Consider the following 288358-nt stretch of genomic DNA (forward strand, 5'->3'; position numbering starts at 1 on the left):
TATGTGCATCCTCTTGCCACCTGCTCTCCCTTAGCTGTGCTTCATGCAGTGATCTGTTCAAAGCCTGGCATGCTGATGGTACCCCTTTCAGAGCTCACTGGAGCTGAAATCCAGACTGTGAGCTATGTGGTAAGCAAGTATCTTAGTGCCTCTTCCAAGCAAGTAGCCCTCAGCAGAGAAGGTAGGTAGGAACATTAGGGTATTTCAATTCACGACTTACAGATTTTTAACATCTTACCTCCATATAGGTTGCCACTGATATTAACACAGAAAGAAAGCTTGCTTCCATTACTATCACATACTGTTTTCCTTTTAGTTTCAATGTAATATGTATTTTTCGTTTGGAATGTGTTATTTTCATGAAACGCTGTTATTTCCTTCAGGAAGAATGTCTTTCTACAATTAATCACCACAAAAGGTCAATGATTCCATTGTTAACAATATTAATATCACCTGTACGGTGGTAAGAGTAGAAAAAAAAAATGTTTATAAAACACTTCTGAAGTCTTTTTTTTTTTTTCTTTTTTTCTTTTTTTCCCTCAAAAATCTGCTCCATAGTGTCAACAGTGATTTTAATGCTTTGAATATTTTCAGTATAGTTTTCTTTTTGTTGGATGTGTGCTATATTTTTCATCTGTTAGGACATCAAGCATCAGTATACAAGAAATCTCTCATTACAAATGAGAATTCTGCTAATATTTGAAAGCTGTTGACCTCTTGCAGTTTAGTACCACTGGGTTCAGAAATTCACTGCTAACCTTGCACTAAAAAAATACAATATATATTGTGGTCATGATATCTCAGCAAATCTCAACTGTATGTTTAAACCACAGATGTCCAAACTTTGCCTTGCCTGGGCCAAAATTAGTGAATAGAAATGGTCTTGGGCTGCACAAAGAATAGACAATATAGTTAATGTATATAAGCAACAAAACTTCTTTTAATATTTTTATTTTTATTTAAACATAAAACTAAGTGTATGGGAGATTGGTAATCACAGCCTGAACCTCTGATTAATCAGATGAGGCAAGTGTGGGGTCAGCTGTGGGAGCACAGGTGAGAGTGATGTAGCTGTGCTCCCGGAAGGGGTGGAGCTCGACTCCATCCCCTCTGAGACCTCATTTAAGGGCTGACTCCCACTAAGGCAGCATCAGATTCTTATAGACCATGCCAAAATCTGACTCTTCCTTGTAATGTATCCCTCTCTCCATATCTTGATTTCCACTGCCCTTCATGGCTGGTGGAAGCTGGAGGAAGTTCCTTCTTGTTGATCAGGGGAAGGATCGTACATATGCTACATTAAAGAAACCAGGCAAAGCCAAAGATGATTTATTAAATTAAAAGAGATGTGACTTAGTCCTTTACTGATCCAATTACAAAACTTTTGTTTCATGAAACCCGCCAAAATAAGAAACCTATAGTAACCAATAACAAATTCCATCTACTTATTTATAAATGACAAAAAGCCATGGTGAGCAATAAATTATTTATTCAAAAACAACTATATAAAATAACAGTTCTGGAGATCAACACTTTTACATTTCTTTAAAGTGCATGTCTTTGTTGCTACAATATTTGATTTACTAATTTACACTGTACATTCATAATTTGTAAAAAAAATAATTGGTGAATATTTTTCCAGTTTGATGTTAGTATCATTGACAGGGAGCACAGATTCCATTATAGAAATCACTTCTGAGGTGTGTACATATACAAACTATTCATAATCAGAAGACAGCACTGTGACAATAGCGAGTATCACTAGAAAGTGAAATTACAGTATACTGTACGACAACAGGTTCTCTTATAAAAGATTATGTAAAAGTGCAAAATATATACACCCTGCCTTTGTATTACTTCCTAGTTTAATCTTTAATACTTATTAAATCTTGTTCTGATTTCCTGAAGAAAATATTACAGTAATTTTACACTATGTACTACAATCATGCACATGTTGCAAGGCTGTATTTATTAAAAAAAAAAAAAGCAAAGCTTCACACACAAAAAACACTTTTGCTAAAAACATATCAAGTAAAATGTAACAAAACATGTCATGATATAAGTTTAGATGTGAAGTATTGTGATCATGAAAAAATCTTGTTGATTTTTTTTTTTGGTTAGTCAGTTATAGGATTGTAAATATCTCCATGTGCAGTCTACAAAGATGGCCAAATTTACTTCATCATTTGTTCTGCAGTATTTTGGCCCTCAGTTCTTTCCAGTACACTGGATAGAAATCTATAATTTGCAGATAATCTAAAAAAAAACATTTAATTGCCACATAGCCAATACGAATGACATTCGAACAGTCCCTGTGTGCCTATATAGAATTTTAATATACATTAGGTTAGGCTCTATTATGATCTATTAACTATTTTAATATACTTTTAGGACAGAGCTAGTGTACTCTGAGGAAATACTTAATAACATATAATTATTGCTTGCCATAAGTAAACCAATTAAAATATTTTTCTTAAAAAAGAACCTGCACATTGATGCTGCGTAAAGTTTAAAACAGAAAACCTTGTGTTGATGATCTGGCATAGCTCACTTCAATTTATTATTTTTTTTTTCTCTGTACCAGAGAATTCAATAACTTGATCTTTTGAAATTTATGTCATTTCCTAGAGGATGATCTTTCCTATCAGCAAGGAAAAAATTATAGGCTGGAAGTGAGAATGAATGGCATTTGTGGGGGGAAACTTGTGTGCTAATGTCACCATTAATGACTTACTCCTATACAATCTGCATTCTTAGGGAATTGCAGTGATGGCCAGTAATTTTCAAAAGCATCGGTCTGGAAGTGGCTCAAGGAATTTCCTATAAAGTGTCTAAGATATTAACATATTTGCCTGAGAAAAAGAAGGCATTCAAAATAATATCTGAAACACACATTTTTCAATGAAATTAATTTTTCAGTGCATGCAGCAATCAGCCTGTTGGGGTCCTTGGCAACCTGGTCTAGTACCAGATCTGGAAGTTGGTAGCCCTGCCTGTGGCAGCGGGGTCCCTTGATGATCCTTGGGGTACCTTCCAACCCAAGCCATTCACTGATTCTATGATTCTGTGCTGAGGAAACACTTCATTATGGAGCACAAACTTGAGGTAGCATTGTTGGTGATACTAACACTCTGGAGAAAAGTGTAAATGCCGTGATTAAACAAAAAAATTCTCCACACTTCACTTCTACAAATGTGCTTTTTCATGTTTCCTCCAAGAAATAAAAATCACTTTTTAGTTTTGAAAGGAGAACACACATTATAGGGAGGAGGGGAAGCAGGGGCCACATAGTTCACACTGTTCATCTTGGGAAGGAAATTCATCCAGTTGTAATACCTGACTCTGGTACAAATGGTGCTTTCCACCGACACTGAACAAATTTACTGTGGTTTTGACATGGAAACTATTGGAAACATGCAGGAATGCTGTTAGTACAGATTTCAGGGATACATTACAGTAACGAATTTTATTAGATAAAGATAAGTCATTTAGTTTTCCCCTGAATTTACTAACCACTTTCACAAATAATAATGTCATCTCCAATTTTTTACAGTTAAATGAAACCCAAGCACACTGAGAACTTTAAATCCCCTTAATTTAAAATCATCAGTGATTTACCACCTAATCCATTAGTCACGGTTCTGTTGAAACTGGACTAATAGTGGATGAAAATACTGTGACAAGTGCAGAAATATTGAATTAAAATAAAACATAGACCTTTTTGCAGAATATTTCATTCATTTTCTTGGATTTTCCAGTAGTAATCAAGGCAAAAATATAAATTGCTTTTGTCTTCTTCCTCTTCACATGATCATATAAAGATAATTCCATAGCCATAAACAGTTGATCTCTTATAAATGCTAGATGGTGTCAAGTTAAAGGAACATTTAAAAATAAATAGTATTTTGTATGTCAATGCAAAAAGTACTGGACAAATAGGACAATCAGCCACCTCTCATTTCTAGTACTTCTAGTGCTATCAGAAAGCTGTATGAGGCTAAACTCCCATCTCTTTCTGTCTCTGAGAGATTTAAGTATTCTAAAATATTGGCTCAAAATAAAGAAATCAGGATAAAACATTTAACAGAATGTAATTTTTGGTTTCTAGGTGAAATAGATGAAAGGCACTAGTCCAAATAAACAAACCCAATACACAACAAATAAAGAACACTATAATCACTAACAAAAAACGAGGAAAATGATGTAGGTGAACAAATAGAGCAAACAGCAAAAATAGAACTAGTGAATATGCATCAGCTTCAGGGTGAGCAAATGCAAAGGGCTGAGTTGGGAAAGCTTGCAGTGACCACCAGGGATCCAGCCTCTTAGAGAATGTAATTTTGTTTGCTTGGGGAATGCTAATAATGCCTCCCCAAATTGATGGATGATACTACATCCTAGGTAGCTGGATAATGAGGTATACATTTACATGATTAAAGAAAATACTTATATTTGCAATATATCTCAGTAACACAACAAGTATTTTAAAAAGCACAAAAGATTTCACTTCCTCTGTCAGGTCTGCTCTTACTAAATAATTGAACAGTATTTCTTCTCATGCTACATATGGAATCGCTGTGTAATTTTCTTTTTCTGCTCTTTACATTTTTGTGATCGTCTACTCCCTACTCTGGCCAGCTTAGCAGTGACTCACAGCACACTCAGCATATGCCCGAGCATCTGGCTGCATCAGCTCCAGTGGAGCTCAATAGCTTGCATTTTTTTTTCTGTTTATTTTGTGGCTCTTTCATTTAAGAAAATCCTTTTACAGTTCAAATATTTTCCATCATTGAATTCATATTAAAAAAAACTTCTAACCATCAGTGATCTTTATGGAACCGACTGTGGAGTCCTGCTCTTTATTATAGATGTCTTCAGACATCTATAGCACACACACAAAAAAAAAAAAAAAAAAAAAAAAAAACAAAAAAAAACAAAAAAAAACCAAAACCAAACCAAAATAAAACAAAACAAAAAACAGTGCTTCAACATAAATAATATGTCCAAGTCAGAAGTATTTATGTATGCTTTGTCAAAGCTTTGTGGTCTATTGACAAGTGCCTCGTGAATGCACTTATCCCATTTACACAATTGAATTACTTAGTTAAATGTTTGAAACTAAATGGCATGTTATTCTAGTTGAAGTACATTTGTCTCTCACAACCAGCCTAATTTTTCTTGAACACTTTGGACAAAAGAAAATAGCAAATTTAGAATTTCCCAAGGTAGTCTATAATTCCAAACTCCTCTATGTGATTAGGCACCATTCTCAAACTGGAAAAAAAAAAACCACTGGTGATTGTGGTGATCATAACGGTGACAAGGTGAGGAAGCACCAGCTGAAACTGTGGAGTGATACAGAAGCAAGACAATTAAAGAACACAAAGTGGAGAATTAGATGTCTATCACTTCTAGTACTTCCTGACAGTGAATTACTTGAGAAATATACTGCTGTTTCCTACACCTACATTTAAATACAATTCCTTGTCTCCATTCCTTTTGCCCTTGCACTCCCTCTCCAGGAAGTCTATAATATGTTATTGACAAAGTCAGTGTTCTACTGAACAGCCTGAAGAACTAGATGCTACAGAAAAATACATTGGACAAAAGGTCTCTCCTGCAGGTTCTGCCCTGCTTTACTGTAACACATCCATCGCCACCAATATTGTTTGTGCTACATGAAGCACTGAATAAGTCACTGTGCCTTTTCCACTTCAAATGATCTGTTCATCAAACCATTTCCTGCTCAGCCTGCCACTACTTACATTTGTGCAGGGACAATTGAATCTGCCCTCTAGAGCTATTACAGTGACATCAAGTTTTCTTTTCCTCACTGAATTTCAGCAGAACACTATTTACTGAAGTGATTCATTTTATGACAGAGAACAAGGGGCTTGGCAGTCTCCAGTGTACCTTTTACTGCTGGGCACTGAAATGCCTCTGTGCATGCAGGAGGCTGCAGCTAAGGTCACACTTGTGATTACTCTGCATACGACCACAAAGCCATTTAGCATGAACTTAAAGAAAGAAACTTCAATCAGTGATGCAACTGATCAGTCAGCTGCATCGAATGACCTTTCATGTTTGAAAATGTTGTGCCATTACAGTTTAAAGACTGACTTTCCTATCGTGCTTAAATATGCTGCAAAGAGTACAAAACAAATGAGTTAATTCGATACAATTTAGGAAAAAATGGATGGCTTTTTAATAGAGTTTTCAAGTGCATCAGTTGTGCTTATTCTCTAAATGCAGCTTCTCAGGTATGCTTTTGTTACTCTAAGAGTACTTTGCAGAAATTTCTTTGTTTCAAAAAGTGCTAATAGTTTGAAGGGACCTCTGGAGATCAAAACCTTGCTAAAGCAGATCCCTACAGTAGGTCTCAATGTAAATAATCCAGGTTGGTCTTTAATATGTCCAGAGAAGGAGACTCCACATATTTCTATATTCTTAATTTTGTTTCAAACCCACCCCTGAAGCACGTTTCCAATTTGGTTAATCTATTTGACCTCGGAAGTCAAAGGATGGATTCACTGACAAACAAACAGGTAATCAGCCTATTATAGCCTAATGACTTCCATTCATGAGCTTAGAGACAGCAATCATTTGCAAGTATGCTCCTAGCCCATTGCAGATATAAACATGCTCAGTAAACAATCGCAAAGGTCTAAGAACATGAAATGAGTGTCTGAGTAGATGGCTGTGTATTCAGCATTTTTAATTATTAGACTTGTGTGGGAAAATCTAAATAATCACAACTAATTAGAAAGGTGTGATGATTTTTTCTCACTTCAAGACCTGCTCATTGCAAGGGAGGAGTTATGGATTCAGATTACTCTGAATGAATCCCTGTGGATGTTTCACAGCCTGGTCTCCTATGGCCTTTGTATCCTTTTTCTGAGTGTCATCATGTCTGTGTTTTTCGCTAGTTGGAGATTGTTCTCTGTTGGGAAACAGTCTGCAAACACATTGCAAATAGCACACAGTGAGTGCAGGTGTGCCATACTGTTAGGTGTTAAGAGTTCAGCTTTTTTAAATCTTGTATAAGAGGTCTGTCTATTTATTTATTTAAGCACTGAATTACTGGGAAAATTCTTACTCAGTATTTGATCCTGGACCTTTGCTGTTCTAGGTTTTGAAAATCTTAATTGGACTCAAGATTGTGGTTCCTCTACAGTTTGGGTAAGTTCTTAATACGATGAAGCCATTATATTTCCAGTACTGTGATATTTTCTCTTTTCTAAGTAAGAAAAATATGCCTTGTATTTGCAATGTTTGATGAAACATCAGTTCCTTCAGTTTCAATTGTACTTTGACTTCAAACTAATTAAACTATGTCTGCACGCACTCCCAGCAATTTTCAAAGACCGAGACGTCAAAAACTAGTAAATACTGAGCTGCCCTATGAAAACACTTATGGCTCTTTTTTCATGCAGTTTGAACTCCAAGCGTCTGAATTTGGAGCAGATGTTTTCATGCCACAGAGACATAACCAGTCCCACTTATCTTCTAGAAAATGCTGCTTTTGCTTTGAAAATCAAGTTAAAAGAAAGAATGTAGGAATATGAAGAGCAGTATTCAGTGTACCATTAAAATGTTCAAAATCTGACTTTTATTTATTTTTCAACAACAAAAAAAAAAATGTAGTGAAACAACAACAAAAAAAATCAATGAAGCAAATTGTTTTAGAACAACTCCAGAAAGTTTCTCCAAGCTGCTGAAGTTTTGTGTTGTTTTTTTTTTTTTGTTTGTTTGTTTTGTTTTGTTTTGTTTTTTCATATCAGGAGATGGGAATCTAAATAGAAAAGAACAAAGGTTGATTGATTTCTTTGGAAAGAAGTACAACAAATGAACACAACATACTGGCCTTCAGAAAAATGTTTGACAAGTTGTGCAACTGTAGATGGTGGAAAAAATATTGTGCTTTTTGTAAAATAATATTGAAGAATATTGAAAATAATCTTAAAAAGCACCTGAAATGCATCTACTTGCTCATATTATTAGGAAAAAAATATCAATTGCATCAGACAAAGGAAACAGTTCCTCTGAAGGAAATGAGATAAGCAATTCTGAGTACAAGAAACCACACGATGATGGATGGTAAAGCTATTTAGACAGGGAAAGCAAAAATCCAGGAAACCTACATGCCTCTTAGCAAGATTAAGGGCAATCATAAGAGGGCATTCAATGGAAATGGATGTACTACTGATTAAATAATATTTACTAATTAAATTACTCTGCTCTTGTGAGGCTCCATCTGGAGTACTGTGTCCAGGTATGGAGCCCTCAGTACAAGAAAGACAGAGAGCTGTTGGAAAAGGTCCAGAGGAGGACCATGAAGATGATCAGTGGGCTGGAACTCCTCCCCTACACCCCTCCCCTGGACAGGCTGAGGAAGCTAGGCTTGTTCAGCCAGGAGAAAAGAAGGCTGCAGGGTGACCTCATTGCAGCCTTTCAGTACCTTAAGGGAACCTATATCCAGGAGGGGAGTAAACTCTTTGAAAGGGCCGATAATAGCAGGACAAGGGGAAATGGTTTTAAGTTGAAAGAGGGAAGATTTAGGTTGGCTGTTAGGGGGAAGTTCTTTACCAGGAGAGTGGTGAGGTCCTGGAACAGGCTGCCCAGGGACATTGTGGATGCCCTGTCCCTGGAGGTTTTCAAGGCCAGGCTGGATGGGGCCCTGGGCAACCTGATCTAGTATAGGTGGAAGTTTGGTGGCCCTGCCAGGCAAGGGGGCTGGAGCTTCGTGATCTTTGAAGTCATTCCAACCTAGGTCATTCTGTGATTCTCTGTGATTCTGTAAATGGCAGCTACTGTTGAGCACCAATTATCAAGGAAAAAAGTACTGCTCATCCTAGAATATACCAGACAAGAAAGGAGCATGGTGCAAGATTTTCCAAGAGAAAAACCCATAAAAGTTCTACAAACAAGTCTTTTAAAAGAGATTCATAAAGTGAATTGCTCCATAAGAGGAAAAGAGAATTCTCATTTACATCCTTTTCATATAAGCTCTCACAAACTATGAGTTATGGGGCTGTTTTACGATTGTAATTACAAATTTTCCTCTCAATGATATAAAACAGTGTTTAAGAAATTTGTTAAGAGAAATGTATTAAAATGAAATGCAAAAAATCTTAAATGAATAGAAATAGTTTATGTGGCAAGAGAAGACATTAAGAGTATCTGACACTATACAAAATTACTTCTTTTGGATGAAAAAGATCCTAGATCCTGATTAAAAAAACCACAACATTTAAGAATGTTTTGAGGTCTTTTTAAAACTAAACATCTAAAACAAATTTGGGGAATAAATAGCAGAGTGGGGAAGAAGTTAATTCTATATAAGTTATAATGACCATAAACTCAGAATTTGGGACTGCCGTAAGACAGTACTCCTACAGTTTAGAGTTGTATACAGTAAATTAATATTTAGAACCCCTCAGTGCCTTGATCCAAAGAAACGTGAAGGGCAAATGAAGTACTAAGCATTTTTTGATCCGATTCCTTCCACCTTGCTGTGGGTATTTAGTGATGGGGAGAAATAAATCTGTAATAATGCTAAAAATGATGAAAAACATAATTTGCTGACATGAAGAACTAAAGCCATGAAGTGGTTTTGACATTCAACCCTGCAGATGTTTTAAAGTTACTACATTTCCTGCTTCTTCCTGAGTGCATTCATTTCTTCATTTGAGGACTAAGAAAGGTCAAGTGTATACAGAATACGAAGATGCAAAGTGTGCTACTAAGCGCTGGGGCTTTTGTGGTAGTTTCAGTAATAGACAATTGAGGGAAAACAGTACCTTTGCTTCAAAATCTCCTTGCAGTATAGGCTAAAGCTAGAGCCCAAGACAAATGCAAACCACAGGGCTCCCAAAGTTTTGGTGCAAAAAGTTTAAGGAATATTTCCCCCCCTCCCTGTTTTATCCAGCAACAAAATAATCTGCCTCAACATATTGGTTCAGTAAAGGATTTCTGCTTTAAAACAGGGAAACTTTTATCCCTAAAGCCAATTAAATATTCACATTAAATCTGCTGGGGAATATTTGTCCAGCTTCTGTGCAATAAGAAAACAGTGAGCTGATAATGTAATCTGCTTATGGATGATTTAGGATATACTAAAGGGCAGTAATTTAGCTCAGTTCTGAATGCTAATTGAACAAAGTGCTTAAAGACACAGTAAAAAATATATATATGTTTTATGAGTAGCTTGATGTTACAAGAACCAATGTACCCCACGGGATATAGAACCAGTCTACAAATTAACACAATTTTTATTGCCTCATTTTAGAAATACTTTATACTAAGCACTAGGTAGTAAGTGCTGGCTGGAAAAAAAGACTGTTTTTTCCCTCTCTTCCTTCCTCATTGCTCCTTGCCTCTTGGGCTAGTTGATGGAGAAAGAACATGATTCAGTATGCTGGCTTTTGGCCTTTGGAGCAAGTGGGAAGAAAGCACTCCTTGCCACTTACAGTTTCTCTACAGTGATTAGATTTGAGAGTAGCTCATCAACAGAGACTAGATAACTAATTTCTACACAAATTCATTAATAAGCATTGAGTATGATAAACATTGAGCATGACCATATTTGAAGAATGTAAGAATCTGGAGGCTTCCTACACTATAAACATGACAAATAATATTCCAGGAACAGCTTGTAACTCAGAAAGAAAAAATAAAGTTGTTTTCACATTTAACTTCCTTTCCCTATTTGGTATTCTGGCAGTCCTACAGATCTACGATGGTCACAATCAGCTAAACATTAAATAAAGAAAGAATGGAGCACTCTCACAGCTCTAACAGTATTAAGAAATTAGATGTATGAACATTACACATCTTTTCATCCAATTGTTCTGTTATTTTCATCCAACTCTTGTAAATCCAATTTCCAGTAAAAAATGAATTTCTGCATTAAAAAACAACCAATGAGCACCACTAGTAAATGTCTCCAATCCCTTCACTAACAGATTTTCCTTCCTGTATCCTCATACTCTCTAGAAATTAAAAGCTTTTGGCTTGTAATACTTTCCCTACATATTACCACTGCAGTGTTTACAAGAGCAAAAGTCTCTTTTGCAACTATGTCTTCTATGCAGCTCTGACCTTTCTGCCACTCTCAGTTCCCAGCGTAATAAGACTTAAAGGATATATCATGTTTCTTCCATAAAAAGGAGAAAAAATGTTTTGAAAAAGAACATATGATACATCTGGACTAGAGGACTGGAAGTATCAATACCTGCATAACTGCAATTTCTACGAGGCACCATGAAAGCCTTTCCAACTGAAAGGCTATAACTTCCAGTCCAATAAGAGGAATTTGATTTCTCATTCAAAAGTCAGCAGCTTTTCTGAAGAATTAAATCCTTTTATTGACAATGTAGGCAGCTATGGATCAAGACAATATTAGAAAGCTTTTTCTTATTTCTGTCTGGATTATTTAAAATATTAAATCTTTTTCTGATTTTTCAGTTTAAGTCCTGTTTAAGTCACCAGGAGTCTGTTCCTAAACAGCAGTGGATTTTGGATTAAGTCCATGGTTTTTAATCAATTTAAATTCAATGCAAAGATTTCATTTGTGGAATTCTTCTGGTTGAACCAGGATAAAATACATTTTCAATTATGTCTTGCATGCTACACAAGTCCTTTTCGTGCTTTCTAATAAATTTACTACAAAACCTTTTACTTCACATGAGATAATCTCTTCTCAACATACTTCAACACAGAAGTACCTAAATGTTTTTGAAGCATACCTTAAGAAGTTAGATAGATGATTTTATAAATAAATGATACATTTAACACTGTCTTTTAAAGTTCCATATTCAGCAACCATATCTCAATGATTATCATTGTAAAATAGAAGTACACTGAAAGAACAATTTATCTATGAAATGCATGTGGTAGTTACTTTCAGCTTGCATGCTTGAGTAAAGACACCTTTAAGACTGCATAGTCTGTCCGTCAGTCTATCCTTGCCGCTCCTCAAGTTTTGCAAAGCTTCAATCTTCCCATGCATTGGAAAGACAGACAGAAATCACCACAGACATCTCTTCAACTCTCAAAAACATATGCAGGAAAGAAAATAATTTCTTCCTAATGTCCATCCTCTTTGCCCTCAGAAGCTTACAGGAGGACTTGGGCAGACTACACTTGAACCAAAACTCATCTACAGTAGATCAAGTTGACATACCAGAGAATATACATACTTTTCCATCTGTTGCCACAGGCACAGGCAGCATGTGGAGGCAACTCAGAACTCACACTCAGTCTCCTTTCATGAAAGGATGGAATTGGCTCTTCCCCAGGTGGAGGTTTCCAAGGCAGAACCCTGAATGCAGGAGCATTTCTGTACACTTTCAAAGAAAAGAATGTCAACTCCTCAGCATCGGGACACTATGTGTTGAGCTTTAACAGGTGTGCAAACTTCACTGTCTTAGATACTATTGTTCAAAAGAAAGCAGAAAAACTACATTAGAACTAAACTTCCTTCACTATGATATTGAGGGGAGTGGGGAAGTGCTACAAAATACGTACAACAGAAGCATTTATGGTAATCTACTTAGAAATAAAAATCCCATCCATTTATAAATACAACTTATGCAACTACAAAGATTTGCCTATGCATTAAGGTTTTTGCTGAAAAGGCATTCTTTCTTAGATGTTACCTAAGAATTAACGTAGTTCAGATAGAAAACAGTTTGTAGATTTGGGATTGTAATGTCTGATAGAATTTATCCTCACTACCACCCACAGATAATAATATAATAATTGTAATAAGTTTCAGGACTACTGCCACAAGAGTGGCTATCACTCTGAAACACTGTTTCTTAACATCTTAGAGAAAAAAGAATTAAGTTGGATTTCCAAAACTTGAGCTTTGGCTGGTTCAGCACAGCCACCATATTTATATTCCAATTCTGTGCTTTAATTATAAGCAAAAAGTAAAAAAGGGAGGTTAGGTGCAGGGGTGAGATTTTATAGCAGCATCTAAATTTAAAACTAAAAATGTCAGGGCTCATTTTCTACCACTAAAGCCATCTGGCATGGTCTAGACCCATCATATCTACTAAACTCTCTGGTGTTTTAAGACGGGTAGTACAACAGAGCCACTCACTGGGAACAGATCTGAGCTCACTCCGCTCATAATTGTGCACAGGAATTTTTCCACAGATTTTAATTAACTTTGATCAAAGAATGCCAGGAACTGTATTAATAAATCAATAGCATTGTTCAAGTCCAGTGCCCTAGTCCATGCCATAGTGATCATTATTTTATACGGCAGTGATATACCTCTCTCTGATTTAAATTCCTGGCACTAGACATTCACTCAATATCATATCTGCTAATGGAAAGACATTTGGAAAGATAAGCTGTGCTTCTCATTACACTTAAAATACACTTATAACATTGTCTAGATACCTGATCATAGTCTTGGTGCAGTGGTAACTAGTACATTCTTCCATTCAAGTTACAAGTTTGGCCATGTTAGTGCCAAACTTCATACATAAGCGAATAAAAGTAAAACAGGACGATTTCCATCATGCTTCAATCTACACTCACTTTGTTATCTATAATTTTTCGCACTAATAATTGAGAATCGACTGTAAGAAAGTCTTCCCGGTTTTACTGTTACCATTTGTGAATGTTAAAATCTCAGTATACATAAAAAGCTGAAAATTAAAAGATTTTTTTGAATAAAAGTATGTTTGAGAATAACCATTTTTAATTTTTTAGACATAAAATCGAGATGCTGTTTGTTAAAAATACTATAATGATTATAAAAAATTATTTACAATTAACAAAAATACTACTTAGCTTTTCTAAGAAATGTTTTAAAGGGAGTTAGCTGTTCTATTATACCTCCTTGCAAACATTAGATCTGTAAACAACAGTGGAATTGCAAACAGCATCCCTAACATTTAAATTGATTTCTCTCAAGATACCACTGTGCAGCAGGCAATCTTTGTGGCAGGATCAAATCACCAACTATAAGGACTTTATTTGTGCCTATGTTTTAGGTAAGCATTCCTTTAAAATCAGTGCCCAAGGCTCCATTGCTGTCTTTCAAGACAGTCACCTGCCCTAAGACAGAGGTGGAACTTCTCTAATTAAATTCAGACAGTGAAGTTAGGTAGAAAGACTCCTCATCTGAGAGCTTTTAAGGGCACTTATCTCCTTTCCTTAGTATACACAGATTTTAGGCTTTTATTCTATCAGGACACTTTCTTAGACAACTAAAATGTAGAAAAATGTTTTATTACTTTGATCCGTATACTTTGTATACATTGCCTGATTTTTAGTTTAATTTTTAAAAAGTTTTAAACTTTTAATTTAATTTAATTTAACTTTATTTCACTTCTCAAAAAATCATAATATTGCACGATGTTACCTCAAAACTACAGTTGAAAACAACTGAGATTTTTATCACAGAAGCCTGGAATACTAGTTATTACTTATCCCTACAATTAAAATGTCTTCTTTCAATAATTTTTTAATATCAGGAAGCATTATCTGTGCAAATAAGAAAGTGATCAAGCCAAAAAATAGACCCATATCCTGTTTTCACTTGTGTTTAAGCATATATGAAAGACAGGGCTAGAGGTGTGTGGGGGGGAAAAAAGTGGTCGATGGGCCAGAAAATACTTCATGTTCATTTCACTGAGAGCCTTTTCAGCCAAAGAAGTTACAGAGCATCACGTTGGAGGATACTGTTAAGGGAATCTATGAGTGATGTGTATGAATGATTCATGGAAGCTTTATTAACAGATAAGAAAATCCTATGGCAAGTTTTCTACAACTCAATGCCTATAGTTAGGCTCTGTAGCTTAGAACAAAGCTCTTCAGTTGATCTAGCAAGGCATTTAAATGCATACATAACATTACATTCCGCATACACTTAGGATACATAATAAGGCCAGAATCAAGTATGGGCTTAAATCTTTTCCTTAGTCTGAGATAGAATACTTTGTGTTATGCCAGATCTAACTCTCTGGCCTCAAAAACACTGGACCAAGGAACTATAAATTTTCAAATGCATCAAAGCAAGATGAAAGTGCAATATTGTAGTTTTCTAAAATAATTAGTTCTTGTTATTGAGGGTTGTAGAAACTGTCTTTCTGTCCAGCAAGTTTCAAAATACACTTAAAAATCCTAATCTTTGGACATACATTTTCAAATGTTAGTCTGTGTTTTTATCTAATATTTGGGGTATGCATGACCATGAGAACAGAAATCAAAATGACACCACAGATGTTACTGAATGAATATCTGCTCAGAATATTAGATTAGTGCTGAAGACAACAAACTGATTCAGTTTGATTTAATATTTGTTAACTCATAGATTCAAAATGTTAAACAGATTGTGAAAACTGTTAACATTACAGATAACACAACTATAGACTTAGAAAATCACAAAGTTGCAATATTGTGCATGAAATAACTACTTTCTTTAAGAAAATAATTTATTTGCCATAGTCACAACATTTATATCAGTTACTGTACATATATTTTCTTGCAATACTCTGGCTGTCTATGAATACTGGATCCACAGATGCCACTTTTGCAGCTATAAAGGAGTGAATACAGTGTAAAACTGCTGTCAGATCCTGAAATTCAAGTTCCTGAAAGAGAAAGCAAGAGAAAAATAAAATAGAAACACAAATTTATATTCAGGTTAATAAACATTTTACATGAATACAGAAATGACTCACTAGTCAACAACAATGAACTTAAAATGAAAATCGGAACATTTGTAAGTAACTGTATACTTAAATGTGCTAAGAATAAAATCCATAGCTCATTCACAGGCATTTCAGTATGTAAATTTAGTTTTCATCCTTTGTTGCATTATTGTTTACAATTCCCTCAGTTTACAGAATCAAAACATTCAACTTGCAAGAATGTTTAGCAATGAAATCACCCCATGTTTTAAAATATTTGAAAATTTAAAGTTGCAGTTTCAGGACCCATTCAGGGGAGGGTGAGGAGGACACAGAGTTTATCATCCTACAAGGACAGTCAAATAAGCAAGCTGTGAGGCCAGAGGCAAATGGAGTCAAAGGTAAAGTCACACCATATTTTGCACATATAAATATGGGTGCTTGAAATTCACATGCCCTAATTCAGTGAGAAGGGCAGAGTTACTCCTAATTAACTCAAATTCCTTTGACTTTTTATAAAATATTTCATCCTTTTGTGCATAAAATGACATTTCTGTTTCTCAGTCTTCCCAGAGAGAAATGATATTCTGACACAATGACAAAAAAACATAAAATAGAAAAGCATATTCAATTTACACGATAGCAATATTTGTAGATGCTGCAACCAGACATTTTGTATGGTTTGGGAAAAAAGCAGGTTTCAACAGGACATCTATTTGATGTATTGGTTATAAAACAGCATACCGGGAAATAGCCTGTTTATTTTAAAATGAAAATTTAAGCACTTCTGCTTTTCATATCACAGTACTGGATGGTATTTGCTAAACAAAAATTGCCTCAGACAGAATATGTGGAATTTATTCCTGTTCAGGTAAAGATAACTTTTATATCACTTTTCAGTTGAAGTTCGCACATTTACTTGCTAGGAATGGTGTTACTCCTAATGAATGCTTAATTGTTATGTAATCAGAAATACGTTTTCCATTTTGTCCAGCTGTACAGTTTTTACTGAAAGATTTTTGGCATTAGAGATTTAATCTTCCATCATGGAATTTTTATTTGTTCAATATCTCTTCTTATTCTACTCACAATTCTCTTCTGATTAAGCTCTTCCCACCAGATATAAGAATTTTTAATACATGTTGTTTTTTATATATATATATTTTTAACAGCTTTATTTTACTAGCTATTTAGTTTGAAATAGTTAGGTTGATTCCTTCAGAAGCTGACGATAACAGGACAGGTATCCCTGCAAACAACTTGGTAGATAAATGTACTGTGCAGTAACAGCTACAGTGACATATATTTGTATTACATTTAATAAATATTTTACATTTTTCTATGATATTATGATAATAATCATACTGTCTTCTACAGTGGTGAAGTATTACCAGAATGTGAGGTCACTGCATACATCTCAGGCATGTAATGACTAACCTTGGTGCTGGTACACAATAAGTAATAATGTGATTTCATTACTGGAAAGCAACATGTAAGCATTAGGTGAGATTCATGAGCCATAATAATGTTCAGGGAAAATCTGTGAATTAGTTTAGCCATATTTCTTTGCTTCTGCTTGGTAAGTTTGTCAGGGTAACTGTACAGTGTTTTGTTTTGAAAAAAGTTGTATCTGGCTCAGTAGAAATAAAACCAAAATGGATTTATAAAGTAGACACAACTAATAGGTGAGAGACCGGCCACACTATTTCCATACAAATTCCCTCTGAAGCAAATGCTCACAAGAGTTTTCACAGTATAAATCCTTCGCCAAGAATCTGAATGACATGAACACACTGGAGATTTTGAATTATTTTAATACATGTATATTTGATTAAAATCATCAAGCCCAGATGTTCATTGTTGATTTTTCTATATTGATTAGGCTGCAAATAGGGGAATGCAAATTTTACATACTTATTCTACCTCACATACTGCAGAATAAGACAAAGTCAATATTTGGCTTTCCACTACTTCATTCTGGAAATAGTTAGGTATTCTACTGGGATTGTGATTGGAGACGTGGAAAATAAAAAGGCAGAAGAAGGACAAAGTGGCATCAGACTTCCAGCATTTGAGGGCTCTGTGGGTTCATGATGAAGATGAGTCTATCAGGATATTTTCCAACACTTGTGCAGGATTTCTTTAAAACCTCAGGCATGTACCGCTCATTATCTCAAATATTTTATTTTCCACTAAGTAAATTTATTATTCTCAGACAAATTTAATTTCTGTTACCATCTAATTTCTCCAGCATAAGGTGACAATAAGCAAGATTAATGTACAAAAAAATTATCGGGATCAAATTCAACATGCTCCCAGAATATGCTCTTTCCATCATGCTAAGTGGCCTTATGAGTATAGTTGTTCTCTGCTAAACATCCAAGGAAGCTTTCAGAAGGTCCTCACAAACTGTAACTTACAGACAGAGAAAGCTTTGGCAGCAAGCTGTCTTCCTCATATTGATTACAGAGTGCACAGAGAAGCCTAAGAGAACAATGCTTTCAGCCCCTAAGTCCTGCAATGAATATGTAAGCAGAGAGATTTGTATGCATATCATATGTCTGGGGTAATTCATTATCAGATAAATAATTTCATACTTTTTACTACAATGTTGAGCATTCTGAATATGTCATTCCATCCATGTGAAGTGGAATACAAACTGCTATAGGATTTCATGCTACTTCCAATCTCTAGACAGCCAGCACAAGTTTTTCAAAATATTGTATTCTTGAAGATGTTGCCACCATCGTGTATCTAATTGCAAAAAGAACTCCCTGGACCCATTTCCAGGCTGAACGGCCCCAGATCTCTCAGCCTGTCCTTGTAGGAGAGGCGTTGCATCCCTTGAATCATTTCTGTCTCTCTCCTCTGGAGATGCTCTGAAAGGCCCACATCTTGCCTGCACTTCTGTGGTATACTTATTGCTATTCTTATTTAGCAGCTATAAACCCTCACATATTTTATGGAAATTACAAACTGATGCTTCCAAGATATAAAATAATAATAGACATGAAACAGTCTACATTGTAATGAATACAATAAAGGCCAATATAACTGATGGGCAGAATGTGCTGTTTATTATCACTCATATCTAGTTAAACAAGGGGTAACATTAAGGGATGTTTCTCTCAAACTTCTGCTTTTGTGTACTTGCAAGTCAACAGCTTAAGAAATAATTACCCTCAGAGAAGAAAAATCTCTTGAGAAATTATATCAAACCAGGCATTTAGGTAACCATTAATAATTGGCATTCAGTTACTGAAGTATTCATTTGGGCCTCATATTCAAAACTAGACCTTGTTGTGGAAGAAAAATAAAGTGTAAATATTCATTAAAATCCTTTTAAATCTTTAAGCACGTGTAATCTTCATTTTGATTTGTGGGGAAGTAAAGAAACATTTGACAGTAGATATGTCTATTTTAAAATTAATACAAAATTAATATAAACGTTTTCATTAAGAAGTAGTGCCATTACTTAACTCTCATTATTTGGGGTTTATAAAACTCAAATGATGTATATGTGTCATAAAAAGATTTACAAAACAAAGTTTTAAACAGAGGTTTGAATCTCCTGAATCACAATATTTAAAAGCACGAAATTATAAAATATGAAAGTGCTCACTTTAATATTAGATTTGCTTCAAAATGAAATGAAATCATTCAACAGTTTAACCTCAGGTTCTGACTACTCATTCTAACATTTGACACTTTGACCAACTTCTGCCAAAGCTGTCAGAGACAAGAAACCTTCACAAAGATATATTCATATTCAAAGATATATCAAAGATATATAGATTCATATTTATCACGGTAAGTGATCAGAGATACCTAACAAATACTGCAGGCAGAACTTCAAGGTGCATCAGCAATACTATTTTGCTAGAGTTTTTGGACAAGAAAAGACCAAATAGAGGAATGCCTCATCACTAAGAGATCAGCCTTTTCAATACTCCTACTGCAGAGTTCTCATTATTTCTATGGGTTTAGAATACATACTAAGGTGGAGCGATCCCTCCTGTGTACCTCAGAGATGTTGTCCAATTTGCTCTGATTAATCTTTGGGACATTAATAATATACTCTAATTTCTGTATTACATAATTTATACATAGTTGAAATGGGTGTATTAATAACAAAACTGTTTTTGGACTGTAGACAGCACTTAGATTAAGAAATACCAACTTGTTTCTATGAAAGAACACCTTATTTTATTTTATTATTTTTTATTTTTTTAAATAAATAAATGAATAGATACATTATTATAAAATTATTTTTATTTTTAAAGTAATATATTCCTTCTCATACTCATTCGGGGAGACAACTAACTGAACATTCCATTTGCCCTGTATAACCTAACTCTACTCTTTTGCTTGCGTGATTCCTCTGTGATTAGTGTTCATTTCCTTAATCAAGATTGCCTGTTATAAGTATTTTGTAGAATTTTTACACATCTAACATTTCAATAACCAAGACTATTTCAATTAATTTTATGTATCCTAGTAAGTAAAATACAACAAAGATGCTAAAAGGAAGACAGAAAGAAAGAACATGAAAGGTTGTATTAAAGCTATGTGAAGACAAGTCAGCAAAACGGCAAGCTGAGAATACTAAATATGTGCACACCGCACTGATCTCAGTCACTATATGTACACAGACAGGTAAGAAAAATGTACGTTTTGTTTTGCCCACCCACCTGTAACAGCAGGATATATTATTTATCATAAAGAGCTTAATGGGCCTGTTGCATCGCTACCACACATACACTTAATTTTATTGATTATTTCTGAAAGGTACTGAATCACTATTTGAGCAAGATGTACATGAGCCTGTATTATTTAAGAGGCAGATAAAATAGACAACGACAGTGTTGTAACCCGTGTCTTTCTTGACATCTTAAAGGACATTCATGAGTCTCCATGTTTATTAATTGTTGACAAGAGTGCAATTATTACTACTGTATTCTTCAGCATATAACTTAATTCCTTCTGATTGAAATGCTAATCATTCATTTTGGGAAAAACAAACAAACAAACAAACAAAACAACACTGATAGCAGTATCTAGGTTTTAGCTCTAGTCTGTGTGGAAATCAAAACAGAACAGGGAAGTCTAACTTTAGTTCTAAATTTCAGCAAGTATACCAGGTTTTGATTACCATACTGTGGTTGAAAAGAACAGACATACTTATACTGCCCAGCTTGTTAAGACTGTTATAAAAACACAAAAATTATCAGCTATAGAAAGGGGTGTGAAGGCTTGTTCGGCTGTAAGGTTTTATTTGTTCTCCTTTTTGCAAATGTCATTTACACAAATATAAGATAAAACAGTGCTCTTAGCAATATAAGAACTAGATCCATTATGCCGAAATTAAATGTCAGATGAATTACAATTCTAACTATGAATTGTACTTAAGTCTTTTAACAGTGTCCTACAGGAATAAGGATGAATCCAATGGCTTTTCACTGCCAGCTTCAGTGATTCCAAATGCCACTGTCTGTTATCAAATCTGGAACACTTTCAAATGTTCCACTGGCAGACAAAAACTTTGCTAATGTATTAAAAAAAACAACAACAAAAAAACAACAACAACAAAAAAAACCTTCTGAAAATTTTTCTGGAGATGTTTGTCTGAATGCAGCCAACTAAAGTCACCCCTTCCAGTAAATATTAAAACTAAAATCCAGCAGCAATCAGACTGCCCAATACTGTCATGCAATCAAAGTCATAACTCATGTCCACCATCATCCTTCAAATGTTTTTCAAGCTCTCAAGAATTGCCAGATTTCAGCAACAGAAGACCCGTGTTAATAAAAATACAGACGTGTGTGAGTGCTAGATTATGGTTGTTTGATGTTAGAGATCAACATTGCTGTAAATAGAGAGCTCTGTTTGCACTATTTAATTTCCTTTATCTCTCAGCAGTACTAATATAGAATAAATTTTCTCTCAGATGAAAATAGTAAATCTAAAGAAAGATACACAGTTGCTGATCTGTCCTCACTCTCCTGAAACTCTCCTGTTTAAACAGAATGGATTTGCAGCAAAACTGTACTGCAGTCTAATTGGAAAAGTGTACAACTGTGAAGTCAGTGAAGAAGAAAGAGTACTGTATGTACTCAGACAAATATGCGTGGTCATTAAGTTACATGCATAACAGTCAGAAAGGATAGGAGACAAGCAGTATATAGTAGAATGTTCCATATGGCTCACAATAGTCTAGTGACACTGACTTTTTTTTCCCTCACACTTTCTTAATTGAAATATTTGACACGAAGTTAGAAAGATACAAGGAAGATAAGTAAACTTCGTTTCCAATCTGAGTCTGAATGAATTACTATAATATAATCCCATATACATATATTTTTAAGCAACCTCAGATATTTAGTGTATTTGCCATGCAGACAAAGAATATCTACTATTAATAGATAGAACTCTGCCAAATGTAAACTATTTTGGCTGATATGCACCAAAGCAGTAACAAATTATTTTTAAAACTGAACTGAAGGGCAAAGGAAGATGCATTTGGCTAATAATTTATAGAAGGAGAAAAGCCATCATCTCTAGCTAGTCTCAGAAATGCAAAAATAGATTTCCCAAACATGATCTTTTCCCTCAAGAATTTATAAGCATATACAATTAGACATAATCTGGAAAATTCTTTTGCAGTCTGAACTCTCTTATTTACTGTGAAGTGAATATAAGTCATCTGTATCAAGCTTTACTTCAGATGTGGTGGAAATGACACTTCTATTATTTGGTGACATTCTCTGTTTCTGATTATCGGCAGCATTTCATCATTCAGTAACATCTGGTTCTTTCAATATGCAAAGCTTAGGCAGACACTGTGCTATATTACTGTATAAGCACCGCTTATTTCATGTAATGTCTGTAATCCCAAAGTCTAAAACATAAGAAATAATAGCATTTAAAACTGTGGTAGACATATACTTGAATATATAAACCAAGTACCTGAAGTGGAGAGGTTGCATAGCTCTATCCCACTTCCATTTAATGTGAAATCTTAATGAGTAAACTGCACTGTGCCAGAGGTACGTAACAAAAGACCTAAGCCTCACTGAAATCCTGATAAATCCTCAGCTGCTTAGCTGGCCTTTAATGTGTTTTCCCTGCATGTGTACATTTAGGTACATAGCCATCTACATTTCTGTATGAACCTACATATGTCATAGTTATGTATCAATAGGACTCATTTTTATCAAATGAGTAACCAACGAAAATTTCATATAAACTTTTTTTTTTTTTTTTTTCTATTTAAAGAATAAAACTCTGCAATTAAAAACCATTAAAGTGAAAATAAAAGCTTAAGAATAAAAATGAGATTGTTTACCACAGCAGGAAGAGGAACAGGGACATGTGACCAATCACACATGGATGAGCTGATTATTTAATACACAGATCCTTAAATTTAGATTCTGGTTTTCATCTAGATGCTTTTTTGCCTGACTTTTAGTGAGTTACTTAAATTCTATCAGACAGTTAATCATGTTTATAGTGATGACAGCAGTTCCTTTATATCTCCAAGGAATAGTATGAGAAATTAAGTGGAAATGACCTGCCACTATAGTCATATTATTATAGTGTTGTACCTTTTATAATATTATTGTATTTGCTATTGCAGTGTCAACAGATAATTTAGGTTAAGTTTTCTGGTGAAAAACTGAATAATTTATTAATATAGATGTACAAAGGAAGACATATATCAGTTGTTTTTTATGAGGAACAAGGAAGGTTAGAGATTATCTCCTAATGGTTTTTTACAAAAACATTTTAAAGAATTAAAGGTATTATCTATGCTACCTTTGTAATATGGTCACTGTAGCAAATTTTCACTTTTAAGTCACTTTAACCTGTGTAACTGAGTAAAAGTGAGAATTTTCAAATACAGTTATATGTGTTTTTTGTTTTCATTGAGTTTTGTCTCAGTTGAAATCTGAACTCATTCTTAGCTTCCTTTTCTCTGTTATATCACATTAAAGTTATCCTCATTCCTTTCACAAATGCATGACTGAATAATTCTCAATTCATTTATGTTTTCTTGTATTGTTCACCACTGTCTTTATTCATCAACGGTCTCTGCCTTGGTAATTCATTTCTCCAATTTTCATCCTACCCCTTAAGTTATGTGTACCACTGTAAGAACTGTAGGTTCACATGTCTATCTCCAGATGATGATTCAAAGTACAATCCTGAACTAGAAACTGATGAAATTCAGTTGGGAATCTGAATCCTAAGTTTCACAACCAGACCTGATAATCACTAGGATGCAATACATCAGTATCTCATCCTCAGTAGTGACTGGATGTTGTCACAGCTTAATGCCAGATCCTTCAAAGCACTGAGCACTCTTGGGTCATAGAAATGAATGCACTAGATTAAGTTTCAAGAATTACTTGGCCTCTTGTGAGATTCTTTCTTTTTTTATTAAGCTAATAAATATCACACAGTATATCTGTAATACTTTATCGTGTATTTGCTTGAACTTGTAAGTCTACAGTTTGTATTTAGCAGTTAAATAGATATATTTTTGCTTTATCCTCTTTAAAAACAGTTTTTAGACATTACAGTATTATGCTATCAAAACACAACTCAGTAACAGATTTGTACAAATAGTGTAATAAATCTGGAGATGCTATATCAATTCTTTTCATTGTGGAGTTTCTACAGAGCAGGGGAAAAATATAGAAGCTATGATTTGCAGTTCACTAAATGCAAGCACAGCAGTAAATGGAATTGACTGTTCCATTTCATTTTTCACTAAGCTGAGAAAGATTATGTCGCTTACCTTTGTCTCTATTTGTTTGGTGTCTGGATTCTGAAAAAGCAGCTTTACTTTTGTTTTCCCATCATCTGAAGAACCTTTGAGCTGAGAGAATTTAAACCTCCATAGTACGTTCTGAAGAGAAAGAAATTTGATTAAGGATTTGTTACATGGTTACCTAGAACTACAGATAAATGATTAATGGTTATGTATTAAGATAAAACATTGGGCCAGTAAACATAAGCTGGCTGCAGAGCAAATAAAATTAACAGCTTTGCAGCATGTCTGAGAGTAAAAGGCATGATATTAATACTCAATTAAAAAAAAATATATAAATTCTCTAGAATTTGAATGATTCCATTGCCTACAGGATGTAATACCAATATGCATGACAAAAGCTTATTTCTAGAAACATTCATTTGTATATTTGTATCAGTTTCATTATGAACACAATTTCACACCATATCTTGATCTGTCATCTTTCAGCTGGCTCATCTGCACAATGTAGAAAACTGCCTTACACAGACATTGTGATGCTCAATATACCTTGGTCAAAAAGTGTTTTTCAAGTGTTTTAAAATCCAAAGATAAATATTTTAAATATGCTACAAATATGCTACATTCATTTAAAAAAGCTATGATGTGGTCTTGAAAATTACAGAAGATTTGTTCTAAATTACACAGTTAATATACAGGAATTTTAGAATTCTTGCAAGTTTATGTAGCACTTACTACTTCTGGCAAATCACAGATTGACAGGACTTTTTTAATCGGTATGAGGATAGTTTTCAAAAACAGATGCTAGGAAACCATGCTTTTGAAACCAATATCATCTTCTGTATTTGAATTTTTTCTACTGATACCCTAAAAATATGTGATTAAAAAAAAAATAGCTAACAGATTACATACAAAACTTCTGCTGATGTTTTCTTAATTTCTATAAATTAGTGAAAATTTTATGTACATGGTGAAATGTGATTCAGTCCCTGGATACTGCTGATGAAACACAATTTAAATGCTTTGAAGGCCATTTCAAAATCACAGTCAGAAAAACTCGGCTATGTTCCCTCTTTTCATTATACCTTACTGCAAAATTCTTTCTTCATTTGGGTGAATGATACCTTCACTTGGAAATTTTATCACTTTTTATCTGTGAATTTTTCAATATTTTCTAGATAACATTGGATTTGTAGTGGTTTATCTGCTTTGTGAGTCAGATGTCATTACAGAAACATCCTTTCTTTCTATATGACTCTAAACAGATATTTTCACTAACTGAGAGTAGAGACTTTCTGTCGAGTTTGGAATTAGTCTGTATGTAGCCTAGTCCTGACATATAGTTGGTAAATTGCAGGGAACTGTTGCCTTGCTCATTAGTACCTTGTTATTTCTTCACATTGTGGCCGGTTATTAAAATAGATACTTAGATATCAATGGTGATAACAAAAAATTTACTTTTAACTTGACATATCCACATTCTGATTAATCTTGGTGCTACCATAGCGGAGAATATAAGAGATACCAAACTGAGAAATTATCAGAATGAGAAAGAGAAAATAAAGATTTTTTATGTTTCATTAGACAACAGTTTTGCTTTTGTGTTGAATATGGGCAACTTGAATCAAGGACAACTCGTAAATGTGATGATCAGTACTTAAAATGACGACAGCCTCATTAATTTCAATCATTCTTTTTCATGATCATCAGAATTCTATTCTAGGTTTGAGAGAGAATGTCCTATAAACAAAATAATTGCTTGTACACTTCTTCATAGAAAAAGCAAGGCACAAAATTTCAACGAAATCTCTGATTTCATCTCCTGGTTCCCTGCCGACTGGAACATCACTGCCCCTTACTACAGCATGGTGATGTTTAAACTTTACATTAATAAACAAATTTTAACTGGATCCAGAGTGCCTAATTGGACAGCCTGAATGGCATTCAAATCTTAAACAGGTTTATATCTAAATAGTAAAGAGGAATGCTAACTATATACTATAACTCCTAAGGAGTGGACAAAACAAGAACTATTTAGCAATAACAGGCATTGCTGAAGTCCACAGTTGACAGAGTGGGAAAGAGATGGCTCTGTAAGGCAGAAGAAAATGTATGTTTTGGGATCTTTTTATCTTGTATGCATAGCTGCAGGCACAGTGAAAGGAAAGATGAATCAAGTAAGCTAACTGATAGAGACAAACTCTAATCAGATACAAAGCAGCTGCACTGTAAGGCTGCCTCTGTGATGTACCCCAAAAAGAACATGTGAATGAGTTAGTCCCATGACAGGCTCAGAAAACAATACATACGAAATAAAGTAATTACTTCAAATATGTTTGGCAGCCCCCCAGAATTATTCTAATGAAGAGTTTTCTAAAAGATGCATAAACTCCTAAGGAAAAATTCTTGCCCTTTTTATTTTGTCATTTGTAAAGCAGAAGGCTCTCTTTTGATCTCTTTCCAAACTGTAATAAAGAACATTTTTAATGAGTAAGTGAGCTGATTGCCCAAAACGTGTGATCCAGGCTTAGAGTTGTAGGTCAGACCAGGAGACTGCCCTGCATTTTAATAAGCCTGCATGAGCACCTGCTGTGCTGTAAGAGTTGTGTTTTTTGTTTGTTTGTTTGTTTTTTCCCAACAAAATGTTCACCTTAGTTTGAAATTCATTGTCTAGAAAACATTTTTTTTCTTTCTCAGAAAAACTTATTATGTCCCTAATGAAATGTTAATTACTTTGCTACTTCAAACACATTCAATGTTGGAAAGAAATATTCTAAAAAACCTAAGATTGTGGGGCAATGCTATCAACTTCAGATGGTATTAGTGCAGAGTAATAATTAAGTGTGGAAGATATTCATTATTGCTTCACACATGCTTGGAGATACAGAGAACATGTCCATCTTTCACAGAGAAGAATAATAAATGCACGTGAGCTCTCCAGAATGTTTTCAGTTTAACAACAGAATTAATATGTCTAACATTATTCTTTATTCCACTCTTTGGTAAGCAACAAATCTATGAGTCCCAATGACACACATCCAAGGGTCCTGATGGAAATGGTTCATGTAGTTGCCAAGTTATTCTCCATCATGTTCAAAAAAAGCTGTCAGATGAAGTCCACAGTGACTGTAAAAACATCACTCTCACTTATGGGAAAAGTAGATACGGGAAAGTACAGGCTGGTGAGTCTCATGTCTGTTCCTGGGAAGACCATGAAGAAGATCCTCCTGTAAGCTTTGTTGAGGCACATGAGGGATGAGGAGGTGAATATGACAATTGACATTGCTTAGCCAAGGGGCTGACAAATCTAGTGGCCTACTATGATGGAGTGATGGCAACAGGAAATAGAGGATCATCTACCTGGACTTCTGCAAGTCTTTTAATGTGGTCCCACACCACATTCTTATCTCTAAATTGGAGATACGTAAATTTGAAAGGTATTCAGTGCATAAGGAGTTGGTTGGATGGTCTTAAAGGGCACCACCTAGATAAAACTTGACAAGCCTGAAAAGTAGGCTCACCTGAACCAAATGAGGTTCCAAAAGGCTAAGCGTTGCACTTGGATCAGGACAATCCCAGATATGTCTGCAGACTGAGAGAAGAACTCACTGAGAGCAGCCCTGAAGGGAACGTCTTGGGGAACCTGGTGAACGGAGAGCTTAACATAAGACAGTAATGTGCACTTGTAGTCTGGAAGGCTAACAGTATCCTGGGCTGCATCAAAAGAATGGAGGCCAGCAGGGAGAAGGAAGGGATTATCCTCACTTGCTCTGTCCTTGTAAAGTCCCATCTGGAGTACTTTGTGCAGGCTTGGTGCCCCCAGTACAAGAAGAAAGCAGAGCAGTTGGAGTGGGCCCAGAGGAGGGTCATGAGGAATTTCTGAGGACTGGAACACGGATGAAAAATCAAGAGAGCAGGGCTTGTTTTGTTTGAAGGGAGCTTACAAGCAGGAGGGGGCTGAGTTTTACACAGGACCATGTGACAGGATAGGGTGAATGGCTTTAAATTAAAAGAGGGGAGATTTAAGATTTAAGTTAGAAGTTAGGAAGCTTTTTTTTTTTTTTTTTTTTTTTTGGCTCAGAGAGCAGTGAGGCATTGGAATAGGTTGCCCAGAGAAGCTATGGATGCTGTCCCCGGAGGTGGTCAAGGCCAGGTTGGATGGGGCCCCAGGTGGCAACCCTGCCCACAGCAGGGAGTTGGAACTAGGTGGTCTTTAAGGTCCCTCCCAACCCAAGTCGTTCCATGATACTACATAAACAAAGTTTGACTGAAGCCTTCACACCAGTAACTGTAATGTTGGTAGGCACAACTCTTTCTATAGGTAATACTTCAGTTCTACTAGTAGAATTTCTACTTACTATGAGATTTTAATTATGAATAATTTTCTGGTCTTGTGAAAATGAGTATCAACAGAGAAGTTTATAGTTCTAAAGGAGGAGTACAGTAAATCTATCTCTGAATCTAAAATAAAAAATGTATACAGTCTAAATTAATGAGACTAGTACAGTCTATACTGAATTTGCAGCTATGTGGAAATTGTGCTATGAAGAGCACAATTTTTCCATCACCAAAGTCATGGAAAAGTATGCAAGTATTTTTTTCTGAATTTTCATGCTATTCATAGGACAGCACATACAGTGCAAGTAGTCTAAATTTCCAAATAACAGTTATACAGGTTATTATTTCTCTGCACTGAAATTTCAATAAATTTGTGTAATTGAGCCAAAAATGCAAAAAATGTCAACATATAAAAAACTAAATCCTGCATCAGTATTTCAAAGTGAATTGTATTTTCTCTCAAATAAGAATGACTAAATAAATTTCTTTAATATATATTATAAAATCATTTCAGTTTGTAGTTGTACACCATATTTTAGAGGACAGATTTATACGAAACAGCTCTATTAAGGTAGAAACTTTTTAAAATATAATTTCATTTTCACCAGGAAACAAATCTATAAATTCACTAAAAATGACGATAGATTTTATTTAAAGTTGTAGAATTATAGATATGGTTCAGAAGTTGTCATGTGCTATAAACTATTCCCTATAGTTCCTTTATAAAGCCATTCAGTTTTGCAAGAAAAGCAAATTTAATCACATAGATTGACTTTGAAACACATTTGCTCTTGTTCTGTTCAGTTCTGATATAGCCTAAATTTCTTAGGATGGAAGAATAATTCATTCTCTATTACATCTGTATCTTCAAAACAAATAGAACCAGGTGAAAGTTCAATATTTTTCATGACTGGTAATCTTTTCAAAATCTTTTTCCGTTACTAAGAAACCAAATTCTCCCCTACACATAACCTTCCTTTCCTATTAAGGCTTGAAAAGGAAATAACTTTTTTTTTTTTATTATTATTATTTTTTTTAATGTATTTCTCCAATATCTACAAGTTATGGCACAAACAGACTACCCTCTTTGAGTTCCAACTGACTACACTTCAGTGGAGCTACATAAACAAAAAGTACAGTATGTTTGAGAAAGAAATACTTCAGTATAAAGATAGCGTTAATGATAACTTCAAGAACACTGAAGTAAAGCTGAATTATGCTTTCTTTTCTTTTTCCTCTTACCTTTGTTTTACTGTCAAAACAGGTAAATCCCAGGGCAAAGTCGACAGTGAAACACAGAGTATCCCCTTGCCAACTGCACATATATGTTTTAGACTGAAAAAAAAGCACGAATTTTGAGAGAACAGCCATCATCTTCACATATCACGTAAAAATAATGCTTTATGTAGTTTTGTGTGTGTGAGAGAGAAGACAACTAGCTAACAGTACTCATACTGCTTTATAGTATTTTATATTAAAGTTGTCAAAATCTTCTGACTAAGTTCATAGCAGGTCTGTGAGCTAGAGAGGAACAACTAGAGGTCTTTGTACTGAATCACTTCGCAAAATAAAGACTATATTCTTGGGAACCATTATTATGAAATGCTACATGGAAAAAAAGTCAGTGCTGACTATTTCAAAACTTTTGGAGGACTGCTTAGACCTCACATATGAGTTCCTACATCATTTCTAGCACATGTGCAGGTAAAAGGGCTCCAATGTTTGTGGAGTGCAATCTGACTGTTATCTGACTTCTGTATTTCTCTGCCTGAGAGAAAATTTGAAGACAAGCTTTTACCTTACAACATTACTCCACTTGTATACTTCAGTGACTGAAAAATGCCAGCTGATTCTCTTGGCATGCATTTTAAGGCTATCTGGCATCTTTGCTGGATTCTGAAAGCATAACAGAATGTGTCTGATGCTGATGTAATTTGAAAGAACACGAACTGATTCGTGTAATGGTAAAAAGTCATTCATCAAAATCATCAGCACAACCAGAGATCAGATGCTGCCTTCAGCTTTTCCCCATCTGACCTTACTAGTCACTTTAAATATCATATATATACACACGCTTGAACATTATGAAATCTTTGTGGTTTTGTTTTGTTTTGTTTTGTTTTGTTTTGTTTTGTTTTGTTTTGTTTTGTTTTCCCTCCAAGGGAGCATTATTTTGCTCTCATTGATATTTCATAAATCATATGGTTGCCTGGTTGTCTCACCCTTGAACATTTTTTTGCAGCAATTTTTGTATCTGGATGGTTTCTTAAATGCTGAAAAATGGTATTAACACAGGAATGGCCTAAAGAAGACTAAAAACATAAATACAATTGTTTAAGGTGAAAGTTGCACCATGGAGTTGTTCTTCAAAAATTTTGTGTATAATCTAGAACATTTGTGTTTAGTAACTCTTGATGGTTCCCCCCTTACACTACTTAAAGAAATACATAGGTATGACATTTTATGAAGGATTTTGAAGAGACTGTGAATTCAACTCGCATAGTAGTACAGAATAGTATTATAGTCAATTGAACAGTGACAGATATACATTATTTCTGAATAAATTATTTTGCCTATTGGTGATCAAAGTTTATATTATTTGGCACTAAAAAGATCCAGTAATCAAAAATCAATTACAACAGTATTTAAATATTCCCACAGAGATTCAATAATCATAAGACAGTATCAAGCAACACTTTCAACTTATTCACAATTTCCAACTAAAGAGATTTAAAAAAAAAAAAAAAAAGTTTTTGACTCAGCAAAGCACTTTTGAAAATATATTAAATTATATTTTCCTAATGAGTAAGCTTTCTAATTGCTCAGCCACATATGGTGATTATTAAAACAAACTATTCATGCATCATTAGCCTGGAGTATTTTACAAATATTCAATATTTGCAAATATTGGAACTGTTTTAAAAATGATTTGCAGACAAATACTAAAGACAAACAGTCTGTGCTGCTCTTTCACCATGATAACCATTGCAAATAAACATATCAGGTTTATACTCAAAACCAACACTTTTTTTTTTTTTTTTTTTTTTTTTTTAAATTTATTTACAACAGAAATAGCTTGTGTTTTGCCATACAGGGAAGAGATAGCAGCAGTTACTAAATTTAAAAGCTTGCCTCTGGCATGTACTCAATGACTTTGAACAGGTTCTCAGATAGCACTGTTACAAGGATCTCCATCCCTGCTCTTTCACACTGATACAGAATACTATCTTTTCTCATTCCAGCCTTTGCAATAAACTTGCTGCACGTTTGCAATTACGTGGTTACCCTTTGCTATTGTTTACATTGAAGTTTAAACTCAGATTTCTGTTCTTATCTGTCTTCTGATGTAATTTTCTAGAAAAACAAAAAGAAAAAAAGGAAAAAGCTAGTACTACATATAAGCATACTAGTCAGTGCTCTGCAGGTGTGTTCAATGAGAGAACTCACAGTTTAAACATCAGAGAGGAAAAATATAAGTTATTCTAAACAATCTTCCTTACCAAATGTAAATCAGTTTGTTTCTGGGCTTAGGCTTGCTAGTTTATCACAGAACATTTAAAAATTATTGTTAATACAGGTAGATGAGAGATATCACTCAATGGTACACATTAAAATATTTTTCTATAATACAGTTATACTCAAATAGCCACATTAATTTACACAGCTTGTATTTAAAAAGATTCAAAACATCAGCAAATGTGCCATAGAGATGTTCTTTGGCTAGCACTGCTCGAGTAGGTGTAAAAGTTTTCCAGTTATAGACTTGGTGTCTGTCAATGTAGTGTATAGGATGTAGACCGTGAGCTTAATACTGATTTGATTATTTAGTTCAAAAAATTATACAACTAGAAGGAAGGTGTCATGTTTGAACTGCATCACATCAGAAAACTGCAGTATATATCCCAGATCAATACTTTTTCCAAGCAAAAGGAAGCTCTAGAATGGTCACTCATATTTGTAACACAAGACAATTACAGTGCTCTTTGCATTATTTTTTTTCCAGATATCAGTATCACAATGCATATATGTTTATTTCACAAAAGTATAATTAATTTGACAATATGACTACAAATAGGACAACAGCATTTCTGACTCACTCACAGAATTTGTTAGACCCCTAGTCTATTCAGAAGCAGAAAAAAAGGTATATTTCTGGCACTGGTGTCTGTCCTTCTAGGTCTTGGGAGGGCTTAATAGTTACTATTTGGGTGCCCTCACTGTCATTCCAATACATGTAGAGATTTCCCAGAAATCAGCTTTGATCCATCCTACTTTATTAGTAGACTGCCAGGATACTGGAGCCTGCCCTCTTGATGGTAGGTTCAATTGGAGGTATAATGCAACAGTGATGGATGTCCCAGTTGCTTCTTTGGAAAACTTTGTGTTAGATTGTGTGAAAGTATAATATAAAATTTTAAGTTAAAATATGCAGTGTCCATACATAGTGTTGCAGAAATAATATATTATCCATAACCTGTGAAAAATCTTAAAACATTTACTTTGGTTAGAGTAAAAAAAAAAAAACACAACAAAAAACAAAAAACAAAAAACAAAAAAACTGCATTTAAATTAACAATGCCATTCAGTTAATCTATTTTTTAATGTTATAAACATTTATTTATTTATTTTCAGAAACAATTCATCCCAATTTTATGTAAAATAAACATTACAATTAATGAGAATTCACCTTTATCTGTACAGTAAGATATATTCCAGACAGTATAGAAGAGCCATCATCATGCTTCTGCTCTTTTTCCATTATGACAATGAACCATCTGTTAACCTTACATTGATCAAAATGAAATTAAAAAAAAAAAAACAAACAAAACCCACACAACTAGAAATAATCTAAAATAAGCAGTTTTTCCCACTAAAACAGTTGAGATGTTAACAAAGCACATGATTTCATAAAGACTTGTAGAAGTGTGCTGTATGCAGATGAGATCGTTGGAGGTTTTTATTGGCCTATTTTATTGTCCATATTTTATTAGAGGTTAATATAATAATAGAATTTAATTGTAAAGAGCTTTCCCAAGAAATCAATTACTAATCAACGTATTAACCTGTATAGTTGGAATAATACAAGTGTTTAGTTGTAATTACAAAGAAAATGGATAGCCAGAGGATATCTAAGAAAATACTCACCAGTGCTGAGGCTTTCAGTTGAGCTAGATGCTTGCCAACACTGAGGCTCACCACAAAAACAACACAAAAGCACAATCTCCAGAAAGAGATACTACTTTAGTGGTGGTCAGCCCTTAAATGGGATCTAGGAGAGATTGCCTCTCAGATATTTCCACATATCAGAAGCAGATTCTCAGTAATCTGGCTGGAATCATTCATCTTAGTGGAAATCTGCTAGTGGACTTCAGTGAAGGTGTTGACTTGTTTTGAGACAGCTCTTTACTACAAATTGAATGATCTTTCTTTCCTAGTGATTGTAAATTTCTAAAATACTATTAATTTTGCAGTTCAGAGACAATTTTAATTAGAAGTACCCACAAGAGACATTACCAGTTCATTTCTAGAACAACTGAGCAATTCAATTATTCATTAGCAGAACAAAATTAGGTTCTTAATCAATGATGCTTCAATAAGGATTTTGGTTTTCTACCATATTATTAAAAAAAAAAAAAAAAAAAAAAAGGGTGTGGGGTGGAAGAAAATGGAGAACGCTCACTTTTGAAAGCAGAATGTAAGATTTGAAAATGCTAAAATCACATTCATCTATAAATTCAAACTTCCCTTACAGTAACTTGAATAGTTTTATTCTTATTTAAGTTTATAATATCCCATGGAAAACAGTAATAAAATTATATTACACTCCATCACTATTAACTAAATCTCTGTATGTGTAGATAAGAAAAAATATATTGATATGAATGTAAGGGTTTTTGATCAAACTTTTAATGTGGATCATTTATAGTTATAAGAATGTCATTTTCAAAAATGGTTGTGTGGCTACATGAAGATCCATATTTTATATTTATCATCTTTAAAATATAGAACAAGTGAAGATTTTCTTCAGTATCATTGTAAATCAGTAAATTCTTATCGTAGAAAATGAAAAAAAGATTTACAGTGTCTGAATTGCTGAATTATTAATAATTTTTATAAACATAGCAAACCTTTTTACAAAATCTTTCTTTAGGTCTTGGACAATGTGGGTGTTTCTGCACTAGCATGAAAATGAATTTGAATTTAATAGTATTTCTAAAGATAAGCAATTAAAGTGTAATTGTAATAACCCTCCTGTACATAATGGAAACAATCTAAAGCTTAATTGTGTAATTAAACTGACCGCTTCTGGTAACAAACTGGTAACTACCTTCTAATGACCCTATGAATCTAACTTAATCTAACTGCTATCTATTATTTCACCTCAATTTAAAAAACTCTATTCAGCTTGTTTGTTTCAGAAATGAGAATGAAGTATCTTCTGAAAAGAGTACATTATTAAAGCTACTCCTATATATGAAGTCCGTTTCATATATGCTTTGTTATCAGGAAAAAAAAATAAATAAGATAGCATTGCCAACTGTATTTAACTGTATAAATATTATTTGAATCTCCTGTTTTACTCATCTTCGTAGTTTACCATGAGGTGGTTTTGTAGACAAAAAATATCAATTATTACTTATTCAGGTTGCCTAACCTCTGTTACTACTTTTTTTTTTTTTTTTTTTTTTTTTCTCCTTAATTTAGGTGAACTTCTTCTCTTGTTTAATCTCAGATGATAATTCAGATCACCAATTCTCAAACAGTGTTTAATTCTAAAATATGCCCAAAAACAATCAGCATGTTTCTTTTGACTGTGGACTTGCTAAGATATTCAAAATCTTCTTTGCATCTTAGAAATTAGTTAGAAGAGCCAGGTTAGCTGCAATACAAAGATAAGAGGAAAGATACTACATCACTGCCAGTGGGGGGACAGACTTCACTCTGATTACAATGAATGTGGGTTGTAATAAGATTAATTCAAAGTGTCACTGGAGAATGACTAGAAAACACCTCCAGTGTATTGAGGCAGTGAGGAGTTCAGGGAACTCAACTTTTTTTTTTTTTTTATGCTGCCTGGTTCCAGTCACCACAAGTTTCATTTACTTCAGTTTTCTCCAAATTCAAAGGCTTCACTCATTGGATTTCTTCATTTCACATAATTACACAGATTCAGACAGATCTGTTTGGAAGCCTCCTTGCAGCTAAGGAAAGGATATTGTGTAAACAATTTCTTCAAAATAATTAGAATTTTTTTTTTGTTTGTTTATTTTGCTTTGCTTTAACAACCAATAACGTAGTTGTAGATTCATCATCTTTAAGAATATACAGTAAATGGAGGAAAATGTTAAAGCACGGAAGCAAAACACTCATGAACTAATGATAATGTAATACATGCCACTTTCATGCCTATCATCTTTCATAACTGCAGAACACTCATATTCACAGATGAAAATAGAGACTGGCATAACAGACCAATATTGAAGTGGAATTCATTGTTGCTTACAGAACAGAAAAATAATTGAGAAATTGCATCTGTTTTAAGCATTACTTCCATTTAGGAGTATATTACTGATGGAGTTTTAGTACTACAATATTTTTTGAAAGAAAATTGAAGGCTTCACGTAGGACACTTACAGAAACAAAACTCTGGGTTTTTATGTATAATTATTCCCAATAATCATTCTTGCATTTATCTAGGAGTAAACATAATCAGCAACCACTTCTGAGTCCCATGGAACCAGTCTAACACACATTCAGCAATAAGAATCTGACTATGAAGAAAACGCATGCCCAAAAAAGAAAGAAAATAATAGAAAAAAAAGAAAAAAAAAAGAAAAAAAAGAGAAAAAAAAGAAAAAAGAAAAAAAAGATGAAACATCCAGGGAAATAGATACATGTTACCTCAACTATTAACAGTGAAAACATGTCAGAGGTTTATGCTTACTATACAGTTTTTGGATTTCCAAACATTATTCACATTACATGTATTTCAGTGAAATATTACATCATTTACAAGAAAAATGTTCATTATTTTGTTATTTTTAACATATTTCTCTGACAGGAGGGATCTGTATCATTCCAGAAACATTAATGTTACAACCGTTATCCCTTATGTGTGGGAATACACTTATACTCCTGTCCTCAACTACTGCATACTGCATGCCTATCCTGACATGTCAAAGAATTAGTAAGAAATCTAGTAAAAACAATAGATGTTATTTTTGAAGACTACAAAAAAAAAAAAAAAAAAAAAAAAAAAAAAGGCTTAATCTGACAGTGTTCACCACTGTTGAGGATCATAGAATCATAGAAGAGCCTGGTAGAAGAGCCTGGGTTGGAAAGGTCCACAATGACCATCTAGTTTCAAACTCCTGCTACATGCAGGGCTGCAAACCACCAGACTGGGCTGCCCAAAGACACATTCAGCCTGGCCTTGAATGCCTCCAGGGATGGGGCATCCACAACCTGTTCCAGTACGTCACTACCCCATGAGTGAAGAACTTCCTCTTAATATCTAACCTAAACCTCCTCTCTTGTATTAGTTCAAAATGATTACTCCTTGTCCTATCACGATCCACTCTTGTAAACAGCTGTTTCCCCCCATTTATATGCTCCCTTTAAGTATTGGAAGGCCACAATGAGATCTCCCCGGAGTCTTCTCCAAGCTAAAGAAGCCCAGATCCCTCAACCTTTCTTCATAGGAGAATAGGATGTCAGATGAGACAAGAAGGCTTGCTTGCTGGAATTTGTGAGAGATGACATAATTTCTAGTTGTGATTGAGAAAACGTCACGATCTCCCTTTATCCACTGTGAAGTGATGCTGTGAGGGAAATTTCTTCCTGCTTTATTGTATTCTTCCTATCATTTAAAGCTGCTATTAAAAAAATGTTCGAAATATCATACCTTTGAATATATCTGTCATGGTTTTGAGCTGTCAATATTCTACATCATGACATCATGTGCGGTATGAACTGTTTTGGTGGTATAAGAAAGTGTAACAGAGGGTATGTGGAAGTGTAACAGAGGGTATGTGGAAGTGTAACAGAGGGTATGTGGAAGTGTAACAGAGGGTATGTGGAAGTGTAACAGAGGGTATGTGGAAGTGTAACAGAGGGTATGCGGAAGTGTAATAGAGGGTATGTGGAAGTGTAACAGAGGGTATGCGGAAGTGTGGAAGGTTCATGCTCCAGATCTGTGGAATGGCAGCATCCCGAGTACTCAGCCCTTGGAGGAAACTACATATCCCAGGGGACAACGCGGCCAGAGATGAATCACCAGAGGAGGAGGACACACATATAATCTCGCTCCCAGGCTGGAACGTCCCTCTTTTCGCCCTGTCTATTGCTTTGGAGCGCTCCATCCCTGCTGTCTCGCTCTATCAGCAACGTTCCAGCCTGTCGCCTAGAGATTGCAGTAGGCTCCCGGTTCTCCGGGACTCTTTTTCTCTCTTTCTTTTTCTCTGCCTTGTTTGATATAGTAGTTGTAGTTATATTGTATCATATTGTGTCTCGTATTTAGTAAAATAAGTTCTTTTCCTTAGATTGCTGCCGTTGTTTTTGTTCATTTCCCCTTCTAGGGGCAGCAGCCTCTATCACGGATAAATCTAGATAACCCGATTACATTATCTTGGTGGAGGATGCGGGCAATCTGATTCGATTAGATCTGCTGCTTTTTTAGCTTCCACAACAACTCTCTTTTTTGCTCTCTAAAAGCTTTGTTACAGGAGTGTTATTTTTTCATAGCTGCTCACTGAGAGCGTGACCTTGAAATTCCAGACGAACTGTCAACAGTCTGAGCTAGCTGCTCACTCTGAGCATTACTATCTTGCTTTTGTAAAGAAAACAAAGAGATTTCTTGCTCTCTCAGAGCACAGCTAGTTAGCTCTGACTTTCACAGGGCCTGCTAGCTACTATCAGCTATGAACCCACTCTTCATTCCAGTCGCTCTATTTAGGGGATTGAAAGCAATCATGATCCTCTCAACATATTGTCCATACGTGCTTTCTTTTTGCGGAATTCTGTATCTATATAACCTAATAAGAACAGTGATGGAGACACCTGCCTGGTACTTATATGCAGTGTGGTATAATTTAATTGTCGGCAAATACATTCCAGATGGAATAGCTAATTTAACAGACACCACGATGTTCAATCCAGTGTACAGGCTGTACTCTCAGATTGTCGTACGCTTTTCAACAGCCGAGGTAATATTAATTCTTGGTCTCATACTCATGTTCATGTTATCAATATCAGTGAATGTATATGTATTCCTATACATTCGTTCTATGCAGAAGTCTCCTCCAAAACCAGAGAATGCTGACTGGCAGGGAATATGGAAAGGTTTAGGAAAGATCTTAGAAGCGTGGGGACCCGCAGTGTCATGGGATTTCACTATTGAACACCTGAGGGACCCTGAGAAATTAAGTGAGTACTTGGGTCAGAAATCTAAGGAGGTAAACATTATTTGGGGTTTGGCTTACGCATACCGTGCTCTGTATAATACTATTCTGGAGAGAGAGAGTTTCCGATCTGAGATTCAGACCAACAAAGATAATATCCAGGTCGACTCTAATCAGTCACGGGAGGCATCAGTAGCAATATCAGTTGCCCCTGTGGAAGGCAAGAAATGGAGACGGGTGTCCACGCGTCTAGAACGAAGAGAAGGAGGAGCAGAAGAAGAGGAAGCAGAAGAAGGTACCTCGTCTGGATCGGCACCGAGAAAGGCAAAAAGAAAGACTAAGAGGCGTGAAGAAGAGGCTGATGAGGAGGAGGAAATTGTTTATCGTCGACCTCTAAAGCTGACTGAGATCCAAGGCTCAAGAAAGGAGTTCATACGGCGTCAAAACGAAGGTATCCTTGCCTGGTTGCTTCGCTGCTGGGACAACGGGGCCCACAGCCTGTCACTAGATGGTAATGAGGCACGCCAGCTAGGAAACATTTCCGGAGACACAGCTATCGACAGAGAGATTAGCAGATGTTCAGATGGAGATGCCACCCTCTGGGAGCGACTCTTAGCAGCTGTGAAAGTAAGGCACCCCTACAAGGCAGCTTTGAAGCTTAACGTTATTAAATGGGATACAATCCAAAGTGGTATCCAGTACCTGAGGGAAATGGCCATGGTGGAACTGTTGTACAACCCTGCGAATTTAAACGAACGTGATCCTGAGAATGTGAAGACCGATCCTGACATATGGCAGAAACTTACAAGTACAGCACCAGAGAAATACGCGTCATCACTGGCAACAACGTGTAAAGAATATGTGGACCACAACAGAAGGCCCGAAGTTAGTGAACTGATTAGGACACTTCAATACTTCGAACATCAGTTGTCCCCACTGTACACCGCCACTATTTCTGCCATCTCACAAGTAAAAGACCGGCTGGATGAAATGCATGAGAAACTATTTCCATTGACCAATCGTGACAAACCCATACAGGTATCAGCAGTGTCCAATGAAGATCAAAACGATCAAGGAAGTCTACTAAAGGAACTGATCAAACTAATTAAAGGTGATGAACACTACTCCTCACCTGTAAGATCAGAAGTCTCGGCAATTAGACGCACACGCTTCCCAGCTCGAGCAAGGAATAACAGTACAATTCCACCACGTGTTTCCATGTGGTGCTACCTACGTGACTGTGGAGAGGACATGAGGAAGTGGCATAACCAGCCTACTTCTGTACTGCGAGCACGGGTGAGAGAACTACAGAATAGACCAACCACCAGTAGAGCTGCTCCGGTTATCACAGGTAACCAATAGAGGGGCCCTACCCTCAGTCAGGGGAGGGACAGGGATAATAGAATTTATTGGACTGTGTGGATTCGATGGCCTGACACATCGGAACCACAGGAATATAAGGCACTGGTGGATACTGGCGCACAGTGCACTCTAATGCCCTCCAGTCATGAAGGGACAGAACCAATCCATATTTCTGGAGTGACTGGGGGCTCTCAAGAGTTGACTGTGTTAGAGGCCGAAATAAGTCTCACTGGTAAAGACTGGCAGAAACATCCTATTGTGACTGGTCCAGGGGCTCCATGTATACTGGGTATTGATTACCTCAAAAGGGGGCATTTCAAGGATCCTAAGGGCTATCGATGGGCCTTTGGAATAGCTGCTGTAGATACAGACAATATTAAGCAGCTGTCTGTTTTGCCTGGCCTGTCAGAGGACCCGTCTGTTGTGGGGCTGCTACGAGTGAAAGAACAGCAAGTACCAATTGCTATAAAGACAGTACATAGACGGCAGTACCGCACTAACAGGGATTCCTTGCTCCCCATTCACGATTTGATTCGTCAGCTGGAGAATCAGGGAGTGATCAGTAGAACTCATTCCCCTTTTAACAGCCCCATATGGCCAGTGCGTAAAGCCAGTGGAGAATGGAGGCTAACTGTAGACTACCGTGGCCTGAATGAGGTAACACCTCCACTGAGTGCTGCTGTGCCAGACATGTTGGAACTCCAATACGAGCTGGAGTCAAAAGCAGCCAAATGGTATGCCACCATTGACATTGCTAATGCCTTCTTCTCCATTCCTTTGGCTGCAGAATGTAGGCCACAGTTTGCCTTCACCTGGAGGGGTATTCAGTATACTTGGAACCGTTTGCCCCAGGGGTGGAAACACAGTCCAACCATTTGCCATGGACTGGTCCAAACTGTGCTGGAACAAGGTGGTGCTCCCGAACACCTGCAGTACATTGATGACATTATTGTGTGGGGCAATACAGCAGAGGAAGTTTTTACAAAAGGAAAGCAAATAATTCACATTCTTCTACAAGCCGGCTTTGCTATTAAGCGAAGCAAAGTAAAAGGGCCTGCCCAGGAAATTCAGTTCCTAGGTATCAAGTGGCAGGATGGACGTCGTCACATCCCAGCAGATGTGATCGACAAAATCACTGCCATGTCTCCACCAACTAACAAGAAAGAGACACAGTCTTTCCTGGGTGTGGTGGGCTTTTGGAGGATGCACGTTCCAAACTACAGCCTCATTGTAAGCCCCCTTTATCACGTAACGCGGAAAAAGAACAATTTCACATGGGGCCCTGAACAGCAGCAGGCTTTTGAGCAGATAAAACAAGAGATAGCCCGTGCCGTGGCCTTGGGGCCAGTACGGACGGGACAGGATGTAAAGAACATCCTCTACACTGCTGCTGGAGAGAAAGGTCCCACTTGGAGTTTGTGGCAAAGAGCCTCAGGAGAGACCCGAGGCCGACCCCTGGGATTTTGGAGTCGAGCGTATAAGGGGTCTGAAGAGTGCTACACTCCAACTGAGAAGGAGATCTTAGCCGCATATGAGGGGGTTCGGGCTGCTTCTGAAGTAGTTGGAACTGAAACGCAACTCCTCCTGGCACCTCGACTGCCAGTGCTGAACTGGATGTTCAAAGGGGAGGTTCCTTCCACCCATCATGCTACCGATGTCACCTGGAGCAAGTGGATTACCTTGATTACACATCGAGCAAGAATGGGGAACCTCAATCGTCCAGGAATTTTAGAGGTAATCATGGACTGGCCTGAAGGTAAAAGGTTTGGAACATCACCAGCAGAAGAGGTGTCACGCGCCAAAGAGGCCCCACCATACAATGAACTTCCGGAAAACGAAAAGAATTTTGCCCTGTTCACTGATGGATCGTGCCGCCTTGTTGGGAAACATCGCAGATGGAAGGCTGCTGTGTGGAGCCCTACACGACAAGTTGCAGAGGCCACAGAAGGAAGAGGAGAATCGAGCCAATTCGCAGAGGTAAAGGCTGTCCAGCTGGCCCTAGACATTGCTGAGCGGGAGAGATGGCCAGTGCTTTACCTCTATACTGACTCATGGATGGTGGCCAATGCCTTATGGGGATGGCTGCAGCAATGGGAACAAAACAACTGGCAGCGGAAGGGTAAACCTGTTTGGGCCGCTGAACTATGGAAGGACATCGCTGCCCGAACAAAGAATATGGCCCTAAAGGTGCGTCATGTAGATGCCCACGTGCCCAAGAGTCGAGCAACAGAGGAACAACAAAATAACCACCAAGTAGATCAAGCAGCCAGAATTGAGGTGGCTCAAATTGACTTGGACTGGCAGAATAAGGGCGAACTATTTCTAGCTCAATGGGCCCATGAGACCTCGGGCCATCAAGGAAGAGACGCAACATATAAGTGGGCCAGAGACCGAGGGGTGGACTTAACTATGGACACTATTGCGCAAATTATTCATGATTGTGAAACGTGTGCTATAATTAAACAAGCCAAGAGGATGAAACCTCTCTGGGAGGAAGGGCGATGGCAGAAGTATAAATATGGGGAGGCGTGGCAGGTTGATTATATCACCTTGCCACGATCTCGCAGTGGTAAATGCTATGTGCTTACCATGGTAGAGGCAACCACTGGGTGGCTTGAAACATATCCAGTACCCCATGCCACCGCTCGAAACACCATATTGGGTCTTGAGAAACAAGTCCTGTGGCGGCATGGCACCCCAGAAAGAATTGAATCTGATAATGGGACACATTTCAAAAATTCACTTATAAATACTTGGGCTAAAGAGCACGGCATTGAATGGATTTATCATATTCCCTACCATGCACCAGCCTCTGGTAAAATTGAACGATATAATGGGTTATTAAAAACGATGTTGAAAGCAATGGGTGGTGGAACATTTAAGCACTGGGAGAAGCACCTGGCAGAAGCCACTTGGTTGGTCAATACTAGAGGATCTGTCAATCGCGATGGTCCTAGCCGATCTAGTCCCCTACACACCATAGAAGGAGATAAAGTCCCTGTTGTGCATGTGAAGAGCATGTTGGGAAAAGCTGTTTGGGTCCTTCCAGCCTCTGGAAATGGCAAACCTGTCCGTGGAACTGTTTTTGCCCAGGGACCTGGGTGCACCTGGTGGGTGATGCAGAAGGATGGGGATATTCAGTGTGTACCACAGGGCAAATTGATGCTGGGGGAGTGCAGTCAGTAATTCCATGTATCTGTGTAACCATGATGTAATAATGTAGAATAAGGGGTGGAATGTCATGGTTTTGAGCTGTCAATATTCTACATCATGACATCATGTGCGGTATGAACTGTTTTGGTGGTATAAGAAAGTGTAACAGAGGGTATGTGGAAGTGTAACAGAGGGTATGTGGAAGTGTAACAGAGGGTATGTGGAAGTGTAACAGAGGGTATGTGGAAGTGTAACAGAGGGTATGTGGAAGTGTAACAGAGGGTATGCGGAAGTGTAATAGAGGGTATGTGGAAGTGTAACAGAGGGTATGCGGAAGTGTGGAAGGTTCATGCTCCAGATCTGTGGAATGGCAGCATCCCGAGTACTCAGCCCTTGGAGGAAACTACATATCCCAGGGGACAACGCGGCCAGAGATGAATCACCAGAGGAGGAGGACACACATATAATCTCGCTCCCAGGCTGGAACGTCCCTCTTTTCGCCCTGTCTATTGCTTTGGAGCGCTCCATCCCTGCTGTCTCGCTCTATCAGCAACGTTCCAGCCTGTCGCCTAGAGATTGCAGTAGGCTCCCGGTTCTCCGGGACTCTTTTTCTCTCTTTCTTTTTCTCTGCCTTGTTTGATATAGTAGTTGTAGTTATATTGTATCATATTGTGTCTCGTATTTAGTAAAATAAGTTCTTTTCCTTAGATTGCTGCCGTTGTTTTTGTTCATTTCCCCTTCTAGGGGCAGCAGCCTCTATCACGGATAAATCTAGATAACCCGATTACAATATCATAGAACATTAAGATTTCTTTTCATAAACTAAGGACAGGTTAACCTCAGAAATACCATTTTTAATGAAAGCATTGAAAGCAAAGAACACGTAGAGGATACAGTTAAAAACAGCCTTGCCAAAGACAAAATTCAAAAGACCATAAAAAGCCAATAGCATGAAACCACATTTAAATAAGAATGGCTAGAATGACATAGTGACATTCGACTGCCACCATGAATCTTGTCCAATCATTTATGAATAAAAATGAATTTCTTACTGCAATTATGGTCCTTATCCAAAAGAAAGAATTTTTATGGACAATCTAACCCACAGGTTACAACAATTAATTTCCTGAATACTGAAATGTCAGTTCTCTCCCTACAGCTGGGATTTATCTATGTAATGTTGATTTGCAGCTCACTCATGCTGCTCTTAACATCTGTCTGAAAACCAGGAAGTGCAGAATTTATGTTGTGAAGGAAGAAAAAGAATAATGGAGTCAGAAAGATTGTCCACTGCTGGAGAGTAACCACAGCACTTTATATTCTACTGGCAAGGAGGTTTTCAGCAAACATAAATATATACAACTGAGGAAGAAAATTAATATGAGAACACACACATGGAGACTTAAGCATTATAATCATGATTTTAAATGAGTGCCTCTAATGGAGGTTAAATAGGTTAAACCACGGCTGGAAGAAATATTAATGTATTTAGCAGCTATTGGTCTAGCAGTTTGTTGGATTAAAATGACAAAAGATCACTGCATAAGCAAATAAATATCTCTAAATGTTTAGATTGTTAGAATGTAATAGAATAAGTTTCGGAATTTAGCAATAAACTCTTCAGAAATTGAATCAGTGACAGAATGAGTTATTCTCCAAACTTAAAAACTTTATTTTAATGATATATTATCTGTTTTTATATGCATAAGTGGGGTAATTTATTTGTTGTTGAAAGAGATGTATCATAATTATTTAAATATTTCACGTAAGCAAATATTTTATGTGTAATCAGCATTATGATTCCCTCCTTGATGCCCAGGAGCTTTTCAGGAAGAATCGTTTCCTTTGAAAAGGAATTCCTTTTCCTGTGTTCCTTTTCAGAATAACAGAAGAGATGTCATCACCATAACAAAATCATTTTTAGACAAGTCCAAAGAGACAATTGGAAGTGTTCTAAGAGAGTGCTTGCAACTCCCTTTATGATCCCAGAGACTTGGAAATTTAGAAGACCTGATTCGACAGCTGTGCTAGGAGTCCTGTTCCTTGAATGCTGTGCTAATGCAATGCTAGGATACACTGCTCTTTCTTGTGCAAATGTCTTTAGGTTGTCTGGGTACCTACCAATCAGCATACATCATATCAAGCTTTTATTTGTGCTAAACAGTGTAAATATGTTTATGACCAGAGAAGGTCTAAACTCTTAATCCATATTTTCTCAAACCACTGATCTAGTTTGCTTGAATCCACGCATTTAGGAAGTAAATTATCTATGTAATAGCACAGAGGTGCTTTGGATTACAGCTTAACTCAAAATCAATAGATCTTCTCTGTTCTCATACCACAAAATATTTCCTTTAGAATGTTTATGCTCTGAAAGAAATGCCCCTTATTTTATTATGTTGGCCAACAATGTCAAATGTGGATGCTGGTGGCATGGCATTAGAAACTCAAGTTTCCCATCAATATTCTATTTCATTTTGCTGCCATGTGACAGATGGGAGCAAAGGGGCAGTCTGACACAAGCGTCTGACACTGAAGTGTGTATGAAGCAAAGCTGTGCAACTGAATTCCCCCAAGAGGGAAAAACAGCACACTCAAAAACTCTTACTGAATGTTTATGGAGGTCAAACAGTTGGTATGAGCACAGTGAGGTGGTGGGTGATGCTTTTAAGCAATGCAGACACCAACAGTAGGTCACCTCTAGTGATGTAGATTTTTACATGTGGCATGCAGGTTCTTGATAACTGCTAGTGAAAATGCATAGCTATTGGTGGTGACCATGTTAAAAAATTCTGAGTTCTGTAGCAGCGAATTTGCTCTATCAAATGCTCTTATCGCATCCTTTTTATGTGTTAGTTGGAGCAACCTATGCACTTTAAGGTGAGTGCAGTCATTCCTGGGCTGCAGTGACTATGCTGTGGTTGAGGCCATGATCTCGAGGCCTGTTAAAGAGTAGAATCAAAGCTCCTAAGGAAGGAGAATTTCCAGCTTAAGGACTTATTAATTAAGGAATTATTGGATGAGATTCACTGGAAAAATGTACTTAGGGACATAGGAATGGAGTAGCATTGACAGCTCTTTAAGGAAACTCTTCTGAGAGCACATGAAAACAGGCATATGAAAACAAGAAGCAGAAGAGGCAGGAAACCAGAATGGTTGAGCAAGGACCTGCTGGTTAAATTGAGGAATGAGAAGGAAATACAGAGGCAGAAGAAGCAGGGATATGTGGCCTGGGATGAATACATGGATGCCATCTGGACATGCAGAGATGGGATCAGGAAAGCCAAGGTATAGACGGAACTGCATGTGGTGAGTGATGTGAAAAACAAGAAGGGATTCTATAGGTATACTGATCAGAAGAGAGGCAAAGAAGGGTGTACCCCTTTGAGAAATGAGAAGGGAAAACTGGCTTCAATAGATATGGAAAAGTCTGGATTCTTGTCTCAGTCTTCATTGGTTATCATGCTCCCCACACCTCTCACATCTGAACCTCTAGGTGGGTTTCAGAGGAAGAAAAATCCCTCTTAAGAGCAGATAGAGACTGCCTCATGAGACTGAATGTGTACAAGCCTATTGGGGCTGGCTACATGTTAGGAGGTAATTCTTTACTCAGAAGGTGGTGAGGCACTGGTAAAGGTTGCCCAGAGAAGCTGTGGATGCCCTATCTCTGGAAGTGTTCAAGGCTAGGTTGGATGGGGTCCTGAGCAGCCTGATCCAGTGGGTGGCTACCCTGTCCATGACAAGGTGTTAGGATTTAGATGTTCTTTAAGGTCCTTTCTAACTTAAGCCATTCTGTGATTCTATGATGTGACTTTCTTATCTAGCTGATATAACCTCACTGATTCTAATGGAAGTGTAATCAACTCCATGTTAATAGACACACATTTATGCAGCTATACCAGCTACATTAATGTTAAATATCAAACTATCTAACAAGGAATGCACACTCAGGTCAAAAAAATAATTGGGTTTAGAGAATTTTACTAGGCAGTAAAAAGTGATAATCGACTGTGTTTTTGATGAATTTAAGAATTAATGTGACTAACTTTCCTCTTTTACTCTGATTCTTCAAATTTTTCCAGTATTACCAAAGTTAGCCCTAATTTTCAATTAACGCCATAAAAGCAAACAATTTATATATATATTTTTAAATAGAACCATAATATAAAGCAACAAAATTTAAACAAAACTTAAATTTTAACAAAATTTAAATTAGGTAAGTAGAAATAAGCTTTATGGAAGAAAATGTTTACAGTAGTCTAAAGAACCTCCCCCCAAAATATTTATTTCAGTAGTAAAATGTATTAATTTCCTTTTTTTTTTATAATCAAGGTAAACTCATATACTTGAAAATTCTAATTTCCAAACATTATATACTCACAGATTGTTATTACATGGACATGGATAGATAAATATTTCTCTGATGAAGCTTTCAGACCCTTCTATGCATTAAAATGTATTCAGATTCTCATTGATGGAGCTCATCAATTTCATGCAATTATTGAACAAATATATTATCTAAATATATTTTATACTAATTTTACTGGGGAAAAAAAAAAAAAAAAAAAAAAAAAGGCTCCAGGATTTAAATTTTTCATTACTTACCCCAGTTCTCTGAACTTCCATGAAAATTGCTCTTTGAAATGATTTCTCCCAAACTGCCAACTCGCTGCCCAGTTCTACATTGAAACAATGACTCTTGCCATGTCCAACCATAACACTGAAACAATAGGGCCTGTGGTCTTCAAAATCGAAGTCCTGATGAATACCAAAGTACAAGTTTGCTTGTAGCCAGCAATCATCAGCAAGCCAGAGCTGAAAGATATGTTTCAGTATGTGATTCTTCATCTAGCAAAACAGTTAAAGCAACATTGCCTTTTGTAAGTAGTGGGTACTTGGATATGTTAAGTTAATAATTATCTTGAAAAAACATTCTGACAATTAAGCAATATTTGCAAAATTCTCTCATTGGTTCTAATTCACTTAACCTTCCATTAGGTAATCAGAGCTACTTCACTAGTTCAAAATTACTGTCAAACATAACTAAGTGATACATACGCATTTTAAAAGGAGTTTGTACAATATACTGTTTACAGTGAGAAGGAATGGAATTTCTTAATTGTTTGAATATGCTTCAAGATCTGTCTATCTCTTACAGAGAAATATAACTACTGCATTCCAACTGGATTTCAATCTCCTAAACACCCAGGAATGAAGTACTCTTCTAAGCACACAAGGTATCATTTAGGAAACAGTGATATGAACTTTCAAATGTCTCCTGATAGCATCCAGTGCTGCTCTGCTACTACAAGTGGACTGAAATAGGATCCTTCCATCATCTTCAGGATGAAGATGATAAATTACATATCAGTCTTTCATCATAACAAAAATCCTTTTAAAAGAAAGTTTTATAATGGAAAACAAAATCTCATATGAAACTTCTCAGAATTTTTCAGATGACTAGCACTGAGAAAAACAAAACTAAATTAATCACAGAATCACAGAATTGTAGGGGTTGGAAGGGACCTCTAGAGATCATTGAATCCAACCCCCCTGCCAAAGCAGGTTCCCTACACCAGGTAGGGAATTAAATGTAAAGCTTTTACAGTTGAGTACTTTCAAATGACAGTTTTTCCACAAATATATTTATATATTTTAATTTCTATTTATCAGGGCCTTTTCCCATCTCCACTTCTCTATAATGACATGGAACAAAAAAGATCAAAAAACCATGAAAGAATTTACAAATGGAATCTTATTTCTCATCTTGTAAAATCACTTGCAATCAGAATTTTATTTCTCTAGCACTCTGAGTCAAATCTGGGAGAGCTGACTCAGGTTAAGTAGATCTGAGGTAGAAGCAGTAATGCTGGAGTGGACATAGCTGGCTTTGAAAAGATCAGAATGCAGCTCTGTTGTGGTATCTAACTCCTAGAATCTCATAGTCAAAGATTCTTTAGATTTCATACTTCTTTTTTGAAAGGTTCTAATACTATATCATAGCCTACCAGAGCTTGGAAATTCTATGCACATAAAAACAAGCAGACAACTGGGATTTGAGCATCCAAATGTCACCTAAATTACATTGGTATGTGTAAGACAAATGTTTAGAAGTACAGGGTCTTGCATCTTTCTGTTCTAGATGCACAAACAACCAACTTCACAGGACAGCACTGAAGATCCACTTTTAGTAATAAAAAGTAGAGAAAACAAATGATTCATCAGTACAGTCTTCCCTGTGTACTGCTCTTGTACTCATAAACAGGATTAAAATAACTCACATGGGAACAGAAAATTTTGTTTGTACTGGTGAATTACTGAATAATATTAAGCTGGCATATCTAAATTAATCTGTTAAATTATGGATATTTGAGAGCATACCTCAGAGGCAATACATAATTGTACCAGCATACATGAGACTTTGTTGTAAAAAAAAAGGCTCTACAGCTACCATAGGAGAGAACAGTCTTTAAGCAGTTCAAAGCTACTTTGTGATACCTTTGCGCTGGTAAAATTGAAACTGAATAAAGTGCATGTCAGCTCATATTCAGCACCCATGGAGTAACAGGTAATAAGCCTACATCTACTTCAACACTCAGTAGTACTCATCATGGCTATTAGGCTAATATATTTTTGTATTATATTTTTGTATTTAGAAGCGTGCAATAATAGAAAATCAAATGTTTTTAAGACAGATTAATTTTAAAAATATATCTCATGTTATATACTGTTTTTCATTAAATGTTCAAGTAAATACATAGTATGAAGTAAATTCAGGAGGAAATTCATGTGATAATGGGATCGCGCTTTCAGTCACCTGGTTGTTATCATTAAATGTTCATGTATATGAATTTTAATTCACATATTTGCATATCTATGTGAATTAATGTATGTATTTATATGTATGTATACACACATAATCCAAAAATACAGCAAAGGTTTGGTTATAAGATGCCCTTTCCAAATTGGATGCTTATTTTCCATTTTTAATTCATTGCTTAATGAACACATGCTTACAGTTTAGTAACAAGTGCACTTTCCTTTAAAAATAGAAAGGCACTCTCCATCATGGCTTTGCAGTAGTTCTAACCAGCTCCTGAAGACCCTTGAAGACACAGTCCCAATCTCTATTTTTTTATAACATAAACTCCATCTTTCAGTCTATAATGTAGAAACTCTAATCTCTTAAGGCTTCTTCCATCTTTGTGGATTTGTTCAGTTTGCCTCATTGTAATTTATATCAAAGAATCAACAGAAAAAGTGGTTAAAGTGCTGAATTTGAGCTTTTGCACTTTAGTTAATGTATTCCTGAAGACTAGCAATTAAGCATTAATTTATTAAAATGTCAAGAACATTAAAGAGTTGAATCTCTAGTAGTTTACTTCCCATTTCCTTTTCTTAATGAAAAAATATCACAGAATGTGATTTAAGGATAAACTATCCTTGAAATTACCAGAATTTTAAAAAGGGGTGGCTTTCAAATCAGTAGGAACATTTTAAGGAGAGAAATGCAAAAGCAAAACCCACAGCAGTGAAAAATCTTTTCAAAAAATATGAGTATTTGTTTAGTTGTTGCCCAAATTATCTATCTGGAAAATGCAAGTTATAAGAAAATCTAATGAGACAGAATTAAAAATCAGGGTTAGATTCCCTGCTCTTTGCTGCTGTCTCAGCAACGGTCAGGATCTGTCCACACATACCCATGATCAGTAATGGTCCCATTAACCTAATGCTACATCCACAAAAGCAGCACTGAGCTCCTGGCTGAGCGCCTGTGCTCTGGACCTCAGCTCTCGTCTGGAACTCCAGGAGTGTCAGGCTCTTGGTAAGGCAGTGGCCAAGACCCTTTCCTCTCTCTTAAGGTGCTTACAGTGAGAGTGGGGGGGCAAGACTCTTCTCACTGGTGACAAGTGACAGGATGATGGGAAATGGCCTCAACTTGCTCCGAGGTAAGTTTAGGTTGGATGTTAGGAAACACTTCTTTACAGAAAGGGTAGTTAAATACTGGAATACGCTCCCCAGGGAGGTGGTTGAATCGCCATCCCTGGATGTGTTTAAGAGCTGTTTGGATGTGGTGCTCAGGAATATGCTCAGCAGAGGGTTGTTAGAGTTAGGGTACTATGGTTAGGCTGTGGTTGGACTTGATGATCCTTGAGGTCTATTCAAACCTGAGTAATTCTATGATTCTATGATTCTCACTTTTGTCAGAAAAGGGAATTATCCCTTCTCTCAGTGAAAGAAGACTTACAAGAATAAAAGCAGACACTGATGGGATGGAACTGCCAAATTTTCACTTACAGATCCAAGACTGGCATCTGACATCAGGCTCTTTTACCAGCCAGTTAACAGAGCTGACACAACCCAGTGCAAAGTTGAGAACTACTGTTTTTTTTTTGTTTTTTTTTTTTTTTGTTTTGTTTTGTTTTTTGTTTTTTTGTTTTTTTTTGTTTTTGTCCATATGCTTCTTACTTGGTTGTTTGTAACTTCATTGTGTTTACAATTTATTTATTTTTAAATTACAACCCTCAAAATTGATGTAGGAAACATAATACTGCTGTGGAAAGTCAGTTTGGGACAAGCAGGTTGAGCAGCCAGGACATGGAAACTCCATTACCCAATATCCAAACAATTTGGTCATTTGTGCTGTACAGGGAGGAATGTTACTATCAAGTCTTTCCTTCTGTATGCTGACCCAATTAACTGTGTGGTGACAGAAAAGCTTCCACAAGAAGTACTCCCTTAACTAAGACATTTTCCTTTGTTAGCATTGCTAAGACAGTACCAGTAACACGGCAACATTCCTTCCTTACAATGTAAGTACACTCTCAAGTGGGGAACATCAGAGGAATGGACAGCAGCTGGTGAGAACTACAGCTTGTCTGAAACTTTTCAATGAAACAAAATCTCGTGGGAAATGATTTCTTTTCTTCCTTGAGAAAGTTTTCAGTTTTACTTTCTTAGGAATACCTTTTATCTAGCTCTGTCTTGCCTGCAAAGCTCTTATTGATTATCTGGTTAGTTAATTACTTAGACAGACCAATAGGGTTTGCTCTAAACAGAAATACATTATCTCTGGATGGTGGAAGAAATAAATTTATGGTACACAAAAGGATATCGTTGTCCCTTTTACAGTAAAAACAACTGCGATGTTATTTTATTATGAATGATATAAGAATGGCAGACTTGTATACTTCTTATTACTCAAATAAAAGCATCTTCATGTAGAAAACATTCTGCAATACATTCACTTAAAAATCTAAGCTGCTAGGAAAATAACATTATCGAGTTTCATTATGATTGGCTGATTGTCTCATCAGTATTTCATTTTTGGTTCTCACATGGAAAAAAATACTCTTCAGTTTGGGAGAACTTAAGGAAGTTGCTCACTTGGAGCTTAATCCATTTTCCAGATTCTATTGATTCTATTACACTGCAACAGCCATTGCAAAAAGGTATTATTACAACAAATAAGCTACCTGATTTTCAGCTACCCCTAACAGATTAAACTGATCTCAACATCAACAGGAAGAGGCAAGCTTTCTTTACTGTATGACATAATTGCAATTGTTCAGAGACCTACCTTGTGAATTTTAAATAGAACCTCACAGAGGTTATACATTTTTTCAGCTCGCACCCAGTCTAGTGTGCTTACCTATAATATCAAAATACAATATTAAGAACAAATTCCTCTTCATTCTAAAATCATTTAAAATGAAGAAAATATATAGATTTCACCAGTCATTATTCTATCAGATGCTTTAAATATAAGTAAATGTTAACTACATTTAATATCCAGCATTTACAAAAGACTGTCAAATAGAATTCAGTTTCTTCCAGAAACAGTATCTATATGAGTCTTACTATAATTAAAAAGTATTATATAATTAGAGAGATTTCTGTTATCGCTACAGCATGATGGAAATCTCTATGTAATCTCTGTGGTGAGGTACATAATAATGTTTATTTTTCACTGTGCTAACATACAGAACCTTCTCAAACACAGAGGCATTCAGCTGCATATCTCAATTTAATAAAAACAGTAGCATCAACAGACCAAGATGTGTTTTTAAATACAGGTTTGAGTTGACATACAGTTGGGCACCATTATCTTAATATTTATATTAAAAACTGAAAAGTCTTGTATTTCTACAATATTTGAAATTAAAAAGCTTGTCAGCAGTACACATAACAATGAATACTAATAACTGGATTTTGTTTTCTTTTGGTTTTGTTAATGTATCTTGTTCACATGACAGGCTATTCAAATTTGATTGTTGGAATGATAGGTGAAGACTTTTCCTTAAGATTAGATCATGGCATACTGTGCTAATCTATCTTCAATTAAAAACAGAATCTAGCCTAGATAGCAAAAGGAAAAGAGAACCTATGTAAGAAAAATACGAAGGAAATACATGTTGTTTTGACTACATATTTTAGAGGAAATTCTAACTCTCAGTGAATTAATAGGAATATCTGTATAGATTTATAAAGAATTCGAGTAAACCAATTTCTGAAGCTTTTAGCACATGGAAATCAGTGTTTTGGTGACTGCTGTAATATCTTGAATGCCTTAAAATGCCAGGGAAGATGCAGCTTGGTTTGTTTGCCCCACCTCACTTTCCAAAGGAAGAGAGCAGATCAACTCTCTCAAAGTATTAGCTATAACAAATTTGGATACAGCTCATCTCGGTTCTATGGATAAAAGTTAACCAGGAAAGAATGGTGAATTTCTTTACCTGATTATTTCTCTCAGTATATATACATAATAGCACAAATTTCAGCTATAGTACATGAACCTTGCTCCTGTTGTTTCACAAGAACTGATTTATATTTACATTTTTACTTTCAGTTGGATATCATCATCTTCATGGGCTATAAACTGCAAAGGTTTGGAAAACTCGAGTGGTAATAAGATGATGATAATCCGCATCACAACATCAAAGACAACTATTGTGACTTCTGGTTATCAAACTGTATTTCACTGAGAGCTGTTGGAAGAGTAAGGTAAACTTGGTGTTACTTTCTGTCTAATCTTACATGCTTATACTTTTTTTCACATTAATTAGAACTAATGAACATTACCACTGGCCCACTTTTGTATGTGTTTCAGAATTTACTTGAATTCTGAACATGGCAATTATCTCACCTAAATTTAGACATCAGTGATATCTAACTTGATTGTTAATGAAATCTTAAGAAAATTAATATCAGATTCTTAAAAATTTAATTTTATTTCTGTCTACTGGGAAAGAAGAAAATAAACACAGTGACGCCTTCCAGCTCTTACAGCCTCTGTCCATAAGATTGATGAACAGATCTTGGAAATTCTTTTTAACTTCAGTCATTGAAAGACTAAGTTTATAACAAATTTACAGAAGAACTTTAACTTCTAGTTGACTGGAGTTAGATGAGATGAATCATGTACTGTAAAAAGAACTGAAGACCTCTACAAAAGAAAGTTCTGCCACCACTTATTTTCAGGATATAAAGGGACTCATACTTAAGGGTTCTCCATGTGAAACTTTTTATATTTTAGTAGTCAAGTAGGAAGTATCACTTGAATATCATGCATGCTGTAAAATATGCAAAAGTAAACTACATACTTTCTCATTCTATTATATAATGAGCAATTTCTTATTCAGTCTCAAGCCATTACTTAATGGCAACTTTCAAAGTACTCGATAATACCTAAGGGAAATTTTTCAGATTTAAATCTAATGGCAATTGTCTTAGAAAATTAATTTAAAGCATTTTTAGATAATATACACATCATCTCATCACTTCATAAGATGTAGGATTTTTTAGTCATACATCACTGATTTTTATTTTTCCATTAATCTTTTCCTTCACATAAGGCCCATTCAATATTTTATTTCAGTTTTGCTTTTTGATTTTTGCTAAGAGTAAGAAATCACCAAAGACTAGAAACAATTGGAACTGAGGAATTATAAAGCTAATTCAAAGATAAACACACTTTTAAATATGTTCATTTACAGCAAGCAAGTACAGTACACCTTTTCTTGATCCTTACCACATGGAAATATGTTTTAGTTTGACAGCTGATGTGAATATAAAATCATTAAGTAAAATAAAATAATTAGAGGCCAGATTGGATGGGGTTCTTGGCAAACTCTGGGCAAAAAAAAAAAAAAAAAGTGCCTGATTTAGTGATTGGCAATTCTGTGACGTGGGGGCAAGAGAACTGGGCGATCTCTGAGGTCCATTCCAACCCAGGACATTCTATGATTCTATGATAAATAGAAGAAGCTTTGGCCTATTATTGTTGACCCTCAAAGGGGATCTTCATGATTCTTACAGAATAAGGTTTACAGCCTAAAATGGTGGCTAGTTTGCTATTTGATCTGCTGTTTGTGAAACATAATTCAGTGACACGTTCTATAACCATAAACAGGTGAGATATGACATATTTGCTTCTATTTTTGTTTGTATGTTTGTTTTGATTTCTGTAGGTTAATTTAAATTGTTGTAATTCTTTTCTGCTACTAATGATGGGAAATGGTGACAATGCTGTGCTGCTGAATTCTTCCTGAATACTTCAGTCTTCTGAAGTACATCTTTGAACTTCTTTCATCTTTTGACCCTCTGTAACCTCTTATGACATTTTCAGCAGACAGCTAGTAATCATAGATCACAAACAGCACCTGTATAAGCCAAGATTTTCTATGTACATCAGAGAAAGACCATCATACCTAGAGCCAAGTGAAACTGAATAGAACGGTTTGCAAGGTCACCAGTAGAACATAAAAGACACATTGAGGAATCTTATGGAATGGAAACATACACAAAGAGATAATGGAACCCAAAGAAACATCTGACATTACTATAGTTTGTAGTATGTAGTACTGTAGTATGCTTAATTTTAAAATGTTGTTGACAGTGGCTGCACATGATCACAAATGATTATATAATTCTAGTTCTGGGTTGATGGTAGTTTGAAAAATGCCTCAGTTTCTTCCAGGATTTAAATTTAGAACCTTTTCAATATCTGAAAATTGTCAGAAATTCATCAGAGTTTTTTTTTTAGAATGTATTAAAATAAGGCTTGTATATTAGCACTTCCAAAAGAATAATTTCTATTTGTGCCATTGATTCATTTTATTTTTCATATGTGCAGTTTTCAGAAGTGTGTCATATTTCGATTCTAGCAAACTGCAAATTAACTCTGCAAGTTTTTAAAATACTTGATCCACTTGAGAGGTGCATAAAAAACATTCTTTCATAAGCAACATTTTCTTGACATTTATTTTTATTATGATGCTTCCATATTTTTAGAAGAACGATCTGAGATACTGTTGAAACAGGTTATAAATAGAATATTACATTTCATAGATTCTTTCATACTATAGAATTGAAATTGGTCTACACTTTATTTTTGTGCAGGGATAACCATATGTTTCTAATTCTTAAGACAGTTAGCAGCTGTATTTCCACACATGATCTTCTTCTCAAGATGAAAAAAAGTAAAAACCAGTTGAAAAGCTACAAGTAAGGGAATTACAACTAAAGATAACTGTGTGATTTGCACATCATCTACTCTGCATATACTACAGTGATTCAGCACACAAATAGCAATACAATCAAAGAAACATCTCTGAAATAAAACATAATCAGAAACTCATCTTGTAAAGATCAGACAAGTTAAAATATTTTATTTTTGTGACAGAACAATCCCGTATTTAACCTTTCATTCATAATAGTAATAAAAAAGCAAAACTACATAGAAGAAAGGGTAAGAGCAATACCATTAAAAATCTCTCAAAGTAGTTCTGCATGGTTTTGTTTGGAGACCTATCTTTCCAGCTACAAAGCTGGGATGTGTTAGAGAACTGGTGTTTGTGTGCAGTATTGCCTGGCAACTTCTTGGGGGTGGTGGGAATTCAACATGGAGCTTGGCAGGACAAGGTCCCTCCAGCCAGGGTCCATCCCACCACACTTTAATGGATTGATCCCAGCATAGTATCCATTCGGCTTATCACTCATTAACCCCCACCTGGGGAAGGAGTAGGTAAAGCAAAATCAAGAAAGCTTATAAGTAAAGATACTTCAGTAAATGAATCACACTTCAGTAAATGAATCACACTCCAGTCCTACATAGACTAAGCAGACCAGTGCTCAGCCAATATCCAAGCAATATGTGCTTTTTGTTAAAAAAAACAAAAAACAAAAAAACAAAACAAACAAAACAAAACAAACAAACAAAAAACCACAAAAAACTAAAAAGCCCTGTTTATCATTTTCTCATTTTATATTTGTTTAAGGTTTTGTGTGTTTTTTGCACTTTAATTGGATTGTAGAAATCAAATGAAAATTCTTTCATTGACGTAACATATGGGCAAATAATAAAGAAATAAAGAAAAAAATCCCACAACTTTTCCAAAGATGTTCTTTTGCATTTCAGAGTACTATTAGTTGACCACTAAAAAGAAAAAGAGGATTGAAGTTAATAGAAATCCCTGGATTTAGAACTTCAGTCAAGAGAAAACATTACTGATAGTTTTAGCCTATAAGGTTGAAAAGTACATACTTAGGTAAGGCAAATTAGATAGCACATTAGTACACAATGAAATTTTTATTGGATCAGCTGAAGAAACTGAAAACTGAATCACCTTCTGAACAATAATATAATAAAGCTATTTAATTGAAATTGCATTCTAATTTCACATATTGTTCTTTTGACTTGTTTAAAGCAATGGCACTCTGGAAGGAAAAGATTAAAAAAGACCACATGAAAAGTAACAGGTCAACCCCTTGCCTGTATACAAAATCCAGATCCATCTACTGTTACTATGGAATTATCGTCTCTAAGAAAAAAAGTGACTAGCAACTCATTACACCTACAAAAAATAAAGTTTAATTAAAAAATGTTGACTGTAACTAGCTAAAGAAAAATGTGAATTTAAAACCTTTAAAAAGTAAAAGCACTACATTTCTTATTGGGAATTCTTTGAGCTATCCAGACATGGTATCATTTTCAGAAGACCTTGTAAGTGGTCTAGTAGCTAAAGCTTATTAAAATTAACTGGAGTTTACAGCTTTAACTTTAAAATCTCAGCTGACAAATCCATCTGGTAACAAAAAGTAAACTCAGACAATAACAAACAGGTTTCCATTTACAATGGAACTATAGCAAAACATACTATATATATTTTTTTTTTACCGGTGGAGTACTGAAAATGTAGAAGGATGAACCCTTCAGTGCTAGAAACTTGAATTTGTAGAGCTGAGATGAATCAGTTCCTCCAAGTCTCTCACGTACCCATCCCATATGAATGACCTGTAAAAGAAAATAATTGAAGATCAAGAATCTATGTTTTTAACTTATATATCTGAATAGGTTAAATCTTACCAGAAGGAAAAGCATTTATCTTAATGAGGATGTATCATTTTCTACATGCTTCCCTTCCTATTACTACCACACTCCGGACCCCCTTAATCATGTCAAAAAGTCAAATCAGCACAAAAGCCCTCAAAGAAGCTTAATATGTACAGTACAAGTTGTCTGAACCTTGCTCCTATCCCAGATAGTGAAATTAATAGATCTGTATATACTGCATCTACATCAACTAAAGAGAAAAGGTGGATTTCATAGGGGAAATAAATAAATAAATCATAAAATCAAGTGTTCCAAGACAGTGAATCTGCCTACATTGTACGGTTCCATAAATAATTACTGTTTTAAAAGCCACTATATGTGTTTCACTTGAGCCAGCAGAAACCTGAGTCCAGCCAGAAATAGTCCAGCCAGCAGTTTATAAAAGTAGTCAAAACATGGAAATACTAGAATTTCAGTTCCATAAACCTCTAAAGAAATACATCTGAGTAAGTCACTGAGTTATCTGACATCTAATAGCTTTCTGTATGCTTACATTTGTCATTGTTAACAAAGGGTCTCTGTCACACTAATTGTCTTATGGTGTTTCTGTACATGTTATCTCATGACAGTGATTTATGTTCTGCTGGAATTAAATGTCAACTTCATCAGTTACAGAAGTTTTCTCTAACAGTATTATAATATGTTTCTTTAAATTTCAGTTAGATTAATCTTAACATAAAATTAAGTAGCTGCGCAGACTTCCTTTCTGAGGGAAATGCACATTTCTGAAGGAATAATGCCCTATTGTGGTATTAGAATACTATGAATGCAGTTTCTCACAAAAAAAAAAAAAAAAAAAAAAAAAAAAAAAAGACAACCTAAATGTACAGAAAATGAAACCTGAAGTGTTTAAGAGGAGCATGGAACCCCTGAGACAGGTGACCATAGAATGATCTACCAACCTGAATATTTAGCCATTGCTAAATTTTTTTCTCATTTTCATTTAAGGATACACTGAAGAAAAATACAGGGTAACACAGGGGCAGAAATGTCATAACACTTATGAATATTCTGAGTCTACAGAACACTGATGGAAGTCAGTGGAAATAAAGACTGAAAAAAGTATTGATTAAATCACATGAAAGCCTCTCCATTTGTTCTACGGATATATTTTGTGAAAGAAAAACAAAACCAACACCACCATCACCACCACCAATGAAAAAAAAACAACTCCGAAGATCCCCAAAATGCTTTTTTATTGAATACTTGTTGTGTATAAATGTAGCTACTGCTTTTAGAGCAAAAAAAGTAGAAAAAAAATGATAGGGAGCAGTTAACAGTATAGAAGCACATTCACAGTTTAGTATCATGATTTCACTTTTTTTTTTTTTTTTTTTTTTTTTTTCTCCTAGTTTTTTATTACATGAAACTAATAGTTTTTAGCTATCACATTGTTTAGGAATAGTAGTATACACCAATACGCTGAGCAAGAATGCTTCTACTCTATTCTTCTACTGAGCTCCAAGGTCAATGTTCTAAAAAGTTCTAAGAAATAACACAATTAATACAATAGTCTTTTCAATTCTCACTTTGCTATTGTGTAAATCCAATAACTCTTGTCAAAATGTTGCAACCATACTAGTCAAAAAAGCTTTAGTAATAATAAAGGTTTGGTAACAAAATGTTCAGACACTAACATTTTAAAAAAATATGCCACCGTATCACTGATAAATCAAACCAAACTATAATAAATATTGCTTTTATCAGCATGATAACATGAAATAATCCAGGGAAACAAACAAACAAACAAAACAAAACAAAACAAAACAAGACTATGGTGTTCTCCTTTGTATTCTGAAATTCATGATTGCTGACTTGCAAATCCATGCCATTCATTAACCTGTAGAACTACTAAGTAATTTACTAATTACATTGAGAAGTAAAGGATTTAGCTCACTATTGTTTTTCATTCATCATTATCAACAATGCTGTCAGAATCATCATCTTTTACCCTTAAAGCAGAATTTCCAAAAGAATTCTGGAATTATCCCCAGTGTCAAACATAAAAACATAGTCATGGATAAAGTTCAGCTTGTACAGGCTATTCAACAAACACCATATATTAAAGCTATATGACTCATCTTGAAAAATGTAACTATACATCTAGCCACAAGCCAAACATTCACATTCTGTGTACTAGATCAGAATTTCTTAGAAGTTCATAGCTGAAACTAAGCAGGATTGTATCTGAAGACTGCAACTCCATTTGTGAAGTGTGTTTTCACTCCAAACTACGTGTCATTTTCTGTTATAAACATTAAAATTTTTAGTTTGATCCATCTAGTTGACAGAAATCAAAACTTGGCCAGTAAGCACTGGTCTTAAGTAACTATATTTAAGTAACCAACCATAATGCAAAAATCAACCATAACCTTCTTTTGACATTCTTACACTTAAAGAAAGGGTATTGAAATTCTCTAACCTGATGTAAAAGATTTGCTTGCAATGAACATGTTCCTTTTGCCAAAATTTTCCATCTGTGAAATGGGGATAATACCCTTTACTTAATTTACAGAATTCGTATGAAGACTCTGTCACTCTTGTATTCTTATCTATGTCTGCAAGACGTGGTAGCAGTGCCAGACATTATAGCCCTGATTTAGTGTAGCACTTAATCTTTTATGTAATTCTCTTGAGAATGTATTTAGCTACCAACACAGACTGCATTTTTTTATTAGCTGCAGACTTACTTTTGGGCATGTATTCAAAGTTTCTTGCTGAAATGGAACTGTTTTATTATTTTTGTTAGAGTCACACTATACTGTGATCAGTCTTCCTGTATTAGACCAGAATCATCTTGATTCTTCACATCAAAAAGAAGTGGTGTTTTTTAACTACTAACATCCATAAAGTGAATGCTAAGCTATCCCAAGGGTTGCTTGTAGAATCTCTTTCAATCTCAGACAAAAGTGAATAATACAATAAATAATACAATAACATATCCTCTGGAATAGAATTGGAGGGAATGTAAACCTCTTTTTGAGGGAATGGTTCACTGAACTACTACTACATTCTAATATTGTATTTAACTTCTCATTCATCTAAATTCTTATGAAAAAATACATCAATATGGAATAAGGTCACCTATTACTTTACAAAAAAGTTAAACAGTAATACTTCAGTTACATTTCAAATACACTGTTCTCTGCATTACTCCGCTTAATGGAAACAACTTATAAAACTTCAGTTTCAGGAAGAACTTGCACAAAAATAATAATAATAAAAAAAACAACAAACAATATATGATCAAAGCAATCATAACACTAGAACCATTAAAAACATTGATAACTTTTTTGTTTCTAAACTTCATTATAATTCCCAAGAAATATCAGAAAATGATCAACAGTTCTTCAGTCTTTATTTTCTAAGAAGCCATTAATGAGCTTCACATTGCCCACATAGCTTGTGGAAGAAGGAAATGATTTTATACTTCAAAGGAGAAATAGAAAAAAGCAGCCTGCTAACTTATATCTTACAAAAGAAAACACATATATCTACAAAAAACTGGATGCACTATTGTTCAATGTTATTTGAAAAGAATAAAACACCATTCAAAAATTCTTTAAATTACAAGATTTCTTATTTATTGCCACTACGGAACACCTATCTATTAAAAGTGCTATTAGTTAAAATGCTGTTGTCTTTCCTCAACTGTATCAAAAAATCACCTGCAAAATGAGTGCCTACATGAATTTGGTTCTTTTTGAATGAAGATGTGAAAAAATTCAACATGTAGCACATCTGTAGATCACCCAGTATCCAGTGAAATATTAACTGACATCTCAGTACATAAATACATTTAAGAAGATAAATACAATATATCCAAATGGCACAAAAGTTTTTTGTTTGTTTGCTAGCTTTAACATTTCTGTGTATCTAGGAGAAAGGCAAAAGTTGAGATTTATGCAGATTGCTGGATCAGCTGACTGAACAAGATACTCTCTAGAGGAAAGAAAAATCAACCAAGATAGCTGAAAGATCTGTGATGATCTCAGTAGTAACTGTATTACTGTTTTTTTTATTGATTGAGGATAAGGGAAAGGCAAATTAAAATGCATTTACTAATGACCATACAAGTTTGAGAGGACAAGTAACTGTAAATGAAAAAGACAATGGAAAATATACTCAAGTAGGAAAAAAAAAAAAAAAAAAGTAGTTTAGGTTTTTCTTCCTACTGAATAGAAAATACAGGAATATTATTATACAAATACAAATACAAATACAGAGAAAAGAGAAAATTAAAACAGAGAGAACAAACAAAAGCACTCTATATAGGCATATGAAGTAGAAAACATGGTAAAAAAAATTGGAAGGAAAAAACATAAAGACAACACCAAATGTATGCTTGCCCCACCCTTGGAGGTTTTCAAGGCTAGACTGGATGGGGCCCTGGGCAGCCTGGTCTATTATTAGATATGGAGGTTGGTGGCCCTGCATGCAGCAGAGGTTAGAGGTTCGTGATCCTGTGGTTTCTTCCAACCCAAGCCACTATATGATTCTATGATTCTGTGATAAGGTGTCATAGGTTGAGCAACAATAACAGTCAAGAGGGAAATAAAGAAAGAAAGTCAAGCAGATCACTGATGTATGAAAAGTCAAAACAGATTGGTATACTTGTATTATTAAAGTGAGATAAGAACCTACAACTGATGCCAGCTTGGCCTGCAGATCAAGAACCAGTGTTGTTCCCTGATGCATCACAGAACAATACAAAACTAAGAAAGCAAAGAGAAGTACATCTTGAGGTAACTGAAAAAAAATGTTTATAGTCCTTTTGAAAGCAAGTGGTAGACCTTGTCTTGAAAAGTACACATAGTGTAGGGAAGAGAAGCTAATAGATCTTTGATAGATTTGGGGCTGTTTAATCAGAGGAAGAGGAAGCTGAGGGGAGACCTTATCGCTCTCTTCCAGTACCTGAAAGGTTCTTACAGTGAGAGTGGGGCAGGTCTCTTTTCACTAGTGACATGTGACAGGATGAGGGGAAATGGCCTCAAGTTGCGCCAGGGCAAGTTTAGGTTGGATATTAGAAAGAACTTCTTTACAGAAAGGGTGGTTAGGTACTGGAATGGGCTCCCCAGGGAGGTGGTTGAATCACCATCCCTGGATGTGTTTAAAAGCCATTTGGATGTGGTACTCAGGGATATGATTTAGCAGAGGGTTATTGTTGTTGTGTTTTTTTTTTTTGTTTTTTTTTTTTTTTGTTTGTTTGTTTTGTTTTGTTTTGTTTTTTTTAGAGATAGGCTACTGGTTAGGCTGCGGTTGGACTTGATGATCTTCAAGGTCTTTTCCAACCTGAGTAATTCTATGATTCTATGATCTCCTGTATATATATGACCTTCTCTATCTGTCTTTCACATACATTAAGATTATTCAGGGGCCTGTGGGTAGTGATAATTAGTTTACATCTTTACTTGTTTTAATAAGGTGACAATGGGACTTGGGGCAGATGACACTAACAATATTCATAATTGTCTTCTTGTTCAAGTTAGGACCCAAACCACAAAGTTCACTCTTGAATAAATGTAGTAGTAAATGGCATTTGAAAAAAAAAAATAAATAAATAAAATAAAAAAATTCTGAGCCCCACAGACAATGATAAATCAATAATCTCTACTCAGTTGAGAATACTAATCTATTAGCCTTCTGTCAGACATCAAAACAGCTCTGTAAGAGCCTACCTTTTTCTCTGACAATACCTATGGGTCTTGCTGGAAAGAAGAGTCACACAGAATCACAGAACAGTTTTAGTCTGAGAGGGGTCTCTGGAGGTCATTCAGTTCAATATCCTGTTTGTAGCCAATGTAAATAAGCTTGCTCAGCAATCTATCCATGTGATGAGTTTTGATTATCAACATATATAACATATAATATATGGCATAATAGTTAATACAATTTTTTTTATAATATCAGACAAAGATGGAGATTCCATAGCCTCTCTGAGCAACTTCCTCTGGTGTTTGATCAAATTACCAGAAGTTTCAGTACTTGAACACATTCACAGCTTCTCCTTTTAGGAGATCATATTTGTTCAAATATTTAGTGATCTGGATAGGAAAACATTTCAGTTCTCTCACTGAATCTAGAGATCAAGAAAAACAACTATCAGCAAAACAAGACCCAGATTTTTTAAATCTTTTAAATCCAATTATAAATACTTTTCCTTTCAGTTCAGACAGTTAAATTTTATGTTTCTGATATCAAAGTCTTATCTTGACCTGTTAACATTGTACTGTCCCCCCTATCTTTTCTTGTTAGTTCTTCCAGTTCTGTTTGCCATTTTCATGGACATCATTCCACAGAGTATTTCTGCAATTAGAATTAATTTTACCTGAATTGTAATATCCTTTTACCTAATTAGATTTCATTCTTTATTCATGTTGCACAGTTGTTCCTTTTCTCACTTCAAAAGCAACATTCATATCTCAAGAGTAGGAGGTCAAATCTTATTAATTGTGATTTTCTTCTGTAATAGAAGATTTCCAGTTCTTCTTGAATTCTTGAATTATATTAAACCAATAGGACTATTTGTGTAGCAGGAAATATCTAAACTAATTAAAAATGGAAAATTCATGTCCTTATGCTTTTGGTCCTATATGCCTATTTTCTATCTTAACAGTATTACAACAACAAAAAAGTATGCCTAAAAAGCTATTCTCTTCCTCACCAAATACTCAAACTGTTTCTTCTGCCAATTTTGAAAAAGGAAAAAGTCTTTCAAAATACAGCTATTGCAGAAGTGTACTCAAAGAAGAAAACTGATGAAAATTAAGTCTTAGCTTCCTTTTACATGTCAAATAATCAAATAACAGTTCTGCTTAAAAATGTGTTAACCTTAATTGTAGAATCATTCTGAAGGAGGACTCATAGTGCTTATCCAGTGAAATAGTTCTATATTTTCTGACAATCCACAAGGCATACTCTAGTCTTTCTGACAAGGCGTACGGAAGAAAAATGCAATAAAAAGGCAAATACAGAACAATTACCATTTTCCTGTAACAAATTCTAACAGCTAAGGAAGACAGCTTAACTAGAGAAAATGACTTCTGACGGAAGCCGGAGCTACACTGTGCTACCCACTGCCAGAGACATCACAGAAAAAAGCTAAATGCTGGAAGAAGCAGACTTCATTAGGGTAAGAAGCACTACTGACATGCACTTTTTTGAACATTTCAACTTAAATAGGAGTACATTTCATTCACTGAATTCATTCTACACTTCTTAGAATCCAATGTTTAGAAATCTTGCAATTTCAAAGACAAATTTAAGATATACTATTTCATTAACACACACACAAAATGGAAAATTTAAACGCCATGGAAACTGAGAAATGTGTGTGTTTTAGACAACGTGTCACATTTCATGAAATAAGTTCAGAAAACACAGCTGTTTAATTTCTTGGTTTGTTCTGGAAAGTCTGGGAAATTCTGCCAACTTTTTTTATCTGCAGCAAATTTCTTTATATAAGTGTAATAATTATTATACAGACGTACTACATAATAGCTAACTGACTATAGGTTAAAAAGTTCAAGTGCTTTGAAGTGGTACTTATCTGTTAGAACAAGTTGTATTTCCAGTGGAAGAGAAGAATTCCAAGAAAAATCTTGGAAGCAGATCAAGAGAATTTCACTAGAATTCTCTTGCATAGCTGACCTCCCATGCAAAAGAAGTTAAAACAGCAACCAAGGAACATCACAAGTCTACTTTAAGTGGTTACTTTATGCTTGAAAGAATTTAGTTCTTCTACCTTTCTACAGTTGCAAATTACAATCTCTTACTATGTGTAACATGAATTACTTGCTGTAAATACAACAGAGCATTTTTTTATTATCCTATCAAATTGTTATTACATATAAAATCATTTACTATATATTAAAATTGAAATTATTTCTGTCTGTATGAATTAGAAAAAGACCCTAAAATTTCTTAAGTTCAAAACCAGGGAAAAACCACCAGGATTTAGAATATGTAGCTTGTGTGGCATAATTCCTTGCCATTTGCACTTATCACTATACATTAAGTTAACATTCTTGAAAATTTCTTTTATATCTCTTTATTCTATTCTTAAAGTTTGAAATCCTATTTATTTTTTTCCAGTCTTTCCACACAGCTCACGGGTAACCTCTGGTCATTATTTCCTCTGAAACTGTATTACTATCATCACATGCAGTACACCTGCCAAGGCCCTACACTGAAACGACTCGCATGTCTTAAAGTAACTTGGTACATACAGCCTAGGATGCTTGCCTCTTTCTCCAAAGCCACAAAGTAGACACGGTTGTGGCAGATGGCCAGCCCTGGCCTGACATTAAACTGACAAGGTAATACCTTGGGAAACTGTTGGACATTGCAGACAGCATGTTGTAGGCAAGGGGAAAACTGCTTGGCCAGCGTGAGACTGTGGCTAATATAAACTAGCAGTCCAGATAGATGAGTAAGATGTTTTAGGAATTCTACTTGATTGAACAATGTCAAAATACAGTAAAAAAGAGCAAAAGCCTATTAAAAGTGGAGGTGGTATCACAGTTTATAGTTGAAATACCCAAAGAAAAATGAGAAATGATAAAAAAAAAAAAAAGCATAAAAAATAAGGACCAATGAGTAGATTAAAATTTAAACAGACTTTCTAGTATCTCCAGGCCTCAAAAGTATAAATAGCATCAAAAATTTTCCTCATAGTATAACCTGAGATTTAATCATTTTTGTTAGTACCAATTGCAATAACCATCTGTTGTAGTTGACCTTTTTAGTGAAGGCTGACTTCTGATAAACTGAGTGGAAGACAAACATTTGTCTTTGTCTTTTTCTAAGAGGCTATTTGTTGTTGTTGTTGTTTGTTTGTTTACAGGTAAGTTTTGTTACCTATCTATCTATCCCTTGCTGATGCATCTTAATCTGCGTCCTCTAGTCCTTCTTTGTCACATGCTGTGCTTTCATATGTGTTGTTTCTAGATTTCATTTTTTGTCTGATTTCCGACAGAGGTCAAGAACAAGCTCAAGGCAACTGTCTCTTTCTTTACTGAAGACATTTTAGAAATATCAAAATAAAAAATGATCCAAACTCCTGTTAATTCAATTAATGCAGCACTGCATCCTTGACACTGGTTGTGAAGGCCAATGAATAATTCTGGAGAAGTATTTCTGCAGTGAAATATTAGATTCTTCCAGTGTTCTAAATTGCTGACTTCTATAAGTACTGAAAATCTTATAATCACTACAAAAGAGAAAATGAAATACACATATGCAAACACAGAGACAGAGTTTGAGAGCTCACCTTTTCCTTCAACCACAAAAATCAAAACAAACAAGGCAAGAGTCATCACAGGAAACAGTGAAAATCCGTTTTACACCATAGGATCATATAGTCTTAGTTAATATGTAATTAATATTTTGCTATTTCTACCATGGAGAAACTGTTTCAGTGGAAGACAAGAAATGCTTGTATTAGCTTTAGAAAGATGAAAAAGAAACAGCAAACAAAATTTAAAACAACACTCTAGGAAGTAGTTTTTCTGTACTGAGAATCACCTAATTTACTGTTTCACAAAAAGCATACAGCAATCCAGCAATGTAACTTTTAGAAAATTGAGTCCCCAGTCTAACTGCCTGCTGATAGCACAGAATCAAGTGCTTTCAAGTCTCTAGAGAACTGTAATAAATTACATCATGTAGAAACAAAAGTTACAGTACTTGGAAAATGGTGACTGTAAACATCCTTCATACTCAATAACATAATGCATGACCTGGCTCAGCCCTCCTTTCTTCTGAGACCTACACAGGTTATACAGCCACTTGGAGCCACAGCTTTAGCTGTGGTGCTTACCTAACAACTTTTAAATTTTTATAATTCCTGTATACCTGCTAAATACTCATAGTTGTGGAGAAACTGGCATTGCACAGGCTGGGGTAACTCTCCATATAAGAGAATAACCCAGTGTTTGTTGCTGTCAGTCCTGTCTTAAATATTCAAGTCCTGACATTAAAGTTCTGATTCTATGTTTTGTTTTTCTCATACTCTGCATGGAAAAGTGGGGTAAGTATTACTTAATTTTAGGCACGCACTTTAGATGTGAGGCTAAGAGGTTACTCTTCTAAGGATCAAAGGAAAGACAGAAAAAAAGTATCCTATAAGGGATAATTTAAAGCAGCAGTATCAAGTTCCTCATATGAATAACTCTGGAATGGGATAATTTTCTGCACTGACTATAAAACCACCTTATGGACATTAACCTGCTAATTTAGGAAATTAAATATCAGGTTGTATGACTGCCCCCAATATTTTTTAAAAACAAGGAAGAACGTGTCATTTCAAATTCAATACTTTTTACCCTAGCTTTCATAATCAACAGTTTTTCATGTGGATTTGACTAATAGCTAAGAAACATGGCAAAGAGATCAGTTCAATGCATCCTTTTTATACAATGTAGTATTTATTTTGGTTTGGGGATAACTGCTGGCTATCTGCAATACACAAAACTAAAGACTTTTTTTTTTTTTTTTTTTTTTCTTTTTTCTTGAATACTGACATAAATATAAGAAAATAACATCATGAGTAAGAACATGTCAATGGTTAAATATGTCTAGTAGCTTCTAGAAAAGTCAGTAAATGTACATTTTACAAATGATAAATCAGTGACATATAAAACAACATACAATCTGCCACATTAGCATTTTTGCCCACTAGGAAGCATTTTTGACTCCGTTTTTGACATCAGAAATAAAATTCTAAAATAAGTTACTTTAGTAACACATTAAATATAGAAGGCATCTTGCCTAATCTTCAGTTTTTAATCCATAAACCAGCATCTTTTAGAAACCACAAGGATTGGTCTCTTTCTTCCTGAGTAATGGTTCAATGCTAGACAGACGCTGTGAAAGCATACATAAAATGAAATTTTCCAATAAAACCTTGAGAATGTTTCCCAAACATACAACATTAACCTGAAAAAAAATGCTAAACATTGTATTTTACATAGTAAAAGAAAAAGATCTGTAAGAAATAAGAAGGCTTCCCAGTGTGACAAATTCATATGGGTCTTCAGGACATTTGGCTAGCAGGAGCAGGAGCTCACCAGCCTGATCTCCAGAAGTCCTAGACAAATGACGATGGCAAATATGCAATCTGCACAATAAGTTGTGTCCAAAGCAGATTAGATCTGTACCTCGTTGGCTATCTGTGCACTACGTGAGATTTAAACACATGCTTAACTTGTCAGACTCACTGTGATTATACTGCATGCAAACATACTTGAGCTTACCAAGGTACGGTTCTAAGTTACTCTGTACCCCTCTGTCATGTATATACATTAAGTAGAACAATTCAGAACTTAAAACCACAGAAAACTTTTAGTATTTGCAAATTTAAGCACTGCAAATTTTTTAACTTAACAATCATTAGAAAATGTAGATAATAGAATGAAAGTCTTACCTGCTCTGAGGGAGAAGAGCATTTATTTGCCATTTTCATCTACAGAACCGAGAAGCAGAATACTCAGAGTTATTAATAAACTGATATGAAGTGCTTCTGTGATGCAACAAGCACTGAGATAGTTACTAAACATTGTTAATAAACACTGTATTCACTTCCAAATAATAAAAAATTAAATAATTCCACACATAAATACTAGATTATCACTATATGTTTATTTATATATATTTATATATATATTTATAATTACTATTATAAAGCAAAAGACTACAAAGTTTTCATGCAATCCTTCATAAAGATTTTCATTTCTGAATTTAAGTTTTCCACTCTGTGTGGAAATATTATACTGTACACAATTTACTTACAGCCATAATGCATAAGACATGACTAACGATGAAGCAAATATCGCTTAGAATTTCCTTTTAGTTTAACATTCGTTATAAATTACTTATTTTTCTTTTTGTTCACTGTTCAGATAAGAGTTAATCTGATTATAGATTTTCTTTGGCAGATGATGTCTGCGGTTTGCAGAGATGAGCAGTGGGCAAACCCTGGCGGATACTCTCTCCTTTAAGTGAAGTACTAATAAGTATAATAAAGATATGGAATCTAGAAAGAAGACAGAATTACTGGAAATACAGACTCCTCTACATGCAGGGATATAGACTGCACTGATGAGAACAGACAGGTGGGGCTAACTGCAGCTCAGGGGTTGAGCTGGCCAAGGCTGACCTGCTGGGAGCCTGGGGCAGCTGCCAGGCCTGGCTGTCACCCTGTGCTGGTGGGAGAGCTGGTCAGACTCCCAGAGGGGTCCCACCATACTCTGCTACACCTTCCCACCACCCCAGAGGAAGAATGGGAACAACCAGAAGAGAGATAGGGAACTGCCTGCAGATGTGGTCATGTGCATCATAGAACAGATAAGGACAAAGGTGAGGACTGAAGGGGGGCCTCTAGCATGGCTCCTTACAACTCTCACACACAGCTCTGACCACAGCAGCCCAAACCATCGTCCTGCACCACTGAGCAGTGGTAAAGGTGACCTGGAGCCCTGGCAAGAGGAAAAGGTAGCAGAGCTTCTTGGTGCTCTCAGGGCCCCAGCAGTATCAAAACTGTGGGTACTCAAGAACTACACTCTGTAATGTGAGCATTTGTACAGGACATAAGGAAAAGACACCTGCTCAACTTCAGCTACAGCTGATCAGTGCTTCAGATACAAATACATTCACAAAGTAACTACACAGGGGACAAGCTATGCAAACAGAAAACATTATTTCCCTGTAAGTAACCAAATACATGATAAATACTACCATAATATAAACCAATGCATATAATCAGAGCTAGCAGTGATCCTATCTCCTTCACCTTCCCCTCTGGTTCAGTCAAATTACTTAAGCACTCAATATAACAGGAAGAATTTTGCTTCCTTGCATTTTATTTTATTATGTTTCGATGAGCCTAGAAACCTGAGTATGAGACAGGCCATGCAGTTTTCCTGGCGAGTGAAGGAAGAATACTACAAAGAACATTCTCATCACCAGTCCAGATTCCTTCTGGTACAGGCAATAGGAAGGAGAAGCTTCCTACTCCACAGCATTTCACTGCACAGACTTAGCTCATTCCCTATTCAAAGCAGGAATGGCTGCAGCCCTGATGTAACTGAAGGGAGCAGAAAAATCTCCTTCCGCATTGTGTTACATCAGGTGGAGAGAAAAGTATGCACTCTCCACTTTGCAAGGCAGCAGGTGCTCTCTATATCCCTGCACAGCTGGTGCATTGAGACAGGAATACAAATGGAATAGGCTACACCTTGCAGTGACTGTATGAGTTGTCAGCGCTGCAGTATAATAACTGGAGACATCAGGAGAGGCTAAAACTGAAACCTTGGATCTGCAAAGACAGCAGGCAACTTTGAAGCATTAAGCAACTGTTATGACACTGTATGAACTGTAATTTACTGTAATGTACACTGTTTTAAATGAATACATACAGGAGCGGAATGGGGATGAAATCACTTGGAACCACACACCTACATCTAAATATCTCCCAGGCGGGGATTTATCTCACTATTGACAATGTCAATAATAATAATTTTATACCTGATATACCTATACTATCTTTCTAGTCAGCAGAGAGAGAAAGAAAGATCTTGGCAAGTACCTGTTTCTTCTTTTCCGCCTCTAAGAGGGTTGTATGCAGCTGCTTATTTTTTGGCTAAATTTAGGTGATGAAATTCCTATCCTTATTGACTTGCCTTTACAATCTCAATGGTTTGGTAAGTAGTACTTACAAATGTGATTTTCTGAGTTTAAAATTAAAAAAAAAAAAAAAAAAAAAAAAAAAAAAAAAAAGGCAGCAACAAAGAAGTATTGCATTTTCATCCTATCAGTAGGACTGTTTGTGTAATCATCAAAACAGTCCAGATTTTATACTGCTTCCTGCAGATTACAGACACTCAAGGATTTTATTTCCATCTGCATCTATCACACATTTTGTTGTATAATTAAAGGAAGCCATCTTTCTTCCCTCATTCTTTTCATATGTAAGTTCAAAACTCACTGTTCTTAGGTCAGAAACTTCTCTGTAATGTGATAGAGATTATCACTTATATATATCTGTATATTTAGGCATAGCAGAAAGTGCTTAAAAACTATAACATGTGTATTAAAACAGCTGTCAGAAACAAATATCCCTGATTTCAAACCAAATTTTAAATTTCTATCATCCTCCAGTGAAGCTGCTGGAATTGTTTACAAAAACCATAAGTACTGCTTACAGTGGAACAAGTGTGTCTTAACTCGTTCTCATACATGTTTGTAAATTACTCATCTATTTGTCATTAATGTACTGAAAAACAACAGCTTTAAAATATGCTGGGGAAAAAAAAAGAAAAGAAAAAAACTTGAGAAAGTTATAAATACAATATCTTTTTAATGCAAAATGAACTGGCAGCATTAAATTTAGAATCACAGAATCACCAAGGTTGGAAAAGAGCTACAAGATCATCCAGTCCAACTGTCCACCAATTATCAATATTTCCCACTAAACCATGCTCCTCCACACAACATCTAAACATTCTTTAACACCTCCAGGGTTGGTGACTCTACCACCTCCCTGGGCAGCCCATCCTAGCCCCTGACCACTGTTTTGGAAAATGTGCTTCTTGTTTTAGGTGTTTCTGCCTGTAATTACCACAGTAATGTTTAGTACTGTGTTTGAAAAAAAATAATTAAGATCTATAACAAAAGCTTCCTACATTCAATAGCTGACTACCTGAACAGTGCAAAGCAGAAGTTATTCCAAAAAACTCCTGTAAAAATCATCCCCAGCAGAGCACTGCCACTTCATCCTAGAAAGAACCTTCTAACTAAACAAATAATAACAGAAAGTGTGAGAAGCAGATGCAGACTGAGTTGTCTCCTGTGCTTTTGGATTGGATAGTCTCTGTTTCCAAACTCCCCTTGGTTTCTTCCACTATACCTCCTCCTGTGAGAAAAGGGGTGCACGAAGAAATAAATACAAGGTTCTGATTCACCAAATGTGGAAAGCTTGGAGAATACTGAGAAGTTTGGGGATTGAAACACAAATGAAAATGATGGGAAGATTCATGTGGGTGGAACAGCATATGAAATACAAGAATATGAACAGACTGGTGAATAATCTGGGGCAAGGGTCCTTAGCAAAAAGCAATCCACTGCTTGTATTACTGTTACCGGGAGATTTCCCTAGCTAAAAGTACAAGGCATGAATCAGTAAGCAGTGCTGAAAAGACACCCTTACTTCTTTCACTGTGCTGTAACATTCCCCATGCTTCTGTGTTTTATCTCCACAGCTTAGTACTAGAATCATTATTTCTCATCTACTGATCAACACTTCCTAGCATCCAGGGGTAGCAACATTATGCAGCAATGATTCTCCACATCTTCATTACTGAAACACAACTCCTCCTTTCTATTTTATCCCCAGAGAGCTTGCCTTTGCAAAGACGATATGTTTCAGTACTTCAAAAGAGTAGTCTGACACTCGCAGAAGTGTCACATTGCGGTAGTTATTTTTATACTGCCTACAATAGGCTTGTCTTCTGGCATAACCAGAAGATCTGACAGAGAGCTGCCTGTTGCTGAACAAGAGTGTTAAGTGGCAAACTTGCAAAATAAAATATACTGAGAAAAGGGTGACATGAAAGCGAGGGTGCCCAGCATCACGAGCAATTTAAGAACTAAAATTCAAAAATTATTCAAAATGGTATGCAAAAGTACATGACATAGGTTGTATATAAAAGGGTAGCATTAATAGGCACAGCTGAATTAAGAATGATTAAGCTGCAGATAGAATGGATCAAGTCAAGAAATAAATATTAGCAAAATCTAAAACTGAGCAGAAGTAAAATAGAAGAATGGAAAATATTGCTTAAATACTTAGCAATGGACCTGGTAAGAACACTGGAGCTCTTTATGCCAACAGCATCAGTGAGAAGGTCCATTGTGATTGAATATCAAGCAAATAATTTATGTAAAGATATAAAGGAATAGGACAATAAAAAATAATAATATTTTAAGTGTTTGGAAAAGTAATTGAATTCAGTGTCAGCAAAATAAATAAATTAACCTTTAAGTAGATAAAAGATAATGTGAAGTAATCTCTCAACCAGTAGTGATTCTCTTGAGGAACTACAGGAGAGGTGCCGAAGGAAAAAGGGAGGAAGAACTTCAGATTTCTGAACGACGATAATGACAGCAACAACATTTTGCAAAATGATAACAGTGAGGCAATAAAAAGCATCCAGAATGGATTTTCAAGAAGATTAATCCAAAGGCCTTGCTGTGTTTACTGTGGATGTCAGACACTCTGTGTCCCTTGCCTTGCCTCCTCAGAGGCCAAGAGCAGCCTCTTGCTGCCTTTTTCTATACACTTATGCTACACTCCAACCTCATCTTATAGGTCTTAAAAAAAAGGAGTTTGCAATAAAATAGATGCTATTATGTTATTATACCTCCTGTTCTGATTATTAGTAATTAAAACTGCACCGTGTCCAGACCAAGATGACCAAGAAAAATACTCAGTATAAAAAAGAATATTGCTGCTGACAGGTTGCAAAACCATTAAGATATTGTGCCAGGACACATTCTATTGGACATAGCACATTTAGAAAACATCAGACTAGAACCCAGCCCATAATAAAGTCTGCTTATATTTATAGCCTCTTTTTACTGGCTTATTCACCTATATCCTTAAAGTGGCATTTTCTCACTGTGTTTTTTAGAAAGAAAAAGAAGTGTGATTGGAAACTACAGTCTGGAATTGCTCTAAAAATATTCCGATATAATTTACATTGCTTTCTCAGATTTATCAAATAGCAATATCTATAATTTATAAAGAATGTATCACAAGCAAGTGTATTTGATTTTCTCAGATACATTGACTCAGTAACTGAATGTTAAAAAAAAATTAATTTAATAAATGAACTCTTTTGGATTACAAGTAACTTTTGAAGATGAGAAAAATAACTTCTATTTAGAATCTGATTTGACCGAAGACTTATGTTGAAACCCAATAAAAGTTATACAGAATATAATTTAAAGAACTAAGCAACAATTAATTTAGAATAAAAAGCACCAATTAAAGGAAACTTGTGCAGGCAGTTCTTCCAGGGAGAGCTGTACACTTCTTTTTTCATCACTGATTTCTACCATTTCAGAAAGACTGAAATGAATTTTCAATACAGAACATGTTCAAGTTGCCTGTTTAACTCTATGATTCATTCTAGGATCTTCAGTAATTTCCAGTTGTTCTTCCTTGGAATAATAATGTCCTGTCCAAATAATGATTTTCTGTTTCTCCTCGGATTATTTAACACTTATGCTTGCAACAGCAAACGTCACTTATAAATTTACAGCCTGAACTTATACCAGGATAAGCACCCTTACGCTTTGACAGAGAAGGATGAAATAATACGATTTTAAATAAAATAACTAGACAACTCAGAGAGGTAAAAATACCATCTCCCAGTAATTCACAATTCACTAGCTACTATTCTATTCTATTCTATTCTAGCTATTAGCTAGAATTTCCACATGCCTGCTTCAAAATCAATACTCATTTCAAGCATATTTTAATTACAAAAATATAAACATGAACTATTTGAACATATCTAAAGCTCTGTGAAATGATCAGGAAGGATCAATATTTTTCCTTAAAAAGGCTTTAAAATAATAACTAAAATCTGAATTTCTTACTGTTATTTTATTTTTATTTTTTTAAAGTAACACTGCAAGTCTTGAAAACTTCTTGGACTTTTGATTGATCAGGCGACCACTTCCTGTTGTTTCCTTTGTCCTTTTCCTTCCCATTAGAACACATTTTATGTGTTGTATCTTAAGTGTGAATTGTTTTCTGCCCTTGGAAAATTAGATATAATTTTACAACAGCATAGACAAGAAAATATGCAGAAAGTAACATACATTTTGCAGTGTCAAATCACTGATGTTAGTTGATATTGCTCTCAGCCAGTCAGCACTCTCCTGGGCTGTATAAAACTGAAGTATCCCAGTACTAACTCCATCGAGTGCCAGCACTTCAAATGCATTAGATCTGCAGTAAGAAGAAATACATCCATAAAGGAAGATATGTCAGTTTTCTGAAACTGTCCAATATTTCTCAGTGTCTACAATATCTTAACTTCTGAAATGTCTTGAGGTTTGAATTTACAAATCAAAAGAAAGGCAACAAAAAGAAGGATAATAATGGACAGTATCAGGAGCAACAAATACAATAAATACTTCCTCTGTACAAGCATCTATATGTGCTGATTATTTACTTCCCTTAAGCATATAGACTACATTTATTATTTCTGAAGTTAGGGTACTGTATTCAACAGATATGCATTAGATTTTTTTTGAACAAACATAAACATTATTGAAACCAAAGTGCCTTTTTTTCTTTATTGTGTTTTGGTTTCATTTGCTAGCAATGTATATGCTGCAGCAAGCTGTCTTCTCCTGTTTTAATGGCTTTGATTCCTGTATTTTCCACATAAAAATCCAAGCAACATTCCCTTCAAATTCTTTCACAAGGCAAAAAATTTGAAAATTATACTTACAAATTTCTTTAAATCATTTTTGAATGTAAGGAACTTTCTCATAACAGCATGTACATGTGCTAAGATCCACTTGTGGTTCATTCAATTTTTATGCATACTTCACTTATTTACAGCAACTTTGTTCTGCAGATGCCAATGTCTTCCTTACTATCTGCACTATATTGAATGCTATGCATCTATCTCTGAAATCCCACACATCTGGATGATGGTGGAATACATTCCTTTTCACATACTATTAAAACTTTCAGAAGGAACAACATACATTTCTTAAGTAGTGCCATGGAAGTATGCTGGTCTTTAAAATATATGATATGCAATAGTTTAATCAATTAAACTTCTCACAGTTGCATAGGTGACTTCAGTGCCCATGGGTATCATGAGAATTAGATTTCATTTAAATCCTTGTATAGAATCTCAGAATATCCTGAGTTGGAAAAGACCTGTAAGGATCATCAAGACCAGCTCAAAATCAGACCATATGTCTGAGAGCAATCTCCAGACAGTTCTTGATCTCCTGTAGCTCAGGGCTGTGACCACTGCCCTAGGGAACCTACCCACTATCATCTGGTGAAGAACCTCTCCCTAATCCCCACCTGACCCTCCCTTGATACAGCTCCATGCTGTTCTATCAGGTCCAATCACTGTCACACAGTCCACATCACTGAGCAGAGATCAGTGCTCCCTGTGAGAAGCTGCAAGCCACCACGAGACCTCCCCTTAGCCTGCTTTGCTGTGGGGTAAACAAATCAAGGGACTTCAGACCCTTGCCATATGTCTTCCCCTCTAGACCCTTCCCCATCTTTGTAGCCTTCCTTTGGACACTCTCTAGTTTCATGTTATTTTTGTAGTGTGGCACCCAAACCTGCAAATGGTACACAAGGTGAGGTCACACCAGTGCAGTATAGGGCAGGACAATCCCTTCCCTCACCCGGTAGGCAACGTCATGTTCAATGCAACACTGGAAATGGTTGGCCTTCCTACCTGCCTGGGCATGCAGTTGACTCACATTCAGATTACTGTTGACCAAGATCCCTTTCAGCAGGGCTGCTCTCCAGCATCTCATCCTGTAGCTTGTACTTATAGCCACTGTTGTGCTTAAGTTGTACATAATTTGTAGAATACTGTTGCTATCTGCTGTGTTTACACAGTTGATGTATTTATACTTGTATGCTATACTGGTTTATTTGTGGCACTATACTAGAAATAAACAAATTATTGAATCAAGAACACTGTTAAGTTGTGGGGTTGTTTAACCTGTGATCCTCTTATCCAAGCTGAAATCCTCTACTGTTTACCTTGTAATAAACATCAACATAAGCATTCAAAGTGACACAGAGTGGTTAACAGGAAGTTGCTTATTCATGACTGACAGAAAAAGTTGTTTTCCTAACAGTTGTAAGAGTTCCGACGATAAGCATGAGGAATTAAAACTACATACTCGCTAAAAATAGTAATATAAAGTGCCCATTGTATACAATATTAACAAGACCCCAAATTTTAATAAACAAATATGTACATCGGCTGACAAATACTCTTTATTGTTAAAGTATAAAGTGGTATGATTGCAGCTAGCAAAAACAATGTCCTTCGTCTAAAGGATTAAATCCATAACAGCTGATTCCCTTGTCTTCCTTTCATGATAGAATTACCATGGTATCTACTAAGACTTGACATCAATGGCACAATTCTATGTCACTTTCATTTCAGCAGATCTGTTTTACCTCTTTGGAAAGAAAGAAAAGATCAAAACAAATCCTTATGTTGTCTTCTGGTGAATAATCACCTTTTAAGAACACAGTTCCCTTTATCTAAAGCTCTCAAAAAGATCCCAACAGTGCAGTAATGGAATGACTCGTGGTGTGATCTCTTCAACATCCATCTGAGATGGGAGATCTATCATTACCTATGCACTGATACACAGAGGAGCATAAAAGCAAACAATCTACTGCCATAAAGAGAAGCCAATCACAACGCCTTCTTTAGATAGTATTCTTACAAAAATGCAGGACAATCCAGAGCATTAAATGGAGGCAGAAAACAGTGTTCTCCACTGAATCAACAGGTTCCCCAGATAATAACTCAGTTTCAAAAGATGCATAGAAGTATGTGATTTGAATTCCTTATCCCAGTGGCACAAAGTTATAAAAGTGACTAATGAATTCTTAGGAGAACAATGAACACAGCTAACACAAACAATAATGTAAAAATCATGCTTAAAAGAAACGTCCCTAGTCCACCAGCCGACAACAAAGCACACACAATAATTTAGATGCAGGTATTTCAGATATGACCTCACAAACAAAACACAGAGGGGAATAGCAAGTCCCTCAACTAGTATATCAGTATATTTAATTATTACTAGTACAGCCTCATTTGTGACTACCATTCATCACTGAAAACACATACAGCTGACTCATGCTGCAATCTGAATCTGCTGTGTTGGTGGTCACATTTTGTGGTGTACGGGATTGGGGCCCCTCTGATCCTTCTTTTCTGACCAAGGCAGAAGACTGCTTTTAGCAGAAACCAGCTCCTTTGAAGCAAGCAAGTGAAATGAAAAAGAGCTAGCTGCCCATCTGTGCCAGCAATACAGTGGTTTTGCCCTCATTTTTGCTCAACTTTACTGTGACTATTTCTTGTTTTCTATTACAGTTGTTTCTCTCTACAGAACCATTATATATTGCTGTACGTATTATACCGTGGTCTGAAGAGTATACTGTATAAAAAGCAGCAAGGAAAACCAAATATTGAAAGTGAAACAAAAGATGAACAATATGATGATTTTTTTGTTTCCACACTAAGTGAAACAAGTAAGAAATAATGCAAGCATCAAATAGCACTGGAATTCAGGAGGTAATGAATTCTAGATGCTTAAATACCACGCTCTTCCCTATTTCCTCAAAACAAACATGGAAGAAAAAAAAAAAAAAAAAAAAAAAGCCAGTAAACACCTACTCCGGTTAAATGACAAAGATAATCATTCCACTAATTATCATCTAATAGGCTTGAGATACCTCAGAATGCAGTGAAGGTGCATCATAAAATTACATCTTGTTTTTTTGGTGTTTTTTTTTTTTTTGAGACTTCAATGCCATCTTAAAACACAAAAAAAAGGGAAATTCCCATGTCTTCTGTTCCTCCTGTTATTGTACTTCTGAAACTAGAACCAGAAACTAATGGACTGGAGTTCTTAAAACCTGATAATTTGAAACAGCAGAAAATAAATACTGGGTATAGCTTATACACAACTATATAAAGGGTTAGCAGGCTACAAATCTGGGACTGCAAACACCAGAAACCACAAAAAAAAAAAAAAGAGGAAAAAAGCACAAAATGGAAATCAGAAATATAAGCAATAATTTCTCCATCCTCTTACACCAATTATCATTTCAAATACACAATTAAATATACTAACAAGAATTTTACCTAACTTTTAAGTCACTACCAAAGCTCATGAAACTCTTCCCTGAATGAAGCACAAGACAAAATCCTTCAGAATACAAAAGCTTCCACTTCCAAAGATGCATCAACTCTATGACATTTTACCTTCTATACCATTTCTTCATCACAAAGCAGCAACCACTGAATGCACCAGTTATAAATTGTCTTACTGTTGAACTGTTTGTACTCCAAGTGTGAGAAAACTGAAGGCCTGTCAAGGTTATGTTTCAGCATCCAGTGTCAAATACTATTTCTGCATACATGTAATCTCTATGTGGAAACAAACAAATGCTGTAGACTTAAAAAAATAAAAAGGAAAATAGATAAAACTATTTTCCTTTTAATATTTCATTTGATTCTGTTTTTTAAGCTTCCCTCTCTTCTGTCTCCTCCTCCATCTTCCTATCTCATACTGCACTTGGCCATGCTATTTTTAACTTTAAATTGCATGAGTGTGAATTATAACAATACCAAAAAATGTTTACTTTTCTGAAATTCTCAAAATTTAAAGTGAATTACCCTCCCATTTCTTCATAATATTTTCAAACTTGGATCCCAATCTGTAACTGCTTCCTGAAAGCATTTCCACTAAACAACACAAGAAGCAGCTATCTTCTATGTTTATATCTCATATTCACACTAAACTGATGAATAAACCTGCATACCTGGTCTGTTTGTTAGTTTGTTTACTAAATTAATTTATTTTAATAAAATAAAAATTATCTCAGCAAGAATGGCAGAGCAATAGATGAGTACCAGTAGACTTAGTTCTCTTCCTGTCATTGACACGTTTTGACAAATAATATTGACGTTAATAGAATATAAAATGGCCAGTGGGAGTTTTACCATACAGAGCAGTTAATAAATGAAGGAGTTGTTACATCAGAAGACTTTTCTAACAGAAAATATATTCTCAGTGCCATCTGGAATGGGAAAAGCTGAATTCTTATGTTATCGGAGGCTAAGGATTTCAGCAAAAGACATTTTAAGATTTTCAGCATCTGCGGCATGTGAAACACTTTTTCCTTTAGTCTGATCTCAATGTACTATTGTCTTTCCTTCATAAAAGCCTAGATGCCAGCCTGACAGCAGCTGTTTCATCTGAAATGTACTACCATGCTGATGTAGACAGACACATTTGATCAGCTTTGAATTTCCCCAGGTCATAACTTAGTTTTCCTTCCCATTTCAATGATATTTTGATGTCTGAATTCAATTTTTATTGCTTTTCTTACAGTGTTTTCTACTGACTTGTTTACATTCCTGCATGTCTTTCTTGCTAGCATTACTATTTAGCCTGAAGTTTTATGGATTATGGAATGGAAATTCCCCAGAAAACAATTGTCTGGATTACTCAATCTCTTTGAAATTGTGCTTAAAAATATGGGTTTTAGTACTATAAAAAATACATAGCCTTATAAATTAAAAAATAAAATAAAATAAATTATCAGTTTCTTACATAATCAGACAATTTACAGAAACTATGAGGCTAAAAAGCTACCAAGGTATTAAACAAACTTGGATTGCATATCATGTTTGCTTTTCTAATGATCAATTTGCTTACAGTATTGTAATGTTGTTTTATTTTGTATTAAACAAAGAATAATAAAGAAAGACAACTTGAAGTGTCAGAGACATTTTCCCTCTTCAGATTTTCTTTATCATCATTCCACAGCAGCTGTATCCCATTAGATTTGTAATTACTCTTGCAGAAGAATGGGGCAGTGTGAGATGGGTTCTAGCATTGATTAGGTCTCTCATCCTCTACCCCATGAAATCCCACAAAAGGTTACAAAAGCACCACTGATGGGAACTGACAATGGTACTATTGCTTGCTAAAGGAGAGAAGAGTAGGATTTAGGTGTGAGATATCTGGCTTTGCTGAAGAGAGAAATAGCAGTTGAATTACAGTCTGCCAGACAGTGTGCTTTACTTGTACTAAGTAGTAGAATAAAGAAAGATGTGCAGTACTCTTGTTGGAAAACAGGATCTGCTGGAATGACTGAGAGCCATATGCGGTGTCACTGCATGACTGTCCTCCCCTGAAGGCAGCTCTGCAGAGGACTTAGGGGTCCTAGTGAACAACAAGTTGGCCATGAGCCAGCAGGGTACTCATGTGGACAAGAAGGCCAATGATATCGCAGATGCATGAAAAAGTGCAACGCCAGCAGGGTGAGGGAAGTGATCCTCCCCCTCTACTCTACTCTGGTAAGTCTGAATCTGGAATGTTGTATCCAGTTCTGGGCTCACCAGTCCAAAAGATATGGGTCTTCTAGAGACAGTTCTGTGGAGAGCCACAGAGGTGATGAGGGGGCTAGAGCGTCTTTCCTATGAGGAAAGCCTGAGAGATCTGGAATGATTCAGCCTGTGGAGAAGACTGAGAGGGGATCTCATCAGTGCCTATAAATAACTAAAGGGGTGGTATCGAGAAGATGGGGCTGGGTTTCTTTCAGTGGTACCCAGCGATAGGGCAAGGGGCAATGGGCACAAACTGAAACACAGGAAGTTCCATATGAACATGAGGAAAAACTTCTTTTAAGAAGAAGATTACAGAGTTTTGGAATAGGCTGCCCAGAGAGATTTTGGAGTCTCCTTTATTCAAAATCTACCTGAATGCTACCTGTGCAACCTACTACAGGGAACCTGCTTTTGAAGGGGGTTGTTGTGTTGATACACAAGATCAAGGGATCTCCAGAGGCTCTTTCCAACACCTATGATTCTGTTTTATTCAGAAATATCTGTTCTCCCTTGTAAATCTGCAAGACAGCAGTATCCCAGAGATATTCTGTGCCTAACTACAGTATGGACCTAGTCCTCTCGCTGCCATCCATCAAAAGGCTCCATTAGGCTCCCATGGAAAATTAATTTCTTTATCATAATTTATCATAACAATATACTTATGGTAATTTCTTCATCATAGGAGCAACTTAATGTCATTCTTCTGCACTTTGTACTATTATGTTGCATTCCATTTTTTTACATTTTCAATAGTTCCAGCCTTTCATAACATATTGTACTCCTCTTCTGTACCAATGTCACCATTGATTTTATTAATATACTTCTGTTTTCTGTATAATCAAATATTCCTTTAGAGGCAGAAATGTCCCTTCAAATCTTTACTTTCTTTCTCATCTTACCTTTTATCAGGTGTTATTCACTTTCCCACCCTATTGCTGCATTTCAGTTTAGTTGTGATGTTTTTAATGTAAGTATTCATTCTTGTTTAATTCTTCTCATATTCTCCCTAGTCCTTAATGAAAACTACAATCAAGTACTAATTCAGTTTTTGTAACTCAGGGAGAATATGTTTAATTTCTACACCTTGCTCAAGATGGCTTATTTCATTACTTTCTTAATTAAATACATAAATAAAGGCTTGTTGTTATCGTACTGAAATGCTAAAATGTGAAATAGAAGCTCTCAAAAAGATTCTCTGCTAAGAATATAGTGAGCCAATAAAAAACACACACAAAACCCCAGAACAATACACTGCAATAATTGCAACCTCTAGAATACCAGGAAACAAATTAATACAAAAAGTTAATTATGTTGTTTTTGTAATTGGGGTCATAGTCACAAGAACTTCTAGGGCCTGGCTAAAGTAACTTCTAGTTCAACAATTTCTTCTATTTAACTTCCATACTCAAAACAAGATATTATTTTTCTTTCTGTACACTTATAATGTTCAAGAAGTTATACCTATCTTCACTTATTCTTAAATACTTAAAATGTATTCACTTCCGGTCAATACAGCAAATAAAAATGATTATCTAAGGCTATATAACATCTGCTGTAAGCACTACAGGTATTTATCTACACATATCTTCAAATAAGTATTTAGACATTCTGCAAGAAAAAGTAAATTTTATAAATGAATGGTGCTACATCTCCAACATCTATATTACTATTTTTTCTTAGTATTAAAAATAAAAAAATTATAAAAAACAAGCTCCAAGCTACACCATGAACAACAAGCTCTTGGTTGAGCATGACGTACTTATTCCACCTACAATGAATTTAGTGATGAATTCTAACAGTCAAAAAATGCTTCCATTATTATATAGCAAATGTGTACCCACAGGAGTAGAGTTAACTGTACATACTACCTTACAAGGAAAAATGGCAAGAAATGTATAATGATAAAAGTACAGTGTTATATTCTAAAGGCAAGGTAATAGTAATCAACCTAGTAAATAACCAACAAGAACAGACTAACCTAACACATTACAAAGAAATATACGCTAATGACATCAACAATAGCAAGTGCACTAACTGAAGGGGATTTGGGTAGTCAATACACTTATCTTGATGTTCACATTGACTGAAAATATTACTACAAATGTGGGAAAGATTAATAGCAGCCAGCAGGTCAAGGGAAGTGATCCTGCCTCTCTACTCTGCACTGGTGAGACTTCACCTTGAGTACTATGTCCAGATGTGGAATCCTCAGTACAGGACAAACTTAGACCTGTTAGAGTACATCCAGATGAGGGCCACAAAAATGATCCAAGGGATGGAACATCTCTCCTACAAGGATAGGCTGAGAGAGCTGGGGCTGCTCAGCCTAGAGAAGTCTCTGGGAAGATCTTTCAGTATCTAAAGGGGGAATCTAAGAAAGAATGGGACAGAATCTTTAGCAGGGTCCGCTGTGATAGGACAAAAGGAAATGGTCTCAGACTGAAAGAAGAGAGATGTAGATTGGATATAAGGAAGAATTTTTTTTACAATAAGGGTAGCGAAGCTCTCTAAAGGGCTGCCAGAGAGGTGGTGGATACCAAGCCCTCAAAAATGTTCAAGGTCAGTCTGGATGGGGCTATGAGCAACCTGTAGGTGACCCTGTTCACTGCAGTGGAGTTGGAGTAATTACCTTTAAAGTTTCCTTGCAACTCAAATGATGTTATGATTCTATGAAAGAAGGGGACCATCAAATACAATTTTCATCTTTCCTTTGAATTATTCTGTGATTGGGATGCTTTTCTTTTGTTTCATTATACGGAAAAGTCACTTCAAATTCTTTGCAACATGTTTGTTCTTCTTTAAGTAGAAGGAAGGAAAAACATCTATTCTGTTCCTTTTTATTTTTGAAGTATGCATTCTACTGACAAAATCTATCAAAAAATATACTAGTGTTGTTAAATCACCAGTCTTCAGTCTTTGCGGGGAAAAGTCAAATGAAAAATGAAATGTAATGAAGTGTCAAAAAATAACCCCTTTTTCTTTCACTGAATAAATAAATAAATAAATATATAAAGATAACAATAGTTGAACAGACACAGATACTCCTGATTATCTCAGGATGCCAAAGGTAAAAGTATCTCCTTTCTTGCCAAAGTTACTGGAAAACTCCAGTGTATTAAAAATTAGGTAATTATACAACGTTTTTTAACCACAAGGAAAATAATATGTCTTAATCTAGTTAAATTAGATTTGATCTAAGTCACAAAAAAATATACCATAGTCTAAAAAATAATAATTAGATATAAAACTTATTGTTTAATTGAAATATCAAAAAAATATTGAGCTAGATTCTGGCACGCTATACATTGTTATACTTTATTTTTTAAACTAAAGGTAACAAAAAGATGTTCTTCAGTAACATATCAGATTCTGTTTGACCTAACACAAGCAAATATCAAAAGAAGATTTACAACAAAACAAAATCATGAAGAGAACTTGAGAGAGATCAAAAGTGTGAAGGACAATACATAGACACACGAACTCAATACTGGAAAAGAAGGTATGTTGTTTATGAATTTATACAGATAGATTTCATGTAAACATTCACAGAATTACAAAATTAGTCAGCTGGATCCATGTTAGATTCAGGGAAACTGCCATGAATTCATTCATACGTGAAAGGAAGTAAAGGAATATATATATTGTTGAAAGGAGGATTGTTATCCTGTCTGATGTCACCACTTATAATCATCTGTAGGGTTTTATTTCATGCAAAGCAGACTCTACATTTTAGAGAGCAATTACTGAGCTAAATGTTGGAATTTCTACCTATAAGAACATGAGTAAACATAAAAGAAAGACTGCAAGTAGGATAATACGAGGAACTTGAATTTGAATTCTAGAAAAGGAGAAAATGGGGTAATGGCAGTCTGGTTACATTAGATAAGAATAAACACCTTGTCATGGTGCATTCCTTGCCCCCCACTTTGCCCGGTCTTTTTGTCCAAGGCCTAGTGTATACAGTGAGGTGCAAAAGACCTTGTCCTCTGGACTGACAGCAATCATGGTTTTATCAGAGATAGTTAATGACCACCGTACTGTCTCAAACTGTGTACTCAGAACAAGTAGCAGACATCTATTTCAGTAGAGTCAATTCTAAGATGTATGACCAGTTGTCTTACCCCATAAATACCAAGCAGCTTAAGGATCTCTTTGAGATTCCATCTTGCACACCAGAATCTCCCCTTGAGTAGGGTCACCTATCGAGATAGAGGTTACTTAACGCCTGCATAGAGATTCACCCGAGACATGGTGACACCTTGCCAAGAAATCCTCCATCCCCCAAAAACTGTTTTTAAAGCTATACAAGCTTGGCTAAGATTTGATCTTAGATTCATTATGCATCCCCCACCCTGCAGCAATAAGTCAAGGATATCAAGCCATTGTTAATCTTGTTAAGACACTGTCATCACTGTTCAAATTACCATATTATATCTATTTTATATCAATAAATATCTTTCTGCTTTCCTCTTACAAGGCATTCATGCAGTGAACATGGGAGTCACCTGTATTTAATCTGTAATTAATCTCAAGGTGGTATTTCTTTAATGCTCTTTCAGATATTCTTGTTGGATTACAAACATAACCAAGGAATGTTTAATACAACTAAAACACCATGGGATGATGATAGTTTTTATGACAGGATTCTTATTTAGAGCTGTTTAATAACAATAACAACAGAACAGCAGTAGTAAGGGAGTGCTGTGTACATGAAAAATATACAAGAATCAGATGCTTCACAAGAGAATGTATCTATCCAGGACTAAGACTGAAAGCACTAAGCTCCTCCTCCATTATGTGAAAAATATTTGTATCTTTGATGAGCTAAGAGATATAGCAGCTAGGCATCCACACAGCTGCTCACTCTCCACCTCTAGCAGGACAGAGGAGAGACCTGGGAAAGGGTTGAAAACTTACAGGTCAGGATAAATATATGAATTATCTTATAAGCATAAGAAAGAGGAAAAAGAAACCAAAACAAGTGAGAAAAAAATCCTCAACAAGTGCAGCAAGGGCAATCACTCACCATCTCCCCCAAAAATAGAATGGCAACATCCACACAAACTTCTTCCAAGTGTTTGTTGCTGAACATGTTTTAGTATGGAATAACACTTTTATCAGTTCAGGTCTGTTGCCCAGACTGTTTGTGTTACCAATCTCTGGCCCACCTCTAGCCTACTTATTGAGGACAGAGGCAAAGTGGGAAAAAGAGAAAGCCTTGATGCTATGCAAGCATTGGTCAGCAACAAACAAAACACTGATGCGTTGTTAATACTGTTTTAGTCACAAACTCAAAATACTGAATGGTATGGCTACCTGAAGGAAATTAATTCCATCCCTGCTAGACCCAGTACAGTATCAAACATACATTATCTCTAGGCATTTTCAAAATGAGTAAGCTGATCTTTTCAGAATTGGGATCTCTAGAGTCACTTAGGATTGCTCCTTAGGATGGCTGGACAAGATGATAATCTTGGAGATCATTTACAACCTTAGTGATTCTATGATTCCACAATCGTAGCACATAGAGGGCACATAACAGGAGTTAAACTGATTACAGCTACCTGGGTGATAACTGAGCTTAGAAGCTTAGATACTCTATATTCTTACACATAAGCTTTAAATTCAAGAACACTGATGATGAGCTTGTACTTAAATGTGCACAAGAAAATTTGTTCACTTAATCTACAGGAGAACTTCTAAATACAGAATGGATGCAGCTCTTTGTAAATTTGGAAGGGTTGGACCAAATGAACAAGTCAGTTGAAGGAGGAATGAAGAAACTGACGGAAACATTCAGACTAAGGATGCACAAGAACTTAAAATATTTCTGAGCAATTTATTATTATTGACTTGTGATGCTTGAACACAATATTCAACTAGTTGCTAACCTTTCTCAAGTATATTATTTACTGAAGCTTCATTAAACCTCACTTTATTTTCACTTATTTCCCAAAGTCCAGGACAGTCACCTCTATCTTATTTCATAGATGATTTATAAACTATTGTCTAAGTGTCTGAGATGTGGCAAGATTCTACAATCACAAATATAACAGAGGAGAGTACACTCTGCAAAAAATCTGGTGTCAGTATGAGTTTCTATATAGCATAGTCATGATGATTGTGCAGTATGTTATCATTTGTAAAGAAAAAGGAGCATTAACTGACATTAATAAAACCTGAGAATAAAGAATTATTTTATTACAAAGTGAAATGCTTATATCTTAATGTCTGTGCAAGGTGCTGATGCTAACTGAATTCCCGAGATAAAATAGGTTATGGAAACATATTTGTAGGAGCTACACTTATGTTTCTTTTTTTACTTTGTCTTTTGGTAATCACCATACATGGCAGTTTTAATAACATGACTTTCATACCTCTACTCAAAGAATACACACATAGCCTATACTCCACAGCAAAATATTACATACAGCTAATTCATGCAGTGCTTTCCCTTTTAGATTACAAACCTCAGTTTATCTGTTCCAGTTTTGTACCTCGAGATTCGAGCCATTGACAGAGGAACTGATAAGGTGTCTAGCCAGCGCTTTTCATATTTTGGTTCATTAGCTATGGGCGAAGAAGGGGACGATGGAGCCTGTATAGAACAAATGAGAATCAGTAAGTACAGTTTACAAGACAATGTAGCAGAAAATCCATGAATATGCATCTCTAGCTCTGCTTGTTTCAGAAATGAACAATATATGCAATAAAACCATTCAAGAAAATCAAGTTTTAATAGAGAAATAAAAAGAATCATTTCTGTGAAAGAAACTATGGCTATCTTGATACTATGCTTGTCACTTAATTTTAGTATTGCCTTTACACTAAATACATTTATATTTTTGTTAATACTTATAACTGACAATAAGAAGGACATTTTCTTTGCTTTAATCACATACATCCTGATTTCTTGCTAAACACATCATAAAATACATTTCTGGTATAAACTAATTTTATCTGTGCAAATCCTTAACACGTCTCAAACAACCATCAAAGAAAAAGATGCAATAATATCCCAATAAAAGGACTACAGTAGTCATTAAGAAGACTGGTTCATTACTTATTTAACTGACTTTTATTCATAGTGTTATTTAATAGTTGAATTAAAATAGTTGAATTTCTGTGTTACCTCTATCCATGCATGAACTGCAGAATTTTGAAATTTTACCTCTGAAGTTTTCCTTCAAATGCTTCTACTAGAAAGACAAGATTGCTGATGCTCCCTAAGCAGTACAGAACGTCCAGATCTCAGAACAGTGAGAACTCGCGTTTATGATGAACTTAACTCATGTTATTAAAACATATAAATGCCATTGCAAATTAAGGTAGAGGAATTAGCCCAGATATTAGTCAGCTCTAGAGTAGAGTTCATACAGAGATGGTTCAGCCTGTTCATATACGTAGCATCTTATGCATTGCCACTAAGTAACTAATGCATGAAGGCAACACAGTATAAAATGTGTATAAAATAAAAATATTTATTTTTATTTTAAGTTTAGAAGTTATAGAACTACTAACACTAAAACTTTCAGACAACTTATAAAATAATTGCATAATAACCAGTTTCTTCCTTCTGAATAATATCCAAAGATTTCCATCAGTCTATCAGTGACTGAAAATACAGGATTATGTCCAAATTGTGAAGAAGCAAAAATAAAGGAAAAAGGAGGAAAAAAAAGAAAAAGAAAAAAGGAAAGTAAAAGAGATAGAGAGACAGAGTATGAGATGAAGAGAAATAAATGATGGTAACTGGCTTTGTTACCACTGCTTTTGAAAGCAGTGTTTACACATAAAAATCAATTAAATCAGGAACAGATCAGAAAATGATTGAAACTAATGCTCATTGTACCAGTCAACATCTATGATCATGATTATGAGTATAAAAGGCTTATTTAATGAACAATAAAATGAGGTAGGAGTTTCTTTCTAAACGCATAAAAATCATAAAGCAGAAAGTTTACATTAGTATTTACATCTCTGCAATATCATAATACCTACATATTTGACTTTATAAGCTAGTTGTGTTAGCTACAGAAAGGCAAATAGGAAGGATTCAGAGATACAGATTCAGGTCAAGGTCAAGCATCTTTGCTATCTATATCTGGAAATTATTTGTCCCAGTTTGTACAAAGAATTTAGAGGTAGAAAAGGGAGTTGAGAGTTGATTACCTTTTTAAGAGCCATAAACATATAGTGAGTAGTACTTACAAAAGCAAATAAGCCATATGATGATCCAGCTTCAGTTCTTTTACACTCAGGTGTTAAAAACCATAACATTTTCTCAAAATAGAAAGCATTCTGGGAATTGCTTTATTTACTCTTCCTGCACATAAAGCCTTAGAGTTGTATTTTTCCTAAAGCTCTTTCTTACAGTCAGCAAGCGTTGATCTTTCCATTTATTTCTTTAAATAAACAAAAACACTGACTTTCAGGCTCTAGCAAGATGACTGAGAATTAATAATTGAGGAACACTTTTCCAATTGATGAAAAATGAGCAATGAAATTGCCCGAACTGGTAAGACAAAAGTATGACTTAGACAGAAAATCCTTCAGGGAAAGTAGTTTTATTTAGAGTATTTACAATGCCTAGAACAATCCAGCTTTCATTTGATTGATGTGTCCTGATGTTGTTGCAGCATGAATATTTGATAATTAAGTCTAAAAACTAATTCACTGTTCTAGATCTAGCCACAAAAAAGCTAAGATGGCTTGAAAACTTAGTTTTAAGTTGTTAATATCATGGTGAAGAATCTCATGCATACTTAAGTATTCTGTACAGATAAAACTCAAGCTACAAATGATCAATAGAATCTGACTGCCCCAAAACTGAAATGTCGAAGACTAAAGCAGAAGGTAGCTTATTACAATCAAATAGAAGTGCTTGAAAACGTTCACTGAATTTAAAGGAATCAGAAAACAAAGCAGCATAAAATTTCCCAAAACATCTTCACCTATTACTTCCATCCATTCCACTCTCCAGATACAGGTGCTATCTAGATAATTTAAACAATAAAGTCTGTTTCATAAAAAATTTCAGTTGTTCTTTTAACAGGCTGTCAAAGTAATATTTCAGTGTGATCTCTTATAATTCAGTCAAATGTTTTGGTAGGACACCAGTGTAGAGAAGAAATATCTCCAATGTAGGTAAGGATCAGAATTTTCAAAGATCTATATTATAATTCTTCACTGGATTCACTAATTAAAAGGAAGATATGGCCAAAAAAAACTTTTGGGGTCAAAATTTGTTAACCCCAAAATTCTGATACTGCAATAGCACAGTACAAAATCCTAAACATTTCAAACTGATGTAAATTCCCAAAGAAATCTGGCTTTTGTAGAACATTTCAAAGTTTTTCCATTTCTTACTAAGCCATATTCTACTAATGAGTTTATGGTATTGCAGAAATTAGAAATCTCTTTATCTCAGTTAAGGACAAAATACATACAGCATATCCATGGTCAAAAGGCCACTGCACAACAATTAGATACTACCACAGATCCAGCAGTTCATTTTGTTCAGTTTGCCCTATAATCTACTAACACTTCAGCCTGAGCGACATTCTTCAATGCATTCCTCAAAACTATACAAACAAAAATATAGCAACCTCAAGAAGATGCAAGCCAAATGTAACTTTGGCAAACAGAAGTCACACCTTACAAATCTTTTAGAGTTGCCCAAAGCAGCCAGTAAATATGAGGGGGCCAATTGCTAAGAAGAACTTGGGTATACAAAAAACATTTGTCCCCCACAAAGGTTTCCTAACTGATTTACTAGGAAGTGAGGCAAAACACTCATTCAATAATTACAATAAATCAAGAAAACACTACAGTAAATAACTAGTTTTCACTATGCAGGACACTATCAGTGGAATCCCAGGCATATATGCCTGGAATTATCACTGGTTAATTATTGATTTATCACTGATCAATGATCTGGACGAAATGATAAGCAACAGACTAATTTTACTGCTCACAAAAAGTAATAAAGAAATGTCAACTGTGTACGGGCTGGTCCGGTCCGTGAAAAAAATCAAACTACTAACTGCAGCAGAAGAAGCTTATGTTGCTGAATGAATGAGAGATAAAAGGGCTGCTAAAGTATCATAGATAAATATACAACAATACATGTGAGGAAAGATAGTAAAAGTAAGGGTAGAAACAAAGAATACATTTCTTTATATAAAAAAAAAGTCTGGCTCCAGAAGCCCCCATACAAGAATTCTTTAGAGGGGAATAGAATATACAATTTAAATAATTCTACATATTTCCTCTGTTCTTGGGTTATCTTGAGGGCATCTGTTGGGGATTACCTTTTTGTCTAGATGGCCCATTTGTCTGACTTGAGATACTGAGGTGGCTTGAATTTCAAGCCTTCTGTTCTACTAAACAGCTGCTGCTCATGTTACCCACACCAGTCCCAAAAAGGACTAATAAAATGTGGCTATTTAGAGAGCATCTATCCTCTCCATTCATTTCACACCTTTGGATTTCTACTGAGATCACTAACAATGTTGCCAATTAATGCCAATTTGTTTGTAACACCTGCCTATTATGAAATGGATTGAGTACAAAAATCTCATTTCTGACAGAACACTGAACAAGGATCAGTTTATAATGACACATAATCACTACCCACCTGGGACAGCTGTGTACTGCTTCCCTGGAGGAGGAGCTGATCTTATATCCCATTAGTAATCACTGACCTATGAAGGACAAAGTGGGCAAGGGCTTTTTTGCTTTTTAAAATACATTCTATAGCTACGTATTATGAGACAAGAAGTAATACCATAAGTAGAATGGAAAGTCCTCCTTTAAGTAGGAGAGATAAACAGACATGTCTCTGTAATTAATCTTCTGCAAAGAATATAGGAAAAAGTAAACAGATCATAGCTGGCTGGGATTGCCAGCTTTTAGTCTTCATATATAATTTGCAGGGCTTGGGCAACTCAGCTATTTTACCTTACATTTTATTTTATTTACTCATTAATTTTAAAAACTCTGCAAGAAAAATGCCATATCCTCAAAGAGAAGCACTTCTGAATTCTTGCCAGTAATTTGGTTTGCAGCTTCTGTTAGGGCTGCAACTTGAAAGCAGTCACAGTGATATATTTGGATGTATTACACACTGCTCTTTCCTCAAACATGGGCTATAGGCAGGCTGAAGCTGGGTTAATTCAGTTTTACACTCAGTAATACATCCACTTTGTTGAGCAAGCTTAAGATTGCCTTTAAATATACTTTCCAATTCATACTATAACTCATAATTCATACTATAATTCATAATACTGTCCAGTTCACAGAAAGGCAAAAATATTCCTAGTGGGTGAAAGTAAGGACCATACCTGAAATACCAGTGTATTTACAACACTCATATTACAAGTAAGCAACAATGACAATGACAATTAGTACAGTTTTTTTTCTTAGAAGATTAAAGTAAACAGCATAAATGATTTATTCCCTTGAATGAAGTTGCTTGTTTATTATCAGGCTGCTGACACTAGCCTTAAGGAATGAATTCAGGACATCTTACCCAAGTCCGTCCGTCCTTCCTTCCTTCCTTCCTTCCTTCCTTCCTTCCTTCCTTCCTTCCTTCCTTCCTTCCTTCCTTCCTTCCTTCCTCCCTCCCTCCCTTCCTCCCTCCCTTCTTGCTTTTTTTTTTTTTATTCTACTTTTTCTTTAGAGAACATCATTGAGAATTTCTGAAGTGTATCAAATGTTTCTCTGCACATACTAGCATATACTGTACATGCTAGCAACAATAATACAAAATCTGAACAACATACTGAAATATTTTCCTAGGAAAAACAACATTGGAATACTATAACATGGTCTAGCATAGCTTAATTTTCTTCATACCTGAAGAAAACAGCAAATACATTTTAATGGATTTTTTTTTTTTAATTTTTTTTTTAAATTCTTGACCAAAACCCATTAGTGAAGCTGCACACTTTACCAAAACCCATTACTGCAGCACACTCAAAAGAAAGCCCCCTATATAATATGCTTTTCAAAGTAGGAAGATTTGTCTAGATTTGTTTTACAGTTATTTTGGAAGAAAGAGTTACATCATTTCTTGTAACAGCACTGGCAATGCCTCAAATCACAGTGAATTGAATCAGCTCTCTCTATAGGTTTCAGTCAGGTCAGTGACAAATCTATGAGTACACTATATGTATTTATGCAACATGCATATACAAAAAACATACATATAGAGGTAGCATTAGTTCTCAGTGAATCAATGAACTGACCCAACCAATGCATGGCTGAGCATTTGCCAATAATTATTCTAGGGAAACACAAAAAACAGATGCTGTTGACTGGCTGGGGAAGAAAACAAGACTGCTTCATTTTGCAGTACAAGAGTCTTACATTACCTAACATTAATCATGGAACAACACAATTACAAATCTTTAGTCATGAGAAGAAACCGGACTGAAACATGTGACGCCCAGCTAAAGAAACAATTTGATGAGGTATCTTCTTAAATAGAAGTCAATTAGAGCATTTGACTTGTCTTAAGATTCAGAGGCTTTTAATGAATATCAAAATGCCTTTGCATTACTTTGATATAGCATTAGCACAGATGATGGACTGTGTTTATTTATTTTTAATGGAATGCTTAGATGCAGGTGCACAATTCTGCGACAGCTTTAAGAAGACAGTAATTACGTGATAAAGTATGCATCACCAAATCATTTAATAGATAAAGGCTTTTATACAGGAAACAAGCCCTTCTGGATGAAGTAACAATTTGTACAAGTAATTTCATGTCTTTAAAATTGAATGAGAGAAGGAACTTTTAATTATACAGCTCTACTCTGCATTATTTTAAGTGACACAGGTTATTTAATTAAATGAGAAAAAGGTAAAACAGTATGTGAGACAAGGATACTAACTCTCCATTTCTAATGCAAAAAAGAAACAGATTCAATTTTAATGCTTCATTACATGCAGGCTTCTAAAAATTAATGGCGGTTCTTGAAGACATTTAATGCTTTTTAATTAACAGGTGGATTTGCAGGCACCAAACACTTATATGTGGTGTTTACATGGAGAGTCTGTACATGTCTTAAGGATCTACACCGCTCTACTCACTGCAATAGACAGTCATTTCAGTGACTGGGACTATTATTCTGCTGGTGAGCAACAAATTAAAAATCTTGTGATTATATAAATTTCTCTAGAAGTGATTTACAATGGAAAAAATAAATGAATATTTCATTACAGCTGCAGTGCTAGCTGTTATTATTATTATTATTTTTTAATGAGCCAATAAGGTACAAACCTGACTAAGGTATTTTTAGAGAATACGTAAGGACTAGTATGCCTTTTGCTGTAATTTGTTTCCCTCAGGCTAGCATGTAATTGGTTCCTGAGTAACCTTAACAACCTTGCCTGCAACATCTTTCCTTGACTTAATTTGGTGGGGTTGGAAATGGGGACAGGGTAGTTTATTTTACATCTCAGCAGAAAAGGAGAAAGTAATTAGGACTCTTCTCAAAATATAACAAAACACACATAAAAGGTATATAACAAACAGAACAGAATATAATGTGAGATTATTGTTCTGTTACTTTATAAACAGAGGTGCACATGATTTTTGGCTGCTACAGACATCTTTTGGCAGCCTTGCATATCTCAACATGGGATGTGGTGTCCTTGCTTAGAAAAATTGGCTCCTGGTTAGTGAACTTTTTTGGCCTTAACATACTCTGACCATCCTTCCAGATGAATTTGAAACTTGCCTTTTACTCCTATCACTGACTAGAAACTAGAAAACTTGTAGGAACTTGTGGAGTGACAATGAGTAGAACTTTGTGGAAGGACCCTTGCCTTGATGTGGTTTTTTTTTTTTTTGTTTTTTTTTTTGTTTGTTTGTTTGTTTTTTTTAATTATTATAAGCCTTTTACATGTGTTTGAACTGCAAGAGTACATCTGTGCTAACATAACAACTTGAGACAGGTCATTTTTCTGCAGATAATCACAATAATAATGCTTGCTTTCACTTCTAAAGCATCAGATTCTTTATGTAGTTGCCAATCTCATGAATGCTCCCACATAATACAAATTCCTTCTAACCGTCAACTTCCAATACTGCCTTCTAGCATATCTGAAAGATTACTGTTTTTTCTGTTAACCATGTTGCCAACAAATGATAAATACTAATAATTTTGCTTAATCATGCTTAACTTCTTTTGATCTAGCCTTGCCCTTAAACAGTCTACTGAGAAGATTCTAACAGGAGAATGGGTAACAAGGGGAAAAAAAAAAAAAAAAAAAGTGATTCTGTACAAAAAACCAACCAAACAAAGGCAAAACAAAGAAACAAACAAAAAAGCAAATTTAATTCAATTTATTTCATACGTTGTTCTTATTGTGCATTTCTGAACATAATAGGCCAAACAGAAGAGCATCACTTATAACAATAAAAATTGTCGCCCAAAACCTCTATGCAAATGAAAGGTACTCAAAGTCACAAGTGAAATTAAAAAAAAAACCAAAAGCATAATGATCCCATTTCTACCAGAAATTGTATCTCTTTATCTTCTTTTTATCTCTGTTTCTGCTGCTGCTGAAAACGAAAATGAAAAAATTCATAGGAATAGAAGAAATTGCACATTCACAAGAGAGGACAGCATATGGGAAAGTAGGTAAAAAATGAAAAAGTGAAACCTAATAATAACCAGTTGCTACTTTTTTTTACTTGGCACATTATTTACGTTTTTTTTTTTTTTTGTTTTTTTTTTTTTTTTTTTTTTTTTTTTTTTTTCCTGAAAGATAAACAACAAAGCTGGAACCTTTTATTCAACCTTTCCTGGTCTTTGATTTATTTGCCGGTGCGAAAGAACTGGATTTAGGCTATTCACGCTTAAAAAATTTAAGCCTCCTTCTTGAACTGTGAACTGTGAGTGAATATCAGATTAACATTCAGTGCTTTATTGGAACATTTCTGAAACAACTACTAGATGTCACAAAGCAGCAAATATTGTTTAGTATTCATTTATTTATAAGCTAGGAAAACTTTCCTTTTCAGTGTCATTATTCCTTTCACCACAATTTGTTAAGGCTCTAAGTTTAAAAAAACAACAGCAGAAACAAACAACAGCTACAAAACATTAAAACCATATTTGACATTTATCTACACAGCAGAAGCAACTAACATGAATCAGATATTAAATAGAAAAGGAAATAAGTCCATGGAAAGGATTAACAATGACAGTGTGGATCAATACACCTAAAAGATTACACTTTTAGAGATACCTTTGTTCATTTCATTAATGTCATAGTAAAAGTCAACTCAGAGTTAAAGAAACAGCACTTTTGAGTAACTAAATCCCAATTAAACAATTTACTTACTCAACATCAAAAGCATTTCATAAACAGATCTATATTAATTACTTCCTACTGTGTACTAAAAAGCCTTCTTCCAGGTTCTACAGCTATGTTCCCTGAGAGGCATAATCAGAAACCGAAAACTTGGATCATTTTCCCTGTACGTGAAAAGGGAATGGTCATTTCATATTTTATTAATGGGAAAAATGATCATGATTATTTGTAGTGTGTTTACCTCATTTCATATGGGCTCTTACCATGCCAGCAGTTCAAAATATTTAAGTATAACAAGCTCTGTTTACTTAAGTGTTTTGTGTTCAACAAATGGAATACATAGCGATGATTACTTTCATGACTAGCACTGTCCCTGTAAGTTACCTATTTTTCTAATTATTTCATGCATTATGTTTTATGTCTGTACATTATCAAATAATGCGCTATGAATTGGAAGTCAATTTAAGGTTTTAATGCTTTCATACTCAGTAATAAAATCACTCAGATTGTGAGTTGGCAGAGTCTACTGGAATCACATACTAAATCACTCCAACATAAAAATTATTGATCTGAAATCTTGAAACTTTTTTGATGTGAGCTACTGATGGCAAACATGGAGAATAAAATACAACTTAAGAATGACAAATAGTATCTTTATACAGAGTTGGAAAGCACTATGGAAACATGCAAGAGTGAAACTATTGGACCTTTTAGGTACAGAACAACAACTTGATCTCAATTAAGTGGTCTATTAGCTGCACCAATCAAGAATAGTTTCTACTCTCAGCAAGAGAGTCTCCATGCCCTTGCCTGGATTCTCTTCCCTTTTGGCCTCTACTGGCTTGGGATTGATCTATACCATTCACTCTGAAGCAAGGACTAGCATATACATTTTAAGAATTATCATTCTATACATGCCACCAAGTGTTGGGCAGCTGTATTTTTTTTTTTTTTTTTTATATAAACCATACATGGTGCTGAAGTAGGCAATATCTTTCTTAGAGCAAAACTTTTGTTTAAACAGATGAAACAAAACAACTGAAGAAAAAAAAAATATAAGAACATAACAATTCAGGGAAGTTTGGGCAACTTTCTTACTATTCAGCAGTCTTAATAATTTGTTTTTTCACAGGCCTCTTATCTATCTGTCTATCTATCTATCTATCTATCTATCTATCTATCTATCTATCTATCTATCTATCTATCTCTCCATACATTCATTTTCACAGAAACACAGAACTGTAGGGGTTGGAAGGCACCTACAGAGATCATCAAATCCAACCCCCTGCCAAAACAGGTCCCCTACAGCAGCAGCCTGACCACAGGTAGGTGGTCCAGGTAGGTCTTGAATGTCTCCAGAGGAGATTTCACAAACTCCCTGGGCAGCCCATTCCAGTGCTCCATCACCCTCACTGTGAATAATTTCCTATGCATATTGGTGCAGAATTTCCTATGCTCCAGTTTATGACTATTTCCTCTTGTCCTGTCCCGACAGACCACTGAAAAGAGGTTGGCCACGTCTCTGACTACCACAATTTACCAGAGAGCTGGCCTGAAAATCTAAAATATTTTGGATAGTTACTGTTTCTTTTCTACTGTCTTGTAGTTAAAATCCTTTGCATGTATATACAGTAATCACTGGCCTATGGAGCAGCTCCTTTGAACCTTCTGTGTTCTCTAAAATTTCAGGTTATAATTAGTAAACTGCATCAGATACAGATGAATGCATCTGACACTACTCATCTTTAAAGCATTTGTCACAGTGCCCAAGCACAAAATAATTAGACGTGAAGAGCTTGCTTTAGCTTTTGCTATGTTTAAGAGTTCTATATTGCAAACTGTTCAAGTACTGTAGGAAAAAAAATCCTGAAGATCATGCTATCTCACATATAACAGTAATTTCACAGAAGAGGTGATAAGGATATGTGTAACAGAGGAAATCTAGCACTAAAACTGAAAATAGGGTGATCATATTAGGCAGAAATAGTTGATGTTATCATGGCTGATTCGCTTTGTATATGATACAAACCAGTATCACGACAACATATTATGCTGTATTATGTGAATGTTAGAGCCTGAATGATACATTAGCTCAGGAATATCTATATTTATATATATTCTATATATATTATATCTCAGTATATTTATACTTCAGCATAGGAAGTTCCGCACGAATGTGCGCAAGAACTTCTTTACAGTGAGGGTGACGGAGCACTGGAACAGGCTGCCCAGGGAGGTGGTGGAGTCTCCTTCTCTGGAGATATTCAAGACCCGCCTGGACGCCTACCTGTGTGACGTGGTGTATGGAGCCTGCTTTGGCAGGGGGGTTGGACTCAATGATCTCTAGAGGTCCCTTCCAACCCCTACATTTCTGTGATTCTGTGATTTCTTTCAGAGCAGGCATGCTGAATGATAGCCTGGTAAGACTGCCGTAAAAATCATCATTTAGTCCTCATTCCCATCCTTTACTTTAAAAGACTTAATTTTTGGAACAGCGCTTCCAATCATGACTATATATGCATTCTCTAATACAGCATGGATCTGACTGTTGTTTGGAAGGTACATATGACTGCAACACAAACTTATAAGATGTAGCAGACTACTCAAAGCAAGGTGATATTAAAATGGGACTTAAATATCTTCTATCATTTTCTACATATTTATCAGACAAAAAATAGCCTCAAGGCTATTTTATACAGAAGGGTTGTGCTTAAAAAATTGCAAAGGTTGGGAAAAGCAGCAGAATCTGGTATGTCTGAACAAAAAACAAACAAAAAAAATTAATATCCACCTACAGCTGCAATTAGTTATGAGTAAAACAAGTTTAGAGAAGGAACAGCTGTTCCTATACAACTATTATTTACATCTTCAATCTTCATTTTAAGACAGCAACGCTGTCACCTACTAAGAAATCCTATCGTCTTTGGTTTTGACAGCTAGCTATCTTTCCCAGAAAAAAAAAAAAAAAGAAAAAAAAAAGATAAATAAAAAAAAAAAAGATAAAAAAAAGGATTTGCACAACGATGCATTTAATTCAATAACAACTATTTGCTCCAGAAAAAGAAGTGCATATTCTCTGGATTAAATAAATAAATAAATAAATAGTCTTTTAATTTGCTTTCTGCTTTCTCTTTTTGAAATTTCTGCTTTCTCTTTTTATTTCTGTCTCCTTTTCTTGCATGTTTTTCTATCATAAAAATTTGCTTCGAGAATTCAAACTTTATATTTTTTCTCAATTCTGTGTGCATTTCAGCATCTTTAGCTGTACTAAATTCCACAGAATAAGAACCTAGCCTTTCAGGAGCCCATGTTGACCACTTCGTAAGTACAGAATTTCGCAATAGCTGTTCTTGAAATTAAAGATTTAATGGCCAACAAGGAAGAAATTAAAACAAAATACCTCAACCAACCAAAATAAAGTCACTAAAAAAAAAATAAAATAAATAGAATAGCCATATGTTAGCATTATGTTAGCATCCTAAATCTTAGAACAGGGAGAGAATTTACTTATTTTACACCACGTTTTTAATATTCATTTGCTTACAGTATTGGCTGAATTCCCATTTAAATGCAAGCCACTGTCAAAGAGAGGTGATGAAGCTCCACTACTGTGATCACTGGAGGGTCCAGGGGAACCTGGAAATCAGATCATGAAAGACAATTGCTTATGTTAAAAATAAATGTATCTATCAGCAAATATTTGTTCTGGCTGTAAAAGACGGAAATAAATTTAATACCTACCACCACAACAACCTAAAAAAGAAAACACAACAAAACACCAACTCATTGAATGTTGTCCTATAAAGCCTATGCCCATGGAAACTTCTTTGATGCTTAACTGTTTGAAGGAGTAGACTTTTTTTTCTTTTTTCCTGAGAATGAAACATTCAAAACCAAGTAACAAGTTACACAAATTCCATTAATTTAATGACTGTCTTATTCAATGTTAAAAGTCTCATCTTGGAGTTATAATCATGGACAGTAAACTCTCAGACAAGTACTAATTGCATATGTATGTACATTTTACTAACAGATATATATATTTCTTAAAGTGCCAATTATTTTCAAGAATGATGCACATCCTCCAACTAAGAAATTAAAGCAAATAGTCATCTTGTAATGCTGACGCTATGTTAATAATTTAGTATAACAGCTGTATTCTTTGAGATATCTGTTTCTTTAACAGCTATGCATAGTGATCCTGCTTTAGCAGCTAATGAGAGTCTAGGAAAGCAATGCATTTGTATGCAGTAACTTACTTATAAGACAGAAACAGCACAAAGCCACATCATTGCATAATTTTTGCTTAAACGTATAATATTAACATATAGCACCAGTAATGCACAACTACAGTCAGAAAGCACTTGGTCTTGCCAATAAAGCACATAACATCAGTTTTACAGCATTAGATTCAACATCACCAAAACATTTTTTGTCTGAAGAAGTAACCTGAAACTGCCTGTAAATCAGTTCACATTAATAAGTCTGTCAAGTCTAACATCACTGGAGTCAGAAAGTCATTCCTAATCATACATTTTCATATGTGTCTGTAAAATTAAGTGCAAGGCATCAGTCCAATCTTTGGAAATTAGTTCATGTCTATCTAAAGAAAGTGGTTATTTAAAACAAACCATCTGCTATTGATAACACCCCCTCTGTGACTACAGTATCCCACTAAGTACTGATGTCAAAAGTAGGTGGTATGTTTAAAACTCTCAGCAACTATTGTTATTACCTACCTCTCTTCTTATTCCATCCAGATTGTAGGTAGACAGCCAACCTATGAGAAATGCAAACTTACTCTATGACAAATTTATGCTATCTATGTAATTTACATTTTTTTCTTAGCTGTGCCACTTCTGTTATCTTAAGAAAGCTAGGTCAGGAAGGATCCTATGAGTGTGAGGAAGAATGATTTTTACATAAGCAATAGATGAGAATACTCAGAAGAAATCCTTCCCCTGTGATATGAGAAGGGGTCACAAAGAGAGATATCAGGTGTACACGTACTTGCAGTTCACAAAAGCAACTGAGACACTCCTGAGGGTGGCAAGAAAAAGTAAGAACTCAGAGGTGAATGAAAGAAAGTTAAGGATCACAGGGGTGACTCAGGAAATTAAAAGCTAGCTGACGCAAAACCTAAAGCAAGAGCTGATTTGGAGTGGTACAGGTAGAGTTACTTATATGTCCTTTAAATTCTTTTTGACACAATGACTGAGATTTATAAAGTTATGGATTCTATTGCTTAATTTAATAAAACCTGGATTTTATTTACAGTTTAAAAGCCTTAATAAACATAAAAATATTTTCCAGATTTGATTACCTCAGAGTCCCATCAACAGATTTTATTTTTTTTCCATTTTAGACAATTAATTACACTAAAACTCTAAAAAAACAAACAAAACCTCCAACATGAAATAGACTGGCAGATCACTGTAAAGTAGATAGTCAGCAGGACTTTATGACAGTATGATTTGTCTTACAATCAATATTGCTAAATGATATTGGAGAGCTCCTTAGCATGGTCTACTGTGATAGAACAAGGTAAATGGTTTCAAACTAAAAGACAGGAATACATTGGTTATAAGGAAAAGAATATTTTACATAAAAGGTAGTAGAGCACAGGAACGGGTTGCCCAGAGAGGTGGTAGATGCCTCATCCTTGGAGACATTTGAGGTGAGGCTGGATCAGGCTCTGAGCACCTGTTTTAGCTGTAGGTGTTTCTGTTCATTACAGGGGAGCTGAACTAGATGACCTTCAAGGGACCCTTCCAACTCAAGTGATTCTGTGAATCTATGAATGATCAAGCATGGAGAAAATGAGGGACATCAACTACAATTTTCATCCTTCCTTTGAAATATTCTGTGATGGGGATGTTTGTCTTTGGTTTTGCCACATGGAAAAGACGCTTCATGCTCTTTGCAGTATTATTATTCATCCTCAGGTGTAAAGAAGGAAAAACATCTATCCTGCTTTCTTTGCTTTCTTCCTTTTTTTTTTTTTTTTTTTTCCTTTTTTGTGTGTGGTTAGATCGCCAGCTTTCTTCAGACTTTGTGGGAAAAGCCAAAAGATGAACAAGATGAACTTTACAAGTCCCTTTCAACTCAAACAATTCTAGCATTCTACAATTCTGTAGCATCCCCAAACACCTGAACCAAAAACCTTCACCTTACAAAAAACACCATCCTCTTTCAAAGGGTCTGTAGCCAGCCATTTGAAATCTGCCCCCATTACTGTTATTCAAGAGAAACCCATTCAGAGTAAGAAATTCAGTGTTATTTTAGACACAGACTGTCAAAATGCACAAGGAAGACAAAATGCTTTTTAACTGAAAGAGACATATTGTATACAAACTGCCTATTAGGGGCATTTTATTAGGCCTGCCTCCTTTACACAGAGCATGAGGAAATCTGATACGTTACACTACCCCGCTCAGTCTTGTCCATGATGTCATACCTACAGTACAGTATTCAAAAATATAACTTGGTATGATCAGACATTTAAGGAACTTAAGAAGTGTCCTTTCTTCTGAACTGGACTTGGAACCCCAGCACAAAGCTCACTACCTCCTCTCTCCAGCCATTTTATACTAGTTGAAACCAAGTTCAATAAGAAAGATGACCTATAGAAAATAACTTGACATAAATACTCCTTCAATTGGTGAGCAAATAAGCAAATAATGTCTGGAAAACCATGGAATATAGATCTTCTTTAAGGGGATACATAAGTGGTGGTACTTCTGTTAAAGAAGAGCTTCTCACAAGCCCATGCACAAAGCTGAATTACAGTCACAAAGAATCAGTGACACATATAATAAGTTAAGCAGCAATTCTAGTGAGCAGTAAAAAGCATCCCAGCTCACACTGCAGGCAAGACTGAAGTGCATACATGCATAAATCTGAAGTATCTTGTCCTTTCCTGGCATCCCAGAAGACTCAAGCTCATGGGCCCCCATCTCCAAGCATTCAGTCAGACCAGCTGCTACCCTGGCAGTTATAGTACTACAGTGTATTCATTCCAAATGCAACTATACTGTCTCTTCCTATTAACCAGTGTTATTACTATTTCTCATAAACACATAATTGGGAACTGTATCTGCCTCCCCTGATTCCTTCTCATAGCTTTTCCTTCATTCCCTACTATATCTCATACCGTGGCTACTGAAGACACAAGTTGTCACGGCAGGGAAAAATTTGCCTGCAGTTCTCATAATATTTTCTGGTGGCTCCACTCTTTTGAGGATTGTGAACAACTAATACAGAGTTTGGCATGAGTTTAGACATGAATACTGATTAATTAGCACTTAAGGATTAATTGCTTGTTTCTGTGTTTAGAAGAGACCCTAACTGCACCAAACTGCTGACTGTCTTGAAGGCATGTGCAGGACAAGTGGGTGACCAGGCCTAGCCAGCACTGGTACATGAAAGGCAGGTCCTGGTTGACCAACCCTGTCTCCTTCTATGATGAGTGACCTGCTCGGTGGATGAGAGAAAGGACTTTTGACATAGTTTACCTAGGCAGTACGCATTAGATTCTCACAGTGTAAGCCACAGAGTACACAAATAACTTCCTGTTTATTGCAATAAAACATTCAAGGATTGAATTAGCATTTCTATTACTGCCATCTTATTATAAGAATACAACAAGGAGGAAAATGAATTACTCCTATCCATTAATTGTCTCTTACCTAATGGGAGCTTTAAAAACGATGGAGCTTCCCTGAGGTACTGAACAGTAATGGTAACTTCATCACCAGCATTTCGCAGTAGGTGTACCTGTCAGTGAGACAAATAACAGCTACTTTAAACCACAGAACCACCAGTTGCGGAAAGCACATTAATGAAATCTGTATTTCTGTTGATCTATAAGATGCTCAGCATGAACATTTCTGAAGAGGAATGAAGACTATCTTGAGTATAAAGCCACACCAATAAAGGAGTAGGCAAGAGTAAATAAAAGAGTAGGCAAGCCCAATGGAATAACCTGAAGAAATAATTTAGTGGGCAACCTGATTTTATATACCAGCTGAACATAAATTCTCCAATCAAACTCATTTTATAAGGCTACTACAGAGTAGTAGCGGGGAGAAATGTTTTTATGAAGATACATAAATTATGTGCATGAATACATACATAAGTGCATAAATAATACAACACATATATTTTACATAGGGTTTATATTTTGAGTTAGGTGACAAATTACAGTCATTTTTTCATTTAAAGCATAGTTTTGATTTTCATGACTGTCTTCATTAAGTATAAATATTTGCTAATCAGAAGGGAACACATGTAGGTGTGCATTTCGTTATCTACACATGTATGTGTACAGCAGTACACATATTAAAACATCAGAATTTAGTTAAAGGCATAGCATACCACTGCATGAAGAACTCTTTAAAATGAATAACTTCAAATATATTTTGATATATATATATATATATATATATATATATATGTATATAATATATATATAATATATATATATATATATATTTGATGGAACTCAGTTCCTAATACAGGACAGAGGTATTCTCCAGCTACATATCCATGACTCAGGAAATAGGTATTATGTTTGGTTGGTATGCACACTGCAGCCTTGGTCCTGTTTGTCAGAAATAGATGTTAAGGCCTGTGATCTCTAATCTAAGCACAACAAGACCATGTGTGTATCAAGCAGAAATATAACCATAGAAATACGTAACTCCTATAGAAGTATTTACAGGTCTAATATGCTTGGAGGAAGCAGGTGCTTATACTGCTTCAGGCCACTATTTCAGCATACTGCCACATTGACTAACACAAGAAATAGGATTACCTCAAATATTAGTTCTTCCTGATGTGTACCTGAAATAATGCTTACAGCAAAAACTGATCTATTCACCTGCATAAAAAATATTAAGCTTATTCTTGAGGAATATGAAAATCCAGAACAAGTAAAGAAATCAAGCAGACACCTAAGCTAAGAATCTTAGGCTTTAAAAATGTGTTGGAAAAGACAGAGAAAAAATCTGACCATAAAAAATACAACACTTCCAAGTGTAGCACAACAGCAATACACATGGAGCAAAGCCATAATCCATTCTTTTTCTTACAGAGCCAGAAACAAGTTGTGAGATAGAAACAGTATCAACTTAGCATGAAAAGGAGTTAATTCTCTCAGTTCACTGAACTAGCCCTTTTGTCTTATTTTTGCTTACAAGTACAGTAAAACATCTTGAACCACAAAGCTTCGTTATTCATTTAAAAAAATAACACCACTCTTGAATGGTATAATTACCATGAATTATAGAAAAAATAATTTATTTTAATGCTTTTTCTTCATGATTTATCTACTTAATTACACACTTCGGTTCCTGATTTACTTGAAAACAATGCATATACAAATATCTGGGATACGACACTGTTACATACTGTGGATTGAAAAATATACTCCGAGCCGAATAAATTTTTCCCTGAAAGAATGGAAGTTTAAATAAATTTGCTTAAGGCTGACTGTTATCTGAAGCATGAAGACCCATCCCTAAGAAAGTAATGCTGCCATCCTTCAAAAACTCCGCAAATATCAGAGTACCACAGTGACTTCTCTCTGGATCTCCAGGTCTGTCTGAACTGTGATAAATGCACTATAATTGAAAAGACTTCAAAGCCAAATAACTCATAATTTTATAATTTGCAATGTTTTGTTGCTCAACAACTTTTATGTATTCATTGTGAAAAGAAAGAATTATCTCAGGAATCAAAAACAGAACACCAACTTCCCCTTCCTGCTCCCCCCTCCCCGCCCAACAACAAACAACCACCCACAAAAGTCAGAAATGGCTAAATTAAAAAACAAACATAAAATTCCTAAATGGAAGCTTAATCAACTGTTACTGATATATTCAGTATGTAAGAAACACATCAGTCAGTCTTTGGTGAACATACAGCATTGTCCACTAACAATAGTATGCAATGACAAAGAACGTGATTTCAGTTGAAGGATGGCCAGCTTTTAATGAAGGTTGTCTTGTATCATTCAGTGAAAAATCTAAGCCACATACTTTAGAAGTTATCAACAACAGCAAGTGATATGCTACATTCAGTTCAGAAACTGTTGATGATTCAGACACTGTTTCCTCTTCATATAACAAACTTTTTCACAGTTATCCTTTTTTGTACTAAGCCTCCCTAGTATAACAGGTATTTTGCAAACATCTGGAGTTAACACAGGAGGAAACGTAAGAATCAGTAAGAACCACTCTTGATTTCTATACAAATGAAGTACAGAGAAAAGTCACAGATCTATGGACTGATCAGCTCAGTGGAGCAAATCAGCGTTAGAATTTATATGAAATCATGCACATGTTCGGCATTTCAGGCATAAAGAACTGAATCCTGGGGCACCTAGAAAGTAATAAAATAAAAAATCCTCTTTTATTTTTACATTCTTACAGCTTGTAGAAGACCATATTAACGTATCTATGGACAAAATCGGCAACCTAATAATACTACTTGTCGCCTCCCCCCTACCCCCCAACTCCCCAAGCATTATAACATTACTATCACCATAAAACAGAAAATCATTTACAATATTCTGCACATATCAGAAAGAAATATGTTAGGCAAAATCTTTTGTACACTATCCCAGAACACCAGTCCATGATTAATTGCAACAGTGCTACTGTAAAAGCTAATATTTATTCACTGTAAGTCAGAGGGATTTATATATATTTTCATTCAATATTCAAATATTTTCTATACTGAATAGAATCATATGAATTGATTAGAGAAACATCATGCAAATCTCATTATGTCAGAGCCTTATGAAGGATTAGTTTCTCTACAGTATTGGCTGTAGCCATAGTTGTATTTGTGCAAGTACAGAGCTATGCTTTTTTTTCTATTAGACTTTTTGTTAACACTGTATTGGACAAAAACAAAAAAATACATTAAAAAAACAATCAATTAAAAACCTTCTAATTTCCTGATCCAGTTTTCTAACAGTTTTGATTCAGCGTGATAGTTTATTCGCCACCAGAAACACATGAATAGATTCACGTTCTATGCGTGTTTTGTCTGATATCTACATTGAACAAGAGCAGGCAACAGAATCTAGTCTCAATTCAGTAGCTAAACTAACATACCTCAATAATTAATGTTAGCTATGAGATTTACACGCTTATTTAGATGACTCTCCTGTTAAGAGCCAGTGACTTCATGAAGAGAAACAGTAGAATCCTTGAATCATCTAAGTTGGAGAAGACCTTCAAGATCACCAGTTTAACAACCAACCATCACTAAAATAAGTCCCTTAGTGACACATGCAAATATGTCTTGAACACCTCCAGGAACAGGAACTCAGAAGGTACACGTGGCAGCTCATTTCAATGCTTAAACTTAAGTACAACTCAAAGAGATATCCTCCACCCACAATCCACAGAGAGTTTATTCATCTCTCTTGTCATCATACATAATAATTTCATTAGTCATTTAAGTTTATGGGGGTGTAAATCCTCTACATAATTTTCAGTTTGAGAAAATTTACCAGTTGCAAAATAACTGAGCTCTTCTTATGTAAACAGATTAAGTCTAATCTTTTACAAACACATCTATTTAATTAATCAATCCAATATAACAAGGGTATTTCCTAAGTCATTTTTAGTTTGTGGATGAGTCCTCTTAATAATACCAGGATATGTTTCACAGTCCTTTATACCCTAATGAAAAACAAATGATCACACAGTATAGAGTGGTTGATTAGTCCAAAGCACAAAACATTACTTAGGCAGAAAATGATGGAAAAGAAAGGTGGAGATAAAAATGATACTGTTTCAGGGAAACTATGTCAGCTACAGCTGGAACTGACAGGTAAGACTGAAAATTAAGCTACAGGTTAGTCTGTGCATAGGATGTAAGTATCAAAAAAAGCAAAAGCAGAAAGGTCTTTCTAGAGATGGTCAGGGATAACAAAGGACAGTATATAACGGTCCTGAATGCCTGAAGTCTTGCTTTAGAGAAGAAATAAAAATAAAAAATGAATTCTCTCAACTCCTTCAAAGACATTCCAGATTTATTCATGGATGGTCTATGCTCCTTTGTTCTCATTCCATCAATCTTTATTAATATTTAGCTCTCTTTCTAACTGTTTTATACAGCAATGACAGCCAAAGTCCCTGAAGGTAAGAACTACCTTCCCTGTGGTGATCACCTGCCACACTTACTGCTCCTCACAGCTCCACTTCTATTTGCCTTTCCTTCTACCTGTTTATAACAGTGGCTGTCATTGCACAGGGTGCTGAGGGCTGTGGTCCAGGTGCTGAAGGTGTACAGATGGAGTGCTGGCAGCAATGCCAACAGCAGGATGGATGCAGGTGCCAGTGGTCACCTTGTGCAGGTCTGGGGACAAGCAAAGATATTGATTAATTTAGTCAATTTTGTAAAAGAAACTACAACAACATGTGCTAATATTTCTGAATTCTAAGATAGAGATTTCCTGATTTTAACTGTAATAAAATATGTAAAATGTAATCCCAATTCATGTATATAATGTTTACTTACGCATTTTTTTCCTAACTAACCGTTAGTTATACTGTTTCCCCTCAAGAATTATGCATTTTTCCCTTATAACACTTTACATAGAGCTAGCTTCAATTTGTGAAGTATATTTCTATTATATACAGTTTTCACGTGCCTCTAATAGCAATTCAATATTTGACTCTTCATTTATGACTGCAAAGACTACTACAGATTATTATAAACACTTTGTAGGTCTTTCAACACTTATAAAATGAAAAGCATTAAAAGAGATACAGTCTAGAACTGAATGAAAAATGACAACTCACAAACAGTATCTTTAAAACCTTTACTTTTAGGAAGTACTGCTTTAAAAGGTCTCTGCCTAGCCACACACACTGTGTGCTTTATCTAAGTAGTGCGATAGTGTAACAAAGAGTTTAATTCTACCTATAGCTCCTTTGTGCTAGGTAGCTGAATTCTCCATCAGTTTTAATTATAGTAATCCTACTTTTGTGTTCAAAAATTATCTGCATTGTAAATGCTCTTAATGCCACAGTACTTGCTGCTTTTCTAGCCAAGGGAATTAAATGACTGTGAAATAGATAGGGATAAAAAGTATCGAAACCTAGAACTACTTAATTGTGGATGGTTTCTCAATGTGCTTAGAGCTTGAGAGTAAGTCAGTTTCCAAGAGTACATTACAGAAATTATGTGATATTTAACACATAAAGCATTTTATTTTTGTTCAGTATTTTTTTATTTTTTATTTTCCCTAAGGTATTTTACTGTCTTCTACAAAAGAACTGTAGAAGTGCAAAGGAGTGCAAATATAAGGCTCAAAAATGTATGCTAAAATATGTAAATTTTATCATTTGTATCTAAAAGTATGCTATATAAGTTGCTTTTTAATGAGGAATGTGCCAGATGCATTCAGTGACAAAATAAACACATTTCTTAGGGTATCTGGCAAACTGAGATTGAACTGCATATTCCACAATATTTTAAAGTAGTATTACAGTTTGATGATTTGATCTGGCTTTATTTTTATGTAGTGCTAGGATATGTAATACCTATGACAAATTAGCTCCTGGAGAAATGAAACTAAACTCAGATCTTTTTCATCCAAGGAACGTGAAGAACGTTTTTAAATTGTTTGTCTCCTTGTCAGATAATAAGGCTGCTTTCTACCATGACCAAAGCCCTGTGAAAATAACTCAGAGAAAATTAATAGAGTAACTGAAAGATAAGGAAACTATGCACATCAGAGCTTTATTCTGCTACATTAGCATTCTTGTAATAATTGTTGGTATTTTTCCCCTTTCTGATACTGCTCACCTACAAATCAGCACTCAATTTTTTAAAATACATGATAAGTCTTAACTAAAGAAAGCAACTATTTAGCAGCATTAATAAATGTTCTCTAATAACAGTGCTCCTTCTCTTCCTTCTCTTATGAACAGGAGGGGGAATCTTTTTTTTTTTTTTTAGTGATAAGACAAGGGAGAACAGTTTTAAACTACAAGAGAGGAGACTTAGATTAGATATTAAGAAGAAATTTTTTACTCAGAGGCTAGTGAGGGACAGGTTGCCCAGAGACATCATGAATGCCCCATCCCCATAGGTGCTCAAGGGCAGGTTGCGTGGTATCCCTAGCAATCTTATCTAATGTCTACAAGCATTCACAGTCTGTGATAATTTCAACAAGCTTCCTTTCATTAAAATCCTCAGAGATGATAGATTCTATCTATGTTGATTCTTTTCATGCTTGAAATACACTGAAACCTTATATCAGTGAAGATACAACCCTTTTGCTTTGTGCACCAAACTGACCATTTGAAGAAACTATAGTAATAGTAAAATATTTGGAAGACAAGCCTACTCATAACCTAATGAAAATACCTTTCATACACAGAGAAACTAGTCATAGAAAAGTCAATGGGTAAAAACCTCTACAATGTTTCTCCTATATCTAAAGATACCAAAGTTCAGAGCTGAAAACCATCTTGATGAGGACAGTAGAATCTGCTAAAGCTTTTTGTTTTTCTAATTAGAAAGAAAAAAAATAAAAATAAAAATAAAAATAAAAATAAAAATAAAAATAAAAATAAAAATAAAAATAAAAATAAAAATAAAGGGAAATAGTTTAAGTAGAAAATTCAGAAAATACTCAATCTTCCAAAGATTAAAGCCATTTCACATAAAAATACTTTAGAAAAAAATAAGGGGAGTCTCACTGAATATTGAGAAGTATGAATCCCCCTATGTTATTTTAAAGTATATCCCTTCAAGTTCTTTCAGATAAATCTATGTCACTTTCCTCTCTACTCAGCTCTCACGTTTCTTGGTTTCATTTGACATACCTTAGTTCTGGTATCAATACTGGCAGAGACACTGAACAATATATCCTTTACTATTCCTTTCACGCCAATCAACTTTACAAGCCTACATAATCTCTCATCTCAATTATATCTTTTTCCATAAGAAAGCTCTACCTGACTTATAACTTATTCACTGTTTAGAAGCTGCTCTACATCTTTGATCATGCTGCTCAGTGCCTTGTTGCTTTCTCTGAACCTTTTCCTGCTCTTTTGCATCCTTTGAAGTGAAAGGACCAGAAATACTGTCAGTACTGAAGATACAAAGCCACCCTGGATGCATACAGTGATGCTCTCAGTTCTGCTTTCCACTTCTTTTATAAAAAGATCCTCTGTCATTTGATTAACTTTCATGAATTCCTGAAGCCTGAGATTTTATTTCACAGCTACAGTGATTAGTTCAGAGTTCATCAGTCTGTACACAGAGCCAGGACTCTTCCCTTCCATGTTTACCACTTAACTTTCTCACTAAAGTAAGTCTCCTTTCTCAGAGGATGGGTGTTATTGGTGTGAGGAAAGAATCTCAAGATGAACCAGGGAATGCTTAGACTGGGCACAAGAAATTATTCCTACATGGAGAATGTGACCAGGCTTTGCAATGAACTTCCTAGGAAACCTCAGGAATCCCCATCCCTGGAGGTATTTAACAGATGTGTGGATGTGACATGAAATTTTTGTCATGGGACTCTAGGCTAATGGTAGGACTTGATTGTCTCGAAGATCTTTTCCAACCTAGATGATTCTTCACTTCACCTTCTACTCTACTGACACTGCTGTTCTTCACAGCTGCCCCTTATCCTTCCCACTTTGAATAGCTATGCTGAATGAGCAAAGTGAAATCTCAGGCTTTATTTTCTTTCAGTTTGTTGAGGATATCTTGAAAAAGGGAGTCCTAGCAAAGTGGAATTGTGTGGGATATTCCTTCATTGTAAATCACAATCCAATTACTCTCCCTCTCAATTTCTATCTTTCAAACAATTATTTATCCAAACAAGAATCATGGCATGTATGAGACAAGGGTTTTGTTGAGTGTTTTTTGGAAATCCAAGAAAACTATATCAATAGAATTTCCTTTATCCATATTATTATTAATTCTTCACAAAGCACAAGTTGTTTTCCAAAACATTGCAACTCTTAGTAAAAAAAATGTTTGTATGTTTTTATCTGTATATTTGTTAAATCTATCTATATATTTTTATGATTGCTAATGATTTGTCTAGAACAGTCACTAGGCTTACCAGACTGTAGTTCTACAGATCATCTTTTGCATCTTTTATTGATATGTATTTATCACTTTTCAATCCCTGGATACCAATACACCTTGGACACTGTCTTTTAATTTAAAGTGATATCATTTAAACAGATAATAATGTAATTTTGATTTTAAACACATACAATAGTTATTATTTTATTCCATCGCCTCTTCTAAATGCTAATTCTTTATACAATATTCATTTTTAATTTAACAGTAAGTGTTCTGTAAACTAAAATAAATGATCCCTATGGTTATGCTTATATTAGTAAATTAAACATGATGATGACACAAATCCAAACACTGAGACATGATTAGTTAAATTCCGTATGTTAAATTGTTAACACATAGATTTGTATGGCTTAAACGCTTGCAGTTTATCACTTTACCAAATCCACTCCTGGTATGGATTAGGTTAGCCTAGGCTAATGGCCATAGTGAATAAGTATTTTGGGGATTGCAATCAGTTTCAGGAGACGTCAGTGAATTTAGCTACAACAACATTAGTATGCTGCACCTGGTAACCTCAGAGAGACTGGGCAGAAAACAATGCAGGCTGCAGTGCTCAGCCAATGGTCACAACTGACTCTGACTCATTAAACCATCACCAAAATAGTGCACTTTTACTACTGCTTCAGTAGATTTACCTGCAATCCTACCTATCAACAGAATTGGAAAAAAAAAAAATAATTATCTTCACATGCATTCTTACTATTGTGAATGTTTGGATATAATCAAGCAATTCCTTCTCACCACCCAGAGGCATAATAACTAGTTTCCAACCAACATCCACTCTGTCAAAAGAAAGGCGTATCCTCTGATGCATCCTCCTTTGGTGCTTTTCCCTGCCAACTGACAGACAGGAGAACCCAGTGATGTCCTGAACTGCAGGAGTCCAGACACTCACAAGAATTGCTAAGGTTTTCTCCACAGAAACCACTTTTTAATTGGCACAAAATATTTTTGTTTAGAGTATTTGTTACTGCTGTTCAAAAAAAAGTAAATAAGGTAATTTATGACTGTGGTATTAGAGGATCTGTTCAACCTTGCAAGGGGCCGCTTATTCACTACTAACAGATTAGGCATGTATTATGATGACCAATACAAGATATTCTATTTTGTATTCATCTGATCAAATGAAAATACTCAAGAATACTTTTTGATCAGATGTATTCCTGTTCACTGCAGACAATACAGTGGTATTTAACAGTTGTATACCATAAAGCAGCGTAGCATAGCTTAATAAACAGGCTCCACTGCACTGCAATAGGCATGACTCTCCTTGACAACAATCTGAAATGGTCCCAAAACTAAATGTAAATTAACATACTGGGAGTTTGTCAAAGTAATTTTATAGTTTGGCAGGCATCTCTTTTCCATTTTCTAATGAGTCCTTCATCACACATGAGAAATAAGTTCTACGTTGCAGAAACATTTTTCAGTTGAAATAGGCTACTTGGAAAAATATTTCTAAGGCAGAAGAAAATCTTAAACAGCACAGTTACTGCAATTCCTGATCCAATTCCATTAAAAGGATATTAATTTTGATTCCTGTTATTTACTGAAACATTACTAGTGGAAAGAAATATGAATCAAATATTTTTGCTTTGAATTTTGAAAGGATTAAAATATATATGCAGTTCTAATTTCATAAATGCATCTTTCAATACAGAAGACGAGATTGATGCAGATGAAATATAATTTTGCATGCTGAAAACTTAGTTTAGTGTGAACATTGAAATGACATTTTATCAAGAGCACTGACTGTTCCATTTGTGTTGCACAGGGTGATAATATGATTAGCCACTAGGGAAACAAAATAAATTTCCCTCTCAGACAATCAATACTGAAACTATATTAATCTCCATATTACCATTGTCTATATTCAGTCTTCCCACACTAATATACTATTTGTATAAATAAATTTATTTTTCAAGGAATATAGGTTATTTTCAACTCTTCACAGTCTATTGTATTACCTACTAATAAGAGGGGTTTTTCTTGGTCCTGATTTCCAGTTCTTCATATATTCCTCCGTACCACTAGCCAGAGCTAAGATGTGATTGTGCATCAGTAGCAGCTTGAAGAGTTGTGAAGAAAAGCAAAGCAAATTCATGGAATTTGAAGGGAGAAACAGGAAAGCCAGTTTGTCATTAAATTGTTGTAAGCAGACCAGCCAATTGTTTTGCTTGCAGAGGTGCAAGCACCTTTCAACATCTCTCAAGGGTCTTGAAACACTGAACACCAATGGGTGTTCAGTGCAATTATGATCTTTATATAATCATCTCCAAAGTATCAGTTGTGAAGGTGGTAGGTAGTAAGAACAATAAATTGGCCTCCTATCCTATTATTCTCCAATCTTGTAGCCTTTCCTCTCATGTATCTACCCCATGGGTGTGGGTTTTAAGTCTTTAAAACCTGTGGTATCAAATTACACATAATCTCCATTTAATATAATGCAGGTTATCTAAATTTATACCTGTACAGCACATTTCTTCAAATGCTATAAGAGTGAACAATCAGATATTCTAAAATGCTATAAAATAAGAACAAAAGGGGAAAATGTTCAAACACTAAAGAAAAGCAAGACATGCCACTAGGGTGATAAAACAAAACAAAACAATTCCTATTAGAGGTACAACAAAAAAGAAATAAATAAAACAAAACAAACATCATAAAATAAAATCCCAACCACCACACTTCCCAAAACAAAGGTACAGAGAACAAATGAAAATGGGTGCTCTTGCTTCTGACCTTTAATGGTGTATCATTGTGGTAGAATCCATTTAGTAGCTTGTAGTGGATTACCCATGAAGGTGCTTTCTCACACCACACACTCACCAAATCTCACAGAATAAATCCCTTGCTCTATCACTTGATCCATTTATCTAACCACACTCTGATTTTCATAGCAGGCTGTGGTAGCAGAAATGTCTTCTTGCAGAATTATCTCCAGGTACATTGACACCTCTTTTCCTACTGGTTCTTCCTTTAGCCATACTGACTACAGTTGTTCAGAAAGCTTTGTTTAATGAACCCCATGTACAGTGCAAAGAGTAACATCATACATTTCTCTATTATTCATCACAACTAGCACAGCTGTGTTACACTAGAACTTCTGGAGAGCTACTTGGTACTGAAAAACAATTTTTAAGGAAAGTAACTCAACGTTTTGTGGTCAGCAACTTTCAGGAACTTTAGAATTTTTCATGTGATATAGAACAGAACAGAATACAGTATAGAACAGAAGAAACTAACTCAACTGGATCAAGGAAAATGAGATGGGCACAGAATATTCTGCATGCTACCAAGAAGTTAGACTGGAAGGACTTACCACTTCTTCATGGGTGGCACTTTCTACGTTAATACCGTTAACCTTAAAAATAAATAATAAAAAAAGATACAGTAAAAACAAAATGATTTGAAATGTCCAAGCTAGCTAATGAAACAAACATAAAAGCAAGTCAGAAATAAATATGGTAAAACCAAATGTTTACTGACCTGTATTATTGCATCTCCTATAAACAACATTCCAGTTTGGTCAGCTGTGGGAATACAGACAAAGTACAATTTAACTGAAAAATTTTAACTGTAAAGACATGTTTTATTCTCTTTCAGCAACTGGTTTAGCATGCTGTTTGTAAGCATAATTAGAAACTGATTTGCTTGTAAAAATAACGATACAGCAATCAGTATTCATCCTATAAAGGTAATAGATTCGTAGCAACCTTAAACAAATGAACAGAGCTACTGCCCATGCAAAAATAACTTGTTTAATATGGAATACAAATGTCATCTAGCATAATGAAGGATTTTATTAAATTATGTGGAAATTGCGATTCACACTTTTCATTATTATTCTGCAAAAGGGAAATAGAAATCTACGAAACTGCTTAGCAATTCCTTTCCCCTGAACAAATTTACAGGGAGAGGTATAATTAAAGAGGTTGTGTCTAGAATTTAATACAAATCTTTAACAAGAAGTTTGAGTTAGCTTTATTCCCGAGAGTGGGATAATAAATTATTTTAGTTGGTTTCCTGCCTCAGAAAATTAATGGGAATAATGTAATGAAACTGCAAAGAAAACAATTCTACATAGACACAAACAATGGCATTTTTTGAGGTGTATTCACCAGTGTCTTGTGGTCCTTTTTTGTTGTTGTTGTTGTTGTTCTTCTTCTTCTTTAATTTTAGTAGAATTTGGGGATGTTTACCTCTTGAAATTTGGTCCTTAATTAAAAGTAAGTCTCCACACCACATATTATAAAAAACATGCTAAACATGCTACAAGTTGTGTTGTTGTTGGTCTTTACCTTACTTTATTTTAAAATCATTTCCTGTACTTAAAGGATATGCACACAGTTTGTAACTGCTGCTATAAAAAACGGTTATCTATGCACACAAAGGCAACTGAACTAAAGCAGTTTGAAAACAAGAAGCAATTTGGAGTAGACTGTGGGGGTACCTGTATTGCTAGAGGTGACAAATGCTACCTTAGGCATCTCAATACTAAATTGAACTGATGTTCAAGCCCTATATTAGGAGAAGGTCAAACTTTCAGAGACAATTTCACTGCTTTTAATCAAGGTCTGTTTCTGCAGCCTGCATTGCTGTCTGATGACAGTGCACCTCAGGATGAAGTGAGTCGGGGCCCAGACAACAGTAAGTGAAGTTTTGCATGACAGATCAATGTAAAACAGAAAAAGTAAAATTACCAACACAGACAAAAGTCTTGAGATCTAGTTCTAGAGAGCTAGTATACAGTTCAAGGATTGACATGACATGGCATGACATGACATAAAAAGGTATAAAATCTCAAGGAAGTAAGACAGATTGCTGAAGGATTCCTGAAGGATTGTAATTCATCATCACTGAAAATAAATCCCTTTCAGGGAACAATGGAAGCTGAACATTCCCCATCTGATTTCTGATGGTGAACTGACTCATTGGTCACCCCACAGTGATGAGCACTGCAACAACCCTCTCTATTTACTATAGACATTATACAAAAAATAGCTTAAGTGCACAGTGTAATTGTATCCTGCTTACGGAATGTATGAACAATTGAAGCTGTGCAGATAAAATGAATGGGAGGAAGACAGTTAAATGATGGATACCAAATGCTCTATGAAAGGAAAAAAAAAAAAAAAAAAAAAAAAAAAAAAAAACACAGAAAAACGATAGAAAATAGGGAAAATCAAAGTGTTTGCTGCAGAAGTGAATTATACTGTAAAATAACACAATAATGCATATGCCTCCATAGCTGTTATTATCATGGCCACTAATGGTACTCTGGCAAACTATATACTTATAATTTTGTGATGAAAAATTTTGGCTTGATCTACAATTTAAAATCCAGGATGATTTCTAACAAAAACTTTTTTAACAAATCCAACAGTAGAGGCCATGTCACTATGATGCATAAATCACAATATATTTTGCAAGTATATTAGAACTAATCACCAGAAAAATTCTGTGTATAGAGACAAGAAGAGAGTTTTATTCTCCCTCATTTTATATCTGAAGACAAGTAGTTGTATCATCTCAAACTCTTCTGATTTTTTCCTAAAGTTATACTTCTCTGTGTGAAAACAAAACAAAACAAAACAACCATTGTGCAAGTTCAAGAACTTTGCTTCCCACTGGTAGCATTCTCTTAGAAAGGTATCTATGAAAGACTATTCAGCAATCATGAATCACTATATATACTGATTCATAAAAATAAAATATTTGAGAAAATATTTGAGAATGAGCTTAGTGATACTAACTAACATACAGCCTCATTCAGAGAAACAGGAAATACAGATTATCTGGAATTCAATATGCTTCCTGACATTTTATGTAAAATGATATTTTACTTGTAATGAGTTGAATATGGTCAAAAAAACATTTTTCAAAGAAAACAAGCACAAAGTAATAATTAGCAGAAGTGCATAGGGGTTTAAAAGACAATTAAGTGTGCTACAAAAATTAGCATTAAATCACCTTTACACCTTAATTATGTTTATAAAAGGTTAAACATTGATTATGATTCATACATTCATGAAATTCACAAGGGATACTGTGGTAGAAGGAAAACATCTATAACCCTTAAGGGTCTTCTAAAGAAGATACAACATTTCTTTTTTTTTTTAAAATATGTTAGACTTGAAAATATATTCACAAACAAACCTGATCCATCACTGTAGTCCTCTGACACTTTATTAGAGATGCACAAAAAACATGCTGTTTGAAGTACACAATTAAGATGACTACATGAATCTTCCAGTTCATAAGCTTAAATATATGTATTTCACCACAAAAAGAGAATTGAAATGAACAGCTAAAAAAGTATATGAATTAGAAAGAAAAAAATGCAGAAATTGGTATCTACATAGAATTTGAGGGACTTCATAACATTATCCAGATGTGTTTTTTTTTTTTCACTCTCTCTCATGAATTGGACATAATTATAGTCATGACTATAATGATACCATCAGTGCAATTTGATTTATATTTTCATGAAAATAAGCAGCTTTGCAACTGCATTTGTAACCAATATTTTAAAACAGAACTGCATTATTACCTTGTTAGGGAAGTTTGTAAGACATAGAACATCCTTTACAGGACTTTACAAGATTTATTTCAACAATTTAAATAAAAAAATCTTTGCAAATTTCTATCCTTATTTCTCATGTTGACAATGAGGTTTCCTTAGCTTAGTCTTCATACTCCTGAGAGTAGTCCAGTTTATCATGTGACCAAAAGCTGTATGTCAATAATGTAATGTTTCATAAAACATCCATGTCATTATTCTAATGTGCCAGGTTCTCCATGCTAAATTCAGTGGCACATGGGAAACTAGGCTTCTCTGTCCAATCTTTTCACTGGATAGCCTATGGAGTACGCAACCACTGATCCTTTTGTGCAACTAGAAGTACCACATTTACCTGTAGACCCAGTCAGGAACTCACTGCTAAATCTCTAGAGTACACAGGTCTGAAGAACTGAAGCTTAACACACCTTAAGAATCAAGTCAGTGTGAGATGTGTGTAGGATGACAGAGATAAGGCAGGTACTGGAGTAGGCAGAGACTGAATACAGCAAGGACAACATGTTTGGAGAGCCAATAATAGATCTCACTGAAGGCTGAAGAAGTAGAATATTCAGCTGTGATAAAGAAACTGCCTTTTCCCTGGCAATTTAGAGCTCAATACTCCTGATTATGAATGTCTTAACGGTAAAATGAATCTCCACCTGACTCATAGAAGGTCAGTGAATGAAAGTACCACTCTGAATAGATTAGGGAGCACTGAGAAGCTGAGCCTTCTTGCTGACAGTACTTTAGCTGGCACTTTGCCTAGCTGTGTAGCATACAGCATCGTGTCTGCAAAGTTAACAGAAAATAAAACTGTTTTGGTCTCGAAAATGAAGAACAAAAAGAAGTACAAGATACACAGACACTGCAAAAGTCTCCAGGAAAGATCTGAGGATCTGAGCAAGAACTGAATAGACTTGACGTGTAGATTTCCTTACCATTTGGCATATGGTACCTTGCGCATGTAACTAATATCAAGACTTTACTAGGACAATGCATATGCTGGCAACTTTAAATTCCTTCTGATTTTCTTCAATTTAAGAAGTACTAGAAAATACAGAATAACTGCATATATTCCTGGAAATGAACAATTCACAAAGTACACTGTAAGAAAACTCCTTTGTCTTTTCAATATTTATGCATACTGCTGTTATTACCAAAAAGGCATTGAGAAGGACCTCAAGGTCCCTGTGGACAAGTTGGCCAGTAATCAACCATGTGTCCTTGCCAACAGTACCCTGCAGTAGTCTAGTCTGCATAAAGAAAAGTGCTGCCCACAGGTCAATGAAGGTGATTCATTATCGCTGCTCAGCTGAGACACATCTGGAACGTTATGCCTTGTTCTGGGCTCTACAGTACAACAAAGATGGGATCTTACTGAAGCAAAGCAAGTAAGAACCGCATAGATGAAGGGGCTGTAGTATCTTTCCTGTGAGGAGAGAGGTGAGACTATTCAGCCTAGGGAAGGGTCAAAAGAATCTCATAAACATGTATGATGACCTGATAGGAGGAAATAAAGGAGAGCTGGACTCAACTCACAGTGCCCACCCACAGAATAAGAAGCATTAAATTCTGTGTCAACAAAAAATAATAAATAAATAAATAAATAAATAAATTGTGTTGTGAGGGTAGCCAAAAACTGAAATGTAGCTGCCATATCTCCATCCTTGGAAATAATTAAAACTGGGCTGACTAGGTAATTCAAAGAGGTCTCTTCCAAACTCAACAATTCTGTGATTTGCAAAGGCACACAAAAAAATTTACTGAACATGCTTATATGTTTTAATGCATTTATTCAAAATTCAACTATTAACCTGTTAAGAAAGTATTTGCCGTAAATATATTTGGAATGAAAACAGAATATAGTTTAATAATTTGATTATGTTGATTTTTCTCAGAATTATCCTTCATATGCCACTCATCTAAGTTTCTGGAGCAGTTTTTCTGAAAAGAAACATAGGTACTGATTTCTAATTCCTGTTGCTAGAGGAGCTACAGTGATATGAGAATGGTATTACTGAAAAAGAACAGGCAGCAAGAGAAGCAAACAATCCTAGATTGAGAGCAGGTAGATTTTCTTACAAGGGAAATTAAGCAGAATCATTTGTCAAAATTATACGTTACAGCAGAGTCCAACCCAAAAAGGTAAATGAGTCAGTCCACTGGAAAAAAAAAAACCAAACAAACAAAAAAAAACAAACAAACAAAAAAAACCCACCCTTAAATGATGGACATTTCTAACATAACTATTTCAATTTCTTAGTGTCATATTCAGTGTTGCGCTGAGATATTAATTCCTCTGCTCCATTATTATTGTCTCTTTTCTTTGCTGTTTTTGATAATTCTATTTGCATCTGTTTATCTCTATGATTTCCCACCTCACTTTCTATTAATTTTCAGCGTGTCCCTGTTGCCTTCGCCTGGCAATCAGCTAAACACTACACAGCCTTTTGCTCATCCACCCTATTCCCAGTGGGATGAGGAGTCAGAATAAAAAAATTAGAACTCCTAGACTGAGATAAAAATGATGTCCTAAGACAGAAAATGAAATGACAACAGTAATAGCATATATACATATATTCACAAAACAGCTTCTCTCCACGCACCAACCAATGCCCAGCCAGCCTCAGAACAGCAGCTTCCCTCCCAGCCAACCCCACACAGTTTTATAGTTTTTTTTTTTTCATGTGATGTCATACGCTATGTAACAACCATTTAGTCAGCTTATGTCAGCTGTCCTTGTTTGGTCTCCTTGCAGCTCCTTGTGCACCCCCAGCCCCCTTACAGGCAGGACAGTACGAGAAGCTTTGTGCATCACTGCTCAGCAACAACAAAAAACATTATTGTCTTATCAACAATGATTTCCTCCTAAAGTCAAAACACAGCATCATACCATACACTATGAAGAAAACCAGCCTTAAGGGCTGTACTCTCACTCACTCTAGTCTTACTTAATTTTTCCTATTATTTATCAATCTTATGGAGAGCCATGGAAAAAAAAAAAAAATGTAGTAACAGTAAAAGCAGAGTTGATTTATTTATTTTATTATTATTATTATTATTATTTAAATTGTGGGCTTTCAATATAGCAAGGGAACTTATATGATGGATAGAGACTTTTTTACCAAGATTTGTAGTGACAAGACAAAAGGCAACAAGTTTTAAACTGAAAGATAATCAGAATTACAGAATAGCTTGGGTTGGAAGGGACCCTTAAGATCATGTAGTTCCAACCCCCTTGTTCTAGGCAGGGACACCTACCTCTAGACCAAGTTGCTCAAAGCTCCCCTCCAGCATAGCAGAAGTTTTTTTACACAAGAATATAATTAGTTTTAACAAGGTCAAGTGCAAGGTGTTGCACTTGGGTCAAGGCAATCCCCAGGTACATATGGAGACTATGAGAAGCACTCCTTGAGAGCAATCCTGCAGAGAAGGACATGAGGGTCTTGGTGGACGAAAAGCTGGACATGAGGCAGCAGTGTGTGATTGCAGTCAAGAAGACCAACAGTATCCTGGGCATTCAAGGTCAGTTTGGATGGGATACTGGGCAGCCTATCTAGTCGTTGACAACCCTACCCAGCGGGTTTGGAACTAGAGGGTCTTTAAGGTCTCTCCTAATCTAAGCCATTCTATGGCTCTACGATGATACAGTAAGATTAGTTCTAATAGATGTATGATTAATATCACTTGTAGAAGTCTTACTGAGCTGAATAACATAGACAAGTTATGAATATGAAACATCATATAAGGATATAAATTAATAGCAAATCTGACATCCTCAGTCTTCTTAATAAAATTATATGAGTTTCCATTAAATGCTGTTAGAGAGTGCAATAAAGTTTTAAATGCTTTAGAGGTGAAGACAAGCTTGCAGACTAAGTGGGAATGCCTGAAATAACTGAAGTACATGTGTTAAAAGAGATACAAAAAGAAAAAAAAGATGTGACTCCTAAACTAGCCTAGAAAGTCTTTAGTTCAGAAATCCATAAGGGAAAGATAAGAATAGTGAAAAGATGAAAAACAGAACTTTTCTGAAGTTGCTGAAGGAAGTTTCTTATATTATTCCATTTGACAGTACCTAGAAAAAAATTGTTACATTTGCTCTTTCCATCAAGTATTCTGCGTTATTCTTGACTATGCTTCAGCCCAAATAATCAGAATGAGTTTTACTCTGACTTTAATTAATATTTTTCAGTGCAGTAGGAATCTTTGTTACAGATTAGAAGATGGTTTCTGGCTAGCTGCTTGCTTCTCCAGTTTCTGTACTAAAACACATTGATAAAAGAAAGCTCCAAATCCAGAGTCCAAAATACCATCCATCATAGAAGGACAATTTATCTGAGTGAATGTGTGTGGTGAATGACGTAGTTCTCTAATTTCACCATAGGAAAAACTATCACATACATTTCTCTTCAGTATGGATGGCAGTGGCAACAAATTCAAAAAGTAACAAAAAATTTATTTCATTAGATTTCTGCAGCTCATCAGAAGAAGGGAAACAGAAGAAAGAGTTCAAATTGTAAGCATAAATGAAATCCTAAGTTCCTATTTATTTATTTATTTATTTATTTTCACTCAACTGCTAACTGGAGCAGATGATAACTGAAGAAATAAAAGACTTTTTCAAAAACTTGTTTCAAGTTTAGAATACATAAATAATAGCTATAATATTAGAGCTTCACTGAAATTACAAAGTTTTCAGATTTTATCAACCTTTTTGTTTGAGAAACTGCAAAATGCACTGTCCAAAGAAGACTCTCATCACAAAAACCTAAGGAAGTCAAAATTCCAAGCTACATTTTATATTTTTACATAGCAATTAAGTAACAATAATTATCTTTTATTGAAGTTGGTCTTCATTTGCATTAAGAAGAATTTGATTATTAATATATCCTATGAATATCATTTACAATAACATTTTAACAGAAAAGCATTACTCTTCATCAATAAGTTAATGCACACATATGTCCATCTACATGCATGTGTGTATATACATATATATATATATATACACACACACACATTTACATATATAAAATCTCATTTTGGGAAAGCATATAAACAACTGCTTAAATCTAGGTTTGGACATCAAATTCATATTACATAAATACATAGCATATTACATATATTCATATTGCATTCATACATTGCAAGTTTTTGATCCATTCCAATTTTCCCCACCTGGGCTTAAATCTTTCTTAATCTTAACCTTATTAAAGTGAAACCATAAGGCTGCTGAAGCCAGGCTAAGTAGAGATGCAGAAATGAAGAATGTTGTATGAATATCACCACTATATTGTGCTGCTTGTTTGTAATCTCACACCATGCCCAATGAATGATTTATTGGTTACTCTAGCTGTAACACCTTTGTGGAGAACTGGAGTAAACACAGAAAAAATACTTATGTGAGCAGCACCGCATATGCTTACATATCAAACCATCTTTGCTTGGCACATATGTGTAAGTGAAACTGCTAAAAGCCCTCATCAAACTGACACCGTGTGCTCCAAACAGATGGTCCTGAGTGCAGGCAGCCAGGATGGATACAGCTGGATACAGCTACAGCGTTTGGAAAGTGCAGGGTTTCCAGCCAAGAATGTCTCAGTGGCTGAGTGTCCTGAGTTTGTTCTAAACCTGTCAGGGTATACGTAACTCCCCTCAGAAATGGACTAAACACATTAAATATTAAGTCACCTTTTATCACAGAAGGTGGGAAAATGCTTTCAAATTAACGTTTGAGAACCAATTTGGTTCTCAAGAGAGGATCCTCTGTGAAACCAGCAAAATGCAAACTATCCTTATTCTGCCAGGTTTTATTCAATTATATTTATCTATTTTAACCACACACCAGTGAGCTGTACCCACTGTTCTGTTTCTTCATTGATGATTGTCTCACTTCACATGTTTTATGAGATGCAGGCAGAGATCACAAGCAGCAGTCAGATTATTACAACAGCACTCACAAAGATGGAAATCTGTATCAAGGTAACCAAAAGTGACTGCTAACTTGATAACTCTGTAACATAAAACTGAAATTAAACTGCTTGACCATAATAATATAATGCTTTAACAATTAAAGTATCCTGTATTGTATGCAACTAAAGTCACATGAACTTATGAATACATTATATTTCAGTCTGTTACTATTTACAGCCCCTACCCTTCTGCAAGTTCATAGATTTACTTAAATATTATGGATAGGAATAACAAATACCAGATAGAAGTTTTTAAACATAGTAAAGTTCATAGAATTTACTCCTATGTTTTATATAAGAATTCTTTAAAGTATATTTCACATATCTTACAATTTTTCTTACAGGTTCACTGTATATCAAGTAAGCCTGAACAACTCTATTCCTTTCCAAGGTCAGTATATTCTTCAATATATTCATTTACGCTTTTCTAAGAATAGCACTCTGTCCATTTTTGACTGTGAAATCACTGCAGTCATTACCATAAATATCCTGTTAATACCGATTATAACACACTTACTAGAATAATATATATCTAGAAGCTATTAACAAAACACCAACACTATTTTCTAATGATTGACTCTATCTTAGACTCAAAAAGGAAAATCAATTCTATGTTAAATTTCACCACAGAAAACAATCAGAAAAAGAATGATTCAGTTTTGGAAAATCTTACTGAGAAGCTTCAATATCAATATTCTCTTTCAAAACAAAACAAAACAAAACAAAAAAACAAATGCTGGGAGATTATTAGTAATGTAGTTAATATTCTGAGTCAACAGGACAGTGGTACACATGAGCAAGAAGGAAAAAAATCCTATCTTTGGAAGTGATTGTCTATGGGATTAAAATGTCCCTTAGGCTAATTACATCACTTTAATTTAGAATTATTAAATGTGTTTGCATTTACTTTTTCTCATTCAGTCTGGGACAGGACTTTTGTCCCTCTAAAATTAACGAAAGCTTTATCAGTATGAAAAAGACGTAACTTTTGTCAGCAGCATCAGCAAAATTCACTTTTCCTCAGTCCTGTGGAGGAGCATAGATGCTGGGAGAAAATTCATGGCAGACTTAATTGTGATTAGAAATATACTGGGATATTAGTCTCCAGTAGTGAAGGACTACTTTACCTTATCCTTCAGAAATATAAAGCTAGGCTCCTGAATTGAGTTTCTGTGCAAGTTTCTGTCTTATAAAACAGTCATAATGAAAGAAAGTCAAATCAAATAGAGCAATCCATGACATTCATGGATGTGGGAGCCTGCTTCAGCAGGGTGGTTGGGCTAGATGGTCTCTAGAGGTCCCCCTTCCAACCTCTACAATTCTGTGATTCTGTTATAAACACTGTGAGCACAGCTGAGGGCTCTCTAAGCAAGTTAAAACTGTAAGCAAAGTATTTAATACTTCCACTGTTACAGTATTTTGAAAATTTAAGGAGGAAATAAATATTTCTAAATACTTAGATAGTATAAAAGTTGTACAAGTATAAAATAAGAAACAACTTCTTTATCCTATTAAACTTCCAACTTTTGGAACTATAAAATAGCACTGTATCCAAAAACATGATTTTTCAGTGCTGCCGTACAACAGTTATTAAATTTCACAAAAGGTAGCAAGTTATCAGGTATTTTAGGAAATCACTTTTTTTTTTTTTTTTTTTTTTTTTTTTTTTTCGGTAGGAAGAATTTTACTCACGTAAGTTTATCTAAATTAGCAAAATCCCTCATAGTGAAATTCTATTTTCAAATGATTTTGTATGACTTTCTTTCTTTTTTTTTTTTAATTCAACGTAACTGTTGAAGTAGCAACTCATCTCATTGCTCATCTCAAAGTCCCTTGTGAAGTTACTTAATCAGTTTCACCACTACTAGTACCTCATATAATGAAAATCCATTATTAATTTATTCCCATTATAAATATACAGATTTTCAGTCCAAAATGCAGTTTGAGGTAAAATTGTCACTCTGACACTTGACATTTCCTCTCTTTATAACCAACATTGATATTTTTCCATATATATCTTTATATAAATACTTATATTAAAATATACATATATTTATGTATGTGTATATGGGGAGAAAGAATGTACATATGCATAGAATACTTCTTTCCCTTTAGAAAATATTATCAGATTGTTTCCTGCAAAATTAAAGCATTAGAATCATATAATTGTGTAATGACCATGATCACAGAATATCTTGAGTTGGAAGGGACCCACAGGATCATCGAGTCCAACTCCTGGTTCCACAAGGGACCACCCAAAATCCAAGCCCTATGTCATCAAAATGCTCCTTGAAATCCCTCAACTCAGTGCTGTGACCATTGCCCTGGGGAGCCCTTTCCAACTACTCTGTGACCTTTTCCTAACACTTAGCCCAACCCAAGTCCTGGGACACAGTTCCATGCCATTCCCTTGGTACCTGCCCCTATCACCAGAAAGCAGAACTCAGTGCTTCCCTCTGCTCCATGTGAGCAGCTGCAGCCATCATGAGGGCTCCCCTCAGCTCATAATTACCATTACAAATCACCCTCTGTTTCCAATACCATATGACAGTGAATTACTGTGTAGGGAAAAAAATATGTTCAGATTATTTCTTTTATCCTCTGGGTTATTAAATTTAAGTGTATCAATACATTTCCTAAGTCACAGCTTTGTTTTCAGAAATAATGTTAAAAGCTTTCTCTATTACACATCTGTCTCACTGCAGTAAAATGCATGTTTTTGGAAGCAGTAACATACCAGGAAAATTTCGAGCTCAGTTCCTGAAGACATGGGCAGATTACAGATTTTAAATTCAACACAAAGGATACGTTGAACGTTTAAATAAAGTCTTAAAGACACTGTGATGCTGGAATGAGTCATAAATATGTTTTAATTTTGAGTCTACAGAACATTTGATATTAAAAAGAAATAATGTATACTATAGTACTATACATTTAAATAACAGAAATATATATATTTTACCTGCTTGGTCTTTAAACATTTTTGATATGACGACAGGCACTTTGTGCTCTGCACCACCCTGTAAAAGACGCACATTAATAGTGAGATGACAATCAAGGCTGAAGTGAACTATTCAAACTGAAAATTAAAACAAGAAAGATATTTTTCATACCTTTATGCTTAAGCCCAAGCCGCCAACTGGTTGTCTATGAAGTGTAACAGTTCTGTGCTTTAAAAAATTGCAAAAAAAAATAAATTTAGGTGAAAACACAATATTTGAATAGGCACATAAGATGCTTTAAAGTGCTATCTATTTAAAATAAAATAAAATAAAATAAAATAAAATAAAAAATCAGTGGTGCCCTGCAATTTATATGATCAAGTTCTGTTCTGAAGTATCTGATTTATAGGCATTTATTTTCTACCACTGATGTGATATTCTTCCTAAAGAGAAAATTTCACTTACTTTTGCTTTATTTTGACAAATGTTTTCATGAAAACATCAAAAAATTTGAGATGCATGTTTTCATAGCTGATTTTTCTTTAGCTGCTATTAGGCTTGCACATGATATTTATTCTCATATCTCCATCACAAATACTGATGTCTTCTAAGCATTATCTTCTGTCATATGCTATTTTTGCAGCATATGCTAAAAGACTTTTTGTGATTGTCTGCCTTATTTTCTTGCATTTCACGTTTAAGTGCATAAAGAAGATAAATCTGGAATACTGTGTCCAGTTCTGGGCTCCCCAGTACAAAAAAGACAGGGATCTCTTGGAAAGAGTCCAGCGGAGGGCCACAAAGATGGTGAAGGGCCTGGACCATCTCCCCTATGAGGAGAGACTTAGGGAACTGGGTCTGTTTAGCCTTGAGAAAAGAAGGCTGAGAGGGGACTTGATCCAGGTTTATAAATACCTGAGGTGTGGGAGCCATAGTGGCGAGGCTGGTCTGTTTTCAGTAGTGCGTGGGGACAGGACTAGGGGAAATGGGCTGAAACTTCAGCATAGGAAGTTCCGCACGAATGTGCGCAAGAACTTCTTTACAGTGAGGATGACGGAGCACTGGAACAGGCTGCCCAGGGAGGTGGTGGAGTCTCCTTCTCTGGAGATATTCAAGACCCGCCTGGACGCCTACCTGTGTGACGTGGTGTAGGGAGCCTGCTTTGGCAGGGGGGTTGGACTCGATGATCTCTAGAGGTCCCTTCCAACCCCTACAATTCTGTGATTCTGTGATTCTGTGAAGTGTTTATTGATATTTTACTATAGCAGGCTATCATACGTTTATTAGTAAACTGAATCAGATGTTTCATTAATGTGCAAATCATGGTGACTGACAATACAATAGTGCCAGTTCATCTACTGACAATAATTACTGAGTTTACAACAACTTTTTTGCAACATACTGAACAATAGTACATATAATTACACCTTTCAAGATCTGTAATGGCAGTCTCTGAATGTGTAAAATTATTATTTTTTTGCTATTCTTTATACCAGAGTTCATATATGATATCACTTTTATAATTACATGTCTTGATTAGGTATTTTATAATTTCACTATGTCAGACAAACATTAATTAAGTGAAGTCCACAAATAATTTTTACTTTGTTGTTGTTTTTATTGTTGTTTTTTCTTAACTCCCACCTTGCGAGAATGAGGTTTATTCTAACTCAGGGAAAAAGAGAACCTTGTGCATGATTTCATTTTCATTTTAGGAATGTAAAATGAATGTAAACATTCTTGCAGTGAAAAAGACCCTCTCAAGGAAGAGGTGCTAGACAGCTGTAATGGAAATAAGCCTTAGGGATGAAAACAAAGCATCAAGGAAGCCAGAGCCATGTAATTCTACAGTAGGGTCGTCCAAATTCTCCCAGTAGTCCCCTTCATGGCTGGGGAGATAAGGTTTCAATGCCTACCTAAAGAAATGGCTCCAGGAGTATAGATTCAGGTTCATCAGAAACTCGAGAATTTTTAAAATAAGGGGAGCCTGTACATGAAGCACAGACTTAATCTGAGCTGTAAAAGAATCAAAGCTGCTTGAACTTAAAATATAGAAATGCTGAAATCAAAGTTTTAAACTGTAGTGTTAGAAAAGTATATAAGAGAGAAGTTAGTGCAACTGTGTTGCATCTACTATGGATATAAACAGAGGTATTCTATACCCAGAAATGAAGGATAGTTACAGTGATTTTACAGGAAATGTAAAACAGAATGCTAAGAAGTAAATGAAAATTGCACCAAATCTGAACTAAAGAGAGTGGTAAACACTCAGGAAATGTAGGAGAAAAGTGAAAAACAAAGAAAAAACAAACAAACAAACAAACAAAAAACCCTATAACAGGATATAAACTATATAAGAAAGGTAAAATAGACTAGATAACCAGCACAGTGAACACAGTGTGCTAAAGAGCACTTAGGAGTCAAAACTAATAATCCAACTACCTCAAGAAGTAAAAAGAAATAAATAATGGATTTAAGAGTTTGAATTAGTAACTAGGATAACAGTGACATGAAGAGAGGCAACAGGAATATGAAATATAACACTGATAGCAGACTTTGCTTAGTTTCAGATCAGATCTTGTGATGACATAGCACAATAACAAAAAGCAGGTCTCTATCAGTTACTGTTTCATGGAGCCTCACAAGACTAGACTAGATACTTGCCCTACTGTTTAGTAGCATGCACAACATAGTGAAAACTTTCACAGTTGAAAAACTACTCTGTAATGGCAACTGCACTTATTATTCAATATTTATGCTGCGGTGATCCCTAAAAGGGAAGAGTTCAAAAGTTAGGAAGCTTGCTGGAAGGTAAAATAAAGGGAAGCAGCTTAGAAAATTAAAATTTCAGAGGCAGCATGAGGAGTTCTTAAGGTTTCCACACTAGAAGCAGAGAGCTACTGAATGGCACTTATTAGAAAGGCTTAACTAAGCAAAAAGGGAAATAACATGGCTAAGCAGGAGGCTGAAAGGATATTAGATGAAAAGAGTGGTGGACATCATCTTCAAACAGAGTCAGGAACATAAACAAAGTGAATGTGCACATGCTGCACCAGAAAGGAGAAATTCAACAGCTCACAAAAAGAATCACAATTAATAATAAATCTTCAAATCTACCAGGAGCAGGAGGTCTGCCAAAGAAATCACAGGGCTGATTTATGATCAAGATTTAAAAGGTATACTCAGAGGAAGGGAAGATAAAATAACACTTTTCATTAGGGCATTGTGTAAAAGAGACAAGAAAAGTTCCTCCAGCATTCACTGTAGCATAAAGGAAGTACGGACCTGAATTTGTAATCATTTTAGAAGCAAAGTGACTAAATAGCAGTACCAAATCACCAAGGTTTGATAGCATTCACTCTAGTCTTGAAGGAACTCATGGATTAAACAAAGTATAGAATCACAGAAGATCCTAAGTTGAAGAACAGCAGTATAATTCCCTCCCTAATCAGCAGGCCACATTTTTGTTGAGTCCAGGATGATGCTGGCTTTCTCAGCCACCTGGGCATGCTGCTGGCTCATGTTTAGTCAGTTAATGGCCAGTACCCTGAGTACTTTTCCACCATGCAACTTTTTAGACTCTCTTCCACAAGTCTGTAGTGTTGCATGTGGTTGTTGCAATCCAAGCACATGACCCAGAGCTTAGCCTTGTTGAATGCAATAACAGTTAAGCTTGCCCATTAATTCAGCATATCCAGATCCCTCTGCTGAGCCTTCCTACTCTCAAAGCAGACCAACACTCCCACCCAAATTGGCATTATCTGCAAACTTACTGAGGAAAGACTGGCTTCTCTTATCCAGATCACTGATAGAAACATTAAACAAAATTTATAAAATGTTCATTTTCTCCCACTCTTCGTTGCATTCTTCAGAAATTTGTTCCTGAGGTGTTTCAGATAATCTCTTTACAATTATCACTAAGCAATCTTATCCAGTCACAGCTTCAGCTATGTTATCTCCTGATCTCTGAAAACAATTTCCATATTAGTTAACGTGCCCTAAGAAACCTATTTGATTGTTCTTACTTGCATACCTTCCTGAATATTGTGGTTCAAATTGAACTAATTCAATCACCCATTCCAACTCTTATTTGGCCAATTGTCAGTTTTCTGTTCTCCATTACAAAGCATTTAAAAGCCAGTATTAAAGACGACTCACATTGCCTAACACACCCAAGTAAAACTGTCTCATTCCAAAGACAGTACCACACATGGAGTAACATTTACTTTGAAGGAGGATTAGATCATATTCCACCAGCTTTGTAATTCATAAGTGTTTATAGCATGGCACTGTATCATGGAACAATATCATGTTTACAAACAACCACATTGAAGAAAATGCTGTCAAAAATATAAATAAGCAGAAATAATTTTGCCCAAACTTAAGATACTGACAGTTATAGTCTACACTTAAAAGTTTACCTCTGGAGAGGTCTTTTAAATCTGTACTCATTCATATGCAGTGGTGTGACTGGAGCTTAATTGACAATGTGAGAAAGCAATTACAGTCCTTATTTTTGTTAGTTAAGATTTTTAACAAGATTTTATATCCCCTGTAATGCCTGACTATTTTATCTTTATTACCAAGTTGTTAACAAATAGGACTAGCACTCATGGAAAAAGATCTTTCATTGGAAATAATCTTAATTAAAAATGAGATTTCAGAAAGAAATAGTGCTTCAGGCATTCCACACGCACTGATATAAACAGATACATCTGGAAAAAAATGTATTTGTATGAACCATTTCCTTGATCTGTGTCAGTTTGCAAGAAAATTTTAATGAACAGACTAAACAGACTATTCGCAAATATCAAACTGAAGGAACATTTGGAATATCTTTTTTTTTTTTTTTTTTTTTTTTTTTAAGATTTTGTTGAAAATGTTCTAACAAGCTCATCCACAATGGCCAGAGTAAGTTGGAAGACAAAGACCACTGTGCCAAGTCTAGAGGCATCCACTCTAGAAGGAGGTGGAAGGAACCATTTTGCTGGCTACACATCTGAAGTCGGCATCTCCCCAGTGCAGGACCTACATACAGAGTCACTCACCAATACAGCAATCACTAAATTTCTTTGGTACCTGAGCACACCTTGTCCCCATAGTCCAACAACAATAGGCTATTATTAACTTAGTAGCAAACAAACTAACCTTTAAACAACGTAACTGGCTAAGGAGAAATAAAAAACATAAGCAAGAAAATCATTCACCTACTACTGCATTGTTCTGGGTACATTTTATTAGATGAATAAGTATGTGCTATCTATTGTTTACCGGAGAGAATAGCCTTAAGTAGTATCCTTAGCTGTTGAAAGTAAGATAACAGTTTTGGTACAGGTACTACGTGGCAGGTTAACAGCAGAAAATAAAAGCCTATTTTAGTCAACAATGTCAATAAGAGCAGAGGTAGCCATCCAATCCCTTGGAAAACACGTGGGGAGAAAACAAGAATCAAAACAAGACAGGGCAATAGGAAGAGTTAAAAAAAGTCTACAAACTGGCCCATGTAGATGCCAGTGAAGATATGGCCTGATAGTAGAAGGGAAAAGAACTGGTACTTAAAATACCAGCCATATCTTATCTTTCCCTTGTTCAGCAACTCCTGAAGCTTCCTAAAGGAAGTTATGAGGTTAAAAATAAAAAAAAATATTGAAGAAAGAGATCTTGTGAGAATGTGAGATCCAGTAAAATATACCAAAAAATGCAGAGCTCCTGCTGGCTGTTGTACATACAAAAGAAACAAAAGAGGATGCAGTAAAGGAAGAATTTGCGAAATCTTTCAGGAAGTTGTCTTCTAAACAAAGATAGGGCAGAGCACACATGAGGATTTTCTCAGCTCACTTTCACCATTCCTGGAGGTTTCTCATCAATTTAATTAAGCTGCATGTGTTTAATATACTGTCATGTCCCAAGATTCCCACTTCTACTCACACAACCTTTGCTTCTCACTGATCAGTAGCACATTTTCTCCTTCCTTCACCTTCCCAGTTCCCAGAAGGACTGCCTCCTTCTATGGCCTCAATTCCTAGCTCATTTCCTGGAAACATGGATTTTAAACTACAGGAGAGGCCTGAACAAGATTTTTTTCCAGGCACAATACAACAAAAACAGCATTCTTAGGACAGTGCATACAGCAGCCTTAAAAACAGAAGGTGATGGATTATGGCCAATGTCCCTATCTAACAATCTAGATATCTAGATGACACAGCTAGAACCATGCACCCTTATGTCGGCATGAAAAGATATTGTGGAACATGTCAGAAAAATTACAATGCCTTCACCTAGGACTAGAATACACAGTTTATTCTTCCACTACATTGTAGTCCAGGGTCAAAGAAAACTAGAGTCTAGAATGCACTGAGTATTGATCACTTCCTTAGCCATTATTACATTTACTAATTATATTACCATATGGTCCACAGCCCTTATTAAAGATCACGAGTGTACAAAAATCCAAAGCAGTCAGTGGAGCATGAGGAAAAAATGTAAATTTCACTTAGCTGATTTGGCCAGATACTGTGCCATATCTTGTTTATATTGCTCTCTAAGGAACTGTAAAACAACAGGATCAGATAACTGACTAGGTTAACAATCAAATAAACAATATTACAGCTTTTCCATAAAACGATATGGGGAGTGGAATGTCAATCAAACAACTTTACTAGAAATAATAACTGCTTTCCTGTTGGTTATAACATGTTTAGACTTTAGGAAAAGCTTTTTGCTCACAGGAAGTTGCATAAATTTCAGTCCTATGTCCATTAGTTTGAAGTGTCTTTTACAGTCTTAGGAATAACTAAATTAGTATCGAAGTGTAACTTTTTGGACAGTGAAGTTATGGAGCCAATGGAAATATAAGCCAAGAAATCTCAAAAAAGAGGAAAAGTATGAAGTAATGCTCCACGGCTTCATGTCATACCTAATTCTACACTTCAATGAAGAGGAGGCAGGCTACAAGGAACACGTACCTAAAATGCAGAAGATTACTATTAATGGAAAAGAGAGAGCTGAAACTTTTAAATTCTCTCATTGCTCAGTATGTAACCTCTTCCCAAAAGGAACAAGAAGAATGCATCTATAACAACTGACTGAGGCATGCCAGTAGCCCTCGAATTTTGTATGGAAATAAAGCAAATCTTTTCATGTGCTAGCTGAGATCTGGGACAGTTGCTGACAATTCTTAATAAATATAGTATAATAAGATATTTTTATCAGTTTATCTTATTATAACTGTTTCTATTACTGTAGATCAAAGTCTTGGAGTTTTTTTAGAGTAAAATGAAGTCACTCATTTTAGTTTCAAAGACTGCCAACCTAAAGGAGGATTATATAGAAAACAGAACCAGATTGCTCTCAGAGATGCACAACAAACAGATGAGAGGCATGTCCCTATTTGAAGCTATAAAAAATTCCAGTTGAGCATGATTGTAAAGAATATCACAGCAAAAAATGGTTATGCATTAAAAGAGACTGCCCAGAGAGGTAGTGAACATTACATCTTGGGTAACATTCTGCACTAGAATAGACAAAGCCCTCAGTAACTTGCCTGAGTAGTTAAACCTGCACTGAACAGTTGAGTCAGAATGACCTTGAGAGGCTCCTCCAATCCAAATAATTCTGTGACTGACAATACAGATGATAATAAAAATCTGGATTTCCAGACTTACATATACTGGAACCAATGGTAAGATATGTTTACGCTTCATTTTCCCTACTTCCAATAACAGGAATTAACAGTTGTTCTTTATTTGAATTAATTTCATTTACCTTCTCTTTGTGCAATATTTCACATGTTGGCTGGTGATATAATAAAGATGAACAGCAGAGTTGGCATCCAACCGTATCTAACATACCATAACTGGAAATGCTCATGTTTCAGTTGCAGTCATGTTTTTGTCTTCTAGCACCTGAAGACTTTAAACTGCTGATCTAATCCTCACAATGTATATGATAGCAATTTAATGGTACTTACAGTCTGCCATGTCTGCATATACAATAGATTAACTGAAATTTTAATAAAGGACACAACTGTAGTAACACCAGTGTTGCGTTGCCTTTCCTTCTGTCTTGCTGGTATGTTAACATACTGGCTGGACTCTTTCCACATCTCAAGGGGAGACTATTTTTCAGGCACATCTGTAGTATGCTTTGCATCCCTGTGCTATGAATTCTTTTTTAACTTAAGCTACTTCTTCTTGTTATCTTTATTATTGAAGTTTGAAGTTTTTCATCATGCTTATGAATTCTCATATTTATTATTTATTTTGTGATACTAAATCTTAACACTCTTCTCAAAATGACAGCAACAGAAGCTTATGATCTTTCATAATAAAAATCCTAAGAAATCGCTTGATTGTTATCTTGTAGATATCTAGGTCAGCTTTACAACACATGAAAACAAATAACAAATAGTTAAATAATGCATTTTCTCTATACAAATGATCTTAGTTTCAAAAGAAAGAGTATTCCTTTAATCATCCACTTGATGTTTCAAAATAGAAATAAAAATTTTAATATTAGCTGATTTTAAAAGCAATTTTAAAAATTATTTTGGACATATAAGCATACTAGTAGTGACAGAACAGACGCTGGGCAAATAGAGTAGTAATAGTAGTTACCTAGACAGAAACGCAACTTGGCTAAAGTTTATTTTTAAGACCTTAATGCCTTTTCTCCAAAGCCTTGCTAAAACAACATTTTTTTTCTGTGCCCATATTAGCATCCAAGTTATAAAGGAAAAGAGTCATAGCAGTTCATTCGGAATTGAAACAGCACTTATTGCATTCTAGTTTTTTAATTAAAAAAAATAAAATAAAATCCAGTTTTCCTCCCTGTTTGGAACAATGGTTCAGCTTGAAGAGATCTTATTCATCTACCTTACTTCTCTATGCCCAACTTAGGTAAGAGAGAACTTACAAAGCTGGAAAATGTAGGACACAAAGGTTTCTGTCATTCTAATCCTTTTGCCTCACATAATTTTTTGAAGACTTCTCCTCCTACTGAAAACCTCCCTGACCACTGATCAAGTCAGTGGCAATTTAGCTCTGTGAGAGGGACTTTTTGTGGTAAAAAACCAGATGCAACTATTTATTTTATACATATATATATTTTTAACTTTGCAAGTGGAATTAGAGCAGAAAAGAAAGAGACCAAAAAAATGCAAATTAAAAGAAAACGTTTATGAAAGGAAGAGAGGGATAAAACTGTGAGATCAAAATAGGAATAGGATAGACAGAGTAGTATGGAAGGAAATGAGGTAACATGAATATGTAGGAAATTAATTTTAACACATTAAATGACAAAAAAGTTATTAAAAAATCATACTATTCAGAAATATCATATTATGAGAAGTATAAAAAGGAATGCCTCTCTGTTTCTCCTTTAAGTGAAAATAGATCTTACTGTGGCACTCAATTAATTGATAATTGATTCCTTTCTGTAAGTGTAATCAGCTGCTTTTACACTATTTTCTTCTATACACATCTGGAATTCCAGAAAGCATATTCCTCACTCTCTCAATACTGTACTTCCAAGTAAAATGACAGAAAACAAGCCCTACAATTGCTCATCAAAGATAAAGTTTTCTCTGTGCATACAGATAGTACCTAAATGAAAATGAGATGGCAAAAAAAGAAAAGACCAAGATTACACCAGTAAAAGATGGGTATTTTACAGAGATAGCCTCTTATCTGTACAAACAGTGTAAGATCCTTGGGAATAACCTGTACTGCTGAAAGTCCATACCACCAAGGTAGCACCTGTGATAACTGACAACTTTGCCAGGCCTCAGCATTCAGAAATGCATAGAGGCAGCAGTTAAGCATCTGCAAACCGTGTCCTCAATAATCCACAAGGTCAATGAATCTGTGAGCAAAAGAAGGAGTGGGAGCAAATATGTCAAGTGCCTCCCATGAATGGCTGTCTCACAATATTGGCTGGTGAAAAAAAGTATTAACATACAGGGCTTTCTTCTTCAATTTATCCATTTATATAACTCACTTAAGGAGAAATATTTTGGTTTTAGGGTAACTTTTCTGTATTCTTCCTATATGTTCGAGATCACACCAGAAAGAAGACAAGCATGTTACTTCTACTTTTGTTGTAATGGCACTATTATGATAAATGGTCGTGTCCAAATAAAGATTAACTACATGTAACTAAGAAATAATAAGAATAGAAAGGAGAATAAATCAGTAAGAAAAAATGATTGTGACTGCTATGGGATTGACTTTCAAGTTAGAGTTTTCCATTAATATTTTGAATCATACAGAGGAGAGATGAAAATTATTTTCATAAGCCACTTGAAATAAAAAGCATTTATCTCTTCTGAATTTAGCATGTGTAGCTGTAAATTTAAAACTTCAGAGTTACCAAAAATATCACTAAAGAACTACTAGATATTTCAGCCCGATTTCAAATTCTGCTTTAGAGCTCCTGAGTAATTCATATACTGTAAAACACACAGTGCTTGTCTTAATTGGCCTTTATTTCAAATGCTAATTTTCCAAAAGTTTTTATTTGATTAGGTATAACATAAAAAAAGCAAATATTCCCATCAAGTTATGACTTAATCAATTTCTATGCATTAAAGTTTGAGAAAGATAGCCTGCACTGAACTAACCCTTTCAGAGCCTGTCTTCCTGTCCTGTCTTCCACCAGGAAACACTATTTAGGATATCCACAACACACAGAAGTAAAGCGTATTAAATATGAATCAACACAAATCTCGATACTTCTAAGTGAAAATTTGGATTAACCATTCCTTCCCAATGAGTGATGATAAATACAAACACAGATTTGATACAACTTTTCCTCAGATGTGATGTTTCATTCAAGAATTAGCCAGACTGGGCAAGATAGAATTTCAAATCCATTTCCATGAATGAAAGTTTATACACCGGGCATTTAAATAGCATTGGCACAGTGATATAAACTTAGATGCGCAGACACAATATATTGCAGCCATGTGATACATTACATACTTCTATTACTCAATAAATTCTCTTGCACTCCAATACCATAAACTGATCACTGTGGAAAACGTTAACGTGCAGTTGAAAGCACAGAGATATAGAAGCACTTACATTTGCACTGCGATCACTTCCACTAACACAGACGACATCTTGTTTTTGAATTGTTAATACCTCTTTTGTGAGCTTCAGTCGGATGTCATAAGCATTTTCAGATACTTCATCATACAACAAAGCAATACCAGTTTTAGTCTGTAAAAGCAAGATACAGAAATGAAAAATTAAAAATATTAATATTTCTCATTGATAAGTAATAACTCGTATCCCATTTGATACATAAAATGCCCATAAACAAACATTGTTTAAAGAAAGTGGAAAACTGGTTTGCTATTCAGGCTCCAAATGGATTAGACATTCAAAGCCTCTTCTATGATGTAAAAAGCAGGCTAAATTGTATTTGAAGTAAGCATTAAAACACAAAAAGAAATCATTCTCCCTTATACTTTTTCACAGAGGTATCACTGTTGAAGTATGTTCTTTTTGTTTTCAAATGTATGAACTGCTGTGAAAGTGCACTATAAGCAGGTAGATAATGTACGTATAAATCTATGCAAATGCATTTTTCTGTTCAATAAAGAAGTGCAATATTGTTTCTGACTCAGAGGTTTCCCTTCCACAGTGTCAAACATCTATCACAAATGTTGTTTTTATGATAAAGAGTTCTATTACAATTCAAAACTAGGTTTTCATCTCATAAAACACGCAAATATACATACTCTAATCACAAATACTGGCGTCAAAGGACTTCAGTTTGCTCAGGCCAAGATGGTCATACATTGCTGAAATTATCACTGGACTACTAACTAGTAAACTCTCATGAACAGTCAAGTATTTTGGTATCAAAGTTTTTCTCCATGAGTAGTAGTGAACAAAATCAATTTCAATCATTTTGAAATTGTATGTTCACTTATCTGGAAATTTCCCATTATTATTTAGTCAGCTCTTGTCTTAAAGAAAAACCGGGGAATTAGCACCATTTAAATCTAGTTGTTAAGAAAGAAGACTGGTGCAATTTCACATCACTGCAGTCATTTCACAGAAGAGGAAAAGCAACACACCTGTTCTGAAATGAATTATCATATTTAAGAATAATACTTATTAATTTATGAGGTGTATAACAATATCATCACATCACTGCACCTCTATGCAACTGACGAACACTCATACATAATTTAAGGTTTAGTTGCAAGATTTGTTTTCAAAAGACTGTTCTAAATCACATCTACGAGTTTTATTAAATAGATTACATAAAAGAACAGAGTAATGGAATTAAAGAAGAAACGTGCCTTGTACCCTAAATACTTCTAAACAAAGGACTTTAAAAACAAACATGAAACATTATCTTTATAATAATATTTTCATTTTTCTATAAAATTAGGGGAAAACTCTGCTGACTTAGTTATGGACACTTGTTTCTCAGATGGATACAGTAGTATTTGTGAGGCTTTTCATACTAGTAATTGAAAAGTGGGAGAAAATGTTTAAAGCTAATCAATAGTTTTATGTCCTTTTTGTATGACATTGCCCAACTGCACACAATACTCAAGCTAAGACAGTGCAGTGCAATACAGTCCCTTCCCTCGACTGGCTGGAGGTGCTGTGCTTGATGTATCCCAGTTCACAGTTGGCCTTTCTGCCTGTATGGACACATTGTAGACATGAGTTCAGCTTGCTGTTGACCAGATCTCTAAATTTCTTTCAGCAGAGCTGGTCCTCAGCACTTTATCCCTCAGACTGAACATATAGCCAGGATTGTCCCTGTCAATTTATAAATATAAATTTGAAAAATTTGGAAGGACAAAGCTTTAAGTATCATAATTGAACATCAACTTTTTTCAATTAAATTTAACTTGTAAGTATTTTACTAGTGATATTTACATCTCAGAGGACATAATGACCAAACTGTCTAATTGGGTTTAACTTTTGCATGAAAACATTCAGTTGAAATTCTGTATCTGCAGCACACTGATGACTGCAGCACCTGCTGAAGACATGAAAAAAGGAGTCACTTGTTGTTTTTTTTTTCTACTTCACTTAAAATTAGATAGAGAGAACTTCAGGCTGTCCCACATAGTCATATCTCTGACCACAAAATTACAGCAGATTAAAATTATTTTCTCTCACAACTCTTTTGATATGTGTCCTACACATCTACTACTATGATCAAATGATAAAGACATTTTGCTCAGAGCAAGACATAATTCAAATTTATAATTGCTGTGACTAATGTAAAATGAATAAATAAATAAATAAAAATGAAGTGCAACAGGTGCTACACTTTAAGAACAGTCAGTTGCACAGAAGAAAAAAGTTTTAACTATTTATTCAGGAAAAGAAATACAGCACTGAGGACAAACAGCAAAATAACGATATAAACATTTTTGCCATAAAGCCAACATAGATATTCTGATTGCTCTCCTTTGAATTCTTTCTTACTGATCTCCATTTTCTTAATCTCACAAAACAGTGCCCAAACAAGCACATTTCTTCAGCTGAGCAGCACAAAAGGTTCCTCAGTACCACTGAATACGAAGGAGGAATAACTTCAAGTCTGTGAAGTAATCCATCACTAATGGTGCATTTAATAGATCTCACTATATTGTTTCTTTTTATACAGTATTATGACAGTGTTAATTCATACCAACACTAAAGACAAGAGATAATGAACTGACAGGAGTCCTAAGACTAAACTAATGTAATCAGAAATTTGGAAAATAGAAGCTATAAGGAATTCTGCACTGATTAAGGTTGCCTATCTTAAAGATGGAATAAAAAAGAGAACATAACGAAAGCCTTGAGGACTTAAAACTCTGTTGCAAAAACAAATCAAACAATTGGGTAAGAAAATAAGTCTGAAATCTCTTTTACTTACCATGTTTTAACTACCATGAAACTGATCTGCTTAAGTGGTGCAGAGCAAAATCCTGAAGATAACTGCTTTCACATCTGTTTGATGTTAATATTTAGAGACTTCTTGTTGTAAATTGTAGAATCATTAAATAGTTAGGGTGGAAGGGGCCTTAAAGATCATCTAGTTCGAACCCCTTACTGTGCGCAGGATTGCCAGTCACTAGATCAGGCTGCCGAGGGCCCCATTCAACCAAGAATGGCAACTTGGAACATCCACAATATCTGTAGGATGCCTGTGCTTGGGCCTCATCATCATCAGGACCCAAGGAAATGTCCACGAGTTGTATCAGAAGAGGTTTAGGCTGGACATACGAAGGAACTTTTTTTCTCAGAGAGTGGTCAGGCACTGGAATAGCCTGCCCAGGGAGGTGGTGGAGTCGCCATCCCTGGCAGTGTTCAAGAAGCGCCTGGATAGGGAGCTAGGAGATATGGTTTAGGGGTTTCCTGTAGATATGGTAAAGGGAGGACGGTTGGACTAGATGATCTTATAGATCCTTTCCAACCTTGTGGTTCTATGATTCTATCATCTGAGTAAAAAGGTTCTACCTAACATCTAAGTCACCTCACCACTATGGCACTGCAAATTGATACATGGAAGTCATAAAATCAGAGATCTATGAGACTCATTTAACACTAACTATATGAAAAAATTTTACCTTGCCAAATCATTACATTTATTATGAAATTTCACACATTACAACAACCTCCAAACTTGTTTCAAAATATGGATATTCTGACAGAAAATACCAACAGGTTCGGCAGGGACATCTTCCCTCTCCCTGTAGTCAAGGACTTCAGACTTTCTAACTGAAATATTGCAGAGGGAAAAAAATAAGAGGGAAGTCAAATTTCCAGATGCCTTTCTACTCTGAATTACCACTGCCTACCATCACCACTGACACAACTATCTAGTTTCCAAGTACAGAAGGTGGTAGAGCCATTATATTTGTTAGGCTCTGAGGTACTGCTAGACACTTGTTCACGCAGTCTGAGGCCAAAGGTCAGGACTGTGGTGAATACACCTACACCTTCCATACTGTGCTTTGGGAAGGGTCCACAAGCCTCATTTCCCCCTCCATGAGCACCAATGTAAGTAGCTCATCACCAGCTGCTTTCATTTCCCTTACAAACCAGCACAAGGCTTGTAGCTGAGACTTCAATGCTGACAGCTCAGAGAACCCCTTGCACAAGAAATTTATGTCTGCACCAGTAGTCCAGCCCATCAGCTTCCACACAAATTGGAAGACACACATCTTAAAGCAGTTTAAACATAAATATTTTAGCTGAAAGAAAAAATGAAGAAAAAACTAAAACTGGATTTCTTTCCAGTTAGAAAGCAACTACTAATGTTAATTTTTTAAAGTAAATTACTTCTAATTTCACCAAAAACAAACTTTCTATCTCAAATAATAAACAAGCAAACTAACTTTACAGATACCTTATTTTTAAGAGGTATTTGAAATGTATGCATTTTATTTCAGCTCCTACTTCAAATAAATCAACTTCAAGCCAAACATACAAAAAATAAAAGCAAAAGAAAAAACTCTCATTCAATAGGCTCTACAAATAGCTAGCAAGGATATTTATTCTTGCCTCACTTTTTAAAAATCCTCTTAAGCATTGCAGTTATGACCCTATGCATTTTTATTAGAGCTCTAGCACCATATCATAGTTTCATATTGACAACAAGCACTGCTCCTAATTAATGGAGATCACAAATTCCCGATAATCCATTTTAAAGCATTGAAGTGCATACACTCAAAAGCCAATGGAATATATTTGACAGACATCAGTGATCCTAGGTAGGTCAATTAAGGATAAAGTTATTGAATTACAATATATTGTAACTTTGCAATGCAAGATACTTAACAGGTATATAAAATAAGAGTCAGAATTTGAAACAAAAATGGTCAAGAGTAAATAATTGAGTATATTTTTACCAAAAGCACACTTATATCTGAAATATCCATCTTGAAAATTAAACCTTTTCATAAATTTTTTTTTAATGTCTGCATTTATTAATGACAATGTTAAGCATTAACATATCACTACATACAGTTGGAAAAAGTATATTAGTCTTAGAAGCTGATAGTAGATTTTAACACTGATATTACAGTAACTTCTAGCAGAGTTTCTCCTAAATATGTGTAGCATGTGGAAACCTACAAGTAAGAACATTAACTCAAGATAACACCAGTTTGAAAAGATGCTGAAAATAAAATCTACTGTTTAAATTACATACTGTCCACAAGAAAAGCTCCGTTAAAAATTACTTTTGGGGCAGATTATTGGGATTTTCTGTTAATGACATTAGCTGTGCAAGAAAAGTGATTAACAGCTGGCTCTCAGTCTCTGTGATCTTAATCATTAGAAAGTAAAGCCGTAATGTCTTGTTTAATTACAGCAAGCACAGTGTGTCACCAGCTAATTAGGTATGATTGATTACTGTCATCTTCATATACCTCTGAAAATATCAGACACAAATATTTGAATCCTATCATACATATTTGGAGAATTAACTCTCAGAATGTCACGTGGAATAAAAATTGCCTGATTAAAAATAAAAATTCTAGTCAATGCTGAATAATAGCGTCACTCAGTTGAATATGCTAGAATACAACTTCTATTCCATAAAACAGCCAAGGCACAAACTATTAAAAAATTGCCTAATTTTATTTTGATCTAGATAATATCTTCAAAGAATTTGCTTGCTTATTACTAAGCCTTACTTTTCTCACAAGTGGACAGTACCTCAGAGTTAAATAGCCTAAGAATATAAAGATCTTCCTATTCTTGCAGCACATTTCTACTAGTTAAGAAAACAAAGCATAACATTCACTATTCAAACTAAATCGTTTAGCAACAGATCAAAAACGCTGAAAAAAAAAATAATTTTTGAATATTATTTAAGAAAGATAAATTTCATCATTACTATTAGAGGTACCATTCAGCCTACCATAGCGGAATGTCAGCTAATAAACAAATGTTCCTGTTGAAATATTAAAAGGTAAATGAAGAACATTTTCTTATAATATACAATTAGGAGTATAATTCAAAGTGACTCACTCTCTTTTCTTATTCTAGACTACATATGGCCACTGATTCTCCATTTGGTTCTCCTTCTCCTTAACTCTGTTGCAGCTCTACCACACTCCTAATTTTTAAAGCTCTGCCATCATGTTCTTTCTGTCCATTTAACTATGTTGACTTGTTCTGCCAAGAACAGCTAATTGTAAAATCATAGTCCTCTAAGATATTCTGCCAACCCATCACACCATCGTGGCCTATAAACCATGTATCTTAGTGCCACATTTGCCCTCAACTTCAACATTTTTAAGAGACAGTGACTCTCATCACCTCCCTGGGCATCCTATTCCAATCGCTCACTGCTCATTTGGAAATCTTTCCTAATATTCAACTTAAAATCTCCCCTGGTGGAACTTAAGGCTGTTACCTTTCACTCTATCACAGTTACCTGGGAAAAGAGGCCAGGCCTCAGAATGTTACAACCTTCTTTCCGGCAGTTTTAGAGAATTATCAGTTCTTCTCAGAGCCCTTCTCCAGACTGAAAAATCCCAGTTCCCTCAGCCACTCCTCATTAGACTTATGCTTCAGATCCTTCACAGCTTTGCAGTTCTTCTCTGGGCACATGCCAGGGCCTTAATGTCTTTCTTGTAGCGAGGGGCTCAAAACTGAACACAACACTAAAAGTGTGGTATCATCAGGGCATGATCCCCCTATACGATCTTGTACAGGGGGGTGATCACTTCTGCACTATTGTTGGCTACACTATTTCTGAGACAAACCAGGGTGCTTTCTTGAGGACCTGGGCACACTGCTGACTCATATTCAGCCAGCTATCAACTAACAGCCTCCAATTCTTTTCCTCCATGCAGCCTTCCAGCCACTCTGCCCCAAGCCCGTAGCATTTCCTGAGATTGTTGTAGCCAAAGCACAGAACTTGACACTTGGTCAGAGCTCCTAAAATTAGCCTCAGCCCATTGATCCGGACTATCCAGATCCCTCTTTAGGGTGTTCCTACTCTCAAGGAGATAAACAAGTTATTTACCCAACTAAGCAAAGCTACACCTAATTGCTTAATTTCTGAATAAGGTGATGTAAATGCTTCTAGTCTCTTTCTAAATTTAAAGTGGTAAGATGTGGTTTAATCACCCTACTGCCAATTATGATACAGAAAAAATAAAAATAAAAAAATCATCGTTATTCAAAACTTTCCAAAACTATGTTGGCTTCTAGAAATACAGAACATATCAAGATTTAGGTTAAGATTAATCATAAGGGTTTAGAGAATCCTTATGTATTATAGCAAGTCCAATTAAAAACTTTTTCATCAACAAGACATCAACATCAACAAGAAAAAAGTGATTCATTGATTTGATTACTAAAATTTAGGAAGAAATACAGAACTTAGGGACATTACAGAGGAAAAAAGCATAGGCTACACAGCACGAAAACTGCATCAGATTTATAACCCTTTCTGAAAAGTAATGAAACTGGCAGAGAACGTCCAAGAAAGATGAGAGCTAGGTAGGAAAATGAGAAAGTCCCCAGAAACAACCCTTTAGATAGAAATTCATGCTGTAGTACCTAGAGAACTTCTATTAAAAGGCAGAGAAAACACTCATTTATAAACTGTCTGCATATCTATGCCATGAAAAATGTAAGAGGAATAGTCTGTTTATACCTGAATCATGGGACAACATGATTTCCAGCAGCAAGTGGGCTCTACCAAATAAAACTTTAGAATCAGAACACATGTATAAAAGCAGAAAAAAAATTACTGGAAAATATAAAATGATGCCACTAATACTAACAACAGGAGCAGCTGAAGGGAATTTCTTTGATTATAGCTGAATATTTTAAGGCTTTTTACAGATTATTTAAAAAAAAAAAAAAAAAAAAAAAAAGAGTATAATAGTATAATAAATTTGCAGTATTTGCTTTTTATTCCTAACTGTCATCTGTCATTCACTGATCCTTGCCCCACAGGACACAATGAAATGGCACAATGCATGGCTGATACTGCAGGGAGAACCTTCACTGCCACAGCTGAGACACAGGACCACTTGTGCATTGCTACGGACCAGGAAGAGATGGCTGAGTTAGCTCATGCTTTAGCCAGCATCACATGGGCAAGCACCCAGCTGGCCCTGCAAGCAATACAGCATGAAGAAATTAGGCAAGAAGGACAGGGATATGAGCTTTACTACTTGCTGAAACAGTAAGCAGCAGGTTAGGATAACAAAACTCCTACACAAAATAAATTGTGTCCTGGTGCTCAGCATGGAGGAACACAAAATGGAAGTCACACAGTCAAGTGACACAGGAATTTTTTAACTCAAGGTTTTTAGGAAACTTTAAGTTAACCTTGCTGTCAGGGAAAGAGATAACAGCATGAGCAAACCTGCATTGTTGATAAACAACAGGTTAAAAAAAGAAGAGATTGAAAGGATGTATTTTAATTTCAGAACATGGATGAAAGATAAAAGAGCCAGAAAGAGACAAAAACTACAAGGAGATAGAAAGAAGGTTGATATTCTAGCTGTTCCTTTCCTGTTCTTTCATTCATTTCCCTGAATAAATTTTATTACTCTTGTAGAAGGTTACTGAATGAAAAAAAAAACAACAAAAAACATACTCCAAAGTAATATCTCCTATTCATTTCCATGAAAGCTACAACAGTTACAAAGAGTACAAAAATACTATTGGAAATAGCAAATTCTCAGCTACAAAACACTATTTTAAACATGGTTACTATCATTAGATATGCATTGTTGCTGTAAATGAACAAGAGCCTGCATGCTGCACTCATACAAATCTACATCAGCAGAGGTGACCCACTGTTGCTTTCACCACTGCTGAAACGCACCATCCACCTACTCACTGTGCTCACACCCACTGTTTGGTTTCCATAAACATTCAGAAAGCATCAGTGAATGTGAATGAGTGCCATTTCTTCTTCATGGAGGATGTCAGTGACACATTTTTGCTGCATATGCACTTTCACGTCAGACAACAATTTATCAGACTGCCCTCTATTGCCATCAGTCATATGGCAACATAATGTAATGGAACCTCCACTGCCATACCATCAACATCCAACCAACATTATATGCCAACATAGTATATAACAGGAGGTGTTACTTTCAGAGTACCACTCATACATATACACTATATACTTTAATATAGGTATACACTATAAACAGAAAAATATAGTATAGGCATATTTTATAGTACAGTGTAGATATAGATGCATAATACAAATATATAGAGAAACAAGCAGAAAGATGAGTTCAGAATTTACAAGCAAGTTTCAAGGGATAACATATCTACATCAGAATTCATTCATTATATTAGAGTAATAGCTTTGTATTGAATGCACTTGAATCACTTCAGCAAAGACAAACAATTTGAAAACTTTAATAGAAATATTAAACGCTGTGTTGATAAGGGACTGAAGAAGAGCCTGATTCTTGAAAGAATTTTGTTTCAGAAAACTGCATCCCTAGCCAGAGATCCTGACATAATGAGGAGTCAAAAGAATATCCTAAAGTATCACAGAAACCCAAAACTTCCAAGCCAAGCCATTCTATGATTCCATGACAAAGGAGGAATAAATGCCACTTATGAAAATGAACTCTGTTTAAATGTAGGTAAATAAGCAGTGAAATGAATGTGCTTCTTTCTATGTTTATGTTAGGTTTGGCTTAATCACAGAACACAGATCACAACTGTATCCCAACAAGAAGCCAAATCCATGTTCAAACTGTTTTGTAAATACCTGATTCTGAATTTTATTTATAATAAGCTTCTCTTCAAATGGCAGTACTTACCACTCCTTTAAGTATGAGACTTTAGCATTTTGAGATTCAGATGTGAGAAGAAAAAACAAAAGCTACAAAAAGAGAAAATGTCAAATCCCTCAGAACTTAATCCTATCTGCATTCTTGCTACTTGTGAGAGAGTCAACCTATCTTTGTTATTTTCCTTTCATATTTGAATGAGTGAAATAACAACATTCACAGGAAGCATTTTCAGTCTTTAGATATCATAAAAAACACAGGATAATTAAATGTAGTTAATAGCTGTTTTATTTTCGTTTTTGGCTTTCCTTTTAAAACAATGTCTCTCACACACACAAATAAATTGTATTCTGTAAGATAATAATAGAAAAATAAGGATCTTAGCGATTCCTAGGAAAGACAGAATAGCAAAGATTTGATGAAAAAGAGCTTACAGTGTGTCAGTACAAAAGTACTCAGCAGTATTCAGCATAAAGACAGCCTGTCTATGTAGATGCCATTTCATTGACCAAGAGACTGTGTTATTACTCTAGAAACCTGTGGAAGTTAATTTCAGAAGCACATTCCCCTGAAGCAAGTCATGATCAAAAATACTGCATAACCAAATATTGCATAATACTCATATGTAAGCAAATAAAGAATGAGAATATGATCTTCTTTGAGGGCTTTTTCTTTTTTTTTTACTTCTTAACAAATGTAATAGACAAGTATACTGCTTGTGTGTTCTACTTTTTTCCCCCACTGCCACAAAACAGACCAAAAAATGAAATATAAAAATTCACTTAGCAAGACATTTGCCTCTGATGATCTCTGTTTTAAAGCACTAAACAATTGGAAATAATACAGGCATAGTACTTTCCTGCCAGGTAGGGATAGAGATAAAATGAGTTCCAGTTTTCCCAGGTAGCTCCTTTAAAGTGGTTTTGGTAACAATATCAGCAGCACCATAAAGTCATGCCGTACCTTAACAGAACTACTGCCAAATTATCCCAATGCTATTTCATAGTGGAAACATTAGTGAGAGACATCAATGTACTCACAAGTATTCTGATGATAGGACAGACTGAATAACCTTGTGTCATTTATGTTTGAAGAATATGAAAGGCTAAGGCTGGGAAAAAATATATGCTCTTAAACTACCAGCAGTTTAATGGTTTTATGCAAGTATAAAAGTAAGATTTGCAGGACGAGATATGAGCGTTTGTGAAGGAAGACAGGAAAATAAAAGTATGGGTGTGGAAAAACATAGTTGTTTCTGGCATGACAAGATTTTGGTATTCTGAGAAGTACAGAATACCAAAAACAAAATATTAACAGAACAAAAGGAAGGCCAATAAGAGGAACCAACAGCAATAACAGGGAAAGAGAGAAATCTAAAAATGAAGTACATGGAAAAAGTGAAAAAAGGCAAATTAAAACAGTACATGCTTTTGAAGTAAGTAGTTGCCATCATCTTTTGCAGGAACAAGCAACCCAGGATACAAATCCATAAGAGAATTTGACAAGTTTAGTCAGAATTGATATTGAAAATCTGTGTGAAAAATGTAAACAGAATTTACAAAATGCACTTTGCAGTAGCATTATCCAAATCAACAAGGCTAGCTAAATAGCAAGCCTGCAAAACACAGATGGTGGTAAGCAGCATCCTGTCAGTGGTGAACTGGTGCTTCTCCAGCTGTAAGAAGGTTCACTGACATGAGTGCTAATGGAAAACATGCCACAAATTCCTAAAGCTTTCTTGGTGCGTGCCATTGCACAGATGCACCAGTCACCCTAAGGATCTTGGCTGAAGGAGTGGCACAGACAAAACATTATGGACTGACAACGGCCCCCGTTCCCTGTTCATTCTCTTGTTTGTTATCAATAGGCAAACAATTACATCAGCCTCCCTATGCTGAGTCTGTTTTGCCATATTTTGCCATGACAGTAATTGGAGAGTGATGTCCCTGTACTTCAACTTATGAGCTTTTTTATTTGTTTCCCATTACGTTTTCACCTTCTTCTTATAGGGAGGGTTGAGGAAGAGAGCAACTGTGATGGAGCTTACCTGCCTATCAGGATGAAATCACTACAACTGAAAGTTCACTGAGCTTACCACAAAACCTATGCCCTGGGCTGTGAGGATTTTCTGATTAAAATGGGTGGTGCATGGCACCTCCACTCTTCCTGGTTAGTATTTGACATAAATGTCAAAGGCTTACTTCAGCCTTCAATACCTCCCTTGGATTTTTGTGCCACAGGTATGCACAACATTCATGTTCAGATGATTAGCACTGATATAACGGCCCATTAAAAATCCTGGGAGTGATCTTAAATAATCTGAAACCAAGGTAACAAGTTCCCTCTTGTAAAAAAGAAAGCATTCTAGCATAAATAGTCCACAAAACCCTAAGAATTTAATTTTAGTCTCTTGTTCTTTCATCTGGTAGACTAGATCAACACTCAGTTTGGTGTCATCAGCAAAATTCCTGAAGGTGCACTTGATCCCATCATCTATGTCATGGATAAAGATGTTAAGGAGTACTAGTCCCAAGACAGATCCTTGGTTCCTGGTGCTTTGGGCACCAATAATGTCTCCCACGTATAAGACTTGGCATTTCCCCCTCTTGAACTGCATGTCAGCCCACTTCTCCAGATTATGCCATCTAAAAGGCTGCACAACCATCTAGTGCATCTACCACTCTTCATAATTCTTTTAGTCATTCACAAATATGCTTAGGGTATGCTCTATCTCACTAAGTCATTAAGGAAGATGGTATATAGTAGTGAGCCCATTACTGATAATCTGGATACACCAGCAGTAACCAGTCTCAACATGGATTTCATGCCAATGATTATGCCCCTTGAGCATGACAATACAGAATTTTCAGACTACTCTTCCATTTAGCTGTAAAAATATTTGTTTTCAATGTTGAGTACAAAAGCTTCTTCTTAGTTCATAAATGGATTCCCAGTTTCTTAGTAGAAGGTAGTTTTCCTTCATGCTACCATACTTCAGAGTTGTGCAGAAATCTTGCTTTCTTCAAATAGTTGTAAAGTTTGCTTCCATCAAACAGAAGACAATGGACACAGTGGGTAATTTCCACCTTCTGAGTTGGCTTCATCTCTGCTCTTATGAGCGGAAGAATAAACAGTCTGGTGAAACAGCTGCCTGAAGTGTCTTTTACACACTAAGTAATCCTTAGGGCTGTCAGGTAGAATGAAAGAAACAGCAGCTGAGAAAAAGATATCTGCTTAGCCAAGTAATAAGACCCAGTGGTTAAATCCTGAAAGATCACAATGGCATCTTGGTTTGTGCTAAGCAGCCTACCTCCTGTTGACTATTTTCACTGGTGGGAGTAGAACACTCTAGACTACACAGTGATTTTTCACATAAACTATGCTGTTAAGTACATGAATAAAACAGGACTTTGGGGACACAGGTAATACAAAATGTTCAAAATAAAACAGGATAAAATTCTGAAAAAATCTACAAAGAAAGTGAAATACTCATATTGACTAGTTTCTCCAACAATAGCAAAAAACAGAGAAGTCCATTCTCAATTTTTTTAGCCAGGTGTTCCTTTATAAATTTGAACGCAGGCGTTATATCAGTGGCGCAGTGGTTTAAGCTGCTGCCTGTGGCACTGGAGGGCCCGGGTTCGAATCCCCCCCCTGTGGCGCAGGGGTAGAAGTGCCGCTTCGCTACACAGGGGGCTCGAAACCAGGGAGTTGGACTCGATGATCTCTAAGGTCCCTTCCAACTCGCATGATACTATGATACTATGATATGATACTATGATATCATAAGGATACTCCCTCACTCACTGAAAAATTAGACTTTAGAAACTCAGATTCTGGTTTGAGGAATAACTTAGAACAGCATATTTACTGTTAAGCAGCAGCTTCAAAACCACTGATGGATAAAACTGTAGGTTCTCAAGCTACAAAAAGAACCCAAGAGTTATTAAAATTGTATTCAAATTGTTAGCTGCATTTATATGTTGAATTATCTGTCTCAGATATGTATATACATAATATGTATATGTTCACAGTTTTTAAGAGGAGCTATCAGAATCTATTGGTGTATTAGACTGAAGGGAGAAATAATGATAAGATCTAGCAATCACTAAAAAGTTTGGGAACTTTTTTTTTTTTTTAAGTATACACCTTACGAAATGAAGTTCTTAGTTAAGTAAAACATTATTAAAATTGCAGTTTCAATATTAGTTTTCTCCATTTTGTATTATTAACATTCAATATATCTTAGGGCTAGACCAGTTAATGGTTTCTCATTAGCTTCAATGTCTTTAAAGCATCAAAAATAATATGACTGTTTTAAAAAGAGATGAGTAATTACACAGCCAAATAGACTGAGCATTGTATGTACTTTCTGGTACCTTAAATATGGACCAAAAGTCCCTTTTCTTCCTTTACAGAATGTACTGAGATAACATAGCCTAAATTTATCCCCATTATTTTTAAGTACTTTGTCAAAGTCTCTTAAACAAGAACATATTTATAGTAAACACCATGTGATTAAAGTGAACAAAGATATCAATCTCCAAAGGGATCCAAGAGATAAGGACCCTCTGAAGATAAAGCAGGAACCATTAAGCCAACAGAGAAACTGAACATAAAACAACAGAAACAGAGAAAAGAAGGTTTGGGGAAACACTTTCCAAGCATAAGCTGAATTTTACCTTTTTCTCTCTCCCCCAGATGAAGCCCTTCAGAAATAAAACTTCAGAAAAATTAATGTGCAGCTATAGCTGTGAAGAAAATAAATGCCAGCATTATGTTATGATCTGACGGTTGGCAGAGGCCAGCCTTGCGACTTAGCAAGAGGAAACAAATATGACGGGAATAGGTTCTGAACAAAGAAAAGTGGTCTGTGTTTGACACACTGCAAAGAAAGGCAGAAACAACAAAGAATACAAAAAGAAAGAAGAAAGTAACTGAAACTAGCAGCTTGTTCATAAATCATAGGCCTCCTTTGCTCAGTCAGAAACACCAGTTTGGATCCTTTTCACTTAACATCCATCTAGCCTGGGTCTATCACAGACAGACAGTTCAGAAAATGAGAAGACTGAAAAAAAAAAAAAAAAAAAAAAAAAAAAAAAAAAAAAAAGTTATCCCTTTTATTAGACATTTTAAGACATACTTAACAATTTACTGAAATCTTCAGAAAGTGAGGAAGAGTGGTTGCTAACCCTATTGTAACTTCATTTAAAACAGTCCTCCTATTTCAGTTCCATTAACTGCACTTTTTTTCCTCCAGCTTACATTTATTCAGTAGTAATTATATCATTCGAGAAAACAGAAATACTTCTGGAGCCTAGAGGAGGTATAATGCAAGCAATGCAACCCCACCTGTAACATCTTAACTATAACTAGAATCATAAATGTACAGTTCTATAGATTGTCACTGAATTACACAGAAGTATTAATAATCACTGTTTTCTTAATCCTAATGTAATTATTCCTTTCATATTGAAGCTTCAAACAATTATACTACACTAAATAGGGGCAATATGTGTTGAGAACATATACTTAAGAGATTAATGACCCAAAACTAAAATTTCTAACATACAAAGGAGGAGAAAAATACAGTAATCATTATCACCAAACAACTGTTTCAGGAACACAGTAGATGATATGAAGCCCTGCTAATCAGATGTTAATTCCTGATCTACAGCTTTACATACATCTTGATGTTTTGCGGTTAGTACTTGCACACTGCAGGCTTATGTCCAGCCAGCAATCCACCAGTGCCACCACATCCTTTTTGTCAGGGTTGTGCTCAATCCTTTCACCCCCCCAACTCACATTGGTAGTGGATGTTGTCTATATCCAGGTGCAAGATACTGCACTCAGTTTTGTCGAATCTCATAGGTTCTCCTGGGCCCACTGCTTGAGTTTGTCTAGAACCCTCTGGATGGCATCCCATCCCTCAGGTACGTCCACTATACCACACAGGTTCTGGCATCATTCTCTCTACAGCAATCATACTGCCTCTACTCCTCTGGTTTCTTACAGGTTTTTTGGTTTTGTTTGTCTTTTTTTGTTGTTTGTTTTTAACTTCCAGGAAAAACAGTACACTTTTGTGTGCTTGTTTGGTGTCTTTCTATAGCCTTATTCTCACACACTGTGTGGTAGTGTGCGGGAAAAAAAAAGAAGAAAAAAAAAATGAAAAAAGAGATACAGAGAAAAGGAAAAAAATTAGGTCCATACAAAACAGTAATACAGTCTGTATCCAAAGAAGACCAATTTCTTGACAGATGAGAAAATAGAAAGAAACAATGCCTGTGGGACTAAAAAATCCAACTAGCTTTTTTTTTTTTTTTTTACCTTCTCTGTGACAAAATCTACAAAGCAGATAAGCGTATCAAGCACAGGCCTGTAAAAGTAATTCCTCTTTGCCTTCAAAAACAGAAGGATAATGATAATCAAGACTTCATACAGCAATATAACAGTGGTTAAAGGAACCATAAGAGATTATCCCAGATAACATTCCTTCTGTATGAAAGAGGAAAAAGCTAACTCAGACAAAATGCACAGAAAACAGAAACTACTCTTGATTTGAATTCCAACACTTCGGTATATCTTTCTCTTTGGTTTGGACTGAGAGACATGCAGGGAATCTGATTTACAGTCCAACGTCTAGTATTTATATTCAGTCACACTGTTTGCTAGCACCCCCACAATTACTTTCACACTGCATTTAGGCAGCTACTAATTCTAAGCTAAAAACTTCCCTGTTCACAGAACTCAGCTTTTAGTAGAAAAGCAAGGAAGAAAGGGCAGAAGCCGCATGTAAGTTCAATAATGGTTTTAAGACAGGGAGAAGAAAGCCATCTCAGGTCAGCTATACAATAAATCCCTCAAGAGCTCCTTCATTTGACTCTCTTCCTATGTAACTGCTTCCATATCATGTAAAGCACATCAGTGCAATTGGTACCCACATACAAAAGCCTCACATCTGTGAAAAGCCTTTACAGGTCTTCATGAAGTACTGGACTGAAGCCCTGATCAGAGGTACAAAAGGAATAGGAAAACACAGCACAGTGGCTACCTGGATAGTTGAATTTTGGCCAGCATCTATTTCATGTAAGTGTTGCATGACCGTGGAGTATTTAGAAATGCGTGGATCTCTGAACATTTTCTAAAGTATCTTGTGTTGCATTCAATATCTGCTATTGCTGTTACTGACTCCGAACAGAAAGTATACTAATCATCAGTTATTTATTTATCTATCTATCATTATATATAAACAAGCAGCTTCATGCTTGGTTTGATTTCAACAGTATGTGAGGTTTTTCCCGCAGTGTGCCTCCAAGGAATGGAAGAAACCCTATTTCTTGTCCCTGTACTCAGTCTGAAAAGATAAAGACAGACAAATAATAATTAGACATTCTTTCTTTGCTCAAACTCTCAAGAGCAAGCTAAGCTATGAAAGAGCAAGCTTTATAGAAGAGAACATACTCTCTAAAAACATACAAGCAACTGGGTTGACAATAACATATATATGCAGGGCATATAGGGATACTGTTCTGTAAGTTTGTATTTCATGGATTGCTCATAAGGTAAAGCCTGGGAGCAACAAATTGCTGAGTGGACAGGGGAAAGATGCTGAAAGAAGCACCAGGGACAAAATACAACTGCACAGTGATATGTTTTGGTGGTATATCTAAGTATCAAAACTTCAATTAATTCACTAGTGAGATTTTATTTTAAGAACTTTTAGAACTTTTTTGTTTGTTTGCTATTACCTCAAACCATCTCTTTCCATACAAACCGGTTAGAAGCAAGGCTAGAAAGTCTAATTTAATCTCCTCCTAGAACTTACTTGCACTATTTTTAACTGTGCAGTTATCTGTCAAGGATTAATTAAATGTGACTTCATGAGCTCAGTTCTGACTTTACATAATGCTGATAAAGCAGGATTGTTATTTCCTTTTTTGGAGTCCAGCTTGATTTTACTTCATAAGCTTAGTCTGCTCTGACTGGTGAATGCAAACCTTGGTTCCATTGTTCAGGAACTTGAAGTCAATTAGCGATTGAAAATAGATAAAAGTATATATTTTGTGTCACATGTAATAAAGACAAAGTAAACAATACTGAACTCTTTTTCCTTGTAAATTTGACACAAGATGATAATAATAAGAGACTGCCTCTTGAAATTTATACTCTCCTTTTGTAACACAGGCAGTAGTAAGTAGTTTTCTTAATGAAGACTTTGTGTCAGCGTTCCCTAGAAGACAGCAGAAATGCAGTGATGAGATTTGGGAAACCATGCTAACGGTAACTACTGTTACATGAAAGGGAGTCCAAAGTTAAAAATAAAAAATGCATCAGAGAGCTCAGGAAAAGAGTATCCACAAAAATAAATAAAGGAATCCTAGATTGCTCATATTTCAGTATATTTCATAAGCTCCAATAAATGCCCCTTGATCCTATTAAGTGATTTATTATTCCTGTGTTTTACATTTTGTGAATTCCTTTCACAGACATCAAATAATTTTCATATCAATTTCATCTTTCTTTGTTTTGCAATTTATCTTTTCCTTTTGATTGATATTCAGTGTTTCTACAGCAACAACAACAAGAATCCAAAACACATATAACTTGATGCTTGAAAAAGAGCTATTAAATTTTATTTACTCTTATCTGTCTAGCTCAGGAACCAAGAGTAAACTTTGTGAGTGATTCTTTAAACTGAGTACACATCCAATTTGGAAAATAATTCTTACCCGCAAAAGTCAACAGTAATACAAGTCAAACTTAGATAAGGTGGACAAGTGTCATTTTCAGTAAGAGGTATCTGAAATGCTTGTAAGATACTTAAAACATGCATTGCATTTTTAGAAACTAAAACTGAAGTAGGAATTGTTAAATCTTGAATGACAGTTAAAGTGCAGCACCACCACCAAAATGCAGTCAGAGAGTGAAGAAAAGTGGCAACTGAAGGGGGCAAGCATCCTTCTTAACATTCCTGTCCATTATTATTATTTGGGAGACAAATGGGAAATGAAATATGGATGCAACATGCCATTTTACTATTTTACTGTTGAGATTTCTTAGAAAACTATTTTTCCTTGAGGATCTTACCTTAAAAAGAAAAAGGTTTCTTGACAAAACTGTGTTCTAAGTGTCATTAGACATTATATCCACGCATTTCTATATGAAAAGGAGCAAGAAAATACATATTTCTACTTACTTTGCTTTTACTGTGCAACAAAAATACGTTACAGGTCATGCCAACCAAACTGAATAGTCAGTTCTGTACAGTTCAGAGAGGCTATGCTAATCTTGAAAAGTGCATTATCACAAATATGGGCTAAGGAACCCAGACACTAAGTGGGATATAATAAAACACACACACACACACACACACACAAATAAAGTAAAAAAGAAAAAAAAAAAAAAAAAAGAAAAAAAAAAGTTATGTATAAATCATTCTTTTACATTATTTCAATTACACAAATTGTATGATCCTATGATGGCAGAAAAAATAAAATCCCTTTTACTAACAAAATTTTGTTTTTAACACTGCATATAGAGAACACTGCCATTCTCCATGCAAGATGTTCTTGTGCAGGCATGAAGAGCTCACACCCTAAAATGGAAAAGATCAATTTGCCACGAAAGAACAAAAGGCAAGATACAAGGTCTTTTCTCATTCTCCAAATCCCCAGAGAATTCTTGCACAGTTTTCATTTGTCTATTTTCACACAGCTTTGCCTCCACTTGGTTGCTACTCCAGTCACAGACTTAAAAAAACAAAGCTTTTCTCATGGGCTTAGGGATGCTCTAAGTGCAGAAAAAAGAAAGGCAGAAAACCAAAGGCTATGTATCACCATTTCCTACACTGCTTTTGAAGTCTAAATAGTAACAGAAGGCAAACTGACCAGGGTTTATCTGCAGGTGTCCCCAGATCACATCCATTACCTTCATGGAGATGCTCTCTGAAAAGCCTTTTTGTGACTGAACAATGTCACGTATGGTCAGTGTGAATCTGAAATCCATCACTCCTCAGAAATAAATAATAATAATAAACAACAACAACAACAAACAAACAAACAAAAAACAAAAACACCAAAAAATACAAAGCTCAGTGCTTTAGACTTTATCTGCTCTGGATTTAGATCTAATTAACAGGAATTCCTATTCCTAAAATGTATTCACCTTATATGGCAAATATGGCCATTTCTTCAAATAATTTCTTCAAAATTTCTTCAAAAATTCTTCCACTTTTGGTACTGGAGGGCTGCAGCAGTGGCCCCACTGAGTAGAGCCCAGCAGTCTCATGTCAGAGTAGAGCAGCTCCAGCTGCTCCAACAGGGACCTACTACTGCCAGAGCTGAGCCATGAGCAATGCTGGGTTTGCTCTGGGAGAGCAAATTAAAGGAAGGGAAAAATGCTGCACAACAACAGCTGGGGGAGGGGAGTGAGAAACAAGAGAGGGTAAATAAGGTGGAGTTGTTTTTGTTTTCTTTTAGTTCTCAGTGCTCTAATCTGCTTTCAATAGGTAATAAATTACATTTATCTCCCTTACACCAAGTGAGTTTTTCCCAAGACAGTAACTGGTGAATTATTTTCTTATCCTTATCTTAATCCAGGAGTTTTTTCCCTCATTGTGTTTTTTCCTCCATCTTTCTGAGAGCAGCTTGGTGGTGCTGAGTTGCCCACCAATATTTAATACAGCATCTAGGTTAGCCAAATAGCTCATTATACACATATTCAGGAGAGACAGATCAGGTATATCTAGTTTTACCAAAAGAAATAGCAGGAGTTTCATTGCTTTGAAGGCATTTAATCTGGAAGCATTTGCCTTACAGATCATACTCTCAAGATATTGCCATACTTACAGAGAGTCATTTAAAGGAACAGGATAATAATGCAGGGAACATTTAGGCACAATTCTTCTTTATCTTTATACACACACACACAAAATAAAAATAAAAATAAAAATAAAAATAAAAATAAATGTAACAATCTCCAATTGATCTCCTACTGGATGATTAATAATAGTGATCAAGAATGAAGAATGAAGTCCTGGTCCACAATACTGTGGAACATAACTAGGTTTCATATTTATATTGCTTGAGCAATTTGTAGAACATTACACTGAATGAATAAGTCATCCACAAAACATAATGAAGACATGAGAGCAGGCAAAAGAGAACTAATATTTAATTGACACCATATCAGCTCTGTAATTATCAGCACTCTTCTCTTCCTCCTTCCAAAATTAAACACTTGGATTGCTGACTTATATTGTGCTGTTTTATACTGTGCATACTGCTCTATAAAAACCTTGCGCCTGGCTGCTTGTATTCCACTCATCCGCACTTTGTCTAAAAGCTATATTAAAAGTTATAATTGAGTTACTTAATGAAAATGTAGCTAAAAACTACTTATCCCTTTGTTTGGGTACACAACATTGTCATCTCATCATTTTGTTCTTGTTCTACATTCTTTATACTCAAAATCCCCAACTGTGTGTATGGAGGAGGTGGGAGCACAACAAAGGAACTTGTTAGCCATTAAATCTTCTCAAGGATCAATGATAATTAGCCGTATGGTATTTGTCTAATTCAACTGCAGGTTGAAAACACTTTATAGATAATATGTTTCATGAATCCTGATCTGGACAACACAGAGGAGAACAGCAATACCAGAGAGCAAGGCTTTTGATTTCATCACTGTATGCTGCATCAGTGTACAAGCAGTTTGACACAACAACCTTCTCAAGGACTAAAACTTTGCTACTGTGACAGTGTAGTGCCCAAATTTATATTACTCACCTGATTAAAATGAACTTCAGCAATAAAAATGAATTGTTTTTGTCAAGCAAGTTCACAAACTTGCCTATATTACTCTACTGTACCAGACAGTCTGGAGTACCTCCATTACTAAATCATCAAACAGATTCAAAGATTTACAGAAAAATATTTTCCTAAAAATTTTTCATTAATAATATAAATAGGAACTGAAATAGAAAGTTAAGATGTAATACTAAAAAGAATCAGTTTGCTTCTCCGTAAGCTGTATAACCAAATTGCTTAGGCAACATATCATAACTAAAAGCCCTTGCTAAATATTTGATATAAGCCCATAATGAAATAAAAAAATAAAAAAAATAAATCAATCTGCAATATAAAGCTATGTTACATCACAACAGTACATAAAGACTGAAAAACAAATACCAGAACACCATTTACACTGAATTTTTTTCATTAATTGTAGATTCTATGCATTCCCATGGTCTAACACTTTTTTTTCCCCTGAGTGTGAGTAAAAGTGCATGCTTTGAGGACTTAAAATTGCAAATCATTCTGAAGTTGCACCCTACTGCTACCACATTAGCTATCCCCTCCATCTCTACACCTTTACGTTTAAATGGGAATCAAAATACCAAATTATCCCTGCTCAGTCATGATCTGAAAGCTTCTATTCTCAGCACGTGGAAACATGAAGAAGTCTAAATAGTATTCAACTCTTCAGTGTCACCTCCAACACTGCTTGCTCCCTAGAGTACTATGTATTATCCTCAAGTAAACAGAGATATGTAATGAAAAACCACCACACATTCATCATCATGAAGACGAACGATGAGGAAGAGTTACTGTGGAATAAATCACCTTCTTAAAATTCACATGCTCTTTGTACCTTCAAGATAAAAAGAATATCATCAACCATAAGCAGCTGACTGTATAACAGCAGTTAATACTTGAGGAGGAAATAATACTGAAAACAGAAGTTGAGTTTACAGTTACATAGCAGAAACAATCAGTGATGCTGTTTCAATCAAGAATCATTTAAGCCTTTTACCATTTCTAACCTAAAAGTAACAATGCCATAATAGATGTACTATAAATTATTTTAAAACAATTTATGAATAAGACAGTTCCTTGTTTCTATCTGCCATCTCTAGAAATTATATATATACACACACAAGTTTGAGTACAAGGGTAAGTATTAAAAAAAAAAAAAAAAAATTCTCTCTTCTACAATACATGTTTATACAACATCCAAAAGCATATGCAACCGACACAGGAATGAATTGTTCAAAAATTTGGTGGATTTACATATAACAAGTGGTGCATAAGCAATTGCTCACCACTCCTTAACCGATGCCCAGCAAGTGGAAGAGAGAGAGGAACTCCCACTTGCTTCAATACTCCTTCTGCATGATGTCATATGGTACGGAATATCCCTTTGGCCAGTTATCATAATTCTATTCCCTCCCAGCTCCCTACGCCCTTCGCTGAGAACAGCTCTCTATAAAACTGCTTAGCAGAAACTACAAACATTGGTGCATTACCAACATTTTTTTCCTCTAACAACCAAAACATCATACCAGACCCTCTGAAGAAAACATTTTAGTTCTTTAGTTTAGCTGAAACTGAGACAGATAAGCTGTAAGGAGGTCCTGCATTTCTAATTCATATAAGAGTAAAGCTTTAAGAATTATCATTGTGTCATAAAAAACAAATGCCGGCTCTACTGAGCAAACTCACTGCAGCTTTACACTCCCTGTCCATACTGACCATAGGAGAGCCTCATTAAGAAAAAAAATAAATCAGAACACAACATGAAATTCCCCTTTAGAAGGATAATCTCAATGTACTTTTATTCACTAGGCCAAATTTCTTAAAAATACTTGAAGGAAATGTGCAGAGATTTATTTGAGTATGCAGTGAGTGCACATATAGTGAAAGTGAGAAGTCTATCTGCATGTATGAATGCATATCAAGAATGGAATATCTTTCCTTAAGAAGTCAAAATGAATTAATGAAGACTTTTAAAGCAGAATGTAATCTTTCCATGTGTTTATGTGCAGCAAACCTCTATTTTTTCATCTTCAAAACATGTTTAATTCTAAATAAAGATACAGCAGAGAAGTCAAAAAGAAGCTCTACTGGAATGCACTGTTTAGAAAGTTCAACCTTTTGAAAATTGTGAATAGCTGCTGTACGAAAAGCAAAAGTTCAAGAAAGGATTTGTCTTTTTGTGTTTTATTTTCAATCACGGTTCATAGAATCATAGAATTAAGTCCTTAGAGTTCAAAGGTCATATGGCCCAACACCCCTGCAATGAACAGGAACATCCACAGCCCAGGTTGTCCAGGTCCTTATCCAACCTTGCCTTGAAAGTCTCCAGGGATGGGGCATCAATGACATTGCTGGCAATCTGTTCCAGTGCCTCACTGTAAAAGATATACCTCATATTACATCTACATACAACATCTTTTAATGATCATTCAAGAGTTCACCAAATAAATTAAAATAATTTCTCTCTAGCTGTCGGTCATCACTGAATGGAATATCTTTGATTGCTCTAGAAGGAAATAGATAACATTCAGGAAAGATATACTGGAGTTTAAGCACACATGACAGGTTAAAGTAGTAGTATCACATCATCTGTGCCTGGAGCACTTTGGGAATAATAATTCATGATGGGCTGTAGTTATGCATAGTGTAGCTGATAAGTAACTTCTACATACTTGTTCTTCACAGTTATGTCCTTCCCAGCCATCGTGTTCTGACCAAGAGGAGAAAAACTAGTATTATTAACCAACTAAAAGTTATTCAGTTCACTTAATATTATAAGACCATCTAAACTGGAATCACTAAAACAAAACAAAACACCACAAAAACAAACAAACAACAAAAAAACCCCTCTACAAATTAAAAAGTAGGACTTTTTAGAAACTAGATCCTGCTTTGAAATAGTAATGGCCTTCTCCTGTTTGTCATATATATTCAGATAATGCCAGTACAGTACAGAAAATGAAGAAAAAGGGGTGATTCTTATTTAAGGAAAGACAGTAAAGTGGAAATTAAATATCACGTGTAATTTTGAATTTTTTCCTTTTTCTTTCATTTTTTCCTTTAAATTTAGATGCTTATGTTATATCTTCCAAAGAACTCAGTAGATTTTATTATTCCCTGAAGAAAATGAGACTTTTAATAATGTTTCCCTAGCTAGTACTTTCTGCAAAATTGGGCCATTTACTCAAAAACCTGTCATTTTTTCCATTGAGAAAAGACAAAAGAGCTGTTTTGACAGGTTTTTGTCGTAATGTCTTACTAACTGGCATGGTAGATTGTAGCACTAAGCAGTGATTTTCAGCTGTGTTCTCAAGACCATCAAAGATATTTTTTGTTTTTACTAAAGGCCTTTCTTGTCCTCCTTCAAATACTTGTACTTTAAATACCATTTCACAAACCTCAGCTGAGCAAAGGCCCTGTGACAAGGAAGCAGGCCCTGTGCAGAATGGCTGAGGAAGTTGGGTTTGAGCAGCTCCATGGAACCTAACAGTCCCTAGCAGCTATAAGTGCTATAGGGACTGCCAAACACCCCAAAACACCAGCACTGCATGGTACAAGGACAAGAAGTGGACTCAAATCAGGAGAAGACAGGACACAAATCAACACTTTCCCTCAGAAGTAGTCGAGACATGGAGCAGGCTGCCTACATATGTTGTGGAAATTCCCATCCTGGGAAGTTTCTTTGACCTGACTGAAGACAGTTCTTATCTCAGGGATGACCCAAGCAGAAGGATGGAAGAAACCTTCCTGGATTAGCTCCACCCTTCTGAAAAAAAAAAATAAAATATATATATATATATATATATATATTTATATATATATATTCACTAGGTTCACATTAATTCCTATAGGAAGCAAACACAAAGCACTATTCAGCTCCAAGTACCATCTGCAATCCAATCTGTAGAAATTCAGACTGTCCCACTTCACCACAGGATATTCTCATTCTAAGTAAATCAAACAACTTTCCCCAGCCACTACAGCAGACAGAAAGCCTTTTTTTTTTTTTTAATCTGAGCCCAGCAGCAAATTATAGAGAACTACTACCTCCTGCATCAACATTTCTTTCACTGATCAAAAAAGCATCATGAAACTCAGCCATCTTTCATGAGATGGCTTTTCTTTATCTTAATAACTTTAGGAGCTTACATAGCACCTCTTCTGTTTTGGAGTTGTTTTTTTTTTCAAAACTTATGATTAAAACAGCACAGTATGTGATTTATATAACAGCATTTGTTCTTTCTCACTGCTACTGGACATAACTCATTTGATACAGTCAACAATCATATTTGTCTTTTCCCTGACAGTATTCTAATAATGTTTCCCAACCACCTTCAGATTGCTAATATAAATTAGCTTTTTTCCACTTCTGCATTTGCAATTTCTGAATTTCACACTTACTGTAAGACGCATATGCCTTTTTCTTAAAATTAATGAATGACTTAACATTTTTTAATATTAAGCTTCATTCTATTTTCTTTCTCACTGTTATTGTTACATTACTAGGTGCAGACTTAACATCAGTTTACTGTGAATTTCTTCATTTTACTGTCAGATTCCAAAACTCTCCTTCATAAGATTACTCATGAAAACAATATCAACATGAAGTTTTAATCAGCAGAATACTTAACCCAGTCCACCAGTATCTTCCATATAGCTATATATATGGTTTTAGCAGTTCTACAATCAAATATTAAATTCAGTTACAAATTTTACTACCTGAATGTTTCCATACAGCATATTATCAAAAGCATTCTTGTAGAATTCTTCTTGTAGAATCAGAAATTCCCTAATTTATCCCACATAAGTGCTTTGACAGGAAGAATAGCCTACATAACACCAACTTTTTATAGTAGAACTTTACTTCTTTGGCAAGGCATCTGGTAGTATTTCATGCAATACAATATCCAACTAGAAAAATTATTTCCTACTCCTATTTTAAAATTTTAAACCGCCCCCTCCCCTTTTAACTAGTTCTTATTGTGCAGTTCAGAAGAATAATATCAAAGCTAAAAAACACAAATTAGAAATATAAAACCTAAGTTTACAGCAAGCCAAAAACGCAACCTAGCAAATGATGTTAACTTAAATTTTTTAGGTAATGATAGCATCAAAATGATACTTCAGTATAAATGCTCAAAGTAAATGAAATGAAAGTTTCTGTTTTAATTCACATCTGCTCTCTATTTTTTTCCATATCTTCATTCATCTTTGAAATACCTCAAAATTTCCAAACAAACTGAAGTTACTCATTAACCCCTCAATAACCTTTCCATCTTTGGGATCTTAGCCTCGCAACAAACATCACCAAAGAAACAGAAGACAAACAAGTTATTCAGAGAATCTCTGAAGTCCACCAGTTCAGAATCCATCTGTAATCAACTGATGGTATTCACGATCTTTGTTAAACAAATACCTTACCCAGCAAAGAATGATAGAAAAAATCATACATTTAAATAGCGAAGAGGGAATTGCAGTGTTGACGTATAACTCAGTCAGACTATACAGCATGGAAAATAGCTCCTTTAAATGTTCCTTGAAAAAACTGTAACATCACCGCAAAGCTCTCTGTGGTGAAATATACAAGGTTACATTTAGTTTTACACATACATAAAAACTGCATTTATATGTATGTATTTGTTTAGAAAGTATTCAAACACCATATTAAACTATCTCTAAATAAATGTAAATACAAATTACATCTATGTACCTATTTGAAAACAACAGTAATTCTTCTACAGAACTGAGCTAAAGGCTCAGAAGTCTACACTGATGTGTATCTTTTAGCAATGGAACGTTAACTTGCTAGTCATAAGTCAAAGACAACAAGAAGTCTATCTAAAGATATGATATTTCAGTATTTCAGTGAGGAAAAGAGCTGACAAAAAAAAATAAATCTGAAAATATTTAATGCAGAAAAGTTTCAATACATGCAATACCATTCAAATATTTGATATGGCCATTGTGTTTTTCCCTTCAGCTCTGAGTAAAAATCTACAAATCTACCATTTAATAAAAGTAACATCTAGAAATATTCCCTGAAGAATGTAAGAAACAGAATGGTTTTATATCAAGCCCTATAATTTTATTATGTTCTGATTGCTAGCCTCCACTCACTCCAATTAAGCTTTAGTCAATGGTTTTCTTCACACATGCATACCTGAAATCAGTGATGCTAAGAACCATGCATATTTTCACAGTACTGTAGTAAAAACAACTGTATGAAGGAATATATACCTCCAGCAATACAGTTAGTAGAAACCTGTTTGGGATCAGCTAGAAATTTCACAGTATCAACTTAACCTGTCTTTATTTCATTTGTTTTGCCTCTTCATTCATTTTAAACAAGTATCATTCACTTCCCATAGCAACTCTAGCTTTGGCAAGGAATTTATTTTCTCAGTATTTATTTTGCAATGGGAAAACAACTGAGCTAAATCGTGTGAATTATTCACTCCAGCAACAGTCAGCCAGCATAGTTCAGCTCTTCAACTCTGCTCCAAATAGTGTTCTTGTTTAGAAGAGACGCAACCACTGCCCAGAGAACTGGCTGGCTCAAAGTACAGAAAGAATAGAGGAATTTTATGAGCAATACTGAGCACACACAATGCATGTTATCTGGCTGCATGTTTGCTGAAAGGACAGACTCTTGGGTCTGATGAGATGATAGCACTCTTAGGCCAGGAAGAGAGACAGGGACTCGTGCATTTCCAGACAACCTTACCACCTCTCTGTTACCCTCTAGTCTTCTTTCCTGGTAGGAATTATTTTGGCATTAATAGACTACTGAGATTAACTTGAGAATCGTACTAATTAACAATAAGCACTGACACAAAGACTAGGTCAGGATTTCATTTGAAACCCTTTTTTAAAGTTGTCTTTCTCTTGGTAGGATATTTTATAATTTTAAAGTTATGAGATTAGGAAACGGGTAGCATATATAAGCTGATTATAAAAGAACCTAAAATGACTAGCCCACTATTAAATACCTTTTACTTAATGAAATTAGGAAAACACTATTTTATCTATGCAATATCATAATGAATAAAACATTATTCTAAGAATAGGAATCTACTTTCATTATTAAAAAAAGAAAACAATCAGCACATACTGAAACTCACTCACATTACTCTATGTGATTTCTACAGCCCCAGGCCACCTTCCAATTTTTCTTTCTTTAAAACCTAATCTTTACATCTTATGATTGTGTGATTTTATTTATACACAAGCACTACTCAAAGCAGTTACCAGTGCAACAAACAATCAGTTCCAAATCTACATTTTTCCTGCAGCAGCTCTATGGGAATCCAAAAAATGCAAAATACAAACAAAATATTAACAACAAGTAATGGACGTCACAAGCCATCACCATAAACTCAAACTACAAAAGGTAGAATGAGCACATATGCAGATACTTATATTCTAAAAAATAGTTTATGTACTTCACTCGCCAATCACTATGAAGTTTTCTCAAAGAAGCTTAACCTTTTTATCTAAAGACTGTTGTTAGCAGTGCTGTACCAGATTCCTTTGCATCTTTAATTACTGCACTCACAAAACTCAGACAGTAATTATATTTTAGTTAGCAAAGCAAGCTTAAAGGAGTCTCTTGCCAAGTGCATCCTTGAGGCAATGAGTCTGGTTGTCTTCAACTCCCAAGGAATAGGGGAGAGAAAAGAGGCTGAAACATAATGCATTTCAACTATGAGAACAACAGCATAAACAAGACAGGTCTAGGTGCGCTTAATACCCATATGATATAATGTATTCAATAAGTAAGGTTATTCACACTAGCTACATCTATGTTCAGCATCCAGCCTCTGGTTTTATAGCAGCACTGTTCGGTTGAGCTTTTCTATGTCTGTCTTAGTTTCCCCTCATGGCATCCTTCCTTTTTTGTCTCACTTTTGAATCACCAACATTAAATGTTTTACTGTCTTCTTTGGTCATAGTACAAACCTAGAGAGAAAAGGCTTTGGCAGCCTTACTGGAGCAAGGCCAGGAGTATTCCCTTATTGAATACTACTCTGTTGCTTTCTCAAGTCCCGTGGTGCTTTCTGGATTGTAGCAGTCATATTTAATCCTGTTTAAAACTGCTTTCAAAAGCAGTTTCAAACATACTGTCTCCAAGATCTTCTTTCACTCCTCACAAAATAACTAGGCAGGCAAATATCAAGTATACAATAGTCAAAAAATTGTATGCTGCCCTTCATAAGTTCTTAAAGATGCAAAATAAAACCATTACAATCTAAGCAGCTTTTTCAGAGTAATACAGACCATTCAATTGTATTCTAAAGTATACTCATGTGAATACACTTCCATTTGAAAAGCAGACTTTTACGAAAACCAGTAACTTTCTCTGAACAAATTTTTGAAGCATACTATATGAAAACAATTGAGTAAAATTTAAATACAAATCAAAATGAATTAGTCCTCATTAACTCCACTCAAACAAAGGAGTGTAAATAAGCCATTTGTAACTATTTAAAGTTATGCAGCTTCAGCATCTAAGTCTTTTTGGTTAAAAACATCCAACATACAAACCAGTTGTTACATGTTCATGTCACAAACAGCGTGCTGATTAAACTGTAGCCAATAATTTCCTCTTATAAGAGAACTTGGAACATTACAGTCAATATAAAAGTATAGCACTAAAAAAATTAACTATTACATAAGCAATAGAAGCTATGTTGAAGAACTCTGCTCTTTGACCATAAACTGTATGCATCTGCAGCTTTTACACAGTGCATACAGATCTACTCCTTTTCCAGGGTCTAATACTTTTACCCTGAAACTGTTATTTTCCAAATTGCATCAAACTTCTCATCCTTGCAGAAACAAACTTGTGATTACTGTATGCTCTCATTCACATCTCTTTGGAAAGAAGAGTAGGCCTTGCATGAATTTCAAAGTTGAAATATTATGCCTTTAGAGCATGTTATTGCTCATATTTAACAGAACTTCATTAGTTTTTCTAATTAATTCTTTTTTAATATGCAGTCATCAAACAAAGCGTAATCAATTTCTTGCTAGCTATTGGAAAGAAAGATGATGGGGATTAACTTAGCTATAAGATCTGGTTTAGTAGCTTGTGGTAGCAATGGTAATGGGAGGACAGTTGGACTAGTTGATTTTGCAGGTCCTTTCCAGCCTTGTGATTCTATGATGGTCTGCATTATAGCCCTGACCTACGATTCCATTCTATTGAGAAGAGACCACGGAAAATACAGATAAATTAAAGCTGAGAGCACTACAAATGTAGCAGTAGAAGTATGCTGCAGATGCCCAACAATGTCTAATGCCTGTTTATGAAGTCTGCCTCTAAAGCAGACAGTACAATAGGAACCATGGCAACTGCTCAGGTATGATAAAAGAGGTAAGAACATGAACTGTAAATAATCAAAATTCTTGCTGCTAACAATTTTACTTTCAAATATACAAAGAACAAAGAATTATGTGGCTTCATGCAATACAAATCTTCCTGTAATTTCCGCTAGCATAAAAATCCCGAAGTTTACAAAAGCTCAGGCAGACAAGAGCCAGAGCATCAATGAAAAGAGTGACAATGAATGTATGACAGCTTCGATTATGAGACATACTCAACTAAACATGTTTTATAAATTAAGATTATCTTATAAGGACCACACCCAGACTGTGCTCAATCAAGAGTAATTTAAGAAGGCAGCAATTCAGCCAGAAGATGCCCTTCTTTTCTTGTACCTTTGCAACTTGCTGTAGAAGCTGAAATTTCCTATGTATCTGAACTAGACATATTTGACTGGCCACCTCCACTTTCCCAGTGTTCTAGAAAGAGATAACTTTCTTAAAATTAGCCTCTTATTTCTTCATTTTAAAATAATATGTCAAAATACCTGACTGTGGCTTTACAACATTTTAAATGCATCTGAAACAGGAAATATCATTACTTTACTTCTCTCCGTTTCCCACCATCTCTGTACTAAAGCTACTGCTTCAGCATCAGAATGATGGCAGAATACAAATCCTTCTAGGACTGAACTGCTATCACATGAATGCCTTGGACTGAATCAACAGAAAGCTGTACAACTTGACTACAACTGCAGTTTGAAAACAGGGATTAACTTCAATGAATGAGTTGCAGCCTTCTCAGAGTCTAGATTAGATATTTCAAACTGTGTGCTTTCCCTTCTTTTATTCAACTTCAATTAATTACTGAAATAAAAACTGAATAATTATTTGACTATATGCAGTTCAGCAAAGCACCACATCTTAACATCTCTAACTGCTAACACAATTGATTCAAAATGACTCATCTTCATTCTGCAGATGAAATCACTGATCACCTCTGGGTTTTTAATTTATTTATTTTGTGAATAGGTACTCATTTGTCTTCCAGAAAGATCCAGGATGACTATTTAAGCTTTAGATGAAGAACATTCAGAGGTCTAAGTTAAGAATAAGAACACAGATTTATCTGGAGAGAACGAGGCACCGTTTTCCCTTCTTGATCCCACACTGCTGTCCCAAAGGATCATGAACAGATAATTGGTACTTCTATTTAAGAAGAATTTTCAGTTCAAGAAGTAGCATCATCTTCACATGAAACAAGAAAACTTCTCAACACTGAGAACAATCTTTACTGAATTATTTCTTGTAGTGTTAGTAATTGAATATTTCAGAAATTATACTGTGAAGTATTTCATCCTTAAATTTAAAACATAAAAATTCCTATTTTTGTTTAATTTGGAGGGAACACAGCCAACAACATAAAGACGTTTTCCTGATTTTAAAGCAAAATTACTCAGTATCAGCAGTATCTTTGATTTTGATTTTTTATGTCCAGGTAGGACTCTCTGGGTAAATAAATTTATGCAATTCCACAAAACACTTGGAAAATGCATAGTCTTTTTAACATAAAGCAATCCTCATTAATTTGTTGTAAATGCAATATTTATTTACTAAATATAGTCTCTATAGGAATTAAACACTGTAAATTATCTATTTTAAAATACATGCACTCTTCCCAGTAAAATTTTATCTAATAGGATATCTGTATGTCAAGGAAGAAAAGAAACATTAGAATACATACACAGACTTAGCATCAATTCCTGTCCAGTGATTATACATTTGTGATTTGTACCAACATCTGTGACATAAATACGTTATACACATATATATTCATGCATATAATTATATAGATCTATATTATACAAATAACTCTGAAAATGCAAACTACACTTAAGGTTTGGTTTAACAATATCAAATTCAGTGTAGAATCAGTCCTAGACTCTTAAAGCATCCTACAGAAGTATAACTGTACAGAAATACTCACTGAAATGTAATTCACCACTCAATTCTCAGGTAAAAGTACTCAGATACTTCATTCAAATTTTGTTTAATACATTTAAAATTCCAATGACCAACAGAAACTGCATAAATGACAGTAATCAATTCTATAGTCTGATCATGATCCTTACTTAATTTGATTTGTGGTACTGTTAATGCAAAACATCTTGAGCCATGGCCCAAGTACGCATTCCTGTTTCCAGTTTCTCACATAACATTCATTTTCCATCTTAAAAATTACCCTATGCAAGTCAAACAACTTTCACTCATATCATCATAAAAATCCACAGAATAGTTTTTTACACCGCTGTAAGGATATCCTTTTGCTATAATTGCACCACTAACAATCATGTCATACATCAGCTACTATGTTCCTAGACAGGAGTTTCATGGTAAATCAATACGTTATATCCTTGTAAATTATTCTCTCATCTTTAGGGAAGGAACTGTAACGACAGTTCAGCAGAGTATCAGATAACTTCTACTTGTGAATGCAAATCAAACTTCTGTTAAAGGAAGCTTGTATTTCAGGTTAAGGACTTATTGCCCATGCTTCTGAATCAGCATCTACTCTATTGCTACAGAAGAGATTAAAAAAAAAGTGATCTTTATTGCAAAAGCACTGTAATTATGATATACTTTTTTTCCCACCCGGATCAAGCATTCTCTTTAATTACACTTAAGCCAATTGGGGCTTTTCTATAAGCAACTGGCCCTAGTTGAAGCCATTTGGCTACTTCAATAAAGTGCTGTAACTCAAAACCTTTGGCAAACTAGAAACTATGCTGATGAAATGACCCTTCTTCCACACCAAAGATGGACAGTCTCTTGCTGGCACAGGCTACAGATAATTGTAACCTACATTTATACCCATCTGCTAAGTGAGCTATAAAATAAGCAAGCCTGCCTTTGTTCAAAGAAAGTGGTTTGGAGAACTTGACTTTAGTTCATGTCACCTTTTAATTTATTCATTTTTTTATATCCACACACTCTAATGAAGCCCAATATGCATATTCTCTTCTGGTTTTTTACTCTTAATAACAATGTTCTGCATGAAGAAGAACAATTAGATACTGAGCTAGTAAACAAAACTCATAGCTTCTTTCTATATTGTAACCTGCTGAGGTAGCTACACGAAAAGTTAAATGAAATATGCTTTAGGGAAAAACAAACAAACAAAAAACAGAAAAAAAATAAAAAATCCACAGACCACAAAAAAACCCCTGATATTTTGATACAGCACTCGCTCGCAAAGCACAAGCAAAGCAAATAATGACAAACTGAAAGGAGAACATATCAAACTACAGGGATACTACTTGAACTCCCCAGCAAATACTCCACTGTTCAAAATTACCTAACAGTATATTTATATTTTGTTTTAAAAGGCTGTTAAAATAAAAGTGATGAGAACACAAGGGTAAGAATTTCTGTCCATACAAGACAGACTCAAATACAAAGAGCAAGGGCTATAGTTGCTCAATAAATATTTAAGATTTGGTACTATGTTTTAAGGCTGCGAATGTCAAGGCTAGAAAACATTAAGATCTTGGTCGCTGGAGAGAAGTGATTCTGTACAAAATAGCTTTGATGTATCAGTGTAACATGACCACAGCTCAGACAAATGTCACAAGGTTTCATTTGGAGCACAAGATTGCAATCTGAAAAACAGTGTACTGTGCATAACTGTAGTCACTGTTATGTGTCATGTATGTAGTCACAAGTTCAAGAAGGACCAAAATAAATACAAGAGAATTAAAAGATTATTTAGCATAGCAAGAAAAGGGGAGAGGAAAGTGTAACTGCCCTCAAACACCTCAAGTTGATAGAAAAATCCAGGAGGCAAAAGAGATGATCAAGTTGAAGGCACTTTCATCAGTACAGGTAATACAAGACAGCATAATTAAACCACCCACCCTACTTATAAAAAAAACCAAATCTGTTTCAAAAGTTAAGCACAGAAATAACAGCAATATAAAAGGAGTGTAAGAACATCAAAAACTGATTTAAGAAGCAAAACCAGAACAAAAATTCCTACTTCCATCATGCTCTCTGTCCTAAATAAAATCATAATGCAACACTCTCCAAGAAACAGCATCTGTTTACAGTCAGTTGTTTGTTTGTTGTTTTTTTTTTAAATAAAATAATTTAATAGAGACATTTTAATGAACTATTACATACATGTGTTATAAGACATAACAGTACACAACATAAATATACTTGTTTTTAGAAAAACATGCTATGCTGTGAAATAATTGGAAATCAGTTGCTAAAGATTCCCAAATAAGTCTAATTTATTTTCTTTATTTTGAACTTAAGATATAGAGGAAATTTAAATATATATTCACAGAGCTTGGAGCTGACAAAATAAACTTCAAGCTTTGCTCCTGGAAGCTTAAATATTGATGATATTTGAAATTTAATTAAGTAGTACTGAGTTGCTTTGAACATTGCCTCATTTTTCTCCTTTCCATATTTTAACGTACCTTAAAAATATGACATCACATACGTACTCTTCAAAGACTACTCTTACAAACATTATGGACATTCTGAAGTAAAACACCTCTCTTCCTTGCTATTTTCTTGAGAAAAATATATGATGAACATCTTAACAGTACTAATGCAAATATACTCTGAAAATAAAGATATTTCCCCCAGTGGCGCACGGTGGAAGAACTGCCGCTTGCAACTCTGGGGGCCCGGGTTCGAATCCCCCCTGTGGCGCAAGTGGCAGAAGTGCCGCGCTGCTACACAGAGGGCTCGAATCCTGGGAGTTGGACTCAATGATCTCTAAGGTCCCTTCCAGCTCGCACGATACTATGATACTACGATATGATGATACCTCCACATTCAAGCTCAAAAAATTCACAAATTTACAATAAAGTCAAATGAATGAAATAAAGCTCACTTGACTACAGAATAACCATCTTCTTCAAAAACCTGGGAGTATTTTCAGAACAATGAAACATCAGAATTTCCAAAATGATTTTTTTCCTACTATTAAAAAGAAATCTAATACACAATAAACACACAGTCTACCATTCAATTAACCTTGGACAGATTAAATTAGAATTAACTCCTAATAACTTGAAAGAATAAGGCTCATTGTTCCATAAAAATAGTTTCTCAATTTCTCTTGTACTTGGAGACATAACTAAATTGATGTGAAATAAAAAAAAAAAAAAGTTCTTTAAAAATCATTTTTTTTCTCACTGTGCTTTCCACAGTAGAAGTAGCAGGACTGACTGCCCGAAGCCAGATTAGAATGCTAACAACGAACTTAAGAGTAAACAATAGAGTGGCTGTTGAACCAACTGTGATTTAATGGGTCAACAATCCATTTTCATAACTGCTAAACTTGAAAGGACAGCAGACAAATTTATAACATTTCTTCCTGCAATAAAATCTATACTTTTACTCTTTTGGGGAAAATAAAATGTATTTTATTTGTGGAAGCTATTGCCAATCAGAATAATGCAATACTCTAGTGACATTGAAGTCAACACCTGCAGGTAATTTTAGATGTTATTGAAAATGAAAGCTTAACTGACAAGAAAATGAAGTATACACAAGCTAAGTGGACTATGACATATTGAGACATTAACTATATCAAACTGCATACTGCCATTTTTCATTTTATGACAGAAGAAAATTAGTACTAACTGCCTCTCAAATACAGAAGAAAGAATACATTGCTACTAAAGTTCTGCTAAAATAGCTTCTGTTCTCTTTGTACTTCAGCAGCATTTCTTAAATCTTCACAAGCATTTGGAGGACTGTGGGGGTTGGTGCCTAGTGACTCACAGACTGATTTTCACTCACTTTTCCAAGTGGTAAAGCACACAGATGTATTGCAGACTCAGGGTAGTATAGTTTAAAGGGATGTGGAAAACTGGCAAAAGAACAAGGCACTGAAATATGGGATCAAAAGAAGCTTTGAGGCTTGTTAGGAAGAATGGAAAACTAGTCAGAGCTCATAAAGCATAGTGGTTGCATAATGCATAACTCCACTACAGCAACCACAGAAAAATTGAGATTGTAAGGGAACTCTCCAGCTTGTCTAGTACAATCTCTGCTTGCAACAGGGAAAACCAGAGCAAGCTGGACAGAACTGTGTTCCATCAGGTTTTAAAATTTCTAAGAATGGAGATTTCACAACTTCTGCTTGTCCCATTCCTGTATCTGATCAACTTCATATTAGAAAGTTACTTAAACCAGAACGTTCCACATTACAGTTTGTGCCCATTGCCTGTCAGCAGAAACCAATAAGACAGTCTGGCTCTTGCTCTGTCTTCTTTACTACCCCCATCAAGCATACATATGTATTGATAAGAATATCCCCTTCTCCAAAATCGTCTGCAGATAAAACCGTTCCAGTGCTCAGTCCATCCTCATGGTACATGAAAAAGGTTCCACACCCTCCAGCATCTCCCTGGCCCTTCACTGGACTTGTTCTAGTCAGCATATCCATGTCTCTCTCTTGTACTCAGGAATTAAGAACTGGATATAGCACTCAAAGTGTGTTTACAAGTGCTGAATAGAGGGGAAGGATTGCCTCCCTCAACCTGCTAGTAACTAACAATGCCATTAGCATTTTTTTTTCTGTGAGGGTGCACTGCTGGTTCATATTCAATTTGGTGTCCATGAGAACCTCCAGGTTCTTTTCTATTAAATTGCTTTCCAGATGGATGTTCCTCAGTCTATGGCTATTCCTCCCCACATATAGGTCTTCAAATTACCTTTCCTTGAGTTTCACGAGGGTCCTCTCTTTTCATTTTCCAAGCTACTAAATACCTCTGTGCAGCCTTTTGGTGCATCAGCCACAAGCTGCAAAGTTGCCAATTGTGCACTGCGTCCAATCATCTAGATCATCAATGAAAGTATTAAAACAGCAATAGCTCTAATATAAAACCCCAGGAACACACTTGGTCAATATCTGGCTGGACTTCTTGCCACTCATCACAGTTCTTTAGAACCAGCAGTTAATACAGTTTTCAGCATGCCTCACTGTCTACTTATTTAATCTTCATTCATCAGTATGGGTACAGTGCTAAAACCAAGACAAACATCCACTTCTAACATCTCACCCACTGAGACAACTGGGGAAAACCACGAGGTTCATTTTTCAGGCCTAATTTCCTAAGGACTTGAAAGGTATATCTATAACTATATAGAGAAAGGTATATCTATATAACTATATAGATTTGTATAAGTATGCATATATATACTTATATATATATATACATGCACATTCTAAGTATTCATGGTACCTCTGCTTATAACATATGAATATCCACTATCAAATGACAGGGATGATGATAAAGAGATGTGTAAATGAAGAAGCTGCTCAAAGATGTGGAATAAGACTGTAAGCAGAAGTACAAATCTACAAAAATTACCACACTTCAATTCACAACTGTTGTCCACTGAGCCTACAAGTCTTCTATTCCTACAGGCAAAAAAAGCTTCAGATCCCTAGTTTTACTAACCCAGATGTGGGCAACAATTAAAAGCTTCCCTTGCTAGGATTTCTTGAAGAGAAAAAAAAAACAAAACAAAAAAAAAAAAAAAAAAAAAAAAAAAAAAAACCTTCCATTATTTTAAGATATAAAAATCATTAAAAATACAAGAAAAAAATTCAAAAACAATAATTATAAATAAAGCACAATATATATTATAGCATCTCATAATACGTTAGGAAAGAAAAGACAGATATTTTGCCTCACTCTGAAATACAAAACAGGAAAACTTTTAGAATAAATAAAAATTAAGTATTTCCTGCACTCCAAAATACTTGCAATTATGAAAACAGAATAACCTAAAAAAAGCAAACCAAGGACACCTCTGAAAACAAACAATAATGTGAGAGCCAATCAAATATTTAAAACTACTCTCAGTAGTAGAAAGTTTTCAACACATTATTAGTATGCTTGATAAAGTCTGCGAAGTATACAGTTTTCTTCAGTAGACACAGTGAAAGAAAGGCTGATTTTACATGACTTTAAATAGGAAAGGTAACTAAATGTTCTCATGAAATTAGATAAAGAACAATCAATAGTGAAAATGCTTATTAAAGTCAGTTTACTTGGATACTGGATTACTGTTTTAGTACCTGTAAACAAATGAGAAAATGCAGCAGCCATGGATGTAGAAATCAAGAAAAAAAAAAAGCTGCTTACCCTTGGGGGCCTCATGTAGGCAGGGATCTCCAGCAAGATACACTCGCCTCCCCGACAACCCTTAAATGAGGTCTGTGAATGGTTGGATCTCAACTCCACACCTTCTGGTCACTCAGGTGTATTGCATGCCCCTGAGCTCCCCTGGCTTGGCGCTGCCTTCCCACCACATGCTTCATCACTGGTTCAGGCAGTAACTTAGCATTTCCACTACCAGTACAATGGTTTGATAAAACCAATGAATAAAGAACCTATCAATGGCCAATCACTTCCAATAAATTTTTTTCAGTTTGGGTTTGTTCTTAGGAAATACATTACAATGCCGAACTCTCAAAAGCTTTTTGTTTTGTTTTGTTTTTTGTTTTTCCAGCTATAGGTAATATGATTACTATTTGTAGTTCAGTTCACAGTTTCTTTCCTGTAGCTTCAGGTTGTAGCAATTATGTTATTAGGAAGATTATTACATTACTCTAAAATCAAAGAAAAACTTTTGAACATGTTCAGGGTATAGATTACTTTCTTTCCTCAGCGAATATTCTTGCTCTTCAGGATACTGTTCACATCCCTACCTTTTCTATTCAAAAGTTAAAAATGTTATGAAGTCATTATATTCTCCTTGAAGTTTGCAGAGACAAACTGCATACCACATATTCTGCATACTATGTATGTTAACCTCCTATAGAAGAATATTTATGGTATTGTTAACTCGGAATAGCACACCAAAACAGTTATGCTTTTCCCGATTACTGTAAAGCACACTATGTGCAATGTGTTTAATAAGTATAGCTATAAAATACTTACAGAACAAGGAGTTTTGCCCATGCTAGCATTCAATCTTTACTATCAAGAAGTGATATTGTATTCCCCACTGAGCTAACAGCTATGATAAAGGCCAGTAAGAATTAAGCAAATATTAAACCTGATGATATAGCTAAAAAAAATTGAACAGACAAAAGATTGCCATGCCTGGCTCAAATACAAATGCAAGACATTAAGGTGTAATACTGTAAATTCATAATGAACACACAGAAGACCATGCTAGGGTGCCCATAAGGACGACTCTCACAACCCACATCAACTAAGTTATTGTAAGTAAACATTATCAATAACTAATAAAATAGTGTCAAGATATTTTCCAATATTTGAGAATTTAATTTTTGGGATACAACATTACCCAACTTGAAACTTTTTTTGCCCTTCTATCTGTGCTTCAGCACAACTTTTCAGTCAGTTACTATATGGCAGAAAACACAGGATGGAAATTCAAAAGCAATTGGTCATAAAACTAGAAATGTGCAACTACTAACTTAATTTATGATTGCCGCACATTTGACTTTTACAAGGGCTCAACTCAGTAAGTCCATATGTCATTTCTTTAAGGAAGAGCTGAAACACTTTCCTGTCGAGTCCTTCATAAATACCTTCTCATTCATTAAGAATATTCTGTTTCTTGTTCCTTAACAGAAGTACCTAAAGGAATCTGGTGAAAAGGGAAGGTTTGATGCAAGAGCTACATTAACAAATCTTGCAGTAAGCTTTAAATAGATAGGTACTAGTTATGTTTGTTTATTATTTACTGAAATTATGATTACGCTATTAAAAAATTATTTATGCATATTCAGTGTTTCCACATAATGAAGACAAAGGCAAAACAGGTAGATCATAAGCAAAAAAAACACTTGAAAAAAAAAAATGTTTGTGCCCTATACAAATGCAAGATGGTTAAAAATACATACTGATAATACATAATATTGATTTTAAAAGTTCCAGTGCAGTGGAACATTTTTAGATAAGTTGTGCTTCTAGATTCCATTGTAATTCAATTGCAAGATAAATCATAGAATCACCAAGGTTGGAAAAGACCTCCAAGTTCAACAGTCCACCTATCACCTGTATTTCTCCACTAAAAAACTGCCCCTTAGTACATCTAAACATTTCTTTAACACCACGTAGGACAGTGAGACTCCAGTAACTGCCTAGAAAGCCTGATCCAGTGCCTGACCACTCTTTTCAATATGAAGTTTTTCCTAAACTCCAACCTGAATCTCCCCACAAAAGGTCATTCCCTTTAGTCCTATCACCAGTTACACAGGGAAAGAGGCCAACCCTCACCTCACCAAAACTTTACTTCGGGGAGGTTGTAGAGAGCAATTGGGTCTCCCCTGAGCCTCCTCTTCTCCAGACTAAACAAACCCAGCTCCCTCAGCCGCTCCTCGTAAGACTCGTGCTCCAGACCCTTCACCAGCTTCACTACTCTTCTCTGGACATGTTCCAGGGCCTCAATGTCATTCTAGTAGTGAGGGGTCCAAAACTGAATACAGCATGAGGTGTGGCCTCACCAGTGCTGACTACAGGGGGGATGATCACTTCCTTGCTACCGCTGGCAAGAATCCAAATCAACTCTCATATCCCCTATCCTTCAATTTGCAGCTTCCTCAGTTATTTCAATATGACTAGATTCATGTGGATAGCTCATCAGCAAACCTCACTGTGTTACCAAAATAAAAAGAGTAAAAAACAACAACGCTCCTGCTTAGATTATCCTTTTTTGTTTCTTTGTTTTTGTTTGGAACATACTTACGCAGTCCTGCAAAGTTAAGGCAAGACCAAGTTGCTGTCTTGGAATTCTGCTGAAGTATCTCATCACACAATTACATTCCTACACATCCTGTTTATATACATTATATTATACCATGTGCTATTTCATGTAAGTTCTCATTAGCTGCAACCAGAATAACTGAAACAGAGGAAAATGTAGAACATAAGGTGCTGTAGGTAAGAAAACAGAACTTGCTCTTCTTTGATCTGCAATTCCACTTCTATCTAACTTTAATATGCTTTTTATTATTCTTTCCTATGCTTCCTGTGTTGGATAGATTTTTTTCTTTTTCTTTTTCTTTTTCTTTTTCTTTTTTTTTTTCCTAATTCATAAAACCAATTTTACTTTATTCCAAAGAGTTCATTCCCTCTGTGATCAGTAATTGAATATTGGTGAATTCTTTATAGCCCTAGGGTCTGCATATCATTCTCTATGCTTGAATTTTTTTATTCCTTTCAGTCACTGCATGCCTCTACTCCTCTAAGCGGTATCCCAGTGATATTTCATTCTACGCAGAGGTAACACGTTGATCCTACTGCATTATTAGTAATAAAAATGTATGAAATTCTAAGGAAAAATTCTTTTCACTACATAACCCTACAAAACTCAACTACAAGTAAAATGGATAAGGAAACAATTACCTGTCTTTTACACAATTGCTACTAGAGTTGAACAAGTGGTAGCAGAGCTCCGGGCAAGCTTAAGGTCAGATAAAATAAGTTTGATACGCCCTTGTCAGGAACTGAAGCGAGGCAAGGAAACCTGTGGCCTGTTGTGGACAGTGAAAATGTTCCTTGTGATATAGGCTTCTGGTCTGGTACAAAGATCTGTGGTATTGAACGGCTGGTCCACAAACAGTGCAAAGATAAACTGTAACACAGAGTGTATTTCTAACAACACTGCCTGAACAACAACAAAAAAAATCCTATAAACTTTTAACACCAAAGTACAGTTATACATCATATATCCATACTTAACTGAACGTGTACCAGTTCAAAGCTGCTGAGCATACACACATTTTTCCTCCTTTTTTGGGCTAAAACAGTCAAAGGCAAATGGCTTGCAAAACCCAAAGTACTCCCCAACTACTTCACTTTTTCATTTTATAATTACCAAGGAGTACTTCCAAAATTAAAGGTCACTTCCTGTGCTGCCTGTGCCACCCCTGTCTTCTAGATTCACTAAGACTGCACCCAGGTACCTGTCTGGCTGTGAGCAGAACACTTCCTATTACCTTACTACCAGTACTAATTCCCTATACTGCTCATACGGCTTTCTAATATGAAAGAACATGAAAAGACATCTGGAAAACAAAACAAAACTGTTTTGAAAGATGAACATCTCTAGTCTCAAAAAGAAATATATAAATCAATATAATAATAGATCCTTTTCTTTTTCCCCCCTTTTTTTTTTCCTTGGCCAACTTACAGGAAAAGTTAATTCCCTATTTCTTAGCTGACAGTAAATAAGAAAAATTGCAAATTTTAAGTGAAGAGACACCTACATATTCTTCTAAATCCAGAACTGGGAAAAAAAAAAAAAAAAAAAAAAAAAAAATTTGCTTTGAGCAACAATTTTTTTTCACCTACTTTTTTTCCTTCTTAAGAGTACGCATTTAAATTTGGAACAGGGCATTAAACAGGAGCCTGGTTCTTCACATAACAAATCTGCCATTAGTTCACTGACAGGGTATTCTGCAAAGAATGGAGTGAAATAATATGTATTTCTAAGGTGCCTGTTATTCTGAATCATTTAAAAATCTCCACTCCATTTTTAAAGTAGCTCTGTTCTGACTTCAAAGAAAAGCATGGTTATTGATAATAACTGGTTACATATACTTCAGCGCTTTTAAAAAGATATCTAAAAAAATCAGCTAATACACTTACGTAAATAAAACATATGTATATTTATAAGTTTACTGTTTAAACAATCATTTAGTAGGTCAATAATCACACAGGATCATTTGCTAAATGGATCACATTCCCATGTGAAAATACCATTCCAACAAAATTATTTTCAAAGGCTGCTCTCAATAAAGCAGGTTTTCACAAGGAAAGTGATATTTAAGTAACTTAATTTTATCTGTTACAACCATGCAACTTGCTAAGGATTAAGTTCTTTCCTTCAGCATAAGATGAAATACATTTCACTGAATGCCTGAAGCCTTTCTATATTTATCTGTTACTCAGAGGAGTCCCTGTTTAGCAGTCAGTGGTCTGCTCCATCACATGTGAGACAAAAGTGGGCTCTAAGAAGGTTCATGAAATTGGATGAGTAAAGGCATGAAGTCTGGAAAACACTACATTATTCAGGAAAGTGTTTTCAGCATTAGAAAACTATTTCTTCAAAGAGATGATCAAATGAATGTACAACTTTCTCTTACAGCACAGAAAATAGCCTTCCTGCCTTTAGCTCCCATGCCCAATATTAGACTGATCACCATCAGGAAATACACTTTCTGAGTTTTAAAGCTTGGTCAAAGCTACATGTTACTCCACAAAAGAACAAAAAGCACTTTTCCCCCCCAGCTATCATCCTTCCTGGACTTCATCTATTAAAAAAAATAAAAATGCATCCCCTCAAAATAAGAATCCTTCCAGTAGTTTTTAAGTAGAAACTGACAATGTCAGGCAGACAATATTGTAATGTCTGTATGTAGGCACCACATACCAGTAGATTTAGATTCCACAAAACTAGATACAGATAGTTCTCAGATTTAAAGACAGATTAAAACTTGCTTGTCCCCTGAACAGTTTTCTATTAGAAAAGAATGCTGTTTATTCATCTAACTAGAATTATTTTTCATTACATTTATTTAATTCTGGAATTTTGCTCCTATAGGCTGGAGCTATAATTTGACTTCACTGCTCATGCACCACCCAACCATAAAATAAACCTGAGGCCTTCCTGGGTATCCTCTGCCTAGCTCATGTTCCATTTATGCTTATGTACTCCCAATTAAGTAAATGGATTCTTCATCACTTACAGTTTTCTATGGAAGAAAAGGATATTTTTCTGAAAATCTCAGAATAGTAGAGGTTGGAAAGGGCCTCCAGAGATCATCAAGTCCAACCCCCCTGCCAAAGCAGGTTCCCTGAACTGCCAGAGACAATTCCCCCATTACATTATCTGGCAGTACTGAGATGACTGCAGCTCCCTTGTAATTGCACCTCAAGCAGCTATAGACAGCTACTACAACACACTTTTGCTTTACTTTCACTTACAAGTGCAGAAGTAACACGCTACATATGTTTTTTTCCAGAAAATTGAATCTGAACCTCTTAGAACTTTAAATGCATATCAGTCTGCTACAGACCCAGGAGAAGCAGTCTAAAAAGGTATAACACAGAGATTACATAGTCTCAGAGTAATATGAAAAATGAATGTATGCATCTCTGCAGGTGAGGGTGCGATCTTGAATGAAATCTGTGCCAGGGTCATTCGAGGAGAACCAGCACAATATCTGGAGGCTATAAGTGAACCATGAGAGCAGCTGGTTATACATACCAGGCAGCCAAACTGATTAGATACTGAATATATAACTAGAACAGTGTTCTGGAGCCACAGAGGTAACACACCATCAGTGAACTCTCTTGCACCTCAGAGAAGGTTTTGCTGAACTTTACTGCATCATAAAGATTCTCTCCTGAGACCATGCAAAGATGCAGCTTTTTGCTAGTGGGTATTGAAAAGACACTGTGAAGCCTTCAGCATTACTTTCAAGGAGGCCACTTGAAGCTTCTCTAAAATAAAGAGGAGTGGGGAAAAAAAATGTCTTGATGTAAACAGACTTGTAAATAAATAAATACTAAAAAAAAATTGTAAATAAGCTGACCTAAGAGCATAAAAGCACAACACTAAAGCAGTTGTAGGAGTTTCTGTAGCAGAACTCTGACTTCTGTCAAAGCATAAAAAAGGGACTCAAGACCAGTTGCTGTTATGCTGGCACATACTGCAGGGCCTGTGTCTCTAAGTGGCATAGAATTAACAACTGAAATATAATTAACATTCTATAAACTGAAGTGCCAAACTCTAACTCCTGTGAAAAGTCCTCAGTAAACTAAAACTCAAAATCTGAGCCTCACTCTATACATCAAATTAATATAGGCATTAACAGCAGGAGATGCTCCAAAAATAATACTTTCCATTTTATGTTAGCCCACAATGCTGGAGGTGGATGTTGGTGATATGGCAATAGAAGTCGATCATCCCTGACACTATTCCATCACATTTTGTTGCTGTGTGATAGATGTTAGCAGAAGGACAGACTGACACACTGGTGTCTGATGTGAAAGTGAATATGAAGCAAAGGTGTGTCACTGAATTCCTCCATGAGGAAAAAATTGCACCTGCTGAGATTCATTGATGCTTGCTCAATGTCTATGGAGACCAAAGAGCAGATGTGAGCACAGTGAGCTGATGGGTGGTACACTTCAGTAGTGGTAGCAACGGGTCACCTCCATTGGTGAAAATTCTTACGAGCATGACATGCAGGCTTTTGTTCACGGCTGGTGAATATGTACAACTAATGATGGTGACTATGTTTTTTAGATGAGAATTTACTCTCAGCTACATCGTATAATGATGTCACACTTCACATAGCATTACTGTGTTCTGTATCTGTTGTAGTTTCTGTAGAAATAAACAGGATCTTCCTGCTTCTTCACAAACTCAGGTGAATCCAAGACAATGGCACTCTGAGCACAGAACAGCCCAGAAGCTGCAGGTAAGTGCCTCCAGAGGCTCAAAATATGAGAAGAGCTGACATTTTTCCCCTGCTGCTGTGCTGTAGGATGCCACAGGATTTAAATGTTCCAGGTGAACATTTAGACTGGAATAAAAAGTATACAGGTCATTTCTGTTTCAAGCCTCTAATCCTGTACAAGTTAATGTAACGATTTAAACTTCTTGAGAGAATGGCTGGTGTCAGATAGTCAACAGCATTCTCACTGCAGGCCACAACTTTTTTTAATTATTTTCTTCCAAAAGCAAATGCATCACTATTTCTGGCTTAGTTCTCTAGCTATTAATTACTGAGAACCTAAATGTGATAAGAAACATCTCATACATTATATCTTATCAAAAATCTGCTCAGGCCAAAATTTGGCCTTTAGCAGTTTGCAGGCATTTTCAATAACCAGTATGACTCAAGATCAATCCAATCAATGCACAGCATTCAAGTAGTGTGGTTGGTAGTTACTCGTAAGTGAAACTTGTAGCCTTTTCCCAACATACCATTTCTGATTTTCCCACTTTTTTTTATAAGCAGAAAACCCTTCTGACCTACAACATTGTTAGCTAAATAATTATTAATTTCAGCTACTATTTCCTTTCACCAAGATGCAAAGCTGAAATTGTAAGCTGTAAGAATTTCAGTATTTGCTTATGTTTACAAAATAAGAAACATGTCTCGATGTCAATTATACTAAGAAATTCAATAGTCTTCAAACTACTAAAACCAAATAGAAAAGAGTGAAGGAATAAATAAATTTTCTAATGCATATGCATGCATGCTGTCTCAAGTTCATCAAGCGGATTTACAAAGATATGCAGCTAAGTAGTTACAGAGGAGCATGAAAAAATATCAATAATGATGTACTATGTTATGACATCACAAGACACAGAAAATAGCATCTGAGGATTTCGAAACACCTATCAAACCTGTGAAAACAAGTCAACCATTACTAACGCAGATCTTTCTTCCCCTTTTTCCTGTTGCTTCCTTCTTCATTCAACTGGAAGCAAAAAACAACAACAACAACAACAACAACAAAAACTAATGTCACTATTGAGATCAGTTTGCCATCTCTCAGTGTCTCAGTGCAAGATCTCTGCATTTGCTTACCTAACTGTCACTAGCAAAACACCTTCACCCTAAGAAAATTAGCTTAGTCACAATTTAACCATATATGCTACTTCCTCTCTCTCCCCCCTAACACACACACACACACACTCATCTTTTTCACTAGGAAATATCAAAAGGCATTCTTCTTCCACAGCTAATTTAGCTGAATCAGACTCTGGCATAAACTTTGGCAGACTTTGCTCCCTGTAAGGGCAGAGCAAGTCTAAGACTGCCCCATAAGACTGAATATATACAAGCCTATGGGACTTCAGTAAGAGCAGAATTATGTAAGAGCAGAATCAATTTTCTAGCAGGATTCAAAAGTTGCAACTTGAGAACTTCAGGTTCTGGTGAAAAAAGTTCTATCTAATAAAAAACACTGTGCTACCCATTTTACTTTAGTGGCCACTGCGCTAACTGGCTATTAATAAACAAATACATAAAGTGAAGGGAAGATTATTCTCTTTTCTATAGGGCATACCTGCTGTTCTCAGTGTCAAAGCAATCAGTATCAGGACAATTACCTGCAAATTGCATTTATGCTACCAAAATGAAAGAGTAGACAAGATATTAGATGTTAACAGTTGAAGTAACTGATACAATGTGTTATGTTTACTGGTGTCTAGCAGAAGAGATGCAATCAAAAATAGATAGAATTAATGAAACCTCCACCTAAATAAAACTTAATAAAAATCTTTAAAGAGATGGAAATTTGTTATGAGATCAGAATATGCCATAAACTTATTTTCCTCCCTTTTGTGTTGACTTGTAAGTGCAAACTTCAGCTCAAACAGACTTGATGTAAAGCTCTACTCACAACCTTCATGTTAAAAAAAAAAAAAAAAAAAAAAAAAAGTCCTGCTCTGGTTGGCAATGTGCAAGACAGAATTAGCTGCAGTAACCATGAGATGCTAAAGTTGCAGATCTTGAAAGGAAGGAAGAAAGCAAAAAGTAGGATGCTATACTTGGACTTAAGGAGAGCAGACTTTGGCCTGCTCAGTGACCATCTTAAAAGAATCCCATGAGATAACATTAAGGATAAAGGCATCCAGGACAGCTAGCTGATTTTCAATGAGTACCTCCTTCAAGCCATTGAATAGTCTATCCTGACAAGCAAGAAGTCAAACAAAGGTGGCAGGAGGCCTGCATGGATGAATGACCTGCTCCTGACTGAACTGGCATAGGAGAAAGCAGTATACATTAGGTGGAAGTGATTTGGGAGAGAGAAAGTCTGTTTCAAGAGATGACATAAGGAAAGCTAAAGTTGAACTTGAAATGGTACAGAATCTGAGGAGCAAACAAAAGAACTACAATACACATATAAGCAGCACAAAGGAAAACTGGACAAGAATACAGACCAGCCCCTAAAAAAGTGTTACAGCTGATGGGAGAGTTTGTTGTTATGCGTATAAACACTTTTAAATGCAGATCTGCTGAAAACAATAAGGACACAGATCTATAAGCCAAATAAGTGAAAAACAACTCTCACCAGACCAGGTTCCTCACAGCACCATCCAGCCTGAACTTGAAGGCTTCCAGGGAGGGGGCATCCACAGCCTTTCTGGGCAACTTGTCCTAGCATCTCACCACCCTACCAGTAAAGAATTTCCTCCTAATATCTAGCCTACTTCTATCCTCTTCCAGTTTAAAACCATTTCCCCTTGTTCCATCACTACATGCTATTATGTAAAAAAAAATCCCACCCCAGCTTTCCTTTTAATCACCGTTGTGACTATCCTCTGGACCTGCTCCAACAGCTCTATATCCTTCTTCTAAGGGCTCCAGAACTGGACACAGTACTCCAGGATGGGCCTCACAAGAGCAGAGTAGATGCACAAAATCACTTCCCTCAACCTTCTGGTCAGTCTTCTCTTGATGCAACCCAGGATATGACTGGCATTCTGGGCTGCAAGTGCACGCTGCCAGCTCATGTTGAATCTTTCATCAGTAGACACCCCCAAATCCTTCTCCTCAGGGCTGCTTTCAAGCCATTCTCTACCCAACCTGTATCTGTACTCAGGATTGCCCCAACCCAGATGCAGGATCTTGCGCTTAGCCTTACTGAACATCATGAGGTTGGCATGGGCCCACCTCTCAAGCCTACTCAGGTTCCTCTGGACGGCATCCTTTCTCTCTAATGTGTCAACTGCACCACTCAGCTTGGTGTTGAGTGCAAACTTGCTGAGAGTACATTGTATTTCACTGCCCATGTCACCTCCAAAGATGTTATATAACACCGGACCCAACACCAATCCCTGAGAAACGCCACTCATCACCAGTCTTCATTTGGACGTTGAGCCATTGATCAGAACTCTCAGAGTGACCAGCTAGCCAATTCCTCATCCAGGGAGTGGTCCATACATTAAATCCTCTTTTTTTCTTTCCTTCCAATTTGGCAATCAGGATGTCATGTGGGACAGTGTCAAATGCTTTGCACAAGTCCAGGTAGATGATGTCAGCTGCTCTTCCTTTACCCACTGACGCTGTAACTCCAATACATGTGAAATGTTCCAATGTCAATATAGATCTGGACTGCTAAACTTTTTACAGACTCAGCAAATGCATTGCTCAAAACTGCATCAAAGAATCACAGTAAAAGAATGCATTTGTATGCATTGGTCTCATATGCAATTAATATCTTACTAGGGACAACTCTGAGCCCTATTTATCATGCCTTTTTAAGTAACAGTTTGTAAGCAAAGATTACTTTTTGGTTCTCAAAGAAAGTAAGATAGGCATATTCTAACAAGAGAGACACAAAGCTTGCCAAATAGTCATGCAAAGCTTGACTACAGCATCCCTTTGCAAATCAGGACCAAGATTCTGTGGTCCTTTACTCTGATTCTCCAGACATTTCAGGCAGTCCTTACAAAATATTAACATCTCTTTATTAACATCTTGCACAATTCTATTATAATTGTTTAGTTCAAAGGAACTAAGAACTCCACTCACATACCCCAAACCACACAGAACACATTACAAATTCCCCTGTCATTCTTAGGCTTTCAAAGGAGTCCTTTCAAACTAATTTCTGCTTCTTTGGGGAAAGGAAAAAAGTGGAATTTGCTGTTTAAAGCAAAGTACAGAAGTTTTCCTTGTCTACTTACTACCCAGGCAACACAACATATGGCACAGGCATTATGGTTTCAAGATTAAAGAATAAAACAGATGATGTCTACTCAAAAACAGTGAATATAATGAAGCATCCATTAAAATGAGAGATGTGCAAACTTTTAAATTTACTGTAATTCCACTCCTGTGTGTAATTAGTACCACAAGTTGTTGGTTTTCTTTTTTAATGTGATATTTTAGATGTATGGAAAGACTTGCCATTCTAACAAGTCATTTTCTTAACACAATTTTATGCCACTTAAATATATATGCTGTTGTCTAATTCCATGGGACTCCATTGTCACATAGTACACATAATTTTCAGTTCTCAGAATAAAACGGCACTTTATATAAAGTCATAGCTCAACACACCAATACATTTACCATTCAAGAAACATTTAGATATTGTGTACTAAGGGACATGGGTTTAGGGAAGAGATACGGTGGTAGGCAAACAGATGGACTAAATGATCTGAAAAGTCTTTTCCTGCCTTGGTGATTCTACTCTATGAAATCCTAGACTAGTAACAGCAAGTTTGGCTGTTTTGTTGTTGTTGTTGTTTTGTTTTTACAGCAGAAATGCAAACAAAAATAAATTTTCTATTTTTATTAGCATTTTATATAGACACCATATTAGTATGTTATATAGACATATAGACAGATTTTTTATTAGTATTCTTTAAAGGCTGAAAAAAAGTAAATGAAACACAGCAGGATAAAAGACTAACCTTTGCAGCTCCCTGTGGACAACCATTTTATGTATATAGAGTAAAGCACACACAGCTTGCTCTTACCTTGAAAGACTGCATGCAAGGTAGAAGTCATGAACATCAGGATACACCACAATTTTCGCTCAGAGTACAAGTGATGAGAAAATATCGAACAAAATTTCTCACTAAGAGCGTATTTTACATAATGTCTAAAACTGTCAATCAAAACATTAATTGCTTTGGACAATATCATTCAACAGCTGACATTATTCTATACAGAATATTTTCCTGTATGACAATTTGTCTGTTCGAGCAGAAGGCTTGAAAGTAGGCACATAACAGGTATGTTCTTCCTCATGGTTATGATTAAATGCTCTTCAAAATAATGGAGCTTTGAAAACTGGTATTTTCAGAAGGTACCTTCCAGTACAAAAGTTGTGGGGAAAAATTGAATTCAAAGAACCACTATCCTGTCAAACACATTCCATTATGCTTCCTTTTGCAGAGAAAGATAGGTTTTTAGAGGAGACCTGAGGGATATGAACACCTGGAAAATATACAGAAGCAGAATGTAAGTCTATTTCTCTTCCATCTGAACCACAATAATTACTGCAATCCTTTTTCTTTTGAGATTCTTGGCACCTAAGTTCCTTCCCTCAAGCATGTTAAAAACACTGTTTAAATGTTCTTACCTTCCTTCTTCCTTCCAAATAACATTAAAACCTTTCCAAACTCCCTTTACATGAGAGAAATACAAACACTTTGTCCTTACCCTTTACAGACCTATTATTTTTCCCTATACAAACTGAGTCAGTAAGGTCTGTGCACAGCCTTCCTCTCCACTACGTTCTGCCAGCACACCAGCACCAAGATCCCATTTGTGTCCAACACTGCAAAGAAGTCTTTACACTTTCCTGTACTATATGCAATCTACAAAAAATTAACTCTGAGCAATACTGCTCTCCTCTGTCAGTGACCAAGAATATTTGATTAGTTTTAGTTTTACTCCTTGTAGGATAATGAGAAATTATAGGCATAAATTGCCCTAGTCTTACTTTTGGTCATCTTGAGATGTGCTATCAAGCGGTTTGCTGTGAAGGAGGCCAAATACTGGCATGCTTTAACCACAGAGGCTGTGAAGTGTCCAGCCTTGGAATTATTCAAGATTTTTCCAAACAGACCCTGTCCTGAGCCATCTGCTTCAGCTGACCCAGCTCTGAGCAAGAAGCAAGACCAGATGATCTCAGAGGTGATCTCCCACTTTCCCACATGACTCCAAGAGCTGACCCAATCTTGCCTAAAGCTTGACTAAAAGACCTCACTGCAGTGTCTTTTCATTGGCTACAGTGGGGCTTCATTTCAAACATCTATGATGAGTTCCCAAGACACCCCTTTTGGATTTCTGCAACATTTCTAATTCCTTAGATATTATACCAACCTCCTCTGTCTTCTTAAAATGTTCAGCTTCTAAATCTAAAGCTTTTAAAATGATTAGAAAACAACTGTTTCCATATTTTCAGTACTTTTCCTTTCTGTGCTAAAATTGAAGTTCTACTGTAAGTATATAATATGATATTAAGGAAAAGATGTTTATGTTTCACAGAAAAAGAAACTATACATAAATGACTTTTTTAAAAAATAAAAAAGAATAATACAGAAAGAGCTGAGCAAGAAAAAGAAAAGTTATACAAGCAAATAAATAGCAAGGAATAAGCATTTCTTATATATCAGGATGCAAATAAATAAATAAATAAATAAACCCAAGGGATTCTGAGGACTACTTAGGAACGTTACATTCATCAACTTAAAAAAACTTCAGGCAGAGCTATGAAGGATCTTTCTGCACATTTCAGTAAATAAATGTTAGTGTTTCAGTCCATGATTCTGGAAAAAGATGAAATCCAAACTACTTATCTACTTCAGTGGCAGCTTTATTACACATACACACACCAAAAAAAGCTTATCTAACCTCCTATCATTTTTTTCATATGACCGTAAGTGTAGCAGTATATTGTCACAAATAAAACCCAGCCAAAATTCTCTTAAGACTAAACAGAATTTTCAGTATTCACTAGTACATCAAAATGTAATATTTGTGCTTCTCTTTGCATTAGATATAACTGTTAATTACTAAATCCCACTTTTACATTTGTTGCTGAAATCCAGCAAAATTTTGTTGTTTTTTTTTTCCCCCAAAACAAATACTACTTAAAGGACACTGCAGATTAAACAGAGAAATAAAGATGTTAAATAAGGCACTTCAAGTGTAAGAATGGATTATTGATGTACTGAGTGACAAAAATCCCATTATAACAGATGAAATATGTTCAATAAACCAGAGGGTTTGATTTGGGTGCACATATATTTGTGTCCAATATCACTCAAGAGCTTCTGAGATGGGATGGATGAAACCAGGAGACAAAGCAAGACCTATATGAGATTTACAGCGTGGCAGCAAAGGTCATACCTTATTATTAAGATGTCTTGTAAGTGTCTTCTAACACTGCATGCTTATGCATGTAATACAGAAGGCAAAATTGCAGAGTGATTTGAGTGAATAATACAGCAGTGTTCTTGAGGAGAAAATATATGCTGTCACTTGTCATAACCAGAAGCAAGCACTAGTTCAAGAGATAACAAATACCTGCTGCACTTACATATTTCTACTGCAACACACCCATGCAATACCTAATACTAAGCTACCACATGACAATCAAAGCCCAATTCAAGAATTAACCCTTCTCCCATGTATGCTGACAGGCTTGCCACAAAATAAATAAATAAATAAATAAAAATACGCTGTCCCCGTATATAGCTAGTATCACAGCACTTAGTGTTTACTCTTCTACTCGAGAGATCTGCACTACTTTCCTGGTGGCTACCATCTGTCATTCTGAACACAGTCAGGTAACCTAGCACTACATGAAAGCTTCTGGACACAGCAGAACATGCCTATCACTGCTCTGAGGACAAGCCCCATCACCATTCATTTCAGAGACCCAGGACATGAGGAAGCATCGATAACCTGTGGGATGAAATCTGGGAAGACTAGAATCAGTTACAGGACTTTCATAAGAATGGTCATGAAGTACCTGCATATCACCTGTGTGAGCCACCACCTGCTGAAGCCATCATGTTCCAGCATCAGGAAGCAGTCATTTTTGTTATGGCCAAAAACACCATCTATGAAATCATTGTTCTGGTCACAAAACTACAGGTATTTCAGTCTGAACACTATCACAGTTTAAAGTAGTCCTCTATTACACTATCATTCTCATTTATACTCCAGGATTGAAACACTGTTAAGAAAGTACTTCAGTTCACCGCAGAGATGTAGTCAACACACCTATCCAATTCCCACCGCTCTGCCCTGAAGAGATAAAGTAAAGGAAGACAGAAGGAGGAAACACAGGAAATTCAGAAAACAGAGGTTTCAGCAGCAGGAGAGCAATTGCAGCCAGAAGTTGTCTGACTCACTGGGCTCTGAGTTACTGGCCTTCAGAATTGCCAGCATTGACCCAGGCCATAAGGATCCACAGTCCACCAATGCAGCCTCAACACCAATATGACTCTGCAACGAGCAGCCAAAATTAAAGACCTCCCATCTGATTGAAAGTCAAATTGTGAGGTAGAACTTGGCAAGCTTTATCTTAAAGGGATCCGATACATTAAGCTCATCACGTTGCCTAATAACCCAGAAGCCTTTTAATACCCTCAAGTAGCTACTTCACGAGATGATAAATTTGATCAGTGTAATTAAGTTAACCACTTGAATGGCTGGAAACCATCTCAATCTCAAACAAGAACAGTACAGAATTTTATTTATTTTTTTAACCCCCCCCCCCAAATTAAAGAAAAAGCACTATTTAGAGCAATATTTCAGAATGTTCTGATTCTGTTGCTTTTTTGTTTGTTTGTTTGTTTTTTAAGGAAATACTTTTTAAGCAGAACACACTCAAGTTTAAGTGCACAGTTGTCAGAAATTTGGCTTACTTTCACTTCAAGAGCAATTAACGTGTGTAATACGTAAACATTTTAATACCTCATGGAAATTTCCCAGTAAAAACTGAGTTAACTACAGATTGAATGAAAAACTCTGAAAATAGCATGGTAATTTGGGAGAATGTACTTCTGGGTTATTTGCTTCTCAATTATTACATTCTGCAGTCACACATATGTGATGATCGAGCTTACAAAATATGAAAACAGCCATGGAAGACTTGAGAATAGAGAACAGTTGTAAATTATTTTCTCAGGAAAAAATGAAGATGCTGAATGTTGGGTCTGAATTAGAGTGGACATATGAGAAGCACAAATTATCAAGTTTCTACCACATGCATTAAACAAAGACCAGACTCTCTCGTCAGCACTGAAGAGTGACTTGACTGCATTTTACTTTTTGTTGAATTTTAAACATGCCAAATTGCTGTTGTAAAATGCAGAGCTTTAAATAAAATTTAAGAACATCTGTGGCTTGACTGCACACTGAACAAACTAATTCACATACAAACAGTTGGCCTATCCCAAATTGGAAGGGACGCACAAGGATTATCAAGTTCTGGCTGCAAAGTTTTATACTAACTATTACAAGAACTGCATACATACATACAACGAAGTATTTCTCAGCTTTCAGAGAACTTACGCACCGACCACAGATGCTGTAGGTATCATGTACCACTAGCACTTGCATTCAAATTTCATACAATAGATGCTAGCAGATAAAAAAAGTGGTAGATACTACATTATCAAGTACAGTAACTGTATTTAGAAGCATATTTAGAGATATCGATAAAATCATGAAGACATTAACAAGCAATGTGTAATGGGGTAATGATGAACTGTTGGTTTTATGGAGGCGTCTTCAATTAGAGAAATAGCATTTTCAAATTCACACATCTGTCACGTGGCACAGAAGAAACAAGAAAGCCTCTACACTTTCTCTTCTAGATTAAATTTTAGTATTTTCATGAAGTTTGATGTGATTTGACACAAGAGCTGCCTTTGCCAGTAAGGAAAGTAAACCTGAAATAAAAAATAATCATTTCAAAGCTAACGGTTGAATTCCTTTCTGGAAAGAAACAGAAGCAGAACTGACAAGAAGTAACAGAGCAGACCCGTATGGCATGTCATTCTCCTAATACATCTGGACCTAAAAAAAATAATAATTTTTGGAGAAAACTTCAGTGCACAAAATTTCAAAAGTCAGCTTTTATAATTGACTCATTGGCTCTAACAAAAACATGTACATACATAGAAAATGTGCTAAAGAAACATAAAGGCACAGGTTTTGACATCAAATATATGAGGTGCTATTCTCATGACATTTAAAACATGTTGTAAGGCAGTTAAGGAAAATCCTTGGAAAATGGTGGTCAGCAGGGAATAAAACAAGAGTTTTTGACTCGCATTGAATACCTCTGTAATACCTGAAATACCACAAACCAAACTCTTAAAAGTGATCACGGGAAAGTGAGGATACTAATTTTGCAGCATTGTGCCACTGTTACTACTGAGTGAAAATAAGACCTCTCCCAGGCAGCAACTCGCAGATGTATCAGCACACACTCTGCCTTTCTTCCACCTCTGCAAAAGCGGTACTGATAGAAGAGTAATAAATTAGCCAATAGCTTTTTAACAGCCTATTTAGTCAAAAGCAAATTATACCAAAATACTTCTTTATGAAAACCAGTGATAGCATGAATATATAGATCCTATATGAAGCCTATTTTGCTACTTTTGCACTAACAAACTAAAATGCTGTTTCTTAGATGCATCTGGAGAATAACTGATACATCTTTCAGATGAATATTAATTAAGCATGAAGTTCCACTACGCTATTATTGCTCTGTTCTACCAAAAAGCATTCTGATGTTCATTTTCAAAAACTAATTTAAATATAAAAGAAAGTCTCTTTAAAGCACTCTTTTCTACAGAGATTTGGATATTTGTTTCTAAATAAAATAGAACGAGTTTCTTATTAAAATAAAACAGAATATTTTCATAACTAATTTACTTTTAGTCATAATATGGTTTTAAAGGATTGCCAGAAGTATTGTGCTTAATCACCACACATTAGTCTTTCATTGGATTAGCAAGAAAAGCCTGAGTGACAGTCACAATACTAAAGCATTACAGAAACTGAAGTATTCATGCTTCATCTTCATGGAAAAGTCATACTGACCCATGAAAAATTAATTTAAATTTTTCTATTTTAAGCTGATTAAGACTTTCATACCTGGAACACTCAGTTATTTCACTGGCTGTACGACAAGAGAAAGACAGTTCACTAATAAAAAAAAGTCAGATTAAAAGGACTAATGAGAAAGAAAAGTGTAAGAAAGACACTGTCTTTCTGAATACGTGAAGAAAGCAGAAACACGCGACAGCAACCAATCATGAAAGGCACTTTATAAATCTTGTCACACAAAGTTTAATTGTTTTACACTCTTGAAAGCACTACACGCAAAAGGTTTGTGAGACAAAGTACTATTTGCTTGTTGTGTGTGTATCTAGAGGAGGGGGAAGAAAAGACAAGCACTACACCTGCTACTGAAAAGTCAGACATGAGGATTCACTGCTTTGTTCCAAAATAACCTACCACAAATTTCAAGTGAGTAAAGGTACAGACAGAGATAACTGTTTTATAATTCTTGAAGCAGTTATCAGTCTGCTCCTGAGAAATCAAATGAAGTATTGTCTGAACTCATATGAGCTAAGACCACATTATAAATTCAACGGTGCATATACCTGAATAGACTACACCTATTATTCCCATTTTATTCTCCATTATGGAAAGTGTCCATGTTCCGTGCCATGATCTAGGAAAAAGAACTAGGCTGTTTCCAGGACTCTAACTCCTTGCACAGCCTCCCTCTCTTGCTTGCTGCTTCTCCCTGATGCACAGTGAAGCTCAGCAAGTCTGGCAGTCTGCTGTGCTAGCTCTATGCCAGCAAGGCAGTAAGTGGCTCTGTCGTAAACACAATGAAGCCAAGTTACTGGCAGGCCTTCTCATGGCACACAATTTTCAGTACACCAAAGGCTTCCTGAGATCCACTCCATCCATTTTTGAATTGGGATAATTCTGTGGTATGACAGCATCACAAAAAAATTGTTGCTTGGAGCAGCAATTTGAACTACCCATGTACAAAAATTCACAGTGCTTTCTCAAAGTAACGTGAAATCACATTATTTCAGGATTTCAGACAGACATTACATGTTATAACTTTACCGCAGAACCCCAAGGATATGAGAAATGTAACACATTGAGTACCTCCTTTATTATCACCCAGAACAATTTAAGAGTCACAGGTCTGGACAAATAATGTAGAAATGCCACTCTGCTGCTGTGCAGAGAAAGAAGAGTTTATTTTTCTAATGGGGGTAGTTGGTGTTGTTTTTAAAGATTCAGGACAGAGACCATGAGAACTGCAAATGTAATTGCCAAGTTCTCCATGTCTTAACTGAAAGCGTAGAAAGGGCCACAAACACTTGGTTTCTACCATTTGTAGAACTGCCACACAGGCTAACTTCTACAACACTGATGGAACAACATTTTCCCTCTGTATAAAAGTAATTACAAAATATTTTTGCAGAACACACACAGAGTTTCATAGGCTATGGGCAGCTATAGTATTTTGGGTATATTAACCCCGTTGAATCACATCTTCAACTGTTTCCCTTTTTCCAGCAGAGATTTGCTGTTGGAATAAAGTTGATTTTAACTGTACGTTGTTGTCTACAATAAACAGATAATGCTCCATTCTAGTCACTTCCACAACATTAATCTAAGTCTGCAGACATCATTACACACTCCCAGGAGATTCGCAGTTCACTGCAAAAAAATCAGTTTAGGAGGGATCTCAGTAAGCCACCTTATCCAAATTCTTGGACCAAGCAAGGCCAGTTATGAGATCAGATCAGTTTGACCACGGCTTTATTGGTAACACAAGTAGCAGGAATACATGGCAGCCAAACAGAAGCATTAAGGCCATGTTGGATAGGGCCCCAGGCAGCCTGATCAGGCAGGTGGCAAGCAATTATTTTGTCTTAGTCTACCCCCAAATGTTCTGCATCAGACCATCCCTATTCCATGACATGAATAAATAAGTTAATCTACGGATATCCACTTAAACAACTTAATCAAATCAAATCCAAGTATATGTGTTATGAAATGAAAACAGCTCTAGGGAAACAGATTTTTTTTAAAAAAGCCCTGCTTCTTTCAGATAGTCCACAGAATACGTAATTACCCAGCAACTCATAAGGAAAATAAAACAAACAGGAAAGAGTTACATCTTGGTTCAGTATCCTGACTGCATTCCTAAAAAAATATTTTGACAAATCAACCTTTCTCTCTTCCAGTAATTTTTACCTTATTGCATTAATAAGATGTACAACTACACTCCAAATAATTATACAATGTAAGCACTACCAAGTATCTCTTAAGATACCTCTAATTGTACAAATGTTAACTACTATGTTAAGAAGTCTTGCTCCTGAGACACTGAGTCAGCTCTAATTGTTTATGTAGGGTTTCAGCAACACACTTTGAAGCTAGACAGCAACTCTTTGATCTCTAAAACCTTAAATGAGAGACTCAGGCGCATATCCTCAAACATGAAGGTAATCTGAATTAAGACTCAAATGAAAGACTTAGCTTTCAAGTGAATCAGGCACTTTAAGATGACACTGGCTAACTAATTATTGCTGAAAATATACCATTTTCAGAGAGAGATAAATCCCATGAAACATTTATTTTGGAAAATGTTGTGGGTTTATTTATTTTTATTGTTTTTAAACATTCTGATATCAAGACCTCATTTGGTAACATACTCAAAGAGAAGCAATTTCAGTTCTTACTGAAGTCAACAAAACACAGTATACAATAGAAACAGTATACAACTATTCACATGAGAGAAGAGTTTTTTTTCAGTCTCTCTCAGAACTTTCATCACAGCTGAAAGAAAAGTAGCATTCCAAGCTGCAGTATATTCTACTATAACTTAGAAGTAAAATATAAGTACAATTATTTACTATGCATAATGGTAATTCATCTCTACATTATTTTCAATAGAAAACAGATGGCTTCACCTTTCCTCTACCACTTCTATAATTATCCCAGCTTCCCCAGAAACCCAACCTCAAGCCAACATATATACATACATATACATACAAAACACCATTAGTTGTAACAGATGCAGTCCTCTATTTAAATACACACTTAACACTCAAAGAAAGCACACAGAGACACCTGAATTTGCAAAGATGTTATGATTAAGTCTGTAAATAATCATAATAAAAGGTGAGGCTAATTCAGTGTCTTGACATGACTCAACTCTCAAACCACAGGGGTGACAAAGATCACTCCTTAGTAAAAAGAAGGAAACAAGTAAATAAATTAGACTTTGTCAGACAATGGCAAACTGAACATCAGATATACCTAAAAGCTCATACAGAAAAACTGAGGAAGATTATTTCAAGAGGACAGGTAGATGGACGCACATTCACTGAGCTGAGAACACAAAGTTACAGATTAAACCAGGCTGGAAGGGACCTACCAGGATCACCAAGTCCAACACCTTGCTCCACAATGTACCACCCAAACTCAAACCCTGCATCTGAGAGTGATGTTTCAACACTCCCTGAGCTGCAGCAGCTGGAGGCCATGCCCACCATCCTCCGGTGCAGAACCCCCATCCAACCCAAGCCACCACTAGCCACAGCTCCATGCCATTCCCTCTGGCCCTACCATAAGCCCCAGAGAGCAGAGCTCAGCACTGCCCTCCACTCCCTTTGAGAAGCAGCAGATGCTATCAGGCCACCCCTCAGCCTGCTCTGCTCTAAGCAAACGTAAGGACCTCAGTCACTCCTCACACACCATGCCCTCAGACCCTTCCCCATCTCTGTAGCCCTCCTTTGGACTCTCTAATAGATTTATTTCCTTCTTATGCAGTGGCATCCAAACCTTCACTTAGTGATGGATATGAGGCCACACAGCACAGAGCAGAGCAGGACAATCAGTTTCCTCACCTGGCAGTGCTGGGTCTGACACAGGGTACAGCTGGCCATTCTGGTGGCCAGGGCACAATGGACAAATTTACCTAATACAAATTCCAGGTGACTGGAATCAACAGAGAAAACATTAAAAAGAAAAGGTCTTAAAATGGAGCCCCGCAGAATCCTAATGGTGATAAGTAAGAGCAACTGTCAGGCCATAGACTCCCCTTGCTCAATGCAGCCATGTTTTGGTTGTCAGAGGATATTCTTAGGGTCACATAACCAAGGCCTTAGGATGTCATGAGGCACCTCCCTACCAAACTATGTGGATTCTACCAAAAGAACACGAGTTGTGACACCAGCCAGCCAACAAAAGCAGGCAGGGGTTGCAGCACCAGTCAGCCAACCCAGGCACGGGCCATGACACTAGCCAGCCCTGCCAAGGCAAGGCAAGGGCCGTGATGCCAGTGAGACAGCCCTGCCAAGGCAAGCCAAGACAGGCAGGGGCTGCAACACCAGCCAAAGGAAGGCTGGCCTGATTTGGCAGGCCAATATTTTAAAAATAAAGAACTCTCTCCTCTCCTACTTCCAGTGCTGTGTATTACTTGGAATGCCCAGTAGCTAATCATGCAACACAAGCATACACTGCACTGAACAAAACGTAGTTACATGGAAATGCCCATTCTTATTTAGTTCCATTTTTAAGCACATGTCCAACCAAGAAAGAGCCTCCTGTTCAATATGTATTAATTCAGCTTAATGTGGGCCTCATCTGGACTGAACACACTGGGGCTTTAAAGCATCTCTCTTGGAAAGTAAAGCAGGCAGTCACACCCATATGAGGTAAGGCTGCCTTCAGATGTCAGAAAGCTTCAGCACTTCAGTACTGAGATAAAAACTCCATCTACAAATTAAAACCATGACTTGATGCAGGATTTATTTATTTATTTATTTTAAGGAAAGGGGCTGAACTTTTGTTAATAGAGGTGAAGCCTGAGCCAGCAGTTTTCCTTACTCACTTTCTTACACCTTACTTACTTTCACTGCACCTACTGCAAAAAGACATTGAGACACAAACTTCCTTACACTTTGACTATATTTGCAAGGATCTTTTGAAGGAAAATTGGTTTCTTCTGCTGTTAGCCAAAACGGGGTTTTGTGAAAGGCAAACAGCATGCACACACTTTGTCAGCAAGTCCCTCAGCATCCTTCTGTTGTGCTTACATAGCACCTGAAGCAAGCAGGCGCCACCTGTAGAGCTTGTGAGGACTAATGCTGCTCAGATATCAACTGAGGGGGTGAGAAAATGTGTCAATAGGAGCAACACATTTATCGTACAGCAACAAAGACCAAAGCACTGCTGAGACAGGTAACAGTGTTTTCATTAGTGGTAAGAATGTTAACTTCATCCAATCAAGGATGAACAAAATGGGGACAAATGATAGACCCCACAAACAAAAGATAATATTTCCTGCTGGGTTTGCTATAATCATTTCTTCAAGTATTTTTCTGTTTGGTTGTTTTCAGTGAGATGCTAATAATTTGTGCAAACTCCCCCATACACTACCAATCTCTATCAGATAATGATGAGATAAAGGCTGAGATAAGCCCTTCTTCTAGTAATGCAATTTTAAAGAAATCTGTTAGAGATCTTGTGATGCAGATAGATACGAACAATAAAAGCAAAACAGAGAAAAGAGCTAGCTCGTATGGCAGCAAGTAAACAATGGACCAAGGAAAAACACTTGCCTGTAACATTCTCATCCACATCTCATCTCGCATAAGACCCAGAACACCACAACTTTAAAGTAAAACTCTAGCTGACCTGTACTGTATTGAGCCTCTAAGCTTTAAGCTGTCTTTGTTTCTCTGCTTCTGTAATTTAAGTATGTATTTCTACTTTACAGGCAAACTTCACCAGAAGAAGACAATATGCAAACTATTGGTGGAGTATGTATGTAGCCAAAATGGTACAAATTCTTTCAATATGAGACAAAAAACATATGTAAGACTGACTTCAATATATGTGCAGAAATGCTAGATATAGAATTGTTACCCTATTTGAGAACCAGAAATTTGAGCTGTGTGGGAAGATTTGGAATGCCACATGAACCAGCAGGCACCTCCAGCACTATCCCTTGGCATTACACAATTGAAAAGAGAAAACAAATAGCACGATATGATAGATTATCCCTTATTTCAGTGTTGCTACCCCTCTTGTGGCACAAAACAAAAAAAAAAAAAAAAAAAAGTCACCCAAGTGAGCAAGCAAGGAAACTGATTATACTGGCTTGTATGGCTGAACAACAGAAAAGTGATAAAGCATTTGTCTGATACAAAACTCATTATAGATAATAGGATCCCACGATACTGCAAAACTGCAAAACAAGTTACAAGTTTGGAAGTAAGGAGGGCAGGGTCTACACAAACACACAGCCAAGAATGATCTACTAGCATTTAATCTCCTTCATTGGATGTGTATCACAGGATTTCTTTCATGCATTTTACCTGCACCTCCTTAACCATATTCCTTGCTGTTTAATCTCTTTTACATGCAACATGTGGGACAGTAATCCTGAAATCCTCAATTGAATGTCAACTGGTGGCTGTGTGCTGACACTCATTTGTGCTACGAATGCCTAACACGCTCAGTACTGGCTGCAGTCTTCAGCTTTTAATCATACGCTGACTGTAAAGGCATGCTACTACACAGTATGCTTTACAAAAATGAGACATAATCACTTTCTTATTCATCACATAGTGCAAAAGTGCTGCTGAGTAGCTTCAAGTTTTCCTCATCTTTAGCTAGTATCCTAAATTCTTGTCTTCATTTTAGTATTAAAGTCTTATGAGTCTGTCAAGAAGACGACAGAAAAAAACTTCAGTTGAGCTTCCAACTCACTGTCACCGATCAGAGGAGGTTATGGGATGTTTGCACACTCAGCATAAAATTAAGCTGGATTATCACTTACAGGAAATATTACACATAACTGATTTCAAAATATAATTAACTTTAAAATGAGGAGTGCACTGACTCTTTCATACTGAGTAAAGTAACTGACCATTTTACTATCTAGTGAGCAGGGACACGTAACTTTCTGAATTCACCAGCACAGCCTCTTCCCTCACTGCTTGTTGATAGTCAGACAAGGCACTTGTGACTCAAGAGTCAAGAATTCTGTAGCACACCTTGTGTGGTACAAGGGAATCCCTGCCTGTACAGTGCAAATGTGGATGCTCTTTGTACCACAAGGAAGCCTTTATTTAAAGAAGTCTATAAAGAGCATCCAAGGATGAAATGTAGACTGATCATCTTAGTGGGGTGGTAGTTAGTAATCTGACATTGTCACTGCATTGCTAGGTTTCAGAATGAATTTCCTGATAAAAGACAGTAAGATTATATGTTATAGCAGTGATTTCAGTTTTGACACTACCTTTGGGCTCCCACAAAAGACAAACATAGCCTCCACCTTTCCCATACACGTTTGCCATCTTCCAACCTATTTTGTGACTAACTTGTGAATTTTCAGTTTAAAGTGGTATTGCCTATAGAAACATTTTGAAATTCTTAAAATATACTGTATTATCCTCAAATTTCAATAAGTAGATGTTTAAATTATTTAAATTAAATAAAGCATATAGGTTGCTTTCTTCGGGGTTTTGTTCAAGCTTCTTCCAGAACTCAGATGATTTGCTATTAGAAACATTGTTACTATATGGAAACACAGAGACAAAACACTATTCATCTGACTCCTTATCTCCAACCATTGTCATTTTATCAGATCAATTACTGAGCTGCACAGACACATAAAAAGTAAATTTTGATGGTAGAGTTGACAACTATTTTACAATGACCTGTTAAACATTCAGAAGAGAATCAGAAACAATTTCCTTTGTTCTTAATGACAGAACTAGAGAATCATAGAATAGTCCAGGTTGAAAGGGACCTCAAGGATCATGAGTTTCCAACCTCCCTGCCAGGCAGGGCCACCAACCCTCCCCATTTAATCTGAAACCAGGCTGCCCAGGACCCCATCCAACCTGGTCTTGAATGCCTCCCAGGGATGGGGCATCCACAAACTCTCTAAATCTTCCCTCCTTCAACTTAAAAACATTTCCCCTTGCCATGCTATTAACTACCCTCTCAAAGAGTTGGCTCCTCTCCTTTTTATAGGCTCCCTTTATATACCAGAAGAGGAAACATTAGCATCCCTACCAGAGGAAAAGATTATAGTCACCAGATCATTAAACAGTCTGCCAAATGAAGTTACAGAATCATTGTTGCTTAAAACGCAACACCCATCAGAAAAGCCAGAAGTAACAAATGTCTTGCCAAACTAGTAACAAGTTGTCCATAAATTTCAGGAGAAACAGATTCCAGAACTGAAATTGTTTGATTAGATTAGCAAAATTGCTTATTACCACAGTCTGAATTAGTTTGTTTAGTCAGCAACAATGAACAAGAGAAATGCTATTCTAAACAGCTTCCTCAAAGAGTAGACTGGCAGTGTATTTAATAAAGCTTTTCATTATAAACCTTATCTTCTTATCCTACTGTTTTAACATTCATAACTTCAGAGAATATAATATGGTTCAGGGCAAAAACAACATCACTTCAGTTGTACTTGTTGCATAAATTTTCTAAACACATAAATAAAATCAATACTGTATTCTTGCCCTTTATCCCACTCTATACCTTATCTGAGGAAACAACACCAGCTGGTGCAGAAATAAACACAGCCTCAGGCAAGTACTAAAGCAGCAGCAGCTGGCCAGCTGGCACATTTAGTTCCTGTGCAGCAGGATCTTGATGTTGGGCAGCAGCAGCATTGGGGTCAGAGTGCTTGCCAAGTGCAGGCAAGCTGGCAACTTGGTGATGGGCCACCAAACACCAGGCATGGATTCTAGCCAACATTAGGCCAGGAAACCCAAAGAAAAGCTCAGCAGGAAAGTTGGCACCAACTCTAGACAATATAGCTCAGGCAGGGTTTGGGCCTGGGCTGAAATGAGGCTCTTGGGCACAGGCCCCTGGAAGAGTCTAGGCAGGGACACTGTGGCTCAGGTCCTGCCACCAAAATGCACCACTTCTGGTTCTGAAGACAGGAGAGCTTTAAAGCAAGTTCTGTTTATGACTTACAAGCTGTGAATGTTACACTACTTCATCACAACTAGGCAAACTTCTACCAGCATGATGCATCCAGTAGAGACGTCACACTTAAAACAGGCTCCTCAGCAGAGTTCTGCCATGCTGGGAGGAGACTCCCTGTATACTTCAGTGGCTTACATAGGTGATACAAAAGTCTATGGTTAAGAAAGCTAGAACTGTGAAATGACTAACTATAGTAGCATGCATGTGTTAATTTAGAGGGAAATAAATGAGCAAAAGGTGGAAAAGATTAAGCAGTGACAAGCACTGCACCAGCTACTTAGAAAGCACTGCCTCTGACCAAGTTCCCATTGTTTAGGAGGGTCTGATATTTAACCCTAAAATTCATCAATGTTATTTCAGAGATCTTGAGCCTCACATTAAATAGTTTTCAAAAACAAAATATCAAGATACCTACATGGAAGCTTCAATAACTGTCCACTCACAAACACAAAAGTAACTGGTAGGTTAGCAAACAAGCGAACTCAGCCTGGCGTATCACCCACTGCAGTCTCAAGGACAGCTCAGTTTGATGTAGTGGCATTTTCAAAAGATTATGAAAAGAAAATACGTCAAAAAATTAAAAGATAACATCTTTCAAATAGAAAACTGCTAGCAGTGAAATAACAACTAAAGTTGCAAAGATTGACAACTTAGCAAGTTTTTTTCTTCTTTTTAGATATTAAAGTTAATTAAAATTGGTGAAGTCATGGAGTCATATTTGACCTATTCCAAATGTAATATAATCTCATCTGAAAAGCATGAAATTACTCTGCCTACATGTATTACTTCCATTCTTGATAACTACTATAGTCATTCAATAATCCAGTTACTATAAATTACTTTGCAGAAGTAAGAAAGAAAAGATTTGTGACACTGTCTGCAGAACATTAATGAAGCAAAAGAAATTTATTTTGTAAATTAAAAACAAAAAGAACAACAACAACAAACTTGCTTTGACTTTCCATCTGAAAGTGTTTGCATTATTGCAATATAAGACACGCTTGGAACTCTAACATTTTGAAATGCTAGAGTTGAAATATATACAGAATCTAGGAACTGACTCTAAATTTGGCTTTTAACGTGGTTTGGAAGGTGCCAGCAGTAAACAGGCCTCCAGCACTCTGGGAAAAGAATGGGTCCAACTTCCTAGAATGCAGAAAAACATACTTGTTCGCGTACACGTGTGTGTGTGTTACGTTTCTATTTTCTGGTGCCCAACAGAATCTTAAGAAAAGAGCACAGAATGATTGACTGGGAGGGGGGAGGGGGGGGGAACAAAGCAGGGAAGTACAGAATTCTTTAATTTTCCAAATCCTTTCAATCAAATCTCAAAATGCAAACCATAATAATAGTTAGCTAATGAATCTCTTAACTTGCAGTATGAGCCTGGATCAATAGGACTTTAGAAAGTCAGTAGCAGTAACCCCCGCTGAAATTAAAGCATCTAAGAAATCACAGAGATCCAATGTTGCTGCTACAAAAGTCTAACAATCTACATGAGATGGCAATTTTTATAAGAATGAAAATGAGACAAGAAATAATTAAGCTTTAGTTGTTAACGTGAAGTAACTGCAGATGTTATTTACTCAGACATCCACTCATCATCTCACAAAGAAGATATCTGCTTAGTTTTTCCACTGCTTGAGATAAATAATACAGCTATATCTAGAAAACTAAGACAACCACAGCTGCAAAAGAAAAAATAATAATAACTGAAAATAATATCTCACACTTCTTGTTTTCATTTCTATTATTTTTCTATGTATTTTGCTCCATTCATTTATTTCCTTTAATATATTCTATTTTAGACAGTCAGTTTTTCATCTTTTTGAGCGTATATAATTTTAATCCAAGAATCAAGTTTGCTGTTTTTACTTCCTGATTTTTAAAAGGAAAAAAAAAAAAAAAAAAAAAAAAAAAAAAAAAAAAAAAAAAAAAAAAAAAGAGTTTGTAAGTTCATTGTTTAAGTATCTCTGTTGTTATGAAAATGTCTGACAGCATGACACATTTAAATCACCTACTCAGCTACGATCTTAAACGATCTCATATTAAGTCATTAAGGACAGTAATAGTAAAACTGTAAAATCGTGTTTGAAACGTAGTTCTGCCTGTTTCAAACAATACATCTTTAATAAATTTTGTGAACTTTCAATTTCCAATACAAAAATATTTAGGGCAATTTTAAGGTTTTAATAAATGAACAATGAACTGCTGCAGAACAGCATCATACATTTCACATAAAAAAAAAAAAAAAAAAAAAAAAAAAAAAAAAAAAAAAGCACAATCAAAAGCATGAAATTAGCTTTCAAAAGTCTCTTAGAAAATACTTTTTTCTACATCACTGAAACATACCAATAAAGTTAAGTCTCTGTATTAGAAATCAAAATATTCTTAGTTATTTCTTACTATAAGCAAGTGTACATCTATCTGATGTGGTCCTTCATCAGTAACTGTTACATCTGTTATCGTTCAAAGATTCATTCAGTTATTTTCAAATTCCTCCTCTGTCGTCCATCTTTGCTAAATTTTTGCACTGAAACTTAGTCGCGATTTCTCCATTCAACTAGTCTTACCCAGAGAAGTCTATGTATTGTGGAAGTGTGATGGATATTATTGTTTACAGACCTGCAAGCTTTCCTGAACATCTTTTTCTTCCAATGGAATCTACCTGTCTAGAAGAAGGGGAATCTTTGGCAGCGGGCTGGCTAACCTATTGAGGCAGGCTTTAAATTGAAGAACTCTGGACTTGGAATCCAAAACAGCAATGCTCATACCATTGCAACTGACCAGGTAATAAGCTGAGCCAACCAGAACAATGACGGTTATTCCTTAGCTGCTTCCTATCACTTGAGTCAAACTTAAAAAAAGCAATCTCAAGTAGCAATAAGTAAATAAGAAATAAAATAAAATAAAGAAAAAAGAAAAAAAAAACAGACTAGGTAAAAAATATATATGTATAACTCACTTTGTTTACTAGTATGAAAATACTTAAGATCTTTCATCCCTTAGATGCAGAATTCTCCTTCATCAAGAACAGATGTCATATCCAAATCTTTATTTAATTAACTCTGAAAATTGAGACTTCCTTCATCCCTTTATACAAAGCAATTCCAGTAAACAAAAATATATGGAGAAGAAAGAAGATGGTAGAGAATATTTCATAATCACCAGAACTCCACTCTTCTAAAAACATTCTCCTCTGGAGGAAAAGACATTGAGTAGTAAAACATTGCAACTTTAGAAGGGTGGTCTTAGTCTCCTTGTGTTTACTACAACTGGAACGAATGAAAAATAACTTCACTTGCACAGGAGAACACTGTTCAGAGGATTTTGTGCATTTCTATGGAGCAAGATTTCACAGCCTAACTGGAGAAAGACCTGGGCCACCAAATCTAACTTTGAAGAAGTTACCTGACCTAACAAGAAAGTATATTTTTAATGTCTTACTCTTGAGCAGAAAAACTGTCCCAACTCTGAATGAAACTTAGCTGCAGCCTGGGAAAGTAGAAAAATATAAAATATATACATATACGTGGGTGCCAGTGGAATGCTATACAGCATTTCATTCCCTGAAAGGCTTTCTGATTCCCCAGTTTACTTTGCTGAAAACAAAAAAGCAGAAAATTAAGCAGAATGATTCTCCCTCACAATTCACAAATAAAGTGAAAACCAATTAATAATCCTGTTCTTCCCATTAGACACCAAACCAAGCAAGAGTAGTGTGTATCTGAGAATCTGTTAGTAACACCTTGAATGAAGGGATCATACACAGAACAGTGTTCAACTGTGCAATCATACACAGGTATTTTTCCTCAAAAAATATGGAAATACAGGTGTGCTGAAGAACAACTTGACAGCGTCAAGGAGACAAAGCTGCATTCTAACACAAGAAACATCTAAAAAGAAATTAGAATTCTTTTACAAGAAATTGGAAGATTACGAAAAATCAAAAGCGGAACATAAGTCAATGATGTATTTCATGCTCCAGGAAGTAATAATTAGGGGTACCACGTGAGATGGGCTTAGACAAATCCTGCTCAATTCAGCATTATTGACCAGGCCAGAGTCCTATAAACAATTGCTGTAGGCAGACAGGGGTCAACTGAAGAAAGTTAAGAGCAAAGAAAAGGCATTATCGACAAAGTCAGGAAACTGGTGCTGCTTATGCAATCTTTAGATACAAATAAAACTGCTGCAAAGAGCAAGTACTGTACTGGAAGAAAGAAAAACAAAAACAAACAAAACAGAAACCAAACAACAACAACAAAAAATACGTAACAGCAGACCTTAAAAACAGAAAAGAAAAAAGAGCCAAAGAAATACAGATTAGTCATCTTGCTTTGATACTGATCAATATTGGGCTCCAGATATCAGGGAGCAGTTGGAGAGGGCTACTCCAGCAGGAAAGGTGAGCAGAAAGCTCTGGGTGGAGCAGGGGCAGAGACCTTGCCCACCAGAAGCATGTCCCAGAATGCACAAGCAAGGAAAGCTGCGTAAAGTATAAGAAAAACTGTAACATCAAAGCAGAGAAACTAGTGAGAAATATTTATAAACGGGCATAGCAGATACATGAACAAGAAACATTCCTACCCTGTAAAGAAAAAAAAAAAAAAAAAAGACCTGCAGTGACATTCACACTCTGTTGTTTTTTTTTCAGGAAGAAAAAAATCTACCTTAATGCTACTGTAATGCTATAATGCAATTGAAAGCAAAGCGACGATAGCAGAATAGCAAAGCCCTAGGCAAGTGAGTATATGCCCAAACACAGCAACCACAGAAACAAAGGAAAAAATCCACTTACACTTAGGAGGCCTTAGACAGACAGGGACCTCCAGCAAGATACCCTCACCTCCACTGCCAACTCTTAAATGAGGTCTGGGAAGGATTGAATCCTTGCTCCACTCCTTCTGGTCAGTCAGGTGTACTGTGTGCACCTGAGCTTCCCTGGGTTGGCCCTGTCTTCCCACCAGGTGCTCCATCAGTGGTTCAAGGCATGACTTAGCACGATGATTTTTGCTACAGCTATGCTACCTCCTATTCAGAGATGCTCTGAACCAGATTTCAAGAGTCTGCACGTTCTTTTCAAAAGAATAAGTCTAATTTCCCCTCAGTCTTTAAATTATTTCACATCTTCTGATTATTAAGAGAAATCATTTTCCCTAGCAAAAAGTCAGTGTTTTCTATGCCTCAAAGATTACCCATGTCTACTTCCTGGAACATTCTTCAGCAGTCTGCTCTGCTTCACTCAAGCAGCAGAAGCTCTATCCTCAAGAGAATTTGCAAATTAAGGAAATAGTTTCTGTCGTACATCTCATAGCACATTTGAGAGTAATACTCAAAATCAGACCCTCTCAAAGATAATAAAATTGGAAAGGATTAGGAAAAAAATGTTAAGAGAAAGAGCTGTCAGCATTTATTCATTCAGCCTGATCTACTGCACTATGCGTAATATTAAAGCTTGAAGATTCTAAGGAAAGTTTAGCAAGCAAAGTCAAGGAAGAGGCAAATGCTGTTCTCATTTATATACTACTGGGTACAAAACAACAGACAAAAAGCAGTTAATAAAAGGCTACCTCTTTTAATCAGTTCAAATATGAATATATACAATGAGACTGAATATTTTCAGATACTAGTAATGCATTACAAGAAAAGCAGATCTGCCAAGCAAAACTGCTTTTTTCTCAAGGCCCCAACACTTCTATCATTAGTACTTTGGGAAGGTTCTATTTTAGACTTACTATTATACATTTCCTCAGACTGAAAGCTCATTAGTAGCTGCAATTAATCAGGTGCCTTATTTTCAGAAAGATAGACATTCATTAAGTATTACATTTTAGGTGAAAACTGAAGTATGCATTTTGAAGCAAGTCTCTTCCAGTCATTCCCACTTATTTATCACACTGCACTTTGCATTGTGGCATAGTCTCAGGGCACATGTGCTGGATTTTTTTCAGGTGGAATTAACCTTAGTGGAAGCATGTTCCAAGACACACCTAGAGGGCTTGGCCACAAACAGGTGTGAAGCTCATGGATCAGGCTACAGTTAATCTGTAATAAAACAGAGATTCATACAGTGTGAATATTCAGTGTCTCTGTCTTGCTCGGTCTATTCCTATTTTCATATTCTAGTTACCAGCACTGGATATACCTTTGGTGCATTCCAAACCACTTTATAATGCAAACTGCAGAGCAGCAAATAGGGATGGTAATGACAGTCACATGAAAAGCACATTCCTAATCCAAAGTAAAATACTGATGTACGTGTTTTAGGATGAAATAAAGCCTCTTTGGAATGAAATATTTTCCATCACAGTTCTGTGCCTTGTTCTGCATAGTACCTTTTTGTTTCAAAAACAGTTTTCTTTTCAACCATCAGTGATATGAGTAAAGGATAACTCCCCTGGATAAAAAAGTCATCAAGTCTCAGACATTTTAAAGTGCATAAGGTTAATATAACTGCCAAAAAGGAGTGCCACAATCTAAGAGCTAACATCTATACTGGTAAATAAAGCACCTGGGGGTTTGGAGGTCAGCTAGCAGCACAAAGCTCCAGTCAGTGAATCTAATCTCTATGCCTTTCTAAAGTACATGAATACCACAGATGGTCCCATGCTAAGGTCTGGATATTGTCCGAAAGACTGCTAAGTAGCCCAGGTCAAAATTATGCCAAGGAAAATGCTAACAGGTTAATAGTATGATCAAATGGATATGAGTGCTTGAAGCCATACCATGTCCCTTTTAGTGTTCTCAGTAGCCAGCAAAACCCACCTACAGAATATAGAGGACAGGATATCAAATCTATCTTCAGTCTACTATTCTGCCTATATAGGAGTTATTTGACCAAGTCCAAAGTTCCCAAACCTTGTAGTATGACTGTATGTCTAGATACCACCAGTGGAGAGATTAGAAGACTAGTTTTGAAAAACTACGACAAGGTGTTCTGTTCCAGTTCACTGAAAAATTCATAAAAATTATCCATAGAGCTCATTTGTGAAAGTACCTTAATCTCACGTACCAACATGAAATTAGTTCCACAAGATACCTGATCTGAAAACACCAAGCAAGCTGATGAGTGGCCATTTAGACTGCAATTTACAATTAGTGTAACTACATTTTTATTCTGTGAAATAATATTCAAGGCAGCTATTTTTCATGATATTTGAGAAAAGACTTCTCAGAGTTTCTTGCAACGTATATAGAAAGCACACAAGCTTCTGTCAATTGTCTTCTTTTAAGTCACGTTCAGCTAAACATTATAGAGAATTAGCTCTCAGCAAGCAGATGTGTTCCTAATGAAACTTCAACTCCACAAATAAAAGCAAGGATTATAGTCAGAGAAGTCAGTTAGAAGGAAACGTTGTCCTTATCCTTAAATAACTTTCCGTCATCTCCCATTTTAGAGACTGTTTTGATTACTTAAGGCAAAAAGATTCCTTCTCCTCAAGACAAGGACAATATTTTGATAATACTCTCTTGACAAGAGTCTGTTTGCCAAAGTTTCACAGAAGTTCTTGAAAAATAATGACTTCTAAATTCCATCCAAAAGGAACTTACAGAACTACACCATGTTCATGTCACACCTCAGTGACTTAAGCCACAGTAGTAGGCTGGTGGGTTTATTTTTCTTCTGCTAGATGCACTGGGCTAAGTCATAAGTTTTGTAAGGCTGCATAGTCTGCAGCTAATTTTCAAAGAAAAAATATCTCCCGGAGGAGACAGCACTAACACTAATTGCTTAAAAAATATACGTGAAGCACTCTTTGCACTTTTTTGTGGCACTCAGCAGTGAATCACACATTAGACTAATAGAATGGAAATGTTATAAAATTTAAAAGATGAAGTCTTCATTTTCTGCTTTAAATTGATGAAGCAAGATGTTTTTGTGGAAGAGAATTAGATTGACCCCGGTCGGATTAAAATGACACTAGAATTATGAGAAGTACAGAGCCAACTCAAGCAGGTTTACTACATTTAATTATATTTAGCTACAAAACCTACATCCAGTAGACATTAAGTTAACCTTGCCGACATTTCTCAAAATCTGTCAAACTACTAAAAGCTGAAGAGAAGAAACAGAGTTATTAGAGACTAAAGTATGGACTCTCCCTACTGCACGGAGACAGAAATCACTCAGAAACATCAAACCAGTACTCCCTGAGGTCCAGATAACTCCTGGCTGACTGCTCACTCTTTCATTCACATAAATTTCCCTTCAATAACCACCCTAAAATGTACCCTCCAGTAATTTTTTTGTTCTTTAAAAATCATGGAATCATAGAATGGCCTGGGTTGAAAAGGACCACAATGATCATCTAGTTTCAACCCCCCTGCTATGTGCAGGGTCACCAACCACCAGACCAGGCTGCCCAGAGCCACATCCAGCCTGCTCTCGAATGCCTCCAGGGAAGGGGAATCCACAACCTCCTTGGGCAACCTGTTCCAGTGTGTCACCACCCTCTGTGTGAAAAAATTCCTCCTGATACCTAACCTAAACCAAACCGTCTCAGTTTAAAACCATTCCCCCTTGTACTATCACTATCCCATCACTATATTATATATATATAAATATATGTATATATTTATTTTCTTTTTTTTCTTTTTTCTTTTTTCTTTTTTTTTTTTTCTTGAAAGCCAGTGAAATGGGCTGTCTGCAAAGGGTACACATTAATGAGAAAGCCAGAAACTCTTTTTTTGAGGAGCAAAGCAAAGCTTAAAAAGAGGAAAGGAGCAGAAAAAAAAAGTGGAGAATAGAAGTAGAGAGGACCATAAACCATTTGTTTGCCCTGATCCCCTCCACTCCTACTGAATTAGTCATGGAGTAAACTAAAAAACAAAGAGGTGATAAAAACAAAATCAAGTCTTATTATTAATGATCATTACTTCCAGTTGGAGTCAGTGCACAGTTATCCATTTCCTTCTCCCTCACGACATCCGCAAGAAATGTTCTTGAAAGCATTAGCCACAGATGATTCCAACTGCTACAACTCTGCTCTTTAAACAATTGCAAGTCTGATTTTTTATTTTTTTTTTCTCTCTGAGGGTTCAATTACAGGTAGTAAAAGACAGAAGGAAGCATTCTCCCAAGCTACAGTTTAAACAGAGATAGCTCTTCTGGGTTGTGTATGTAAATCAGAACTAAACAATTCCAGTTCATTAATTTTCATCAGTAAGCTGTTTTGATATTTTGACAATTCAAATTTCAGATTTGTTTCCTGGAATAACTCTATTTTAAAGCCATAGATCATAGAATAACAGAATGGCTTGGGTTGAAAAAAAACCTTAAGGACTATCTAGTTCCAGCTCCCTGCTGTGGACAGGGTGGCCATAAGCCCCATCCAACGTGGCTTTGGAAATTTTCAGGGATGGAAAATTCACATCTCTGGGCAACCTGTTTCATCCAGTGCCTCACCACTCTCACAGTGAGGAATTTAAACCTACTCTCTTAGTTTATAACCATTACACCTCATCTTTTCACTACACTCCCCAGTAACGGGTCTTTCAATCTTTCTTCTGTGTCCCCTTTAATACTGTAAGGATGCTTGCAATCCCTAGAGCCTTGTCTTTCTCAGCCAAATAACTGCAGTTCTCCCAGCCTTTCTTCACAGCAGACATGCTCTAGCCCTCTGATCATCTTCATGGCCCTCATTTGGGCCCAGTCCGACAGACCCACATCCTTCTTGTACTGACAGCCCCAGGCCTGGATGCAGTACTCCAGATGGGGCCTCACAAGGGCAGAGCAGAGGGGTACAAATCACCTCTGACCTGCTGGACACCACTTGCGATGCAGCCCAGGAAACATTTGGCCTTCTGGGATGCAAGCTCACACTGCCAACACGTGTCCAATTTTTCATCTATCAGAACCCCCAAGTTCTCCTCAGGACTGCTCTTGATCCTTTTATTCTCCAGTCTGTACTTGGTATTGCCCTGACCCAGATGTAGCAGACTGCATTGGATATGTTGAACCTCATTTAATTCATACTGGTCAACATCTCAGTCCTGCCCAGGTCGTTCTTAATGGCATTCCTTCTTTTTGTCATATCAACTGCACCACTCTCAGCTTCGGGTCATACGCAAACTTGCTGAGGGTGCACTCAAACCCATTGTCTAAGTAATTCATTAAGCTATTAAGCAGGTCCCAGACTACACACCCAAAGCAAAATATGCTTAAAACAGACTTCTGAGGGACATGGTTTAATGGGTAATATTGGTATTAGGTGCACAGTTGGACTGGATGATCTCATAGGTCTTTTCCAACCTTGGTGATTTTATGATACTTGATGGAATCGGTATCTTTCTGAAAAGATCACTCTGATTTTGAAAATCTTTGAGACCAATGCATCCCAATACATCTCCAACCCTGATGACTTCAACGAAGTTGTAATGGTGCTATTTTTTGTTCATGCAACACTGAACAATGAAAATAACACAACTATTACACTTCTGGAAACGTAACTTCAATGAAGAAATTAATTTTTGGAAAGAGAAGATACAAAGGATGTATTTAAGCCTCATCTTCCAAAATTCCATGAGTAAAAAGGGTAATATGTATCTAACTTCAGGCAATTGGGAGCAAAGATATAAAAATGTGAGCAGTAAATAAAACTGATCTGCATTCAATTACTACCGTCCTTCCCTTGGCACTGATGCTATGTGATAAATGCATGATTCAATCTTAAACTGGTGCCACTTCCTAATTTTGGCTACAGTAGAATTACATAGAATCACAGAATTGTAGGGGTTGGAAGGGACCTCTAGAGATCATTGAGTCCAACACCCCTGCCAAAGCAGGTTCCCTACACAAGGTCACACAGGTAGGCGTCCAGGCAGGTCTAGAATATCTCCAGAGGAGACTCAACAACCCCCCTCGGCAGCCTGTTCCAGTGCTCCGTCACCCTCACCGTAAAGAAGTTCTTGCACACATTTGTGCAGAACTTCCTACGCTCCAGTAAAATTCAGTAATTTTCCAACGTAAAATAAAAATAATCTTCATTGTAAGGATACCAAGGAAACACTATGTTTCTTTGTATGTAGCTACAGAGTGTTAAAATGCACCTGTTATCTATACACTATATGAAGACTAAGAAGGGCACGTTATGTCCATGGCTATAATTTCTATAGACAGTAAGAATAAAAATTTAGTGCCTTACAAATTGTAAGTTGAATTATTTATAGCATAGCTTCATGATATTATTGGGAAAAAGTATCATATACTCTGTAATACAGTCCTTGTTAGAAAATAGTGTCTTATTTTTTTTCTTATTTTTAAAATATTACAAGAAAATATACAGACAGGAATGCACATTTGTTCCAGTAGAATCAAAGATTCCTTTAATGATCACAAAATCCTGAATAACAGACTTAGAGATTTTAGTGCTGTAAAGTAACTCTTCAAAGCACACTTAAAAGTCTAATCCTTTTATGTAATGTCATTTTTCTCTTATTTTTTTAAAGATTATTCTGTTCAGCACATCCAGCATATACACCATATGATGCACCAGATGCCTTAGTGATTAATTCATCTTTTAAATGAAAATACAACAAATAGTTGTATGAAATAGTATGTTGGTGCAGTAGATAAATAGGCTGATGATTTATGAGTAGAAACAGAAGAAAAACTTTATATAAAGCTATAGCTACATCACAAAACAAGATTGTTATAAGACCGTTATAAGAACTGTTATATATATATTATAAGAACTGTTATAAGAACTGTTATATATAAGACCGTTATAAGACTGTTATAAGACAGTTATAAGAACTGGCAGTTGGAAGGAAACAGAAGAATCATCAAGTCCAACTACTAGCTCCACTCAGGACCACCCAAAATTCAAACCCTATGTATGAGAGCATTGTCCAAACTCACCTTGTACTCTGACAGATTTGGTGCAGCAACTAGTGCCCTGAGGAGCCTGTTCCATGCTCACCACCCCCTGGTAAAGAACCTGTTCCTAACACCCAGCCTGACCTTCCACTGACACAGCTCTGTGCCCTTCACTCAAGTCCTATCACTGTCACAAGAAAGATAAGGTTCTGCCCTCCTACCTCATGACGAAGCTGCAGGCTTGATGTCTGAATGGCGTTCAAAACACCAATTCAGGCAACAACTTCAGCCAGGGTGAGATGGATGGGGAAAAAAGTAAATATGGACATTTTGATAGGAGGTTGGACAGGAAGATAGAAAGGCAAGGGCTTTAGAAAGACAAGGCCCAAGCCAGGGTGACTGCTGGGAAACTCAGTGGGCACTCAGTGGCACTGTACTGGTGCTGCCTGGAGTGCTGCTGGGGCTGGACAGGCTTCCCCAGGGTGACAGCACCAGGCAACTGGTTTGACGTCACAAAGTCATAGAGTGCCACACCACCAGCTGATGGACTGTGACCTCATGGCCCACTACTGTATATATTGGGGCACAGCAGAGCCTGGACCAACCCAGCTTGTTTCTGGACTCTGGCTGAGTGTTTTTGTGGGGCTTGTACGCTATTTTATGGGGCTGCCAGGAACTGTACTCAGTGCCCATCCCTATAGCATCACCAGTGTTTACTGGCCCTGACAAGCTCAGGCAGACAGAGCCCACAAAGTGCCCTTGAGTCAGTAGACATGACTTGTGCAAGGTCACTCAGATCCCATGGATCCACCATGGGGCAGGAACTCAGGGGGCTGCCAAGACCACAGCTGCAGCCCGTGCCAGTGGGAAGTGTGAAACAGGCCAACTGTAGGACTGGGAGAGCTTCCTGCTAGGGAACCAGAGCATTGATACTGCTTACCCCAGGACAGCAACTGGCCATGGCTTCTCCCTTCTGCAGCACACAGCACTAACACAGCATCAAGGGGAGTGGCTCTTCTGCTTTCCCCAGCCTGCTACAGTGTGAAGAATGTTGCCATGGACAAGGCACGGTCTTGTTCCGTCTGCCACTGCATGAGAACTGACATGGTCTGTTTGTGACAGCACATACTGCCTCATCTGAATCCTCCAGTGGTGTTACTGACTGTGTGGCATAAGTGTTGGGGTTCAGGTTCAGTGGACTCAGCAAGGTTCCCCCTTGGGTCCTGTCACCGTTACCACAGAGAACAGAGGTCAGCCACTGCCCTCACAAGGAAGCTGTAGGGTTCCATGAGGAATCCTCAGCCTTCTCCAGGCTGAACAAACCAAGGGCTGAACAAAACAGCCATTCCTCATACTTGCAACTCTGGACCCTTTACAAAAATGTAGAGGTAAAGAAATAGCACAAAAATAGATTATAATTCCTGCTTGAAGAAAATATTTTATTAGTATGGAAGAAACTTGCATTTTATTAACATGACCATACTGATAAGTAATTCCTTAAGCCTTTCTAAAAACATCACTTAAAACTGTTAAATGGGATTTGTATGGGAAGATATATGCCCATGAATTTCCTTGCAGTATCTGGGTCTTAGCTGCAGGCAGTGAAACAAATGAAAAAATAAATAAATAAATAAATAATCTCTATCTTTGCTTGTTGATTGAACAGCTTTTGCTGGAGAAGAAGATTGCAACATATGCTTGTAATAAAAAGTTTTCAAATATGAATACATCCTCATGATATCCATTGTGAGATCAGTTTTGGTGTTTTCTGCCAATCAACTTAATAGTCTTATGTATACTTAGAGGAGAAAGAGCTTTCATAGAGGAAACAAAATAAATCCTCATCTCTATCTCCCATGTTACTTAAGACAGTTTTTAATGTGCATGCTTGTTCTTCTGTTTAATATATTCATGTCATATACCAGCTATTATATTTTATAATACAAATTCATTCTCAGTGATCTTAAAATACTACTCCTGATGTACACAAGCAGCAGAAGCAAGTATGTTTTTACTCTTAAGTATGCATATTCTTCAAAGAAGTCTATATCCATTATTGAATGGGACAGGATAATGCACAACTTATTGAAGCCAAAAAATATAAAATAAAAACTGAGATTTGGAAGAAAATATTAAAACTGAAAATCATTCTCCATGTAATTTTCAGTGAGGCTTTATCACATATTCAGGAAATATAAAGTAGTGAAAGACAATATTCTCAATCCACATTTAAAACACAAACAGAACAAAACAAAGGCTTAATTAAAACTTCTTTTATTTAGCTTCCCCACTGGTAAAGCAGGAACAATAATGTTCACTCATTTGGCACTGTACGCTGAAACTCTGTATGCCACTATTTATAATTGATGCCGTTTGTAGGTAGATGATAAAAGCCATTAATAGCACGAATCACAATAGCAGTAACAAGGAAGCTCTGTCCACCAGCACACATAGCATAGCAAACACACATTTTTTTCTACTAGCTTCTAAGGACTATTTCTTCATCAAACACAGGCTGAGCTGCTCTGAGCCCCACATGAACTCTGTCCACTTATTCCATTAGTCATTCTGCAAAACTGGGCATAAAAAGGGAATCCATGTCAAGAGTCACAATGACTAAAGTTCTTTTTTTTTTTTTTTTTTTTTAAACAAGGAATAATAATCAAGAATTCACAATAAAGATTTAACACCAAGAGGCTTTGATTTTATCCTTGTTTGGCTAAGGCTGCTGTGGTCCTCACCAAGTCAATTAGCCCCTCTGCTATACATCTCTAGCACTAAAACAAGGAACTCAATAGTACTTCAAGTCAAGGAAGTGCTATGAAACTTGGCTGCTCGGCCTCTGGGAAGTGCTTCTAAAGCCCGTGAAGAAGATACTCTGGCTGCATTTTTCCCAGCAGACTGCATTATACAGAATGTGCCTGGTCGCAGGAAGTGTTTCTCCTCATTCTTTCTTTATATCACGACTTAGAAAACCTTACAAACTGTGCAGAGGCAAAAATCCCAAACTAACAGCACAACAGAGGAAAGCATTGTAATACTAAAGACTTTACAGTATTACACAAAGTGTGAACTGCACGATGCCTCCCTAAATACAGTGAAAAACAATTGAGGTTTTGCACTGATTTTCCTGCCCAGAACTTCTCTAAACACTACAAATGCATTTCATCCCCACTACAGTCTGAACTTCGCAAGATGATAAACATGACAATATTGATTAGATTGTGCTGAAGTGTTACAGCTTTTCAAGGTTATATCCTTTAGAGAGTTTGTAAATCTTGTTACAAAAATCTGCCTGCTGATATACACAAATAAAGAGTGGCAGAAGGATTCCAGCATGACAGCTCTCACTGGAGTCACACTGTTTTTCAGACAGAAAGTTCAGACAAACAGGTACAGAGGAGCTCAGAACATCAGCCTGCCTTCTTTCCAAGAAAACAGACCAAAAGAAATTTATATCATCTCTGGATTAAATGAGTGAAACTAACACATGATGTCTGGAATGAAGCAGTCTTGGTCCTCTGCTGTCTTTAATTGTCAGCTTCATCAGTAAAATAAAGGATGAACAAATCTTTCCAAGTATTTTACTTCAACATGCAGGCAGTTTTTATAGTAAATGAATCCTAACTTCAGATGAAAGTCAACATCAGCCTTTCTCTCCCTTTGGCAAATGAAATAAATAAAACAGCACACAGAAAAGGTAGTACTATAATTTGCTAAATTCCAAATTTCTCTTGAGGTATACAACCATTCTTAACCAATGGAGGGGGAAAAAAAAGGCACTTTTAAGAGCCATCTGCTTTTTAAACATGGTCACTGCTTCCAGTTTCTCTCTGAGACATTATGGAGAATAAATGTGTAACATTAAGAATGTCCAGGTGGCCTTGGTTAGACAGAAAGCCAGGCAGGAGTCAACAGCACATGCTGGCAGCCACAGAGGCAAACAGCATCAATGCAGATGTGATCAACCTGACTAGTTCTCTTTGCTTAACCCTTCCTAGATCACATCTGAACACCGCATCAAGTTTTGGATCCCCGGTACAAGAAACATACGGACAACCTGGATCAAGTGAATTGGATGGCCACAAAGATGGCTGGAGCATTTCTCATGAAAGGCTCAGGAAGTTTGTTAAACCTAAAAAAAAGATTGTTTTGGGGGGACTTGCAGCAGTCCCCAGCTTACCACAGGAATGGCCCAGCAGTGCAGAAGGATGCCCATGGAGAACTCTCCATCCTTGGCAGTTTCCCAGATATGATGAGGAAAAGCCAAGTCTAAATTTGGGACAGATGCTGTTTTCTGCAGGTTAGACTCACTGAGCTCCCTTCCACTCTAAGAGAATCTCACTTTGATATGTTGTTACTATTACCACGATGCCACTGACATGCAATATCAGCTGGACTTTGCAGGTAAACGTCATGTACTGCTCCTTCTGCTGAGCTCTGCTGCCACTTCTATTCTCAGCAGTCTCTGCGCTCACAAATGAAAGTAATTCTATTTATATTCATCTCATAAAATGTTTAAAACATCAGAAAAAAAAAATGCTTACAATATGAAACACAGATCTGAGGTGTAAAGAGAATAACGACGCTGTTCTTTTTCTGAGATAAGACGTTGTTTTTCAGAGCAGCAGGTGGGAACAAGACTTATTTCCATTAAGATGTTAAAGCCATAATCTTCAATATGATTTTTATCAGTTTGGTAGCTATTTTTATGGAGTGATATACAGACAGAAGCAGGACTCAGATTTTGTTTTTGAGAGAAGAGATAAAAAGTAAAGAAATGTGGATGAAAAAAAATAGAGGAGAAAAAAACATGCACAGTCCAGTGTTTAATAATGTGTTTGATAAATTTCTTTAATAGAATCTTCAAACTATTTTATTTTGAGTGGAAGGATGGGGGGGGGGAGCCAAAAAACATTCTTTCCCAGTCAGTGAGGAATCAACACAATTTGCAATGGAAAGTAATTGTGAGGCTTCATACAATGGTTTACACAGACAACCTTTCTCTATCATGAAGCTTCTCCATCTATTTTCTTTGATCCCCACATCAGGACGCAAATTCTGCTCAACTTCTGACAAATAAATAAATAAATAAATAAATCAGAAGTCAGCTTTTGCCCAGGAAGAAACTGCAAATGAAAATGACTGTGTGGGTAGAAAAGCTTCAATTAATAAGTATATCCTATGGATTTGTATTGAAGCGTAGACAGGTACCTTGGAAATAATCTTGAAACCTAAAGCAACCTAAGTGCTGGTATAACTTGAGTTTACAAAAGAAGAAGAAAAGAAAACAGAAAAGTTGAAGCAAACACTGCTTCTTAGGGCCACATGCAGTATGACTGAATGCCATCCAGGCATACCAAAACACTGGTGTGAAACGTTAATGGTAGCCATATATTTTAGGAAAATGGCACGATTGAATGTTGACCCTAAAAAGATGAGTAGGGAGAAGGCAAGAGGCTGATGTTTGTGGTAATATGACACCTAGTGATCACATTCAGGAAGTTTCTGTATTGGCGGGTGCAAAATTAAATGAATAAATAAATAAATGCACCAGGCCTTGCTTTAAAATAAATAATAAAGAGTAAATATTATCATCTCTATCTGTGTAACTAAATTACATAGACATAGTGTGGGGAAAAAAATAAAAATAAAAATAAAAATAAAAATAAAAATAAAAATAAAAATAAAAATAAAAATAAAAATAAAAATAAAAATAAAAATAAAAATAAAAATAAAAATAAAAATAAAAATAAAAATGAAGAAAGGAACAGATGTTCTGCATATACATTTTGTCCCCTTATGGAGATCACAGTTTGAGTAGCTCCAGAGCAGAACAACATCCAAAATAGTTTCCCAACTCTTCTTTCCTTTGGGTCTTCACCAAATGAAGAAATCTACTGATAACTTCCATACAGAGTGAGAAAAAAAGCCATTACAAAGCTTTGTGCACTAGTTGGTGGCATGCAATATAAATAATGGCATTTTAGCAGAACAGTCTCTCTATTCTGAGAAACCACTGACAAGGTACTCATACATAATGATGAAATATATACCTTTATTTCTTCATTTTTAAAGCTTGTAAGGCTATCACTGCCTTTAACACTTCCAGCAAGACAAAGAACACCACAGAACCTAACTCACACTACATCAGTGTAAGATTCAGGGACAACTGTAGCAAAGGCGCACTGATACAGTGGGTAACTATCCCTAAGGGAATGCACCTCTTGACAATTTCTGAGGAGCAAAGAGGGGAAGAACTGTATGAGAAATCTAAGTACACTCACTACAGATAAAGGAAACACTCTGCTTTCTGAAATCAGCTCAATATGAACATGTGTCTGATCCAGAGCGAGGCAAGCAGCACAAATTACACTGACTGGAAAACAGACAATGTCTGACTGAAGCTTCACTTGTGTGGAACGGAATGCAAACAAATAAACTTTAAGGAGCTCATGCAAGAAACAGACTTAAAAGAGCCTGTTAATGTTAAAAACACAAGCATACAAAACATTATAGTACTGTTTCAAATCTAGCATGCTATCTTCAGTTTAAAAGTGAGCTGAGCTGCTTTCCTAGGACTAGTACTTCACTCTCTCTCTTCTGAAAACTAAAAACAATTAAAATACAGATACCTTTAAGAACTATGACTGTCTAGTTACCATAACCCCAGACAATGAAGCGGGCTCAGCATATGGTATTTAGTAGTTACATCACAACTAGCATAGTTATATCTTATTTGTGAGAAAAAAAAATTGCACAGACACAAGCAATACACAAAAATAAAAACAGTAAGGTTAATGCACTCAGATACCAGTAGTGTTAAAATAATGAAACAAATAGCCATCACATCATTAATTGTAAAAGCAAGGTCTTATTTTTAAGACGCTCAGAATGGTTCATGCCATTCCCTGCACAAGTACGTGGCATCTCTGAGAAGCTGTGCAGTTACAAACTCAGTGTATAAATACCTGTCATAAAATGCCACTGTTGAATCTGAAGTCTATATGATCGCATTTAAAATACTCTGGGAAGTGAGGTTAAGCTGTTCTGTGTTCATTGGTAAGAGGCAGCTTGCAGAGCTTTTGATTTATGTTCCTGCTTCTGATGTAGGGTCCAGGCAAGCTGTATGGCCACAAGCCTCTGGTTCCCACACCTGTCCTTTCCTTCAGAACCCAGTGCTGCTACAGGCAATACCAGAGGTAGAAGTCCCACAATTATCAGCAGGAACAGCATGTCCCATTGGCCTTAAACATATACATTTAACAGAACTACAAGACCACCAGTCATAAATTCCACTTAATGATAGTAATTATACCTCACCTTTAGTGCTGAAACATTCCGAACTGCCATACAACATTCCCAGCTGTTAACATTTTAAGTAATTGCTGCACAGATTATTTTTACAGCTCAGGAGCAAGTCTTACGAATTAAGCTGTGAAGCTGCTTTAAAACACAACACAGACAATCCTAAAGCAGGTTTAATTCTATTCTTTTTTATTACGGAAATTCCAAAAGCCAAGAAGTGAATGTTGTTGCAAGAGAGACAAACAAGTCAGATGAGGGACAAAAATACACAGCTCAAAACAGCTCGGACAGGACAACAGTTAGTTGCTACGGATTTGTGGCAGCTGTTGCACATGCTTGTGGTTCCAGGTGTCATTTAATAACTTTCCTTCCACACTCGTTCTTCCAAACATCTACTCTCTGATTATGGAGGCTTAGAAAGGTAATGGAATTGCTGTGAAGAGGAAAGCATCTTTAAGCCATACTGCATGGAGCAGCAAGCAGGTGGCTTCTGGATGATGCTCAGGGTAAAATATGAGGAAGGTGACACAGTTTTCCTTTAAAACCACACAGCTGTAGTCACTGAGACAGCTTGAAGGACAGGGCAAAGAGTGAATGGGCTGTTTATTTCAGCATCAGTAAACTATTTTATAATAAATGCAACTTTCCAGACAGCGGCTGAAAAATGCTGCAGTTACACTTCCACAGAATAAAAGCATGCCAAGAGGAGCGTTACACTAAATCACTAGGTCCATCGTTACTTTAAAAGGTACAGAGGACGTACCAGATGACGCTAATTTAATAAATCAAGGACACTTGAGAACCACCATCAGAGGGCATCGTTTATAAATGATGTGCCAAACGCACCGCCACGAAGTAGCGACTCGCTCCCAACTCCCTACTTCCCTCCCAGCGCGATACCGCACAAGTCGAGACGCAACGAGCCACCACCCCGCTTCCTCCCCCGATCCCCGAAACTTTCCTGGGGCTGAGGAAGATGGCAGCCCCGCGCTGAGAGGGGGCGCCGGTCGCCCGGCCCGGGGCTGCCTTTCGGCGGCCGGTAGGGTTCCTTCCGCGGAGGGAGGCTGAGGCGGTGCCCCGCAGCCCGCTCCCCACCCGCAGGCGCCTCCCTCCTGCCCTCCAAGCAGCGCCGCCGGCGGGAGCTGCCCGACCCGAGCGGCCGCGGGAGTCGGTGCCGGGACGGGCGCGGGGAGCGCGGGTACTTGCCCAGGTGGGGACGAGGAGGCTGCCGGGGCGCTCAAGCGGTGCTGGAGGCGGCTGCTTCCCCGCCACGCTCATCTCCTCCCATGCAGCTGGCTGGGTCCTCCTGTTAGACGGGCGGCTCGGCAGGACGCGGCGCGTCAGGCATGGAATCCCGGGAGAGAGCGTCGCGGCTCCGCCGGGCGTGCGGTGCCGGGGGGTCGCACCGTAACGCGCCGCGCTCTGCCCCGCGGCCCGGGCGGGGCGGCAGCACGGGTACGGCGAGCGGGAAGGAGGGGTCTCGCCGGAGGCTGGGAGCCAGGAGGGGAGAGGACCGCGGCAGAGGCGCGCTGCCTATTTAACTTCGCTCTTCTCCGGGGGGAAGGCGCCGCCGCTCTCGCTCCCCTCCCCTCTGCGGCCACATCTCCACAGCCGGGCTCTGGGTGCAGCCACCAGAGCTGCTGCGCTCCTCCCCGGCACCGCACCGCGCAGCCCCCCCGCGAGGCTCGTCCCGAGCGCGGCGGCGGCGGCAGTGATTTTGGGTCGCTCCCGCGCCGAGCGGCTCCTCGGGCTCGGCAGCCCACGCCCGGGAAGGGAATGGGGGCGGCGGAACGGAGGGGGGTCGGGGCGTGCTGCAGGCCCACGCGATGTTCCCCGCGGTGTCGGGGTCACGCAGTGATATGGAGCTCTCCTGCAGAGAGACCTTCCACCATAATCTCCAAACCAGCATCACCAGGTGTTGTTCTTACATTAGTCTTTGGCCTTCATCCCAGTGTTCGAGTTCATAACCTGGATAGCCTGGGGAATCAGCTTTGGGAAACTTCTTGTGGATCTGTGGTGCAACACCTCGTGAGGCTGATGGGAAGGAGATGAGATGGCGCACAAAGCCGTGAGAATTGAAAGAGACTCTTAAAGGCCATCTAGTCCCAACCCCTGCAATGGACAGTGACACCTACAGCTAGAGCAGATTGCTCACAGCCCCGTCCAGCCTGGCCTTGGGTGTCTCCAGGTGTGGGCATCCACCACCTCTCAGGGCAACCTGTATGAGTGCCTTACCACTCTTATCATAAAAACCTTTTTGCTCATATCCAGTCTAAATCTTTTAGTTTGAAACCATTTCCCTGTTTCTATTGCAGAAGACCCTGCTGAAGAGTCTGTCCCTAAAGGCATGGCTCCAAGGGCTCATTTGCCCCAGTTAGCCCATTCTGTGGGATAAAAAACAAACAAACAAACAAAAAACTCACCATTTATAGTGCTACATGCCTGGAAAATAATAATAATAAAAAGTTGTGACAATAAGTTGGCAGTGTGAAATGCTTGAGTACCTGGGCCACAATGTCACACAGCCACATAAACCTATGTACATGCGCAGCGTGCTGACACTGTGAGAGATGTAAGGAAAAAGAACAGCCGCACAAATGAGCTGCAGCCTGTCGGAGATGGATTGCCCCAGGCTGCTGGGGCTGGGAGGTGAGAGGAAGCAGCAAATAAAAGTGGATGTTCTGGAAACATCGCACCTTCGAGGCTGTATTTTGCAGAAGTTGCGAGCAATGCCCATGCACCAAATGTGTTTTGTTGGAAAGTACAAACCTCCACTGAAAAAAATATTTATGAGTAGAGTGTTGTTTATTAATGTATATGTGCTTAGACAGTTCAGGAAGGTTGGAAATGAGAGACAGATATTTGCTGGTATGGATAACAGTTTTGCTGTAGTTACAAACTTGTTATCACATACAGCTTTTCCTTTTGTGTTTCTTCTTCATTCTCTTCTTCCCTAAATACAGGACATATGCAAGGATTAGAAAACAGAGGTGCAAGTCAGTGTAAATAGAAAACACATGGCATAGGAGTATTATGATGTACAGGGAATATATATGGGAAACAACTTAGAGAGATAGGTCCCTACTTTTCAAAATGTTTCTATTTATTTATGTATTACTTTTCAAAAGTTTAAAATTCTTTCCCAATTGGATACCATAAGCCTTGCACACAATGTATAACTTCCTGAGAAGCTTATTCGAAAACTGACAATTGCATAAATGATTTATGTAATGCAGTGAAAATTGGATAACATCAGACAGCTAAGGAACTGTTAATACTGCGTACTTTGGGGATTTAATGAATACATTTCACAAAACTATACTCTCCTGTGGTACTGCTGTGCTGAAAGCAAGTGGATATGTGTGATTTGGGGGAAGATTAGTCAAAAATAGTTATTTAGTATTTTATTAGTGCTAAGCCAATTTGTGATAGCTTGCAACGTTAATTAATTTCAACTAAGAAATGTCTTTATTTTTAAGAGACAGTACAACTTAATAGCTTAAGAAATGCATGAACTTTTTAGGAGTTGTTACCGTGTTCAGTTTGTTACTAATGAAAAGCTTATTTGTGGTTTTCCCTTTCCTCTGTCAGTAATTTTTCAGTTTCACTGCATCCCTGATTCTGCAAAGCCTTTGCCTTTGCCATTCCTGAAATGCAGTTAATGAATGCCAGCTGTCAAGTAACTTTTTTAATGATGAAAGACTTGTGTGTTTTTATCCAGATTATGCTATATGCTATAATTTGGGATAGGGCAATTATTTATAAATTTCCAGCCCTTGAGATTTCATTAAAATAGTAGAAGATAACAACAAAGTGATCTTACAAAAAGAGAGTAAATCTAGAGGATGCAAAACATGTTTTTTGATTAAAAAACACCATGATTTTAAGTTAAATTCATGATATTAAATAGTACCCAAAAGTTTCCTTAAGGTTAGATCTAGCGGAGAGCAAGAAAGTTTCAAATCATGTGTAAAGTTTGAATGGAAAGAGTGTTCATGAAAACAGATGTAAACTGCTGAATTCAGAAGATGTCATGTTACAGATCTGCCTGTTTCCTTCTGTTCTCATACATATTCTTGCATTCTTATATACAAGTACACACAGAGATGGTTGAAAGTGTATAATTATACTTTCCAAGATATGTTACTTTGTCTTAGCATTAACATTTATAAACATTTATTGTCTACGTGTAAACATTCACACAGCTACTCAAATCGGGTTGATGTCTTAATACAAGACTCAACATTTGCAGATATTCCAATTCTCATTTTTAGACATTCAGGAAAACACAACATTGGTTCTATTTTAGGTCTTCCTATGTAGCTTTGCTGCTTTATGAACTTTATTATACTGAAGGTTTTACTTACCTTCATTTAATTTTGTGGAGAGACATCAAAGATAAGAGGAAGTAGAATCGCCAAATCATAGAGGTGGGAAGGGACAGAATCACAGAATCATAGAATGGCCCGGGTTGGATGGGACCTCAAGGATCATGAATCTCCAGTCTCCCCCCTGCCTCATCCAGCCCATCTGCTAAAGCAGGTTCCCTACAACAGGTTGCATGGGAAAGTGTCCAGGTGGGTTTTGAATCTCTCTAGAGAAGGAAACTCTGTAGACCATACTTTACTAAGGACATCAGATTTATGTTTTTAATGTAAAAATTGCGTGTAAGGCAAGACAGAAGTCCTATGTGTCCCATGGAACCTACAGCTTATATTGATGAGGAAGCTGCCATTCAGCCACCAGTATCCCTCATTTTATTCAGGTGCAGGTACTCTCCACCATGGTACCCTGGTGCCAAAGTCAAAGGCTGATTGGCGCAAACTGGTGTGATTCCTTCCTGGTGAAGGAATGGGTCCTGCATGAGTCAGGAGCTCAGTATCTTAGGCTGTTTAAGAGAGTAATTCATCAGGTTGTTATGAAGGATGATTAAAAATGGGTGTCTGAACAACTGGATATCTGAATGAGGTATTCCCAATGTGTTTATAGAGGGATAGAGATCAGTACTTATTCTTACTTCAGAATCAGACGATTTTGCTACCACTGAAAACAGCCATATGTACACTTCATCATCACCTGCAGTAAAGCAGCTAAGAGTAAGTAGCAGGCAGGTGGCTAAATGGCAAGTGTTTTGAGTACTATAGAACCAAGTGGGATTTTGATACTCTTTCCTGACATTGTTCTTAAGCGCTTATTTTTGCTTGCCTATCCTTGAAATCTACCAAATGGAGGAGCTGATGTTCTGCAAATAGTATTTTATGTGTACTCATTCTCTGCAGATTGAAGCATGTTAAGACATTAAAACTGTGCCAATGTGCAAAAAGAACAATCTTATTATGTGGCCAAAGAGAGCACAAGCTTGTGAGAGGGAGAAGAATGAAGTTCTGGAAACCTGCTGTCCCTGCTCAGATTTATCCAGTGATTGCTTGGCTCCAAAATAATTGCCAGTTCTGAGAAAAGGCACAAGGATATAGAAATCCCTGCTTCTAGGAAACTTCCTGCATCCCTGGAGTCGCATGTGACTCTCCTTCCATCTTTTCCTTTTGCTCTGGTTTCTGCTCATAACATTTGGCAGACAGTGTATAACCCTAATTGTGAGCTACCTGTGATATGACAAATATATCCATTATTTATATTTCAGCAGTATTTGACCAGTGACTCATAAGAACATAAACATTAAATTTAGAAAAGTGATCTGGTTGTTCATAGAAGCACAGGTAAGTTATAATTGATCAACAGAGGCAGCATTACGTGGTTTGGGTAACCAATAAATAAATCAGATAGAAACTTCTCAGTATGTAATTCATGGCTCACTTCTGCCAAAAAAAAATCCCTTTGCCTTGTATGCCAAGTAATTTGGGGGCTGGTAGACATGATTTTTATAGATTTGTTGACTCATTTGTGGGCAATTCATGAACAGAATTAAGAGTGCAGTACATTTCTTGAATTGTTCATGTAGCTGCTTTACTGTACTATATCACTGGGAATCCATTGACAGCTCATTTACAAAAAGATGTAGTGCAGCTTCATTTGAGACAGACATGCTCTGTTTCCAAAAAAACCCAAAACCCCAAAAAAATGGAAGTGGACAATTAGAAAGAATTTTACTGCTGTTTTTATTGCCTGAAAAATGCCAGGAGAGTCTACATTTCATAGTTCCTGTGCAGAACAGAAAAGGAAAGAAAATAAAATGTTAATTGCACTGATAATATCCTTTTTCTGCTCTTCATTCTACAACACTGCAAAAATGCTGTGTGCTCTGGCACCACAAAATATTTTCTCTCTTTCTCTCTTTTTCTAATCTAATATTTCTCTAGCCTTTCAGCTGTAAAGTTTACAGTAGTATGTCTAAGATACTGGGGAAAAGTGTCAAATATTCATGTGAAATGATTGCTTCCAAAGATCTTTAGCTAACTTTACCTAATTCTTTGTACATTATTATTATTATTATTATTATTATTATTATTATTATTATTATTATTATTATTATTATTATTACATTGCTTAGTTATACTAATTTGTGGACAAATAAAATATTTGATTTTTTTTTTCTTCCCCTGTGTTCACCCATTAATGAAACACGGAGATCAAAATAAAGGCAACTAGGATTTTTTATACATTCCTGTACTTCAAGCAGCTGATCAAAAGCTTCCTAGAATACTTAACAACTAACTGGAATTTTTCAGGAACTGCTGTGGTGGACCCTGGGTTTGTTTAACTTGTTTAACTATAGCAGTAAAATTACCAAAGAGTTAGGGAGCTATTGCCCAACTTGGTTTCGCTTTAGCTTAACTTAACACTGACTCTGCAAATATGTGGTCTGAGTGGTCTGGAAAACAAAGAAACAACAAAAGATCATTGTGAAACTACCCTGAGGGACAAAAAGAGAAGGCAGTGTGGTCAAACAGGGTGTTCAGAAACTATCTACAAAAACACAACCTGTAGCAGACACAAGAGCAGAGAAAAGCAAGATCTAAGACCTCCCAGAAAAGAACTCAGAACTCAGGCCACTGGTCACTCGGTGCAAACATTTATTCTTCAAATGAGGCTGGTATGATCAATTTCAGGATCTGGAAGGTCTTGAAAGACTAAGCATAACAGCAAAGTATGGTTAGATTGCAGAAAGTCGCTGTGTAACAGCTGGAAGTATAAGATCAATGGGGATTAGCAATAATTGGATACTTTGGAATACATTTGTTAGGAACATTGTAACTGGGTTAATCATAATCTTTGTTGTACTAGACTGCCAAGACACTAATTAGACTACTGATACATTCATGGCTCTACATATGACAACTGTTCTGTAAGCCACAATAAATTGCATGTGGTTTAATGCAGCTAAGTGGAGGACTATGTTGCCAACAAAAGCAAATTGTTATAGTCTTGCTGAAAATCTGAGACAGAGGTTGCAGAACAAGAGCTTCATGAAGTCTCTGTTTTGCTGATTAGGAGAAGCAAACTGAAGAACCTGTTTTAAGTGTCCTTTGGCCAAGGAGCAGAGTCCTATGCCTCCTCACTAAAGTGAGAAATTTCAAATTCACAGAGGAGACAATGAAGCTCAAAAAGCTAGGCAAAGCCCTGTAACTATAGAAGAGATCAGGAATAATAAAGCTCAAGGGGGTAACCAACCTTACTGCTGTACAGAGAAGGAAATAAAACTCTGTGAGTTTTTGTTTGGTTTGGTTGCTTTTTGCTTGTTCATAGTTTGTTGTTGCTTGTTTTCCAGAATTTACCATTTAGTATACGAAATTTGAAGAAATTAATGAGAGACAGTGATTCACTGTCTCTCATATACACTCAAATGCACACACAGGTGACCTGATTCTGCCCTGGTGTCAGGGAAGAACTATTTTTTGTTCTGAGGAACAGGTGTTTTTCCTGAAGTAAAGACCTAAAAGCCTGGAATACTATGACTGGAGTTAAGAGAAAGTAAGCAAACAAATCCCCATCAATACTCTTCTTTACTGGGATTACTCAGAAATAGAAGTGGAAGCTCACCAGCTTTGCTTTCATAGTGCTCACCTGTCTTTCCACAGAGACACTGCTGAGTTGATTGTAGAATGAGGACCAAACCCATTGGACAAGGATTTGTTGTAAAACTTCCTCAGAAGCTGACAGAGAGTTTATGAGATTGCCTTCCTCTGGGGCAAGGTGGTGATGGCTCTTGTATGGCTGTTTTACTGGTTGCTGCCTCTGGCAACAGTGTCTTTTGAGGATCCCTATCATATACCTCTAGTCCATGAGCTTCCCCATGTGGCACTTTGCAGCCTGTGAACAGTTCCACCAAAATAAGCAAGCAACTGTAAAGGGAACCTATTTCACTTGCCATCTAACCAAAGAACTGTTAAAGTCTTCAAAGGCATTTTATGGAGAAAATCAGAAAAGCAGGAGAGTATTTACTGTACTACATATCGCATATAGCTTTGCTTCCAAAGTATGCATGTTTTTATGTGTTTGTTTTGTTTTGTTTTTCCCAGTTCCTAATAACAGAGTCTGTCCTGATGATAAAAGAAGCTGAGCACCAGGCTAGCACCAAATGTGAGTCTTCTCATAGTTTCACAGATTTTATATGTCAACAAACAAAATGGAGTCTTTGAGGTCTATTGAGCTAAGATGAAAACTACATTCTTTATTGAGCTGTATCCATACAGATCTCCTCCAAAAGACAGATAGCTGAGAACTGTGTGGACTTGAAGTACTGATAGGCAGTGAAAGACTCCCAGCATATGTTTCTCCAACAAGTCAATCCAAACATTACCTGTCACCAAGCCACTCTTGCACTGTACTCTGGAAATTGCATACTTTAAACAATGGTAGTTCAAATCTTTGTTTTGTACAAGTATATTTTCCATGAGGTTATCAATTTTCCTCTCAGTTCTGTCTAATGAAATGCTACCCCACTTGCTTCCAACTGAAGACATTACTATGTCTTGCATTAATAGTAATTGGAGAAACCAAAAATAATTACACGTGCAAGGTGACATCTGTTTTAGTTGTACTAAAAGTAATATATGGCCTAATATAATGCATATAATCTTAGTACCCTAGTGAAGGCAGTCACTCAACCAAATCTATAGGAAGTAGAAATTAATTTTATAAAATATCTGGGGAAGAAAGAGCCCTCTCAAATTCACAGTGTTTTGTCTGAGACCTTCTCGGACTTTCACAGTTTTAGGTACGAGATTCAGTATTCTGCAACTACATGGATATCCTGTACAAGGAATGTAAAACCGTGTGGGTTTTCTAGATCCCAGGTGGGATCTGAATGGCAGAGGTAAGGCTTAGGTACAATTTTGAGTGCATTTGCTATCACAGCAGAGGTTTAAATTCAATCAATATATAAAGGCATGTCTATAATCCTGTTACTTGCTTTATTCCTCTTCATCTTTCCATGGTTTCCTTAACAAAATTGGCATGCTCAATAAAAGATTTGTTCCGTTCACTTCCATTGCTTTTCTTCACTTTTTTTTTTTTTTTTTTTTTTTTTTTTTTTTTTTTTTTTATGTTCTGAAAGACAACAGAAAAAAACTAGCCACTGAGTCAGTTGATACTCTTCCTGTCAGAGGTGTTTACTATGAATTCCTATTAGCATTTGTGTCCAAGGGAGTTTGCAATGAGCTTCAGTCAGATGAAGATCCAGCTGTAGATGTAATATTTTGTGTAAAACTGCTGTTATTATTCTAATCAAGTCAGTGGTCTCAGACTTAATTTTTATTAAGCAAAAAAACAAATATTTGGTTAAAATAACTTGCATGTAATTATAATCTTAGGTTTTTTATATATACTATTTGATCACTGAACACTGAACTCTTCTGTTTTCATCTGTTTGTGATCTCTTACAAATTATTGGCTGACGTTTTTTTTAACACCAATTAGAATATATGGATCTAGACAGCTCTGAAATTCAATCCAATTTAGTATATTGAGTGTACAATAAAGTGGAAACCAGAAAAGTGAAGAATTCTCCACTCAAAGGATATAACACAAAAGCCTCTGTGAAAGTTTTATGTAAGGGAATCATTTGGGCAAGAGGTAATTAGTATGTGAGCTTCTCTTTGACTTAGGATTTATCTACTGAAGAGTGAAAGGAGATCATATGGGCTGCTGTTTGTATTGCAAACCACAAATACTGCTGAAGAAAAGTTGACAGCACTTTTATTTTTCTTTTGTTTTCATGCTCCTATCATTACTCATTCTATATATTTTATCCTACTTCTCTTTCAAAGCCAAATATTCTATATTTGGTGATATAAATTAAGGAACTGCTTTAGTCCTCTATTGCAATATTTAAATATGAATAAATGCAGTGATATGTTTACTTGGATTAACATTGTGGTGGAAATAGAAGGGAACATGTTTTTCAAAAGCTTGGTTGTGTTCTTGGCCCCAGTTATATTTATTGTGCCAGGAGTAAAACAGTGTCATGAAAGAGGAATCTGAATTGAAAATGGAGTATCATAATAGTATTGTTAGATGTGTGGAAACATTCTGGGATACTTAGTTCAAAATCTACCTGAAGTGCCAAAGTGTCAAAGTGCCAAAGTGAAGTTTGGGTCTGTGCCCCTACAAAGAATAACCAAAGAGATCCCAGTTCAGATAGTAAAACACAACATTAAAAGAATAACCAAATTTCATTTGGAACTGAAATTTTCTGTCTGTCAGTTGTAAGACTTCAGTGTGTCATTTGAGACATATAGGCAGCAGTCATTTGCAGCAGAATTTGTCTGTAGGAAAAAAAAATAATAAAGAAAACTCAATAGATGGCAGAGAAGAATAAAGACATTCTTTTTCTCCTGATGAAATATGTGATGCCATATTTTAATGTAATTCTAAAATTTTAAGGCAGTTTTGTGGAAAAAACATTCAATACATGAAGAGCTAAAGAAGAATAATCTTGCTTAGGAAACTGTCATTGACTTCTTGGGTACTGGTAGCCAAACATTTGTTTTTCTCTATTTCCCTATTTTCCCTCCATACAATTAAGGTAATTAAATATGTCATTTTTATTTGCTTTTTAATTGGAGGAGTCTTACTGAGAGAAATAAACTAAGAATTTTGAGAAACAAAACTAACTTCAGGGAATAGTTAACAAAATTAGGTCAAGACTTTTATTCTTTTTTCTAGTACAGAAATTAATCAGCTCTGAGGCAGATAGTACTTACTGTTTTACATTTATGGAAGAACATGAAAAAATCAATAATGGATTATGTAAAGAGGGAAAACATTAACTTAGGCTGTATAAAATTATGGTGAAACAAAACAATGTTAAGTATGATGAATTACTAAGTAAAGTCACATGAATCACCTAGCAGCAAAGGATCCATCTATTTACCTTCAGCATGTATCATGTACATGTATCTAATCCAGAAAGAAAACTTTTGCAAGGTGAGAAAGCCTTTTCAGTTTTAATAGTCATGACATATGGGTCCAGAGCTCTACAGTGAGAGTAATTTGGTGACAGCACTTGATTGAGAAACTTTTTGCTTCTATCTTGTGTGTGCAACTCTTAGGCTTGTGCCAAAGCAATTTTGTTTGTGTTGCTGAAGTCTGTGTCGCTGAACAAATGCTAAAAATTACTTGTTAAAGGGAAATGAGATGCTAGGGAGATGGATAGAACAGGGACTCTCCAAAGTCAGTATTGCTAATAAATCCCTCATAAAGTTTTCACTTGAGACAAGCTATTTGGGTATGTCTCAGGAAACGGAAGATTTGAAGGGCTGCAAATAAAACAAGCAAACAAAGAAAACTAAACTAAACAATGACAACAACAATCAACAAATGAATATCCCCTAATATTCCATAACTCCTTGAATTTTCTTGTTATGTATACACAAACAGTAACCTATTGAATATGGTACAGAGAAAACAGCTATGAGGACCTTATGTCTGCACAATACACATTTCAAGGAGCCTAATTCTTGTTCCAGCAAAAACATCATCATCTTGAATGAATATCCAATTGCAGTTCAAGGACTCCAGAAAGACCCACAGATGGTAATTAAGAAGATTCACTTTAAAATTGAATGCAAACTAATATATATACGTATATATATATGTTGTTCTTTCAACTCTCTCCTGAGAAAGTATCAAAAGATACTGCACTTTGCTTAGAGCTTTCCTATAAGGTAGAGGAGTAGCAAACTAAAAAAGAAGTAAGCAGCATATCAGTGACAACATTTCATGCTCAGTATAATCTCAGTGAAAAGTACAGAATAGATTAGTAAAACTCTAAGCTTGCCTGAAACTGCATGATGACCTGAAAACCTGGTTTTTGCTCTGTTCTTGACTAGGAAGAGTATTCAAGGGTCAAGCAGGCTGCCTTTTGTTCACTCAACATTATGGTATTTGCGGGGCTCTGACTTTGAACCACCTAAAAGAAAAATATCTGGAACAATCTTGTTACTTTGTTCTGCAGCCTTTATTTGCAACCTGTACTTGGTTATGTAGAGGCTTAAAAATATGATACCACACTGAAACAGACATGATCATTTTGGTAAGTCATCTCAGAAAGAACTGTGTCTGTATAGCTACTTCTTTATACACCTCTGCAGTTGGTGTGGGGCAATGATGAGGCAACATATCTGTCCAGGTTGATTTAGCAGGATTTTAGGTGAACCTCACCTTAATTTGTAGTGATTCAGTCATCTGTACTTTAAAGAATTTATTCATGCAGTACAGTAATTCATCAACATTTTTTCCTGTCACTGGGATTTTTCTAATATATTTGTGTAACTGTCAACATCAAAGATTACTCCTGAAATAAAAGATCATCCCATTTCATAGCAGAAAGAATTAAAACATCAAAGTTTGCTAGTGCTTCAGTATATTCGTATGTTAATTTTTTGTGACAGAAATGCCTTCATAGGTCAGAATTTTGAAGCTTTACCAGAAAGGAACAGTTTGCCTTACAGAAATGCAGAATCATTAGCGCTTTCATAATTAATCTATTAGGTAAATATTTTATCCCAAAGAGTTGATGGCACCTCTGCCAAATAATGTGATATGATGAAGAAGCATTTGTTTAGTTTTAAACTAAGGCAAACTACAAAAGCTTGAGTACATCTTTGCTCTGGAAAGTTTGTTCTTTATAGCATTACACTGGGACTTGGTGTATCCCAAAAGGAAATTCAACACATAACATCAGGGCATTCTCCTACACAATGGTCAGATGACGTTGTTAAAAAAAAAAAAAAAAAAAAAAAAAAAAAAAAAAAAAAAAAAAGTTACAAAACCCATTTTCCTTTCCTGTAAGGAAAACTAGCATTATTAATTTGAATTCTCCATTGTATCAAATAATGGCAGGTCAGCCCTACTCCTAGCACATACAGTACAGTAAACTTTTTTATGCAGTTTGTCCCACTTAAGTTTAAGAGCTTAAAAAACAAACAAACAAACAAACAAAACACTAACATTGCTTTGTATTTGTATTTGAAGCTCTCCTCAGTTTTCAAATGACCCAAATTTTGCCTCACTGAGATCAGTAAGACATGAAAAATAAAATTCAAGGTCAATAATCAGATGTTAATCAATTTGCTATAAAAATGGGAATCTGATATTTCCATTGGATATTAGAATTGCTACAGTAAATTTATCAAAAACGTTCTCTACAACAAGGTTTTAAAAAAGGCCAAATTTTCAAAAGTTGTCTCTAATTTTAGTGTACTGTACGTAATTTCTCTGTTTGAACCTACAAAGTATGTTTTAAACTGTGACGCAAACTTGTGTCTAGTTTGAGCTATTAGTAATTTGAATGAGTACCTGACCATAAAAAACATTTCAGAAGGTGTGTTTGGAAACCCAGTAGTTATAATGTTATAAACAATACATTGTACATTTATTTTATTTGAGATTGCTCTACAATTTACCTTGAGTCAGAACTGCCATGATAAAGAAAAACAAACAAACAAACAAAACAAACAAACAAACAAAAAACACTGTTCCTCCCTTGAAATTCTAGTGTTATTATTGAAAAATTATTTCATCTCACTTGCTGACATTATTGCAGATCATTATGTTATAGTAGTAAGTAATAAGTAAGATCTAAAATGTAATGACCATTTGTTACTCTGTTCTCTGCATTCTTCATCATCTGAGATAGCATATTTATTAACCCGTATAAACTAAAAAACAAGAAGTGTCATACAGAGGTTTAAAAACTTACCACTGAATTATCTAGGATTAAATCAATTGGATTAAAAAAAAAATAAAAAAAATAAATAGAAAATGTGACATGATTTATTACTCTATTAGGTAGCATTTCTGAATAATCACCCTAGACACAATTGCTTTTTTTTATTTAGTCGGTTTATTTTGCTTAGTGGCACTATTGCAACTAGATCCAATTGCTAGGCCAGTCTTGTTAATAATCAGAATTGCAATGCATCCAAGGACTTTGTCATCTCCATCTTTAGAGCATGCATAGCACCTTGACATTAGCAGGTAGAATTCTAACTATGAGTTAAAGCAGAAGTGAAAAAGAGAGAATGTATGTATGTACAAAATCTGAGCCTTGCAATCTTTCGTTATGGCAGAATGCCTTTTAAAAAAAAATACTTTTTAAATTATTATTATTTATTTATTTATTTATTTATTTATTGTATGAGAGAAAGGAAGTGGGAAACACCAGCAATTTTATGCATTTATTTATTTTTGACATGGTACGTTGCCTCTGCTTCTGCTGCTGCTGATAGTGCTTCGTCTTTCTGGCAGCATAATAACATTTTTCTCAGCGTTATAACAAGCAGCAGTGCTTAATGATGAACAGAGTATCAAATGGTAACAAGAATTCTAGGCCTTTATATCTGCAAGCTTGCAGTCATTTTAGATCTGTATCATTTGATGGATTTAGAATTACTTAAAATCTTGTAAAAGCAGTCATCCAAACTAAAAACCATTTGTTTTTTCTACCTTCAACCTGCTGTCCTGTGTAGCAAATATATATATATACTTGTGTGAGAGAAGATTTGCAGAAACTTTATTTTTCCCCTTTGGTACACAGAGGCTCAGGTAAACAGCATCTGTAATATCTGACCTGTGTACTGATTCCTCAGTGTGTCCTGAAGAAACAGAAAAATACAACCATTTTGTATTTAGATCTTTGTAAGTACAGGAATATTTTGGAAGGTAATCGAGTTAAAAATATTTAAATCAATCCTGCTGATTTGAAAATAGAATAAAAGAAGTAAAATCCATGGATTTTTCTTACACTTTCAGAATTTGTAATATATTTCAGAAGAGATCTGCAGAAAATCAATTTTTCATTGCAGATAGCAGTAACTGCAATATAGTCTCGAAGCACATATTTCACATGCCCATCACTTCCCTTAACTTCAAACTTTAAGAAACAGTTTTCTAGACCTAATCCCTTCCCACAGGTTTGTTCTTTCTTTTTAAACATAAATCTAACTTATTTTTTCTTAGAACACTGCGAAAAAGAAGAGTGAAATGTGCTTCTCTCACAGTTAAATAAAAAAGTTGTATTTTTTTTTAACATTGATACTCTCATGGCTGCTTTTATCAAATGGTGAAACTTGGCATGAAAAGACCTTTACCTCTTGAGAAGGACCTCTGAATATTCTAGTGAGCAATGGTTCAGAGTCAGCCAAGTTGTCGTCATACATGGAGGTAACCTGTACTGTAGAACGAAGTGTATTCTGCAGGTGCACAGACCTGGAAATGCTTCAACAGGAAGCTTCTGCCAGAGAAAATCCAGCTTCAGAAATACAGACTCTATGCAGCACCTGGATCAAAAGCTCCTTCTTTATTCTTTCTGGAAAACATCACAACTTGCACAGCTCTCACTCTGTTCCCTTCCCCTCTCGTGCAGTCTGAGGGTTCTGTGGAAGAGAGCTGTTCTTGTGGTCCTTTGTTCAGTGGAAGTGATTTCTCTTCTGTAGCAAGGGAGCCTGGACCCTTTCAGAAGATGCCTCCCAGGCTGACAGCCAGGATGACCTCACAAGCCAAGGCTGGAAACACATTTTTTGCAAAATAGAGGGAAACCAGGTGTTCTTCCTCTGCTGTATTAAGTTCACTTGAAGTATCTGCTTAAACAAAGGCTTTCTTAAAAACTATGTGCATCCTGTGATGCTAAGGGTGAAGCTAAGACAATATTCAAAATATATTCCAGTGATATCTGATGCAAAGTCACAGAGAAACTAATTCAGAAACCACAGCACCAATGAAATTTTTTCAGTAATAAGGCTTTCATCTCAATAGTTTATTTGGCAAGATTTCTATTTCAAAACTTACTATTCTTTGATGCATCCTGACTGGAATTAATTCTCATGTTTTACCAGTGTTTTCTTTCAGCAAAAGCACGTACAAAAATTTAAAGCTGAGGTTTGAATTGTGTGCCTTGTTAAAACAATTGAGGATATGGTCTTACTATTCTTTCAAGTGCTTAATGAATAAGGTTTAGAGAGAATGACAACAGACATGAATATATCAAACATGTTATAATGCAAGATTTTAAAAGCAGAATTCATTGACCACTTCTCAGTGTTAATAATAAACAGTGTGTTAATACTTACATGATTATAAAATGGTGCTTGATCATTTTAATTTTGAATGTTCCCTTAAGTACAGTATATAGTGTGGCTTAAACCAATCTGGAAATTTTTACGTTGCTTTTTATTCTTTACCACACAGTAGTATTCTGAAGATCCTGACTCTCTACATGAATAGGTTTTAGTACACATGATATAAGAAAATGCTGCTCTAAAAAAAGGAGGATAGACTTGGGAGGAAAAGTCTTGGCAGACAGAACTCTCAATAAGCTCTTAATTGACTTAGGATGAGAAGCCCATTAACACTGAAAAGCTTATGCATTTCTGGAAATTACACACGTGGCAATTTCCCTAAGGTTATACATAGAGATAAAAGAGATGTGAAGACTATTCCATGCTTCTGGCTGACATCACAATGATCAAATGAGAAAACTATTTAAATACTTCACATAATGCATCACAGGTATAATGTTATCTAAAGTTAAAGGTTTGCTATCTTTATCTCCCTTTTTCTTGTACATATGACCTATAAAAGTCAAAAAGGTCTTCTATAGAAGTTCCTACATGACTGTGTTTCCAGAGAATCCTTCAACAAAAACTCAACTGTCTTTATGGAAGCTTTGTACACCTGGAGTGGAAAAGGATAAAGTAGCCTTCATATGTCTGACCTGTGATCCAACTGTAGCAATGAGACCTGCCTGCCTTTTAGTGAAGTGCTCAGAGCTCTCTGCAGTACTTTTTGCCTGCTGGAGAATAACAGTCCAAAGTTTTTGCACTTTCTCGGTATTGCTTCTTCTACTTTTAAACACATAAAAAATACATTTATACACATCAGTTATTAAACTGAGGTGATTACAAGTGCCAGCCTTTTACTGGCATCTGTGCCAATATACCAAGGGATGGTTCTCAGAGGGAATCATCTACAAATTAAAATGTGGGGAGATTAAGGCAGAAACAAAGTTGCCTTAATCTTGGAGGCTTCAGCTCCTTTTTATGTAAAATTCAGCAGAAAACTAAAAAAGTCATTCTGGAAATATCAAGTAGTGTCTGCAAGTTGTAAAACAATTAGAAGTTCTTGGTAAAACCTACTGTATCAGAATATTTCTACAGATAAGTAGAATACTCTGATCTGAAACTAATAGAAAATTTTCTGTACAGAAATGATTTAAATACGGCATCTCTTTTAGTACAATATAGCAAGGTCAAACATTTCAAAGAATTTCATGAAAAGAAAATGTTTGTATATAGAGATAATAGATGCAAACAAAAGAAACGGAGAAATCAAAACCAATAAACAAATGGTCAAAATAATCTATAAGAGTTCATAAAGAACTATAAATGTGAATTTGTTTTAATCTCAACATCTCAGCGAAGGGTTGCCTTTAGTCACACGGGGATAGGGGCCATGCAAATGATTGCTGTTTTTGTCGCACTGACTCTCAGTCACAGTGTTCAAAATACTACAGAGTTTGAGATAAGGAAAGGAAAATGAAGGAAGTGAGATTAGTATTGTAAAAAAAAACCAAAAAACAAAAACACTGCATATTTTAGTTTTATAATGGTGATGCAGCAAGAACAAGTATGAAATTCCCAGAGAATATGCCAAGAAGCAGAAAACAGAGTGAATTCAGAAAGATGAGATGTAGTTACTGCTGCTCTGTGACCAGACTATATTTGTAATCCTGTGAAAGTAAACCAGTTTGTAGGTGACCTTTTTGGAAAACAGGTAATAGTACACAAACAGCAGACACAGAAGTTCAGGAACACTGAGATTCTAAATTAAATTTCCTATTACTTTGGACTTGACCAAAAAATGAAAAATATATTTGCAATAATCTATTTAAATGTTTGGAATTCAAGGACTCCTAAACACACCAACAAAAAGTAAACGTGCCCATCAGAGAGCATACGATCATTTTTGGCTGTTTATTTTTAAGTGTGACTGCTGTTCATGAGTGTTCCTATGACAGCAACAGACCCATCAGTCACTGAATTTAGTTCCCTTCTGCCACGGTTGATATAGTAAATAAAACCACATAGGCAGCTTTATTTAAAAAAAAAAAAAAAAAAAAAAAAAAAAAAAAAAAAAAAAGTAATTCTGAAGATGACAGCCAGCTTGATAGACTTGAAAGAAATACATGGGCACTGTCTTTCAGGTCAGTCCAAAATGTTTGACTGTTCTTTGCCTTCTCCATTCCCCAAATTGCTCTAATCTCTTCTTGATCCTCATGCTGAAAAATCACAAAGTCAGTCCAAAGTATCTGATTAGACCCACTGGGTAATAAAAGAAAAGTGTTCCTTAGTTAAATTATGCACATTTAGACCTTAACCAGAAGAAACAGAAGGAAGATTTATAGTCCATGATATATATATAGGCTGTCAAGCCCATCAGTTTCACGGCACCTTTTAATTTTATGTTCCACTAAAACTACTAAGAGATGCAGATTTCAACATCAGTATAAAATGTTTGAAGGTTTAAAACATGTTCAGTTTTCAAAGCTGAGTGTAACCTTATGTGAATAATTCACTCGATAATTTTGACTGTGCTCATGGTAGCGTTTGTATCTCTTGCTAGTCAAACGAATTTTAACATCCAGCCATCCAATCTTTTTATTTTTTATTTTTTATTTTTTTGTCAATATAACTGAAGTGTTATTCTCTGAATTGTCAGTTCGCTGGGAGTTAGGTACATTCTGGAGTGCTCAGGATTTCTAATTTCAGAGCATTAGCTGTTAACAAGAGAACTAGACTTCAACAAAACTTTTCCTTTAGTCATTATCAGTATGCACCTTTCAGTCATTAAGCTGTTATTAATAAAAAAGAAGCTGTTCCTATTAGTAGCAGGCAGCCCCTCAGCCAACATGTGTGCTTCTCCTGGGGGCAGGCTGCTGGCATAGCCAAGATGCAGACCCAGCTGTCTGCTCCAAGGCACAGAGTTAAGTTATGCTGCAGCAGGCACTGGAAAATAGCCTTAGTGATGCAAAATCACCTCTCCATCATAAAGTTATCTCTTGTGAAAGAAAGATGGAAGCTTAATGCTTTCCTATTCATATATGCAGTGTATATGTGTACTACTCTCTATTTATTATCAAGACAAATGTCTGATCACAGCTAGATGTATGAAGGTATCTTTCACAGTCAATATTATATAATGCAAGATTAGTGATCCAGCAACCATACTCTATCTCAGCTGGCCCAAAATCATTTTTCCTCCATAATCTATAGAGATGTGGTTTTAGCCTTGGAAGGGTTATAGCACAACAGTGGGATCCTGAGCACCAAGTTTTCCCTATGTATCTGCTTCCTTCTTTCTGTCTGCACACAATAATTGCAGTGTGTTTAAAAATATGCAGAATGTTTAAATTTCTTAATAATCTGATTTATTTTCTGTTTTTTATCAAAGTTGGAATGTCTAGAAGACATGAATGGTATATGGTATATTTGTTGAATAGCTGCTTTTTCAGGTTCCCTAAAACAAACTAATGTGAGATTACGTGAGTAACAAGCAAGAGTAAGTATGTAATATTTCTTCATCATAAACAAACCTATGCAAATCTCGCAGTGTAGATTTGATGTTTCCTGAATATGTTTTCACAGAAATTTTTAGAATGCTGATATTTCTTCTTTGTTGTGTGCTTTAGTGTCTTTGGTTCATAAACTTTTTGACAGTATCGCAGTTTTCAAGTCTATTTTCTTGATCTCACCTATTTGTTTGTTTTCCCTCTTACTAATTTTAAGCCTTAAATTCCTTTGATTTTATTTACTTTCATTTGATTTGTTCTCTTCAGCTGCATTTTTTCTATCCTTACACTTTCTCACTTTATCCTTCACTTTCTGCTTCCATGAGCTCTCATGACAAATATGTTAAAATTCATCAGATTAATGTTATACAGCACAATTTAACTACATCAGAAGGATTTGTATGGACTTCTTTTGCAGTAGGAGGAAGAAAATAGTCTATTCTGATATAAAGCTCATCTCTCCTTAGAACAGGTATTTAAGAGGAGTCAAGATCTAAGATTAGCTATTTCTCCAACACCTGCCTGCATGAGTAATTTAGGGGGAGAGGAGGGCTGGGGGGTGGGGGGAGACTCTCAACTAAATCTACTAAATACGAGACACAATATGATACAATATAACTACAACTACTATATCAAACAAGGCAGAGAAAAAGAAAGAGAGAAAAAGAGTCCCGGAGAACCGGGGGCCTACTGCAATCTCTAGGCGACAGGCTGGAACGTTGCTGATAGAGCGAGATGGCAGGGATGGAGCGCTCCAAAGCGAAAGACAGGGCGAAAAGAGGGACGTTCCAGCCTGGGAGCGAGATTATATGTGTGTCCTCCTCCTCTGGTGATTCATCTCTGGCCGCGTTGTCCCCTGGGATATGTAGTTTCCTCCAAGGGCTGAGTACTCGGGATGCTGCCATTCCACAGATCTGGAGCATGAACCTTCCACACTTCCGCATACCCTCTGTTACACTTCCACATACCCTCTGTTACACTTCCACATACCCTCTATTACACTTCCACATACCCTCTGTTACACTTCCACATACCCTTTGTTACACTTCCACATACCCTCTGTTACACTTCCACATACCCTCTGTTACACTTCCACATACCCTCTGTTACACTTCCACATACCCTCTGTTACACTTCCACATACCCTCTGTTACACTTTCTTATACCACCAAAACAGTTCATACCGCACATGATGTCATGATGTAGAATATTGACAGCACAAAACCATGACAGATGTCTAGAAAATACACACCTAAAATTAAACTAGATATATTCAACACTGAGAGTTTCTTCAACAAATTCTGTGAAGATGTGCTACTGATGCTGATGCATCTGAAATCTTTCCCAGTGATCAGAATCTCCCTTGCTTGCAGCTGCTGCCATCTTTCCACAGCTTGCTGTTGTTCTGAGCAGTGTTACTTCCTCTGTGCAGAAAAGTTATGTTTTGCTTTTTTCTATGCAGTTTCGGTCTGAACAGACATAGTTGCACCAGTTCTATTTAAAAGCAGGATGCTGAAGCAGTATTTTATTCCACATAGTGTGTGGAATTAATTGTCTCTTGTTGAAGAGGCTAAGCTGCTAGTATTTTGCATTTACTGGAATAAATGTCTGTGTGGGCGCCTGATTTTCTGTTCTGCAGAAAGATCCTTCCTTTTGCCTTGCCAAAATGTGCAAGCTGATACAAGTGGCTGCTCTGGTTTTTAATTCACTATGGTATAGTGAACCTCTCTTAATGTCACTCTCTCAGTCTTACGCTGCTGAGGCCCATTAATGTCTGATCCCAACTGGGGGTCCATAAATTCAGTGAAATAGAATGTAAAGCTTAAAGACAATAAAGTCTTTATTAAATATTTTAAATGCTTTTTACCTTTTTCATCTTTATGAAATGTAAGATCTTTCTTTCAAAAGTTTTATTCTTGTTGAGAATGCAACGACGTCAAGCTTTTGTGGCACAATCTGATAACTTGTTCTTCCTGCTTTAATTGTAGGTAGTTAAGTAACTCGGAGCCAGCAATTTTTAATAAATAAATTTCTTTCTATTTGTGATTTTTGTGATCTTTAACTTCACAAAGAGATCAACTTTTATTTCATATCTTTATTTCAGTTGCACTCCCAGTAGTGTATTTGAATTTTTATGTTGCTTCCACATTGTAGTTGCTTGTTCCTCTGAGCCAGCATTTCAACATACTTTCTCCTATTCCTGACCATATTTCAAGATGCTTCATTCTGTCCCTTCTGCTTTTACTCTAACATCTTATGATGCACAGTTAAGCTATGAACATAGATAGAACCATTTTAAAATAAAGAGGAAAAACCTACAGACCATGCCTTCATGTATTACATCCTGTATAAACCAGAAAACTCAATTTACCAGGCCCTTCTAATGCTTTGGCTGTAGATCGCCTCTGCAGATCCCTGAGGCTGCTGAAGCTTACTTTTCTAAGATCCATTATCCTTATTTTCTATGCGCTATTAAACAAAAATACCAATTGTTATGTTTCTATACATTATAAATACTTGAAGGATTTTTTCTTCAGCACAATGAAATGAAAACACTGTAATCTTGGAAAATACAGTAGTTCTATGCTTTAAGTAGCTTGAAAAATATTAAGCCATTTTATTTTACCCCAGAGGGACAGTGTTCTGAGCTCACTAATGGTCTTATATTCCTTTGCCAGAAAATTAAGGTTGTAAGTATTGGTAAGCCTATTGCAGTTTTTGTTATTGCTTTATTTTCCTGTTGGAAATAATTCATTGGCTAAAGTACAATTAAAATCTTATGTTTAAGATTCTGAGGATACATGCATATAATGCTATGAAGTATCTCACTGCAGAATTACTCTATTTTGTTTCATTTCACTTTAGGGTTGAGTTTGACACCTTCCTCTGGTTTCCAATCAACATATATAGATTTTTAAATAAATCAGTAGTATGCTTTCAAGCCATATTTGAAGCTTTCTTATATTTAATTACTGGCTGTGTATATTACAAGCCCTATAAGCTTAAAGAATCGTGCTAGTTCAGATGATGTCTGAATCTGCTATACTTCTGACAGGACTCTTTATAGACCCTCTGGCTATATCTATACAAGCAAATTAAATGTGCCAAGAACCATTCTCTGGTACAGAGACTGTTAGCAAGCAGCAATTAGACTTTTAAGCCTCCAAATGTGGAGGGAAAGTGAGGGAGGCACACAACAATAAAAATATCCATTAATTCTATGGGAGAACATGGCCTTGACCCAGACCAAAACCGTGCCAAATCCTGGTAGCTAGTTGCCTACTCACTCTGAATGAAGATCCAGTGACCTGAAATATTCACTGATGCAAGTACAGTTGCAAATTCTGAATCCTGAATCAGAAATTAATTCTACTTTAAATATGTTGATCACTTTCCTGGATTGGAATTACATCGGTTTCTTCCTTCCTCTGTAACCTATAATTTGCTACAGGGGTGTGCAACTCACGAATGATTTTCCTGTGGCTGAGACTGTGCTTTTGTTCCCAGAGATTCTACATGACTTTTCCAGAATTCTTCTGATCCTCTCTGATAAGAGGACACTGACAGTTACAAGCTTTCTGAAGAAGCTATAGATGGCAGGAGTGCATCTAGTTTCAGAAATCTGATATATGCAACAACTGTACATATGTGCGACACAGCAGCTAGAGGAAGCGTGAGCTTCAGTGTTGCAACACCTCATAAACACAGCTACCAAGAATTATCAGAAGCAAGTATTAAAAACTCTAATAGTAGACAGTATAATTGAAATAGTTAAACAATGAGGTAAATAATACTGAAACTGGAGCTGCAGTTCTTGATCGAGATTCTGTGCAGTGCAATCTAGTTCTCATAGCATGCTCTTGTCCTAGTATGCTGTGATGCTGGACACCATGCTGGGATGTGTGTGCTATCCATGTTTGGCAAGAGGGGGAAATAAAGTCAGCAAGATTTTATTGAATGTTATGAAGTTCTCACTGCTGTTCAGATAAGAACTTTCCCTGCACCTGAGTGAATTTCTGAGGTGGATATTCAGGAAAAATACAACATTTTCAAGTTACGTATAGAGCTAGCTTCTGCTTATGAAACAAAACAAACAGTGCTCTTAGGCTTTTTCTTCCCGATGTCACCTCACTATAATTACTGATAATGAGTTCTAGTAGCAGGGAAAAAGCTCTGAGGAAAACCTTTTGGAATTGTTCACATAGCTTACAATAAAACTTGTCTTACCCCTTCAAGCATACTGTTATTGGAAATGTGTGCCTAACAGCTGAGGTCAGCCTGCTTCCTAAAATGTCACTGTTTCACCTGCAGCATAAGTGTATTAGTATTTTTATATTCATCCATTGTAAGTAATGTCAAATAGCAGTTAGAATGACCAGCTGTAGAATAAACATTTTGTCTGAAATGACCCTACATCCAAGGAGTTCAACAAAAATGATTCTGAGTGGTCTTTTTGGAGACTGCTTTACTGTGACATGTACGTGTCCTGAAGACAGACTAAACCTTCTTCTACACCCAGTGTTTCAAACACTAGATTTGAAATACACATGCATACATGTGTCTTATGAGGTGTGTCTGTATTTCATTACATAAATTTCAAATATATTCTGTGTGTTCATTATAAAATCTCAATATATATTTGTCTGTATATTTTGCTTTTCTTTTTTTCAAAATACTGAATACATTCCAAGTATGAAGGTCCTGTGGGGATGTGTATACATGGACTCCATCCCCACTGTGGGTGCTTATACACATACACACACACACACGCGCATGCTGCTTCAAAATTATTGCCTGTCACGTTATTATATTGGTCCACAACACCAGAGGTGGATAGCGGTTGTACAGCAGTAGAGGTTAAACCTCTATTCTGTTACATTTTGTTGCCACACGTCAGATGGTAGCAAAGGGGCAGTCTGACACATGTGTGACATGGAAGTGCGGATGAAGCAAAGGTGTGCAATTGAATTGACATAATTGGCACCCACTGACATTCATCAATGCTGAATGTTTACAAAATGGATGTGACAGTTTGTTTCCCCTGATCCTCCCTGCTTCATCCTTCCCCCCTCCTTTAATTTCCTCCTTTGACCTGATCTTGCAGATAAGGCCTTGCACCAGTGGACAATGAACAACAGTACTGATAACATCTTTGCTGAGGCAGATGAATGACAACAAATCTGTCTCAAACTTGGGGGCCTAAAAAATTGATATCAGACCCATTGTTCAATAGCTGATGACCGAGCAGCTTACGACCATGAGTCAAGCATCTTACCCCACATATGACTGAGTGAGCAGCCCAAGAGCACCCTCTGAGTGCTCTTGCACAGCAGCTGGCTTCCCAGTGGGATCTCCCCTTGATTAGGGACATCTCTCAAGGTTACATCAGTGCAAAGATCCCTTATACATTGACATTAAGATGCCATGTCTACACAGATCCTCAGCAAATGACTAATTGTTTTATGCTTGACTAGCCTCACTAAGATCACAACTTAGATTGGTGGATTTAGGCTTTATTAGCCTTGCTAAGATTCTCTCTTAGATTTACTGTGCACATGCAATCCCTTAGACATTAACTATTGACCAAACCTGGGACTAGGAGAGGATTCAGCTGCACCTAGGCTCCTTACCTCCATGATTCAAGGAGTTTGGAAGACAAGGGGCTCTGAATAGGAGCTCTTCCTATAAAAGTGTGTGTTTACCGTATTCTCTCTGTGCAGTAAATAACAAAGTATATCCAGACATCCCAATTCTTATGTCACTGCTCTATTTACAATTAACCTTTGTTAAATCACTGTATTATATCCACTATCCTACACTCTACGCAGTAAATAATCAAGTGTATCAAGCCACCTCTAATTGCATTAAGCTACTTTTAATCAGTACACTGTATCTATATTACATCAAGAAATATATTCTAGCTTCTCTTTTACAAGTACAGTATAGTGTAGTTTGTTTCAATCAGCAACAGGTAGGTGGTGCATTTCAGCAGCGGAGACAGCAGGTCACCTCCACTGGGGCAGACTTTTACGAGTGAAGTATGCTGGCTCTTCTTCATTAATGGTGAAAATACACAGCTGATGGTGGTGACTGTGTTGAAAAACAGTGTTTTGTAGTTGGGAATTAGCTCTATCAACTAGTGCATTTATGCTTTTTGTATCTGTTGCAGTTTTCATGGAAATAAATAAGAGGCACTACTTTCAATGACCTATGTGTACATACATATTTGTATGCATATAAAAATATATTCTGTATATACTTGAAATATTTAAATACAAACATGTATACATAGGTTTTTATATTTCTTGCATAGGGAGCAAGATTGATTTATTCATCTTCTCTAACAGGTGTAAATTTTTTAGGCAGACCCATTTGGGCTCTTAGGAGAAACATTGTGATTAATGTTATCCATAGAGAAAATATTATGTAGTAACTCAGAAACACAGGTGCAAGGAAGTTCTTCTTTACAGCTATTTCTCTAAAAAAAAGTACATGAGAAATACTTATGAATGCTTATTTAAGCAACAGAAATGCAAGAAAGTAATAAGTACATGGAAAGATATAGGAAAAAAAAGTTTAGCAAAAGTCAGTGCTTTATTGTTGATGAATATTTGTGATCTTTCTGCCTCTTTATATTTTCTTCTTCTGTCCTCTTTTGCTATTTTCTCTCTTCTCCCAAACTAGCCCACATGTTTTCTCCTTTCCTTCCTTATCTGTAGACCACTGCCATTACCATTATCTAGCTGACTTACCTATTCGCATTACTACTTTATGTGAAGCTGCCACATTAAATTCAGATGAGATTAATAGTGCAACTTCTGTACACTATTCCTTTATGACTTAGCAATTTTTCTGTGAAGTTTTGTGTTGTTTTTGTTTGTTTGTTTTGTTTTTTTCACCTGAATGTTTGCAATACAGTAAGCAGAATATAAAAGTGGAAGGAGTTTAACCATTTTTTTTTTTAATCACATCTCAGAAGTAACATTTATGTTCTGTAAAGGGACATTTGACTGCTCATTTTGGTCACCTTTTTAAAAGCAAGACTGATTTTATTCTGTTAGGACTTAATATAATCCTTAAATCCACACATACTGGGATTCCATAAACTCATTGACAATTTTCAGATAGAAGTAAGTAATGTCCAATCTTATTGCTTATGGATTCTTTCTTTTCATTAGGGCAAGAAACACAGGGAAAATGACTACACTACCTAAACTGAAACAAGGATTAATTAGCTGTACCTAGTGCTTTGTGAAGGATTAACACGTTGCAAAGCCAGGCTGAGAGCAAAAAAAAAACTGAACAACGAATCCCCAAATGTTGCATAACAGACTTATATAAAGCAAAGCTGTCCCGTAAGTTTCTTAGAAGAACATCTGTGTTCCAAAGCACTGTGGGATTAAATAAGACATGGATCTATAGTTGTTCCCTAGCTAGTAGTATGGATGCAAAGGGCATGGGTCAGAAAGCACAAGAGTGACTCACTAAATTTGGTCCCACACTTCTGATAAAGCAAGAAGCGAGATGTGGACAATTTCTGCATTTACACATATTGATTTGGTGGCAGAATGAAGTATGTGGAATTACCTATCTGACTTTTTTTTTTCATGTTCATGGCAGTCTTGGCATTTCACCCTAAACATCTAAGTGGTTTCAGTAATAGCTGTAGTTGTATGTTCAGGAATTAGTTAATTCAACAAACTAATCTGAACTTGGGGCCATTTTTCAACTTTTAAAAATTGTCAGAATCCAAGAAAGAATTGGCTTTTAAGTTTCTTTCTTTTTTTTTTTTTTTTTTTCCCTAGCTATGTCATCTGATCTAATAATGACATTTCTCTTCTGTGGTGAATTGTGAACTCCATAGTTCCCCCACCCCCCACCCCCCCAAAAAAAAGCTAAATTAAGGATTGATGTTTTCTCCTCCTTTAAGCTTCCTCTGGGTGCTGAGGTGCTTTAACCTGCTTAGCTGCTATCATTACAGCAGCAGTGAAGTGACACTGGAAAGAGCTGGGGTGGGAGACTGCTTCAGATTCTCCTTCCTGGAGCCTGAAATGGTTCTCTACATCAGAGCCTGTTCACACCAAGGAAATAAGTCATACTGGGCAAGGATGTCTGCAGGTTACCAAGGTACCTCATAGCTAAGCCAAAAAAGAAAAACAAGCAGTCCCAGTGCTGTGTGTTACACCTGTCCATGTTGCCTGGATCCCACAGGCAGGGATGTGTTTTGCAGCTCTGAGCAGTTTGAGGGAAGTTGTCCCTCTGCTTTCTTCTCCACTGAACAAGGAGCAGACAAGAGGAGAATAGTCATCAGTGTCAGCAGAGCCTCACTGAATTAATTTGTGGTAAAGCTACATTTACTGAGATATGTAGGTTTACATGAGTCTTGAATGATTAATAGTATAACAACTGCATAGCAGACACTCAGAGGGTACTAAAACCATATGGATTTAAAAATCCTTCTGCTTTTTAGAACACAATTCTTCTTCTTACCCTGGCACCTAAGAAAGAAGCTTCACTTTTTTTTCTCATATGTATCAAGGTGGATCCCAGTTAAAAAAGTCAGTTTTCTGGTATTCTTTTCCTGAATCTTCTTAATCACACCATGCTAAGTACTTCAAATCCTCACTATTAGAACTTAAAAAGCTGGCAAGCACTTCTTCAGACCAGCAAGAAAACGTGAAAAGTTAAACAGACAAAGCAAAAACACAATACATATGGGGGAAAAAAAAAAAAAAAAAAAAAAGAGAAGAAAAAAAAAAAGACAACTAAATAATGTATTTAACAGAACAGCTTTGAAAGATGATTTTGTTCAGAGTATTTTCTTGTCTTTTATACATTTGGTTTTTATTGATCATTTGCAGGTACCTGTGAAAATGTATATAATCATGCCAGAAATGTACAATCTAATATAATATTTATTCACAACTATAGCTATTTGCAAGAATCCTTTTCTACCAAAACCAGTAATTCCAGTACAAGGGTTTTTCAACCCTCTCTATTTTGATTTCAATATTATAGTAAAGTAAGTTGCATTTGAAGCATAACTTCCAAGGATGCTGGTATCAGTATAGGCAGAAAATGTTAGAAGTTACATTCCTGCAATCTGTGAACTAAGTGCCTAGAAGTACATTGAAAATTAGACTCCTTCCTTTCCTTCCTTATTTCTTCCTTTCTTTCTTTAAATGACTGTCATTTAAAACTGAATTGCCTTATTGTAATCTTCACATGGGTAGAATACTCTCATCATATTTAATATTTCTTAGGTCATCAGGGCTAGAATAGCTATTGGTTTTGAACAGTCAGTGGAAGAGGAGACTGCTCAAAAAGTGTCACTGAGCAGCTGCTGCAATTAACTACATGAAGTATGGGCAGAGGTGATTAAAGGGACTGCCACAACCTCACTGAGAAATGAAGCTTTATATACTGTAGTGCACATACATAATTTTTATTTTATTTTATTTTATTTTATTTTATTTTATTTTATTTTATTTTATTTTATTTTATTTTATTTTATTTTTTTTAATATGTCAATACCACAGTTAAAAATAAGAGATTAATAGATTTGGCATGAAATTGTGTGAGAAAGCATACTAATAAGATAACTATGGAGTCCCTTCAATTGATCAGATAGCAATGATATGATACCTTATGATGCCATGGCCATGGTAAGTATTTCACTTCAGTTTCAAGTTAACTGGCAAACAAATCTACAGAAAATTAGACCTCATTTGTTCTCATATTGATGTCTATTTTAAAAGCTATAAAGTAACTGTTTTTTTTAGATCTTGAGACTACTAGTTTAAAGAATAGATTTGAGGCATTGAAGTAAGGTGTCTATTCTTCAAGCTTTCTTGAAAAATAGCTTTTGATCTATATAAGTAGACTGGAAAGTTCAACATGGAGTAACTCAATATCATACCTCAGATACTGTACTGGTCAAAAGCTGATATTTAGGGAAAGAATATAGAATCCGTGAAAATTCTAGAGCTTGGTAAGACTTTCCAAGAGGAGAATTCTACTTTACATTTAGTCCTTTCCCATACTGAAGCTTCTCTGTAGTACTGACAACCCTTACTGATATAATGTTTCACTTAAGTTTTTTCAGTTTTTACAAACTCACTAATTTTCATTTGTATAGTCTTGCTTTCATTAGATACAGTTCTGATTCCTAAATGTTAATATTTTTTTGATTTTATGTAATATTCATTTGCCTGATATCAACTTCATTAGATACAATTCTAATCCCTGATTATTGAAGGAGTCATCCAACAGTTGTAGTGGGGGGACTGAGAAATGAAGGATGGCAGAAATAAGTGAGTAGGAAGTGCAAGGTATCTAAGTCCATTCAGCTGCATGGAGCTGAGCTGCTGCTGAGTACATACATGTACATATAGCCATTTGGCTACTTGAGACTACCTTTGCTCATCATCAATCCTCTTAATAGTTATCATATTTTTAAACTCCTGTTTTTGTCTATATCCAGTCTGATAAAAAATTACATAATTCCTATGAGTTCACAACATTCATGTAGTTATTAAAGGCACTGTAACTGGGCAAGGCTGTATTATCATTATTGCAGTACCAGGTATTTTGCATTCAGTCCAAAGTGGAGATTCCAGAGGATATCTTCCTATACTTATCAGCTGTACTTCCAGGATTCCTAATTCTGGTGCACATAAGAAATGAAAAACAAATCATACAGAAAGCTACAGTAAATAATTAATTAAAACAAGGAAAAAGATATATATAAATATTTGCAGCAGTGAATAGATCTGCACAGGAGCCATGAACAATGCTTTAATTTGCATAGCAGTTGGCAACCTCCAATGTTAAATAAAATGTTATTCAACCTGAAGTTTCATTCTTGTTTATCCTAAGAAATATGTACAGATTTGGTTACTTATGTTCTACTGATAAGCTCTCATTATCTACTGATGATAACTGCAAGGTAGTGAAAGAATGAGCTTGAATGTTATTGCAGAAGGTGGAAATACAAAATCTGGCTAGTATCCATTTTCTTGTAGCTAAATTAAATTTCTGGACAGTTCAATTACAACTTGCTTAGGCATGGTGTTAAATCTTCTGTACTCTGCAACATGCTGCCAAAATGAGTGACATCTCCAGATCACTACATTTCTTTTAAAGTAGAATTTCAGTTGTGTGAAAGCTGTACTGTGCTCGGATCTATACAAATATTATTCATGACAAAGTAAGAGGGTATTTGTAAGGAGGTCTTTAGGATATGTTGATTAAAATAGTTGAAATAACTTTTACTATACTTTTAAACTACTAACTTTACCACAGTAAAAGTGTCAGAGTGATGCCCTTAAAGCTGTAAAGCATTTTAAAATGTTGCATAACTTTCACACATTCTACAGAATAATCATTTCCATTAAAATTTATCAGAGTGTGTAGCTTTTAAGAAAGCTGACCGAATCACAGACCAGATCTATTCGTAGTGAAGGAAAATGACAGGCAGTGTTTCAGAGAATCATAAAATAATTCAGTTTGCAAGAGCCTTTTGGGAATCATCTCCTGCATGACACAGGGTCAACTAGAGCAGCTCAGTTCCTTGTCATGCTGAGCTCTGGTTTCCCTACTGCTGGAGATCCCACAACACTACTGCACAACATATGACAGCATTTACCCATTCTGTGGGGAAAAAAAATCTAGTCAAAATTTTCTTTGTGGCAAGTGGTGTCCATTGCCCTTTGTCATATTGCTACAAACTTCGAAGAGGCAGCTGGCTCTTAGCTCCACACCTTCCCATTAGGTAGGGGAAGACCACAGAAGAAACTCCTGATTCATTGCTGCGCTGCAACTTCCTTAGGTTTTAACTTCTTATTTGTAAGTTCTTCAGTCTTCATGGGAATGCTTCTATCTAAACTCCAGGTATTATGGAAATGGCTATCACCTGTCTGTAAATTATGAAGGGAAAATAATTCCTCCTCAACAATCAGTGATTTTTAAATGACGTCAGAACAGTACGTTGTAACTTCGGTCTGCGTACATTCAATAATCTGAAAAATAAGAAGTAGGCTTCTCTGGAGGGCTACATCTAGAAAAAATTAGACTAGAGGATAAAGCAGAAATATGAGAGACCTAGAAGCTACTTAAAAATGAAAAAGAGAAGTGTCACCTCACCAAGCGCAATTATTATTCAGTCAGCTACAAACATACATTTCTGCTATCCCACCCATCATGTGGAAAGTTCTAACAATGTTTTGTGAAGATATATGTACCTAGGGACTTTATTTAGATGTGATAGCTTTCTACATATAATAGTTATTTGGTAGCGATAGATTACTAATAATAATTCTGTTTATGAAATACATACTCCCCCCAGAAATTAATTATTGCATGATTAGACAAGCAGTACATACATTTTAAGACACGTTTTATACATACATTAACTATGGATTAAAGGAATTATTGTTAGAACTAAGAAGCCAACCAAACATACAAACATATGTACGTTACACTGTGAGATTAAGACACTATTTGAAACTGTGTTAGAGGCTATGTGCTGTACTCCTTGTCCTTTTCTACACATACTCAGAAGGGATTTTACACACTAGACATCTCACCCCCAGCAGAGATGTTGTTACAGGTCTTCAGCTTACACACTGCTGTCAACTTGAGCCTGTTACCAGTGTCTGAATGTTCAGTGTTTTAGCAGGAACCAGAATAGCCCAGGAAATCAAGGCTGTCATCGTGTCTAACTGAAATCACTCAGTTATTATGCCCACCAAAGACAGACAAAAATCTAAAACCCACTAAAAATTAAAAAAGATAAACAAACAAACAATTGAATTTCCATTACATCCATCTTACTGGTAACAGTTATACTTCAGATAAATGTATGTTTCACGAAATTAGTAATTAATTATAAAGGACTGTCTCAGAATGTACTTAGTAGATGTCATCACAATTATTAAGTGCCACTTCAAAGCAAGTAACACCAGCAGCCCAATTATCCCATGGAAAAAAATCTTTCTATGTTAATCCAAGAAGTCCCTTGTAGTGTGCTTTGTAGAGCCTGACTGCTGGGTGGTAAGAATATTATTCCATTAAGCTTCAGAGAGATCACTGCATCATGCTTGCAGATGCTACTAAGAAACCTGCATCTTGAAAGTATTTCCCAGGAGCAGAAAGAAGATGGAAAATTACTTGAAGCTCCCTCATTCTGACGATTTGAAAAATATTGTGGTATTCCCATCTAGTACTTATGATGCCCTAACACAAGGAATTTTATCAAACAGAAAATTATGCCTCCTGATGTTAGTGCCCATGTGATTTTTACTGATTAAACATCACATCGCTGCTTTTTTTCTGGGGTGGAACATAGGAGAGAGATGGTCCACAGTTAATTCTGGATCACAGTAAGAAAAATATAACAAATAGCTTAATAAAATAGTAAGTAAATAAGAATGAAAATAAGAGGAATATAGTTAATGAGCAAAACTTATGTCCCTTCTGGCAGTGGATACCCTGCATTTTCAGTATGTGCAAACACAGAATTGGGTATCTTAGTCTCATACTCTGTGAATCAGAGAACTGTCAGTATACACAATATCCTTCACTTATTTTTCTGAAGTCTTCAAATGTATCATCCTTCAGGATCCATGCTTTGGGATGGTGAACTGAAAGTGAACCAGAAACATAGGGCTGATATATTTTTCCCCATGGAAATGGTCTGTCATTAAATAATAATCTTATTCCCTTTCTTGATTTTCTCATCTGGTTATGTGGTATAAAGTTTATTAAAGAAGTAACACATTTTTAGCCCATCAGGCTCACAGATTAAAGTCCTATATAGCCAAATAGTTATTTTTCATAGCTTCAAGACTAGGATGAGCTTAGTTTATACATCTTGAAAGTTCATTTCTCATACACACAAAATCTAAAACAATTTTGTTCCAAATACTTGGAGCTTATTTAGTGTATTCATGAAGAACAACTTCTGCAGAAATATTGAATAACTCAATTATGCTGATTTTGAGACAAATAAGCATGTTGACTGATAGGATATCGATTCTTAGTACAACCAAAGAACCTACAATGTGTGGAAATATTCAGAGAATTCTTTCTTTCTCCAGATTGCTTAAGAATAAAATTGTTAGCTAGGGTGAGATTGTTTTGATATTAGTTGTGCACTAGTTTTAATATTTTCAAATCTAGGAGGCAATTTTAAAGTGATAAGGATGGAGGCTTGTTACTAATGAATCCTTACTAATAACCTATTTCTCAGGGTCAGTTATCTTATGCTCAGCTTCTCATTTCAAGATGGATCTTGACTTCAAATCATGGCAACACATCTGCATTGGAAAATGATTTTAATACTGAGCTCATCATCTTCCTGTAAGTCACAGTGGTTATCAACCAGTGCTTACTAAAGTATTATTGCATATATCTACCCCTCTAATCACAGAATGGTCCTCTGTGAGGTGAACTATTCTTCACCCTTGAGCAAGGATGCATGTTTGATACTAGTTTTGCCATATGCATATAACTTCTTACAGTCTGTAAGGAAAAAATAACAGAAAGGAAAGCAACTAATTGCACAACTGCAGAGGCACCTTAAGTCAGAAAGGAGTATACAAAACTGGCAACTAAAATATCTAGTACAGCCACAATGCAATGGAAAGTACCACAATGATAGCAGGGTAACAAAGTCCTAGGCAACAGCAAGTGAGGATATGCCCAAATGCAGCAACACAGAAACAAAGGAAAGAATCTACTTACTCTTGGAAGGCCTCCAGTAGGCAAAACAAAACAAAACAAAACAAAACAAAACAATCCAAAACTGTACAGTATTCATTGCAGAGAAAGGAATATAGAGTGGAAACTGTCTTGCTGAAGAAAGTGAAAATAAGAAAAAAATGATGCCTAGTATAGAAAGTTTTGCTCAGTTTTGCCACAGAATCTCCTACTGAAAATGAGTTTTCTCTAGTGCGTCTAAAAGTCCCTAATCTAATGACAAACCACTAGGACAGCCTGGGGGCTTAACAGGGGGAGACCACTACATATATTTTTTTATTCAGCTAATTTATGAGATTTGTACATATCACAGATTAGATCATTTGGTGTTACAGATGTTACTGACTTTTTTGTTTCTTCATGAATTGAAGCATATAGCTTTTAACTTTTCAAGAAGGTCAGTTTAATTTAGAGCTACAATGCTTATAATATAGTGCCAGAACTAAAGAATTATTCTAAGTATAACAACAAAGATAAATGTCTTTATAAATAAAGATCTACTTTACAGTCTAGGAAAAAAATAATAAAATAAAAATACACCTACATAAGTCCTTGTGTCCTGGGTCCCAGTGGACAGGAAGTTGAACATGAGCCAGCAATGTGCCCTTGCGGCAAAATCTAGCGACATTCTATATCCTCAGTGTCACAAGGAGTTATTAGTGGTAAATTCCTCCACTATTTGCAAGTCTTCATTCCATAGATGCACAAGCTGAGTGCATTATTTGCTGCATAAATTCAAAAAAACAAACAAAAAAAAACAATAATAAAAAAATCAGTAGTATCTTGAAGTAAAAAGTAAGCAATCCTCACCTGTCTGTCAGCAACAGATTGTTTGTAAGTGCAGTTGCAAACTATAATTCTTCCATAAAGAATCACACAGCAAATATAGAAAGTATGTACCTTTGCTGTGAAAATTTTCTCAAAGGAAAGAAAAACAGTCTTCCCTGAAAATGTGTTTCATGTAAAGCTAAGTAAAGGAGAATCATGTTGAAATTTCCATGTTCTTTGGAAATGTGGGGGTATTTCTAGAATGTTGCAGAGACTTAAATTCATGCCAGGTTTTGCATAGGTTCCTGACTTCTGATGTGTAATTAGTCTCAGTCAGTCAGTATGTCTGTGTTAATACAGGAATTTAGTAACTAGATTTAAGTGATTTCTCAACTGGGGTCACACAACAGCAAAACAGCAGGAGCCCAGTCTTCAGCAGATCTTGACAAGGGACTCTCTAGGAACTGATATGGCTGCCAAAACTGACAGAGAACTGAGAGACTGAAAAAATCATTAATGAAAGCTTAACATTTTTCTAGATAAAAAATCCCTAAGGCAGAACTGTGGAAACTTATGAAACAAGTTGAGTTGCAGACATGATTCTGTTTCATCAGGAAAGACAGTAGTAAAACTGTAAGACCTGTGCTGGTATGGCAAAACATAATATATTAAAAAGAATTCTAATGTCTTTTTCTCTTTCATCTTTTTTTCATGCTCTCAAAGATAAGCACTATGTGAGAAATATTCGAATGACAGAGACTCCAAACAGGAAATTCATTGGGAGTACTAGGATTTACTGAATGGATGGGGAAAAGCAAACAGTAAATGGTGTATTCAGTGCAGTGGAGCACCAAGTTGCTTTTCTGTTCATAGAATCACAGAACCATGGGCTATCCTAGTTGGGAGGTATCCAGAAATGTCAAGTCCAGCTCCCGGTTCCAAACAGGACCACTCAAGATTCAAACCCTATGTCTGAGATGCTCACTGAACTTCTGCAGCATGCAACACTGCTACAGTAGCTCCAGCAAGAGGAGCAGCTCTTCATTTTCAGCTTCTTCCAGCCTGCTGCAGTTTGCAGAACATGGCTGTGTATGACCAAGTATAGTCACGTTCCATCTGCCACTATGTGAGAACTGATATGGTCTATGCACCCCTCTGTAAATACACATTTTGCCTCGGCTGTATCCTCCAGTAGACCAGGAGGAAATTCAGCTGCCTGCTCTGACTGAGCTCCATACAGTTTTCAGTGCAGATGGATAACTCTTTTGTTTGTACTATCATGCTTCCATCAGACTGCACACCTGAGAACAGTCAGACAACTTCCCTGCCAGGTGCTGTCATCACAAGTCCTTTGCCATTGGGCAGCCCTACAGGTCCCAGTGAGGAGTAGATCCTTGGCTCTTCCAGCACAGTTCTTCCTGGGGATCTCAGGGACCACTTCACCACACTCCTCCCCAGGAAAATGAGGGACCCCATAGGGAGCTGGAACAGGAAGTAGTAGCAGATGTCTGCCTAGGCCTGCAGCTGTAATTCCTCCACTCCTGTCTGGTTCAGGGATTGCTCGTCTAGGGGTGTCTACATGTCCCAAGAAGAAAAGAACCAGCAGCACCCACAGTACTTCCCAGTGCTGCTAACAGGGATGACAATCTAACAATAATAAAAACAAAACAAAACAAAAAAAACATCACCATGACTATTCCACAAACTATGTCAGCTATGTCTCAGTAATACTCAGACCTCAAATCACAGCCTGTGGGTACTGCTAGCAATGGGCCATGGAGTTCCTGGTTACAGGGCACAAGACTCAGGGTTCAGCGCTCCCCAACAAGGTTCCCTGTCACTGTCCCGGAGAGCCTAGTTCAGCGCTGCCCCTCTTCTCTCTATGAGGAGCATGTGGCTGCCATTTCAGATCCTCTGCTCTGGGCTGAACAAACCAAGGGACCTCCTCAGCTGCTCTTCATATGCACCTTGCCCTCTTAGTCCTCCTCTGGATGCTCTCTAATAGTTTTATGTCCTACTTACTTTGTGGTGTCCCAAGCTGTACGCAGTGCTATTATTTAGGTTGAAATGTCAGCACTGTCATTTAGGTTGCCATTTAGGTTGAAATATTGCCATTTATTTTGAAATGATAAGCAATGTTAAATAGAAATTAAAAGTAGAAAAAAGTTCTAATCTTAAAGTAGTTGTAAAAATTATGGTTTGCTCATAGAGTAAAGGAACATTTCAAAGAAAACCAAACTTTATCTTGACTTTCAATATATATATATTAGGCTTTTCAGACAGGATGAACTAGTGTGGATTTCTGCTAAGATTCCTGAGCAGTTGTCATGGAATGAGGCTGCTTTAGAAATAGCCATAGCAGAACAGAAGATAATTAAAGGTGGAATAAAAATGCATGGTGAAGGTGAGTAGAGGAACCTTAATATGTAACAGCTCTTGAAATGAGGTGTAAGAATGAGGTAGCCCAAGACATGCTCTGCACCGTGCAGATAGTTAATATTTCTCATAGTAATGCCCAGAAAATAAACAGAAACTGAAGGTAACTCATGTTACTTCCTGCACACTTCACATCATGCTCCTCCTCATCAATTATTTTTGACATTCAGTCTGACCTTGCTGCTGACTTACAGTTTTCTACATATGTGTGTAAAAATATGTCCACAAGAATTTTGTTGCTGAGGTACTTAAGAGGTTTGTAGGTTGAGGCAGGTAAAAGCAAGACAAATGAGGATATGAAATGAAAATAACTAATAAAATCCAAGCATATATATTTCATGAATATATTCTGAATATATAAAAATATATGCATACATACATGCACATAGATCTCCCCAGAAGTAATGCCTCCTACTTTACATAAAAATGAAAACAAGGAGCACAATAACACAATTTGATAGAACAAATTTTCAGCTACAAAACACTGTTTTTCAGCACAGTCACCACCAGTAGCTATGCATTTTTGCCAGCCATAAGCAAGAGCCTGCACTCTGCTGAATTAGCATATGCTACAGTTATCCAGGCATCATTAGTGCTGCTGGTTGAATTATTTTCTAAAAAAAAATCTTGTCTGGACTTATTTTTTTTTTGTTCCTATTTGTGTATATTATGCAGAACTACCTTTTCTTTGTGCCTGATGCATTCATTATTCACACACATAAGATGAATGATTTCTCATAAATTTTCCAGCTATGGATTCTTTGCAAACTATTTACACTGAGTACTGTTTGTGATATATCTCATAAATCAAATTTTATTTTTATTCTCTTTAATTGGATGATTGAAACTTTTTAAAACTAGAGAATAAATGGAAGTAGTGAATTAAAACATAATAGGAAATTTTTGATACTGCTTTACTTATATTTAATTTTATGAATATTCTTGTGAATAAACATTTAGCATAAATAATAAGTAATATGACCTAGCATATAGCAATAAAATGTTTTGGTTTTTTGAGAATAATATTAGTGAATTAATTCTGTCTACATTTGACCAACCTGATCTACATACAGAGAGAATGGCGTTTAGAATCCAAAGCCCTTAGATGAAAACTATTAAAATTATTGCAGCTGTGCCACCTGAGGAAAGTTCAACATGTTAAAGAAGTGTATTGCTTTGTTGTAGATATTTATACTACAATTTTTAACTTTTCAAAAGTTCATATTCAAAATTTATGACACAAAATCAATTTTCCAAGATTCTGTTAGTTGATACATTTGATCGTCTTAAAATCTCCATTACAAAGATGGCACCAGTTAACTTCGGCATGATGGCTGCTTCTTGGGATTTCTTTTGTTGATTGGTTGTTTATTTTGTTGATTGGCTGTTTATTTTGTTTTCATTTATTTGCTTGTTCAATTGTTTTCTTTTTTAAGGTGAATTTCTGGACTTTATGCTTTTTATTTGAATGCAGGATTACACAGGATGGTGTCTCATAGCTGTAATTGAATTGCTGGATCTAAAAATAGCACTGCTTCCAAAGATGGAACAGAAGTAACAAAGGATGAAAGGTGCGTATTTATACAATTCAGTTCAAAGACTGAGTTCTCCATGGACTTATACCTCTCAACTTTATAAATAACTTATTTTTCCATTCAACTGTAGTTGCAGGCACAGATGGAGAGGTCAGCCCGTCTTGAGACATTCATGAGCTTCTGAAGGCACAGTTCTACTGAGGATATTAGCTAGTGCCTACTGATGTAGCAGATAAGAATTACTCAGATTTTGACTTCTATAACAAAAAATAAAATAAAGTAAAGTAAAATAAAATAAAATAAATCCTTTCTTTTACTTATTTTCTCTTTGTAACTTTCTGTCACAGCAATCCAGCTGTGTCTCCTTCAGGAGAGGGACAAGAAGAGAAATGCAATTGCATATCTTACTCTGTTTAAATAGTTGAAAAGCAGTTAAATACTGAGATGATAACAGCTATACAAATGCTTTCACAGATAAATAAATGATATTTGCACGTGCATGATGAAGAACTGATTTTTTCATTATGTGTGGTTTCTTTTTTTATCTTCTGAGAGTTGTAGATGAAAAAGGTGGTCATCAAATCTTGCATACAGGTTAATAGAGCTTTTGATCTCAGAACAAAATATGAATATATGATTTTCATGGTACAACTATCTGCTAAGTAGACATATAAATGATACTAAAATTACTAAAAGGAGAATCTGGAACACAAAAATATACTAACTTGTTGAATTACAGAGTTCTTTTCAGCTAACAGCAAATTATTCTTCAAATATATTTGCAGAAGACTGAAGATAAGGAATAAAATTGCACTCCTGAAATTATAGCTGAATAGGGATTAAAAGGATAAAAGAATGGTAGATTTGCTGAACTTGTGCTTTACTTATGTCTTTTCAGAGGAAAATGAGGATAGAGTGTAAACAAAGATATCAATCATATTTCTTGATACAGGCAAGTACAGAGGTGTTAGATCCATTGGGGGTAATAATAGAAATAGTGTCAGATCTAAGATAGATGACTTGGAAATTGATAGTTTATTGATTTCCCTTTTGTATATGCTTTCTATTTGTATATATTTTTTGTCTTTTCCTTGTCACTGTCCTTGGAAGACTTTACTGTTATAAACTTAACAAGTATATTCAGGTGAAAGGAGAGAGCAGTTAAGTCCAAAATGTTATAAGCAACCCACAGGAATTGCACGCATGAGATATTCTGATGAAATTTTACAAAAATAAAAATGGTATTAGCAAAATGCAATTTTAAAAAAATTAATACAGTGAACATATAGAATGTATTGGCTTAGATCAGAGAAAAAATGCAAATACATCGAGAGACTGTTTAGTGCTACATGTTATAACACTAGTTCCTTTGCATTAAAAATGTGTTGAATAGAAATTGCATGTCATTTTGTGTGCAGTGCTACTCAACTTATATTCTTCTGATAGATATAAACAAAACATGGTTTTTGTGTAAACTTATAGAAAAATAAGTAAAATTCAACAGGCAGAAACATCTTACAAATAAGATAAATTAGGAAATTGAAGATTAGCTCTATTAAAGGAGTACTTCAGTTCAGATACAAAACATATTTACACTAAAATTCTCCCAATAACTTTTTTCACTGTCTTTTCTGTTTTGAGTATGTGTGGTTTTCTCCTTCTCAGACAAATGAATCATGAATCATACTCTTGACTGGGGAATAGCATTCTAAAATTCAGTCTGGGGAGTCATGGAGTTAGTACATTGTGAGCCTAATTATGTCAAACTTCAGTAAATATATATTAAAAATAGTAAACATTAAGTGGATTTAGTTATGTTCCCAGAAGGTTTTACACCAATAAAATCAGAGTGACTTCATGAAGTAATTCCAAATGTATCTGTAATTGAGATTAGAGAAAAGGCCTGAAGTTTTCTAATTCATTTCCCTTGAATACTGGAAACCACATCTATCTTACTGCTGAAAGAAATGTCACAGAGTTTTGTTAGAAGGAATAATTTGTTTCACGTTGAAAGTGTTATCAAGACTTTATAAAAAGACAATATGCAACGATGCGTAGTCATGCAAGTTTTAAAAAGAAACAAAACAGAAAATCTTTGAATATATTGAGCACTTAAAATTCTGGATACTTGTTCAGGCTATCTAAATTCTGAAGGTCTAAGTTCATGCTGAGCAGAAGTTAAAACTGCTTCCATGACTTCTCATTTCATGTTTGCAGTACAGTCATAACAAACTCAAAAGAATATATTCTTTTGTCTTGGGAACTTAGGAACAGGATGGAAAAAATGGATCAGGATGCAAAATAGTGTTTATGTTTAAATTCAAATAACAGCTTATATATTAGCATATATAGAGTGTTAGAAAGAACATGGAGTACTAAAGCTTATAAATAGTTACAGGTTATAATGTTGGAATGGATCTGCAGATGGATAAGGTAGAATGCTATTTGAATCTTATGAAAATATGTTTTATTGTTGGTAGGATATTAAAGAGCTTTGTTATTTCAGATACGACTGCATGGTGAAAATTTCTGGTATACACTGACTTTCTGAATTACATGTTTTATTTATCTCAGAAAAAAAAAAAAAAAAAAAAAAAGATCTTCAATAATGGAAAAAAAGTAGTCTTTATAGGAAATAAAGGAAATAATATACAAGAAACTTTTTACTTATAAAATTAATAGTAAACAGTCACAAATATTGCAACACAGTAATTTATTCCATAATCCTTTGTACAGCTATGTAAGTTTGAGGTAGAGCCTGTTGTGGCTCTTCTTCTTTCTAGGAATTTTATTGTACACAAATAAAGTAGTCTTTCTTCTTTTTATTTTTGTTTGTTTATTTCTTTATTTCTTTGCCTATTTATCAGTTGTCTTAACTGATTAAAGATTAAAGAATAAATTTATTTTGTTACTTGATGAAAGCTTCATCCTCTTGAACACTTTTAGATCTTTGATCTACTTTAAATGACGTCAGGTCTATTTACTGATATTTTCTAGGGGAGAAAAATCAAAGGATTCATCTTTAAGTCTCTGATGGATACCTAAGGTTCCCAGTTCCAGTGTTATGCAGTACTCTGATCTTTTATCTCCTTTTCTCTTGAATAGTTTGTGACAGAAGAGAGTGTTAGACTCAACTCTAGGAACTGCTCCACCCTGACTTTTATATTAGAGAGATTGTTATTCTCAACTTTAAAGGTATTCTCTGAAAGCTTTGAGAAATTAGAGGTACCAGAAAATATGTGGATATGAGTTGCAGCCAAGAAATGTAAGGCTGAGCATTTGCTGTATCTACACTCCAACATATATAAAAATTATTTTCTTAGGCAAAGCGATCAATCTAGGAAATTACCACCACTTGGGACTGCTTCATGGAACCACCATAAAAGGAAAATTAAGTAACGGTTCTGTATAGTGATGTATTACACTGTAGCCTTAGAAGCAATTGCAAAGACTTATTAAAAAAATAGTTTGAAGTGTATCACCTTAACAATTCAAATTAGTCTATATAATAAAGTTTTTATCCAGTAATGAAATAACTGACACTTCATTCGTTACAAGAAATGTTTCATTTTGCAGTTCAAGTGAAATATACAAAAAAATTTGGCAGATGCCTGATATGAAAAGGAATTTTTACTTTTCCAAACTTTTCAATTGGTTTTGAAGAACTTTGCTGATGTCTTTCTCCAATTAGAACACTTTGCCAGGAGTGGAAATTTAGCAAATTGCATTGAAATTATTTCTCGAGAATTGCATCTGAAGAATCTTCCCACAGCTTTGAAGTGGAGAGTCCTGTCTAAATAAGTAGTCTAGACTGTTTTTAAAAGTATTAAGTATACTATGTAGTCTTTGGAAATTGTTTTTGATTATAAGAATTACAGTTATTTGTTAATAATATTTTCTACAGCTGTAATCTCATGTGTTTGATACATTACTGAATGATTCCTTTTTTATCAATATCTTTTTTTTAAAAGACAAACTTCAAACAAAACTAACAGAAACAAAACATTATTCATATTTATTCACTTCTGAAGATATTTAGAATCAGGAAATGGTTTCAGAATATACAATGAATTGATATCCTTTAATTCAGATCTTCACTGACAAGTAAAGGTACTAATTTCATTTAAATGAATTATTTGTTGATACACTAAAATAATATTAATGACATACTTGTTCAGATATGATATACTCTATGAACTGGAATATATTTTTGTCTGTAATGACTGAATTATTACTTAAAGATTTTTATCACATCTCTTGATTAAATAATTAGTAGTCTTTATAGTTTTATTTACTGTGAGTGATGTCAAAGTTGGCTTGATTTTGTTTCTATTTATTGGATTTTTTTTTTCATTATTTGTAAGAAAAATAAACTTGAAAAGGACAAAGGACAAAATGTGTTTAAAGCAGAGCTAATGCTCCATCTCCAAAAGCTGTGTCTTTCTTTAATAACCAAGTATAATGGTATATCTGCATAGAATAAATCACACGGTAGCTCACTTCTGGACAGTAATCTTTCCTGACAGTACAGCATTAATACTTTCAGATAAATAATAGAAGACTTATTTTTAACTTACAAAAGCAAATAGTCTGTTACCCTTTCAAAAGTAACTTTTCCTCATGCAGAAAAAGGAAACAGGCAAATTACATTTCTTCCATGTAAGTATTAAACACCATACCCACACTTTGCATTTTTCCATTTTTTGTTTTAAGAGAATGACATTTCCAAGCACCTTTACAGTAAACACAAGTACACATGCTCAAATCTGGTTGCCAAAATACCTTCATGTTCACTGTTTTTCTTCCTACTGCTCTTTAGTGAGTACCAAAGATTTGTTGATTAAATAACAACTTTTGCATCTTTTCAGAAGGTAACATCACAGTATGGTCTAAATCTTAATTGCAGTTCTTGGAAAAAAAAAAAAAAATAAAAATAAAGATGTGATGTATGTATAAAGCAAGAAGCAGTTTCTAAGTATTAACTCTACAATGTAGCATAAGTATCCTTTCAATATGTTAAAAATTTTAGTACAATTGTTCACAGTTTTCAGAGAAAATGGAAAACACTCAAAAATTCACTGATTTGAAGAATCTCATTGTTATATTTCAAATGGTTGCTCTACTTTTTAAAATGAATTTCTTCTTTTTTAACAATTGCATTTAAAGTAGCTGTGAATATAAATCACAGTATTGGGATAGTATAAGAATTAATAGAGAGTAAAGAAGCCCAGAATTTTCTTTTCTCATTAATGGTTAATGAATTATTCCTACTCTCATCATTATGTTTGTGCTCAACATGCATTTACTGGAGCAAAGCACAGACTCTAGATATTTTGAAGTTAACTTTGTTTTCTTTAGATCATTTACTTTGTACTCTTAGTAATACTTCAAACAATATGAACAAGATATATTCTGCCTCTTTGTTAATGAATATTTATTTTTTTAAATGAGACAAAAAACTAAAAAGCAGTGTGATAATGTGATAAATCACTGATTAGTGGGTTTCTCTAAGAATAACAAGAACAATCTCTTAAAAATACATTTATCTTTAAGAGTCTTCCTATGTTCTGATCCCATGCTTACACACGATTTTGGAAATAAATTAGTGTGTTTGTCCGCGGTGATAGTTGATATTTTTGTCCACTCATACTTCTTGTTTTGATGACTGGATTATTCTCTGATCTGTGGAAAATTTTGGAACCTTGGCTAATAGTGAGCAAATGCTTGCAGGTAATAAGATGCAACTGTCATTTATGAGATGTTCGTTCTTACTGAAGTATTATTTAACTTCAGTAAATGTAGATGATAGAGACACACACCATTCTGTCAAATCATCAGTCCTTTATAGAAAAAGGAAACGGGACCCTAAAATCATAAAACCATGACAGTCATTTAAACGGGAAGATGATGCAACGTTAAATCTTACATGAGCCACCACTTTGAAAAAGTGAAAGCTGAGAATTTATGGACTGAGATGATCTGCAAATGCTGTTCAACAGACATAGGTAATGAGAAGTAGTTCTCAGTTTGGCCGTGGCAGTGGCCTTTCAGACTTACTCTACTCTCAGACATCCAAGAAGGACCACTGAAAAATGTTTTCAGCCATTCAAATGCACCTGTTATTCATATCAACTCTGTCAATGGTTTATGGGCCATTTCTGCCCAGTTCTTAGGTTAATGGGGTGAGGGGAGTCACCAACCAATGCCCTGAGAAATGGTGAATTGGAAAAGGGGAAAGTGCAGGGAGATGGGAGATAGATAGGCCTAAAAACAAAACAGAAGCAACCTTCTGAGGAGGAAAGTTAATTTACTAAATATGATAGTGGAATGCAAGATAACACAATATAATACAATATAATTGGAATTGACTCTAATAAATCAAATAAAATGAGAGAGTGTGTATAAAAACTGAAGGCCTTACTCTAATGCTGAAGTTGAGACAGCTAGGGAGCACACTCACTGTAGAGATGTGCAGAAAGGGAAGAAAGGGAGTCTCGTGATCTGCAAACAGTTTTATAATTCCCACTGAACAGAAATTGGAAACAGATCCATGGAACTGGAGTATTAACTCTGTAACTCCCAGTGCTTGACTTGATGTTATGATGTGGAATACTGATAACAAAAATCATAAATCCATGACATAATTCAGTTCCAAATGAATTAATGCTTGTGTTGTTGGTACGTATTGCTACATATGTCAGGACTTGAATTTGTAAGTCAAAAAGATTATAAGGTTAGCACCAAATTCAATTCAAACACCAGATAGAATATTCAGTGGACCATTCTTATTTCATACATTACAGACCACGTGAAAGATACCTTAGGAAGATTTTTAATAAAAGACCAATTGGACCCAGATGTTCCTGCCAGCCTCAATCAGTCTGTAATACAGTAAAAAAGCATAAACATGCTATATGTATCTATATGCATATATGTATACACATGTCACAAGCAAATCCAATTTATTCTGCATTTTATTGAATAGCAGTCCATAGATGAATGTTCCAGAAATAGAATAGACTTGGACACCAGTGAATAAAGTCTGGCCTGCCATTACATTGGAAAGGGATAGCTGAGAGATTGTAATACTCGGTTGAACATGAAGTTCTTGTGTAATTCTACAGTAGAAATGATTAATAAAGGCCTTAGATAAGTAAACAAGAGAACATAAGGAAAGAAATATCCAGTTTTGCCTTTGTCATTGGTATCAGTAATATTATCATTCCGTCTATTTCTGGGATCTAAATCTGAAATCTAAAATTGGAGAGATTTTGGAAAGACTAAAAAGGGTTCAAAACAGACAGAAAAATGAAAAAAAGGCAGGATGTGGAAGGAAACGTTGTAATGATGTTTAGTCCAAAAATTAAAATATGGTTGGTTTAGATTGGATCGAAAATATTTCCGTACAAAAAAAGCCCTTTGGGTAATAAAATAAAATAACAGGTCAATAATTAGAATAAACCATAATCATTGTGTTTGGACAGGAATCTCAAAATAAATATTAGGTTAGTAAGTCAAGAATAAACCACAGATATTGTCAAGTAATACCTCCTATTGTTCAGCCAGGGATAGACCACAATGCTGGAAAGACAGCCCAAGGAGCTTTTTTGTGTTTATGTTCTTGTTAATCTGAAAAAAATTTGTTTTCCCACAATGGATGACAGTACAATGATAAGACAATACTCAGAAAATAATGCACAGTTTCTAATATTAACGATAATAAGCACATCCCAACCTCATTTCACAGATTTATTTTACAGAGATAAAAATTCATGAATGAATGCATGAAAATTTAACTCATAAATTAGGTTCCGGTGGTTTAAGAACACTATGGAAAAATTAAGTGTATATTGTTTTAGGCTGTGGCAAATGAAAAGAAGGTTCGATTTCATATTTTATTTTTGCAGCATTATGCAGTATGATCATGGCTATTTTTTCTTTGACAAGATGTTGTCTGAGAGTGGTATGGAGGGCCTTAAATCAACATGAGACTATGAACATCACTTTGTGGACAATTTTACATTTGAAGGTATTTCTTCAGAGCTGTTTTGCTTTGAAAGGTAGTGCTCAGGATTGCTAATTGGCTGAGGAATGGGTCTCTAAGCGAATAACTCCAGCTTGATATGGTACACTTGGAGATGATACCAGTGTACTATGTGAAGACGGGATACAACCTGGCTGTCTCCTTGGTTCCTCTTATTTGCTGATTTAAATTTGTCAGGCCTGGAAAACAAGAAAAAAGGAGTGTCTGCTGAGACCCCAAAGCCAGAAGCTGTCACTCCAAAAAGAGCTGAATCGACCACTTTGGACTATAAGTAACAGTTTGTACTGTTGTAGAGAATAGTCAGCTGAACAACACAACCTCCTACAACCCATCGCTACTAAGATCAGTATCTGAAACTAAGGCATCGCTAGATCTATGAGTGATGGACTATTTTGCTTTGCTATCTGTCTCCCCGTTTTTTACCTTTTCTTTTATGCTTTTACTCTTAGTAGTAACTGTTGCCTAAAACTGTTTTACCTGTAACACTTATTATTTGTAATTAGCCAATTAGCCAATTTTACCTCCAAGTACTTGTTGTCAGCTGTTAAGAAAGCTCTCACTAAATTAGTGTGTATTATTCTTCTGAATCTTGGATGACTCCATCATGGTAGTGAACCCTTGCTGACTGGGGGAGATGTGACTCAAGAGACACTAAAAGATTCACCTTCCTCAAAACCCACAAAGTGGGATGAGACAGATAAGAGAGATGAATAAATTTGATGAAGTGTGTAAGCAAATAATACTAGATTGAAAAATGTGCTTTCTTGCACTTTGTTTGTGCACTTTGTCTACTGTTAAAGAAAGAAACCTCCATATCTGTTTTTGTTGTTTTTTCTTTTTTGTTTTGTTTTGTTTTGTTTTTAGGATTATGAACTCATAGGGTGGCTTGAGTTGGAAGGAACTGCATTGAGCTAGATGATATAAACCTCTGATAAATACCTCCTCTTCTCTGACTCCAGGTGTTTTCACTGTTAATGCGGTGAGTTACGTGGAGCAGTTATCTTCAATTAGTTACAGCCCAAGGGAAATAAAGTTCGATGTGAAGGAACTTCAAAGATCTACAGCTGTAAGAGTGTGATCCATTAATCTAAAAAATTTCTAAGTACTACACAAGCAAGGATTATGTAAATTAGTTTTGTTGACATAAATGTTTAATATTAGCAGTGCACTGCCAGAATGCCTTTGCCATTTGATTAGTGTTTGTAATAAGCAAAGAGAATTTTTTATGTGAAGTACATAAACTGGGCAATAATGTCAAGGAGCAGTGCATTACAGGTGGAACAAATTACTGAGCTATTGAATAGATAGTCCATTAAGTCACTAAATGAATTTGTAGCATTCTGCTAAGGTCAGTGAAAAGAATCAATAATATAGAAACAAACTAATTAGCAAAACTCATGTAGGTGTCAATGAAATCAGTGAGTATATAATATATTATAGCTGCAAAGCACTATTGTCTTGTATTATTTTAAAAGACTTCATTCAGAATGACCACCAGATGGGGAGGAAGATGTTGAGCCTTCATCCAACGACCACCAGAGGAGGCTACAACGCATGCACCAGGAGGAGGGACGTTACGTAAATGATTTCTCAGAAAGGGATGGAATATGCAAATGAGTTATTGGAAATTTGCTGATTATGTATGAACTTGGCTTTTAAAAATGTAATGCTTCTGTTTGTGGTGTGCGAGTTTGGAGGAACAATCCCCTTTGCACCTGGTGTTATGCACAACACTGGAATAAACATTCCTGCTCTATATCTCTTGGGCTATAGAGTTTGATTTCTGCAAATCAGCTCCTGCTAACCTTTGATTCTGTGAAAAGAGTCTATTCACCAGTGCCTGTTATTATGAGCTACCTAAAATCCAGATTTTCTCTTTTAAAAATCTTTCTTATGAATCAATCATCACTGAAAAAGAAGTTGACAACTCTTAAGTAAAATCAAATGTAAACACAATTAGAAATTTATGATCCTTTCACAACAATCACACTTACTAATCTGTTCTTGGTAGTTTTGATGATGAGAAAGGCAAGATACTAAATATTAATACCATGTATTACTCCCCAGACTCAGATGGAACTACTGGGGTGACAGAATTTTCTAGGGTTTACTGAATTACAGCCTTTTTTGAAGTTACTAAATAAGAAAAACTAATACTGAAATAAGAATTTAGAATTTAGATTAAGAATTTAGAATTTAGATTGGAATAGTGAAAAAAAAATAAAATTGGGATGTTATTCAAAAGAGGTAAGTAGAAGTTTTTTACATTGAGGTCCTACAGTTCTAAGACTTTATTATAACATGATTTTGAATGCTCTGTGATATGTTGGCTATTTCTTCAGAAATTATTTACATCATCTCCTTCTGTTTGTCCCCCTTATAGGATGCACTTAAAAATCCAGTACATAGCAAATTCTCCTGTAATGTCAAAGGCAATTAACTGCTCTAACATCATGTCCCTTTCACCATCAGCTGAATGTGCAGAGTGCTCCTCATATAATGCAATGAGCCTTGCTACTGCTGAGTCTCATGGAATTTTCTTCTGTCAGATGTTGATTAAAACTATTGTGATTGAATGGAAAATAATAATATATAACATTTTGGGCTTTTAGATTTTATAAAAACTGTATGGAATACTTCCACAATTGTCAGTGATCCTTAATAGAACAGTTGGAATTCTCTAGTTCAAGCAGAAGCTAAAAAGAAGTTGCTAAGGTGTATAATCTGTCATCCTTTTCATACCCAGCACAGTAAACTAGAAAAAATCTGAAAAAGGAGGATACATGAGAGGCTCTGATTGTGTTGATGAGGTATTCCTTATATATAATATGTTATGCTGCTAATTTGATGACTTGAAAACATGAGCAAAGAATTGCATTGGGAGTTTTAAATTTCAAGCATTACAATATTAAAGAGGTGGCATGCTGAGACGAAAAATTTTAGGATAAAAACAATCTAGGAAATCTCCATCTAAATTGCAATCAAAGACACTCTAAGGACTAATACCCACAATCATTCCAAAGTCTAGCTACCTGATTACAGTCGCTGGTACAAACCTTAGTAAATGGCTGAAATTGCCTTAACTTAAGGTAATAATATAACAAAACAAATTATGTTAAACTCAGAAACTTCTGAAAATTCTAATCTCTAAATCTTCATAGGTCATTATCCATCACTGAATATAGACCCAGATTATTGAGGACACTTTTGTCTGACTTGTTAGATATCTATGAGTGCTGCTCTGTTTTATTACACTGGCCCATGAAATCACAGGTGGATGTTGATGGTATGACAGAAAAGGTTGAAACTTCCCATCCATAGTCCATTACATTTTGTTGCTGAATGACAGTTGGAGATGTGACAAAATGACATCTGACACGGAAGTGTGTATGAAGAAAAAGTGTGGAAATGAATTCCTCTTTGCAGAAAAAAGTTGCACCCATCGACATTTATCAATGCTTGCTGTACATCTGTGTACATCAAACAGTGAATCTGAGCACAGAGAGGTAGTAGGTGATGAGTTTCAGCATAGACAACAGCAACACAAAAGACAAACCATGTTCCAGAAAGCCATGCAGATTTTTACAAGCACAGCATGTATTCTGCCAAACCAAATATATATTAATAAATAAATAAATGTAGGGATTTGTTGTGAAATTCATATAAGAGCTAAATTTTATTTTTCTTTTTAGTTTCATTTGAAACATATGCATTTTTTTTACAGATGTGGATGACTGGTATCCATCCAGTGGATTCCCCTGATATCTAGATACTTTAAAAAGGAAGAGAAAATGCATTTTATTTCCGAAGTGCCGTAATTGTATTTACAGTGCTTTGCTTTATCACAGAAGACACATAACCTAGAATCCTTAAATGTAAAATAAAATATGCACAGAAATACTAAATATATATATAAAAAAAAAAAATATATCAGACTGTTGATTTTGAGCGGATCTTGGCATACCCTTGTTGCAGACCCAGACCCTTCCTTCCTTCCTTCCTTCCTTCCTTCCTTCCTTCCTTCCTTCCTTCCTTCCTTCCTTCCTTCCTTCCTTCCTTCCTTCCTTCCTTCCTTCCTTCCTTCCTTCCTTCCTTCCTTCCTTCCTTCCTTCCTTCCTTCCTTCCTTCCTTCCTTCCTTCCTTCCTTCCTTCCTTCCTTCCTTCCTTCCTTCCCTCCTTCCTTCCCTCCTTCCTTCCCTCCCTCCTTCCCTCCCTCCTTCCCTCCCTCCTTCCCTCCCTCCTTCCCTCCCTCCTTCCCTCCCTCCTTCCCTCCCTCCTTCCCTCCCTCCTTCCCTCCCTCCTTCCCTCCCTCCTTCCTTCCCTCCTTCCTTCCCTCCTTCCTTCCCTCCTTCCTTCCTTCCCTCCTTCCTTCCCTCCTTCCTTCCCTCCTTCCTTCCCTCCTTCCTTCCTTCCTTCCTTCCTTCCTTCCTTCCTTCCTTCCTTCCTTCCTTCCTTCCTTCCTTCCTTCCTTCCTTCCTTCCTTCCTTCCTTCCTTCCTTCCTTCCTTCCTTCCTTCCTTCCTTCCTTCCTTCCTTCCTTCCTTCCTTCCTTCCTTCCTTCCTTCCTTCCTTCCTTCCTTCCTTCCTTCCTTCCTTCCTTCCTTCCCTCCTTCCCTCCTTCCCTCCTTCCCTCCTTCCCTCCTTCCCTCCTTCCCTCCTTTCTTCCCTCCTTCCCTCCTTCCCTCCTTCCCTCTTTACCTCCTTCCCTTCCCTTCCCTTCCCTTCCCTTCCCTTCCCTTCCCTTCCCTTCCCTTCCCTTCCCTTCCCTTCCCTTCCCTTCCCTTCCCTTCCCTTCCCTTCCCTTCCCTTCCCTTCCCTTCCCTTCCCTTCCCTTCCCTTCCCCTCCCTCCCTCCTTCTTTTTTCCTTACAAAATAAGTAGTGTTTTGCTATTTTTCAGTCTAACCCCTTTCTGTGGTTCATAGCATAGCAAATAATAGGTCTTGTACCACTAACAGTTAAGAATTACTAAGTAGAAAGGATAGTTATTGACAATCAGCTAAGACCCAGAACCCCTGCTGTAAATTCACAGAAAATACTCTTTGTGGTGAGAAAGCAACAAGTAGATGCTTTCACCTCAGTGCTGCAATTACCTTTCTCCAAGGAGAAAGATACAGTGTCCACGCATCATTGAACATAGATTCAATGTATTTCTACTACAAGAAACAAGAGCTTCATTATTTCTACTGTTATAAATGGATGAGACAAAAAAAGTTGAAGTTTTGAAATGAACCCTTAGGTCATTACAAAATAAGAATCTATGTCACTATATCTGCCAATCAGTGTCAGTAGACCGTTAAATATAATTGCCTTGTTATTTTTGTTGTTGACATTTATTATTTCTCTCTTGATAAAATAGACTCCTTTCCTCTAGACTAGAGACTGATTGTCCTCCTAGAGTTTACATGTGTGCAACATTAGGGCAAATGATAAATATTTCCAGTTTTCTTTGCAATAAATACACTACTAGATGACTCCCTTGAATAAATTCCTTCACACAAACACCTTGAAACTGTGTGTGTATGAAATATTTACCCCTTGAAAACTATATCAAATCATCTTTAAGCAGGATGTTTGGTCTGGTTTTACAATAAATTTGTTCCAAAATGTCTGTGTAACACCCACTGAAAGTTATTGATATGATACATCTTTACAGAAAGATGCTTTATAAAATTGCAAAGATGATTTTATTTACTGCAGCCTCATGTCCTCTAAACTTGTAACATGAACATACATTAGGTGTAGGTGAAAAAATAGATTTGTTGCTTTCCTTTTTATTTTTTCAGTGAATTTGCTTATGTTAATGGAATATCTCTTACTGGACTATTTATGATGGAAATACTTTTCATCCAGAAATAGACCTTAGAAATATTTTCACACATGTATTTGTGGAAGAGTAATTATTCTGGGTTTCAGGTTGCTGGTCCAGTGCCTATCTGTTATGTGATCACGAGCTCTTCATCTTTCTGATCCCGTTTCTTTGTGCTCATATCATAATCTCTTCATGACAAGAGCTTTTTCTAGCTATGTGTTTGTGGTATCAATGTCCAACACAATGGATCATCAGGAAGTTTCAGAATATCTACAGTAATTAATTATAATTATGTAGAAGTTAAAGTGCTGAGATATTTTTAGAGCTCTCTCTTTGTAGAAAATGTATTGTTAATAAACAAAGTACTTTCATTAAAGTAAATAGTAATTTAGCATAACAAATATTTTTTTAAGTGCCTTTAAAGTATAAAAATAAATAATACTGATTTCAGAATAAATAAATAATTTGCAGGTCACTCCAGCAAATTCCATCACATCAGACAGTCCATTGGTTGTACTAGGGCTGAACTTAACTATGGAAGGGTTCCTATGAACTTTTCCTGTTTCTTTTCTATTGGTGTGCATCATCAAACAGCACTGATAAACCTGGTGAAAGACACTGAGCAAGGGATGAATTGTTGACAATTGACAATGCCAGGTGCAAACAACAGGGGAAGGAGAGGAAGATGCTTCTGGGAAGAGTGAAGAGGCAGAGCCCTTGGGCTTTTATACAAAAGAAGGATTTATGCTTTCATAATATGCCTGGGATCATATCTCCATACTACCTGAATTGTGGGGCCACTCTACTTTTATGCATAAATCTTGGTCTTAATTTCGACAGTAGAAAACTTGTGGTTAGTGTCTGGGTTTAATTTTTATCATAGCTTTACTGATACCAGTCGAATGGTAGCAATTTGTGGAACATGTACCCTATCTTTCATTTGAACATCTTATGTTTTGAAAGTCCTGGTATATAACTGGTGAGTGCCTTTTCTATGACACTAGTGGTCAAATGCTCAGAATTTCAAAATCTTATATCTTTCCCATCTGATTTCTCCACCTCTGTCATCTCATGCAAGAGCAATCCAAGGACAGGGACAAGAAAATTACAGTATCTAGTAATTCTTTTCCCCATCAACTCTCATAGAATTTTCATCTCATTGCCTCCAAAAGTGAAGAGCATTAAAACATTGTGGAGACATTCATTTTTATAGTAATGTGAAATAAAAAAAATATTGAACTTTTGCACTATATATTATATATTTTGCACTGTGACAAAATTCCAGAGTGACTCTCTCTCTCTCTCTCTATATATATATATATCTCCCAAATGTGGTGATTTCACCTACAGTCTAGTCAGAAAAGAATTCTCAAGCTGATTATAGATTTTGGTGTTTCAGATGATGAAAGGAAATACTGCAATGATTTGGTGATAAGGATATCACATGGGACAGTATCAAATGTTTTGCACAAGTCAACATAGATGACCAAGTCATCTAGGGCCAGTTCAGTCATTTTAAGAAGAGGCTTTCTCTTTATATTTTTCTATCTAGTTTTGGAAATGTTCATGGAGAAAAGAAAAGAAAAGAAAAGAAAAGAAAAGAAAAGAAAAGAAAAGAAAAGAAAAGAAAAGAAAAGAAAAGAAAAGAAAAGAAAAGAAAAGAAAAGAAAAGAAAAGAAAAGAAAAGAAAAGAAAAGAAAAGAAAAGAAAAGAAAAGAAAAGAAAAGAAAAGAAAAGAAAAGGCAGAAGAAAGAAAAGACATCTGCCTGCATTTAGTTTTTAAAAGAGAACAAAGAATGTGCTTTGTTAGAGAATGTTGACAGCACTTGAATGTAAGGGTGATGAGTGCATCCCACGATGCTGCTAGAGAGGTGGCAGACAAAGAATTTGGTCTGGGGTCTTCCACAACCCAGAGAAAAACAAAATGTCTACTACTGTTCAGTGATTTAGTTCAGTATTTCCTGGGATGAGCAAACTCCCCTGTTTGTATATTAAACATCATGAAGCCCATATAGGTGAAATCCAAGAAAGTTACACTTGATAGACTTTATAACCCTAACCAGACTGATTTATTTGCCGTAGAAACAGATATGGTATAACAGGAACAATAAACTTAAATTCTGGTATTGAATGAAAACACAAAGATGGGCACAACAAGGAATTAAACTCCTAGATCCACCAGAGAGAAAGACTGCTTGCAGCAGCCATTTGTATGTTGTTTATAAACATTAAAATGTTTACTATTTCATATTTCGTGTTAACAAACTGGTCTGTCAGACATGATCAGTGAGGTGACAAAAACTAATCTTCTTTTACTCCATTGGATACCCTCCCTCAAGCAAGAGTAGCTGAGACAAAAGTTTTCTAATGAGAATTGGGTAGCATTTTCCATTTTGACAGTTATTTTACTCCTTTCTTCCGCAAAGCTGCTTATGATCCCTTCCACCCCCACACTTTCCATTTTTATTCATACTTCCAGCAACTCAGTTGTTCTTTGAACCGAATCAATTAGCATATAAAGGATAACCTTTTCATTCAAGAGAATTTTTAAAATTAGTGATGCTGGGCTCCCTGGAAACAAGCCTGCTTTTACAGCTCCTTTGCCTCAGAGCTCTTGTAGAGTGCATGTTGTTCTGCTGACGCTTCTGTATCAAGGTGAGGTGTTTGTTCTGCACCTTCTTGGGCAAGTGTAATAGCTTGAGTGCAAAGGATACTTCTTTTGTCCTATTAATTTTAATGAGGAGTTCATTAAAAACAAGAGATCAATTGTCTCTGCTAAAGCCACCCAATGTTTTGTTATAGTAGTATGTGATTTTCTTCTGCTGTCTGAAACAAGAAGCAGCTGTGAAGCCAGACATAAATTAAACCCAGTTTTTAGCTTTTTCCCTACTTATTCTGGTTCCTGCTTTGGTTTTCCAGGTTTCATAATGTCTCAATTGGAAGGATATGGTAACTTTTTTTAGGCCAAAATAGCCATAACCAGAACTGATTAATAAATGTAGTCTACTTAAAAGATTCATTACACTCAGATGATGTGTTGTTAAAAAGCTATCATAAATTCTGTTTTTTTCTAGCTGACTACTATGATTTTCTGTATCCGATAAGCTCCACAAAAACAAAACAAAACAAACAAGCAAACAAAAAAACATTTTAAATTATAAATTCATTATAATATTTCTATATCTTCTATATCTCATTGAACAAAAAGTTCTGGGCAGGTCAATCTGATGCTAAGGGACTGGTGAATGTGCAATTTGCATGTTAACTTCCTGTTTTGTGCTAAGAGCCCATGGGAATTATCAGTTGTGCAGATTATAAATTCTACATAAACCAAGGCCTCTGCAAGATCCCACCTAAATTCTTTTCTGCTTTCAAGAATGTTATATTTTTATAATATTCTCACAAAGTTAGACCTGTAGCTCTATTTTTTTTGATTATGGATCTTCAAGATCATTTTGAAGGTCTATTCATTCAAATTACACTGCAAGAATTTTAAGAGCTCAAGAAGTTTACTTATTGCCTCTATTTTATCAAAAGTATCAGATATATTAAAACACTCAGTGATTAAAAAAAGAATTTTCAACTTATAGTTTGAATTCTTCAATATATTGAAGTGACAGAGCTAGCATCACACTGCTTTGTGATGAATGTATTCCTTTTTGTTTTCATTTTTGAAACCTGAAATGTTTTCATTTTTGAAACCTGAAATCATCAAATAAATTAGTACTATTGAAAGTAAGCATATATCTGTGATAGCTTTCAGGCATCTTGCATTTCTGAAAGTTTTGCTATACTTTTACAAGCCCAAAATGGCTCACCAAAAATGAATATCCTCATTTTCTGGAAAGGATAAAACTAAGTCCAAAAGAAACAAGTTATTTGGACAAGGACTTCACAAGGTTTGCATAATAAGACATCACCACTGTGTTCACTTCTTTCCTGCAAGTGAACTGAGGGGCTTAGCAGAACAAGCACCAAAACAAGCATTTTTTTCCATCCCCCTACTTCTTCCTTTGTTTATTTCTATTTTATTCCAGCTCTTCTGCCCAGAGATTTCTCTGGCTCCTCTCTCTACTCACTCATCATGGCACTCCAGGGTAACAGTACACTCTAACCATATGCCCATAGACAGGTGCTTTGTGCATTCCTAGGATGCTAAAGTTATTAATATTAAGGACAATGGTGCTATGCATCTTTTTGTTGTTGTAAGTTTGGGCTTTTTTTTTCTGGAGAGATGTCAGATCTGTCTCAATGATATAACTTTAAGTAGAGCAGCAAGTGTAAAAACGTTATTCTGAGTGAAAGTATGAAACATGCAGCATTGCCTGAGACAGCTATGAATGTTCTGTTTACCGGCTCCTGGGAGAAGCAGCATCTCCATTCTTTCTTAAGACAGCTGAATAGTGAACATCTGAAAAATTAAAGAGTAAAGACCAGGTAAAACCTGCAGATGAACATAGAGTGAGAAATGTAATACAGTGTATGAAAATTAAATCAACTGGGAGAGAACAAACATAAAAGGAAAAACAAAGGGGACAAAGGAAGACACAATAAACATCAAGAAGTCAGATGTGTTACTACTCATAGATGTATGATATCCAACTGAGCAAGAGTAATACAGTATGGAATTATGTCTATGCTTTCCATTCAGAGTGGTTCTCTGAATTACTATGTATTTTTGTCTGTACACTGTGACTAATATGTTCAATGCTTTGTATCTTTTAGCTTCTGCAGCTTCTTTTCTTATTTTTAGTATCTTGATGTTAGTAGCTATTGCTTCCCTTAGCTTTTCTTTTACTGAGGTACTTCACTGTGGGATAGATTTTCCATCAGAAAGAGCTACAAAGCTGCTGTCTGCAGCATGATGGACCACAGAACCACAGAACTCCAGGGGTTAGAGGACCTCTGGAGATCATCCAGCCCAACTACCCTGCAAAAAAAGCAGGCTTCCTACAGTGCGCCACATAGGAAAGTGTCCAGGCAGGTCTTGCATATCTCCAGAGAAGGGAACTCTGCAGTTCCCCTTAGAGGGGAGCTTTTTCCTACAAATCCCAAATGTCAGAAGATTACAAGTCTTTGTTTTGATACATTCCAGCTATTGCATGTGATCTGTGTCATTTCAGTGTTGACAGCATCAGGCTCTTTTTCTTGGTGTTGCTTGTAACTCTTTGAGGTTTTAATTTGACTTTGTCAGCTTTCATCTTCATGACCTGATGATCTTCGGTGTTAAAACTGTAGGTTTGAAAGAGTAATAATTTGTTTCAACAACTTGTGAAGAATTAATATTTTGTATCTGTGATTTTTCTTCACAGGGCAGATAGTGAAGTAAACATCTCCATTCCACCAGAGAATACTGTGGAGGAACTTTTTTCCTGGAACACTGTCAGGATCATTCTGGCAAAGTGTCATGATCAATAATGTGTTAATTAATACACAGCAACTATACTGAGATTCTTTGGTTAATATCTCCATAGACAAGAATTTCCTACTCTACATACATCTGTATATGCAACATCACTTTGCACATCTGTATCTGCACCACATAAATATACACAGGTAGTTCCAAAAGTAATACTTCCTATTTATTTCCAGAGAAACTACAACAGATACAAAAAGCACAACAATACTGCTTGATAGAGTAAATTCTTAGCTACAAAACAGTATTTTGCAACATGGTCATCAGTCATCATCAGCCATGCATTTTTGCCAGCAATGAACAAGACCTTACACGCTGAGCTCATAAAAATTGGCACTAGAAGAGGTGAACCACTGTTTTACACCTGCTGTGCCAGCATCATTGCTAGGAAAAATGTTGCCCATGCAGTCCATCTTACATCAGCCTAAACAAGTGGAAGGTCAGAACGTATTAAATCTGGACAGTGCTGTGGGAACAGTAGCACAGTCCAGTAATGTTCTCCATGGTTTTCAAACCATTACAGGGCCTTATGTTTACCATGCTGCAAGCAGAAGGGTGTACTGTTCATAAATTTCTGTTCCTTACACTTATGCTCATCCCAACAATTGAAATTAGCTGTTTCTTTTCTATGGCTAAAAGTTCAGCTGAAGCTGAAGTCTAAATAAGATTTGGGTGTACTAAACTGGTAGTAGATTGTAGCTAAGCAGACAGAAATTAAGTGGTATTAAGTATAACTATGCATCTTTGCACAGAGTTGTCCTGAAAATAATTAATATAATAATGCATGCTAATTTTCAGTGAAACATGGGAAATAAACATTAGAATAAATATATGTATTAATAGATGTGTTACATTAAAATATATTATTTATTCATTTGCACTTGCATAGCAATGACTTTGCAGTAACTATATGCATTCAGAAGATAGCAGTAAAACATAATTAAATATTCATATTAGTACAGCAGTTAATCTATTAAACACTTACATGTAAATTTATCTTGCCTGTCTTCTGAATAACAACAATGAAAAACTCAAAAACTGAACAGAGCAGTAAGAAACAAAATAAAAGTAGATTTAAGACCCACTATATTAATAAAAAAAAAAAAAAGTGAAATAAAAATAATCTTGATTACAGTGAATAGTGGAGCAGATTAATTGTTTAGACTACTTCACTTGGACTATGACAGCAATTAGTCAGGGAAATAGCTATTAAATATCTACTTATTCATTTGAGTTTATTTTACGAAATTAATCAGCAGAAATACTTTCTGTATTTAAAGAAAGAGGTCTGTCAGCACCAGTTTTGTGTGACACTTCAAAGGTTTGACCAAGTTAAGAATCCTTTGACTCATGACTCAACTGTCAGCATGCTTTGATTTGTAAGAGCTGTGTTTTCAGCTGGACCTTTGAAGTATACAGCAGGAACAATGAGAAAGCCCAGTGGAAAGTTGTGTTTGGATACTAACAAGCGAAGCCAAAGCAACTTTGTGTGAAAGTTTGTGCTTTAACTTCACACTTTTATTCTCTTGTTTCCTCTGTTCTTCCTTTTCTCCAATGATATACAAAAACATACACATTCTGTAGGAAAATAAAAGGTTATGAAATCATTAATTTTTATCATTCTAAAAGAAGATCGTTACCACCACAGCTGCTCTCCCAAAAGAGAGGGTGCTGTGAGTGTCACAGTGCTTACTGTCTCTCTGTGACAGCACAGCATTTCAGGAGCAGCAAAATCATTATCATTGCCCACTTTTTTGTCATTGCCTTATTAGACTGAGAAGTTTCATGCTGCATTTCCACTAGTGTAGGTAGTGTATTCTGTAAGCAGGCTTTGAAATTGCAGTTTCATTTTCAGCAGAGAAAGCAGTGACAAGTGATCTTTCTGTCATATGTACTTAATAGCTGAAAATAAAAAGGAGGATTTTAAAGAAATTTTAATCTAAGCAACAGAGGGTGGTGCCTAAAACTAAAGTGCAACCAAGACATGTGAAGGTAAAGTAAACCTTATGCTAACCTGATGCTTTTCCTGGGTTGTCCTCTAGCTAACTAATTCCACAGTAGTACTCTAGCTGGGGTACTCGAGCAGAAGCAGACTCTGAAGTATTTTGTATGTGTTGGAAATTGGTACACTGAGAGATCTCAAAAATCTCTGAGATTAGGATATACTAAAATGAAGTCTTGAACTTGATTCTCTGACCTGTTAGTTACATAAGCACCTAACTGATGTTTGGCTCCCTGCTGCAAATATACTTTCAAGAACAGTTCAGTGTAAATTCCCTATATAATTTTTATTGTAGTACTTTATGTAGCCATAAAACTTAAGACACTGAACAGTACTTATGAACACGATAAGGATTATTTCAATTCTTTTCCCTCAACCTATAAAAGTCTAATTCAACTTTATCTGATGAATTTTCATGACACACAAAGCCCATTGCAGAAAGGTGCGGTAAACATGATACTTTGTTTCATAACACTGGTATCCAACAACCTGAGTGAGGAATTCAAAGTCTTTTAAAACGTCAATCTGATAAAAATGGCATACTAAATATAAAGAAAAGACTTTTAATCGGAATACTTTGTATTAAAATATCCTAAATTCTTGTGTACCAGGATTCTGATTTTAAGACACAGTAATGAGGTCTGACATAAGTAGACAGCTACACTGTAATGAGGAATAATTGGATGTAATATGCACTCATTGCAAACTGCATTTGCACAGAAG

General features: G+C 35.9%; 1 protein-coding gene across 3 annotated transcripts; it reads right to left on the minus strand.

Moving 5' to 3' along the window:
- Positions 1–15482: 15482 nt before the first annotated feature.
- On the minus strand, positions 15483–228561 carry SNTG2 (syntrophin gamma 2). 3 transcript variants are annotated; one of them, XM_072333471.1, is made up of 17 exons: positions 228046–228561; positions 141304–141441; positions 130394–130450; positions 130243–130300; positions 118230–118273; positions 118063–118104; positions 106295–106382; positions 102151–102242; positions 89747–89874; positions 76960–77089; positions 70499–70537; positions 58858–58974; positions 53260–53331; positions 48285–48494; positions 30007–30099; positions 24454–24564; positions 15483–15614 (listed from the first exon to the last, which is right to left on the minus strand). In XM_072333471.1, the coding sequence occupies exons 1-17, from the start codon at positions 228115–228117 to the stop codon at positions 15483–15485; spliced, it is 1623 nt and encodes a 540-aa protein (XP_072189572.1). In that variant the 5' UTR covers positions 228118–228561. The 3 variants fall into 3 exon arrangements, with proteins under 3 accessions (XP_072189572.1, XP_072189571.1, XP_072189573.1); XM_072333470.1 differs by lacking the exon at positions 15483–15614 and having other exon boundaries at positions 24316–24564; XM_072333472.1 differs by lacking the exons at positions 15483–15614; positions 24454–24564; positions 30007–30099 and adding an exon at positions 36405–36536.
- Between the last annotated feature and the right edge of the window lie 59797 nt (positions 228562–288358).

This window comes from Excalfactoria chinensis, chromosome 3 (assembly GCF_039878825.1).
Source record: "Excalfactoria chinensis isolate bCotChi1 chromosome 3, bCotChi1.hap2, whole genome shotgun sequence".
NCBI classification, from domain to species: Eukaryota; Metazoa; Chordata; class Aves; order Galliformes; family Phasianidae; genus Excalfactoria; species Excalfactoria chinensis.

What these genes read in the sequence shown, in the direction of transcription:
- SNTG2 (XM_072333470.1), bottom strand. Translation starts at nt 228,117, where the DNA reads ATGAGCGTGGCGGGGAAGCAGCCGCCTCCAGCACCGCTTGAGCGCCCC. An exon ending in GTGATTTGACACTGCAAAAT is followed by an intron (nt 70,538 to 76,959) that starts GTATGTTACTTT and finishes TCGGTTCTGTAG; the next exon opens with ATGAAAATGGCAAATAAATG. An exon ending in GTTTTGACAGTAAAACAAAG is followed by an intron (nt 24,565 to 30,006) that starts GTAAGAGGAAAA and finishes CTTTCTCTTCAG; the next exon opens with AACGTACTATGGAGGTTTAA.